Genomic DNA, 248744 nt, shown 5'->3' on the forward strand with positions numbered 1-248744 from the left:
AAACCATAGCATAAAGCAGTGTTTCATGTCACTTATGTTTATAAAAGCTGTTGTGTGTGTTGTGTACTGCTGACAGAAGATTCTAATTTGTGTTTTTCCTATCTCCCACCATTTAACTAAGTTGACTCCAGAAATCAGAGAAAGACAAACAAAAGGACTTATCATAGGTCAGACGCGTATTAAAATGCCAGTAGGGACAACGTTGAGGGTGTACCAATAAGGAAAAGTTTAAAGTCACTGAATGGTGATCTGAAAAACCAGCAGGTGATATTGTTGCTTTAGTTAAAGCAGCTGTGCGGAACTTTTCGTTTTCGTTGATTATAGCGCCCCTTTGGTCGAAGCAGTATGACATCCACAGCCTGGTGTCGTAAAATCTCGACTGCAACCGGCAATTACCGCATGCATTTGTTTTGGAGAGCGAGAGGATTAACTAACGTCAGGTCAGTCCAAGTAATTAGTGGAAACAGCAAAATTACTCAGTAAATTCTTCTGTCGTGTTTCTGTTCTGATCTAATCTGTTGTGTATTTTGAGCTACTAAGGCTACCGTAGTAGTGTGAGCCTCAAGTTATTCTGGGTAATGTAGTAACCGTTGTTGTGCTACTGGAAACAATGAGAAGCAGCCGTCTATGTTCGGTGTAAGGAGGAATAAACAGTTAACAAGTCATCTGCTGAGTCCGCATTATTATGTGAAAAGAATACTCCGACGATTTAGGAGTTATGCCCTTTCTCTATCATTTTCATATTGAGACAACATGATGGATATCTTTTTTGTGTCTGTACATCCAGTGGCTGGGTCTCAGCGGTTAGCATGGCACTTGTAGGGGGTTAGTACATCTTGCGCGGAGGGATACACCGGTGAGCAACAGCTGCAGCTGGCTCTGGGACAGGTACGCTAGGTCACTCAGTAAAAGCAAACAAAGAGATGACACGGACGATATTACTCACTTGACTGAAAGCTGTCCATCAGCTCCTGCAGGCCTGGGCGTTTATTCCAGTTCATCTCAGGAAAAAAAGTTTCAATCACGCCAGGATTAGTGATTGCTGCAAAGTTTTCACTCCTTGTGATGCACTCTCTGCGGCGGTTTTCCTCCTGATGATATATCTCCCCAACGATGGTAGCACCGAATCCCATTCTGTGCAACAAAATGGGAGCGGAGGATTCAGCCTCTCTTCTCGCCTGCTCAGCATCCAACACATGTATGCTCCGGCTCAAACAGGTATGGCTCTGGGTCTGTGTCCGCTACAAGAAACTCTTCAAAATCGCGTTCAAAGTCGTCCATTGCAGCTACTATAGTCCGGAGATATCGCTAAGCTAAATAAACAGCTGAGTTTTGTTTACAGGCTACATCTATGCCTGTGCCTGCTCACTGGTGTATCCCTCTGCGGATCACAGCACAGGACATACTGACCCCCTATAAGTGCAATGCTAACCGCTGAGACCCAGCCACTGGACGTACAGACACAAAAAAGATATCGATCATGTTGTCTCAATATGAAAATGATAGAGAACGGACATAACTCCCAAATCGTCAGAGTAGTCTTTTATGTGAAGATACACAGTGAAGACATAACATAATCCTAACACAGCAAAGCTGTTACCTGCAGCCTTTGCTTGCAAAGCTAACGCTACTAACATTAGGTCAGTCCAAGTAATTAGTGGAAACATGCTAACATGCTAACGTTACACACAAATTAGTAGTAAAGTAAGACCTGTTCATAAATGTTCTGGTGTAGTTCTGAATTTCTTATAAACTGAGGACAACTGCCTGCTGTGTATTTGTGTTCATGGTCACAGTCACAGATAATTTTACATGATGCTCCTTCGTTATCCGCCATGACATCAAAAGTACAATCAAGTCCTCATAGATACATCTCTGGTAAAACTGTTAGGTGTTATGTGTTCAGCAATGCTTGTTGCGTACTGCTTACTCGAAGAACACTGAGCACGGTTACATGCGCACAATAATCAGATAACTGGGAATAATCAGGTAATGGTAATAATCCGATTTGACGCATTTACGTGCACTTCAATAATCTGATAATCAGAAAAACCTGGTTTACATGATTCAGTTCTTCAGTTGGATTTCTCCTCAAGTACATGACATAAAACTCAAACTTCCTGTTACAGTAAGTACTCATGTCCTTGAAAAACCTCGAAAAGTTAGTCATATATTTGCAAAATAAAGTACTCATCATGCTGACAGCTTATATTCTTACAGTACTGTTTGTTTTTATCATTAACAAATACATGTGAGAGCATTCTAATGTGTAGTTTATCAGTGTGGAGCCAATTCTACATACTTTGGGTAGATTCGGAGTAAAAGTACTGCAAAGTGCAATATACAAGTGTATTGTATATAAACTTGTCACACAAAGTGCATAACATAGAAGTAAGATAAAATAAAAGTGACAATTTAAACACTGAGAATATAAAAATACATTATTTTATGTAAAATCTTTATCTGAAAGGAAACAAAAGCTGTCAGATTACCGTAGTGGAGTAGAAAGTACAATATTTCCCTCTAAAATGTAGTGGAGTGGGAGTATAAAATAGCAAAACCCGAAAGAACCCAGATTAAAGGGTATACATGTACCGAATAATCTATTGGGGAAAAAGCTAGGTGTGTTTATCTGATTTCTCATAATCAGATAATGGCTTTAATCTGATAAAGCCTATCGGATTATGCTGTTTACATGACCACTTGAATAATCAGGTAACTCCAGAAATCAGATAATCATCGGTTTATTAGTGTGCATGTAAACTCGCTCACTGTAAACATGGCTCCTTCTTCTTCTGTGGTTTAATCGCTGTGGGCCGCTGCGGGCGAGCAGAATCACTTCTGCCTGGGGTGCCGTATTCTGGTTTGCTGACTTCCGCTGTGTGTCCGACCCGAACGAGGCTACGCTAAATAGCCATATAGAGAAAGGCTTTTTTGTCGCTGTTGGGTTCAAATAAATATGCGGATCTTCAAGGAGGGGTGATACGAACTAGGGACAGTTTTATTAATGATAAAAAGTTCTGCACAGCTTTGTAAGTTTGATTATTATATATCCTGTCTAATCTAGCTGCCCTCACACTGCCCTCTGTGACTTTCACCCATGTATATTGTCTGACTGCTGGATGAAGATTCCTCCAAGCATCTGTGAGGTCATTTTCTGTAACTACACTGGACAAAATAGAGGCTGATGGTGGATGAGGCTCTCCTGCATTCCTATCAACTGTAGGATGTGTAGTGCAGTTCCAGTCTCCACCTACCACTATTACTGAGCTACTGTTGAGCTGTTTTAGTTTATCATTCAGCTTATGAAACCAATCAATGCGATCAGCACCAGAGTTATAAGCATATACATTCATAAAAACAAAAGGTATGTCTCTGATTGTTGCTTGCACCACTTGAATCCTGCCCTGCTCTACTTCACTCGCTGAAACATTTGTTAAATGAAGGTGCTATGAAAACAAAATCACTACGCCTGCACTAAGGTTAGTACCATGACTTAGAAAAAACTGTCCTCTCCAAGTCATTCCCCACTCCACTTCATTGTCTACTGAACTATGTGTCTCCTGTAAGAAAAACATCTATATTCTTGGTCCTGCTCAGCTCAGCTAACACTGCTAGCTTATCTCTATCCCTCCCTCCATTGATGTTTAAGGTTCCTACTCTTAAAACCTCCATGTAGAGTACAATGAGAAAGAAGAAAAAGATGACATTGAAACCCTTCCAAGAAAAGGAAACCACCCTTAGTGCTGCTTCACCCATTTTTATTTTTTATGCATTTATGGGACCCTTTCCCCGCTTTTCTTTCCTGAGTTTAGTCAGTATCTTTTTAGGAAGAAACCTTTTTTGTTTACTCAGCTGTTCATAACCGACCAGTTTCCTTATCTTTAGAACAGAATTAATGAATCTGTTCACATCTGGAAAGAAATCACTTCCACACAGACTGCCTGCCTTAAGTTTCATCCAGGAAATAGTTTTTATTTTTTAAAGATATTTTTCTGGGCATTTTAGCCTTTAATTGACAGGACTGGTGAGTGTGAAGGGGGGAGAGAGAGTTGGGGAGTGGCATGCAGCAAAGGGCCACGGGCTGGACTTGAACCCTTGAACCTTGTTTATGGGCGCCTGCTCGATCCACTAAGCCGAGTAGCATCCAGCTGCAGCCCTGGAGCAGAAGCCCCTGACGTGACACAAGCCTCTGGCTTGCTAGAAGTGCCCCTGGCATGACGGAAGTGACGTGTTTTGCTGGATAGTATTGTCGCGGTCTTTGTGTGGAACTGAGCTCGCAAGACACAGCATCTCAACGCAGTAGGTTTCAGGTAAGCTAACTGGAATAAATTGACAGAAAATAGCTATGTTGTTTATTCTGTGACGGTTAGAAGAGGTCCCTGGTAAGTGGCGAGGGCAGGGCTCGAGACTTGGGATCCACTCACCTATGGTCTGGTTATTGATGGTTTGAACGTCACGTGGTGGTCAAAAACAAACAACAAAAAACAAAGTTGACTTGTATGATTAAATAAAGGTAAAATAAATGGACAATTCATCAATTCATAGACGCAATGTTAAGCAATTTTACTTAAAAAAGTTGTTAAAAAAAGAGAAAAGTCACTTCCGTCATGCCAGGGGCACTTCCGGCAAGCTGGAGGCTTGTGTCACATCAGGGGCTTCTGCTCCGGGGCTGCAGCTGGATACTATTGACTAAGCCACCGACGTCCCATCCAGGAAATAGTTAATCTCCTGTAACGAATATGGCTGCTTGTCATCTTGTGACACAATATCAGAGAACTGTGACAAAGAGTCATCCTCCAACATTTCTTCTTCAGTATTCAGTTCACCTGCTGTTCCACATTCAGCCTCAGCTGTCTGAATATTATTCACTCCACCTTCTGTCTGTCCACTATCTTCATTCTCCTCCACAGCCTGTGCCTCATCATTACCAGAGTTCATGTCTCTCACCTCTCACTATTTTCAGTTCTTTCGTTGAGCAATGTATCAGAGTGCGGGGTGCCGGTTACGATCTCCCCCGTATCGTCATGTGCTGCCTGCGGGCCGCTGCTACCAGCGTGACCCACAGCCTGCTGCTCACCTGTAGGCCTACTGCTGCCCGCAGCCTATTCTTTATGCGGGCAGGATGAGTGTTTATGACAAACATCACCACAGTCAAAACATTTTATGCTGCCAGAGCTGGCATAAACAACATAATATCCATTGTCATATTTGACTTTGAAAGACACTTCCAAAACCTGCGCAGGATTGTTCAGATACATGAACGCCTGTCTTTGTAGAGACTGAACATGCTGCAGTCTGGCGTCTTTACAGCCAAGACGAACTGTTTTGAACCCGCTAGCAAACTTTCCGAAGCGGGCCACTTCTCTTTCCAGCAGTTCATTAGGGATGAAGGGAGGGACACCTGACAGGGTAATCCACGTAGAGGGCACAAACAGCGGTGAGACGGCCACAAACAGATTATCCAACACCAGGCCCATCTCCACAAACGCTCCTCTCGGAGAAAGGCCACGACGGCCTTATTCATCCGAGAACCATATGTTATATTCCTATGACCAAACTGTTCACCTATAGCCAAGAGAACCTGTTCCACGGTGTACTGTGGAGAGGCCACAACTCTGATCCCATGTTTGATGGACAGGGGAGGCGAACCCTCACCAAGGCTATTCAAGAGAAGGCTGAAACACGGGGTCAAACATGGGGGGGATTGCACATGCGCAGTAAAATCTGGTCTGCACTTCCTCAAAGGCTCAGTAGATGGCGTGAGACCGCGAAATAAGGGGGATGTTTGTTACATGTCACTGAGGTGCCCGCAGTCGGTCCTGGGTCGGAAGGTGTTATTCACCGCTGGGTCATGTCATTTTCACAGCTTATTTTTGGACTGTCACTGGTGGCCTACGCTGTGGATGAGAATGACAGAGATGCAATTCCGACAACTTCAGGCAGCCGCCGTCCAAAAGTCCAAGCAGACTGCACCAAGTGCACTCCTTGATCACCTGAGCGGATCCTGCGCTTTTTATCCAGCGCCCCTGCTGTCACCCTCCAGCATCGCAGCTCAAGTTACACTGCGCATGTGCAATCCCCCCATGTTTGACCCCATGTCTCAGCCTTCTTTTGAATAGCCTTGACCCTCACCAGGGAGGGACGCCATAGCTCAGTGAAACAATATGATTAATACCAACTTTTCCTCAGTAAATCCACAATTTGTTGAATTAAACTCCTCTTACCTTTTCCTAAGGGACAGGATGAAAGATTGAAAAACCGAAAATAAACAGTCCAAACGTCCCAAACTCAATCAGCAGCTCCACACACTCCATAGCCGCCCACACGCCCAAACTCCCAGCATGCAGTGAGAGGAGAGGAGAGGAGAGGAGAGGAGAGGAGAGGAGAGGAGAGGAGAGGAGAGGAGGCTTGTTGGAAAGGTGTGGTTGTACTGAATCCAGCGATACCAAAACTGTAAAGATAGCTTGTAAAGATAGCCTGCATATTCAGGCAGTCAGTCCACTAAACAAATGAGGTGTCCCAAATGAAAGAAAACAAAACGGTAGCTTTTAACTTCAGTTGATTTGTAGAGATCCCTTATGGTATTATTTAACAATTATTGGCCTGTTGTTTATGTTGGAAAAGTCAATAACAACCCTAAGGCACATGTAATCACGTGGATTTTAATAATAAAATTGTGAATCCTAATGTAGAGGGTGACATAGGGAGGGATTGGTGGTTCTGAAAAGGGGTTTGGGTCCGGGATGGTGGGACAGTGGAAGGAAGGAGTCCAGAGACAGTAAGGGTGGAGCATTGGAGGGTGAGGAGACAATGGAGTTTCAGTGGTGGAGGCCTGGAAGAAGTAGAGGACACAGCTGGTTAGAGCAGAACAAAGTGGTAAGGAGGATTAACTCTAACTACAAGTGTACATGATTATATGAAACTATACTCAAAAGCTTGCAACTGACCAACAATAGTAGGCTTTAGTCTGTGACCAGGGAGAGGGCGGTGAGTCAGGCTGAGTCAGGCTGAAATAAAAGTTGAGGTGACCGGAGGACAAGAAAATCTTGAGGCAGAGACAGAGACAAGGTAAGGCAGGGCACACCAAACAAGCAAAGCGGGCAAACACTATTATTGTTACTGTACTATTTACTTCTTTTACATTACCTAATAATCACAACAGTCATCCTCGTCTTCCACATCTTCATCTGAACTTTCCGCACTATCATTGGTAGATGCCTGGTTCTCACATTGTGCCAGTCTACACATGTCTGTACATCTGAGACCATTTGCAACACACACATCTTGGAAGTGTGCATTTTTTTGTACAGTTACAGGCCAGTAGATCCAGGATGGCCTCTGGTGCTGGCTGGCCTTCCATCCAATCTACCACCAAGTGTTCAGTGTCCTCTTCTTTCTTCATCTTCCATCCTCTGCCAACAGAGCATGGAACTTGGAGGTCGTTCTCCAAACATCTTCTCCATATGCGAGCTTGATAGTTGGCCCGCTGTGCATGTTTTCGTTATTAAGCAGTCCTTACATGGTGGGAGTTGATGGCTTTCGATTTCACCTTTTTTGATACAGAAAAGGTGATACCTGAGCTCGTTGACCTTGGTGGTTGATGGTTTTGGAACATACAGGGCACATGTAAATGCCTCGAGTTTGTCCATCAGTTCTGGGGAGAGGTCCCAGTCCTGGCCCAACTCTAGGAGTGTAATAGCCTCCTGACGATCTCTGCGCCACCTAGACACACTAAAATGACCACTGCTGCCCGTAGGAATGTCGTTGAAAGATCAAACCAAAACTGGCTTGTTTGTCTCATCGAGACCTACAAATCACGCACCCCTAATCTAAATCCAACAGGAAGTGAGCTATTTGCCCTTTCAATGTAACATGTCGTTTTTCAAAAATTCTCTTTCTCAAAAAATATTTCCTCCTACACCGTTTATCATATCGGCTTGAAACTTGCACACATGACAGCTCAACCCCTGCTGAACAGATCGTCTGAATAACTTTGTCATTACTGGAACGTTTTGGATTTTATGGCCTCTTAAAAGTAACGTGCCACAAAACCTCTTAAATGTCTTCGCACCACCTAGACACACTAAAATGGCCCACCATTTATCGTATCAGCTTTAAACTCACACACGTCACAGGCCAACCCCTGCTGAACAGATCCTCTGAATAACTTTGGCATTACTCGAACGGTTTGGATTTTATGGGCTCTTAAATGTCATGTGCCACAAAACCTCCTGACAATCTTCATGCCACCTAGACACACTACAATTGCAACTGCGGCCCGTAGGAATGTCGTAGAAAGATCAACCTTTGTCTTTAACTGTCTATGTGAGCTGGAGGCTGAAACGATGTGAGTCTGAGGTCCCGCCCAACGCTGCTTGCAGCTTTAATTATTAGGGTCTGGGCAGCTAAGCAAAAATTGTGTTGCTAAATTCCTACATGTCTTCTAATTCTTCTGCTTGTTGCTCAGAATTGCCTAAAAATGCCCGGACCCGACCCATCGCTGCGCAGCAGCTATATTTATTATTATCATTCATGTACAAACACATGACAAAATCTGAAAGCAGGAAGTTTTTTGATGATTTGATTTTGAGAAGTGTGCGACATCATCCGAGAAAGCTAAAAGAGGACAGTCCAGTAGAACCAGTTGAAACAATGTTGTGGAACTTTCCGTTGATGGAAGGATGCCATGTGTTCGGGGAAGTCAGACAGATGATTTTAATCAATTCTTTTACTGGAACAAGTTTGCTGTTGTTGTTGCTTGAGTGAATTCTGTTATTTGCTAATTAATCCATGTTTTGACAAACAAATTAAACTTAATAAAAGATATTCAAATGTATTTAAATGACCTAATATGAAGGGTTTTGTCATACATACAAGTGAATGGTCATTTTAAAAAAAAATCTTCCTGACAGAAACTTTCTCTATATTTTCTCAGCACACAAGAGGCCATTGCACAGGACATTTTGACATTTTAACCTTTACACTTGTTTTTGAATGGCTTTGAATGCATTGGAGAAAAACTGGTGATGAAACTATGAAGTCAGGTTTGTCTTCTCTGACACAACAAAGGTTTGGATGGGGAGCTGAATATTTGTAGTTAATCCAAAAATAATAGGTAAGCAGAACTGTGATGAACAAAAGGCCATACTTAAGTCCAACAATTCTGTTGTCTTTATTTTTTGTTTGTTTGTCTGTTATCATAAAAGTCTATTTTCACAGGTAATTGGGACATGTAAGTCAGCATCCATAAAAATTGTGTTGTTGTCCCTGAGCTTTCGATGGTAAAGGGACTTGCAGTTGTATAGCACCTTCCTCGCCTTCTACCCAATCAAAGTGCTTTCAAACTACAGAACCATATTCACACATGCACACTTGGGTGCCACCTGCTCACCTAAATAATCACATGCACCCACACACCAATGGCACAGCCTTCAGAGGCAATTTGGGGTCCAGTATCTTGCCCAAATATACTTCGACATGCAGACTGGAGGAGCCAGCATTCAAACCACCAGTCTTCCAATAAGAGGTCAGCCTGCCCTACCTCCTGAGCCACAGCCACATGATCTTTATGTGCAGATAGAATGTGCCCAGCTTCTCGTCCATAATGTCTTCAAGGTCAAGAATTAACATCGATGGGGTGTCGGTGGCTTAGTTTGTGGGTAAAGCAGGCACTCCAGATACAAGGCTGTTTCCGTAGTGGCCCGGGTTTGAATCCAGCCTGTGGCCCTTTGCTGCACGTCATCCCCCCTCTCTCTCTCCCCCCTTCACGCTTACCTGTCCTGTCCATTAAAGGCAAAATGCCCAAAAAAATATCTTTAAAAACAAAGGAAATAACATTGACATCTACATCTGTTGAAAATCCAAATTTTCGTGTAAACTGGGTAAACTCTCTTTTAAGGTCAAGAATGAGCTTTGAAATTCAAATCAATCAGGGCTAATGTAACACCAGTTTTAGGATCAAAGTTATCAAGTTATCAAAGTTTTACTGGTTTTAACGTAAGGAGGTAGTTAATGATGAGACGCAGATTAAAGGGAGATGGAGTTTACGAGCTATTAGGTTCAGTCAAGTTCAAGTGACTACCTTTCCCTTATGTGGTGAAAGCTATATGTTGCCCAACCTAATGATGTACTTGAAAACATTTCTGTCTTCCTGGATCAATTTCAAACTCTTAGAATAATACGCCTCTTATTGTTCAGTCAGCAGAGGCTGTCAAGTAGGAATGTAAGGGTGTGTGTGTGTGTGTGTGTGTGTGTGTGTGTGTGTGGTGAGAGAGGGAGGGAGGGAGGGAGGAGGGAGGGAGGGAGGAGGGTATATATTTATAAGTGCCAGTGTGACAGTGTCATCTCATCCTTGGCTCAGGACTCCAGCTGGTTTCAGGATATCTATACTGCAGGTGAGTCTGAGCATCTGTATCTGAAGGTTTTAACTACGTGGGATGTAGCTCCTTTTGTAATGGACCAACTTGATTGGGATCTTACTGTGACAATGGGCACTGATTAAATTCTGATGATTTTAATATTATTTATTTACTGGCCTTAGGCCGTCCACAGATTGTTGGATTGGATTGTGGACTTACAGCTTAATAAAACAAAATGCCAGATTGGTGTTATGTGTAAAGAAATGTGTATAGCTGTTGATAATCATATGATGATGATGATGATGATGATGATTGTTGAACTGGTTTCTGTTTCCAGTGTTGTCTCTGGACACCCTCACACACTAGAATGTTTTCTCTCCTGTTCTTTGCTGTGCTCTGCGCCAGCTGCCTGTCTGGTAAGATTTCCATCTTTTGAGTCTTTCTATAGCAATGTTATACTTTTTTCTACAAACATGTGGCATCTAATAAGACCTGTGTGTATAAATTGTGAAGTCAAGCTGAGTCAAGAAGCAGTAGCTTCCTCTTGTCCATCACATAATGACTTTGTTTCACCTCTCCAGCTCCCAGTGAGCACTACTCCTTCTCCCCTCCTGTTGGACCCGGGAGTGGCACTTCCTTCTCCACAGCAGGAGACGGAGGGATCAGGGGGGTTAGGGTCTGGGAGTCGATCAACTCTTACATCACAGGGTCAGTCTGTCCTCCTTCTTGTCCACATTTGTTTTTATTTTAGCCTTAAGCTATTGCAGAGCCTATAACCAGTGCATTTGATGGTGGTAGTAACTGTTCAATTAGTAGTGTTTGGCTCAAAACAGGGTGGTTGGAGCATTTGATAAATATGCTATTTTATGTTTGCTACATTATCTAATGTGTAATTGGGGAATGTTGTGAAAATTATTCATTAACAAGTTTATAATGCAGCACTGATTTGACCTCTTTATGCACCTGAAACTGCTTTGTGTTTTAACAGTTGAATGTAATGTCATATTGAGTTGTTAGTGGGGAAGGTGTTGGGATTTTCAAAGGGACGGCCCATTAAGTTTTAATGAAGTTGGGAGGGACTTGCTTTTTCAAAAAAAAGTGAACCGTAAGATTGAGCCACGCTTCATGCCTCAATAATTTGCTTCCAACACATTTGCTCTATTGTCTAGCCTATTTGTTCTTACACATGCAATAATCTATTACGACAATTCTTTTATTAAGTGTCCTCACATCTTCTTCACATCAGTACCATTTTTGGTGTTCAACAGTGTTTCCTCTCTCCTGTGTCTGTCCCTGCAGTCTCCAGGTGCGCAATGGCTTCTCCTGGTCCAACGTTTTTGGTCGCACACTTGGAGATGCACAGGAGCTGGAACTATATGATGATGAGTACATTATTCAGGTCAGTGTGTGTGTGTGTGTCTGTGTGTGTGTATTTGAAACATTCTGATAAGACAGTGTGACTTATGATTTGTTGACATTTATAAAATAATAATATCAATAGTATACATCTATTTTATTATACAGGTCCAGGAAATTATAGTAGCAGCAACATTTTTCTTTAAACTGAATAGTGTACTGTGATTCATATTATACTATATTCATCATTATATGAAAAACACAAAATGTGTGTACTAATCGAGGACTAACCACATGTACCAAGTGTGTTAATGTCCTCACTCTGTCATGTTTCAGATCTCTGGCAAATACAACACCGCCTATATCTATCAGCTGATCTTTGTGACCAGTACAGGGAGATCTCTGATAGTTGGCCAGCCCACACATGTAATTATCTTCAACTTTTCCTTTTTGTTACAATTATCAATACTTTTACTCATGGTCATGTGTTGACCTGTTTATGCTTTGTTACAGACCTCTTTCAACTTCTACCCGATCCACTATGGTTGCGAGCTAAAAATGCTGAGTGGTCGCTATACCACCTCAGGGATCAAGTCTTTGGGAGCTCACTGGGGAAGTCGGATGATATCGACCAACACTTCAGTCCACGACTACTGACTACTAACAACAGTCTTAAGCAGGGAATAATCAACCTGTCTTTTTCCATTAAGAAAGTATTTAGTCTTTGTGCACTGGGTAATATTTTAACACTTTTTGTATGAATACTTCTGGAAAATAATGTCTTTGTTCATTTAAAAAAAACAACAAAAAAACAGAATGAAGGGTGACTGTGAACGATTAACTCAGTTTGTGACCCCATGTGGGGAAGTTAAACACACAGGATCTACTAAACATGTACTTTATAGACAAGACAATATTTTTTCATCAAATGAAGGGGCTCTGAGTAAAAGCATTTTGCATTTTGCATTCTCATGAAGGAGAGATTGCAGTGATTTATTGCACTTTATCAATACCTCATGTATTTTGAGGAATGCTAATTGTAAGGATATTAAGAGATTATATATGTGGTTTTATTTCTGCATATTCAAATGGTTGGAGAAATGTTCAGTCTGACCAGTATTTAATTCTGTTGCATGCAATATGCTGTTGTATTTTATGAAAGGTATGATTTTTTTTTCCTTTTGTGACTTTGTGGCTGTTATGCAAAATTAATAAAACAACTAAATCAAAGCAACTTGATTTTATGTAATGATAATGAAGAACAACTTTTGTGCAGTATCGTCCACAACTTCCTGCTTTTTCATGTGTGTGACACTGCAGTAACCTCAAACATACAATGGCAAACATAGGAAAATTTTATTTTTTGTCATTGCACAATTTAACTCAGATTCCACTGTTTTGAGAGCGCCTTGTCTTAATGAGCTCATATTTTGTTTAGTTACAGAGTCCATAAAAATGCGTTGAGAGCAAAAGTTTTTCCCTCTGCCTCAGTGTCTTCCTGCTAAACATAAGTCACGCAGCAAAGATACTCCGCTATGATCATATTTACAGTTTCTACACAAGTTTCCGTTTGACTTGCCCTGCACTGAAGTCAAATTTCCAGTCTGATCTCTGTTGCCTTCAAACAGCAGGAAACAAGACTACTGTCCTTCTTCTGTGGTTTTCCAGGCACAGTAGCTCAGGTAACTGCTTCCTGCATAGCACAGTGTGGTCAGAAACGCAAAGAACTGAAAAGCATTAAAAGTGTGGAAAAGATGAGGAGAAAAAGAACACAGGAAAAGAGAGAGGGACGAGAAGACAATGAGAAGGAGTACATTTATTCATTTAATATCTAAAGATCATAATTCACAACTGAAAAATCTCTCATTATCTACTCACAACAAGTCAGTGCACTGGTAAACTGTTGAAGCTGTCACATGAGGCATCTTGGGAACTATGTGTCAAACAGTAATTGATTCAATTGATGTAATTCATTTATCTATGGAGGACAAATGCACAGGAAAAGAGCTGCTAATTTAACAACATTTCTATTTTACTTACTCTGCCCATTTACACAGAACAGTTTCAGCCATGACGTGACCAAGCCATGTGAAACACACATTGCTTGTCAATATCATCATATAATTCAGTATTTTTTACTATCTGTAATATTAATTGTATCACGACAGTCCCACAGCAATCCCTGGCATCGTGCTAGGATACATACAAGTGATTCAAGTGAGTTCCACACTGTGAGGTCTTGATATTTTAAACTTGGATAAAAGAGAGCACTGTTTGCTCTGTATCAGCAGATACCCTGACTTGATTAATCAGAATCAGTTTTAGGAACGAAAAAGTTGGATATTATAGTTTATATTTACGGGATTGTACAAAGGCTGTTTCAAAATGATCCCCATGCTTATAGGAATGTAGTTCTGGTGGAGCAATACTATGATAATAAAAATACTAATATAGCTACAAATATTTATCAGCTTTGAAAACCACCATGTGTATCTGTACTAATTTATAGAATGTGGTCTTCTCAGGTCATTATTACCAAAAAATAATAGCGAGGACATGACCTTAGTGTCCAGGCTGAAGACAGTATCTACATTTGCACAGTGCAATCGCTTGCTTGCAAAAATCCTACATTACCTTGCACATGTGGTTGTTGTTTATTCCTCAGTTAATTTGAAAACTTCTGTTGTTTTCTGACACTTGTCTAGTTGTGTGTAATGTGGACATAAGAATTCCAGTGATGTTTTTGATATACACTCATATGTGTGCTAGAAAAAACTTTCTTTTTGGATGAACTTTCCTCTCAACAGATCATACTGTGAAAAGTGCTCTTACTGCAGATGCTGCCCAGCAGTTGTAGTTGTGTCGTCCCCTAATGGCCTGGTTGACTGAGAAAGCATCTGCTACTGCTGTCACCAGATACAGAGCTGCAGCACTGCAGTTCAAACACAGCGACTACAACAAAGAAAAACACAGTGAAACAGATAAATAGACGAAGCAGGGAGACGGTTATGTTAAACCAGGGTTGTCAAACATACGGCCCAGGGGCCAGAACCAGCAGGCCGATGGGTCCAATCCGGCCCTCTAGATGACTTTGGATACCTAATGTTGATGCGCGTGTGAAGTCCAAGAGGTTTCATGAGCAGTTTAAACAGTGAGCAGATAGTTATGACATAAAAGTTGATATTTATAGGTTATTTTGCAGTGGTTTCAGTGGTCCAGCCCACTTTAGATCATATTGGGCTGTATGTGGCCCCTGAACTAAAATGAGATTGACACCCTTGTGTTAAACATAAAGCCAAAACAAGTGAACCAGACTGCTTGAACAGTGTGTGTGTGTGTGTGTGTGTGTGTGTTACCAGTGTTGTCCAGGGGACCTTTGGTATCCTGCTGTGGGCTCCAGTGAGGTAAATTATAAACAGGCAGACGGTCAGGACCCAGCACAAGATGGCAACGAACATCACCCAGCAGAGAGCAGACACGTCAAAATAGTCTGTACCCCCTACCAGAATCCACACCAGCATACCGAACACCTGGAGGAGAGGAGAGGAGAGGTTAATTTACTTCTTGATGTACTTCAGCGTGAGAGAAGGACATAAAACATAAAGAGAGGTAAAGACAAAACTACAAACAAGTCCAAAGACAAATAAGGTGTGACACAGTTTTGTTGTTGTGTTTTTCCATTGATTGAAGCTCATTATTATATCTGTGTACACTGGGTGAGGAAAATATTTGGCACTATAATTCTCTATATGGAATGTTGACAGAATAAGTTCGTGTCAAAGCTTTAAACCTTCACTGATTTCACCAGATAAATATTTGGAGGTCATAAAAAAGGACATAGCTATGTGACACAAAATGTGGCATGTTGAGGCAGTTGATTTCCCTAAACTAAAAATTGTAGCATAAAGCAGTGTCTCATGTCACTTATGTTTATAAGTTTGGGCCATTCATTTGTTGTTCCATGAGTAATTTTTAAATTCCAAACACCCAACATGCCCCATCTCCCCTCAAAGTGTTGTGGTGAGAAATAAATCTCTTTCCTCCCAACACTACTCCAAACCCACCCTTCCTGTCTCACAACAAAAGATTCTGCTGGATGTTTCTATATCACAGGAAGAAACGTTTTCTGGTGTGAATCATGACTCTAAAGAGAGTTGGTTTCTTTGCTGTTAAAATCCTGAACAGGTTATCAATTTAATATGAAAATCTGCTGAGTTACTGATGTGTTTCAGTCACAATGATTTAACCCAAAAGCCAGAATTTGCAGTTAAATGTGGTGTTTTCTGAATGTAGTTTTCATTCTTTTCTCAGCATCTAATGTATCTATGATTTTACGTTATGCATAGTATGATCTCACAACATCATTTCCAAAAATAAATAAATAATAAAAAGCCTTAGGGTGTTTCAATTATTCTACTTTTTTTTTTATTGTTGCAATTGCTTGCAGTCAGATTACTCAAACTGTGGCGTGCCCAGCCTCTGCATGGCAGCCAGCCAGGCTGTATTTACAGAAAGACTCTCCTGACTTTTTTCCTCAGCTGATTCAGAAAGGAAGAGACACAATGAGGGAGAGGAAGGAGGAAGAGTTGATTTGCTTGGTGTGTTTTTCGGTAACTTCCTATTTTCTTAGAAAAGTAATGTTTCGTTTTTCTGGTTTTTCTGTTACTCCACTGAATATGGTCTGGGCAGTACCACAAAAATCAATTCATACTTTAATTACGATCACAAATTTCAGATCCACTTTAATAAAAAGAAAGTCATGAATGAATCTCTGAATCTATGCTAACACAAAACCTGCCTTCATACGTGCACTACTGTAGATGAGAAACAACCCAAACTTAGAGCAAGTTGTTTCTAGGTGTGTGTGTGTGTGTGTGTGTGTGTCTGCATCACCTTGAGAGAGCAGACCACACACTTACTAACACAATATACTTTTCCTCTCTTTTAATGTTCCTTATATAAATCAAAATGATTGCCACTTCCTTACAATGATTATGAAATAGTAACTGATGTTAATTTTTCTACTGATACAATCTTCAAACCACCAAACAGCTTAAATCCATACTTACTATCTCAGCCAGGAGCAGTATTCCTTTGGCAGTAGTGGTGAAGTGCTGGTCGAAGGCCAGGGTGGAGGTTGAGATGTTGCACTCTGGTACTGAGGGAGTCCTGTGGGCCGACATCACAGCAGCTCTCTCCATGGTGGACTGACGCAGGCAGTCTGTGTGCTCTCAGTCATGTTGTCGCTGCTGGAGAGGAAGTTGTGTTCCTGTCCCGGAATCCAACAAGGACAACCCTTCGTGAGAAGTTTAATTATAAATGCTGCATATAAGCTCACATATATAAAAAAACAATTGCATAATCCAGTATTTGAGTTGTACCCCGTCTTATTCACCTTGATTTAAAAATCACTGACTCAGTACATGAGGAGACATTTTTCTCTGTTTTGTATTTAAAAAGTCAACAAATTTACACTGTAGAGCCAGTTGAGTACTAAAACAGACGAGGTTATCTGCTCGCTTTATTGTTCTGTCACTGCTATTTTTTATTTTTTTATTGTGTGGTGAAGTAATAAATGTTATGTCGGAGCCATAATGCTACATTACATGTTTGAACTGGCGCAGAGGTGACAATAAATAGGAGGGAAATTGAGATGACTTCAGAGGGATTCACAACTAAAGACAAGAAAAGGAGAGCTGTGTGTGAAATCTACTTCAGGACACACTGATGATGACAGTTCTGCTGCTGATGATAAATGATGCTGATAGCCAAGAGGAAGAGGAGGAGTCTGTGTGACACTTTTGCATGTTTTAGCCCCTAACAACAACAATTGATTATTTAGGTTGATGTGCTACATTCCAGGCTGTCATTGTTTTCTGCAATACCATGAAAATCAATTTTCAGAGATTCAGTTTTGCTTGAGTTACAAAGCCTTATTCACCACACTGAACAATTTATTTTTGTGGTGCAGCTTCGATATCTAATAGCTAGAGGGCTACTAAGGTAGAGGGGCATCTTTAGAAAGAGAAACCCCAGAGGACAACCAGGAGGGCAATATGAATGCTAATTTTCCTAATAATCAGGGGTGGAAGTTACCAGTTACATTTACTTTTTTTTTCCCTGTAACAACTTTGTTTTTTGTGTTGCCTTCTTGTCACCCACATTTTTAAGCGGACCTAAATTTAAAAAAAAAAAACTGATTATATTTGTATGTAAGAATTTTTTATATGAAGTTTTGTTGGCCTGCTTTGCTGCATTTCAAGTCACATCTGTTACAGAGTAAAAGTGGAAGTTAAAAAGCAGAGTGTAAGAATGAAACAAAAGATAAGAGATAAATCAGCAGATGCAGCAGACAAGCAGTGGTGGAATGTTACTAAGTCAGTTTACTCAAGTATTGTACTTAAGTACAGATCTGAGGTACTTTACTTGAGTTTATTCTTTTCCTGCAACTGTATACTAAGACTCCACTACCAGCAGTGTAAGGAAGTTAAGATGGGCCCCAGTGCACCCTAATATGACGGGCCGTGGTGCATGCTATAGTGCATGTATTGTCTTGACACAAATTGAGACCTGACACTGGACAACATCAACATACATATTACCCAGCAATCAGTGCATATCTTACAACATACCAAAGAAAGGAGAAATCAATCATTAACTGGATTGTTTTTACAGTATATTTAAAGATTTTATAGCTTATATTAAAAAAGCTAGATAGACAGTTACTATCTTAAAAAAATGAAATGAAAAAAGACAACATTGACGCCGATGGGTTAGCCTTTTTGAGGATTTATATAGAAATGGCACAGTTTTTAGATTCATGATATTCTGTTTTTCATCATTTATCTTTGAACAAAGGTATATTTTTAAGGTGGCAATCTGATCACTTGAAAGGGCCCACTCTCTCTTTTAAGGCCCCTTCACCCCAGAGGCCTCAGTGCACTGTCTATATTTACACCCCTGTCCACTACATTTTAGAGTGAAATATTGCACTTTTTTACTGCATAACATTTATCTGAAAGCTTAAGTTACTAGTTAAGTTACTTACTTAGGCACAGAATTACATTTAAGGGTTTATGTTTTAACCTTTAATGATGCTAATACCACTGTTGTGCCTTAAAAAGGCTGCATACACCTTAATTAATCACTGTTTTAATGCACTCAAACACTAAGTGATCCACATGAAACACACCCATGATGCTGACCCACGTCACCAACAGGTGCGTGCTAAGTGCTAAAACACTTGTGGTGGTGGGGAACGTTTACCTTCAGTGAGATGTGTCTGCTGTTTATGACGATAATCTCTGTCACAGTTTTGAGTCTTTGAAAACTTTGAAAAGCGCAGTGGAATAGATAGGCTGAGTGGACTGGTTATAGTGGGACAGAGAGGCTGAGTGGACTGGTTATAGTGGGACAGAGTGGCTGAGTGGACTGGTTAGAGTGGGACAGAGAGGCTGAGTGGACTGGTTAGAGTGGGACAGAGTGGCTGAGTGGACTGGTTAGAGTGGGACGGAGTGGCTGAGTGGACTGGTTATAGTGGGACAGGCTGAGTGGACTGGTTAGAGTGGGACAGGCTGAGTGGACTGGTTAGAGTGGGACGGAGTGGCTGAGTGGACTGGTTATAGTGGGACAGACAGGCTGAGTGGACTGGTGTAGTGGACTCTTGCCTTGAGTATAAAGGAACAGAGAAGTTGAAGCTTCAGCAGATTGTGGAGGACCTCGTGGTGCACAAGACTCACACAGAGCTGCTCAGATAGATGAGTACAACAAAACAGTTAGGTCCAGAGGAGACTGGTCAACGTTGCTAGGCAACCTAGCATTGTGTGTGTGTGTGTGTGTGTGTGTGTGTGTGTGTGTGCACTGCAGCTTGTGCAAAAACTGTGCAGTCAGCACCAGAAAGGCTCAGAGGGTGGATGGTGAGGCATCCTCCAAGACACCAGCAGGGAATATAATCAGTTTCCCCTGAACATTCCCCCTCATACTTTACCATTTAGCATGAGCATTACCATGAGCATTACCATGAGTAATAATGAGACTGACATGAAAAGAATTGCTGTAACTATGAGTCGAGGCTACACTGTGATGTAAAGTTTTAATCTGCAAAGTCATAGGTTTCAGTGAAATGACATGAAACTAGTGGAGATCAATTTAAAGATCCCCTCTGTGTTTTCAACAAATAGTCTGCCTTGAACAACAATTTCAGATCTATAAATATGCAAATTTTGTTTATTGCTGTATTGAAAAGTCCATTCTCAGTATTTGTGCAAAACTGGGTAAAACTTGCCTTAAGTTTAAGTTTCCACATTACATTTGTGCTGAATACTGGAACACAACTGGCTCCAAACTAGTTGTGATGTCACAATATCCAGCTAATAGGAACACGTGTTAAACTAATTTTCAAGGAGAGCGAAGAGAAACTGTCCTCCTTTTAGCAGATGAATCTGAAAATGGCCTTTTACTCAATTGTGCACGTATTCTACACAGTAAAGGTTATCAATACACAGGAAGTAACAAAAACAATTTTTTAATGGAGGACTGGGGGACTTCAAGGAGGAAATAATGCTGAGCATGGACAGTTTAAAGGGCCATGATCAAATATATAGATACATCAATAATTATAGAATTAAATGCTCAAATAAGTGATTCAATAAATTATCATATAATTAAATGCTTAAATAAATAAATTATTTTTTTTATGTAATTTAATGCTTAATTAACACAATAATTAAAGAAATCACAATTTAAATCAGAAATTTAATATATAAATGTTACATCTATTTGTGTATCTGTGTGTATCTGAGACATTACTGCATTAAATTTTTTCTGACCACCAAGTGAGGAGAAATATTTGGGGCCTAATTAAAACCCTGTATTCCATCATAAGTGTGCCCATGCTGCAGTGCAGCTGTGGAGGCAGTGAATGGCTTTGACCACCGGGGGGCAGTAGTTACACATGGACAAACAGTAACCCTCACTTGAGGGGAATGAGCAGAGAACAGGGACAAAAGAGGCAACGTTGAGGCCAGCAAGACGCGCTGGGTGGGTAACTGTCGCCAGTGTGGGCGTGTATATTGTTGTTTTCGCTCATATGTTATTTATTTTTGCTGCTAATACGAAGAAGGCAACACTACGCTCCTGATAACATGACTGACTCAACTGGTTACCTGAAGGCTGACGCCCCACAGAAGCAGGTGTGCATTAGGCCTGCCACAAACTTGGATGACTGAATTTCGTTCTGCTGTTATCATTGCATGGACATTTATAACTGTGCATGTGCTGATGGTGTTTTTTCCTCCTAACAGAATACAGTAGAATAGACACACGATAAACTAAATGTAATCTTTATATAATTCAAACAGATTTTCATTTGATTTGTATTTGAATTAAATCAGAGAGATCACATGTTTCTCAGCAGTTCTAGCTGCAACTCTGATTAGACTGAAGTGATAATCAACTATAGGTGACTATAAATTAAGTCTTATTACAAAAAAATGTAATGGCAATGAAGCTAGCAAGAGTTTGGACAAACAAATAGAGCAATAACCTTCACATTAAGATGCTTTGTGGTGTTGTGCTGCAGTCAATAGGCTGGGCTATACGTTATCTGACTGGGTTTTTACATGCTTTATCTTATGCTACTTGATAGACTAATTCTGCCCCGCTGAGTACATTCTGCTCTGTACAGCAATATATCCACTGCAGCAATCTATACTCTGCATTACTCCTTCTCTCCATTCACTCGACCAGCAGGCCAGCTTTTCTTGTCCTCCCTGTGCTGGCCGGTGGCTACATGTAGCCATTACATTATAAAAAAAAATGAAAAAAGAAGAAGAAGAATTGGCTATGGCTATTCCTGTATATGGAATTGACAGCTTGCACCCAGAGACATTATTCTTTCTTTGAGACCAATAGATTTTCTATATGAGCTGTCTAACAGCTAATTATCACAGCAAGACCAGGGTCGTTTCACTTTCATTCTATTAATTAAAAAAGGAAACACAATCTTAATGTCATTTACTAATGTCAGAGCACATTCTTAATTATTTTGTTCAATTAGATTGAACGTGCCCACCTTGAGGAAGTTTTAGGTTTTATCCATTTAGGAATTCCCTTTGTCAGACTCGTTGTATTCTATGAAATGTGTGTCAGGTTAATTGTGCATGCAGTGTCTTAATAGACTCAATGAAAAGGTTTGGTTTTTATAGGAAACTCATTTGTTGTACATTTTTTGTGTGGAATACAGTCTTGTAGATGATCGGTCTTTTTATTACAATGATTTAAGTACCATCTCGCACATATAGTATATTTTAATACAGTGTTAAGGGGTGGGAATCTGCAGGCACTTCACTGTTCAATTACGATAACGATTCAGAGGGCTACGATGCGATTATAAAATGATTACTACAGTGTTTTTGATTACTATACATGATTTATTTTTTTTCTCACTGTGTGACTACATGTTACGTTTAAAACATAGCACATTTGTACTGATCCATAGTTAAAATAAATTAATGAATTTACTTCTGTTAACTTTTTCTTGGTTAATAGAATTATTGCAGTATATGCCAACAAGAGCGAGCGGGAAAGCCAAGCTAGTATTGGTGTATCAGTACTGTGGAAAATGAGTATTGAAACTGTTTCAAATATTCTAACATAAGTATAACTCATGTTCAGGCCCATTATGTTTCACCGTCCAACTGTTTCAGCTTAAAGGAACTTACAGCCCAGTCTTACAAAACCGTTCGCAGCGATCATAATGTCGAGAAATGGGTTTTAAATTTCTGATTATTGACTTTCTGCATCCAGACATAGTGTTTTAAAAGAGAATCACAATGCATCTAAGAATTGATTTTCCCCTCCACCCTTAATGGTGTTCTGGTCTGACATGACTAGCTGGATTTATTTGTGTTTCTTCTCTGCAGAATAAATGGCAAACAGTTATCACATTTGTTAAGCGTGTCCAATAAAGTGCACTTACAGTCCTTCACTTTCTCATCTTAGGCAGCTTTTCAACTTAGGTGTGCTCTGCAAAATGTGCTGCCAACACAGAATCTGTACCGGACGTATGAATAATGGAAGCCACTGTCGATGTGCTCACATTAGAGTGGACTCTCTCCTCGGCTGCACACATGGGAAAAGCTGAGATTGAGGACATGGTCAATTGGAGTTGCTCTAAAGTCATTTGAGAGCTTTCTTGCTCATTGAGCACATCTCCATCTTCCTCTACCACCCCTTTCTCCTCCTTTTCATCCTGCTCCACCTCCTGTAAAGCATCACAACTCCTCTTTTTAGACCTCTGATCATTTGGTGTCAGTATGGTCATCAGAAAACCTTTCATCAGATGAACATACAGGTATGATGGACCATATCAGTAAATATCAGGTGGATGTAGCATGATCTCACATAGTCCTGATCATAATTAGCAGTAATACAGCAGGCTTTCCCACTAATCAATAACTTGGTGTCGGCTGTAGTAGCTGCTCTCTTAGATTCTCCAAAGTAATTAAATGTGCTCTATTGTCTCGGCGCCTCAATTAAAACTGGGTTTCTTCCTTTAATTCCCTGAAATACCACAAGTGCTCAGAAGCCCACAGGTGATTAATGGTTATTTCTCTGATTTTGTTTCTCTGTATGTTTGCACACACACGCATGTGCCTATGCCCCTGGCCTTAGATTATTGATCATTAACTAATGATAACTAGGACTGGGCAATATACTGATATTATATCGATGTGTGATGTCGATTTATTTGTGAGTTTTAAAGGCTGCATTACAGTAAAGTGAGATTCTGAACTTGTCACGATATAATTTCTGACTTTCATACAATACCTTGAAAAATATCCATACCATTTTTGATACCATGGGGGGAAAAATACATCTGATACAAGTTAAACCTTTTCTTAAATGATAAATATAACAAGGCTGTAACATGACAACAATACCATTTCTTTCTTGGTTGGTAGCAATAAGACGTTCAGAGGCCCAAAGTTCAAAAGCTTCTGAGATTATGACACATTCAAAACGCAATAAAGTGCAAGTAAAGAAAACAAAACATTTCCGTATTTTAGGACAGGGTCAGGCAACCTCTGGTTCTGGAGCCACATATGCGGCTCTTTAGACCCTCTCCAGTGGCTCCCTATGGCTTTGACATAAAAATGATCTGGAAATGAATAATGGTTAAAGCCTATGCACTGAATCAAAAAAATACTTTAATGTTTCATCAATTAAAATATGTGTCATACATCTACGACCTGCTGCCTTTTCCTCGAAATTTTGCTCAACTTCAGTAGTGGTGGAGAGCCTGGCTTCTCTCTAGCATTGCTAGCTATGGATTTCAAATCTTACATAAAAAAGGAAAAGTCCTGAAGGAAAACAGAGGATTTAAGAGTGTGTGGACAGATTCATTTGCTTTCACCACCAACGCTGCAAAGGTTGCCGACCCCAGTCCTGGTAGATCTTTACTTATTGTACGTACATTTTTTGTTCTTATTTCAGACTTGTTTTGGCAATGTTTTCCATGACAAGAAAGCCTCTTGGAATTGAATTGAATTGAATTGAATTGAATTGAATTGAATTGAATTGAATTGAACTGAATTGAACTGAATTGAATTGAATTGAATTGAATTGAAATGAGAAGACAGAGCAAGTGGGGGTGTGTGTGAGTAAACTAGCTGTTGCAGAAAACAGAGAGCAAGCATCGATACAGCGGATAATGAGTATTGAAAATATTCAGAGACAATATGTATTGATAAATCGATATTTTTGACAACACTAGAACCTGGCTGTTTTAGCTGCTCTACTGTTTGCCTTTACCCATTTAGTCATTATATTCACACTACTGATGATTATTTGTCAAAAATCTCATTGTGTGAGTATTTTGTGAAAGCACCAATAGTCTATTGTTGCAATATTGATATTGAGGTATTTGGCCCAAAATATTGTGATATTTGATTTTCTGCATATCACCCAGTCCTAATGATAAAAATGATAATGATGAAATTGATAATGATTTTACTTAGCCTTGGCACATTATTATTAACCATAGAATTTTGTGTAGTTAGGCTTTAATCCACACTATCAGGACTTAAGATTAATTTGGCACACCAACCAAAACCAAACTACAGAACCAGAGTAAATGGACTAAATGTAGCATGGTACTATGTGTAATAACAGAAAATAACAAAATGAACTATTTATTTGACTCTTTCTGAAGAAAGTGTAAATTTGTGGCAATATCTGAACATGAACTGTATGCTGTAAGATTCCACCTGTGTTGGTGTAATTCATTTTAGTAGAATTGAGGTGAACCCTGGCCTACCAGTAGCTCTCAGGCATCCAAAACAGTTATTCAGTCAGCTAAGAAATCATCATCTCAGAGTGAATTAATTGAAAACGAGAAAATGAAATGAATAGAATCAGTTTCCCACAGACTCCAGAGGGAATTATGCAACAGACTAAACCATGTGCATTTGTACCTTTTGTTGCTGGGGCTGTACTTTAACTCCAGACCTTCTTTTCTGAGAGTGTGGAGAGGAAAAAGGGCGAGATAGCACATCTCTGCTGGAAATGACAGCTCTTATCGAGTTTTCCTCCTCTACCCTCCTTTCCGTAATGTGTCGTTTTCATTCTCACCATTGTCCTCATTGCTCCAGTGTATTTACTCTTCAATCCTTCCCTCTAATTCTCTCTCCCCTGTTCTGTCTTCTTCTTCATGGTGAGTGTTTAGATTATGCTGTGACACAAAGCCTCACCACTGACACACACACACACACACAATGCACCATTTACTGAAACTCTACATGCTAAGATGTAAATAACCTGAACTTCGCCTGAACCTCCCCATCCCCTGTACACACACACACACACACACACACACACACACACACACACACACTAATAAATGTGTACAAGCCCAGATGCTGCACTGTAATTGGCCACTGTGGCTTCCTGCTGTGGAGAAGATATTTTTAATGCACACACAAAGACATACACACACTAATCCTTGCCTCTGCAACATCTGCCACATCCCCCAACACATGTGCTGGTTAAATGCAACCACACACACACACACACGTCATGGACGTACCCAGTGTAACCATACAGGCAGCCCCTCCCTGTTTAACCACCAGCCCTGACATCAGTTCTAAATAAAATGATGTGGTTGTTCACCCAAAGGCACAACCTCGCCCTCTGAGACTTCAGCTGCTGTTTTTTTTTTTTTTTTTTTTATCTCCAGCAGTGATTTCTTTGGATTGTTTCCTATGCTGTGTGGAAAGGACTCTGGAACAGTGTTTGGATCATGTGACGCTACACATTTCCACTTAAACTTGTTGCGAGAGTGAATAAATATATTTGAAAAAGTTCATCCATCTTGTGACACAACATCTGTGAGAGCCAAGTAACTTTTTCTCCAAATATGAGGGATATTTTCATTTTAAGAGGACCTATGATTTTCCTTATTTTCTGTCACATATTTAATGTTACGTTCTTGGATGTTCATAAACGCAGCCAAAGTTCCAAATAATGTGGTAAACATATGTAAAAATAGTCCCTGTTACCAAGATCCTCAGGCCTCAGACTGTTTTAAATACTCTGTTTCCAATGTTTTTTTGTTTTTCTACTTTCGTTATGTCAGCTCATGACAGATTTATATTGTCGTCACCTTCAGGCCAACATATCCTTATACAACAGTTTGTATGATATTTGAAGAATTAATAGTACCCCACGAATGACGTCACGTACTTAAAAAGTTACATAGGTTTAGGAAAAGAGACATGGTGACAATGTATGTTAAAATAACTCAAGTTGGTTGACACAGGACAAAAACACCATTCTACTGGGGGAAAGTCCTGTTTTGTTTGACTCATTCTCCAGACAAACCTATGGATGTGTGACCTGTGCTTCGGTGTATGTGGAGGGAAGCAGCTCTCTGTCTCATGGTGAAAACCGCATGCAGCAAAGAGTGATGAAAGTCGGCAGAACTAAGTGTCTAGATAAGCTCAGGGCCACTGTTTGACCTCACGAGAAGGCCATGTTTATTGTTTTGTGGTGAAGACTGCAATAAAGCCATTGTTAATGACAGCGCCCGAACGCCTCGCCATCCTTCCTGCTGCAGAGTGGTCGGCGCCACTAGAAGTGAGTTACCAGCTAATAAGGAGCCAATCTGAATTAATGCCAATATGCCGGTTTTTCACCCAACTACAGTTCGGAGATGGTAAGCCATCACTGAGAGAGGTAACACAGTGCTTGAGAACAACCTGTTCATTCATGCTGCTGCAAGTGTTTATATTAGGCCTACATAGCCTACACTGCTACATGTAACTACATGCTAACATAAGGGAAACATATAACCTTGGATGCTGATGTTAATATCTCCCATATTTCAGATCATATTCGTGCTTGAGCATGTGCAGAAGATTTTGGTTTAGAAGCTTTGATTGGTGATTTTTCATGGAAGAAAGCGATGGTGCTGAGTTACAGACGACCCGGAAATCAGAGCAGACTGGGCTTTTTGGGGAGGGGGGCTTGAAGAGACAGGCGCTAAAATACAAGTATTATAGGTCCTCTTTAAACAACGTTTTCAGTCTTATGTCAGATAGCTTTAAATACATTTCTATGTTGCTCTTCACCTTCATCTGTCTTAACTTAAGCTTAAATTTCACAGTCAGCCTTGTTAACATCAGCTTGATGTGTCAAAAACACATCATTACCCCAATGTCATACCTGTGACTGTGGGCCAGAGGAGACTGTTTACCATGAGTGTTGCTCCCCATATGTGTTTGGCTAAAGTAAAACATGCTTTGACACGTCTTTAACAAACAACATGTGATATGATGTTAAACTTGCTGGTAGCTATTTGAAGACAGAGCTCAGTACAAAATAATAACGCGTGCCCCTAATTGGGAAATTGTTGAGGAGAAGCCGTGGCTGCTTTCACCTTGTTGACTGATGACTACTGAGACTGTGAGAGAGTGAGCTGATATTATTAAAAATTACAAAAATCTTAACTTCTTTGAACATTATCGATAGGCAGGTATATTGCAAAATATTGTTTTAATCTTTTAATATTGGTAATGCAACTTACAATTTTGAAATGTGACCTGAAATGACTGATTTATTTGTCATTTGTATTTATTGATTGATTTTTTTTAATAACATTAACTGACAGCTGATAGAAGTGGGTAACATGGATAAAATCCCCAACCACATCATAACAAATTTAAAATCTATTGAGAAACTTTTTATTATAACATAGATCTGAATCCCATCAGTTAAACCCTGACACATTAAGATATTCATCACATTGATGAATAAATGATATAAACCTCCAGTACAACAAAGCAGTGTGGCTCATTTTTTCCCTACTGTGTTCAGCATACCTCCAGATATATTTAAGTGATAGCCAGCATGGTACAAACACTATGACACTTACTGTTTTTATTTATTTTATTTTATTTTATTAATTTAACAGGTACAGTGCACCGCTACTTAGCTGCACCAGAGTTAGCTATAAGCTAATTTTCATATGTAGTCCCTGGGCAGGAAACAGGGAGTAATTTCTCTGCTGAAAGACAATATTATATAAAAAACACAATTACAAAATAGAACATATTCTTGACACAATGGCTTCAGCAATAACAATAGCATGACAACACAACATCAAGTCATTGCAACAATAACAACAGCAACAACAACACAACTACAACACAAAGACGCCACAACAACAACAATAAAACTGCAACATTAAGATATAACAAGATTTCATAATGTTAGATCAAGTGTTTGAGTCCACGTGTGATGGGTGCATGACTGGGTTGATTTTAGCCATGATTTCATCTTAAATATAAAAACAACAAAGCTGTTGTCTTATCTCACTTTGCACTGAGTTCAAATAGTTTGTAGCTCTAACAGAGAAGACTGATCTAAACTCAGTAGTAAACACAGTTGGAGACAAATTTAGATTATCTCCCGATATACTGTCATATCATCCACCTTCAGCAGCTGGTATTAGTGTCTAAATATTGTATATACAGTCTATGGTCTAAATGTTGCTCTTTTTTTCTCTACAACAATTAATTAGTATGCAAGGGAGAAACGTGTGCAGAAGCTTTGATTTCTAAGAGACTTGTTTTTTTTGTAATATTATGGAAAATGAAAAAGCCTTTTATTTTCTTTAACGCAGAATGTTTTGAGTCTGAGAGGCAGCACTGCTTTGTCCGAGTTGGGGGAGTGATCGGCCCTCCATCTTTCGATGAGCATTTACTATGTACTAACCTCACTAGTTAAGAGAGACAGAGGGAGGGAGGGAGAGAGGGAGGGAGAGAGAGCGATGGATGTATCAAACAGCAGCCCCCTGCTGAGCGGGGAATGGAAAAGCTGCTGGCACCAACATGAATATTTCAGCAGATAGCTACAGCTCTCTGTACCCCCCTCTCTCTCTCTCTCTCTCTGTCTCTCACCTTTTCCTTCTCTCCACTTCCCTCCCTCTTAACCCTCCACCACCATCCACCCCCAGCTCCTCTCCCTTTACTCTCTTGTGGAGTGGACAGTGATAATGAAGCAAGTGATAGAGATGGAGAGAGCGAGACAGAGAGAAGAGAGAGACCGAGAGACCTGCTCGGACTGAATTCTGGGTAGCCAAATCAGAAAATGGCTCCTGAATATAAATCTGGGAAAGCAGCAGCAGCAGTGTTGCCTCAACTTGGCTGCTTCCCCAACACACACACACACACACCCCCCCCTGCTAGACACTTGTGATGGTTTGGCCTGGGGTAGTTAGACAATAATAACAGAACGAATGGAACAAAACAAATATCAGCAGGCAGGGAGTTTCTCTCGAGACCTAAATAGATTTTTAACTGCTATTTTTTTCAATAATTTAACAACCCCCTTCCTTATCTGCTCTTTATTTTTAGCAATCTTGATATTTTCTCAATTTAGAGTGTGTACTTTGTGTTCATGTGCCTGTAGAGCTGGTCTGTGTGTTGGGACGATGATAAAGACTAATGATTGATCAATAGAAATCCCTTGATCAGTAATAAATAATGTTTCTGATAATTATTAAAAGCAACAATGCAAAATTTGGATGTGGAGTGCACAATAAAGGTGAGCTGTTGCCTGGAGGAGCAGTCTGTGTGATCTGAAGTTGTTGTTGCAACAAAATAAATAAAAATAAAGCGCTGCTGTAAATTTGTCTAGAAAGTGTATGTTTTAAGTTTGAGTAAAACAAGTCACTTGAGATTGGCAAATTCATTTGAATAATATTCAGACTTGATCCGTGGAGCAGTGTCTAGCTTGTATTTTTGGCATCATACCCAAAATAAACAAAACCCCTGGGTTGCCAGGAGTTTGTCATCAGAAACTTTTAGGGAATAGGGGATTTAATGTGTCTCATGCATCACATTTAAAAAGCTTCTGCCACTGATTTGTTTAGTCCTATGAGTTAAACCATCGCTCCCAAAAATATTAATAAAAGAGTCAGTTGTTAAGGATATCCATCTGATTAACTGCTAGACAGCAAAACTGATATTTTTCCATTTGGAATCTATCTATCTAAAGTTGGGTATAATGACACCTGCAATGCTTTAAACCTATAAGGAAATTGGAACAGCACTTTCGGCCATAATGGATCTATTCCCCTGCTCAGCTTGTTTTGTTATATCAGCCTATTGTATGGGCTAATTCACTCTGTTTCTGTTGGGGTTGTAACAGAGGCATTGCTGATAGTGCCAATATTAGCAGCCAGCCAAATAGCCTCCAACCTCGATATACTGTACAGATACTGCCTCATTATTTCTATTTGTTTATCTTTCTCTACCAGTGTTTGAGCCAAGGCATCAGAAGCTGGCTGACTGTTATTTGGATAACAATAAGTGGATCCTACACTTCCCATGATGGAAATAATAGCATCTTTTCTCTCACTGACCTTACATGTCTAGAAATGCCCACATCCTTCAAACTCCACACCAATAAATCTGTCGTCTCCACGCTTAAGGCAAGACAATGCTGATGATGTCATCTTTTCTCAGATTTTAGAAAGCACCAAAAAGTCACAGAGACAAATGGAGAGCCCCTTTAAATATCAACAGTATCAGTCGATCAAATTTGGCATGTGGATGAGCCTTTAAATAGTGTGTGTTACAGTGAGGAAAGCATGTATGAATTGTATGTGGATTTGAAGGAAAACCAGAGGCATGAATATAGACAGTGCAGGCAGTGCAGTTGCACTAGGACCTGTGGGTTTGGGGGCCCATAGAGAGTGCAGGTCCTCCAACAATGTGTTGGGCGAAGCACAAGCTGTTGTGAGTTATTGAGGTTGCCACTGTGTTCTAAGAAGACCTCATTAAATAAAAAAAAGTGCTGTTTGTTATATATTCCCTTCGAAAGGCAAACCTATCTCCGTCATGATTTTCTTTCTTTCTTTCTATCTTTCTTTCTTTCTTTCTTTCTTTCTTTCTTTCTTTCTTTCTTTCTTTCTTTTTTTGTAAAACAACCAGTTGCAATCTATGACAATGTCATATGTTTATTCTACATTAATGATACAACTACATGTAAACTATTTTTTTTAAACTATTCAATTACATGAATAATTTCTTATTTTCTTTGGTATTTTTGTCATAAACATGCAATGATGACTGCTGGGTAAAATGTATGTTGATGCTGTACAATGTCAATTCTCTGTTTGATCGTGTGACGAGCTGATATGATACACAGTAGCATGTTAGGCACAAATCTGTCAAGACTGACAAGCTAAGCTGTGTGTCTGCTTTATAATAACTAGCATGCACTGGGTCCTGTCGTAACTACCTTACACCACTGAGGGAAACTGTACCTGTAAAATAATGTATTTTTTCACACACAAAAAATAAATAAAATGAAAAAAAAAAAGCTTTTGCAGCTGATTTGCACATTAGATTTGCAGCACAAATAAATTCTTCTTTTGAATGTGCCAAAACCATGGCAAACACATAGAGAACACATTAAACATAATTGTTTCTATTATTTTATGGTACAATGGTGACATCATCAAATCTTTAAAGCAAAATTCTTGTGAAAGGCTGAAGTCTTAGTTCAGGGAAAATGATGACGTTGGACCCTGGTCTGCCTTGTTGCAGGTAGATAATTGATTTCCAAGTCGTGAGGGTGAAAGGCAGGGATGACATCAGCATGGCAGGGTTAGATCATGAAAGTGTCAAAGTTTTATATCTGCTGTTTGGAAATTGATGAAAACAGTCTACATTTGTGTGCATTATGTGCTTTAATTTGAACTATTCTTTAATTTTTATTCAAAACTCTTGATGATAAAAATGATTGTGAATGTTTAGAAATATAAACCAGATGTTAAAGCACAAGCATTCGCCCAACATGCCCTACCTTGCTCCCTCTTTCTATCTGCCTATTTTTCACGCATACCTACATGTAGGCAAAATAATTTCAGATTTAAGCAGCATAGAAGTCTTTTTGTGGCCGTGCTGGCCTTGTTTTTGTTCGAATCGTCTGCCAGTTTTAATGAATATCGTTTAGAGTCTCCTCGCTTGTGTTCCCAGAGCGGTTCTCTGATTCATAGTTAATAACATGTTGAGTTTGCATCATGCAAAATGAAAAGGCCCACATTGCTTCTCGCATTAATACTGAACAAAAACACTCAAAGGATTCTGCAGATGTGCTGCCGAACTCACTCTTTAAATAATTAGTGCAAAGGCAATAATTAACTTTTGATAAAAACTAATCCAAAATTAAGAAGATGTGACAGCAAAGGATGGAATCAGCTGAATTTGGGAGTACACTGACGAACAAATAGTTCCATAAGTATCCTCCTTATTGTTGTGCTGGACACTAGCTCCAGCTCCACAGTGCTGTCTGCAGTTGACCCTGCTCCTGACCTTCCTGTTGAAGGGTACAAGCTTAAAGAGAGTTTCTTCACAGAGCCATCATTGGGTCCCAACTTGGTATTAACAAAGTGCTGTGTGTTTGAGTGTGTGCTGTGTGAGGCTGAGTGGTGAGGCTCTGGCTGGTTAGTTTTCCATCTGCAGATATGCCTGACATCATACAGGCCCAAAGTGCTTGCCCCTGGCCAAGATATGGACCAATGGTGACCTCTGATAACACTGCTGCTAAATATGAGAATGTGTGCATGTATGTGTGTGTGTGTGTTGTGTGTAGAATAACAGATAAGAGTGAAAGTGTGTGTCTGTAGCTGGAAAGGATGGCCATATGTGTCTGTTTCTGTGCGCGTGTGTGTATGTGTGTGTGTTTAATAGTCTGCTTAGTGTTTCATGGTGGTAAATCGTTCGTTCTGTCTCATCTCACACACCGCTGGACAGCAGAGTCTGCACTACCCTGATAACACACACATGCGCACACACACTGCATACACACACAAAGTCTCACATACGAGCAGTATAGCTTTCTCTCGCACTCTCTCAGACACACACACACATATACAAACACACACATGCACCAAGGCCATGCACCGCCTCCCTCTCCCAACTTGACTTTACAGACCAGTAAATACTGCAGCGTGTAGAGTATCAGCCAGTCTATTTGTCTGTCTGGTTACTGCCCTGCCTGTCTATCCCCTGCTGCCAAGGTCAGTATTGTTAGGAGAAGCTTTTACATCGGTTAGGCAGTGAAGCTCTGTGCTGCAGTGGGGTTGTGCAAATATAATGTAAGGCTAATACTCTGTGCTTTAACCAGCTTTAACCCAGCAAAAGCTGGTGGTTTCTTTACCTGACATTCTGCACATGGAACAAAAACTTACACACATACATGAGCATGACTTTTTTAAATGAATTTCTATAGCACTTTTCAAAACCACCATTACCAAGTTAAAAACAATAAAATCAAAGATACAGGAAAATCATGGCTGAAACCAATGAAACAGACAAGGCTAAATGTTTAAATATGTTTAAGAAGGTGATTTAAAAGACGATCACAGCCTGGAACAGGTAAAGAAAGACCAACTCTAAGCTGGAGCTGGTCATAAAGAGCCTGAAAGGAATGCTTGACCCGCAAACCATTTGTATATCAGTAAGTCATGCTGTGTTACCTTGAATTTGTGAAGAAAACTTTGTTTTTCTCGCATGCCTTCACAGAAAACAGTGAGCATATTTATCAACCCTGTTTAACAACAGTAAAACTATATCAAAACTTCACACAACTCGTACAGTATAATCCAAGTCTCATTTACCCAGTATTTACCCAGTCATATGCACAGTATTTCTCAAACACGTGTACTTTCACCAAAACCATTTTAAACTGAACCGAAAGTGAAACCTCTTCTCTTCAAAGTTTGACTCCAGTACAAAGTAGCATAGTCTTATGCATGTGTTTGGGAAGTACAGATGTACAACTTGATAAAAAAAAAACTGATTATACTGCACAAGTTGTGTGAGAGTTTGTAAAAGGATGTTTTGATATAGTTTTGCTGTTGTTAAACATGGTTCCCCAATCAGTCCCTAAAACAGTAATCTGTTTTCCTGGTGTAGCAGCCACAGTTTGCTCTAGTTGGCACCTTGAGTGAAAAGCTTTTCAGTTTTTTTTTAAAAGATCATTGTAGTGGTAAACCAATGTATGTACTATATGACAACTTCTGTGTCTTAAAAACTTAATTTTGGTCTAATCCTGGTTAATTCCTAGATGGTAAAACAGGACGCTGTTGCTGATATGTCAAAACATGTCAAAAAGTAGGCTGTGATCAAGATATCTTGTTAACATTGAGACACCAGGAAAAAAAGAAAGAAAGAAAGAAAGAAAGAAAGAAAGAAAGAAATGGGAAAGGAAACACATAAACGAAGAGGAGAGATGGGAGGATTGATAGGAGCAGGGGAGGTGGAGATGGAGGTGGAGAGCGGCCGGCTGCTCGGAGCAGACGATGGAGGCAGGAGCAGATGAGAGAGGGATAGATAGGTGAGCAGGGGAGAAAGAGAGAGCAATCAAATCTTTCCAGCACAGAGGTTATTAAGCTATTGAAGTCACATAGAGCAGTAATAGGCGGCAATGAAGCGTGTGTGTGTATGTGAGCGAGTGTGTGTTGTATGTATAATAGGGGGTTAATACTGCTGGCTCTTAATGGTAATTTTGGCCTGTCACTCTTCTAAAGGCCATCACTGTGGGCCATCAGCCAGCCACACACAACCACTGGCAGCCTGCAAATGTCACCATTATCACAGTGGGCTGTGCATGAGCGTGTGTGTGCTTGTGTGTGTGCCAGTGCGTGCATGTTGAATTACTTTCCTATTTTCTGCCCAATAAGTCCTTGTTTCTCCGGGTTTCTCCACGTGTCTGTCTCTTTGTCCTTAACATTCTCTCCCCCCTCCTCTCACTGTATTGACGAGTCAGGCTGTAAATATTTACACGTACCGAAGCCCCGTCGATCGATCTCTGTCAATTTCTGTCTCAGATTGTCAGAGATCAGTTACATTCCCAGTGCTCTCGGTAATTGGCTTTTTTTTTTTCTTTCTTTTTTTTTTCCTGGCCGGTGTTCATTATTTATATTGTCTATGTATCCAAGAACCATGGCTCCAATTTTAACATTTCTTTTAAGTAACTGACAGCCAACATTGTGTCTTATGTGTAGAAAATGTTTTATCACCATGGGGCCGAGCTAAACCATTGATAATGCATGGGAACATGCCTGTCAAGAGAGAATTCAGTTTTTCTCTCTGGGAAAATGTTGTTGTTTAAGGGTATTTTTGGAAACCCATGGTTTCTGCAGAAAATGTATGGCAGAAAGATATTTCAGATGTCTCCTTTTCCAACTTGAGATACATATTTTTGCCATTTTATGAAGCATTTTCAGTCGTCTGTTACCAGATAATAAAAAATATTCACATGGCAGACGTCTGTCTGGAGGTTTTGTTCTCTTTAGCCCACCTGATTTTCTGCCATTTATCATTCATCATAGAGCCTTGCCATGTGTCACGAACCTTGAACATACAAATAAAACATTTAAAACAGTGTGCATGGGTCTCACTTTGATTGAGTGGTACATGGTCTGTATGGTGTTTTAAAAGAAGTTCTTTTTGAGGCTTTCTCACTTGGCTGAATCATAATATTATATTTCAGTTTGTACTCAAGAACACACTCCCACATAAGTGTCAAGATGTATCCTTGGATCAAGGTTGAAAAGGAAAGATTTTAATCAAACAAGTTTGTGCAGGCCCGCAACAAGTGGCTCGTACTGTCTGTTTCTCCATAATCAGTGTTTCGTTTAAGTCGTTATGTCTGATATTTTGACACAGACTGTAGGGAAATTAATTTGATGTTAGAGAGAACTTATATTCGAGTTATGTGTGTTTAAATTGGTATACGTGACAGGAAAACACTGGAAGCTAAATAGGAACAAATCAATGGTTTAGGTGCATTACAGTTTTATAACTGCAGGAAGATTATTTGTCCGTTCTGTGACTGTCAGAAATTGCACAACAATGAAAGAATACAGTGAGCTAATATACATACTGTTTAGGCAATGTATGTTTCTGTGTTCAAAGGGGGATATAATAAAGATAGGAAGAGACAACAACAACAGATTATAATTGGTTTGTTTATTGAATCATTTATTTGGCTCTGCCAACACATAAAGTTCTGCAACTGGACTGTTGCTGAGCAACACATAAACTTTCCTGCACACTAGCTTGCTACGTAGTGTACGCTAGGTTGAAACGTTACCACAGGCTTTGCAATTTTGTATAATGTAAATTTATCTGTATGTTTTATTTGTTGTGCACCAGTGATGTAAGAGTCTGTCAGCTGCTTTGGTGGCATATGTGCCATTTTGATGAGTTAGCAGCTCGATCAGACAGTACGCTGCAACATCGGCTAATGTCATATGCTTGTCATATGATCCCTGAAACCTGGAGGTTTCAGTGAGGTATCCAGGCTTCTTTCCTTCCATTCGTCCTCTTCTGATGACCATCCATAATTTAACAGAAATGTCATTTGTGAAAATATGTTCATATTTGCAGTGCAAAGTTTGATGGGACAACCCTTAATGTAGGCTAATTGATGGTTAATGTCATTAACAGTTAAACACCTGTAAAGCAGAGTGATACGTGCAGACTAAAACAGAATGCCTCTTGTCTGACTATATTACTTGGCCGGAACTAACTGTTGTATAAATTTTAATACACGAACATGGAGTAGATGCTGACAACTTTGCAGTCTGTGTAATGAAATAGTCATGAAAATTGTGGCTTTTAAAAGCCAAAGGAACGCATAGGGGTTATGTAGCCTGATGTGGTGTGTGGCATGCTGGGTAATGCTTCCTGACAATGACTCTCTATCTTCTATCTGACTGAAAAGGAATTAGACTCTATTCACCACCACACCCAAAAGGTCTGACCCTAGTGCGTGTGTGTAGGGCTGGTGGAAGAGCTGCAGAGGGCCCAGTATTGTATTGTCCTCTGGGAGATCAATGACATTCCCCTCCTTTGAGTCCACAGATTATCTGTCTGCCCGCCTGACTGAAAGTCTTTCTGTCTCTCCGCCTGCTAAGCTTTCTCTCTTCTGCACTCTGGGCGTCTGTCCTTCATTCTGCTTTTCTGCTGGCAGTATTTGCCTTCCTGCGTGCTTCAGTGACAACATGCCCATATTTTCAGACCACTTGTCAATTTTGTGAGGATTGGAAAACTTTTTAAAAAGGTAAACAAGGCCAGCATTAAAGACAACTTTTAGATACCATAAAAATGATGCAAATGTGTAGATTTAAGCAAACAATGCACTCCTTGCAAGCTGCAGGTATTATAGTAATGTAATGTGCAAACACTGGCCTGCTGACAAGTATTTCTGGTTGATTTTTATTGTGTCTGAATTAAAGGTGTTCCTTTTGACTTGGCCAAGGTGCACACGGCAAAAGTTTCCCCTTGTGACTGCATGATAATAAAAACAACAGACAAGAATGGCTTCACCCCCATGGAATATCCAAATATGATCCAAACACCTTACAGACCTCAAGTCAGACAAGACTAAATCTATATCCACCATTTTACAGGGCAAAGATTCATGGGTGAAAGAGATCTAAAGTGGGTTGTTTTTTTTACTTTATTTTTCTACTGAGACATTACTGTTTTGCTGGCACAGACTCAGTAAGTGATTGTAAAAGTTACTGACATGGGTGCTAAAAGATAGACGAGTGGTTTTGACCCCTGCTTCTGCAACCACATGTGTTCTCTTTCCGCCCCGAGGATCAAATCCCTGTTGCCCACCCCCTCTTCTCTCCTGCTGCCTGAGTTGAGAATACAAATACCAATAATGACAAAATAGCCCAATTTTGTGAGGAAAAAAATTGTAAACAACAAGGTCTTGAGGTGTATTTAAGTCGCTGACATTCTGAATTGTAATGAAGCTGAAATGTGATGTCAGAAAACACTACATATGGACACATGCGGCTACTCTAAGACTCTAAGACATGCAGGCATGACATGGTACAGATATTCCTCACAAGCCTGAATACATGCTCATTATAATTGCCCAGTGATCTAATTCACATCCTCACTTTTCTCCCTGACAGACACAGTCACTGTACAGGGGCATATGATTCAATTCAAGCAGCAGCCATTGATTTCCAATACACTCACTGGTCACTGTGTAGAACAATATAAAGTCTCTGCATGTTGGATGGGAGGTGGAGGGGCAATGATACTCAGCAGACTACAACAAATATGTAATAAAGATAATGATGTTTGTGTGTGATAAAGAGAATAACATCCTGTGTTTGGGAAACACCTAAAGGAAGGAAAATATTGTGACCCAAATTGGTTCTAATGAAATGTAGCATCAGAGTAAAGAGCAATTAATCATGAATGTTTGTGGGGTCTCTTTAAAATTTCGTCAAATTCAAGCTTAATGGAAGATCAAGAGCAGCTTAAATAACAGTCTAAAGGTCAAGATCATATTTTTCTATCTGTAGTGTTGTGGAGACAGATAAAAAGGATCCTCACCTTTTACCATTTGGTAATGAAAGCACAAGGACTGTCCTTTATATAAGGGCATAATTTCATGGTTTCACAGTTTTATTAGGCTGCTGTGGAGAGAGGCGAGACTGTAAGAGTAGAGATGGTGAGAGAAAAAAAGGTTTAGAAATGGAGCCTTTACTGTTAATCTGATGTCATTTTGCCTGTGTGAATGGGGAATGTAATTAAGTACATTTACTTGAGTACTTTTCTCAAAGAGATACTTTGCTGATTTTCAACCAGCTATGTATCATAACAATTTGGGTAGTATGTGTAAATGAACTGTGGTAAACTTCCCTCCATCTAACCAGCACCCAGATCTCCCTGCTCATCTCTCAGCTCAGATCTGCTGGATGATGTGGAACGCATCATCCAGTGTATTTTCACTGGCTCTAAGGCTGTTGCCTAAACTACAGTTTGTACTTTTGCGATCTAACATGCCCACCACTGCAGACACAAGACACAGATTGAGAGCCCCTCTCTCTTAATCTCTCAAAGTCAGACCAAACTCTGATCATACTGTAAAACTAACGAAGTGCCGATTAAATATATAAACCAAGATTCTGTTACTGAACTGTCTATTTCTCACCTAGAATCACTGTAGAATCGTATTTTAGTGCACTGTTTAGCTGTAATATAAGAATTTGTGAACAGGATGTGGGTGTTATGTTTCCTGTGTTGTAAAAATGGAGGCTGAAAATACGATCAAACGGTAAAACTGCAGTGCTGATCAAACATGAACCAAGATTCTGTTACTGCGTTGCCTTTCTCTCAGGCTTTTTTTTTTTCAGAAACATATTTTTACTCACAGTTTTCTGTAATTTGAGATCATTTGTTACCAGTCAGTTTCCATGTTGTTTTCTGTGGAAAACAGCCAACTTCCCATTATATCACCCACCAGCGGGAATGTTTATTGGTATGGTGCAGCGCAGTGCATTCTGGGAGTTGTAGGTCTTCTACCTCTTGAGCCACAGTCCTTTCCCTCTGTTTTCTCTGATCAACAACTCTGATCAACAACTGAGCAACAATTTCAAATGTATTTGAATCTTTCCACTGTATAGACAACCCAGTGTTTTTGTTTTTTTTAAAGACCACCTTTTCAGCAGTGAAATACTTCTTTAAGTACATTTTTGAGGGCTTGTACTTGAGTATTTCCATTTTATGCTACTTATACTTTTACTCCAGTACTGATTGTGGCAAATATTGTACTTTATACTGCACTACATTTGTTTGATAAGTTTACTTACTGGTTACTTTGCAGCTTTAGATTTGTCATACAAAGTACAAATCAGCTAATCCTCCTCTGGAATGTAGGTGTTTACATCTGTATGTTTGTGGACAGATCTTGTCAATGCAACAGCATCTCAACCAGATTCAGTCACAAAACATTACTGGTGTGTAGCTGAGATCAAAATGAAGGCAGAAGATGGGTGTGGTCCAAAGGGGCCACTAGCCCCCGACTTTACACCCCTGGCCAAAATTTACTTTAAATGGTGGATCGCTGTATAGCAGCTGGAGTGATCCCATAGCAAGACTGCTAGCCAGACAGAGGCATGTACCACAGCAGACATCACTTGCTAGCTGTCACTTGAAATTTCTATCAGCAAGTACAGAAATGTATCTCATCCATGTGTTTATTAACCAATCCAGCATGTGTCAACAGGTTTAAAGGAGGATGTAGATTGATAGTTAGCCGGTTGGCTTTGGTAATTTTTGACTAACTCAAAATTATCAACCAATATCATGAGTGGACATTTGAGATGCTGTTATCAGAGCATGTTTATTCACATTCCTAACAGAGCTTTTGGTCAAGAACATTCCTGAATATCATTTTATTCCCATAAAAAATACAAAATGGTAATAAATGTTTTTGGGCACTGCAATAAAATCGTTTTGGGCAGTGCTATTCCATTCATTCATTCATTTTCCATAACCGCTTATCCTGTTAGGGGGGGACTGGAGCCTTACTCAGCTGACACTGGGCGAGAGGCTGAGTACACCCTGGACAGGTCGTCAGACTATCACAGGGCTGACACATAGAGACAGTAGAGACAGACAACCATTCACACTCACAGTACCTGGAGAAAACCCACACTGACACGGGGAGAACATGCAAACTCCGCACAGAAGGGTTCCCCCACCCTAGGTTCGTACCCTTCACCCTGGGTTCGAACCAGTGACCCTCTCTTGCTGTGAGGCAATAAGCTAACCACAGTGTCACCGTGCCACCAGATGCCATTTCAAATGGATTTTCAATACATTTTTCTTATTTTCAACAAATTCCATGAAAGACCAAAACCAACAATGAACCTTTCCTACCAAACAAGTATTGTCTGTGTAGCGAAACCCTGATACAACATGTGCCTCTGTGCCATACAGCTCCATTGTTGTCCAAAAACAAATCAATGAACCACAACACTGCTCTGGTTCATGGGTTTCATTACGATGAACATGAACACTGGAGTTTATTTTGAATCAGTCCCACATACAGCATCCTGCTGCCACAAATACTCACTAGCACACCACATTTGCAGCTCAAAATAGTCCCCCACAAATGCACCATTAACTCCTTTGAGTAACATTTATTAAAAACTGCACTCCACAGCTGTTTTGGTAAATTGTTTAGCATTTGTTTTAAAACTGAAAGTATAGATTTGTGTGGTGGTTAACATCTTCCGTAGAACAATTGGGCTCAGGGCAGTGAGACACAAACATGCTGGGGAAGTCAGAAATTATTGAGAGACTAACACAGTGCTGGCTTTGTTTTTTTCATGGGATATGTTGACAATAAGATAAATATAGAAGCATTATCCTTTAAGGTGTTGTTTGTGTAAACAATAGCAGCTGCTGGCTTGGCTGAAACATGCAATTTATTCAGTTAATATTATGGAATATATGTGTGAGAGGACCTTAAGTGAGACAAAGGGAAGGATGGAGGGATGAAGGCGAGCTGAAGACAGGAAGACAGGGAGAAAATAAGGAGAAGAAGAGATGGAGGAAAAGGAGGAAGGACAGAGGGCATCTCCACAGCTGATGCTAGTCTCAGCCAGAGGGTTCCAGAAAAACACACAAAGTAGCCTTCGCTATGTACATGTGCAAAGACACACACACACACACATGAACACACATATTAGCCTCTTCTCTACACAGACACACACATAAACACACAAACACACGCAGGTGGGACTAAGGAGTATAGTGTGCCAATTTGTTGTGCCCCTGGTCCCCTCTCAGGAGGCTCACAGACAGGCATCCAGCCATGCCAAGACTGGCACTAGTCCCGCTAACACACACACACACACACACACACACACACACACACACACAAACGCACACACACACACACACACACCTCCACTCTTACTACTACACTGTGGCTGCAGGCACTGCAGTATCAGCGCTTTGTGTGTGTGTGTGTGTGTGTGTGTATGTGTGTGTGTGCTTCCACTTTTCTCCATTTTCATAGACCACAGGAGACAAATGCTGAAGAATTGGGAGCATGTGAAAGACACGGCAGCTCTTTTCACACATGGAAAATGGAATACTGCTTACATCAAATATCTGTGTATGGTTGTGGTTCACACTTTAGTCTCCCATACGTTCAATTTCGCCACTTTTCACACATGGCTGTTGTGGATAGAGGGTTCTTTTTTTTGCTCCTGTCCATGGTAGCAGCACTGTCAGAGAGCGGCAGTGAGTTGGAAAATAATGCCATGCAGGAAAAAGGGTGCCTTAATTCTGTCACATGCTGCCCCAGGGACGAATTTTACAATTTATCTGCATGCATTCGTCAGTACTGAGAGGAGGCTCATCCGCAATTCAGTAAACGGGCGTTCAGACCGTCAACAGCCTTCGGATAGAAAAATACAAGTGGCTAAGCTGGTGGGGGTGTGCTGCTTTAGGTAACAGGGAGACATTAATATGATCCAGCGCAACCTGAGCTCACAGAAATATGTGAAATGACCAAGACCTCTGAATGCTACATAGTTACGTTTGGGCGGCACAGCAGCGTTTAGGCACCAAAACTACTTGGGTAGGCTTGAAATAGATCACGTTTTTAGTTAAAGTAACTCTGCTTGTTATGAATGGAAAGTAAGTGCATCGTAAAGTGAGGTAAGCATGGAAAGTGATGTAATTTCATAAATGATGTGAGTACATTATGTTAAAAGAAGTCCGCATTGACTTATAAATTCATACAGGACACGTACAGTGGTCTCCAGGGAAAAGTTGATGTTTGTTAATCAATCTGACCTCGTTTAAACCTATAGTGGTGCAGGAATGAGTTCCAGCACATGAAATTGAGTTAGCTTTTCTGCACTTCAGTTTCCCTTGTGTCTTTGGTTAGGTGCCAGTAATAAGGTCTATGGTTAACACAAGCTTAAAGGGATAGTGCACAGAAAAATGAAAATTCAGCCATTATCTACTCACCCATATGCCGAGGGAGGCTCTGGTGAAGTTTTAGAGTCCTCACAACACTTACGGAGATCCGAGGGAGAAGTGGCTAGCAGCACAACTGCACACCTAATGGCTGATGGTGACCCAGATTAAAACATCCAAGAACACATAATTGAAACCACAAAATATCTCCATACTGCCCGTCTGTAGTGATCCAAGTGTCCTGAAGCCCTGACATAAAAAGTTGTTTGGAAAAACATCATTTGAACTCTGTTTTTAGCCTCATTGTAGCCTGTAGCTCTAACTGCCTCTGACACTAACTTTCATGTCAGCATACCATAAAAAGTAATTCCTGCAACACTATGGAGTCGTAATATTGCGTCACATTATGAACCAGGAAATTCACGTCTAATACCACAAAGGATCCTAACTGACTTTCTATTGGCATGTAATTTCAACACAGTATGTGCTGCCACCACATAATGCAGTGTTAAGCGGCCGTGGTCATTTTAAGTATTTCTGAGACAAGTTTAATCCAGTGAGTCAGATCTGCGAAAGCGTTAGCACTTATTAGATGCAAAATTACAATACCATGACACAGGATTTTACATCTCTGGAGGGTTGTCATGGCAGCAGTCATTTAATCTTTTCTCGTCACAATCACCTGGTAAACAGTAGGTATACTCAATATGAAAAAGAATATAATAGTAAGGATGACAGCATGTTTCTGTATGCACAACAATTGATTGGCTCATTTCACCATGTTTTATATTTCAAATCTGCAGCACTTGCCTGTCACATTGAGTTTGTCCTTCACAGGAGAGACTTGACAATTTTTCGGTGGAATATCCCAACTGACAGCCTCTCCATGCTCCAACTACAGGTTCAGCTCCATACTCCAAACGTTTCACCATTTTCTCCTTCAGGGACGCTTCACCCTCTGAGGACGTGGTTTGCTGATCCAACAAGACAGGTTTTCTGCTGCTCAAACGTAATTTCTGAAACAAAAACCATGATCCGGCTCTTCTCTTCAGTTATTTCTCACTGCGCTCTGTGCTGCTAATGTCATTGTCACTGTCCTCTGGGCCAATTATGCAGCATGCATTGTCTGATTGGACTACATATTGTTTCAGCAATCAGTACCACTGTGTGACTGTATGTGTAAGGGATTGTGTCTACGTGTTTAAGTGCGTGTGCATGTAATTTATTATCTGATGTGATAAGTATCTGTGCAGTGGAGAGTGGAGAGGATGGCAGAGATTGGGAGATTAAACAGAGAGAAAGAAAGACCTGACTCCTGCCTTTCTGTCTTTTCAGGGGCCCAGTCTAGGTCTAATCAGGGAGCCGCAGGGCCGACTGCACTCAATTATTCACTCATTAGTCAGCAAACAGGAGAGGCCACTGAAGCTGTGTTCCCTGCGTGCTACTGTTCACAGAGCACATCCCTCTCTTTGTCTTTTCATCGCTCTGTCACTTTTCAGACATGCAGAGTACTTGTTGTTACATTTTATAGCTTTAGTTTCCAAACCACTGCGTCCTGGCTTGGACTTGAGCAGTACAATAGCTCAGGAGCCTCAGCGATTGTAAATGCCAAAACTGAAATGGATATTAGATGACACTGCCAGCTGAAAGCACAATCTGATGGCCCTAAATCTGAACAAAATCTGTTTCCCTTCTACACATATTTTACCAGGATGGGGAGACAGCCAAAAATCAAGTCCTATTTGTCTGTTTTTGTTTGTTGTGAGAGGCTTTTTTTTTTGTTTGTTTGTTTGGGTTTTTTGTTGTGTTTTTGTTTTGGCTTTGACACTATCACGACTATTCAGGGGAATATAGCGAGACAGTATTGCCCTCAGCAAGGATGGGATTGGCAACTCAGACAAAATCAATGTCTATAACACAAAGGGTTGTAAGGGAGCAAAGTATCATGGAAAAATACTCTTGGTCATAATCGTTGGCTAAATTGCCCGTCTACTTTGGCTCCAAATGTTGTCTGGGTGCCATAGCCTTGACTTACCGCCTGTGGAAATTGTTGCTAAGTTGGCATCTCTTTCGTGTCTGCCACTCATTTAGTTGGCATGGTTTACTGAACCCCATAGGATTCAGAGGATAGATGGACAACAGAGGATGTGTGCTGGGCCCTCTGAAGCACAGCCTCTTGAACTATGGCCCTGAAAAAATATGTCAGTGCCCTGATTGTGTTATTTATTTAGTTATTTATTTATTTATTAACTGTTGAACCCAGAGATTCACCCAAAGGAGCAGAGCAACAGAAAAACAAAACAAAAAGGCAGAGATTGCTTTGCTTTCTAGTATTTAGAATTCTAGTATTTTTCCTGTATAAATTTAGACCATGATAAAGGTATATTATACAGGAATTGTTCGTTTCTGTTTGTAAACAGTATTGCCTGTGAAAGGGAAAGAAAAAGCCAACTCAAGCTTTGTCTGCTCTGCATTTCCTCTAGCTATTTTTGCATTTTCCAGCTCGGTGTCTGCAGTTTTTGTAGCTTCCAGCTGGATGCATGCTGCTTACAGTTTGGGACCTGGTTGCTACCCTTTGATAATGTCCAGACCTCACCTGTGCACTGTGCCTTGAAACGTCCCGATCACAGCAAATAAGAAGAAAATATGAAAATGATAAATATTTAAATACTAATTGGAATTTTTTTATTATAATCCTGTGCAAATGTGTCCACACTAACATATTCAGGTTTCTGTTGTAAACAACCTCAAAACTTAAAAATGACAGCAATCATCTTGGGCGAGTGGGATCGACGCAGCCCACAGAAGGCCATTTTATGCATTAAAGTAACTCTGTCATCAAAACGATGTGTTACCCAACCATGCCCAAAGGTAAATGTGTTAACACCTGATTAAAAACTGCCACACTCAGGGTGAAGAGTCTGTTGTCATAGCCTCCTCCTGCGTAAATCCTAATGCCATTGTGATTTCTCTCCAAGAGCTCTGTGTCATCTGTGTGTCTTTGTGGTTTTGACACAATTAATTATGCAAAAAGGGATAACAGCACACACCAGAAAACCTTGGTTGACTGAAATTCTACCTACTCCTCAAACATTTGAATGGTTGAGAAGGATAAAAACTGCATGTTGTCTCTAGACTAAGTAAATTTGCTTCAGTGCACTGAGTGCATTCTGCCTGGTTGCGTTGTGTGTTTTTCCTGAGGCCAGCATTGCAATGGGACTCAGGAGCACAATGTATTTACACAATGCAACACATGGCATTAGAATGACAAGGTGCCATTCTGTCCATTGTGCGCTGAGCGCTGCATGTTTGGCAATTTTTTTGATCGCCACAAGTTGAAAAATGGTCATTAGGTGAGATTCTGAGCTCGTCACTGTCACTTTTTACCCAGCCGTTGAATCATAGTGGAGGAGGGGCGAGACAAATACCACAAAGACCAACCGTCACATCATGTATGAGTGCTGAAAAATGATTACAGAGAAACTGATACTGCTGGCCATATAGACTAGTGGATCTGTCCTCTCTCCCTTGATGCTTCAGCCTTCTCTTCGGCAAGTATTTTAACTTGTCCACACATTTTCACTTCTGCAGATATTTTCTATCATAGCAACCAGACACAACGGACGTGTCTCAGCTGGAAAAAACACCACACCTCAAAGTACTCTGTCATGCTAAGCTAACGACTGGTGTTTTAGCTGAGAAGCAAAGCTTTGATGAAGACACAGCCTTATGAAAGTAACACAGTTGTCCTACCAGTAAGACTATAGTCAGACAAGAGCATATTGACCAACAAATCGACCAGCCAACGGGAAGGTGTTAGTCATACTGACCCAACATATAAGCCAAAAACATTTTCTTGCTCTCTGGTTTGATTCTGTGTCATGTGGTCCCACTGCACATGCCTGTCAGTGTTTTTTTTTTTAACGGGTCCTGCCCTCGGCCCATAGGCTTTACATTGGACTGATGTCACACACATAAAATAACTTTTTTAGGCTCTGCAAAAGTGTTGCAAATAACATTTTCGGCTGACTGGACGTGCCAGATCCAACTCTCTTAATACATGTATGGGCTGTGCACATGAAAAGTGATACAAATAATTGTGTAAAGAATTCTTAAAATGAGAGCTTGAGAAAGGAAACAATAACCTGCCTACATTCACACCTCCATACATCTGGCCAATCACTGTGTAATGATCTGTATGATTGTTGGATTTTTGCACTTCATCTGAATCATACTTCAGCCTATTCTTATGTTGATGTTAAAGTTTTAAGAAAATACAGCTGCTTTCTGACCTGTGTGTTGTTGCCTCATGAACTACAGTCACTGACAACATGTGTATTCATTGTTATTTTTAAAACAGCAAGTAGATTTTCATCTGAGTTATGGTGACTTAGATTCATCATTCTTTTGATATTCAGATAAAGTATTTGTAATATACCTTTAAGGTGCTTACAGTAGGTGTGTGTACAGTTCAGCATGTTTTTTCTTTTTTATTTAGGATGGATATGTCTGCCTTCTTGAGCCAAATGTTGTCTGAATGAGTACATTGTGGTCCTACGTGTATTAATCATTATTATTCATCTTCATTCACCTGCATGATCCGTCTTCTCTGTCATCATGAATTAATCTTAACTCTCACTGTCAGGTCTCACAGACTCACTGTCTTTGTCTTTCTTAGTTTTCTGTCTCTCCACCCAGCGTTATCTCGCCCCTCTGCTTACTCTCTCAGTCTCTCGCTCCCTCCTGTGCATTCACCTGCACATCCTTCGCAGCAGAGCTGTCAGCAAGGTGTGTTTGTGTGTGTGTGTGTGTGTGTGTGTGTGTGTGTGTGTGTGTGTGTTAATGAAACTGACAAATCCATTCTTGCTACTCCACCCACTCCAAACCAGACCTGAAAAACAAATGAAATATGCATGCTCAGCAATTTGTTTCCTATCCTCCTGGCAGTGGCCTTCTGCAGAAGCTTTTCCAAAAAAAAATTACACTTTAAGACAGTATGTTGCTGCGTGCCTTTCACATTGTACCGTGCATTATCAGGGGTTTGCCTTCATTCCAGGGTCATGAAATGATATTTACATGTTACAGTGCTCATTTTTTTATTATTTTTATGTAGCTTTTATTTTCATTATAGGGAGATTATATTAACTTTCATCATGCAGAAATGAAAATGTAGACAGTGGAGTCTTTTCTGGATGGTTTGCAGACTTCTTTATCCTTTCAGTTTCAAAAGACACATGCTCATATTGAAAGTTTATCCATATACTGTGCAATATACACCAGTCAGTCAAAACATTTAACCACTGAGAGGTAAAGTAAATAATATTGACCATCTTGTTACAGTGCAATGTTCTGCTGGGAAACTGTTGGCTTTCATGTGGATGCCCCTTGATGTGCTTCACCCACCCAAACACTGTTGTGGACAGTGGCCTCCAGGCAGGACAAGTCACCATGCCACACTACAGAAAGTGTTCAGGAATGGCCCGAGGAAGGTGAAAAAAAAGACCCTGGCCTCCAAACACCCCAGATCCCAGTCTGATCTGTGGGATGTGCTGGTACACCACCTCACAACCCACAGGTCTCAAAGGGGAACCTCTGGGGTACTGGCACATCCCACGAATGCTTGATCAGATTTGGGTCTGGGGAATTTTGAGGCCAGGTGGATGCCTTAAGCTCTTTGCCACATTCCTAGGGCCTTTCCTGAGCAGTTTTTTTTGCGAATGATATGATACATTGTCCTGCTGGGGGGGCCATGGCCATCAGGGAGTGCCATTGCCATGAGGAGGTGTACTTGGTCTGCAACAGGATTTGGGTGGGTGGAACGTGTCAGGTGGCATCCACATGAATACCAGGACCAAAAGTTTCCCAGGAAAACATTGCACTGTCACAAGATGATCAATGTTACTTATGTCATCTGTCAGTGGTTTTAATGTTTTGGCTGATTGATGTACTATATACTACCTTCAAAATAAAGATATTCCTCTGGCTGCAGGACACATCGTACTCTTATATTACTGTTGGAATTTTAGAGGTCACAGTCAGAGCTGGAAACTTTGTCAGGACCTACAGCTGACAGATCCCAGATCAGATGTCACCCATTGTAGCAGTTACACAAGTCCAGTCCAAAACTGACAGCAACTTTTCACTGACATTGCACTTTTCTACCTCCACCAGACACATGCCAAGTTCTCCATAGTTCATCTCAGCTGTTGTTTTTTACCCTTGGTGTATATCAGTGTCACATTTGGAGGCTTTTGGCTGATTTTTATTCTCCTGCTTTTATACAGACATACTGTATGTGCAGACTCATTTTACATTTTACAGTGGAAACAGGTATATTTTTTGTTTTAACATATTATAATGAAGTAAATGCTGTTTTGTACAATGTAATAGCTATAGAATAATGACATCATTACAATCAGTGTTGGCCAATATTCACCTTGTTGACTGCCATCAGCCTGTCGGTAAATAAAATGACTTTTACCTGTGTCTATCTGTTGTGTTGTGCAGGCTAAATGTTGTGTTAATTATTTGCGGTTGGACTTGTACAACAGTAGCTAATGTACCAAGCCTCTGATTCTCAGAAGAAGCCACTGACTCTGGCATGAGGTTAGAGGGCAACGGGTGTCACATGCACATGTGCTTTGTTTTCATGTTCTCACATGTTGAATGAGAAAGAAATAGAGTGAACTGTAACCAGAGAGATTTGTTCATCGTTGTGAAGGAAAACATGCATCTTACTAAGAAGTAGGTTATGGTACCAGTGAGTTTTTCTTTTAGTCATTAATATTCAGACTAGAAGGATATAATAAATAAACACCAAACAAAAAACATCAGTATTGACATTGGCTGTCGGCCAAAAGTTGTTAAAGACTGGTATTTGTATTGGACCAGAATTTCACAGTCAATGCATCCCTTGTTAAGATTAGGTCCCTTCAAGTCTCACTTTAGTTGTTCTATCTGTTACAGGGTGCAATCTCCCGGGAAAGAAAAATGACGGCTTGATTAACGGTACAATGAAAGTTTGTCAACCATCACACCAACCAACCAAAACAAAAAGAGGATAGTGCTTTTGTTTTCCTCAGTAACTACCTGCAGTTACCAAAGAGTATCAATTTAAGTTCATCACAGCTACGATCCCCAGTAGTAGAAATGGTAGATGGTGGAACGACCAAAGTAACTGTGGAAACTTTACCTGTCAAGAGAAAATGAGCCTCATTGCTAGACTCTGAGGAAAATGGAAAGCAATGCGGTTGTCTTTGCAACACCAGCACCAACAATAATACCACTTAAAAACACAAATTGAAGTTATCCATCAGAAAAATGAGCAGGCTCAGATTTCCAAGGAGAATGCAATCGCCAATATCAGATACTCATTCACACAGCAGCACATAGATGCTTTCATTAGATTGCACTATAAATTTCTCGCCTAACAGATAAATAACAAATTGATTTATTGCTTTCGGTCATAAATATTCCACACTACACGCACACCTTGTCCGTATCCAAACAAAAACACACACTTTCTCCCCTCAGCTATGCACTGTCAAACACCTGTGTGTTTGTTTGTGTGTGTGTGTATATGTGTGTATGTGTAGAGGCAATGCGGAGGTCATGTCTAGCCCCACGGCAGTTCATTAAAATGCATGTGTTTTGGGGAATGTGTGTGTGTGTGTACTTGTGTGTGTGTGTGTTACTGCTCTGTTCACATAACTGTTTACATAATTGATGAATATGATAATGACACAAGCTGGCACTGCGCTCATGTGGGCATTTGTGTGCACGCTTGGGTGTAGGTCTGCATGTGTGTTTGTGTGTATATGTTTGTGTGTGTGTTGGATGTTCAGGGCTTAGGCAGAGGATGCCCTCGTCGCATCACACGCCCATCATCTTGGCACTGACAGTTTGACCATTGACAGCACTTTGTTCTGTTGGCAGACAGGCAGGGGGACAGACAGACAGGTAGACAGACATGCTGACAGCATATGGTGCAAGACAGGAGACCTGTGGACCCATGTGGTAGTTAGAAAACACTTCTCTCACTCTCTTTCTCTCTTTCTCACTCTCTCTCTCTCCCCTCCCCCTTGGCATATGTTGTGTGTGGTTGGCTGTGCGCCACATGCCGATCCGATGCCCTCGGCACTGCCGGGGCTCCGTGCCACCTGTGCCACTCTCTCCCACAGCAGCCCCCCAGCTCCCCATACACACACACACACACACACACAGATACACACACACAAACACATACACCCAAACACTAGCTCTCAGTTTGCACCTGTGTCTGTGGGAGAGGATTTCAGACAGGAGAAACACAGACATCATATTGTCCTCTTGGTGAGTTCAGCGGCCTTTCTGATGGATTTTTTGACATAAACTTGTCTTAAAAGATCTCAGATGGACCAGGTTCACTTCTGAACCCTTTCCACTTTTCAAAATTCTGTATAAACATGACATAAGACCTGGAAAGTTTTATAAAATAAAACCAGAAAAGCACATTTTCTAAGACCAGAATATACAGTACAGTCCTTGCTCTTAGGGCGCTTTATTTTGGGTTTTATTCTTAACAAAAAAAAAAAAAAAAAAAGTTAAGGATTTTGTCCATGTTGTCGTCAGTATTTAAAGGGTGTTTAAATAATGGATAATCCAGGTTAAATAATGATTTTAAAAAGTGAAATTTTTAGTTTTTTCTCCATTTTTCTTTTCACTTCCATTTATTAGAGGCAGGTTCTGAGAGACGACTTTAAATCTACATGGAAATGGAGTATTTTACAAGAGGCTTTGATGATATGCACAGATTCCTGCATCAATAAATTACATTACATACTGTATCTCTGCCCTGAGGCAGTATCTTTAGGTTATTCAACAAATACTGTATAAGTTCACTAAAGGCTGATGTTGTAGCTCAGCTGCATTCTCCATCCAAAAGCTAACAGCCAGTGCAATATGAGACAAAGTTGCATGGCAGTGCACTGATGCACAGAAAGTAGTCCCTGTGCACTGTATTGTGGATGATTACAACATCACATTGCATGCTGTGTTGTGGCCTGATTTGTTTTTGTTTTACACCCCTTTGTGCTGCAGCTCAGCGTGTTCTGACTAATCACAGGTTGGCTCGGAAATCTCAACCAAACTTATGCAGGACATTGTATCCATATTAATAGTGAGTAGAGCTCCAACTATTAATCAGTTAATTGATTAGTTGTCAAGTGTTTATTTGTCTATTTTGATAATCAATTAATCAGTTTGAGATATTTTTTTAAATGTAAATATTGTTTGGTTTCTTTTCTCCTCTCCTATAACAGTAAACTGAAAATCTTTGGATTGTGGACAAAACAAGACGTCATCTTGGACTTTTGAACATTTTCTGACATTTTATAGACCAAACAACTATTTGATTTATCAAGAACATGATTGACAGATTAATGACAATGAAAATAGCCATTAGTGAGGAGCTCATACCACTTCATCTCAACAAATACAACCTGTCTATTTGATATGATCACACCCTCCAGGAAAGGGCAGTTTTGTACATTTTACAGTTTGCCGAAGTGTGTTCAGGAAGCATGTTTCACAAGGTTTTGTTAGAGAAACGTGTTTGTCAGTGTATGTGTGTGGTATGTCTTGTGGTGTGTGCATGTAACTGTTGGCATTGTAGAGGATAAGTCCAGTAAAGCCCACTGAGCCGTGACTATGAAATTTTAAAAAATATCAAATCAACACAGTGGCATTAATATCTATGCTTTACCACTCCAGTAACTTGTACCTTTTTTTTATCAAGTAAACAATGATTCCACCACAAAACAGAATCCACAGCATTTATATTTGACTGTCCGTGGGGACTTTGAAAACCAACATATCTGGCCAAGAGTTTCGGTGTGGATTGTCCCTCGAGTTTCTGTGTCAGTCCAGATGTGCTGCCAACAGTACAGTGAGAGCATACAGTCAGATTATCAAGGATTTCGTGCGGACACATCTACACACAAACATGCATAGATATTCACACACGCTGACAAAGACACATATATTAGTGCTCATATCGTATAGATTAAAGCTGGTGACTTGTTTTTTTCTGGCGCTCCTCTTTTGCTGAATAAAAATTCAGCTCGAAAAGGCAGTTTGTTTAGGAAAGAGGAGTGTGTGTGTGTGTGTGTGTGTGTGTGTGTGTGTGTGTGTCAGAGAGAGAGAAAGAGAAATAAAGGGAAAGATAAAGAGATAAAGCAACAGAGCTGCAGGTTGCAAACTGGGCAGCTTAACAGAAAGGAACAAAAAGACTTGTTATCTTGCAGGCACTGCGGTCTGTCAGACACACACATGCACACAGAGTAACTTCAGGCTACACCTTTGTTCAATCACTGTGTAGTAGAATAAACTCTGGTGGGCCCACATATGGCGTCACACAGCAGTCATGTTAGCCAGTCTTCAGTTGCAACATGATTCATCCGGTGAGCCTCAAGCAGTCGCACAGAATATGGTTATTATCACCTGCCTTGTCTTCGTATTCATCGACAGACTGAGATGGTCTGACCTGCCATTTTGTCATCATCTGTCAATCCCACGCTGTAAACACTAAGTGTTCCAGATAAATCCAAGCTAATCCCCAAATTCTCAGGTCAGCTACCACAGCTGACCCACACACATATGCACACACACATTCCCGGCCAGGTTTGCTAGCTAGGCGGGAAGTAACACACCTGACCCCACTCTGCTGTATCCCAGGCCATGCCATGCCAAGACTAAAGATTACCCCTTTACATGCGCTTGACCAAACACACACACATTTTCTCCCTCTCGGATTCAGTCGGAATCTATCAGGGCAGTTTAGCTAGCCTGGCACTACCACACCTGACACACTCAAACACACTCAGGTGTCTCTGCGATAGTCTCAGTTGGCCCGAGGAATCTGCAGAGAGTTAATTGCATCAGCTGCTAGGTGAGGAGACTGAGAGCAAGATGGACATGAGCCAGGATAGACTGAATGAATGAGGGCTGAATAGAAATGAGGTTGCTGAGAGAAAAACAAGCTAATAAGAGACACACAGATTTGGAAATGGCAACACATAGAACTTTAATGTGTCAGCGCTGTTCCTAACTCCACCAATTTGTTGCTAGATGACTTTTCAGATCTGTTGGCAACAAAATGTATCACAGGGATGTTTTTTTTTTTCTTGTGTCTTTTCTTAAAAGCATCTACAATCAAATTGGTAGTATGTTCATGGTCTGACTGATGACGATGATAAAAAAGCAATACTTTTCTGAGTAGAGTTTATGAGAAAGTTTCTTATGTCTTCAACTAGACACATGACAGCTTCTCTTGTCACATTTGACAGTTTCTCTAAACATTGCAGCAAGTTTTTACCTGAAACATGAGTCTTTATACAAAGCTTACTAACTGCCTAAGGACCATCACATTACATTAGGCAACCATGTCTCTGAGATACTGCATTTGTATGTTACTGAACTGCTTTCGTAATTATGTTGTTGTGCCAATGTACTCGCCTGCATTGTATTCAGAGAAATGTTCCTTTCAGGTAAGGAAACACTGCATTCATGGATCACACAGGCTTCGCAAGGAGGTGTTTGAGGAGGATGGTAGGTATACAAAATGCAGGATCTTGGCAGCTAAACTTTGAGTTAACATCCAGACTCCTGTCTTAGGTTTAGGCAACAGCAATTTTTTGGCTAAGGTTGGGAAAAGATTGTGATTTCAGTTACATTCTCATAAACACATAGTAAGAAAGACACTTGTCTTAGTTTAGGCAACAAATGCACTTCATCAAGTTTAGGGAAAGACCATAATTTTGGTGAAATGTCAATTAAAAAAGTAATAAAAATGATGCTGTAGTCACTATGAGTGGAAACTGTATTGCAGATTGCCTATTTTGATGGAAAATAATTAGAATACGTTGTCAGTGAACATTTGGCTGATACATTCATTATCAACATTTTTTCAGCTTGCCAGATGTGTTGATTAGCAACACCTCCTCATTATGTCAGTAGAAAACATTCAGCCTAAAAACATATTTGCTGTTTCAAATTAGTCGTCAATAAACATAATTTCTAGGAGACAGGGCTGCATTAAGTCAGTCAGTTTGTCAGTCAAAACAACAGCAACAAAAAACAAATAATCAAACAACCACCAACCAAACTCAATACCAAAGTAAATAATCGGCACACAAAATCAACTAAGATACATACCTGATATTGTAGATAAGGTTACTGCACTTATAATACAATATAGTCATAAAAGAAAATAATTCAAAAATCCTAAAAAGATGGAGATGTTGTCTTTAAGAGGGAATAATCTGTGTCCATACAGACCACAATCAAAAAAGTGCTAACTTTCTGGCAGCCACTTTTGATTTTGTTTGCTAGCCTGCCAAAGTTATGATTTATTTCTGTAAATTAAAAAAACAAGTGACTTGATATGACATATAGAGAAGGTTTAGAATGGTTTTGCATTGTTAACCTTTGAGGCACTTGAAATCTAGGCTGTAGTGATACACTAGCCATGCTAACACTTTTAAGATTGTCTACACACACCTTTTCCTAAGACATTAGACATAAGAAGGAGTTTATTGATGGCTCTTAATGCTATATATAATGGACTATCATTAGAACAGGTGGCTACAGCTTTTTCATAATGCATAAAGGGACCTCAGTCTCGGGAAGTATAGTGAAACTTTCATTTGTAACAGAAGTTGAATAATTTAACCAGTACACCTGAAGACAAACCAGAATTGTATCATTTTGAGGGCAAGTTGCAGCAGAAATGTACCTTTAACTGCAATGTACCATCACAACTGCAAATTCAGTTGCAAATCATTGTGTACTCATAATTAACTAACTCTTGTTATTTGATGGAAATACTATTTATTTCAGTGTGGATGAAAATTCCTCATCATTCAGAAGAAATGATTTCAGCATAGGGCTCTCTTTCTTTTTTGAGTCACCTGCAATTACCTTGTTTAGAGAACCTCAATTCATTTCGACTAATGTTTAATTTCACAGTTGCCTGTTTATATTTCTCGTACCCTCGGGCCAGACTGCATTTCTTTTTACAGTCCATATAATTGACAGCAGAGAATTATTGGGTTTAACCCTGATGTGTGTGCGTGAGCACATACATGAACGGACAAAATGCACAATACCAGGACCATGAAACTGACCATCATTCATTTTATTATTTACACTTGTGCCTTTCCTGCTGTGACATGTCAAAATGTGTGAAAAAGGGCTTATTGTATAACAATAATCTCCTCTGGTCTTGCTGTGTTGTCTCATTTTATTCCTCCCTCACTTCAATCTGACTTTCCTATGCTGTCTTTAAAGTACAGTAAAGTGTAAAATCCTACACACACACACACACACACACAAGTTTAAACACACATCGACAAAGGTGGACACGCATGGAGGCGCATCACAGCTTCAAGGCACTGCTCAGCTCCTGCGAGCCACCATCCAATTAAATTACCCCGTTTCTGCTGCTGTGATTTATCAGCCAATTAGACAAGTGGACAGAAAAAACATTACGCTCATAAATAAAAGCTGAAAGTCTATCAAAATGTATCAATATAAAAAAATAAAATAATAAACTTTATATGTGGCAATAAAATTTATCGATGAAACAAATCTGTAGTCCGCTCCAGGCTGAGAGGGCAAAAGCAGAGAAGAAATAGAAGGACATTGCACTGCTATATATCCATATGCAGCAGCGTTAATCAAATTTGGAACCACTAGAGCAAAAAACACCCCAGCAATTGAGTCTTAGCATTGGATAATCAAGTCTTTATGGTTAACATGTTTGCAAACACCTCCCTATGCATCCAGTAAGATAAATAAGATGAAAATAGAGTGCTTTATTAATCCCACTGGGGAATATGAGCAACATGAAGATATGCCAAGAAAAAAACAGAATAACAAAAACATAAATAACTCAAGTCCTTACTAGAAACTAACACTTAAAACTGGGATCATATTATCGAAATATGTACAAAAATAATGCCTGGTCATATTCGGTAAAAGTCTGTGTAGTGTATGTTGTTGATGTGCCAAACTGCTTCATTTGGATTGCATCAGTATTGGGACTAGCATAACTATAAAATAACTTTACAGTAATCTTAGAAGAAATCTGAATGTAAGTCAAGAATTTACTTGCATTTTAGCTCTGGTTTAGTCTTCTCCTGGAAAATTTTCTGAGTATTTTGTTTGCTACTTTCTCAACCCATTTTTGGGCCTCTAGTTGTGCAAACCATGGATGTATCAAGAGGACAGGAATACACTGCCCCTTTAATTTTAATAAACTTTTTCACCAGGCACATACTGTATGCAAAAAAAGTTGTTAGGCTTCTGCATTTTGGGGGGTCCATGCATTTAGGATGGGGACCTAGATAATGTGAAACTACCTGGAGGCCAACCGCTTCTTGCATGATTTTTTAAAAAAGAACAACAAAAGAAAGAAAGAAAACACAAAACAAGCAAGATGAAGGCAACAGTATAATCCAGAGCATAAGTAAAGCAAACTAAGCTTAGGGCCCTGTGGTAAGTAGCAATTGAAATATCCCACAAACGGAGCCGGGCGGCCGTGGTCGACGCTCACTACACACGTTGCGCACTCTACGCAAATTACGCAAGGGCTCCGCCTCCCCCTCGTGTCAAAGCGAGTGTCGAGATAAAATGAACCATCCTTCATGTCAAGAAAATAAAAAAACACCATGAGAGTGAATTACGAAAAAGCAGTCAGGTAAACTGTGTTCTCTCTCTCTAAGTTTAATATCAGTAAATTAGAGTCACGTGAAGTTAATGTGTTAGCCTGTCTGTCCTGCTAACCGAGCTGTGCAGTGACTCTCTCGGTCTGTCTGTATCTTGCTTGCTTGCCAGTCACATGTGGGCAGGTCTGTGACATTGTGCCTGACAGAAGCGAGAGTTAAATACAACTGTTTATAACGTTTGACAAACGCCAACAGGCAACTGTGTTTATGAACTGCGTCACAAGTGAACACGCGCGTCCATGAAATTAAACTCATGCTCCCCAGCAACAACCTCTGTGACCAGCGCAGACTAATATGAGGGTGATGGCACTCCTCATAGGAGCACATAAATTTAAAACAAGACAATGATAATCTTGTCTCTCAGTCAAGGGAGGAGACAATGGATTAACAGTGACTATTAATTAGATATTAAATTCAAACTGTTGATTGTGTGCATACAGGGCAATATGGATGCACATCTCTCTGTTAATAATAACTATCAAGTATTTAGCCAAGCCATAGTATTGATAGTTTAATATTTAAAACTGTATTAAAAAAATCTGGGGGAATAGTATTAGAATTTACAGCTGCTATGGTCCAGTTTATCAGTGGAGGAGATGCTGGATCATCAGCCAGTAGGCCTACTAACAGCCCAGTACAGCTGGCTTCAGCAAATACTAACACTATTATAATGTTTAGCGCTGTATCTGTTTCTAGAAATGTTTGCTCTTTGTAAGCAATTTTATCTTAACATTTTATTTAAACAGTGCACTTTTTTCTTTCATTTTGATTACTACAGCAGATCTTACACAATATTGTTAGATATTTGTATTTATATGTGTTCTTTACCATGTGGTTGGCCTGGCATCATGTCTTTTTGGTTGTATCATATAAGCCCTCTCCGATTAGAACATAATATTAAAATATGCATCAAACTTTAACCAGTTCAAGCAAAAGGCTCTGAGAGGGACCATTCATGGGGTTATAATTGACAATACTACAGTATTTACTGTAGTCGATTTAAAGATAGTGTTGTGTCCAATAGGTCCCACTTTAGTCTTTACATGCCTATTTGTACAATTGCTACAATTACAAGTGCTTCAACTAATATTTACAATACACTTAGTGACATATGAAATGGAAACACATTAGTTTGAGGAGGGCCCCCAAACCAAGATCTGTTCAGATCCTCCGTCCATTCCAATGGACAGAACATGGATGTCTATAGCCATGTTTCAAAGTCCGTACATTTAATGGAAACATACAGGATTCGTATTTCTTTTAATACGCATTTCCCAGTGATTCAAATCACTTTTAGAGGGAAACATAGCTTATGATTACTGTCATCTGACTCCATCCAATAAGCTCTGAGGCAAACAAATGTTTATGATACTTACATGTTTTGTTTAGCAAGACAGTCTTCACAATTGAACACATACGGTTTTTAAAGCCTAAATGCAATTGCTAAAAGAAAAAAGCTAACGTTAGGCTGTAAATGATAAACACTACAGTCGCATGACTTAACATCGTTTCCACAGCATGTCTCATTTAGCCACTTGTTAGCAACCATCACAGAAAGCTTCAGAATTCATGAGTGGGCTATTTAACGACACATTTTATATCGTAGAACAAAACATGGAAATCTCGTTAGCTTGTATTAACCACACCCTTATTTTAGGCCAAAAACCTGTTAAAAAAAACATTAACTATGAGACGAGGGAACAAGGAGGCAAAATGCTAACTTATGCTAACTCATTTGCGTCTGGTTTCACTTGCTAACAAACTGCTAAAGCTAATGTTCTTTTTTTTTACCTTTTCCAGTTTGGCTACAATGCTAATGAATGTGGGTAAATCATCTTGGAATACTGCTTCAGTGTTCCCAAGCTGGAATAACAGAAGGTTTTCCTGTTCTTCCCACACTGCCAACATGGAGTGAACGCAGCATTGGTCAGGTAATTGTCTTTTTTGTTGTCACACTAGCTATCATTTCAATGCTAATGCTAGAGGTGACTCAATGCAAGCTGGATAATGGCTGACTGCTATAGCTAATTCAAAAGACGCCTTACATGCTACAGCTCGTTAGCAGAGGCAGGAAAACACAGGTGTAGCTTGTAACGTTAATGAGGTTTAATGTGTTTCTACTTTTGTGCTGGCATGAGCAATACCAATGTTCTTGGGCCTTGAACAACAAAATAATGCAGCCTTTATTAAATGTTATTAGTTACTCTGCAGCTGAAAAGTCTTAATGTCTCCCATGAGAAAGGTCTGTTTCACCAAGCTCCTGAACAAATTTCTGTACAGAAAATTGTACACTACACTACACTACACTACACACACTGGGCGAGCATGTCATCCTCCATCGCAGTGAACATTTATTCAGAGATGATATTATTTGTTCAGATGGACAGTTTTTACAGTGTAGAGGAGGAAGGAGAGTCCCGGGAAGAAAGAGTAGATTGAAGACCAAAAGCATAAAAGGGGGGGAAAGTGCTGGGGCAGAACCTTTTTATGTTGTACCATTTTTCAAGAAAATAAAAGCAGTGAGAGAGAGAGAGAGAGAGAGAGAGAGAGAGAGAGAGCTGCAACACAGACCAACACACAAACAAATCATCTACACTTCTTCAAAAAAATGTGCTGAATCATGAAAATGCTGAGATCAGTGCAGGTTTTGTTGTCAATCACTTGTTTACTTCCATGGACACAAACAATACAAAGATATGTGTCTGGAATAAGTAAGTACATTTTTCCAAGTGACTGTGGAAAATATCTGAACTCAACTACACTTCTCCACCTTTACAGTCTTACCTCTCTCTCACTGTTACAATTTCTCTCTTCATTTTCTTCTTCAAGCCTGTACATTTTTCTTAAATTCTACTCTTGCTATTTAGTAAATTTAGAATTAAAGTTTGTAATTGCATAAGCCTTTTAGCAACCAAATGTCATGATTAATTTCCACTTGTAACAGGGCAGTAGCAGAGCAGCTGGTGTTGTGTTCCTCACTACATCCGAATATCCGTTTGACCAGACATTCAGCCAGAAAACAGCAACAGCTGTGGGAGTGTGTTCTTGCAGTGTTGGGGTTGTTGCTTAAATTAGTTGTTACTTAACAAAAAAACAAACAAACAAACAAACAGTAATGCATTACTTAACTTATTTACTCCTTTTAGAAAGTAATTTGTGACATTACTTTTGCATTACTCCACAATATTACCAGCGAAGCATTGTCATGTGATTGCCAGTTAACAATATAACGTTAAACCTTATGCCCACATATCAGCACAAAACACTCAAGGCTATAACTGCCTCAAAATAAAACTACAGTTTATCAAAGAGGATTGGCCTTCCTAACACTCCTAGTACTCATATTGATTGCATCCCTAACACCATTAGATGATGACTAAATGATGACTTAAAGGAAAAAAAAATGTTTAATGGCATATACACTGCATTTAACAGGCCAACAATATATGAAACCATGGCCCTATAGCAGACTAGACCAGCTTATATGACGTGTTTATCACTAAACCAGTGGTTATACTGTACCTAATGAGCAGGAGTCTCTTAAACCGTCAGATAACCTGTTCCTCCTCGAAGCCAGCACAAAAGTGCCCAGGCTGAAGAGTTTTTCCATGGGCGCAATGGACATCATAGCTGTTATCACCACGTATGATCATTTTTTTCTATCTGTAATGCGATTACAGAATTGAGGAACAGTAAGGCGCTATGTTACTGTGTTACAGACAAATGTAATGTAATTACAGTAATGCGTGGATGCATTTTAAGAACTAGTTACTGGATTCCAAGATGTTGCCTATTAAATCTAAAGAGAGTTTCTGGCCAGGTGCATATGTCAAATGAGTTTCTAGCTTTTGTGTTTACTTCTGGGTTACGCAGCCCATTGAAAATGCACATGCAGTAATATTTCTCCCGCAGACGTCACAGATTTTCAAAAGTTTTAAAAAAAAAAATAAAATATCCATGGTTAAAAAAAATATAATATTAAGATTCATAATTGACCTAATTTGTGGGTCAAGGTGTCCTGACATCTTTTTTTATAATGTTGGTCCATGGGGAAAATGGCAATGTGGCAAGGTAAATAGTAGAAATATGGCATTCAGGTTACAAAGTAATCTACCCTTATCTACCCTTTATTCCATTGGTTAGTGCAGCGACATGACAGATGACATTGTTTTGCAGCAAATTGACATCTTCAAAAAGCTTGTTATTTCGGACCAACAGTTAAAAATAGAGATTAACATAATAAACAATAAATAATTCTGTCAATTGACTAATTGATTGGTTGGAATTAATTGTTTCAGCCTAATTCCCACATCAAACGGCAACAAAATTAGTAACATTGCGGCCACTGGCATCATAACCAGGGTTTGTTCCCAGGCACCAGCAGAATGGTTATTATGGCAAAAAAAATTGCACAGGATGAATATTTCTCCAGGAAACACTATGTCTGATATAAACAGTAAAAGACATAGTTTGTGAAAAGACACAGTTTGTGAAAACACACACATTGAACTAAAATCACGATGACAATCAGTGAGGCAATTAAAGAATGACAGGGCCATATTCTGAATTTATAATGTTCACACAACGTGTCTGATAAGGCCCAGACGTATCATGACGTTCTCATTACTCACACATATCTCACACTCCGGGGTGCTCATTACCCTCTCAACATGCCTCTCTGTCTGCTCATTAGGTTTATGTCTGTTTGTACCCATCACTGTTCAGTTTCTCCTCTTCCTCTCCCTCTCTTTTTATACAACATACCAGTGGAGTCAAAGTATCATACCAACACCTCAGCTGAGACACACTCAAGTCACACACACACGGCAAAGCACACACACAAACACACATGCATGCACACACATACACAAAACACCTTCTTTCAAGATAGTAATGGGTCTCTCTGATAGGCCAACCACTAGACTTAAAATAGACACACCTCTTACAGCGTATCAGCTGACAGCGAGCCAAGCTGACACTGAGCTTTAATTCACCATCACTTCTACAGCCGTAGAAACAGAAAGGAGAAGCTGTCAATACTTTGTAAGCTGTGAATTCAGACCTCTGCGTAGTCTGAAATCTGTATACAGGGTTTTCAGAAATCTCAGCAATAAAGCTTGTAATATGGGGAGTATATGAATTTTGAATTAAGATTCATTTTTGATAACAAATCACTAATTAACTGGAAAGTGCAATGGAAGAGATGCACTGTTCTGACACAAAGAAACTCGTGCTCATGGATACACACTGTAAATTGCTTTGTGTCTATTATCTGTTTATTAGTGCTATAACTACTGCTGCATTGTCTAGGTGTTTCTATCTATTCAGAATAACGACCATTATTGCTCCCCTCCCATTTTCCTCAGTGTTTCCTTAAGAACAGGTGCTTCACGAAGGAGTTAACATTTGTTTTTCTGGGTTTTCTCTCTTGTATGGAAAACTAATTGAAAGGCAGGGCTCCTCTGTTAGAACATACGGTCTCACTTCAGCAACACGGTGGGCTGCAGTAATTACAACAAAAAAAAAAACCCAATTTTGCTTGAGATATTTTTGGATTCTGACTTGTCTCTCAGTCCTACTCTCCTGTGGGAAAAAGACAGAAAACCAAACTGTTTCTAAATAAGAACATTTTCCAGACTGAGGTGTATAATAAATCCTGACCTTTAGGTAGAAAGGACATCTGTTTAATTATGCTGTCTATGTAGAAAATTGTTCTTTATTTATTGGATTTTTTCAGGCACTAAAGAAGCTTTTAATAATCTCTGAACAGCAGTTCAACATGTCAATCTTGTGTTTCTAGCGCTTAATACAGTCATCTGTCCCTGTCATTTATTTAAACTGGTGTACCTTTTGTGAATTACAATAACAAAACCATTTCTAGCAGTTCCTGAACACTCAAACAGCATCAGTAAGCCTGACTGTGGTTGTCGAGATATTTTATCAACTATCATTTCCACACTCACTCAGAACTGATTGCCATGATTGTGGTATTGCAGTAGCATGTAATAGACCACACACTTCCCAAAAAGAAATTAAACTTCTGACTGCAGACATTGTGGAGAACAAGATCTCAAATAGTAATGGATAATCAGTGTTGGATCTAAAAGGAGTAGATTATGTCTTTTGTGATCCTTGTATACACTTTTTGTTCTGCAGTTTGGGGCCATGCATGTTTCCTACTGACTCCTACTCTGCTAACTTAATCATACTTGGACTTAGACTCCTGTTTGAACTGTATTTGTTAATCATATCAGTAGTTCTGCTTGAGTGGGTGTGTGGTCAGATAATATTTGTTAGTCTGATGTGGTGATTTCTTACAGCTAATGCATTTATGCATAGTTCAGTATAGAATTTAACCTCTTCATTGTCCTACCACCTCTGCAATAGATTGATGTGTTATGTATCAGCAGGCAGTGCTGTGCATTCATTATGCTGTGCATTTGTGATAGAGAACAACAGTTGGCCAGAAGCTGTGACTCTGCAAGATCATTAAAAAAAAACTCATTTTCATAACATTACTAAACATGCAGTAATTGGTCTTCAGAATTGACAAACTCTTTTGACACTAGTAAATTGTTGGAGAAAAGCAGTCCTAAACAGATTGATTACTACTCAGCAGTTTCCACATAAGCCCCACAAGCTAGGCACTAGTCATTTTTCAGGACTTGTATGTCAGCTATGGCCAGAGCCTACATACCTGCAGAGCTACTAAATGTGTGGACCACAGCACTTTAATGGGAAACTTTGGTATTTTCTAACCTCGGCCTTATTTTTGCATGTTTTTGTGCCTAAGTGACTAAGTGACAGGCTCAGATTGTTATTGAAAGTATTTGACAACATTATGGAAAGGATCCCTACAGAGAAATAAAATGTTTTTCTTCATTGTTTGCTTGATTCGTGTATTTGTTATTGTCTTCCTGCGACAACTCGTCTTGAAGTCTCAGAATGAGACTTCAACTTTAGTGAGACTTGGGCTTGGTTAGACACAATAACAAACAGACTAGATCAAGGGAAAGGGAAAGTAAATATGTTTTGTCTTCTTTTATAAAATAACAATCTGATCCTGTCAGTGGCAAAAACAAGCACTTTTTGTGAACATTCATTGGCAGTGTGCTATATTGCCCCAAGTATTTCATTGCTGCAGCGCTCTAAATCAATATTGGACCAATTTTAAAAAAAACTGTTGTTTCCATTAGTCACTTAAGTCCTTTTCACACACCTCTTCATGTCACCTCTGCATTTTTACTCAGAACTAAACAACAGTGGAATCATGCTGCTCCATCGTGTGATTTTAGACAGCATGCAGAAGCAAAAGAGGCGTGATGGACAAGACTTGTAACACAATAGCATCAGCCTCTAGTGTGACATATAATAATATATATATATTCTTTATCTTCTCTGTGGTATGGCGGGTGCTCCTGGACCTCATTGTTTTCCCAATTTGCAGACATTTTTGTTCACTGTTCTTCTTCTTCTTTGAGTTAGCTGCTAACTGCTATTAGCTACTTTTTAAATCTTCTGTGGTTGGTTGCAACACCTTACTCGCGCTTCCTATGATCCTGTCCTGCTGGCTGTCCCTTTATGTAGCCATTGTTTCGGCGCTCTTACTACATCCAGTGTAGGCTTAAAAGTGAGACAACTCTGTCCAGTCCATCCATTGTACCATTTATACAGAGCCACAGGGCGGCTTAACGGCTTGAAATTCCCACCTTGAAGAGGCAGTATAAAAAGAGCTTTAGACAAAAACATGGAAAAACAGGGTCCAGGTTGAAAAATACCAACGTTTTAATTTAACATAGAAGAATAATTTATCTGTAGAAATAAGTATGGCTTTAAAATATAACCATGCAGTCCTACAAGCCATATAACATTGTTAGTAATTGCAGGTGATGTATTGGAGGATGTTGAACCAGACCGTGCAAAAGTTTCATCAGGTTTGACTGACGAGCCTTTGCACACTTTGTCAGTGCTTCCTTATAGCTAAAACCCTGCCATTTTACTTGTATGCCAAATTTGAGTTTGATGTTTTGATTTGTTGTTTTGAGTGTACTGCCAGCCTGAGCAGGCTGCGTTTGTGCTTACTACAATCTAAAGCTTCTGGCTTGGAAAGTTGCCTGTTTGCAGGGTAAACAGTGGAATTAGCACAACGCTACAAGCTACACACTACAGCGTAATCTACCTGGAATGGTCACATGCTCGTATTTTAATTGGCTAACAAAATGTGTTGCTGGAAGATGTTGCATTGCGACGCCTCAAAGGCTGAAGTGATATCAACTATATTGTCGAAGCACTGAGCAGTATCAACTTCGCTGTGCTACAGCAATGACGGAGGAGGCTGCGATCTGTGATGCAGGGCTGCTGCCGGTCTAAACATGGCCTGCAACAGAACAGAATGGGTGGTTTGTGTTTAACCTTGGTCTCAATGTCACTCACCAGCCTCATGCTTCTCCACAACCCAACAGCCCTCCCCTCTTCCTCCAGCCCACAACACCACCACCACCACCACCACCAGCCCCCACCATCAGTTGGTGTGTTTGAGCTTCTCAGCAGGGGGCCTGCAGTTCCAGAGATATGTGGGGGTGGTGTGTATGTGTGTGAGTGTGTGTGGGTGTGTGAATGTGTGTATACGTGCATGTGTGAGTGTGTGTGTGTGCACAGGCGTGTGTGTGTAGCCTTTCGGCTTCTCCCTGGATGTGCTAATGTGATAATTGAGTATTCCAAGTTCTGCCTGCAACTGTGTCACCATGCACACAAACACACATGCACACGCACTCACACGCACGCACACACACACACACGCACGCACGCACGCATGCACGCACGCACACACAAAACATCACACAGCTAGTTTGTCTCAGAATAGCTTCCACACTTCTTGATGACATTCTTCAGCCTCAGCTTGAGTGTTGAATAGTTAGTGATAATACGTGCAGAGATTAATCTGTTCTTTATTTGTTGGTTTAGTGTCTTAGATACATACGTCAGATATTAAACACGTAGCAATGTATTTATTTGCATTGCATGTCTTAAAACATGAACATAGATTGACGGACATTTTGATCCTTCTTATGTTAAAAAATAACAGGGATTTTATGCAATTTTTTTTGCATTGTTAAATGTAATTATAAAGTCCAGAGAAACACGTAAGACAAGAGAGACAGCACAGAAAGTTTAAAGGAGACTGCTCCCCTGCAAATAGAACATAATGTGCTCTCTCCCTCTCTTTCTCCCATCTTCATGCACTGTCTCACTGCAGGAAAGATAAAGCAGAAAGATGTCTCAAGAATCCCTTTAAAGGAGCCACCAGTGTGCCCAGGGACAGATGAGCAGCATCCAGAGACCAGCACTCGTCCCCTGCCCGGAGTCTGAGGAGCAGTGAACTGAAGAGTTGATGTGTTCAGAAGCCAGTAGGTCATAGCTGTACTTGCAGGCTCCAGGCAACACACATCACAGACAAACCAGAAAGGCACTCTCTGGCTTTCAATATTGATCACTTCTCACACATTCACAAACACACACACAGACACACATCACATGTCAGAGAAATCAATGAACAGACAAATTTACACTGGCTGTAAACCAAGTAATTCTAGTAGTATTTGTGTTTTTAGCTTGTGTGAGATATGGTGTATATGCATGACGGAGAAACAAGAGGAGAGAGTTGAAAAGTTGAATCCAGAAAGTTCTGTGAAGATTTTTAACAAATGATTGTGGCGGGGGGTACTATATAAAGAGGAGGAGAGGAGGCGTTAAAGGAGGCGTTGATGAGGCGTTGTCGGAAGGAGAAGAGAGGAGGGGATTAGGGTTGGCGGTTCGCTGTCGAACCAGCATCGATACAACGGCAGCATTTGCCTAATCCCCTGGTAATGGGAGCTTAGCAGCCTCCTCGGACACACAAACACTCCCACTGCCTCCTCCTCCGCTCTGCTCCTCTCTTCTCCTTTCCTGCCCTCTTCCCTCCTCATTTACATAACATTAGAAACATTAAGGCGGCTCCAACAAGGCCCCATTATGTGCGTGTTGGTTTTGGGTCCCATTGCGTCGGCCCCAAGGCTTTGGAGAGGAGAGGAGCAGAATGAGTCAGGACATCACAGAGGCTTGTCCACTGTTTTGTCTGCTGGAGATGGTTTGTGTGCCTCTAAAGGACTTATTGAAAGGAGAGAGAGAGAAAGAGAGAAGGAGAAAGTGATTAATGCTTCTCTGAGAGTCCAGAGCTGGTGATCTGATTGCAGATGTGAGTTCGACACATCAGCTGCAACACCCTGAAAGAGCGCAGGCTTCAGTTTAGTCAGATGTTGTCTGTGTTTCTGTTAATTAATTAGGCTGGAGTGACATAAAAAGCACCATGGCAATGATGTTTCATGGACGGTTCTTGGCAGCAGAGTTGTTTTTCAGAGCTGAAGTTCAGATATCAAGGTGACAGAACTGATAAACAGAACTGACCCATTCACCTAACAAAGCCACTGTTTACTCACACACACCTTTATTACCATGAAACCATTCAGTTTTCTATTAAAGGCAGCACCTTTCAAACTATGGCATTCTAGCTTTATGTTTGACATTGATAAATGTAAAGATATATTGTGCAAAAGTGCTGCAAAAAAACTCATTGAATAAAAGTGAAAAAAAGACCATAAAGCTAAAACTTCCAACATGCTGTGATTAAAAAACAGACCCATACATTATATATTTATGATCGTAAAAACAGAAGTCCTGTTAGTGGCATTCTCTATAGCCAATTAAGATATGTACAAGACTTGTGCAAAATAATATAAGTACTACATTATACTACACCACCACACTGGAGATTTATCTAGAAATAGATAAATGAACAATATGTGAATAAAGAAATCAAAATGACCTATTTCATAATCCTATTTCTACTGTTAACGTTCTCAGTAGCAAATGATAGAGGCCTTATGTAGAAAAGAACGTGGCCCTCTGAGTCCAGAAATCAGGAGCCAACATTTTCTTTATTAAAAAGGCAAAATCCGGGGTGTCGGTGTTTTAGTGGTAGAGCAGGCACCCCATGTACAAGGCTGTTGCTGCAGCGGCCCGGGTTCGAATCCAGCCTGTGGCCCTTTGCTGCATGTCATCCCCTCTCACTTTCCCCTCTTCACACTTACCTGTCCTGTCCATTAAAGGCAAAATGGCCCAAAAAATATCAAAAAAAAAAAAAAAAAAAAGGCAAAATCCACGTTTAACATTTGTTGGGGCAGCGGAAAGAGTTTCAGTGCAGCTCATACTCCCATGTCATGTTAGAGTGATAGAATTTTCCCAAATACACCATAAATAACAGAAATAGACACACGGCTCTCACATTATACACAACAGCATTTTCCCACGATCTTTTACTTCCCTCATCGGCCTGTCTACAGATTGTGACGCACGCAAATATCAGCCATGTAGATCATGATAAAATTATACAAATTATACACAGTCTATCACAGTTGTCAGTAAGCGAGAAAAGACATAATTCATAACGCGCACATTTTTCACCCTTGATCATCATAAAAAAATGTAAAGAAAAATAGCAGCCAGGGTTTTCTTCTTATTATGTTTTACATAAAACATGTTAACAAATTATTAGTTGAAACAGTAGAGCTAACATGATTTAATAGGACATAATGTTATTAATTGATACTCTTAACTAGTAACTGGAACATGGTGACAATGAATTGTGTCTAAGATTCAAAAGTAAATATGCAATAACACAGACCCAACAAACTGCAGTGTCACAGTGTACGTGCTGACATTGTATCAAAGCCCTCACATAATATTTGCAAAAATTACAAACAGCCTTCAATTAATCATCAAACTACACACAAACTCAGAAGCATGCACCGGCAGAGCGAGAACAGCAACAGTGTTTCTTTGCTTTTTTATAACTTTCCCTTCTTCCTCGCTTTCATTTAGTCCCATAAAGCAGAGTTTTCAGTTGGCTTCAAAGCTCTGTGCAGAGCTCGGTTGGGGGCCTTCAAAGCCCCCTGTCTGTCGGCAGGTTTAGGCACAGAGAAAGCTTCTTGTTCTTTAAGGATTTGGCTCACAAATAACGCCCAGCCAGGGCCAAGGCAACTAGCTTGCACCCTGACAGGATAGTAGACAGATTTCTGCATTTTAGTGATGTGTTTTGGGGGCTATTCCTGCGTCTATATGAGTGAGTACCTACTCTGTTTGGTTTTGTTCTGCTCTGTTCTGATGTTTTCTGTGCTCTCCTGTTCTTAGAAATGTTGTCTACTTACAAGAAAAAAGATCTTGTGTTTATATTAACTGTAAGATGTTTTTTGGAGACTAAAGAAATACATCTAAAACCAGTCTCTAATTTCAAGTTGTGATTTTCTCATTGCATTATTATTTTATGTTAATAACAAGTGTAAAAAATAAAATCTGCAATTAAATTAGCTGTAAGTACATTTTAAATAACAAAACTATCTTTGAGGAATCATCACTACTACCTTGATGAATTTGAAAACATCACTTTGATGAGTGCATTGCATAATCATTGGCTGATATTTAAATTTTTAGAGCAGTGCTTGGTGATAGTTTGTTCGATATGAGGGTTTTAAATAAATCCCAAAGTAATTATAATGCTTATGAGATCTTCTCCCAACGATGTAACAGTATGGTTTTATTTTTTACACTCTTAACTCCTTAATTAATACATGTGTGTAGCGCTGTGATGGCAGCTGATATTAGATGTAGACAGCATATTGCTGAAGTGATACATTACCATTTTAATACGCCATGGGTCAGAGTGCTTCTTCTATCTATCTATCATTCATTTCATGCTTCAAGTCTCAGCTTAATGGAAACTTGCACACAAACAAAACAACAGGTTTCTCAGCTATATGAAGAAGGGAGGAGACACAAACTTCCTCTGGCCAATCATTGACGGATTCAAGTTCGGCTAAGAACATTTTTTTTAACAGGGTGTTTTTTCTGCCAGGCAACGTGTGAAATCAAACTGTTGACATTTCTGCAGGAAAAAAGAAAGAGAAAAAAAATTATGACTCATTTTACCTAGAAAATTGTTTGCGGTTATAATGTAAGTATTAATGAATTGACATTTGACATCGTCAGTTAATCTGTTTTTTCAGTAGTTTTCTATCACTCTGCAGGGTTTGTACATGAATGTCTTTATGAATTTGTTGGTGATGAAAAGATGTTCTTCATCACATGTAAGTGATTATTTTGCAGGCAGTGATTTCTGTGTGTGATGCAGTCGAGTTTTAGTGGAGCTGTTACAGCATGTTAGGTGTCTCATATTTGCATTCTTGTGCTGAGAGACTGCATCACTCTTTGCTAGCGTACATTTACTGTATGACCGGCAGTCTTTGACACAACAGAATTAAACACATGAAAATTAAAATAGATAAACACGGATCACCACTTTTCTATTTAGAACAGTTTTTATGGCATCTGATCTGTTTGTTTTCACACAGTTTAGCGTGAATACTATATAGTAGAGTGGCGGAGAGTGAATTGAGTGATACAGTTGGTGGAAAAATCTGTAAGTTTCTACTGTCACACATTAGCGCAGAATATTAGCAACAGCACATGCTTCGTATTAAGAATGACGTTTCCTCTGGTTGTGTTCTTGATGTTTAAAGATGGACTCAAAATGATGTGCAGATTATAGTGAGTGCTTAGTGTTAATGCAGCTTGACCTTGACATAACCTTCAGCGTGAGTGTCATTATTTTCTAATTGCTAGCTTGAGAGAAAAGGTTGGTGTATTTTGGCCAGCATCGGACTGATGTTATTTCTTGGACCAATATTATTCTGTGAAATCTGATTAGTATGTTTTACTATTAACGTATATACCACTAATACTCTGTATATAAAACATGAATAAAATCAGTATATAGTGTATATCACAACATCACAAACAGGTGCAGTAGGAGGCCCACACTTCTGTAAACATTTAAAATTATTTGTCAGGAATCATTTACAGCTGAAAAAAATAAATGGAAGTCACTTTTTATGATATCATTATGCAAACAAGAACACAGGACAACCCGTGCTGTTAATTGGAGCTATTAGTTTGCTTTAGCCTGGCGAGGTTTTTATAAGATCAGTTCATTTGTTATTAAAATAAAGCAGCTGTATTAACAGTGTTTAAATGCAGTATCACTTTGCTTCCTCTATTCATGGGACATGTTGATACATACTTTCGTATTGTCCTGTTGTCTCGTTGTTGTCTCTGTGCTCCTTTCACTTGTTTGGCACTGCACCTGTTCTAAATTTTCTACACATTGTGTGTTTACCAGGCTGCTGAGGATCACAGGATTCACAGACACTATGGCCGTCTCTACCGCTTCTCTTATTGTCAGTCGCTTTGGGTAAGGGCGTCAGCTAAATGCCTAAATTGTAATTGTAAATGGTAGGCCTGCCCACATGTTAGCTCCCCAGTCACAGCACTCTTAAGAAAGCAGTGCTGAGAGGCTGACGGGACGAGATCGAAACAGGCAGCCATTATAATCAGTCATTCAGCCTTTTGGAGTAGACATTCACTGTTTGTGGTTTGTTCTAAATTCAAAGGGAACCTCTGTGACCTGCTGGCTTTCACATCGGCCCTAAAACCTCTCCGCTCTCCCTCCCTCTCGTCTTTTCCTGCATTCCCTCATTCTCTCTAAGTCTCTGTTTCTCTCCCTCACTCCCTGCCATTCTTTGTCTGTCTTTCTTTTTCTCATCTCATTTAGAAATACTCAATCTTCTTCTAAAGACGGACTTTTCTAAAGTTACATAGAAGTTATTTGAAATTATGACTTGTGATTGCATCATCGGTTGATGATATTGTCATTATCAATATTTGTTTTCTTTCATATCCAGTATAGTTTCTGAGTTGTGCTTTGTCAAGGATTCAGCAGTTTCATGATCACGATAGTCTTTAATTTAACATCGTTCTCAGTGGTCACTGAACTGTTGATTAGATTTTAAGCCCTTTTTTCTATCATTGTTTTTCCAATCACAGTTGTGTCTTTTTTCTTCTTGAGAGAAGGGTCCAACTTTGTTAATCTTTCCTTTAACATATTTGATAGTTGTTTGTCTTGCTCCTTTTTTTTTACTGCAGTGTGCAGCTTTGTTAAACAGTCTGAGATGGAGATCGGAGCTGTGCACACAACGTGTTCCCCTGTTCAAATTTAAATATGGACAGGGGTTATGTGAGGAGAGTAGTGGGAGGTTGCGTTGCATGAATGCTAACCAATGAACGAAGCCCGGAACTACATGCACATTATTTTAGGTGGAGCCATAAAAACCATAACGACAACATTCTGATGAAATATGATTGCAGTATTTAATGTTATCATTCAATTTTTACTGCAGAGGGAAAATTAGAAACATTGCTTATGGATCATTTTATAGTATTTTTGTCACCTGTATTACCTTCAAAATATATGCGTATTTCTGAATTTGCTGCTCAACAGATTTAAACACATTTTTCGCTGTGTGTGATGACACATTGCGATTACTGACTCTTTTAGTCGGTTTCATTCCTATTCACGGTCACAGTGGAGGGGGGCAGGGACTAGAGCTTTTCCCAGCATGCATTGAGCAAAGGACGGGGAAACTCCCAAAGCAGGTCACCAGTGCATCGTATGGTGAATATGGATAGACAAACAGCCGCGTTAAGGGGCAATTTAGACTCTCCGATCCCCCTGATCTATGTATGTTTGGGCTGTGGGAGAAAACCTCCGCGAACACAAGGGGGGATCGTACAAACACTGCACTTAAACTTACTAAATGAGCTAACCACTGAGTCGCTGTGCTGCCCTGGTATTATTATAGTCACACCCTGCCTCTCTGTCTCACCTTTCCTCTCAGCACCGTGCAGTGGGGGGAATATCGCCAGTATGTGTCACTTCTCCAGCAAACTGTGGTTCTCAGCTCTCCGCTGTGCTAATCATATTTCTTCTGGCAAGTTGTTAGCTCTAGCAGGAGGGAGGGAGGGAGGGGAGGGAAAGAGGAGAAGGAGATGTGGTGGGGAAAGGAATAGGGAGAGGAGAGAAAGCACATGGGAAATGAGGAAAGAGAGACAGAGGAGGAGAGGGAGGATACAGAGTGCTGTAATTAGTCAAGTTTTGCAGTGGTTTATAACTCAGAAACATTGTAGAGATACTGTATGTTGTTGAAGGATACCTGAATCTCTCCCTCTCCCTCTCCCCCCATCCTCTCCTCTCGTCCCCTCTCCCTCCCCTCCTGTCTGCGTCTCCCTCTCTACCTTTAAATAATACAGTGTGAGAAATGGTTCTTACATACTGAGGAGGTGTCAGCAGACAGTTATGGGAACGTCAGCACCATTGCACCTACCCAAATGACACATACGCGCAAACACATGCACACATGCACACACCTCTGTCATCTCTGTTTAGTGTGTAGCTAAACTCTGCCATACTGAGTCAATAATTAGATGGGCTTATGCTGTTAACGTATAACATTAAGGCCCAGGAACATCAAATAAGTGGTAATGCCATACACTTATACACAAACACAGGCTGAAAAACACACTGGAAATGCCAAATTAATTTAGATGTATTGCATTTAAAACTAGGCTGTTACAGTAACATGTTTGCATTATTTGACAATTTAAATATTTACTGTTAAAATGAATTGTGGTTAATTAATGTGACATTAATGTATTATAATATGTAATATTATTATATATGCAGTGCTCTATTAAAAAGAAAGCAATGTATTAATGTATAAACCTGACAGCCTGGAATATTGAGTACCCTATAGTGTGTAGTATGATGTGTTTAAAATACGCTGAGCATTTCACAACGCTTAATGTCAAACTATTTTATACAGTATTACAAAACAGCATCTGATTGTCTTAATTGGATAAGTGCTGTATAACTGTCTTAACAGATACAGGATAATAAAAATAGTGAACCATCAACCTGTTCTCACTCAACATTGTTAACACTGAAAATATTTTATACTTTAAAATAAATGTCATATTGTGATTTGACAGTAGAAATGCTCAGCAATGTTACAAACGAACGCCTACACCTATATGCACAACAGAGATGGAGCGGAGTCTGTGTAGAGAGATATGATCAACCGTACAGCTCACAGTAGTTAAATTTAATGTCAGTCTGAAGCATTCAGGAAGGCCATTTTATTCACAGCTGAAGATCTAAAAAGCTTTTGACATGGAAAGTTATTATCATCCAACCTGTGGAGAATTGGCTGAAAATGAAAACAAAACAAACAAACAAAAAAGAAAAATAAATTAAATTTGTCAGTGAGATATGTTTTTTTCATATTTGCAGGGCTCATGACCACAATGACAAGATATTTAAAAAGATAATGTGAATAATTATTAATAATATCAGATTATATGTGATGAGAGGTAAATTGCAGAAAATATTAAATCTCTTCTTTTGTTTAATTAACAAAAAAACTCAGAATAATGTGGTCATTTTTCTGTGCCTGCAGGGTGACTGGGATAAAAATGTTAACATCAGCCAGAATTTAATGTGATTTAATTTCTGTACAATTATAATATGGCTGGCTGCTGCCAAAATAAAACAGAACAGCTTTTGTTTCATTTTTAGAGTCATTATCAGCCATTTATTAATACCATAATGCCCACAGGCTGTTCTGTCCATTGGCTCACCTACTACCTACAATATAGAAAGTGCATGCAGCCATAATGTAACCCTCCAGTCAACCATGTTTAACTGAGCCTGTTGTACAGTACAGATTCCCCATGTATCTGAGCCTCTCTGGGCCTCCTCTGTTTTATTTTCACTTCCAGGAACTGCTTTTTTCTTGGCAAATATAGCCAGACACCTTTTTCTGTCTGCCTGTCAACACTGGAGCTGTTGCTACTTCAATAATCTCAATGTCAAATTTGTATTAGACAAATATCTAATAATAGCCAGTCTGTTAGATAGATGTCTCTTGCCAGGGTTTAGACGCAGAGAGCTGCTTCATACTGTCACACTGTCAAGATCCCTTGAATAGTGAGCTGATGAAATGGCTGCCTGTAATACAATTTGGACTCAATTTAATAAATAATAGACATCATATTGACATTGTGTTACATTTTTGCATGCCTATTATGCACTCTCTTTGTGGGGATGTTTAATTGCACCGTGACCTTGGAGTGACACAGTAAGGAACATTAAGAAAAGCAAAGTCAGCATATTATAATTACATTCACCCCCACTGCAGTTTATTAAAGGGCAGTGCTGGAATTTGTTCTGTGTTTCTGTGATTAGGCTCGGAGTATGAATACAATGTTTCATCATTTATGCAAATGTTAATGTGAGGCACACAATGCACAAATGTTTTCTGAATTAAATTTGTTAATGGTTCCGTGTTCAGCGCGTACGGGGGGTTATTAAATGTGTGGAACACCTAGCAAATCACAAATCTCCGAGACAGTAATGCAGCAGAGAATAATGTGGTAGAATAGATTATTATATTATTAATACTAAGGGGATATTTCCCATATCATTTGAAAGGAGAATATCACCCACACGGCTTTGTACCCACAGCCGAGGCGAGGCTGCCTTTATGCATAATTCATATTTCCATATCGTCATGGTGATCATGTGCGATGAGTGTTTGCTCTCACAGCAGGGGAGCTGGTTGGTGGTAGTGGTGGTGGTGGTGGTAGTGTGTGTGTGTATGTGTGTGTGTGTGAGGTGGGCTATAGGAAGGGTTTGTGTAAGGGGGGGATCAAGGTGTCAGGAGGGACAGAAAAGGAGTGGGGAAAGGAGAGGAAAAGTGCGACTGGTAAAAACACTGGCTCCGTATTCGCCTTAATTATCCTCCATCTCAAAGCGGCCCATTTCCAGATTTTTCTAACTACAGTTATTTTTACACAGTGGAGATAGGCAGCAGGCAATGGGATGGGGAGGCTTCGAAACAGCTCAGAAATAGCTTGTGAGTCAGATTTATACTCACAAAGCTTCACACCTATGCCCTGGATTTGTAGCAGGCATATTAATTGATTGCAACCCACTGCTTTCTAATTATATCTGAAAAAGTCTTATAATTACAACTCCATCTTGAGCAAAAATTAAATATTCTATTAAAAAGCCTATTTTAACATAAAAATACACTGTGTAATAACATTCAGTATGAACATGTGTTTATATATCTCCCAATTACACAATACATTTTATAAAAATGGAATTCCTTCAAAACAAAATCTCCAAATTAGATATCTCCACACTTTTAAATTTAGAATGTGTCGTGTTTTCATACTGTTATTTAATTTTAGGTATGATTAGTTGTATTCACTTATCTACAGTCAACTCCATGAAACTGGTGTTCATTTTTTTCTTGGTTAGCTTCACAGGCTGTTGCATTGCTTAATACACTCTGACAGACATGATAAAAAATGGGCATGCTGCAATTTTGTGTTAAAAGACAAAAGAATTAAATCACATGTTCTGGATAAGACTTAACCGCAATACTCATAAGATTAAAAAAGAAAAGAGGAAGCAGAAATAGTGGTGAGGCTCAAATTCCTGTTTGGTTTGTGGTGTTTTCCCATAAGACTTATGTTCTTCAGCCACTGGACACTGGGATGTGCGTGTCTTTTTTACTTTTCTCAGAAAAAAACAGCTCATGACCTTTGTTGCACAACACACCCCTCACTTCTGCATGATTCTTGCTGCCTGACACAAAAAAATGCAGAAATGCCGTACGAATCATACAGAAAACAACTGAAAACCTTCACTGACCTTCACACTGACATCTCGGGTACCATGAACCATCAGTTTAAATACACCAAAAGATAGCATCCAATGTTAGTGTGTCTTTTCATTTCCAAAATATTAACCTTCAACAGCGTAATTAATTGTTGAATCAAGTGTTGGAATCTAAAGGTTTCTTGGGCCTTGAGGTTCAAAATGTTCTCAGATGGAGTTTAGGGAAACAGCTGTGATTTCAGTCCCGTGACTGGACAGAAATATGTAGGAGGGAAAAGTGAATGAACAAGTCCTCCTTCCCTCAACAACTACTGGCCAAGTGCCTTTGAGCAATGCATTTAACCTTCAACTATTCCACCAAAGCTACTCAGAAGGGCAGAGAGAAGTAGTGTGCAGGACTGTGGTCTTTATGTTGAAGTTAAATGTTCATGAAAAACAAATAGTAAAGGAGCGAAAACAAATGTTTATCATTAAATTATTAACATTATGAGGGAGACATGGTATTCTCACTCTCTTATTGTCTTTAGCTCTTGTCCGCCCCCCTCTTCTCTCCATCCTGGGTGAACTTGAATCGATCTGATCGCTGCTCTGAATCCTCTTGAGAAGCCTCCCTCTACACACACACACGCACGCACGCACGCACACACGCACGCACACACTCACAAACACACACACACACACTCACATCTCTTGCTCAATCTTGGTATTCCTCTCTCCCAGTGGACAAGATGGACTAGAATTAATTAGCCCCACCCGTTATGGACACACACTCACAATCAAAACAAAAAAAATGCACAAGTAAATACACACATTCACCCTTTATGTGTATGTGTGTGTGAGTAATGTGTGTGCACTGTTTATACACCGAGGAGGAGTGTGAAGTTGCTCATACTTAGTATTCCCTTGGTGTCTCACAGAAAGATATTGCAAGGCGTGTGTGTGTGTGTGTGTGTGTGTGTGTGTGTGTGTGCGTCAGTGCATGTGTGAAGGCTGGAATTCAGAATGGTATTGATTAAACACAGCAGGGGGTGAGTGTGTGAGCACTGCAGATAGCTCACTCACCTGCCACTCTGCAGACACACATACACACCAAACACACACACAAACATCAAACTGTCCGCTGGCTTCATTAGAAAGAGGCTGCCTGGCTTTCGATATGATGAATAAAATAAATCAAGGAATTCAGATTCAGCTTTGAGGTACAAATATCAAATTTGTATTGAAAATGTGTTTGCGCACCGTTTTCTGTCCTTCTGATGGACAATGCTGTCGTGTGTGACGAGTAAACACTGACAAAGAGCAAGTTTTCCCTCAGACAATCAGTACCCCAAACAGCCAATGTGGTGATCTGTTGAAGGGTCTGTGAGCAAGGCATTGAATAAATGTTCATTTAGCTGTTAGTCAGAAAAACCTTGTACCTTTACTTTTGGTGGTTTTCATTTTAAATGATTATAAGGTCCATTTTAGAGCTTCTTCTCCCTCCTCTAAAGCTTATAAATACACACACAGATAGACTTTTTGTGTCTGAACAGTGAACACGTTAAAGATAAGAAAAGACTTAAACCCAACACCAACAGCGCACTAACCAGTAAACTCACCCAAATTTAACAGCAGCCAACTAAAAAGAGGTGAGAAGATTTTTGCTGCAGTGTACTTTTTGTTTGCTCTTTATTGGATTCCTCAGCCACCTAGCTCAACTTTTAAAGGTGACAACATGACTGTGTTTTAACCAGTGTTGTGCAAATTACTGAAAATCTGTGGTTACAGTTACTAGTTACTTATATCAAAAGTAACTGACTTACTTTAACAATTACTGCATATAAAAGTAACATGTTATGGGAAGTAACTGTTACTTTTTTTCCACTTATCATACATACTTCATACATAGAGACAAATCCCAATGAGTTCGTCTTTACACTTCCAAATTCTTATTCAGCCACACCAGTTTTACTTCCTCAATAGACTCCTCAATAAACAAATATTGAAACCAAAACTCCAGTAACATGTATCAACCAAAGGTAAAAATTAGTCAGGTCTGAGTTCCCAAATAACCCTCCCCCAATACAATTTTCAATAATTAAGACAAATAAATTGTCCTGTTTGTGATTTACCTTATTCTATTCTTGCTATTATCTTTCCTCCCTTTAAATCATTGTTTTTTATAGTTGTAAAAATGTATATATACAGTACAGGCCAAAAGTTTGGACACACCTTCTCATTCAATGCGTTTTCTTTATTTTCATGACTATTTACATTGTAGATTCTCACTGAAGGCATCAAAACTATGAATGAACACATGTGGAGTTATGTACTTAACAAAAAAAGGTGAAATAACTGAAAACATGTTTTATATTCTAGTTTCTTCAAAATAGCCACCCTTTGCTCTGATTACTGCTTTGCACACTCTTGGCATTCTCTCCATGAGCTTCAAGAGGTAGTCACCTGAAATGGTTTTCCAACAGTCTTGAAGGAGTTCCCAGAGGTGTTTAGCACTTGTTGGCCCCTTTGCCTTCACTCTGCGGTCCAGCTCACCCCAAACCATCTCGATTGGGTTCAGGTCCGGTGACTGTGGAGGCCAGGTCATCTGCCGCAGCACTCCATCACTCTCCTTCTTGGTCAAATAGCCCTTACACAGCCTGGAGGTGTGTTTGGGGTCATTGTCCTGTTGAAAAATAAATGATCGTCCAACTAAACGCAAACCGGATGGGATGGCATGTCGCTGCAGGATGCTGTGGTAGCCATGCTGGTTCAGTGTGCCTTCAATTTTGAATAAATCCCCAACAGTGTCACCAGCAAAACACCCCCACACCATCACACCTCCTCCTCCATGCTTCACAGTGGGAACCAGGCATGTGGAATCCATCCGTTCACCTTTTCTGCGTCTCACAAAGACACGGCGGTTGGAACCAAAGATCTCAAATTTGGACTCATCAGACCAAAGCACAGATTTCCACTGGTCTAATGTCCATTCCTTGTGTTTCTTGGCCCAAACAAATCTCTTCTGTTTGTTGCCTCTCCTTAGCAGTGGTTTCCTAGCAGCTATTTGACCATGAAGGCCTGATTCGCGCAGTCTCCTCTTAACAGTTGTTCTAGAGATGGGTCTGCTGCTAGAACTCTGTGTGGCATTCATCTGGTCTCGATCTGAGCTGCTGTTAACTTGCGATTTCTGAGGCTGGTGACTCGGATGAACTTATCCTCAGAAGCAGAGGTGACTCTTGGTCTTCCTTTCCTGGGTCGGTCCTCATGTGTGCCAGTTTCGTTGTAGCGCTTGATGGTTTTTGCGACTCCACTTGGGGACACATTTAAAGTTTTTGCAATTTTCCGGACTGACTGACCTTCATTTCTTAAAGTAATGATGGCCACTCGTTTTTCTTTAGTTAGCTGATTGGTTCTTGCCATAATATGAATTTTAACAGCTGTCCAATAGGGCTGTCGGCTGTGTATTAACCTGACTTCTGCACAACACAACTGATGGTCCCAACCCCATTGATAAAGCAAGAAATTCCACTAATTAACCCTGATAAGGCACACCTGTGAAGTGGAAACCATTTCAGGTGACTACCTCTTGAAGCTCATGGAGAGAATGCCAAGAGTGTGCAAAGCAGTAATCAGAGCAAAGGGTGGCTATTTTGAAGAAACTAGAATATAAAACATGTTTTCAGTTATTTCACCTTTTTTTGTTAAGTACATAACTCCACATGTGTTCATTCATAGTTTTGATGCCTTCAGTGAGAATCTACAATGTAAATAGTCATGAAAATAAAGAAAACGCATTGAATGAGAAGGTGTGTCCAAACTTTTGGCCTGTACTGTATATATATATATATATATATATATATATATATATATATATATATATATATATATATATATGTATATAGTAGTTGTCTGGAGAATGTCTCACACAGGTGGGAAATCTAAAGGATTTTTAGCAGAAAATGCTTGACTATATGTATAAAATGAAAAAACTTAAATAATGCAACAAAGGATGAACATAACATGAACAGAGCCCGTGGGAGTAAACTAGTTCAAAATCAACAGAGACAGCGTTATTGTCTATATTGTTGTCTTTTCGTTTTGTAATTTAACCATTTCTTCCAGTCTTTTTCAAATTGTCCTTACTTCATTCGTATCCTGTATGTAAGATTCTCTATCTCCTAAATATCGTCTATGATGGTCCGCCATTGTTTGTAATTGGAAAGCTAATCATTTCACAGTTTTTGTTTACTTTGCATATGGCTATTATGCCCCTTTCTGCCCATTGCTTAAATCTGGTGTCAGTTCTTCCTGGTTCAAATCTATCATCAAATGCAATCCATCTTAATAGACTGAGTTCAACTTTTGTGTTACTTTTAAATATCTGCTTCAATTCTCCCATGAATGCACACATAGCTATATAATGTCAGTGTTGCTGTAGCACAGTTTGGGACAAGACACCTGTTAAATATGTCTATGATTGTACCCGTTATCATGATGATAAAAATGAGCTTAGATTAGCTTTGAAGTGTGTTGTGTTGCTAGGTGCGTCATAAAATTAGTATTACTACTTTTTGATGTGGATTAGGGCTGGCACGGTATCAGATTTTCACTTCACAGTTGTTGTGACCAAAAAAAGTTCATATTTATAATAATGCTATCAGTTAAATTTAGCCTTAACTTTGTTAATGGTGCATTTTGTCTCTGTTTTAGCAAATGAATTACACTGAAAGTACGAGTGTAGGAGAGGCAGAGAGAGTCTGTAACTATTAATGAACAAAAGTGTACAAAAAGAGCAATTACATTTAATAGAGAGTGAAAAGGGAACCAGATGGTTTTAGGTGAAGAAGACAAAGCAAGAATGGGAAGAAACATTTAAGAGGCAGTGCATTATTTACTCAGTATTATCATATGTGTATTATTAACATGATATCAATATGTAATTTTAGATATTGCAGTTATTGTCAATACCACCATATTGCAACACCACTAATGTGGATTAAGTCCTCAAAAATGCAGATAAACTACATTTCCTCACTATATTTTTGTCCTTGATCACGAGGGAAAAATAATGTCCATATTTTCAGGACAGCAGGCTCAGATTGCCTGAGCTGTGGGCCATTGTGTGCAGTGTCAGTCCAATGTTGATTGATTGATTCACGTCATTCATTGTGCCACTGTCAGGTTGGGTGACGTTAGATTGTAACCTAGGGAATAGGCGGCGTGTGTCGGCCACGATCAAGACAAAAGTAACGAGTAAGAAGCCAATTTAAATTTCAGTAACTGTAATTGTGTTTGTTTTTTTTATTTGTAAAAGTAATTAGCTACATTTCCAGCCAAAAGTAGTGGAATTACAGTAGCGTGTTACTCCTAACACCAGTTTTAATGCACTCTGAAATATTTGTGAGGATATGTTAACGTTTAACGTCTAAACTTATCACTTGTGTTTGTTGACATAGGTTTTTGATTTTATGTTTTCATGTGCAGAATTACTCTCAGAATTTATACATGTGTTAACCTTGTTCTGTTTAGAATTTGAAGTCAGCAATTTAAAACCCAACCTAGACAAAAGCAAAGGTTAAAAAACAAAAACTGAAGCATATGTTGTTGCTTTGATAAATTTATTCTGTTACTGTGAAAGTAAGTAGTACTTTTAATTACTTGACGTTCAGCATGGGTGGATTTATTTCAGTGTTTGCATCCCATGTCAACATGTGTTTTCAATTTGTGATGCAAAGAAATTTCTAAGCCTGCAAAAATACCACATCATTCTCATGTAGGTACACCAGGAGGCTGATATAAATGGTTCCTCTCAGTAGGAAGCATGTATTTATGGTAAATCTGACATGTGCACGTGACTTCACGTCATGAGTTGAGAAAAAAGTGGTGGCTGTATCATTCGCAGAGTAGACTGGTAACTGATTTTTTCCATTTCTTTGTGACATGACTTCATCACAGGTTATTTGGCTAGGTCATAGGAGTGTTTTGAATAGTCTTACATGGGTCAGTTAGAGGAATAATAGATGGATCTGCAGTTTTATGTGTGAACATGAACCAGGTTTCTTAAAGCTGAAAGAAAGAGACCATATACTCTAACCTGTGATGTAAGTGAGAAAAGCCTTTTCCTTTAGCATTGATAATAAATGAAGCATCATGTTTGTGCATCAGCAGGTGCATGCAAAGAATACTAACACTGAGACCAGTTCAGCCACAGCTTATGTGAACATAAAGGGGTGTACAAAGAGTGAAACATACACTTGTGTTACTTATGGTAAATTCTGTTACATTACTGTGATTAACATGTTATTAACACCTGTAACATCTGTGATGCTAATAGACTGAATTTGATCATCTAATTATTGTTGCTGTATTAGTAGTTGTACTTCCACATGTTCCTCCTCTACCTCTATCTCTTGCCCTTTATACCTATCCAGATTTGGAAATTAACTTTTTTTCACCTGCCACTTTTTTGTTTGTTTTGTTTTGGCTGGTGAGTGAAGAAAATCTAGCAGCCACTTGGCTGGTGCTAATTTCCATCCCTAATCCTATCTTTGCCTCACTCATTTGCTTCCTTTTCCATTTCATGTCTTCTCTCATCTAACACCCTCTCCTTATATCCCTACATACCTCTCCTCTTCTGCCAGCGAGGGGTAGGAATCTTCGGGAATCTAGCGATTCGATGGGATAAGATTCTTTGGTGTCTGATGCAATTCAAACTCGATTTTCGACTGAATAAATAGCAAAGAGTGAGACTTAATTTTCAGTCTCTTGCTCCAGTAGGCTATACTGTGTGCCAAACCATTCACTTGTGTCCTTATTCTTCCCAAGTACAACGTGGAACATACCTGGCTTTTAAGATAAATGGCCTGCTGCTTTTTTTTTTTTCTTTTTTTTTTAAAACTTAACTGCATTGATTATTGAATTTATTAATTTAAAAGCACCCTACAGTCCTGCCTGTATGAGAATAACAAAATGCTGAAGATGTTATGTCTCCAGCAGTGGAGAGCAGCATCTGTGCTGCACCATTAGCTCAGGCGACAGCCAAGACACTGAGCAGGCGCAGGGTTTTTAAAGTGAAACAAACTGAGCATTGAGTTATTTTCTTCAACTCAGAGTTGGTTAAAGTTGTTGAAGGCTGCAGAGTGTGTTGGCAGGCTGTTCTCATGCACTGTTTGTATGTTTTCCCATGAAAAGTAACACACCAAAATTTGTACATATCCTACATACTCATGAGCCAGTAATTTGTCTCCCTGAAGACAGATGTTTGAATGTGTGAACGTGTGAGGGACGTCGTCACCGTGTTTCTTTTCCTAAACACGGTAACTTTATTTGCCGAAATCTAAAGATGCCCAACCATGTTGCTTTTCCGAAAGAAAAGGGTTGTAACTTAAGTACGTTAAGTACATAGCTTTATGTTATTTGAACATTACTGCTGACCACTGCTACGCTCCATTAACAATAATCTCTCTAAAAAGTACAATATACTTCATGTTTGTCACAATATTGTTATTAGAAGACATGAAATTAAACATGCTTGCAACCACTGCCTTTTGTGAAGATGAATTATAGCTAACTCTAGCATGTCTGCACCGTAGACTGCCTGGGTGCTCCACTGTCCTCGCAATTGGGTTCCACCTTTTTGGTTCCGTCAACATCACATTCGTAAGTAACATTTAGAAAATCAATTTTTGATATTTGCGAATTGAAAACCAATCTCCCACGTCGGCATTGCAATGTGACTAAGAATCAATTATTCTCCCACCCCCACTCACAGCCCTCGCTCATGTGGTGAATGCATGCAGTTCATCGGCTCAGAGATGCAGCTGCCTGTGCTCCTTGATGCAAACAGTGAAATATCTTAAAAACAGTCCTGGTGAGAGAAAGATACATCGATGCCATTCCCTTGTTGTCGTTCAGCCCCTCTCTGTACTTTCTCTATTCACTCTTTTTTATCTCCTTTTCTCTTTGCAACACGAGTCATGTGAACTCATTGTCCATGGTTAAGCCAGGTTGGGGGGGGGGGGGGGGGGGGGGGGGTCAGAGCTAAATGGGGGAGAAGTGGGAAATGCAGAGGACAAGAGGTTGCAATTTTGGGGCTGAGCACACACCCAGTGTCTGATTCTGTGTGATTGTACCAGTGAGAGGGGATTATACCAGTGAGAGGGTTTCAATATGCATACTGTACATTCACATTAATCCCATGTCATGTCTTCCTCTCTATATATCTCCACTGAGCTTTACATGCAAAATATATCATGTTGTTGAGCAGAGGTAGCTGATGGCTGGTTTAGTCAAAATGGGCTTTGATGGACTATTTTTTCTTAACGATGTGCACTTTGTTTATCATTATCTGGTATTATCCTACTTACAGTAATGACGGTGGTTATTTTGAAGCAAATGCACTAATGTTTACAGAGACTGTGCTCGGGTTTCACATATAAAATTGCCAAAGCCCATTTCCTAAATTTTTGACTCAGGCTGTCCACAAATATCACAAGTACAATTCTGTAGCATTTATGGGAAGGGCTGTATGTGTAGGAACACGTTTATGTCCTTGTTCATTGTAGCTCTGTCTGTCTGTCCATATCCCTTTCTTTTTCTCTCTTCCTCCCTCTCTCTCCACCTCTTTCCGACTCACTCTTTCCACACTACTGGGTTTTAATCACTGCTGTAATTGGCAACTCCCCGCTGTGCATGTGCACATACACACACAGACTCACACTTAGGCTCTGCCTAGCTGCTGCAAATCCCTCTGGCAATGTATATGTGTGTGTGCGTGTGTTGTGGGGGCAGGAGAGAGAGATATGGAGAGATAAGGATAATGAAAGAAGGAGAGTTTCAGAACTGCAGGCCAACTCACCAACTCAACAATCTGTCTGCTGTGAAGCACTGTGAGGAAGTGGAGCTGTGCAGCCAAATTGTAATTATCTGAGAGAAAAAAGACATGGCTCAAGATTTATTACAGAACAAAACATTGTGTCGGAGTTACTGGAGAACCTGATGCTGCCTCAGCTTAGTCAAATAATTAGCCTTGTCATACTGAAAGTACGGTATGCCACATACTGTTTATATTGGAACAGAGACTTTAGGGTCTAATGATAGAGGGTGTCAGGTGTTGTACAGATTGTGAAGCCCCTTGAAGCACATTTTTGATTTGTGAAGTTGGGCTATATAGATAAAAACTGACTTCACTTGACTTGGCTTGCATTAATAGATTGCTATAAGGGTAGCAATCTATCACAGATGAACAAATAAATAGAAATATTACTGGGAGCCGACAGATTTCCCATGAGTTTGTTTGCATCACATAAAATGTTCAATGACTATTTCTCAGGGGTGAGTATTAACGCATTACAGTTAGTATTTTTTTAAGGAACGAGTACATTTTACATCCCTTCGTTTTAATTCTTTACTCAGGTATATTTCTTAGCCAGTAATCTACTTTTTACTTTGCTACATTTGCCTTTCATACCTTCATTAAAACTGGTAAATTAATCAGTTGGTGCATTCATAAATCCAATCTGACACTCCACATTAAAATGAGAGCCCTGTTGTTTGAAGAAATATAGCATTCATCACATTCACTGCTCTTGGCGCTCTGCCGCTCTCAGTGTGGTGCTCTGAATAAACTAACAGTAGTAGCAGTGTCCATGTTGACGAACAGTCCAGTTTGTGCCATAGTGCGCTCATTATATCAATGATTGTCGTAATAAATTTTGCACCACAAACATGAACATATTTCTACAAACTTCACTGCAAACTGCCAGGTGTGCTCTTTCCTATAGCATCAGCTGATGTCGCAGCCGACTGTCTGATCAGGCTGTTAACTCATCGGTATCACACGTATGTCACCCAAATGACTGTCAGCAGACTCTTATTGTACTGGCTGCAGAATAGCTGGAAACATCCAGATAAATGTAGGATGATACAAAGTAGCTGGCCTGCAGTAACATGTAGACCTACACTAAGTACCAAGCTAGTGTGCGGGAATATTTATGTGCTGCTTGGCAACAGTCCAGTCGCGGTCTAGCTGCCAAACTATGTGTGCTGTCGGAGCCAAATATATGATTAAATTAACAAACAAATCATAACCTGTTGTTGCTTATTACTGTTAACTGATAAATAGTGATTGTAGAACTGTTGTTTAAAAGCAATATCACAGTCTAGGTCATGCAGTTGTACTGAATATCAGCACGACTGTGATTAACTTTGGCGCTCAGCCGAACTTCATCTTGTATGATGCTGCTTAATTGTTGTTAAATGTAGTGCAGCTTACCTGCTCTACTTCATTCAAAAAGATATAATATATGATATGTTTTTTCAATGTTTTGCACTGGCCCACACACCCTAAAAATAGTAGAATAGAAAGTAACTTGTACTTTGAGTAATTTATTAAGTAATGGAAGTAATCGTACTTTTACTTGTGTATAGATTTTATAGCACTCTATCCACCATTGCTATTTCTACGCTGGAGCACTTACGAGCTAATGATCAGATTTTTTCACTGCCAAAAAAAATCTAAAGTAGATACAGACAAGTGGACCCATTTACAGCCCCCTCAGTTTTAAGTGCTTGAATTAGTAGCACTTATGGTAGAAAAGTGCTACAGTTCTAAATATTAATTCGTCAATTTTCCATTTTAAAAACGAAGTGAAAAGCAAATAAAAAATACAGTTACGTCACCAGGAGTCCCTGTTACGGTCCCAGTTTTGGGTGAAGTAAAGTAGTTAAGTTGTACTAAAACTATGTTGTAAATATAGAAACATTTGACATGGTACACCATATCAGAGCACTCCCAGTGTGGATTATTTGTATTCTGAATAAAAGCAGTGTATCAGGACAGTTCAGTTCTATTGTTCAGGGGGCTTCATTTTCAGAAAGCTTAGGGCCTGGGGCCCGGACATTTCCCTGAGCTGTTATTCTGATTATATATGTCGCTTGACACAATGCACCACATTTTCAAAACTTTTATTTTGCTATACTGCAAACAAGCCTGCGACAACAGCAGCATTTGGAGGAGGGCTTTCGTCATCAATAATGCATGCTGCGGTTGGCTGATACTGACAGCATAGGAGCACTCTGCTGGTTTAGAGGTTTATGTTGTGACCCAATGTCCCTTATTCATGTGATTTTTAGTCTTCAGATTTTAAATTTCATTTAATTGTGAAAAAGAACTGATCGGTGGCCAGTCTGGCTTTTAGGTGGGCCGACATTGGCCCACAGGCCACTGGTTGAATAGGCCTGCTGTGTATTGATTACATTTGATGATATTCCTGGTTAGATAAGTCCATATTTTCTTCTTGCAGGGGTGCATGTTCTGGATGCACTGTGACCCGTCATGGTTCTTGAACACTGGCTGTATTGATTTCCACAACAGCATTGTGCTTTTTATATAAGAGTCCTGCTGTGTATTATGTCTTCAATGAAAATATGCTGAACTGTCTGTCAAGTAATGCCACACAAAAAACCACACATTAAAAGTCAGTTTGCAGTGACAGCTGTAATTATTAAGGGACATTTAGAGATTACAGGAAAGACAGTAAGTTTTAGATGTTAATTGATATAAAATGTCATCAAAATGCTGCCATCAATCATTGTAGAGAGACAAATCACTTAGTGCACATGTAGAAAAAGGGAAACTTGCTTCCCAACAGTTTTAACAAACTTTGAGATCAGTATGGGGGGAACAATAACAGGAATACCTGCTCAGTATTCAATGCAATGCAATAATGCTTGCAAAAGAAAACCTCGCCTATTTTATGAACTCATTTTCTGTGGTGACTGTGTCAAAGAGGCCTTAATTAGTGATTTTTAAGGCTATAGTTTGTTGTGTTGTTGCCAGTTGCATGTGTCAGAATAAAGTCCATATTCCCAGCTCACCACATACAGTTCCTCCCCATCATATCACCACAAACCAATCAATGCTGACAGAAGTGCAGAAATGAGCATTTCATGTGTGACTTAATAGTGGTAACACGAGCTAAAGTACAGCAGAAAACACAGACACTGAGGAGTTTTCACTGCAAATGAGTAGGAATAATGTGTTTCATCAGTGAAAAGAGTTTGTTGGATTTGTGCTCAATATATTGAGGCTTATTGGACCAGCGGTCGCCTACCAAATCCTACACTGTGAGAACCATGTGACAATGGCCATGCTAAACCCAATGCTAAAGAATCTCGGCTTTATGGTTATCATGCCACATTGGCCGCAAAAGGGAAAGTTTCATGCTTGTGTGTGTGTGTGTGTGTGTGTGTGTGTGCGTGCGTGTGCATGCGTCTTTTATGTGGGTCACCCCACCATGTCTAATGGCCCCTTGCTGCGTGCAGCGTCCTGCACTGAGCTGCTCCCTGCTGTCACACTCACACACACAAACAAACGCATACACGCAGCGGGGGAGATTTTGGGGTGTCCCTCGCCCTAATACCCTCCACAATACACCTTCTCTGCATCTGTTGCTCCTGTTCTCAAAGTTGAAAGTTGCTCAGGGAAGTGCTAGCATGTCTCTGCTCAGTCTTTCTTAGAATCCCCTTTCCTCATCACCTTCTATCTCTGTCTACTTTGTATCACTCTCTAATTTCAATCTACACCAAAGATTTTTGTTTGCCGTTTTTCTCAACATTTAGGCTCCTGTTTCTTTATTTTAACCCTCAGTTGACTAGGACGGGATTTTAAGGATTAGCTGATGACCCATTCTTTGTGTTTTGTCTGTGTGAAATAGATGTGAAGGCTCGGCCCTCTGCAGGCCTCCATCACAGACACACAGACAGTTTAAACTGCTAGCAATTGCCTCAAACAGGTGAGCATCTGCACCACACACACTTAAAACACCAATCTGACTTATGTTATGTATACTTCTTCTAGTATTCAGGTTTTGTAATCCATCAGTTGGTGCATGATAGTAAATTATTTGGTGTATTTGTGTTGCTATGTGTCAATGTATCAGTGTTAATGCTTTACTGTGAAGTAGCTCCTTAGCATTGTTAGTCAGTGGCTAATACCAGACTAACAAATGAAACCATGGTGTCACTATAAACAGCTTATGTGGCATATTGTAATGGTATGGGTATGTTTTATTAGAAGTATCATTACTGCTAGTTGCATGGAGACACATTTTATGTGCATGTCTAAATGTATGCAGACTGAATGTGTGTTGTTTCCCTACAAAGACACCAGTGTTATTAGTTCCCTCTGTGTGTCTATCCAGGCTGTAACCAGACTGTAGGGAAGAAAAAGATCATCATTAAAATTCTAGCACTGCAATTTTATTTACATGAGGAGAGGAGAGGAAAGGAGAGGAGAGGAGAGGAGAGGATAGGAGAGGAGAGGATGAGGAGAGGAGAGGAGAGGAGAGGATGAGGTACATAGGGAGAAAGTGGCAACGAAAGAAGGGCGAACACTCAGATGCTGAAAATTCAGATTACTACAGCTAGAACCTGCCCATCCCCACCACACACCTGAAACACACGCACACACAAACACACATGAGCATATCAACCAAATGAAGACATACATGCAGAGACAATAAGTGCTGCTAACATTCATGGAGACAAACTTGCTGCATACTCAAAAGTAAAATCGCATGAAACATCTGCACGTGTGCTCCCAGAAATACACTCTGAAATATAGCACGCATATTTACTTCGATCCATAAAGCACGGAAACACGCTCATACACACACATACACACACACAGACTAAATCTCAGCCACAGAGAAGCCAGCTACGTCAGTATATTTTCACACTGCGGTAGTGTCTCTTTGTCTGCCTGTCGGCCAGCCAGCTGTAAGATGGAGGGCGAGAAATATGCTTTTAGCGGACGGCTTCGTAAGACAGAAGACACAGCTTTGTCATTATTGTTTCTATGTGGCATTGTTGTAATATTGATTTCTGTCCCGCCATTATTTTAGTTTGGCGTTTGCTGTTGTTTTGTTTTTCTCCGTCAGCGAGTGTATGTCTGATTATGTGTACACCAGTTATGGGGGCGTGTGCATGTGTATATGTGTGTGTGTGTGCGTGTGTGTGTGTGTGTGCGCATGTCGAACAATGGATGTATTACAGCTACCAATTCTGCATTTTACAGTTATGTATGCTTGGTGTGTGAGATCTGTGTCCATACAAACCAGGTATGCGCCAACACATACCTGGTGTATGTTAGAATATTTGTGTGCACATTAACGGGGGATGGCGACCCTCCTTCCACCTGTCCATGGCGTCAGCTGGTGTTTGTGTTGCTACACATGCACACACTCCCACAGAATTTGCTCTAATCCCATCCTTGTTGAAAAGAAGAGCTGCAAGTAGCCTGGCAGTTCATATGTACGGGGCACACAGAGACATGTACACACACATAGGACATGATTGCAATATAATGCATCCCAATAACATGGCCCTGCTGCAGCATGCCACCTTTGTGAAGTCTACAACATGATAAGCACTTCATTTTGAGACAGCTGGATTCATCTATTTTCTCATTTTTGTTTTTTAGTATTTCGTATAATGTTCAGCAAAGTGCCATAGCAGCTACTCATCACCGCTGTCGAGTCCTCGTGTTCATATGAGCATATAAAAGCATACTTCTAAACATATATGTCATCACTTCTGCTCTGCTGTTTCCATTTTCAAGCTAGTCTCAACTACTTGACCCACCTCAACAGATATACAGCAATGTCACAACACTGTTAGATGCAAATACAATAAATACTTTCCTGCAAACCAGCACGGCAGTGTAAAGGGTAAAGGTGCCTTTTTACCCAGTACAAGCCCTACAGTCATTTGTTGTGCAGTTGACAGTCATGCACTGCCTAAAGAGAAATCCACTTCAAGGGAAAAGCATCGATATGTAACACACACGGGCACCGAATGAAACCCCAGAAATGCATGGCGAGGCAGAGAGAGACACAGAGCCGTAGAGAATGATTCAGATGTATAGAAGGCCTCGGTGAGAGAAGGTTTGCCATTGTGTGATAAACACAAACACAGATGCATTTAGGCTTTGATTTCAGGTTGCTTTTCACTGCTCGCAGTGGGAGCTGTCCTAAAGAAACAACCCTCACACACACACACACACACACACACACACACACCATGGGCCGGACTGATAGGATTAGAGACTGGTGCTATAGTCACACTCTCTCTTTCTCTTCCTCTCTCACCCCCTCTCTCTCCCAAGCCTGCCAAGCCTTGATTATTCACAAGGTTAGTTCCTGATTGCCTATAGCAGTAGCAGACACAGGTTCATTATCTCTCCACCTCCTTCCCTCTCCCTCTCGCTCTCTGTCCTTCTTGCAGTATGTTAATGCACAATGGTTGAGTGAAAAGGCTTGACTCGCAAAAAACTAAAATTTACAATCTCACAAAGGATCCACTGAAACGCAGCGTGGCTGAAATGTTATGTGTCAATTTTTTGCATTTTTCAGTTTTAACAGTGCAAAATTGAATAACAGAGCAAGCAAAAATAGAGCGTCTTGTCAGTTTTCAGTTTTCAGTTTTCTCCATCACTGTCACTATTCCTGCAGTCGTTATTTTCCATTAGCGGAAACGCTAAATCACGCTTTTGATGTGATAATTAGGGAATTTGATCGAGGATGAAAAGAACGATTTTATTGTTCAAATAATTAAAACATTTATTCACCCTGCTATAGAAAAATCTATCTATCTATCTATCTATCTATCTATCTGTCTATGTCAATCAGACACACATTTTATATTTTATCTTCATATTATCAGTGGTCTATGTTTTCTCCAGATCCACAGAATATTATTTATGCATTTGAGGATTGATGCCAGCTGTCAATTATCTCAATAATAAATACAGCACAACTGGAGACAGGCAGGTTTTGTAGACTACTGATGACACTGTATGTGTACGTGTGGTGGAGGATATCAGTGCTGCTGCAGCAGGCTTCAAAAGGTAGCCGTCGGCTAGTCCTCCGCTGTCACAGAGGAGCTGTTGTTAGAAAACCTCCACCAGTAGCTCAGATATTTTAATAAATACAGCGTACAAGGAATGATTTTAGTTAAATGTAGCTAAAATTAAAATTCCAATATATTTGTTTAAACATTTTTGCTTGTGAAAGTAATCGTGTCAATATTTCGTTGCAGATATTCTAACAATGACTGAGGCTTTATTTATTTTGTTCCTCATTTGTTGTCAGGATATCGAAGGAGTGTTAGTTTTTCCCTCTGTCTGTGGGACAATGTCCCCATTCTGAGGCGAGTGTGAGTGTAGTGTTGACACATGTTAGTGCTGGCTGATTAGTCGACACATAAAGGAACACGCAGCTCCTCCATCACTATTCAGCCATTTTGTCTCCCTGTCTGTCACACTGGTGGAGTGGATGTATGTGTGTGTGTGAGGCTTTTGTTAAGGTAATGCAGAGGAGAGAGGGAAAGAGCGAGGGAGAAGACACCGTGAAAAATTACACAGACCACAGCTGAGTGCCGGTGACCCAGGGATGCTGTTTTTTTTCCTTTAATGTCTGCAAATCTGAATCACACTATTTCAGTCATTTTCACCTCCAAACTCATGATTTGATGATCGCAGGGAAACACTTGGAAGTAAAGTGTTTTAATGATAAATTGGTAGGAAGGTGTTGTGTGGGTCTGCGGTCTATTGTGTCTTAAGTGGATTAACAGAGCGGTCAGTGAGACAGACAGCCAAAGTGGCAACCATAACCGTTGTTTACAAGCTTGTGTCGCCTCTGTCGCTTCAGATTTTCATACGATACTGATTTGGTTTCTTGGACTTTCCCACATTAGCAGGGTGGAGTTTGTGCAAAATCGTTGTGTAATCTTTTGGAGTAAAGAAAGCGTGCAAGTTGACACAGTCACATCTCACATATTTACAGACATCTTGTACATTTTAAGCTTCCCCAATATTGCTGCATGTGGTCACATGGGATTCTGTAGCTTTTATTTTAATCTACTATTATGGATTTGTGTCAAATTCATATGTAAAATTTCAGATTTACAAATATACTGAATAAAACAAAATACAATAAGTGACTGTGCCTTTCTGTATTTTATATTTTAAAATTAAATCATCGTAAAATGTCACAATGAAGTCTCACTCTGCAGTGACTGTTTTGAATATCCTCACACCATTACACCTCACAATCTCAATTTAATAATCATATTTCCAGAAATGCACAGTATTGATGAATATGTCGTTTTAGTATTTTATTTATGATATAATAAAATGTATAGACTTAAGTTATAATGTTCAAGGCAAAGTCACTCAGTAATCAATCACAGACACAAGCAAATTATTTCTTAGAAAATAAACTCTGTTTATTTACAGATTATTAATATCAGAATAGTTTAATATCAATTAAAATCTAAACGTCATGGAAAAATAGTCATTTCTATTACAACAAATAAATATGGCGCTACAAAATCAGATCATTTTCAGAACATATTAATATTTTATTTTTCTCAACAGTGGACCATAATATTCAAATCTGTTGCTACATTGAAACGTGTATTGTTGAAAATATACTGACAAACATAGAGCTGTAGCAAAATCATGTGTGATTATGTCAAACATTATGATAGTTTCACCTCTAACATGATTTTCATTTCTGTCCAGGAATCAGTCATATTTACTGCAGCTATATTAAGAGCCACAAAGCCATGTATTGACGACAATTGTGATGAAGAATACATATTTTCTTCAGCTTTATATCAGACTACTCAGAGAGACTGAAATTAAAATCATTTTAAGTGAAGCATCTTTCATATTTATCATCATGCTGCATATTTCTTATCTCTACAGATAACAAATACATCTTTCAGATATATTATCATGCTCCTATTTCTTATCTCTACAGGTAATATATACCTCCATATGTATACACTTAACCTTGCCTACAATAGAGCCAAATGATAAGATTTCTATAGTGCCTTAAGTGCTGTGAATTAGATGATGGTGTGATTTACCTTCAAGGCCTTGAAGTCAAACAGCGTGTTTAATTCTTCTGATTTCTCTCATACGCTTTTGAAAATGATTTGAATATGCACAAGCTGCTCAAGGTTGCTGTGTGTGATGGCATGTGTTTGCATGTATAGTTTTTGTTGGAAAATACAGCAGGGCTATTCTACCAGTAACAAAATAATTAAATGGGACTTTTTTTTCGTAGTTCTGCATCAAAATTCAAGTTTCATCATTTAATCTATTTAATTTATTTCAGTGTCACCCTCAGCAGTCATGTTTAAATGGGAATTTCACTGATTATTACCGTCACTTTTATTTTGTCCTTGCATGCAATATTGTGTTGAGGCTCATTAGATTTAGAATCAATTTAGATTCATGGTGCCTGCTTAAATGGTGAGACAGAAGATAAATAAAATCATCCACCTCTCCACTGGTGTCTGGAGGCTTTCTTGCCTTCTCTTTTTCTTGTGTTATCAAGGAATATAAACAACACCGGTTTTTTGTTTGTCTTGCAGAGGCACTGAATGAGTTGTAGAATCAGAGATTAGCGTGAAGGTGCGCGGAGTCTATGACAGCATTAAGGCAGCTGTGTGTTAAGCCAAATTATCTTTTAACATTTAAAAGGAGCGTCTTCACCTCAGCGTGATGTCCTCACCATTGAATCTATCAGCTCCATTCAGCCCTGTTAGCTTTGATTGAGGCCTGTGCTATGAGCTGCTATTCATGTCCAACCGTCTATGTAAACAGAAAAGTGTTGTGACGGTGTGCGTGTGTGTGTGTGTGTGTGTGTGTGTGTGTGTGTGTGTGTGTGAGTGTGCTGCAGCCATTTAGACAGAGGTTTAGCAAGCACAATACTCCTTCTCTGCTGTCTATTTTTCACTCTTTCTTTTTCTGTCCATGTCACACATTCTGTATCATGAACACACACACACACACACACACACACACAGCGAGTCAGACCTATGGAGGATCAGTCATGGTAGAGGTCGTCTATGGGGCCGACTTGACATTGTTGTCTTTAAGCTGCTTTGGAGCAGGAGAAGTTTAAAGGACAATTCCAAACAGTTTGTACAAGAAAAGGCTCTCTCACATATAGCTGGGTGTCAGTGAACCAGGCTTTGTACGGGAGGGGGGGGGGGCGTCAGTTCATTCTCGGTTCAACCCTTTCCAAATGTGAATAGAAACCGCAATTGATTTGCTAATGATAGAGTATTCACTCTTAATAAGATGGCTATAACAACCTTGTCCTTCTCAATATTGGAATGTTTGGAGGAAAAGTGGCTTCCTAAATTGATTAAACTGAAGGTGAGCTGGAGCCAGCCGTGCAGGATGTTGTTTTATGCTGCGGAAAGATGATTTGAGATAAATGCGATACAGCTGTTTATGTCAGTTTTGTTGCTTGAAATTGTTGAGGCTAACCAAATTATAATTATTGAATGAGTGGAAATATACGCTCAGTCATTTATTAAATTAATCTGAATGTAATCAGTGCTCTCAGGAAGCACTCTCGTCATCTCATAGGCTGCCAGTGTCACTGTCATCTTTTGAAACAATGTTTTTACATACAGACTTTCACAGGATTTAGTTTTACAATTTAAATCACATCGTACCTGCCTGCCTCAGTTTCCTGTATATGTAACATTTCCATTTATTTTTTATGTTGTAAGGGAATTTCTAATCTCAGTATTTTTTATTTTATTGTCAATGTTTTAATGATATGTTATTGCTTGAATTGTCAGATTAAAGTGGCCAAATAATATTAACCAGCGATTGTTTTCTTTAACGCAATAAAAAAGACAGTTAATGATTATTGTTTAGTTAATAAATATTGTTTATTTCCCACTTTTCCGCTCCTATCAGACATTGAACAGCTGCTGTAATGTGCAGTACTGGCTGGCATCATTTTATTATAGCAGGATTTATGTTCTCTCTGTCAAACTAAACCACATCTGCTGCACCCTGAGTGAAAATCACTGCACTATTTGAAATTGCACGTCCCCTGTTATTCCCCATCAAACTAACATGTACACTCTTTTGGCTTGTTAAAAATTATTCCTTAGTTTGTAATGATATGACCGTAATAATGACAGTAGTTTGGGACGTGCTGCGTATGTGACACAAATGGCATATAAATCCAGATGTGACTGGCTTTAATGAGCAGCTGTTGACGATAATCCAGCTGATAAACGACTTTTAGAAGCTTTAAACCCTTCAGCTCCAGTATCTCTGCATGTGGAGTTTAATTTTGAACATGACATCATGAGATGTAATGAAATATCAGGGAGCAGTGTGGTAGCTTAGTGAACCAGCTGCATATTCACAGTGTCATGTTGATTGAAATCCAGGGCATGGCCTCCCTCTCCCTCCGCCGCTCTTGTATTTAATAAAACAGAAAAAAAGTGGCATATAAATTATCTTTAAAACAGCGGTGAGCACAATCTGTGGCCTCCCCTGTCCATAGGCTCGCTGTGCCAGTAGTCATGTTTTTGCTGTGCAGTAACGGAGTGATGGATACAATGCAAGAAGTCTCAGCATGATTTTACAGGTAGCTCTCAATGCTAACACGTCACACAGCTGCACTGTGCAACTGTGAAAAGCTGTCATTGGGTTTCAGCTGTTTCAGACTCTCAGACCCTCAATTTCCTCTAGCAGAAATCGGTATGAGTGCTGCCTCTCTGTCTGCACAGGATGGATGCGGGATGGAGGACTTTTACCATGGCAACCACTAATGCAGTATAGATGCAGGGACTGAGCCTTGGCTGCCGTTGTACTAATACAGGATTCATGGCAGGCAGGTGAAATGTCATCCGGGCTGTTGTTTTAAATGAGCAAGTGGTGCTTTTGATGTCTGGTGTGGTCAACTCTAAATCCCACTTGGCTCTGCTGTGGAAATGAGGCTCCTGTATTAGTTCAGCACCACAGCATCCTTTCTGTTCACTTTCCTTTCAGCAGTTTTTAGACGACAAAAGAATCTCTCCTCCAGATGGCTTCCTATATTGCATTATAGCACCACTCAATTTTTTATGTCAGCTCTGCCAATATTGTCAAGTGTCTCCTTCACATTGTTTCCTATATCGGCTTATACTGCCCAATCCTCGTAATCCCATTGTAGTCTGAGTCAAATATCTGGTTCCTGCAGTGTCCTCTCACCTTCTTCTAGGATGTGATTTCTGTATCCTCCTCGTCCTCCTCTCAGCACACTGGATTACAACCGAGCAACTTTGAAAAGTGACACCTAGCAGGTTAGCAGGGAGTTTTGATTAAAGTAACTGTCTGGTTGATAACTGCTCATGTTTTTGCCGTCTGAAAAAATCGTAATAATTTCACCACTGTATGTTCTGTGGTGAATAAAGTGATGTTTAGATGATGCAATGTTTGCATGTCGTGTGTAAAAGAAATTCACAGTGCGCTGAAACATGCAGTATGGCAAACTAAATAAACTAGAAGATATGGAGATGTAGTGTTGCTTCATAGTTGATTTAATCCATATTTTTGTGGATAATTCATTTACATTGTACATGGAATACACTAGGCCTCATTTCTCTTGTTTTCCCAGTCAAAATCAGTGAAATCTAATATTACATTCATAACCAAACTGGATATTTTATCCTGAGAAATGAGTTCAGATTGAGACATCCACAGCTCAACAGTTTCTTAAAAAGAAATAATGTTTGTTTTGCCCTGCTGTGTGAGACCCATTTTGCAAGAAGGCCATAAGTCACAACCCTCTACATGAGAGTGAGTCCAAAACAAACATTGCTTCCATGTGGCCCTGTCTTCAGCGCTTCCCTGAGCTGCGCTGCTGTTGCCGTGTGCATGTGTCCCTGTGTGTGGGGGGGTGTTTGTTTTGTCTGCCCCTATCTATAGCTCTGTCCTGCCCCTTTCTTTCACAGACAGAGAAAGGAACCACACCCCTCAGGCCTTGGCCTAGTGTATGTGTGGGTGGTGTTTCGCTCTCTTGGGATTTGGGGATTTGTACTGCAGTCTCTGTTCCTCAGCATTAGCTGTACAACACCAAATACATATACCTCTGCATAATAACATGATCATAGGAAGTTCTATTAGAGGTATCATTTGCATTACATAAAGGTACACAGGCACACATACAGTATATATACAATAAATTCCCACATTTGGGCACACACACACTGCTATATCCTTTCCTACTCTTTGTACACACAGTGCACACACACACACACACACACACACACACACACACACACACACTGTATTTACACATAAAGTAAAGAACATGGTACAAACATATGTCAACACAAGCCTATACACAGACATAAGATTATGCACATATACACACATGCGTATGTAAACACACCGAGCTGGCTTTAGCCAATAAGAGCAGAGCTTGAATGTGACCTGTGCTTCCCTTGTGAATATTAACCCCCAGGGAGAGCGAAACCTACCTGTTTTTACGTGATTGTGTGTCATTCCTGTTATCCCGGGTACTGTGTTATCATGGGCTCGTCCTCTGTCGAGTGAGAGCAGACAGCACATACAAATGCATGCAGGTTCCTCGCAAGCATGCGTTAAGCTGGATGAGCACACGAGTCAGTGTAATTGTTGGTTCTGTCAAGGTGTGTGCGTGTGTGTGTGAGGTGCAAGCATGCAACAATGTATGTGTGTTGTGTGTGCGCTGGTCTGTATTCTAATTTTTTAATCTGCTTTTGCACGTTTCTTTTTTAAAACTGTAAGACACACATGGAAAACACTGTGTTGGACCATTTATTCAGTCAATATTAAAACTCTGATAGTGTTTTAAAATGAGAATATTCTTAGACCAGCTCCATAGATAAATTATAAAAGATGAAGCCTCATCTTGAACAGGTTTAGCTGATAACTTTGATGTTGGATAGGAGCCAAACATTAATTGAGTCACTATATTAAATACATCTAGAAATCGATTATAACATGTCCTTCAATGCAAGCTAGCATTTGACACATGTAGTGACTACTTAGTGTAGATGTGTTTTGCATTCTATTGTAAATCAAGTTTAATATTTTACAGGATTTTTATGAACCACATTTATTTACATGCAAACAAATTTGTCACTACAATTCCAGTATGCTTTTTCTAAAACACGCTGTGTTGATGTCCATACCAATCTGTGTTTATCAATAAATTGCAGGTGTAAATACTCGTCCAGTGAACGCCTCATGCTGCCACGATGGAACACGGATCCAGCTGGAAGAACAAGTGCTGTGTGGGTTCCCTGAAGTGGTGCAACACTGGGTCACTGGAGAGCCACAACGTGTTTGGGAACAGAACAGTCTGTGTTATTTCAGCACAGCCTGTTGGATGAAGGGCCATTTCACAGGCATTATGGATTAATCTTTGGCAGGATCTCCCCAGGATCAAACAAAACTGGATGTTTAACCTCACGTGTCCTAGAGCTGAGAGGTCTCTTGTGATAAACCAGGATAGGGAGGATTGAGTCTGACCCACATTGGGTTAAACATCACATACTTGTAAATTTATTTGAACTGACTCCTTATGAAAAGATGAAAATATAATGTGTATACACATCCTTCCTCAGACGTAATCCAAACCCTGAGAAATGATTAAATTCATAACATTATGCTCCACTAGTGCAAAAGAAGACAGTGAGAGGCCTCTGTCATCTGTGTTTTACACAAATCTACTTCATTATTTTTGTTATAAATAAAATACAAATGAATATACAGTGGTGTTGTGGTTTCTACACATCCCCCTTTTCACTTGATGTCTAACTACTCCTCTACGAACAAAAAACCCCAAAGCATTTTAAGACTTTTGTGCAATCCATGCGATCACCTAAAGTCCTGCTCAGGTAAGAAGTGACCTTTTTAAACATACTCCCTTCCTGTTCATATCAAGTACACAGATTTAGAGCTGCATCCTGCCATCTCTTCCCTCACTTGTTACAAACTGTTTGTTGTATTGGGCTGAGTGTAGAAATATAAGCAAGTTCAGTGTGACAGGAGCAGTGATCGATGGGTCCAAATTTAACAGCACAATTTAACAGATTAGACTTCAGGAGGATTTTCACAGGCATTAAATCAGATTTATAACCCTGTGCTCTTAATCCAGGCCCAGTGGTCACAGATGGTCACAAAACTAGTCCTCACTAAAACTTTATTGTAACTAAAGTCCAATTCTGTAACTGCAGTGTTGCATCATGTCTGGAAACACTTTCAATCCGCCACTGTCTTTGTTTAAAGGGACATATTTCAACATGATTTATTCATGGGGCTTTTGCTACAAGTACAGACATTGTGTGACAGAAATAACATACAGTTTGAGTTATAAATAAATGTATCACAGAGAAATTTATGTTTGAAAGGCCTGTAAAAATGGAGTAAAAGACATCTGCATTCTGATTTATGATGGTTTAGCACAGTTGGGAAATACAATATGAATACAGTCGATAGAAATGAAACATGCTCTTCTACTCAAATAAATGCTCTTTTGATTTTTAGACATTTGGGTAAGCAGTATTTCACACATAGCCACTTCTTTTATGAAGAAATGTATCTCTATTCAGACATACAGTTTTATAATCATATTTTTTTGCACCCACCACAGCAAGTGTTTGGTGTTAAGACTTGTGTATTGGAAAAGTTTGAGGCTGAGTTGCTTCAAGGGCAGTCTTTAGTATTGAGAGGAGAATAGTTTGTGTCTTATTCAACTCAGATTTCTACAGCCATATTTGAAATGCAGACCAACAAACTACTGCTCCTCCACTGATACTTATTGGAATATAATCGAAGTATCTGCATCCCAGAGTATTATGTCATCCTGTTTTCTTGAAGTCACTCGCTGTGCCATGAATTTGTACCTGTTTGGTTATATCAGCATGCTCCTGTGAAATCACATGACTGCATGAACGCAGCCATTTGATTTCACAAATCATGGCTATATATCCGAGTGACTGACAGCAGTAATTCCCACTGTGGTTTGAAAGCCATTCAAAATCAAATCAATCACTCTCAGTTACTGTAATTTCTCCATGTTGCAATCTAATGACACAGGGTGGACTCATTCCTGGTGATGTGTCACATATTGTGTATTCTGGCTGTGTTGATATAATTCCCGTTTATCCCATCCAGGGACTGCTGCATTGACTGTTTTGAATTAGAGTTTGGCTTTCAGTAACCTGTTCCTCCCACATACTGTAAATAACGGTTAATGAAATAGCCTGTAGGCAGATGGCAAGGGAGGATTTTACCTTTATCTTCCCGTGACATTGATAGCTGTAGAATGAAGGGACAGTATAAAGGTAGCATAGTCTGCTCTCCACCTTTCATAACACAGAGATTAAGGGACCAAACACTGACGAGAGGACCTGTAATGCATATTTAAATTTCCTATGTGGCCTATCCACTAACTTACTCATAATTGAACCAAACAGAAAGTCATCTGAAAATTAATAGCCACAACTCTGTGATCTCAGAATAAAGTGGAGATCACACTATTCACTTGAAGGACCTCAGTGATGCCCATAGATCACTAATAATTTTAATGAATGAATCTGCTTTTTAATTAAGTCAAGAAAAATGGTTAATCTAACACTTCTGTATTTTGAAGAAATAATCCTTTTAGCAATGCATGCATTGTTTGATCAATTAAGTCTATAATGCAACTGCCTGAACTCAGATTTTCTCTCACTCAAAATATGGCAGCAGTAGTGATTAATCATCTCTGTGAGATATTTCCTGAGAATGTGAGATTTGATCTGACTCACAAACACAACTGAGTCTAAGTCAGTAATCAACAAGTTCCCAGGAATCACTGACAACTGCTCACAAATGCATCACTTACACAAGGTACGTGCTCCAACCTGCTCAGTGACTTTTTCTTTGCCTGTAGGCCTAATCGCACAGTTTAGGAAGCCCATAATGAGCTGCTTGCTGAACTTACTCATGTAGGCAATACAATAACAATTTAAATTGACATCAGCATAAGGGTTAGCTCTTGATACCATTGTTTGTAATAGTGTAATAAAACAACCTATTGTTGTTGAGTTTTTATTGTCTGCAGTGTTTATTATTGTGTCTTATTTAACATAATTTGACCCTTGGCATCACCTATTTGATTATCAAATTAATGTATGTCTAATAAATGAAACCCAGGGTTTGTGTCTTTGAAATGACTTTCCATTTTGTATGTATAACTCATAGCCTATTGTGGAATAGTTTAACCTGTTTTAAAATCAGCAGTGTTGTGTGTTTGTTCTGTTGGAGGCAGGGGACTTCTGGTGATAGGAGTGATGCTGCTTGCAGTGAAACTCTCTGTCTCACCATGCATAGGTGAGGGAAATTATCAGCTTTTTCACAGTCCAAGAGGTTTAACTTGGGGAAAGGAATCGGATTTCCTTTTTGTAGTCTGCCGGAACTTGATTCAATTGTGTATCCATACTCACGCTGTAGACACTGATTTTACCTTACTTTACTTCATTAGATCGATTTAAAAATCCCAACCAACGCATGTAGTTATTATGGTGGGTAAATCTACGCGGGGACACGTAAATGTGATATGAATAAAAGATGTATCAGGTTTTTGTTTCTATTTTATTCGAACGCACGGCAGGATATGTAACCACTGGAGGTGTTCTCCGGTCTATATAGACCCGCCGCCATCTTACATTTTCCAGTCTCTGCTGTTCCGGCCAAGTCATTATTGACTGACTGCGGAGGGAGTGGACGAGGGCTCCCCGCTGACGCTCGCCTTCACATTTTCCTTGACTTTTTCCCCTTCTGAGTGGTTTTTACCCCCCGGGATCCGAGTGGACGGACTTGCTGTGTTGACAAGGGTAGGCTCCAACATTCAAACTATCGGCTCCACTCAGTTTCTCCCAATTTTCCTGTCGGGCTCTCCCTGAATGCCAGCAGGAATGGAGACGGTTGTTGTGTACGGGCCGGCCGGGATGCTGCTGCCGCAGCTAGCGAGCCAGCTGAATTCACGGCAGATATTTGGGATATGCCAGCCACCGCCTAATGGGGACGTACCTATTTTACAGATGAGAATCACTGACTTTATGGTAACGTTAGCACGGGGTCGATGTCTGGTAAGGCAGTAGTTAACAATTAGGTAGATGTGTCCGATGGATTTCATCGCCTTCTAGTTTATTCGGAAACGTTATTCGGGATTTGGGAGTAAACGCCGATGTTGTGCCCTCGCTTTTTTGAGTAGTTAACGTTAGCGGACGATGGCTAAGGTTAGTTAGCTAAACTACTATTAGCCCACTTATGCTGCTGGCCACATTCCACTATTCTGACTCATGTTTGCTCGACTTGAGTTTCGCTTTTCTGTCGGCTGTTTTTGCAGCTGGTTTAGCTGAACAGACCCTTAATATGGGGTGAAGATAAGCGCGTGTGAAGCTCGGTGTAGCGTGGCCATGTGTTTAGTTTTACATGTTTAAAACTTAAGTTAGCGGCCGTTAATTAACGTTAGCCAAGTCACGGGAAACTGGCGAAGGAGGTTAACGCGAACAATTCGCCGAAAGTTTAGCTGGAAGTTCGTAAAACTGAACACCATTAGAAACTTTAATGTTAAATGGAGCTCGCTGCTAGCAGAGTCGCTCTAAACAAAAATTAATGGTTTATATTTAAGTTTATTTTAGGTCAAAAGCCCGTGAGAGTGTGTTTTCCTCTCGTCCTTTTAAACAAAGACCGACAAATTCCTCCCAGCCGTTGTGCTTTGGGAGGAAGACGAGGAGGAGCCAGAGTGTGAAATTTGAGTCAGTGGTGTTGGAAAGTCAGGGGCACCAGCAGCTGTGAGGGAGAGGGGTACCGCACACTATTATTTGGACGGTTAGTAAGTGTTGATCTGTTTTTATTAAATGTTATATTGGGTGTTTACTATTCCGCCTGGTCCCTGTGCACTGCCAATGTGTGTGTGTGTGTGTGTGTGTGTGGCTGCTGGAGAGAGACAGGCGGGTCACGACGGGGTAAGTTGGATACCTCGCTGCTCTTCGCCATCCTGCCGATACTGAAAACAAGCGGTGTGATGGCTTCAGCTGAAAAAACTGTTGTGTGTGTGTGCGCTTTAGTGGCACAAGACGAAGTTGTGGTGGTGGTGAGATTTTTTTTGCACGCAGTTGATTATGTCTTAGTTTTATTGGTAAGAAGAAGATTGAGTGAATAAACTGGGTGGAGGATGTTTACGTCTCATCTAGCGGCTTCAATTTATTAGTCACGGAAGCTCTGCAACTAAACCGGTTTATTTTAAATAATAAGATCACAAGATCAGAGTCGAGTTTTGCACATTACTAAACTAAAACCACCAGTCTCTGGTGTTTTCATGCCCCAGAAATCAACGCATTGTCTTTGGCGTTTGGTTTGTTTAAAAATGGGTTCAAATTCATTCATTTTGTTTGTCTGTCTGTGGTGCCTGAGTGAAATCCCCGATCAGATTACACAATGGAAGAAAAACACAGACAACCTCGTCAACAAAATCTCGCATTTACATTTTTTGAAAGGAGGCGTAGGTGTGAGCTACATCTGAGACCGGTAGTGGTTTGTTTTGAGGTAATCCACTTGTAAGAAAACTGCTACCAAGAACCTTTCCAGTGGCGTTGCCATTACCTAATACTGTAATTTTTCTCTTTCCAATAACCCATCTGCGTGTCTGCATTTACATGGTAATTTTTACACAACTTGTAGATCTGGGTAGATTTTGAAATGTGTAAACTTGTGTGACAGTATTGCTGTTCATTAAGATTTCATCAGAAATATATATCTGATAAAAATCACCTGTGTCAAAAAACAGTGAATAACTTTGTATAAGTAAAAGCTCAGTTTAACATCTATTGGTGATAAATTATTCCAAGCTTTGACTTTGAATTTGTATGCGTTTTTCTACTTCTCTTAACCTATTTGATCTCATTTTACCCCTTTTAAATAGACTGACAATTATTTGGTAGAATAAGGGAAAAGTCATCATCATGGAGCTCCTGTTTCTCCATGGACATCCATCATTTTGCAGTTAAAAACCCAGACCAAACACTGCAGCGGCTGCAGGCATTGAGCTCATTGTATTGTTGGCAGCCAGCAGTGAGTGCTGCTGACCCTGCACATTACATGGCTAACACTGATGCCTGTGGCAGCTCCTGTCTCTCTGCTTGTGCCTATCATACAGCTTGTTTGGGTCATTAACTCATATGGATGTATTGAGCTTGGTGTTTTTTTTTCCACTTGAGAGGAAATGGTCTGTGCAGGAGTTTAGATGGATTTGGCTCTTTGAAGTCCTGTTCTCAAGAAATGCATTTTTTCTTTAACCCAAGCAGAGTGTATTCCCTCTGACAAATTAATTTTGTATAAGTTATTTAAATGCCACAGCATGCTAGGAAGAGACTGTAAAATTAAGCCATGCATGTCTGCAGGCCAGATGAGTGAAATGCAATTTAGAGGATGTGTTTCACAAACTGATTTATTTTTTGTAATTTTAATGTAATACTGTCGTCTTTACACAAGGTAAACCTTGAGGCTCACCTCATCTTCACTTTGTGCCAGACTGTGGCTCAAATTTGCTGACAGACTGGCTATTTTTTCTTTTCTTTGAGAGGAGGTAGGATTGGAGAGTTTAGATATGCTTGGCTGCTTTAAATTTGTTTATTGAGCAATGTTGAGGATTTTTTTCCTTCATGTTACTGCATTTGCTATTAAGATTTTTATCAGCTTGAATCTGTTTAGAAATGCAAGATTTCCCACATAGCTTACAGACTTCTTTCACGCTTGCTTAGCTAGCTTATGATGTCTTAAGACATTTGGTTAAACTTGGGCTAGGTGTAGGTGTCACCGTGGACCTGTAATAACCCACTGGTCACATCTTATTTTGTTTGTGGGGGTTGGAATGTTATCTCATGATAGTTGTCAGTCATCTGGCATTGTGCCTAATCCTGATTGAGTTGCCCTCCGTGCAATGTAGCAAGATATACATGTGGAGAAATCCTGATGGTTCAATGTTTCCTACTTCCTGCCCTGTATGTCAGACAAATCAGGCCACTCGCAGGACATTTATTACTGGTTAGAAGCATGTTTTTGTTATTAATATATTTATAATTTCCTTCTTTGTGTCACTATCGAGGTCCTAGCTGCCCTTCATCTAGCTCTGTCTACGAGGAGAGGAGTTGCATTCCCTATGCTCTGAATAGAGCCAGAAAAATGGACTGCATTGGTAACCTTTTCTGTTTTGTAGGGGGGGCGTAAGAACCAGATATACAGAAATGGCTGTGCTGTTTCGCCTTTTATTTTCTGTTGCTTTATTTTTGTCATTCACACATTAATGAACTCCGGCTCCCTATACGAATGCCGTGTTTTTCATGACTATACTCAGGGCAGTGAAACAGACTGAAATACACTATTCCTGGCCGTCCAGTTCTGTGCTGGAACACTAAGCCTGTCATTTGAGTGTTGACCTGGGACAGAAGTACTGTGATTACACTTCACTTCATTGGGCTTGTGTGTGTGTGTGTGTGTGTGTGTGTGTGTGTGAGAGAGTGCGCGCCTGAGTGCATGCACATTACTTGCCATCTACATTAACATTTATGTGGATAAAGAAGATAAAATACCTGTTTGATGGACCCATCCGATCATAGCTACATGTGACTTGCCTCTTTTCATGCCACATACTGCATTAGACAGCCTTCTGATTCTTGTAACTGGTGTGTCACTCATTAGTCATCTGGTTTCAATTGTATGGCTTTTATCTGGACCAGGCACAACTCTACATGTTGGATTTCACATCTGGCTTCAAAGAAACCTCTTGCTCAGATTTTTGCGGCCAGGCTGCTAGCCTGATATCAAGGAACTCTTACTGTAATGATTTTTTTGTTTGTGTTAATGGTCAGAGTCTGACTTTAGGGTAAGGCTGCCATTTGTGTGTCCCAATTGGAGACCAGACTTTGCTTGTTTGCCCATCAAAAAAACTATCATTGGCTCAGTTTCTGAAGCCAGATGTAAAGACCCACATTTTCCACCAGTGTGAATAATAAATGGTTCCACTGTGTGCTTTGATTGTATGTTTGATTTGTATGCAGCCTTGTATGGGACATATGGCTTCCATTAGGGCAGGGCTAGGTTATATGAGGGCATGCCTGCAAAGCTTGGGAGGATGGTGTGTGAACAGTGAATTTGAGTTGGTGCATTTGTGGTTAGAAGCAGCAATCTTGGAGCCTGACTCAAGATTGTGTTTTAATGACACAGCTGAGCTCGGGTGGTGTGGGTGTGAGGGGAGGGAAGTAATTCAGGGCAGTAGTTTAGTTATCCTTGAGTGTATTTACATATTGGCAGCCTTTTAACTCCACAAACTCCTACACATTCACTGGCACCAATGCCAGACTGATTTTTTTTTTTTTGTTACCACTGCATGCCTGGCTGCTGTGTTTTTCTGTATGTCCACTTCTGTTTGTAGGCCATTTAGTCTTCTGTTTTTGCTCTTTCAAACTTAATGATATTCTTTTTAGGTCAACTTAGAGTGTATTGCAGGCAGGATATTTAAAGCCCCAAGTCAAAGCTATTAAGCTTGCAGAACAAAGTGAGCAACTGCAATGGTGAGCTTAAATATCTGTTGTTCGTTCAACTTTTTTTTAGCATAAGCTCCTTGAACAGAGTGTATTGAAACCTTACTGGACACTCCAACAATTAGAGATCTGGAAGGATGTTTATTTAGTAAGTGGCTGCCAAAATTAAAAAATTGCACTCCTTAAAAAGGCCGTCACATCTTAAACGTCAGTGGTGAGTTTTCTAATTCAACAGGTTGACCACAGGATCAGTCATAGTTAACCAAACTCTAAGCTGTTGTCAGCCAAATGCACTCTGCAAGCCACACTGTGTGTCTTTTATCCTAGGGTCGAAAAGGTTTAGAGGGGGGAACAAAAAGACAGCACTCAGTCTCATTTGATATGTGAAAAGATTGTGGACTGTGTTTTTGTGCTCAGGAGATGAGATGGATTAGTATGTAAAGTACCTATCAAGGTGATCACATCACATAATATTCAGCCTGTTGACAGCCAGCAGCCAAGGTTGATATCTCTGAATCGGGACCTCTGAGATTCAAGTTAGTGATGTTGCATTTCCTGTCGGTATGTAAAACCAAACTGAGCTTTTGCCTCTGGAAAGAAAAGCTAAAATTTTAGGGGCTGACACCCAGATATCATTACTTTTAACATTATTGGCTAATGTTGATTCACAGTCTCTTGCTGCCTTAATGACTTCCTGGTAGAACCTTGTGTTTCCTGCACAGAAACTCTTTTCAAAGCTTATAGGCTATTAAGTTGGTAGAGGTGGTGTATTGTGTTTTCTATTACAGCCTCCAAAATCATATATAATGTCCTTTTCTTAAAAATTCAGTGTGCATCTCTGTTTCATTGCCATTTTTTTCCCTTTCTTTAAGACACAGACATCAGAATCGCTGCTGTCACTACATCTGACCTCACAACAGCACACAGTCACACACCTGTTGAATCAAGCCTAGCGGCAAGAAGGGGCCACTCAGAATTTTAATCTAACACATTAACTTTCCACAGGGACCAATGACAGTGCTCTAAATAGCCCTTTTTTTGTAAGAGACGGGTCGATTTTTTTTATTAGTTTCATTAATAACGTTAGTTGATAGCTTGCAGACACAAGGTTGGAGTGGCTTCAAGTCTTTGGTCTGAACATAGTCTGAAAATTTCTTAGCCTCTAATACTGCAGTTGCTTTGTAGGGCAAGAACATCATGCTCATGTTAGAGCAGTTTATGCTTCCTGTATGTTACAGAAATGTGTATATATACAGTGTATAAACTTGTTTGTACTTTAATCCATGTGTAGCGTTAAACTACAGTTTTAATGTGTTTCCTCAATGGATGGTGCTAAAAAAATGTGAGCACAACAGTATCCGTGTCAAATGAAGGCTCTTGGTGTTCTTTTTAACAATGTGTGGTCTTATATATTTTCGTGTGGATTGTAGATTATGTGGAACAGACTTAATGTACGTAGGTCTGCGGGTTTAACTTGGTTAGTTAGCGGCAGTCTGTCTCATTGTTAGTCACCTCTGCTTTTCTCTTGTAAGGTATGAGTGCCTTTTTTGTTGCAATACCCTGATTTTCCTCCAGTGTGCCTGTTAAGTTTTAAAGCATGTCCAGACTGGTATGCCATGATTGAAAAGGATTTGGTCTTTATTTTCCTGTAGGATTCATCTTGGAATAACTGCAGCTGTACTTTTGAAAGGGCTTGACAAAAGGATTTCTGATTGTATGGATATACACCCCTGTTTCTGTGTCTCATTTTAGCCTGGATTTTCTTCTGCAGTTTTCCCATTTCCTGTTTTTGTGCATTACCATCATAACATTTATCTTTGAGTATGAATTGGACGTACCTCAATTTTCCTTTTTTTCTGAATTAATCCCCCTCTCGCTCGCTCTCCCTCTCTCCTGCCATTGCCAGTGTTTACTTTTCTGCAGAGTGTGGTTTCAGCTTCAAAGCCAGCGCAAGAATGCATATGCCCTCCTCCCCCCTCCTGCCTCTTTTCTCCCCACCCAGTGCTCCACTTCCCCCATCCTTCCTCACCTAAATAGTTGCTAGCTGCTACATTTAATGGTGGCTTTGTGTGTGAGCTGCTGCTGTTTGCATGTCTGGCTTTAACAGCAGAGGAAATCCAAGAAAGGGAGGTGGCAGGAAAGGAAAGAAAAGAAAGCACTGGAAAGTCGCTTGTCTGGACTGTTTCTGAACCAACACTGCCATTAATTTCTAACAGGCCACAGTTACCTCTGCTGTGATCTTTCTGTTAAAGTCAAATGGCTTACGTTTGACTGTAAAGAAAGACAGCTGGCAGTGAGCAGGGTTAGAGGGCAGGAATGATGGAAGGCGAGATGCCACTGAGGCAGTTTGACTGACTGCTTTTTTTCCCTGTTCCAGATCAGGAAGCTGTGTCGGCCGCGGTTTGAGAAAGGAACATGGCTTCCCAGGGTGAGTTAATAGTTTTCAGACACGCACTCAAACTCTTTCACCTCCTCACTCTCTTCAGCTTCTGTTTCATCACTTGTCTGTGTCTCTCCATCTCTTACTTACATACACATGCATTGGCTAGTGTGTTAGGCTTTCCCGCATTTCAAAACTGACTCTTCTCCTGGTGCAGATATATGTTCTCATGAGAGCAAAGTGAATTAGTTATTGATTTCAATCTGAAACTAGGAGCACAAGTAAAATCAAACTTAATGCTTGAAGAGACCTTTAGTGGTAAATCACGCATCATTAGAATATAAAACTGTAGGAAAATAAGAGCATGGGAAGCAGGTTACAAATCCATTTATTGCAATGACTATAAACTTAAATTAGGATTCTGAAACTGAATTACTGATTGGAATTATACTTCTTGTAATAAGGAGAGGTAGATACACGCACATCCGTATTACCAGGTGCCGAGTCGAAAAGACGTGATCAGGAAGAAAGAAGAAGACTTGCAACACTGTAGCTGCTCCCAATAAAAAAAAATTACTTTATTCTATCATCATAGTATAAAAGGACAACGTTTCGAGCCTACCGGTTCGTCATCAGGTCACTTGTGTTGAGACATCTCAGCTCGTCACATTCATAAAATTAGTGGGCAATACACATGGGTGTGGTCAACACATCAATAAATCAGTCAATCCATATAACAACAAATACATCACAACAATATTAGAAATAGGGTTTAATCCCACATGGAGGTCGGCCTTAATGGTCCTGAAAAAACAAAATAACAACCATTGACAGCAGTAACTCCTTAAAAAGGAAACACAGAGAGGAGGCTGATAATAAATCTAATCTAAAGCCTCATAATATGTGTGAAGTGTTAGAGCATTCGAGTAGGATTATACTTCTTGGCAATAATTGTGTAGCAATTGTTTAGATGCTTTAAACTCAACACTTCTGAGAAATGACGATGCTGACCAAATTGGTTTTGCTGCATTTCATTTGACAAAAAGTATGCAAGAATCTCATGTCGATCACTAAATCGCAAATGTTGATTTCTTTTTCTTTTGTTCTTGACTACTGCTAAGTTGGTTAGCAGCACTAAGTTTTATATTTTCTAATTCCTTGTCTCCTTCCAGCTGATCTGATGGAGCTCGACATGGCCATGGAGCCAGACCGTAAGGCAGCGGTCAGTCACTGGCAGCAACAGTCTTACCTGGATTCAGGCATCCATTCAGGGGCCACCACAACGGCTCCCTCTCTCAGTGGGAAGGGCAACCCTGAGGAAGATGATGTCGACAACCAGGTCATGTATGAGTGGGAGCAGGGCTTCAACCAGAACTTCGCCCAGGAACAAGTACAAGGTAGGTCATAATGCTGACAACTTGTTGGTCTTTTGGGGAAGATTTGTTTACTGCACATAAACATGAATGAGCCAAACAGCAGTTTGAATCCTAATATAACAAAACAACTGTTTTTCTGTCTCCTAGACATAGATGGTCAGTATGCCATGACGCGTGCCCAGCGGGTGCGTGCAGCAATGTTCCCAGAGACTCTTGAGGAGGGCATGCAGATCCCCTCCACACAGTATGATGCAGCAAACCCCACCAACGTTCAGAGGCTGGCAGAGCCCTCGCAAATGCTCAAACATGCTGTGGTCAATCTGATCAACTACCAAGATGATGCTGAGCTGGCAACCAGAGCCATACCAGAACTCACCAAACTACTCAATGATGAGGACCAGGTAGATACCAAAGGAAACTGTGGCTCCAGATTGTTTATGATTTATTTGATTTCATTAGTCATTCCCTAATGTGTCCCTCTACTCCAGGTTGTAGTAAATAAAGCAGCAGTGATGGTCCACCAGCTTTCAAAGAAAGAAGCCTCTCGCCACGCCATCATGCGCTCTCCTCAGATGGTGTCTGCTATTGTCAGGACCATGCAGAACACAAACGATGTGGAGACAGCTCGCTGCACTGCAGGAACACTCCATAACCTGTCCCATCACAGAGAGGGTCTGCTGGCTATTTTCAAGTCTGGAGGAATACCAGCTCTAGTTAAAATGCTTGGGTATGTGAAAGAAAGATGGGGTGATACTTGATTTGTGTTTTTCTTGGGTTTCCATTTATTTGATGTACTGCAGCTCACCAGTACAGGGAGGCACTAAATGATGTGGTGGGATGTTTCCACTGTCTCTGGTCAGTAACATTGTGCTGTTTGGGCTGTTATCCAGAGTTTTTCAACAACATAAGCATCATTTTGTTTGCTTATTGGTAAATAGCTATTTTTTGACACAGTGGATTTGTAGTTATAAGACAGACATGAAGGATTGTAACTGGCTGTTAACTCATCAAAGGCAGAGGATGTGGAGAGGAAGGACCTTTGGAGAAATCTCAATGCATCTCTAGTTGTGGTTAATTTCCAGTGGGACAGTAAACTAAGAAGCCTCTGTTTGTTCTGCAGTTCACCAGTGGACTCTGTCCTGTTCTACGCCATCACCACCCTTCACAACCTCCTCCTGCACCAGGAAGGAGCCAAGATGGCTGTCCGTTTAGCCGGAGGTCTACAGAAAATGGTTGCTCTACTCAACAAGACCAATGTCAAGTTCTTGGCCATCACCACTGACTGTCTCCAGATACTGGCCTATGGAAACCAGGAAAGCAAGGTGAGGGTCTAGTGGAAGGGAGGAGTGTGTGGTAAATTGGTCTGTTAAGGTGCTCCTCAGGCCATAGTGGCCATCATGACATTAAAACCCCTAATCTCATTGTACTGTCTCTTCATGTGTAGTTGATAATCTTGGCCAGTGGTGGCCCCCAGGCCCTGGTCAACATCATGAGGACTTATACCTACGAGAAGCTGTTGTGGACCACAAGCCGTGTTCTCAAAGTCTTGTCTGTCTGCTCCAGTAACAAGCCTGCCATTGTAGAAGCTGGTATGTCTGACATTAAAGTGTTTGTAATATGAGCTTTAGTATCATTATACATATACTGTGTGTTCATAGGTGAGGTTCTTTGAGCTTATTTGAAATGCATTTATAACAGCAAACACTGCGATGGAAACAGTGCAGTCAAATAACAGGGATAATTTAGTGATTTTAAATATACTGTGAGTTTTCACAGGTGCAGATAACACCTTTTTCCATCTTTGTCCTTCTGTCCAGGAGGTATGCAGGCTCTGGGACTCCACCTGACAGACCCCAGCCAGAGACTGGTCCAGAACTGTCTCTGGACTCTCAGGAACTTATCAGATGCTGCCACCAAACAGGTGATGAGAACCGCACCTTGTACCAAAATTAAAATATTTTCTTTTCTTTAAAAAACAATTCTCAGAAGGAAGACATTAAAGGATTTTATTGTTTAAATTCATCGCAAAGCATTCTCTGAGCTCTCTACCCATCTGTCCTTTTTAATGCTAACTTCACAATTTTTTTTTTCTAGGAGGGAATGGAGGGTCTCCTAGGAACTCTGGTCCAGCTGCTCGGAAGTGACGACATTAATGTGGTGACCTGCGCTGCTGGCATCCTGTCTAACCTGACCTGTAACAACTACAAGAACAAGATGATGGTTTGCCAGGTGAGTATGAAGAAAAAGTAAAGCCTGCTGAGTTACTACTACTACTACTACAAAAGTTTAATAATGACGTTCGATACTACTTGGGTCTTCGTCAGTGGTGAGTATACAGTTAAATACGCTTAGTAACTGTTTTCAAATAGTCATCTTTATGATTTTTACTAGCGTTTTGTGTCCTGTGTGAATCCATACTTCAAGATTTTTTTCCTCACTCATGCTTATGCTTTAATATTATCCACACAGCAAATGTGAATCTCTGATTAATCTATTCATCTGTTCTCCATAGGTTGGAGGTATTGAAGCGTTAGTTCGCACAGTGCTTCGGGCTGGAGACAGAGAAGACATCACAGAACCAGCAATTTGTGCCCTGCGTCACCTCACGTCTCGACACCAGGACGCCGAGATGGCACAGAATGCTGTCAGACTGCACTATGGCCTGCCCGTGGTCGTCAAATTACTGCATCCACCATCACACTGGCCACTCATTAAGGTATACAGTCATACTGTCAGCTACTTGTGTCTGTTGTTATAATGGTGTTCCCAGTGAAAATCACTTTGCACTTGACCACGCCTCGAATCTAAAATAATGGGCCAAACCTGGCACAGTAGTACTTCTGTGGAACGCTGGCTATTAATCCATGTTGGCAGCTTTGGGTCTCTCAGGACTGTTTTGTTGTGCATTGAGAATGCAGTGTGATACTGCTGGAGGCTGCATGAAACACAAGCACATCTGCAAGTCTTGCTTCTTTTTAGGCCCAATCCAGTGTAGAAGCAGCATAACACCAGACAGACCAGTCTTGGCCTACAGTATATTATAGCGCATTTGTTTTGATGGACACAGAAAACATTTGTACAGCTTTGAACTCATCTAGATTGAGACAAAACCTAGTCCCAGATTACAAACACAAACCACTTGGAGACTATCCCAAGGAATTACTTTTCAAATTAAAAGATGTATACAAACAATGCATTTTTAAAATATTTTGTGAATACAATATGTTGCTGAAAACAACTTTTGGCTGTGATTCTTTATCAGATGTGACTAATGGCTACTCGAAGCTGACATGTAAATATGTTTGTCTGTCTGTCAGGCTACAGTTGGTCTCATCCGTAACCTGGCTCTGTGCCCTGCAAACCACGCTCCTCTGAGGGAGCAGGGAGCTATCCCCAGACTGGTTCAGCTGCTGGTCAGAGCACACCAAGACACACAGAGACGCACAAGCATGGGAGGCACGCAGCAGCAGTTTGTGGTGAGAGTAGACACACACACACACACACACACACACACTTTTAGATACTTCTGTGAACTCACACCTTCACAGCAAACACTAACACAACATAACTCAAGGGACACACAGCTCAGTGGTGCCATGCGTTCTTTCCACTGAGCACTCACACAGTACCCACAAAATTTAAAGCATGTCAAACTGATGTCAAATTCAGTTGTCTTTTTGTGACTTCCCACCACGACCTGATTATCTGTGGAGAATCCTGAATGGCTCCTTCAGTTGTTACTTGACTAATTAAGTGTTTGTGTCATTAGGAGGGAGTTCGTATGGAGGAGATTGTGGAGGGCTGCACAGGAGCACTTCACATCCTGGCCAGAGACGTCCACAACAGAATAGTCATCAGAGGACTCAACACCATTCCACTCTTTGTACAGGTAAAAGAAAAAATCATCTCACTTGTGCTCTGTTCTTGTGATGTCATGTTGGCTAAATGGTTTTAGGTGTCATTTTGGATCACATAGGGACCACAGATATTACAAATGTCAGTAATTTTGAAACGAAACTGGGAAACTGGAAACTGAGAATCAATCAATCTCTCTCTCTCTCTCTCTCTCTCTCTGTTTGTGTGTGCAGCTGTTGTATTCTCCCATTGAGAACATCCAGCGTGTAGCAGCAGGCGTCCTGTGTGAGCTGGCCCAGGATAAAGAGGCTGCTGAGGCCATCGAGGCCGAGGGAGCCACTGCCCCACTCACAGAGCTATTGCACAGCCGCAACGAAGGAGTTGGTATGTTCACAAAAACACACTCATTTACATAATGGCGACTCTTTAGCGACGCAGATGTTCAGAAGGTCTAGTCAAACTGAGAAATGAGCGCTTATGTACGGGATAATGTACAGCAAGTGGGTCATTACTGCAGAATGGACCCCGACAGGGTGATGCAGGACACTGGCACAAAGTGGAGGGGTCTTGTATCACCGTGAAGGAGTTCATTTTACAATGATGATCTGCTCCCTCAACAGTATCTTGCTTACTACACAGCGGTTTATTAAAGAAATCAATAAATGTCAAAAAATGATCATTTAAGATGAATTTTTTTGCTTCTATAATCAGAACTGCATCCATAGCAATAGTCTGCTATTCAGAAGTAACAGACCATTCAAAGACCAATCACAATTGAGTATTCAACAAAGCACAGGCACTTCACAGTAACTGTTTTCCATTTAGTATGTAGACAATTGAAACAACATTTCTGTTGTTACTGTAATCGGGGATATACCTGGACTCTTGGTTGTCTCTTCTCTGCTGCAGCACTGCTTTATTTCTAGTAAGGTGCTTTTTGACTGACCTTTCACCCCTCCATGTTCCCTCAGCCACCTACGCTGCAGCAGTTTTGTTCCGTATGTCAGAGGACAAACCCCAGGACTATAAGAAACGGCTCTCTGTAGAACTCACCAGCTCGCTCTTCAGGACAGAACCAATGGCCTGGAACGAGGTACGAAGCACTCAAAATCAGCTGTTTTTAAATTGCTTATAAGTGTATTTGTACACCAAACACACAGACGCTTGTGCAACAAAGATAACTTGAAAATAAAAATTAACTAACTGTGGTGTTATTGAAAGTGCTGACCCCTGCTCATCCTTGTCTCGCTCTGTTGCTCTGCAGACCGGAGACCTGGGTTTGGACATCGGAGCTCAGGGAGAGCCTCTGGGCTACAGACAGGAAGGTAAGTCACCTCTTAACCTCAAGCAGGCTGGGAAGCTCCCAGGAGAAACACAGGGGGGGGACAGGGAGGTCACAAACACCACAGCAGTTAAGCTGCAACAAAAACAATTTGAGCTGTTTTGTTTTTTTTTTTGTTTTTTTTTACTAACTCGTCGCCTTCTCTGTTCTGAGTGATTGTGTCCTTCCTGTTCTCTAAACCCATGGACCGCCTCTGTCTCTCTTGAGTCAATAAACAACTAAATATTGTTACAGTCCAACGACTGAGCTCCTTCTGTCCAGCGTTATTACTGCTGCTGACAGGATTGGCTGTTAAAGGTCATGATACACAGGCAACTTGACACTGATGAAGGACAATAACCCTTTCAAGCTAAGGATGGAGATTGATTTTATCCCTGATGTTAGTCAGGATAAGAGGGATGGCTCTTAGAAATACGATACTGCTGCTTTTACTTATTGTCACAGTTGGCCATCTAAATGTTTCGAGTGTCCCAGGACCTTGGTCTGATCAATAGGCCAAGAGGCGAGGGTTGGATGTTTATTTTTAATTTGCACTGCTCTCCAGTCCTCCAGCACTAACTGCTCTAACTGGCTCTGGACCAGCCACATGAAAACAAAGACTTTAAGTTGGTAGATACATTGGATGACACTGGCCACTGCAGATGGATATCTGTTGGTGGGACCAAACTCAACACAGTGAACTGAGCCACGAGTTCAGCTGCATTTTGTCTGCTGGAGGATGGACCGTGTGCCGTGTTGCTGTGTAGTGTTACGTTTGAATGATCATACTACTGTGTGACCGCTTGGTTTGTTAACATGCTTCTAACAACTGCTCTGCTTCCCCTGCCTCCCCTCCACCCACTTCCTCCTCCCCCAGACCCAAGCTACCGTTCCTTCCATTCGGGAGGTTACGGAGGGGACACAATGGGTATGGAGCCCATGATGGACCATGATCTGGGCGGGGGCCACCACCCTGGCCAGGACTACCCTCCTGTAGAGGGGCTGCCTGACCTGGGACACGCCCAAGAACTGATAGAAGGCCTGCCACCTGGCGACTCCAACCAACTGGCCTGGTTTGATACCGACCTGTAAATACCAAGACCAACATTACACTACACTTTCTACTAGGTAAGAATATCCTCACTGCAGCCTTGTGTTAGCAGAAATGAATGAGAGGCATTTTGGGGTGAGATCTAAAAGTAGAAGCACAGTGGGGAGGTTTTCTGTCTGACTAAAATGGCTGAGGGGGGAGAGGAGAGTGGATTCACTCACTGAGGCTGCTGCATGTTCAGACTGCTCCTAATTGCAAAGTTGTGTGATGTGGTGTGTGTGATGTTGCTCCGTGTAAGATCTGTGTGTGTGGTCTCAACCAACGCCTGTGCCCTGTCTCCTTCCTCTCACCTCCTGTTTTTCCCCTCATTCCTCCTGTCTTTTTTTCACTCTCCTTCTCTTCTCCCTTCGCAGCTGTATCATGTGATCTGGATGAACCTGCATCGTGATTCGCCCATATGGAGGAGGCGGGGTTTCAGAAAGTGCCTGAAGAAGACTCAACAACAGCAAGCAGAGTTTCCTGTCTATGGGAACTCCATTGGGACAAACTAGATTTAAGTGCGGTTCTGTTCTGGTCTCAGCCTGACAGAGGGCTGACTTCAATCCTGACATGACACGGATTTTGATCTCAACAGTTGATTTTTGAAAAAACCCTTTTTATGTACTTTGTTTTTCATTTTTACTTCATTTGGTTGTTTTACTTTTTTATTCTTTTTTTCCTCAAGTCTGTAATGGTACAAACTGATTCTAGCTTGCTTTTTTCATTATTCTCAATTATGATATTCATCTCTTGTTTTTGCAGTCCCTTGTATTTTAAGTCTCTGGTAGTGTTGAGTTTTTTAGTGGTAATGCTCCATCCAAGTAAAGAATCTGATCACATTTTAAATGGTGTCCAAACACTAAAGTTAATCAGTTGAATTGTATTCTGATGATCAAGTGTAACATTGTGTAGCTTTTGTATAAAAAAACATGAATTGGAAATCATGGTCCAAATATCAAGCTATTTTCTTGCTTTAAAGGTGGACACTGATGTGTCTCTGCTGTTCCAAAGGGGGTGTAGCTGACCTAGCTGGATGGGTGTGGCTGTGGAAGGACAGGGGTGGAGGAGGGCAATTATTGGTCTGCTGTTACTAAGGGGTGGGGTAGTGGGAGGAGCTGGTTGCTGTAGCCTGCTGTGTTCTGAAACAATAAAATGGACTGTCATTTCACCTGGACGCCTCCACGTCTCATTTTAACACTACCTTAAAACACATCCCTGTGACAAAACAGTTTAAGTCTAGTTCCAGGACATGACTTTAAGTCTCTGCTATGAGAAGGCAGAATAAGGAAATGAGTGGGTTTGTGCTCAACAGTTTTCAGACAGCAGACGACGATGACACAACAACAGGTGTGACCCTCAGTTTACCACAGCAAGTGACATCTCAGTATCGAGGTGAGAAAAACCAGTGATCCACCAACTGTGAAAACAAATGTCCACATCCACCTGCGGAGGCCATGCGGTTTGGCAGGGTGCCAGTTCAGCTGGCTATCTTTGTCAGAGAATGTGTCAAATTGCAGTTAGTGTAACTTGGTGGATGATATTGCACAACTGAACAGTGACAGCTGTGTGTGATGCAGCTTTAGTGAGATTAGTAAGATTTGCATATAAAATGAGAACCTGGAGGGAAGAACTGAAAGCCTGCGAGCGGTGACCGTGTGTGTGTGTGTGTGTGTCCAAGATTGTGTTTTTTCTATTCACAGGACATGTTGCACGGAGGAAGGCTAGGCTGCCTAGAGGGCTCTTCTCAACACACAGGGCCATAACATTTGGGGGGGAAGACAACCGCTTTTGATGTAGACCCATTGCAACCCAACCTCCCTCCGTGGGGCTGTTTTAAACTCTCAACATCTTAACTGACCAATGTAAAGCTTTTAGAAACAAAAACCCACATCAGAGGTTCTCAAAGTTTTGATGACAAAGCAATTTTAGGGAGCCAGCAAATAACTGAGGGCCGCTCAGGAAAGGAACTTTTTATGCCGTTTTCATAACATGCTATACTTTGACTTTTTGGCTGTTATCATGTACTATGCTGTATTTTAAAGACATAATACACTGTGGGGTTTTTTGTCAGTTATCACATTCTACATTATATTGACTCACTGTGTTACGCCTTTTTATGACATTTTTGTTCATTCTCACATACGTTACTATATTATAACATATACTATGATTTTTTGACATTTTTATACTATACTGTGACTTTTTTGTCTGCTATTACAATTTTTTATGATACTACATTATGATTTTTTTGTCAATTAACATACTTTACTCTTTCTGACATTTTTCTCACAGACAATACAGTATTTTTTGACTATGAATTCTTGACATTTTGATAATATACTTATGATGACTGTTAGATATCACACACTTTTTTATGACAAACTATACATGACTTTATGTCATACTGAGTTTTATGACATTTTTATGATATGATACTAAGACTTTTTCATGACTTCAAATGACATTGTCATGACAACACTATAACTGACATTATCTGATTATATAATACAATAACCTAATAATTTAGTTTTTATATAATACTATACTTGGACTTACTTGAATTTTTTAAATAATGTACTATCCTATGACATTTCTATGGCATACTAAACTGATTTTTTTTAATGAAATACTGTACTATGACTTTTTTATGAGATACTACACGATATCTTAATGACATACTATACTGTGACTTTTGAATGACCTTTTCAAAGAACTATATTATGACTATGACTGTTAATAACATTTTTATGGCATACTATACCGTACTACACTATACTACACTATACTGTGCTATGTTTTTTTATAGCATACTTCACTATGGCATTTTTGTGTCATGTTTAAGACACAGTGCATTATGACTTTTTTGACTTTTTAAAATGACAATTATTATGACATACTATACTGAATTTTTAAGACACACTGATAACATACTATACTATAACCATTTAAGACATTTTTATGACATATTATGACTTTTTATGACATTTTTACAAGATACTATACTATGACTTCTTGATGACTTTCGCCCCAGTGTCAATGTGCTGTTCAGATTTCAAATATTACACAAAGAAAGTCACTGGTTATGTAACCTATGCTTTGCAGTCTCAATATCACTAGAATCCGGTCTCGCCTCGACCCAAGCTAGCAGTGATTCTCTCTCCTTTAAATCCAGATTTAGAACACAAGTGCTTTCTCATTAAATGAGGTTGAGGGTCACCGTTGTGCTGAAAATTGACCAATTTTAAGCACATTATACGAGCATAAAATAGTCTGAATTAATACATTATTGAGAGGAACAAATTTGATACGTAATGAATAATGGGGGGTACTTGTCCCCCTAAAGTGTATGGTGATCACGCCCAGTACTGGGCACACCTGCTTCAATGCAGACACCCTCTGTGATGATAGATTATTCTATCCCATCATGTTTAATCTATGTAGTTAAGGGCACTAATGGTAGACACCAGATAAACCTGGGATCAGCAGGATGACTTACATACATGGGCTGTAACCTGTAACTTACAGACACAAGTTGTGATTTCTGTACCATCAGGCCTGTCACTGTAGAGAATTAGCTCAGTGTTAAACTATATTCATGGCACTGGTCCCTGCTGCCACCATGCAGAACATCTTCATTTGTGTGGCACCACCATTCCTGACAAAGAGACACATTTCAGTGTGTGATGCATTAAGGGAAAAAGAGAAGCTGGCAGTAGTTGAGCAGTGTGTTGCTCATAGCTACATTCACCATCAGGCAAAGCAGACATTTGTGATTATGTCACATTATATATGATGGCAGACACATGAACTAATGAGGTGATGCTTCAAAATTAATGCTGACTGGAAGTGTCTCAACAAACCCAGAGGCCAGTGCTGTGACGCCTGTGACAGTCTGAATTAACTTTCATGCTGTAATCCTGTGCAGTCTGATGGACACTGGATGGAAGTTTTGATTGAGCTGTCAACAATATTTATTACTGTCACTGATCCAATTTGCACATTTAATGAGTCATGTAGAGGGATACAGTGTGCTCTGACACCACTCGGTCAGTTTTACTGAGGTCTCAGAGCTTTAAAGAGCAGCTATTTAAAACAAAAATGACCAACAACATATTACATTATTGTGTACACATATCCAGTCCAGTTTCTACTAAAAAACTCAGATCGACAGAGAGATTCAACAAATAAATAACTGATGTCTGAAGACATTTTATGCCAAAACTGACATTTTGAAAGAACAGTCCTCCCTGATGATTCTCAAAAAAAGTTACCTGAAGACAAATAGAAACTCTAAACAGCAGACCACCAATCGTAAGTATCTTTACAGCTCTGATGGTGAATTGTTGGACGGTTCTGGTCTGCTTCAGGTTCAAACCTCAACGATGAAATGCTTTTAAGATCCAGAGATCTCCTGGAGGATTTCAGCAGCCAGTGGAACCACATCGACATGACACCTGGGACAGAGAAAGAATAAGTTACTGACAGTATAACAATTATATTAGTTACCTAGTGACATAGACAAAGTAAAACTAGTTTTCCTCAAAAATGGTGCAAATTATCAGACATCCCTATACCAAATAACCACACAGTTTCAGGCGAAGACTTGAGCTGCATATCATACCCCTCTCCCTGTCTATCTCCATCCACCGATCTATAATCTTCAGTCTAATAAAGGCAAAAATGACAAAAACATAATCCAAAAAAGTGCAAATGAATCATGTACTGTACATATTCTTTAAAATACATTAGTTCAAATAATTCTTAGAAGTCTTTGTACAGCTCTAATGTGGCTCCATATTTCTCCCACCTACTTCTGACTCATGTTCTCCAGTAAAATCACAGACTAATATTGAATATGGAATTCATTCAGTATTATCCTGTCCAAACCACCTACTTGTACATCAAGAGGTGGTTCAGCTTTGGGTAGAGACGTACTGGTTTTGAACTGCCCGTGGGAAGAATGAACATGTAAGTGTCTGTCCACTCTTGATTAAAAAGCTCTGTTGTCGCTGTCTACTCGTCTCTCTTTAGAACACACCATGTGAAATTACTTTCCTCTGACTCAGTAACTCTGAACAAAAATTTAAATGCAACACTTTTGTTTTTGCTCCCATTTTTCACAAGCTTAAGATGAAGATCTGAGACTTTTTTTCTGCACGTTTCAGTCACAAATTTGGCAAAATCCATGTTAGTGAACACTTCTCCTTTTCCAAGACAGTTCATCCACCTGGCAGGTGTGACATATCAAGATGCTGATCAATAACATGATAGCTACCCAGGTGTCTGTTGGTATGGTCACAATAAAAAGCCAGTCTAAAATGTGCAGTTTTATCTTGGAAAAAGACATTTAACAGGGTTTCACATGACTAGCACCACAGACATGCATTTTTTTGGTCACAGATTCCCCAAAAATCAGTCAGTATCTGATGAGACACCATTTGTCTCATGCAGTGCGACACATCACCTTCTCATAGAGTTGATTAGGTTGTTGATTGTGGTCTGTTGGAATGTCGGCTCACTCCTCCTCTATGGCTGTGTGGAGTTGCCAGATATTGGCAGGAAGTGGAGCATGCCGTCCTACACGCTGATCCAGAGCATCCAAACTCAGTGGGTGACGCGCCTGGTGAGCAGGCCATGCAAGAACTATGATGTTTTCAGCTGGTGCCATGCATTGTCATGGAACATGAGGTCATGGCATAGGTGATAGGCATGACAGTGGGTCTCAGTACCTCATCACCACATCTCTGAGCAGTCAAACTGCCATCAATAAAATATACCTGTGTTCCTTGTCCATAGTTATGCCAGCCCATACTATAACCAAAATGTTAACCACACAATGCCACACATGCCGTCTGCCATTTGCCCAGTAGAGTAAACTGGGATTCATCTGTGAAAGGAACATGTCTACAAAGTGCCAGACGGCATTGCAGTTGCCCACTTAAGTCAGTTATGATGACAAACGGCTGTAAGGTCACAACCCTGGTGAAGACAAGGAGCATGCAGATGAGCTTCCTTGAGACGGTCTCTGATGCTTCATGCAGAAATTCTTCAGTTGTGCACATGTGTACACATGGTCTGTGGTTGTGAGGCTGGTTGGATATACTGCCAAATTTACTGAGTACATCTCCATTTCCAAGATTTTTTTGTTCAATGTATTTCTCCTACTGTTGTCTCTTGTCTCATCCCTCCCCTGTGTGCATATCTCACTCGAGTTGTAATGCTTGTCAGAGAGCACAGATTTGAGCACTGGTATACTGGTAGATGTGCAGCAGTCCGATTTCCGTTTTAACATGAGCATTTTTTGGAAAACGTGGTCACCGTGCTGCCTGACCTATATTACAGCTGGTACAAACTTAACAAAAACCCACAGTTCAAATGTCTCACTGACCAGTGTGCATGAAAACTGCTCTGATGACCAAGCCCGTCTCTGTCAATTCTTTAAGTGCCTTAAGAGCCTTCATGTGTAAAAGTTGTAACCTCTCAGGTATAAATTATAAACTCAAGGCCATGAGTGGATGCAGAGCTAATTTCTTTATCTGAATCCATGTGTCTGTGGGATCCATTTTGAAATGAAAACTAACTGTTTCATTAAATTATTTCCTTGAGAGTGTTAAGGCATCCTGTCATACCAGCTAACACGTAGCTGTTGTCATACAATTCTAGAGACCATGGAGGGCTTTTATTTTTCTTGAAAGTTGATGAATCCACCAAAGACTTCTCCCACCTCTATCAGCATCACCACTTACAATAAGCCGCATGGCTTAATGACGTGCCTGTCCTGTGAATGAGAATGAAAGGGGTGCAAACTGCTGAAGGTTTATTGCTGGGGGAACCTTACTGCATGCTGCATGGTACTGAGTGGACTGAATAAATAAAGGGAAGTGAGACTCCAGTCTGGTTCTGTACTGGTATTTCTCTTGTCAGTAGTCTTCCTGAGTTGCCTTCTGGCTGGCCGATAATCATCTCTACAACTTCAATTCTTTCTTTTAATGAGCTTCTATTTATGTTGCTGCTAGGAAACAGTTATATGGCAATGATAAAAATATCACAAGGCATTAAATAAATATTGTTGGACATTCAATACAGTATAACAATGTACTGTAGTAGAGTCACATAAATCTATAAATCTAAAAATACAATGCAACACTTAAAAGCTGTAACCAATATAAAATGTGATATTTTATAAAAACATAAATTTACAATATTGCGGCTTGGTTAAAACATCCAGTCTGCTCAGAACCTACAGGCTGTCTCTAATCCTACCTCTCCACTCTCTCCCTTTCTTATCTCCCTCTTCCTCTCTCCTCTTCCTCCCAGGTGTCTTTGAGGGCAGCCTGAGAGTCAGGCCAGCAGAAGCCCACCCCCTTAGTTGATTAAAACCTACACAATTAACCTAATTAACACAGCTCCCAGAGGCCTCAGAAATCCTTGAAAGTTTGTGAATATAGGAAACATAAATTGGATCCATAAAAGTTTTAGGACAAACTTTGGAGTTTGGTTTCTCATTAAATCCCCTGCACTTTCACAGTCCTAAATGGACACTCAGCAGCTGCTCGGAGGACAGCGGAAAATGAAATAATTGGTTTTAGATTACAGTGAATGGCTATTACAGAACCATATTAGCCTCACACTCGGCTTACACCAACACTTGGGGGATCTGTGTGGAATTTACGTGTTTTCCAGCATTTGCGATGGAGCCAAAGAACTATCAGAATTCAGTGGCTGACGAGGTCTCTCACTCTGTTTTCTTCATTCAAATTCTTCATCTCAGTGGATTCTTCACAGAAATAAAGTGGACTACCTCATTCTGCTGTCAGATAGGAGTTATCACCATCTCCTTAAACACTGGTTCTCGTTAAATGCCCCCCTTCCCACCCCCCCAAAAAATGATCATTTATATCAATCAGTTACTCACCCTGTGTTACCTTGAATTTGCGAACAAAACATTTTTCTTTGATGCCTCCACAGTGAACGAAGTGAACGTGATTCATCCAGTTGTATGACTGCGACTTTCCAAACAAGCTGAGCAAGCTGAACTCTGCACAATGAAGTGCACGAGCAGAATTTAAAGGCACAGCCTGCCTGGCCCTTCTCGTATGTGGAAGTGTTTTAAGTAATAAGGTTTTAGTGGAAATGCATGTCTTAAAAGGAAGTGAGTTTATGGCTGGATTGAAAATGGATTACACAAGAGCTACTGCACTAACTGCAGTACTGCAATACTGCGCTACTGACAAGCCAACTGCAGGGGAAGGCAAGCAATCACCACAACCACTATGTTCATGCTTTTTCTTTTTTCATGGGAGCGCCACATATTTAACTATGCTCCAGATTCAAGCAGCGTTGAGCCACTGAGTGTCAATTCTACACTAAGCATTTCAGCCAAACCACGTTTGCCGTTTTTTTCTGGCTGCTGAGAATTAAAAAAATATTCAACTTAGGGTTAAACGCTGTGGCTGCTCACCACTGTCACTTTTATCCCAGCCATCCAATCACAGTGGGGGAGGGGCGGGACAAATATAACAAAAAACAAGTAGTAAAGTAAGTAAAGTAAATTTATTTATATAGCACTTCTCACAGAGAGGACTCACAAAGTGCTTCACAAGTTAAAATACAAAAAATACAATAACAGAAACAATGCAAATACACAAGAACAAATAAAAAAGTAAAGTGCAGTGAAATACAGAGATGATACAATGGACAATTAATGGAACGCATGCCTAAACAGATGTGTTTTTAACTGCCTTTCAAAAATGTCCACGGAAGAGGCCGCTCTCAGCTCATGAGGTAGTGCATTCCACCATTTTGGTGCAACAGCCTTAAAGGCTCTATCACCTGGTCTTTGGTCTTTAATCTTGTGTGAGGGACAGTAAGTAGGTGGCCTTCAGCGGACCGCAGTGACCTGACAGGACAGTGAAAGGACACCAGATCCATCAAGTATGCAAGTGCTTGACCATGGAGGGCTCTGTAAGTGATGGTTAAAATCTTGTACTGGATCCTGAAATTAACAGGGAGCCAGTGCAGGGATGCCAGGACTGGAGTGATGTGAGTGAACTTAAGAGATCTGGACAGAAGCCTGGCGGCTGCGTTCTGGACTAGTTGGAGGCGGTCTAATGAAGTTTTATTGAGACAAGTGAAAAGAGAAAGAGAAAAAACCAGCCGTCACATCAATAAAACACTGGAGGATCCCGACTTGGACAAACAAACAAAGAACTGGAAATAAAAACCAAAAAAAATAATCCCCACACTGTAAAGTGGCTTCTGTGCTTATAAATGCAAGATTGCGGTCAGATAGACCTCATCAGTCATTAACTACTTTTCCACTCTACAGTAGCAGAAACAGTCTGGTATTGCTTTAAAGAGATTTTATGTGATATATTTGGAGTTGTTTCCTTATCATCTGAGTAAATGGCAAAAAATAGCCTACTCACTCTGGGCTATATTTAAGTCGTATATAATAATACCTACATGTATTTGAAGTTTTGGCCTATTTCTTATTTGTGTAAATTATTTCTAGTGTTTCTATATCTTCTTATTCTGTTGTAGGATTATAGGCTATTATTAACATGTCACTCAGATGACTTTTCGCTGTTCCAGAACATCATCACAGATAATTAGTATCACTGTTTCATCTCATATGATATAAAGTACTTCATTTATGGTTCTGATGATGTCACTTGTAGGTAATAACCCCACCTCATTCAGATGAACATGCTCGTGGCTGAAGAGGAAAATCCAGAATTGACTAAACTAGTGAATGACTAGCTTTGTGATACCAGTTATCCAAACAGCCAATGTTAGGGTTAGTAAAGCCAGATAACCAAAAGATATCTCAGGTATGTGTAACTGGCTTTGTAATACAGGCGTCAGCTCTTAGTTGTGACCAACTGAAAACATAAACACACTCCCAACATGTTTTACACACATAGATAAAATAAGGAGAAAAAAATGCCTAATAATGTGACATTAGTGTTTTTGTTGGAGTGATCAAATATAGAGCAGTTATAAAATGTACCTACAGTAGAGCTGAGCTATTCCCAAACCAGTGGTCCCCAACCTTTTTTGTCTCATATACCCCCTAACTGAGTTTAAGTATTCCTTTATCAACTCAATTTATTCTTTTTAAGACAAACAGTTATATAAAAGTAGATAATGTTAAAATAATTTCTTCATTAAAGACATGATCCTGGAGTTTATTCAGTAAGTTACTAGATATTAGAGGGCAACACTACTGACGGCTTCATGTTTGACTGAACCCAGCAATAAACTAAGGATCAGATTTTGGGGCTTTTCTTTAAGATGGAGAACTATGAGTGACGCTCCTCCCTTCCCCTCTATACTCACTCAGGCTTGAGGTTTCAAAAGGCATTCCTCAGGTTGTCATGGTAAAGGGTGAATGACATCATTTGGGTTAGGATCTCAGCCCAGACCTTCCCTCTCCTTCCCACTCTTCTTCCGTCTCCTCTCTCTGCCCCAACTCCTCTCATCCTCTCAATTAACCCCCCCTCCTCCCCTCCATCCATCTCCTCTTCTCTCTCCTCATAACTCCTTTCATCTCCTGCCCTTTCTCCTAAAACCTCTGCTCCCCTCCTCCTACCACTAAACCAGTGGGAGTGTGCCAGTCTCAGCCACTTCAAAGGCTGGAGCTGATCTCTGCTTTCATCTGCCAGAGAGGGAGAGGAGAGAGAGGACAAGAGGGGAGAGGGAGAGCACAAGAGAGAGAGGGAGAGAAAGAAAGGGGTGAAAAAGAAAGAAAATGAGGAAAAGGAGAGAAAATGGAAGGGGGAGAGAGGAGGAGAAATTGGTATAGAGGGTGACAAAAAGGGAAGAAAAGGGGTGACCAAGAAGAAAAGAGGGGGAGAGGGAGGGGGGAGTAGGAGAGGCCTCTATAGCAGGACAACAATACACCTTTATTATTGATCTGACAGGGTGTGTGTGTGAGATTGAGAGACAGGGAGTTTGTATATAGAAGGGGGTAAAGGGGCCATTTGTGTGTATTTATTGTGTGTGTGTGTGTGTGTGTGTGTGTGTGTGTGTGTACTAAGTGTATGTACGTCTATCTTTGTGAGAGCCAATCTGAGTTTCAGACATTGAGAGTGAGGACATTTTTGGAAAGTGAGGACATTTTGGCAAGTCCTCACCTGCAGACAGACCTTCAAAGACCTGTTAGTGGGTTCAGACTTGGTTTAAAGGCTCATGTTAGAAGTAGGTTTAGGTAAGGGTGAGTGTAACGGTTGGTATTCGGCATTTAGTTGTGATGATTAAGGTTAGGGTAAGGGACTAGAGAATGCATTATGTCAATGAGTGTCCTCACTAGTATAGAATTAAAGGGTTGTTTGTGTGTGTGTGTGTGTGTGTGTGTGTGTGTGTGTGTGTGCGTGCATGTGTTTGTGTGTGACAGGTCGCTGGTCTCATACATCAAGAGATCAAAGGAAGCATGGTTGCTACAGGGACAAAACCCTCGGCTCAAAGAGGGAACACACAATCGGCCCACATACTCATAAAAGGCAGCCAGATGCAAAGATACAGGTGCACGCACACATGCACGCACGCACACACACACACACACACACACACACACACGCCTAACCTGCAGACACACACTGCATTTCAGACTTGTTGGCCTCTCTGGTAAACATCAGCTTCAGAGATAAAACTGGAAAGTTGTCTTTGGTTTTATAACAATGTAATATATTTTGTGTATTAATCTAAGAGATAAAAGGTGGTTGTAGCAATCAGTGGCCTGTTTCTCACACACACATTTTGTGTGTGTAGATTTGTGCCACAACATGAGAGGGTTTGCTCCAGCTGGTGAACAGTGCTTGATGCATCACTTGACTATTTCCGAGATGGTGGCCGGGTCCCAAACCTTCTTATTTTACAGCTAAACAGTACACTAAAATATGTTTCTGAAAACATTTAAGGGAAGAAATAGGCAATGCAGTAACAACATATTGATTCATATTTGATCAGCACTGTCTGGTTTGAAAGTTTGACTACACACAAGCAGTAATTGATATGACTGACAGCTGCGTTAGAGACTCCTGGAATCTGATTGTTTTTTTTCTGTGAGCTGGTAGATTCTAGTAAATGCCATCAGAGGCAATAGGGGGAGGAGGAGGAGGTACAAGATTTTTTTTACAGACCATCTCATGTACTTCTTTCAGAATATAGTGACAGTTTCAGCAAATACGCCAAAGTTATTTTCATAAAAGTTACCAACTGCAGTTTTAAAGCAAGCATTACATGCAGTAAGAATCACAGCTGAAGCAGTGTTACCTGTACATTTCACGTGGTCAGACTGTATTGATCTTGGTTCTGAGTTTCCATCATCGTTACTGTCTTCAAACAAACCGCACAGTTCCCAAACTCATAAATCTTAGAGGGAAGCTGTTACTTTGTCAGGTGTGTGAGGTGGTGCAGGTTATGTTTCTTGCCACTGATAAGAAATCTCATGAGACTTCCAAACAAAGAGGAAGTTTTGTTTTTAATATATGTATGCATTTTATCTCTGCGCTCTTTGTGAGCCATTAAGCTGACAGTGTCCTGCACAAGCTTACATCCTTTCAGTTAATAACTAGGAAAAGGTCAGTTTTGACACGTGTAATGCAGACATGTTCAGACATGCATAAAAATAATAAGATGAAGGAGAGGGCTGGAGGAGACATATCTAAATCCACAATGACTTGTTACTGGTGTCCTTTGAGGTATGGTTTCAACTGATGTGCACAGACTACTGACAGAAACGAGCATCCTATATAGACAAATCTAGAAAGCCCTATTCGCCACATTAATGAAAGAAAAATATGACATTGCATTCTCTGTTATTTATGCAAATTGTCTCTCAAAATGAAATTATGGAAGAAGTATTCCATAATAGATTGATATTTTATGACACACACAAATGCTTTTAAAAGGCAGAAACACCAGCCCGGTCACCAGAAGAAAATGTTGCCATTATGCCTTTCTGCAAACCATGAATATGTTTCATTTGCATGTTTCATAGGTATCATATCAATGTTTCTAAAGTGACGTAATATATGAGCTGACAGTAAATGGCGTGTTGCCAAGGAAAGATGCCTGCCAAGCTGCAGACCACTGCTCGAGACCAACAAACAAGAAAACCAGTTGTGTTTTAGCCAGTCATTGCTGTGTTAACTGTGGCTTTTCAGGCTAAACATGGATGTTCTGTAGTGACCAGTCAGCGAGGAAAGTGCCATCAAAAGTCATTATATACACAGACATCGCTGCTTTTCCTGCCAAGATTGTGCCCTCCAGTAGGTTTTCATAGGAACAAATATGATCTTTTCCTAACCATAACCAAGTTGTGTATGTACCTAAAACTACTCTGTGAAGATTCTCAGTTATCCAGGTCATGGTAATCATAAGTGCTCATATCGTAGGCAAGTGGACTTGCTTGCGTTTCTTGAAGATGTTTCGCCTCTCATCCAAGAAGCTTCTTCAGTTCTAAATGACTGGTACAAAGTTGCAGGCTATAAACTCTGTGTGGGTGGGAACCCTTGCAGAGTCGTAGGGTCACGTGAGCTCTTAGTTTCAGAGTTGTTAAGGTCACAACCTTCACTACTACCAGTCATTTAGAACTGAAGAAGCTTCTGGGATGAGAGGTGAAACGTCTTCAAAATGCAAGCAAGTCCAGTTGCCTACGATATTAGCACTTACGATTACCTAAAACTAACCACACATTAACCACAGCATAGTTAAAGAATAGTTTCAACATATGCCTTACATAATAACGTGCAGTTGTAATGTGTCCGTGGTTTGCACGAACACTCAATGCCAACATTTTGTTCTGGAAATTGGGTTGGAAACACACACCTGTTGGACATAGTTATGTCCTGCAATAGACCAATTAGCTCCGCCCCTTCAGGACATTCTGACCAATCAGATCGATCTGCAGTCTGCACCTGGAGGAAGAGGGACAGAGTGAGACAGACAAAAGGTGCATTAGTCCTCAGTTAAATGGCAGTGGTCCATGCTTAAAAAATGTGATGACGTGAGTCTGACATACTGTGGGTAATAAATGAATACTGAGCAGTATGTGAGAGCATCGCTGCTCTTTGTAGTCTGCCAGTGTAATACATTAAAAAAACAAAAAACAGGGAGACCACACACTGTTATAATGACCTCAATTTCAAAACAACGCATCATGGTTTCTGTGCCACCCTCCAGCTGTGCTGATTCACACAGTCAAAGTTGAACAACTCTGAACTTGTGGAATAGTGCAGCATGACTTTAAATGATGTCATGTCCACACACCCTGTACACAGGACTGATAAATGATAACATGACTGTCTTTCAGTGGTGTTTATCACTGTCATCTCAACAAAACAATACCAGCCCTGAAACTCTACAAACACGCAGGATGATTATTTTCTGTCCTCTTTTACAGGCCATTGGACAGATTCATCAGAGGAGGAAGACAAGCAGCTCTGACCATTGCTTCACCAATAATAAGAAACCAATGATGATACATTTGTACATTAAAAATGTAATTTTCACATTCTTTATCTTTTCACAGCATCACTTAAAATCATCCATGGGAAACTACATTACAAGAACCACTGGTCTGTGTTATCATCACAGAAATATTTTTTACAAGTTACCACGACCCACTGCTGAGTGACATCACATTCATTTGTCAATGCCACTTCAAAGTAAATTGATCAAAGAGCTAATTTGCCCAAAATCCAGTTGAACGCACACATGCACACACTCCTGTTAGATTAGCGCTTTTTCACATAAGTGTTTTTTTTCTTTGCTTCTTTCTACAGATTGTCATTTTGATTTTTGCGCTCCTTACTGCTCCTCAGTCGTGGTCATAATTTTGTTGCTTTAATTCTATTGCTGAACTTAAACATCACTCTCCATTAGACTGTCAGCTAAAGAGTACTCCCCTCTCTTCCCTCACTGAATTTCCTATCTACATCATTTGTTTCTTCTCTTTGTCATGCCTGTGTTTTCATTCCTGTCCTGACATGTCTCCCCACATCCTGATGTCGAAGCTCCGCACCCACCCGGGAACACCTGGTGTACAGACTGCTGTGCATGGTTGTGTGTGTGGTTCACTTTGAAAAGTGGCATTTACAGTGTTTAAACTAAGTTAAGTAATGTGTTCAGATCTGAATTAAATATAGGGTGACAGCTTGACGTGGAACAAATGTGCTGGAATAAATAAAAAACACTGAGTTTGCCTATATTAGTGCTGCGCACGGTGTATGTGTGTGTGTGTGTGTGTGTGTGTGTGTGCTTGCGCACTAGTGTGCGTCCGCGTGTTTGGTGAACGTGTTCTCTCTGATGTAAGGTGACATCATCACCTTTGTCTCTGCAGCGACACAGCATGGTTGTTGCTAGGCAACGGGGTTAGGAGGAGACAAAGACGCTCCCTTCGCTGGCTTACTTTTCTCACAAACACACACTTCGCCTTCCCCATCAGAGTGAGGGGACATTTATAAGTGCCTGCCAACCAACCACTACACACATACTTATCATCCCTTCTTCATCCTTGCTCTCTACCACGTCTTCACCCCCTTTCCTCCTTTATCCTCCTCTCTCCACACCTCTACCTGACCAACACCCTGACTCTATAACACTGAACTCAAAATCAGATGAGAGGCGCTTAGACAGACACACAGTAGAGGACAGACAGACAAGAGGAAAAGGGACTGGAGCACACTGGTTAACTTGTGCAAACAAAATTTTGCACAATTAAAAGCTGTAAGTGAATCGGTGTGCTGCAGTCCCTTTTTTTTTTTCCTTGGAAGTTGGCTAGTCCTCAAACTCAGAGGCGCATGATTCAGCTGCATACCGCTTACCGGAAGACATGCAGACAGACAGACAGACAGACAGATTCAGACATGTTGCCGCTCAGAGAGACAGCACAGGGCTGTCATAATAGATATCAACTTAAAACAAGAGACAATGTAGCTGACAGTAGAGGAGGGAATTGTACATTTACTAGAATAACTTGCATCATGCATGAATTAGACAATCTATATGTGTGTGTGTGCGTGCGTGCGTGCGTGTGTGTGAGGGAAAGAGACAGACAGACAAACAGTGAAGCTATATTGAGGAATGATTATTTGTATTATCACGCGACTCTGCCCGCTTCGATGATGGATAAAAACCTTTCCATGTTTCCGGCTCAAACATGTGAAAGGTTACAATAATTCGACATAATATGCTTTGACATTTTGGAGACTCTGCACTGAGATATTTCGGCCTCCGGAAATGAGAGAGGAAGAAGCTTTTAGAAACAAGAGACAAGAGTGGTATTAACAAGCAGTATGAGGAAAAACACAGGACAACATCGACAACAACATCCTCCCTGACCTCACGGATCCAGGTTTGCCATAAAGTAGGTAAACAAAATTTACACTAAAAAACTACATACTAATAAACATGATTTTTGCCTGACCACTTAATAGTACAGATTTATGTGCTTTTGACATCAAGTGTGCATAAATATTAAGGGACCCATCACTGAAGACAGACAGAGGCAGACCAAGTTTAAAAATGTTGTACACTGACAAACTGCTTTAAAAGAAATAATAAATACTTATTTCTCTTACAACTTCTTATGAGTCCTTTTTCATTTAATTAGCATTCTCCTTTAAGTCTTTCCAAGTTGTGTTTGTTGAAAGAGGACTAGTTGAAAATTCCACTAATTCAGACTTGATTCATTCTCCCTCTCTCCTCTTTTGCAGTTTCCAAGCTATTAGCAGGATCTTTGATTGAGATTAACAGAACCCTGAAATCAGTGAAAGATAATTAAAAAGCCTTTGTTGAAGGGCAGGCACTTGTTTGAGTGTGTAGGTGTGTGTGTGAGTGTGAGTGAGTGTGTGTGTGTGTGTGCTTCTGAGAATGTGTGAGTCATTGTGTGTCTGTGATGGTATATCTGTGAAAAAGTGCACGTTGTGGATGTTAAATGTCTGTTGCATTCTTTGAAAGGCGCACTCTGCCTTCTGCCAGCTGATTGGCTGTTTGATAATACAATTCAAGAAGACTTAACAAATGGTTTGACAGTGTTGATCTTAGTTTGTCTTTAAAACTTTAGCTGCTGGACCCGAGTGAAAAAAAAGGTACAAGGTGGGAGAAGAGTACTGCAGCGCCACTCTGAGAGAACTTTACTATTTAAATCTTTTAAATTAACTAATGTGCAATTAGTTGAATGACTGGATGTGCAAAATGGCAGATTGGTATTTTTCTGGGCAAATAAATTAGTTCTGCTCCTAGCACTGAGCTGCTTAGTGACTCATCCACTAGCTATGAGGAAATGGCTGAAACACACAGTTTTGTGTGTGTTGCTCAGGGTGGTGAGCAGGATAGAGAATACACACCCTGATGCCACTGTAGCTGTTAGCACAGGGGGTAATGAGGGAGCTTTCACACAAGGACAAATTTGTTACAACAGACAGACAGATACACACAAAAAGAGAAAGAGGATAGTCTGTGAGCTCATGTGTGACAGAGTTTGTGTGTGGCTGGTTCAGGTGGCTGGAACTAATTAGTGAAAGGAATCAAAAAATACACACACGCAAACTCTCTCTCACTAAGACACACACACACACACACACACACACACACACACACACTTACTACAAATGTAGGGTAGCTTCCAGGCAAAGCCTTCAGTCAGATCATATGATCTCAGGGTGACAGCTGACCTTGTGTCCCACGTGCAGAAACTATTTCATGACCCTACGGCCAAGCCAAAACATTAGGAATGCATTTTACATAATTCATAGGGGTCTACTGAAAATCAGCCAATTTTTTTTCACTGGTCATGTTGAGTTTTTAGGATAAATTTTCACTGGGCTGCCCTCACCAACCCTGGCTCTCTTTTACCTAGCTGCTGAAATTACAGTTGAACAACTTTGCAAAACTGTGGATTAAATTAAATGACCACATCTTTTAAACATCCAGTACCAACATTTTTAAAATAACTTATTCCTGAAGTATCTGTACCAAGACAACTTCAGTAAGAGTTCTAGTTTAACGTTAGAGAAAGGGTTAAAAAGTGGGCATTGATTGTTGTCTTGCAACAAACCCTGGTCTTTTGTATCTAAATAAAATGATTTACTTCCACACACTTACTTGTCTCTGTGCTACATAAACAGCACACCACTTCCCACATTGCCACTGAGTGTTGGCACTGGGCATGAATCTTGTACTGCAGAATCATTCAATATGAATTTATTTCTTAGGAAAGCTGGGCTGCAAATTACATACCAGATACGTTGTCTGACTGCATCACAACTGGCCTTGTCTAATGCAGTATGAGTCTTTGATCAGTATTTTACTGGCGGTTTAGTTAACTCTCTTATTGGCTTTGCCATTTAATACTTTACTAAGTTGAATTACAGCATGCCTCAGTTTAATTTCTACCTGAATTAGTGAATTGTAACAGCGTCATTTTATTGTTGTGTTTGTCTATCTGGACAAGAAACTGCCACATTGTTGAAACCTTGCTGATTGTTACAAACGTTAGCTGCAGCTGCTTCAGTTCTCTCCATGTAACCACATGGAGCTAATGCTATTTGGTATATTTGGGCAATAGAAGCTTCACTAAATCTCCACTTGCTTTACTGCAGTGCGCTCTCTTACAAGTCAGTCATCTTTGGCCTGTACTACAAATCATTTTGACTATCAGACAAAATTGGACAGACCCTCGAACAGGGAGTGACAGGCAGATACAAACCAACTCTTTTTCTCCCTCTCTGTCTTGCTCCCTCTGTCAGTCTAGCTCTGGTGAAACTACACTCTATTTTCAGAACAGTAGCACAGCAGGGCTGTGTGTGTGTGTGTGTGTGTGTGTGTGTGTGTGTGTGTGTGTGTGTGTGTGTGTGTATGTGTGTGTATTTGTGTGTGTGTGTCTGCACTGAGTCTGTTTTCATTATTCCAATATTTTCCTTCTGCAGTGGCTGCAGTTAATATTTCAGCCCCCAAAAATACAAACAAATACGGGGCCAAGATTCTTGAATCATACAGAGAAACATGTTTCAGTGCTGTGATGACTAATCTGGGACCTGATTAAATCTCATACAAGCTATGTTGTCATGCGTGTGAACACTTCTGTGCATAGATGTTGGTCTTTTTGTGTCCATGTGTGTCTCTGCATGATTAAATGTGCACTGTACTCACCAGTCGTTTGAGGATCCTCAGGGTTGTGCGTTGGATTCGGGGGGTCTCTGTGTGTATTTGTGTGCGCAGCACATGTGAAAAGCTTTGCAAACAGGAAGGTGACAGGCAGTCATAACCCTCTCCTCCATACAGCTGGACCAGTAGGGACAGACACTGAATAGACTCCTCCCAAACTTCCTGGTTTTCAGTGGACAGCTAAAAGGGGAGAACGTCAGTAAATAAATAAAGCAATGAAATAACTCTGTGCACCATGTTTCTATTTACGTTATTGTGGTTACTATGGGCCATAGGTTCTCCTTCCTCTAGGTATACTTACAATACATATCATAAATAAGATATCTGAATTAAAAATCTGAAATTTACTTAAACAATTTAGTCACATTTTACACACACACACACACACACACACACACACACACACACACACACACACACACACACGTCAGCAACAGAAAGTTTGCAAATACAGTGGGGAGTCCGAGCAGTCCATGATGAGACCCTCGACGCTGCCTTTGGTTGGCTACATTGGAGTTGCTAAGTGGTACCTGTTGGTCTGACTAATGGTGAATTAGCAAGTCAACGAATGGTTATTTCATAAGAATGAAATGACATAACATGAATAAACATAACTAAACACAATGTGAATAAAACTTGAACACGTTTCCTTCTCTGTAAACATGAATTCTGCCTGGGTCACATCAGATGGATTTTCTTCAGCAATGGTTGTTTATCAACGAAGACAACAACTTCCATGATTCCACGCTACTTTACAACATCATCAAAGTCCATCTTTGGTTATTCTTTTGATTAAGGGTGTGTTCCAAATCGCATACCTTGTCTTTTTAATTTTAGTAGATACTGCAGATGCTGTTAAAAAGTAGGTTTTGTTGCATGCAGCATACACACAACAGGAACATACTGCTTCTTCATAACATTGCGCCCCTAACTTTGACCCTTTTGCTTATACATCCCTTACCTTGGAGATAGAATAAAACCCCATTCACCGAACTCACCAGAGAGAGGTCAACCCAGAGAGCTTTGCTGTTGGTACTTTGCAATGCGTGTTGTTTAAACCCTAGATTCTAACATATTATAATCACAACAGTAAAATTAGAAATGCATTTCTCTCTCATTGATATTTTCATAATTATGTCTTTATGTTGTTGGCAATTTATAATTATTATTTTGTTCACTTAATCAATATTCCTATTATTACCATCTATTCCACTGGTCATCAGTTACTTCAATGTGCTGTCATTTGTCACTGGGGGTTCTGACAGCTGTCAACCAGCCATAAACCCGTCATGTGTTTGTGGCTCAGTTGATGTGACACATCTTCTGCTGTGCAGAGAATTGAGGGTCAGAACTGCCAGAAAAGCATGCTGGCTTACAAAGTGCAAAATGTGACCAGATGCAGAAAAACATCCTTGTATTTTTGGCATACTGCATTTGACATACTATGTATATGATATACTAAATCTTTTTACATCGTACTAATTAGTATGGCTGTATGGGTACGGGAATGCACAGTAAGTTTAACACCAGCAAGTTTTGCAGTTTTAATGATATTAGATTCAGAGATCATATTGACGCTGCTGCTCTTTCTATTCCACTAATCTCCCATGGGGCAAAGGGGCTGTGCAGAGGCCGGGGGTGTGTCAGCTGCCCCCTTAACCCTCTCATACACAACCACACACACAGACGCCCACCCAACACTCAATGTGTCAAGTATAAGTAAAAACCTCTATTGTGTCCCTTGAGACCTCCTCTTCTCCTCCTCCCATTTTCCGAGTCCCCCTCCTTTCTGTCCTCAACATCCCAGAATGCCTCACAGCACCCTCTCTCCTTTGCCCTGATTCCCTCTATCTTTCTTCCTTTCCTCTCCCCTTGCCTGTGAATCTGACTTCATCCTCTCACCTTCATTTCATTCTTTTGAACTCACAGAAGCCCCCACCTTCTCTTTTCCTACTACTGACCTTCCTTATCCAACTTACTGCCACTGTTTTGAAATACTTAAAACATATTCATGTTTTTCAGTGTAAAGAATGTTGCAGAAGACAAAGACAATCATTCGTTAAGCAGTTACATTCAATTGTCACTGTTCAGATGATTCTTCTCACTCAATCACTTCTCAATCTATGCTCCTATAATGAAAAATCATAGCCTGGTTCCAGACCATAGACCCCACCCACTCAACTGAGTAGGCTTGCATTACTGGTCTGGCATACTGCAGTGAATTTGCGATTTATCTCGTCCAAATGATGGACAAACCAATGAACGCCAGGGGTCTAGCGATTAGCCAATCAGCGCCACGCTGATGTCAAGCTGTACGCCGGTGGGTAACTGGTGAGGATAGCAACAATGGCGACCGCTACAGATCCTACAGACCACATTAACGACGCTATCGAGGTATTTTGCCACTACTGGCATTAATGGAGGACCAAATTAAGGAAGCTGCTAAACTGGATTTAACGGCGATGCAGCTGGGCGTGCACGACGACGGAGACATTTTAAACGGGCAATGCTCGCTTGTTTTCGGCACCCCCGAGGCATGGATACTAATGACGTCAGATTCTGGGTGAGTCGTTGATCTCTACTGATTGGTTAGGGAAAAAAATCAAATTCCCTCCCCCTTGTAAATCGCCTTCAATGGAAGCCATGTCAGACTGAAGGTTCTGGGAGCTTCAGTCTGACACTCAGGCTAGAAAAATCACCTATTTACACCATCAATTTATAGATGGAGGTTTTGATATTTGGGTTAGAAGAGGGGTCACCGCAATAAGACATCTATTAACTGATAACAGCTTTATGTCCTTTGATCAACTGATGCTAAAGTTTTAACATCCCCCCGCTCTCATTTTCCCCATTTTCGCAACTCCATCGTTTTCAGTCGACATCCTCCACTTATTTCCCGTCACAACCACCAAGCTCTGTTTAAGATTCTTGGATTCATTGGGAGAGTTCACCCCTTAAAAAAACTCACAAAATTTGGAACACTTGACTTTGTTAAGGAGTCAGTGGGAGGAAAATTTGGGGACACAGTTTTCTGAGTTTGGATAAAAACTTAAGACATGAGACATCTCTCTTCAATTTGCTTACAATATACAATTATCCAATTCAAGAATCTGCATTGTCTTCACAGTTTCAAAATAACGTTAGCTACATTCACACCCAGTGTCGATCCTATGTGTGACCAATGCAGGCAAGCACCAGCCACCCTTTCACATATGTTGTGGCTTTATCAAAAACTAGTTTCAAATTTTAAAACCTTCTCAGATGTTTTTGAGGTAGCCGTACAACTTTCTGCCACTACTGTAGTATTAGTATTTGGAGTAGCTCCACAAAATGTACATCTTAGTCTTCAGGCAAAAAATATTATAGCTTTTGCATCTCTTCTAGCTAGATGGCTTATACTACTTAAATGGAAAGACAATTTTTCTCCAACCTTTAAACTTTGAATTAATTATGTTATACATCATCTGACTTTGGAGAAAATGTGATAAAATGTGTGCTCACAAATGTTCTGTTATATGGCAACCTTTTTGAACTTATATAGAAAAAATGGACACCATTAATATTGTAGTCTTGTAATATTGACCTCATATTATATGTAGTTTACCTTAACTGTAATTGTTATTTTTCAAAATCAGTTATTAATTTTCTTGTGTTTCATTTTCATTCATTTATTTTCTGGAGCCTAGCCCAGTTGACATTGGGCAAGAGGTGGGGTACACCCTAGGTTGCCAGACTTTTGCAGGGCTAACATATGGAGACAACCAACCATTCACGCTCACATTCAGACCTATGGGCAATTAAGAGTCACCAATTAACCTGCATGTCCTTGGATTGTGGGAGGAAGCTGGGGTACCCAAAACTTTGGCAGGATCATTTACAGACATGGCTTATTTAAAGTTATCAAGGAAATTTTGATACGTCAACCCAGTGTGAAGTTATGCATTTTTAACATGTCTTACAGTTAAATTTTACAAAAATTCTCATAAATCAAAAATGGCTGAAGCATCAAATTTGTTGCACATGTGTGGATACTTTGTCCAAGCTTTGCTAAGCAGTCTTTTGGTATTTTGCTACTAGAGAACACCACAATTGTGGAAAGCTTTAATCATTTTAGTTTTAGTCATGACTCAGTCGATGCATAAAATTTGGTGATAAATGCTTAAAGAGGGCTTTTTACAATAAATCTAAATTTCCAGACATTTCACACTCCAAGCTTAAATAAAATCATAATAAATGATCAGAAATTCAAAATTGACACACATTCTTCGGATACTAGATACTGTTCATATCAGTTTAACAGTTAGCCCGCTGTGATATTCAATATCTTGTTGTAATTTGTACAGTATGCACAGTATTTTTTATTTCATATCATTTTTAACAAAATGTCACCAAAATATTGGACAATACACTCGAAACCAGCAGAATGATGTGAGATTTTTGTTCAGAATTTTATCACCAATGTTTTGACTATTGTAAGTGCTTTAAGCCTTAAACAAACAAACAAACAAAAACAGTTTTGCGCATGAGGTATTATTACCTCAAGTTGTCAGAAGGTATATAAGAAGCCATATCTTCCTGGTGGTGCAGTGAGTAAGTCACCTGCTCCAGGGATACTGAGGTTCAAAGTTCATATTCCCAGGTTGGTGAGTATTACACATTTTGAACAACTTTTACTTTGACCACACTCCAGAAATAAGCAGACTGGTGTGTGATTTTTTCAGGATTGTTTCCCCAACAGTTAAATTTGTTGTGAATACTTCAAATCCCACTTTTGCCATCCTGCAGGTGGTCTGAACATTTGCATTTTCAAAACAGTGGGACTGTTTGTGTATAAATTAATGGACATAAGATGCATTCCAGATTCTGAACAAAAAACCCAACAAGAAACAAAATGTATTCATGTGAAACACGCTTTTACAGAGGGCCATAAGCCACATCAAATGTTTGGTTTGGGGGTGTGGGGGGTCTTGTATTGTTATATTGTTTTCCAGTTTGTAATTTATTGTATTTGTATGACTTTAAATAGTAATAAAAAAAAGCAAAAAAAGTTGTAACTAATATTTAAGTGCTTCAATTATGATTGTGTGATTCTGATTGCAGATGAAGAAGGGAGTTATTTTGCATCACATTATTCTTTAACATCTGATTTTAATCCTCAGTAGGGTGTGTGGTGTCAGAAGGTGTGGATGTATGAATGGCTACAGCAATAACATTGCCACATTTCTGTCAGCAGAAAGATTGTTCTCAGTCTTATCTTCCTGTTTTTCAGACTGCATCACTGTCTGTGCTGGGACTTGTAGATGTAAGAGCTTTTTTTGCACATTTCTGGGATTAATATTTGTTATAATTGTCGTATAATTACTTCAGTGAACTAGAATAATCATCTGTGTCAAACAGACAAGCAAAGAGCAAGGAGCATATTGTAGTTATACAACATTTCTACACTTATGTCACATATAGCATATTCAATACGTTGTATAAAGCCTATGTAACCTGTATTCTTGGATACTTTGACAGAACCAGTTAAAGGAACTGGACAGAGGACACAGAGTCCATGAATGAAATTGCATTACAAGCATTTTACTGGTCTCTCTGAAAATAGTTTACGTTTGTGTTTATGCACACTTCTTTGAGGGAGAGCTAATGAAGAAAGAACTTTTAAATGAGCTTGATCAGTAGTGTTGCTGCTTACAGTGCAGTCAGATGTGGGAGAAGGTTTGAGAAGTAGTCTTGAAGGAAGCTGTAGATCTAGCTACAGCAACAGTGGCAGATGCTTTTACAGGTCTAGCTAGATTAATTTGGGTTTAGAGAATATTAATATAATTTACAGAAGTGGTGTTGATCCCTTGTGAAATCACTGTTTTACCTTTAGATGTTAAAGTTATTTTAAATGTCCTCAAATTTACCCACAGAGAAGCACAGAAGTGGAGTTCAGACTAGCTTGTTAAAAGCAGTTCAAACTAATTTGTGGGTCCCAACTGTGAACTGATACAGCTTACAGGATCTCTAAGGTGACACACACTCCCAGGTGTATGGTTAAAGTGATTATACTGGCCACCAGCAACTGGTGAAAAGTGCTGCATAAGGTGTCACTTTCAACAGCATCCTGCTACAGAGCTCCAGACTCAGGCTCACCTCTGGCACTGGGAAAATCAAGCGATACCTTGTGTGTTACGATTTAAAATCCTGTGTGTTTATTGCACTTCCTAATCAATAAGTAATGTTTACATACCACAGTAGCATAGTTAACTGTTAACGTACACTTAACGTTAATAAATAAAGTAGCCTACTGAGTGTATATTTCATACATTGTATCACGTCCATGCCATTGTATAAGTAGGCCTATTATAAGCTGACCGATCACATTTGGTTTTACATTTTGTATTTGTCATGCTTATTTTTAATAAATAAAATGATAGCATGTTTTCATTAGCCCTTCACCTATAACATCAATGTAAACAACAAAATACAATTCAATATTTTGAGATCATGACCAATGTCATTTTAACTAACGCTACAATTAGTTTGTTAATGACATTGGCATAGCTAGCTATAGTAACCATCTCATACTACAAGTTAATTGCTGCTTAACGTCACGTTACCAAACTTGAGAAGTTACAATTATATTAAAATACTAGGTTGTATTGTGTACCTTATTGTTATTGGCAGAGGGTGTGTGATATACTCAAACTAATGAACACAGATCTAAACAGTTGATTTCAACACCAAACCTTTTTTTTGTCAGTACTTGTATTTTCTACTTGTATCACTCAGCCTAATAACTAATACAAGTATTACTTGTGTGTAGAGGTCATATCCAGAAACTTATTCCTGACACAACATAATGACAAACACACCGAGAAAAGTAGACATGTTCTCTCTTTCTAAATCTCTCTCCCTGTCTCTCTTGCACACACAAACACAAACACATGCACGTACACACTTCCTTGCATAAATAAGAATACATACACAGTTTGTCTCATTGAATCAGGCATACATTTAAAAAATACAGTACACAAACATGCATGCAGCAGCAAACCCAGAAAATATTTATATATGCATGCAAGGCATTTACACAAGCACGCGCACATACACACACGCAGCTCTGTGAGTGTTGGTCTCACCATGTGAATGAGGTGTGTGCTGAGTTGGCTCAGGGGTCTGTTTTCCAGGAGCAGCTTCTCTGCTGCCTCCATCTCTACTGCTGGACAAGATAGCCTCTGGCTCTATACACACACGCGCATACACACACACACACACTCATGTTAAATCATTTATAGAGATTTGACAGTCAATAATGATGGATCCAGAGACCTGCCAAGACAGATTCTGACAGACTGAGACAGACAGAGAAAGACACACTGATAGACCAAGAGAGGAAATAGTTTTTCTGCATACATTGTGTCATTTTAACCCTTCTTTCACACTTTAAGATGTGCTCAAGACAGCACAGGTTGAACACTTTTCTTTATTTGTCACATCAAGTTATTTTTACATCTCATTAAGACTTCAGTCTTCTCACCTCCTCCCTTTTTTTCTGCCCCCCCTCATTAGCACCTCTGTCCCTCACTTTGGCTTATTCTAGTCCAGTTCATGCCTACAGTGGAACTTCAGGCCAATTAGCTGTGGAATAATGTGATTAATACTGGCACATATTTTCTCTCTCTCTTCCCCAAAGTCACTTCCTCTCTGTTATGCTCTCTCTCTCTCCTTCTCTTTTTTCTTCTGTAGTATATATAATCTCTGACTCTCTCTCTCTCTCTTGACCAATGGAGTAATAGTTTGGGGAGAGCGGTCTAGTCACGTCCTCTCTCCTTATCAGACCTTATTACCCAAATGAATTTGGTTTGGGCCGAAGTTTTCTTTTTAATGAGCTTTGCATTTCTCGCAGAATTGATTTCCGCTGCACATTCTGCTTGCTCCCTTTTCCAGCTCTGTCTCTTCCCCTCTGTCATCCATCCTTCCCTCTCCCTCTTCTGTCCTTCCTCTTCCACCCAGTCTTTTACCCTGCCTCCCCTTTAGTCCCCCCACCCCCCTGTCCAGGCATTAATATGTATGCGTTGGGCTGGGGTGCACACTATGGGGAGACGGGGGGCTGGTGTGAGTGTATGTGAGCGTATGTGAGTGTGTGCGCGTCTGTGTGTAGGGAGGCAAGCTGAGGACAAAGCCAGTGGTGATAATGAGGCCGCAGGGACATAGCCAGACAGGCCCCTCTGTGTATCCTGTGTGTGTGTGTGTGTGTGTGTGTGTGTGTGTGTGTGTGTGTGTGTGTGCGTGTGTCCCAGGGACTCGGGACCTCATCCGCTTTCTCCTGAGTGCACAACTTCAATATTGCAGTTTCTTAAACCTGCTAGCTCCCACTGCACACATCAATGGACACACACACTCACATTCACACACACACACCTTTAGGGACATAATACAAGGGCAATATTTTGAGGGAACTGACTTTGTGATTCTGTTGGTGATTCTGTGCTCAACAGAGATAAAATTGGTGAATAGTGGTGAATCAATGTGGGAAATACATCAGCCTTTAAGGACCAGTGGAACATGATACAGCAAAACAACTGACACAAGCTAACAATCCTTTAAAAATACATTTGAAAAAGATACAAGACATCGTTGTTCTTTAAGGATTTCTTTGCACAGACTGTAGTAACATAGTGATTTTTTAAGTATATAATCAGTGTTGGGGGTAACGTGTTACCAACAAAAATGGCTTTTTTTCTGTCCCTAATTGCAGTAATCACATTACAGTTACTAATCAAACACAGTCGTTACTTGCATTACATAAATTCATCATTAAATCTTCCCCTTACTTAAGAGTTAGTGACGACGGGCTTCAGGCTGTTGCCGACGGGTCGTCCTCCGTGTCCAGCCAGTCACCGGTGAACACAGATATGGGGACGAGCCAGAGGATGGGAGAGTTTCTGCCGCAAACAAGCACCGAGACCCGGGGAGACATGGGAGCAGCTTCATGTGTTTACAGCCGATAGCGGGAGCAAGGACAGACGTCTCACTCCGCTACTCTGTGCTGCAACCACACATCTTCAGTTTATAACTGTAACGTCCGTTGTCCTACTAAGTGTTGATAACACGCTTAGTATTTTACAAATTCGAGGTTTTTTTTTTATTTGATGAACGTGGCGCTGATATGCAAAAATGAACTAAATGACTGTGGGGCAGTGGACAAGTAATATAATCATAACACTTTTACACATGGTAACCACCCCCCGCCTGGCATAACAACTTCTCTGGCGGAAACCCTGCAAATACTTACAGTGCCGTAATGGAAACACATGGTTTGTAACTTGCAAGAATAGTAGCCAAATATTAATATTTGCTCCACTGATCCATTTTGAGGGAGTTAGTAAAGTAGAAAGCCACAAAGCTGAGATCACATCCACCTTAAAGTCTTATTAATTAACATTACAATTAAAGCTAGGGTAGGAAGTTTTAATTTAGTGTCACTGGGTAAAAATTCCATAATAACCTCTGAGCATATTATGATTCAAGTGGACTGAGAGAAAACTTTACAAGGCTTTACAAAATCTAGGCCATGCACATTCCCTCAAATGGTGAAACTCTGATTCCAGCAGTTGCAACAACTGCTGCCTACACTGCAGCGTAACCCAAAAAAGGAGGATGGACTTATCAAAAAGAGTCTAAAACACAGTCTGACAATAAACGTAATAAAATGTGTCAATGTGGTGCTAATAGTTTAGCCTTCTGCTAACAGGCACTTGAGGCTCATAGCAGCTCCAAGTTCATGTTTACGTAGTTAACTTTAGCTAGAGTCTAAATTACGGTGTGCCCTCTGCATCACTCCCTGCAGCTGCAGACCACCTCGCCAGGAGGAGAGTGGGCAGTAGCTTTAGAGACAAACTCCCAGCCAGCAGCCCCAGCAATCCAAACTCACCCAGCACCAGAGGAATGGACCGCTCCAAACTCTATTGCTGCCATTGGACCCAGCGCTGCTGCTGGCCACCAGCCCACTGTGACGGCTGAATTTGAGCTGCTATAGCCGCAAATCTTAAGGTCCATCCCCGCAGCCACTGCCTGTCCTCCCCCCTGGCGAAGCAGTCCACAGTGGTGGGGGGTAAGTCTGAGAAACTGTGGGGTACTAGCGAGATGATTCTTGTATTATTTATGGTCTGATAAAGAGAAAGAACTCTACATAGAATTAAGATATATAAATCAATGTATGCGAAACACCAGGTTACTGTATGAAGCGTGTGCATATGCCCATGGCTGCCTGGTGGGAGGGACTTAAGATAAAAAAGGGGAGAGCTACAGGAGGAGGTTGATTATCAATTTCTGCCTTTTTTATTCAGTTTCCAGGAAACTGCATACCCCAGCTTTAATGGCCATTTATGTGCCTTATCACTCGGAATTCATTCCTAAAATGCTACAATTCACAAGACAGAGGTGAGGAGGCTTCCATTTATTTTTGTTGAGTTACTCAAAGAGCCTCAATAGTTTTACTTTTGAGATTTCTTTCTTTCTTACAGCACTGCACTGTACAGCTTATGACCATAATCTCTGTTGCTGCGGCAGGGCATTTTTGAAGTACAGTGCTACTACATTTAAGAACTGAAAGATGGTGCTTGAAGTTAAACTGTTTGGGTTTTTTTTAGTGCACTTTCTGATTTTTTCTATGCCTTGCTCAAAGGCAGCTTGGTGACCAAGAGATGACAGTGTGTTTCTTGTTCTCAGTAGCTGTGTTTGAGTGATCATACCTGCAGTGCAGAGCGGACAACAGCAGATGTTTGTTTGAGGATGTTGTGAAGCAGCTCCAGAAGGGCTTGTAACACAAGATGGCTGACCTTTCTCCCAGCATGCCCCCCTCTCTCATCCAGGTGGACTAGAGCAGCTTCTGAGAGCGTGCTCACCACCACCTCCATTAGGCCTGTGCAGTACAAGAAAACTCAGGATAAAGTTACTGGATTTTTGGGATACAGGGACTTATTGGTACCAAAACTTACACTAATTTTACACTGGTGACAGACTACACAGTCAAGTACATGAAACATTGTACAAGTAACATCAAAAGACACTAAGAACATGGTCATGTTAATAAAATATGGCATCAGCTGGAAAACATGAAGCACTACAGCGGTCTGTCTTTCCACTCTCATGAAACATCAAATTTACAAAAAAACAAAAACAGTTTGCTCACAAGCTCATTGATTCATTAAAGGAATACTTCACCCACAAAATGACTATTTGTATATCAACAACATATTGTGTGTTACCTTGAATTCACGAAGAAAACTTAAAAAAAAAAAAAAAAAAACACTTCTTAAATTAAAGTAAATGGGGGCTATGTTTAACAACAACAACATAAATAATTAAAACATTCATTTATAAACTCTCACACAACTTGTACAGTACAATCCATGTCCCATTTATCCAGTTATATGCTAGTACTTCCCACACGCATTTTTTGCGAAAGCCTTACAATTCAGTGCATGTCACTACAAACCATATCATCCACAGCCGGAGCAGAGATCATACTCACACATGTGTTTGGGCACACTCAGGGCTGCTACTCATAGATGAGGTAGTTTAATTCATAATGTGTCAGTGAAAATGTATGTGTTTGGGAAGTCCTGAAACTGGATAAATGGCACTTGTATAAGAGTTAATAAACGGATGTTATGATTTGATAGTTTTACTGTTGTTAAACACAGTCCCCATTTGCTTCAATTCATGGCGAATGTTCACCTTTTTTGAATTCTCCATTCACTGTTGAGGCAGAAAACAAAGTTTTCTTCAAGCATTAAAAATAACACTCAGTGAGTAACTGATATAGGAATGGTCATTTTGCAGGTTAAGTATTCTTTTAATATAAACTGAAATCACAGATTGTAACCAATCAAACCAAGACACTTCTGCATTTCAAACAACCAACACACCTCCATCTCTCTTCAACATGTATGTCAGAAGTGTGAAGAATAACAATATACCTGAATGTGACCTGAGTAATAGTCTGTATGCAGGCTCTGGTTCGACTTCACTGTGGATCGATAGCTCCTGTACAAGATGAGAGACACTCTCCCTCTAAAGTCAATCAACATTTCACTGTCACTAATTTGTCCAAGGGAGAAAAAGAGCTGAATATGACATTCATTCAACTATTTTAACAGAACTGAAAGCCTTGCTGGTTGAATTCATTTGTGGAAATCTGGTGACATCACCACAGCCAAGACCACAGAATGGTCACAAAAACAGCTCAAAAGACAACTCAATTAAGATGCTCATCTAAAAATACATTCTGCTCTCCTCTTCATATCGCTGTCTCTTCCCTCTCACCTCACTTTATCCTTCCCTAGAAAACTGTCCCATGTAGAACAGGTTGTAAAGCTGCTAACCCTTGCTAAGCCATGAATAAATAGCTCTTACTAAAGTGGAAAACCATGTTCTTTTGCTCATTAAATTTAACATGACATAGAGGATACTGCATTTTGCAGCTTGATCTATGTAGTTATTGTAGGCTTCTGTCCCTGAGGTGCTCTCACTGCACATCTCTGTAAGTGAAGACTGGATAGATTCTGCTCTCACTAGGTTGTCACGACACGTGCCTTCCAATGTTCACTGTGCCAATACTTTGGCTATCAAAAACTCCAAAGTTGTACTCTATTTTCATTTCTGTGCACAAGACGGTATCAGTTAAATAACTGTCTTCACTGGGGAAAACACACCCAGTGTTATTTTCTATCCCAACAGATCTTTATTTAGAATGTAGACGTTGAGTGTGTTTATTTTTGTGAGTGAAAGTGCAAAACTGCAGACACTAGAAAGCTATCAAGCTAGCCTGCTGTCAGTGAGATGTACTGTTAGTTTGTCAAGCTGCCTCATAATTAAATAAACAGGCCTGCTCTACTTTGAACTGTTCAGTCAGACAAGGACCTCTCCTGCTGTTAATGTGACGTGACAATGCGGTCCTGTTCAAATAAAAACTTTATATAGTTGCTCATGTATATGTTAATAATCTTATTCTGTTGATATCTGTTGAAAATAGCTGCCATCAGTATGCACAGCCATCTTTACCGAATAAAAAAAACAAACCAATATAATCCAGCTAATAAATTCTCTTAACATTCCTGATATTTTAGCTACGTATGAACCAGGTGTTATATCTGCATGATTACCATCTTACTATTTGACACACGCATTTGTTACTAAAAAAGCTTAGTATTGGAGTTTGGCTTTGAAGAGAGCATAGATACGTTTGACCTTCAGTTCAGTTTTGAATAGTAAGGTTTTAGCAAAAACGCATCTGAAATGAGACTTGGATTTCACTGCACAAATTGTGTGAGAGATTGTTCATGGATGTTTTGATGTGATGAGTTTCCTGTTAAACATGGACCCCACTCAATCAACAAATCAGTATGTTCGCCAGTATGCTCAAAATGTTGTCTTTACAAATTCAAGGTAACACAGCATGACTACTTGATATACAAATGGTCATTTTGGGGGTAAGGTATTCCTTTAAAGATATCTGCAATTAATCTGCAAAGGTCACACTATGTATTGATTTGAATTGGACTACAAAGACAAAGCAAAGTCTTCCTGGAAGAGGAGGGGTACAATAGTTCTAAGGAGGTAGTGAAGAGCTGGGAATTGGAATAGGAATCTGAAGCACATCCAACATTATTTCCAAATGCATCCAGTGTATTCAGTTGTTAGTCACACACTGGGAGTACTGTGTGGCTTGTCAAATGTTTTGATTTAGTCCCACGTACAAAACACAGCACAGACCAAAGATACAAATCACTAAGCATGTACATAAATATTTCATTGGTGCTCATAGATGCTTGTTCTTACTATGATGGCATTCATTTAACTGAATTTCACCAGCAACTGTGAACAAAATGCAGTAACAGGTTAAAGTTCAATGACATGAATAAACGACTGACTTGAACCAGAAGCGACATTTAGATCTACATCAATACTATAAAAGGAATGTGACTATGGCAACAACACTTGTAAAGCAGAGTACAGCACAGCAGGTTGATGGGGAGTTTTTACTGCCATCTATTCTTCTCAACTGCTTGCTGGCTGTATAAACCCTTAATTCTCAGCTGACTGAATCTCTAGTTATCCGGTAGTCACAGGACAGTTAAACATTTTCCAGCTGTGGCCTGCAATTTATATTGTACGTTTCCAATGGACATTTCCCTTCTGCATGCTTGACCCTTTGTGGGTACCCTTGATTAAATCATGCACAACAAAGTAATAAAGTAATGATCAGTATTGCTGTGACTGACAGGTGCGGGTGTGTATACCTCTCTAGTTTGGGTATGTGTGTGTGTGTGTGTGTGTGTGTGTGTGTGTGTGTGTGTACTCTTGTGAGGTGATGAAGTGTAATCAGAGGGACAGCATCCTCGTTCAGTCGGTACTAACAAGTCGATTTTAAAAATGTCACATACGTACAAATGTGAACTTGCTCATTTTAAGGAGGAATAATTTATGAGCGAAAACCATTGTGCTCTGTCCTATTTTGGAGTTTGGACTTGAACTAGGTTAAAAATAGACATTCTTTCGCTTTGCGGTATTATCTATTTATAAATCACCGTACAATGAGTTCTATTGGGAATCAACAGGATGGATGGCTCAGAGCATCACTGTCTCAGCAAAGTGAGACAATTTTGTGGGGACAGAAAAACCTACTGAACGGATTACACATGATTAATGGATAATGTTTCAGCTGATTTAAATAAAGTTCAATTTGAGTGTGTACATGGTTTCTTTAATGTGACTTTCCCATTAATGTATGCAGTGTCTGGGTTAGTCTTCTTCAAAGATAGAGTGAGGCACAGTATGACTGAATCATGTGTGTGCTTAATGTGCTTACTGAATAACTTAATGCAAATGGTTTTACTTTCCAGGCCCAGGCCTTTATCTGGTAGTTCCTGGACAGGATACAGCCTGTGACTGATTTTGGGGAGGCCCTTTTATTGATTCCCATGATAAAAATTAATAGAAAACATATTTGATTTATTATATGTTGTTTGGAATGGATGCACCCAATTTTGTTTAATCCCACCTATAGCTCATAGAAGTATCACATATTCATGCATCAGTCAAGAAAATAACCTGCCTACAGGAGCAAAACTGTAAACAAATTTGCACTCATATCAAACCTCATACCCAAACAATGAAACAGGTCTCCTGTTAATGCCCTCCAGAATCTCCACTATGAATGTTAAATGGTATACATATTATCAGCCTTTTCTGATCCACCACCCCTGAAGTTAGTCTGGTTAAATTTAGGCAACTAAAATAGTGTTCAGAACACTTTTTCCCACTCCTGTTTTGCACAGGTCTGTGATTAAGATCTGAGACTTTTTTCATGCATTAAATAGATATATTTCTCTCAAATACATTTGTTAAAATCCGATCCTTCTCCTAATTCATCCACCTGACAGGTGTAGAATATCAAGATGCTAATTAGACAGCATATTTACTAAAGAGGTGTGCCTTGGGATGGTCACAGTAAAAGGCCACTCTAAAATGTGCAGTTTGATCACACAACATGATGCTACAGATGTACCAAGATTGACATGCTGACTGCGGGACTGTCTGCACTGCCTGTGAAATAGATGTTCCATTTCACTACCATGAGCTGTCTCCAATGTTGTTTCCATTAATTTGGCAATACTTTCAACCGGCCTCACAACTCCTGACTACATGTTACCATACGAACCAAGGACCTCCATACAGTGTCTTCACCTGCAAGATCTTCTACGACCAGCCACCTGAACAGCTGATGCAACAACTGATTTACACAACCTCAGAACTTCTGCACAAACCTTCAGAAACCATCTCGGGGAAGCTTATCTGCATACTCATGGTCCTCAATAGCGTCTTGCCTTGACTGCACTTAGTCATCTTAACCAACTAGTGCAGCTTTGAGGTCAGTTGTATGTACTGCCAAATACAGGGAAATGACATTGGACATGTCTTATGGCAGTGAAATGAACATTCAGTTCACAGGCAACAGCTCTGGTGGACAATCCCGCAGTCAGCATGCCAATGACACTCTCCCTCAGAACTTGGGACATCTGTAGCATTGTGTTGTGTGATCAAACTGCACATTTTGGAGTGACCTTTAACTGTGACCATCCCAAGGCACACCTGTGTAATCAGCATCTTGGTATGCCACACCTGTCAGGTGGATGGATTATTTTGGAAAAGGAGAAGTGCTCACTAACATTTTAACAAATTTGTGACCACAATTTGCATCTAAATTTTTGTTCAGTGTAATTTTTTTGTTGAAATGAAATACCTTAATATTACAAATCTCTATTGATCCATAACTTTTCACTGCAGTGCAAACTAGCACGGGTATCATTACAATCTATGCACATCATAAACTCAAGACACTGCAAAATGTCTTGCATTTACTGTCAAAAGGTCCTTATTGATTACTGTTATGTAAAGTTGTCAATCCAATGATCTCCTGGGTGCTAATAGGAAAACATTAATATGGAGGATAAATCTCTGTGGTATGAATTATGCCAGGGGGCATAATTGATTGGGTAAGGGTGTGGACACGCTGTGAGAGAACCACAATAGAATTTTTCATACATCGTTTAGGGAAATAACCTGAACCCAATTTCAAATGGCAATTTATAGATGCAAGTTCCATAGACACTAGATAACACTGGCACAGAGGCAATTACATAATAAAATCCTCTAAGCTTCCCACAGAAGGTCAGGAGAAATAACAAGGATTGACAGTGGATCAGACACAGAGAGGAACCTCAGAGACCTTAAGGATTCACATGGAGTCTCTGAAGGCTATTTTAATTTAAGATGACCTATCATGTTTCTCCTTGTTTTTCATCATATATATAATGTTACAGTGTCAGAGCAGACTGTTCACACTAAATGTGAGCAGTTTCAAAAAATGAAGTAAACATATTAAAAGTAAACACTGTGAGCAAAAACCTCAAGCTTCAGATCGTCCTAAATACTCTGTTTCAGACACTTTTTTTACTACTTTCGAGACAAGCTGACAAGTCAGATCATGATGAATTTCTTAATTTGTCATCTGCGCCAGGCACGCTACTGCAAATGTTTACATTATGTAGCCTATACTGTTACATCAGCTACAAGCTAAAGTGCCATTACAGTCATTCTGCTGGCTGCAATGATGGTGCAGAGCAATGAGACGTCGAGATATGAGAAGGAAATGCTGACCAATAAGAACAGGTTGAGCTTTTCGGGAGGGAGGCTTAGAGAGACAGGCGCTAAATTGGAGCATAGCAGACAGAGAGTGAATACAAGTGTCCCAGCACAGACAGTATGAGGAAAATAAGTGTTTTTGTTTTTTTAAATGTTTTACATTAAAGCATGTAAACATGTTCTGGCAGAAACCCAAAATACAAGTATGGACTTGAAAATAACAACTGACACTTTGTCAGCACCCTTAGACCAAACTCAGTGGTTGCTCAGGATGCAAATAGTCCTGAACTTTTGGGGTGAATTTTTGCTGCATTACATGCTCTAGATGTGTCCATTTCCTTATCAAATCATGCAGCCTTCTTGTCAATGTGCCTACAAAATGAGTCTCAAATTAAACTCCAGGAAAAAAAAACTTTAGGCTTCTATCCCTTATATATCCAGATTACAACCTAGACTTTCTAAATGAGTCTGCTGTATGTTCACAAATTAAGACCGGGCCATTCACAATCATTTAAAATAATAAGAACTTTGTTTAGGAAGCTTCTCTTACTCCCACATCAAGTTATTCTTCCCTTCCTGCCTCTCTCTCTCCCTCTATCGAACTGTCACTCACTTCAACCTCAAATTTTCTCCTCTATCCTCTCATCCCTCCTCCCCATCTCCTTACCCAAATGCACCACATTCTCTCTCTGTGTACCCTATTCTTCCTCTCTGTCACCTCTTTGCTACCCTTTTTACCTACCATTTTGCTTCCTTGGCTCTGTCATCTTTTCCCTCTCGCGTGCTTTTTTTGCCATCTTCTTTTTCTTTCTGTTGTTCCGTTCTCCCCCCTATCTCTGCCTTTCTCTCTCTTTGCTCCCTCTGTCTTCATTCCCCAGGGGGTATTATCTCAGTCAGAGGCAAATCTGCCCAATTATAAACCTCATCTCCTCTCTCTCTCCCTCTCTCTCTTACACACACTCACACACACATTGGGCGCTCCTGCATCCACCGCCCCCCACATAACGCACACACATCTCTCTGTCTCACATATACACAGAAGCATAAGCACAAATACATTCACACAAGCACAAAAAACTATCTCCCTATTTTGCTCTTCTTCACTGACTATTTCATTTCATCCCAACACACACAGACATAAACACACACACACACACACACACACACACACACACACACACATGCTCACACACCACCCTTCCCCTCCTCTCTCTGTCACACCTTAAAAAGCCAATTATACACGCTTCCTCCCTTCTCCTCTTCTCTCCTCCTCTCCCTCTCCCTTCTTTCTTGCCATCGCCACACTGATCTGGAGTAAACCACAACTAAAAAAGGAGGAGAGAGGAGAGGAAAAGACAGAAGAGGAGCCCAAAATAGAGGACAGGGAAAAGGGGAGAAATGGGAATAGAGGGAAGGAAGGAGAAGGAAGGAAATGATGGGGGCAAATTGTGAGCAAAGTAGATTAGAAAAGTGAATGGTAGGAGAGGAAAAGGAGGGACAAGATAAGCAGCACAAGTTAATACAGCAAACAGGAGAGAGGAGAGGAGAGGAGAGGAGAGGAGAGGAGAGGAGAGGAGAAGAGAGGAGAGGAGAGGAGAGGAGAGGAGAGGAGAGGGAGATAGCGTTAATTGCGCGGTCAGTATTAGTGCTGGGTTGACAGTTTCTTGTTGAGAGGGGAGCTGATTGGACGATAATGATGCTGACTACTGAACTGCCGCACTGCTGACCCAATGGAAATAGAAGGAGAGGAAGGGTTGATAGGGGTGGTGGTGTTTTTGGGGAGGCAGGGGGTGCAGAGGAAAAGATGGATAGACAGAATGAGACACAAAATGATGACTGAAAGATAGAGACAGAAACAGAGAGAAATGAACACAGTACAAAATAGGAAATTAAGAAAGGAAGTATTATTGTGCGCATTTTCATTGCCACTGGGAGTTACCATTACAGCACTGAACTGTGGGTCCTGAAACATTTACATATGCACGCACTCACACATACAAACACACATACACACAGGCACTCACGCACAAACACAGACAGAGGCAGCAGTGTTTATAAATGTTTTCTTGCAAGCATCTTTAATTCACTGCATTCATTCTCTAATGTAAGATTGAGGCTACATCTCTACCTGCCAAAGCATTGTGCCTTACTAGTCCTTCTATCTAATTAAAGTCCTAATCCCAAACTACCTCTTGGGTGATAAAACAGGCCTGAAATGACCCAACTTGTGGAAAATATCCTCACTCCAAGAGGACACACACCATAAATTTGAAGACAAAATTTGAGACAGTACAGAGCAAGAAAAGTAGGGTTCTTAAAGTTAAATTTTTCCTCCTCAAGCATACTGCATGTAGACATACATACAGTATGTATGTGTACCTTGTTGGTATTGTGGCTCCAAGTCCAACACTGTGTCTCCACTGAGATTACACAGCAAGGCAACTGCATTTTGGACCATCCCACTGGTAACATCACCACTGTTAGCCTACAAAAAGTAAGGGGAAGAGACAGGATTAGTAGGTTACAGGTCAGCTAACAAAATCTTGTACTGCACAAATAGTCCACAGTCAGAGCGTTTCTATGTAGATTCATTTACATCTACTATCTAACAGCAAAATAAATGTGATGACTTAAAAGTCTGGTGTGCAGGACTTAGCGCCATCTTGCAATGAGGTTGCAGATTTCAACCAACTAAAACTTGCCAAGCAATCACCTATTGATTACGTCCTCCCTTTAGGGTCTGACACTTTAATGGCATACTATGACTTTATTTCATGACATTTTAATGACATTTATATAGCATATTATACTATTTTTCTGACGTATGATACTATGACTTTTATTTTATCTCATTCTTATAACATACTTTCGTGACATCAACCATACATAGCCTTATAGCCTAGCCACTCATATTACATTCTAGTTGTCCACTTTCTAGCCTAATACATTTAAAAGTAACATAATAGAGACAGGTCAGCGTTGATTGGACCTACAGCAATTGAACAACAGCTTCAACTTGGGTACGGCAACACCACTTGCACAAACCACACGCAGAACTGCAGTACACCATAAAACTAGAACCGGTAGGAATAATAATGATAATAATGGCAATTTGTTACATTTATTCATGATAACTATTTTTGATCATTTTAGGCTTTTTTAAATTATAAATAAAGTCAAAGTATTTGCTTTTAGAATATGAAAGTTTAATAGCCAAATTAAGAGGATAAATACAATTCCAAAGCTTGTAAAGGCACGATGACAAGCTGTGAACACTTTGCTTTCCACTCTCCCTGAAATTATGAATGAAAGGCTTATAGTAACAAGGCAGGGTCAGGGACAGCTAGGTTTCATCTGATTTCAAATAAACAATGTCTTGGCTTTAATAATATCTGAGCTAGCCTGGTTCTAAGCAGCTTAGCATCATGTATCAAAATATCAATATGTAACGATAAACTTCTGTCAATATGGATACACTACACAGCGTTAGCTTGGTTAGATTCTCCACAATTCAATCACTCAGTTCAATTAACAGAACCTTGAGCACCACATATATAGTTCATTCAGATTTATTGGGATGGTAAACGAATAAAAAGCATAGCTAACATAGTTGTGAATATTATTTACTATTACTGCAATACGTTCCCCTAAATCCTACACACTGGACCTTTACAATAGATAATGGAAATAGAATTAATGTATAGAACTTCCACACCATTCATCATTGAATAAACATTTTGGCCATAGACTTTCATCACACTTTAAACTCAAACACAATAGACACCACTTTGATACACACAGCCATGGCTGCAGCATGAGAGCCAGAGGGAAGCATTGTCAGTCTTCTCATTTACCTTCAAACTTATAGCATTGAACTTAAACACTGAATCTGTTTTGAGAACATAAATCTTTCAGCACACTGAACATATCACAAAACTACTTGCACACAAACCAAGATCCAAAATTGGAAGTTTTAGTTTCAAATGACCAAATTTTTATCCATTTAGGTAACCTTTAGTCTCTATATACAGACAGTCTGCTGGAAGTCAGACGCCGAATACAGCCGATGGGTTCCGAGAATGGGTAACCTTTACCTATGCAGAGAAAGTTGCCCAAATACCATCTGTCCTATATGAACTTCAGTGATACAGTAAGGGTATTTGGGCCCAGTGCTTGCACCTTGAATATGTTACGAGAGCTGGACACGGCATGGCAAAGTCAGCCTTGCTAAATTTTACTCCACACACAACACACTACAAACGAGGTCAATATTAACTGGTGCGGGCCACTGTGTTGGATGTGCACTGACTGGATTTCTTCCTCATCATTTTGTCATGCAAAATGTACATTTTTGTCCTGAAAAATCGTTGATTTAGCAGTACAGTAACTCTCCAGTTTACTGGACGCAGGCCCATGGCATGTCTTCTTACTACTACTGAATTTTTTTTTTTTTTTTTTTTTTATTCATTTATTTTTTATTTTTTTTATCAGGGACCATGTACAGAGAACATTGGACTCAACAGAGTAAAGATGCACTGCACCAGATTATAGCTTTTTAGCTAGTTTCCATCTGCAGTCCCTGAGGCAGGCAAAAGAAGAAATAACAAGAGAAAAATTTAAATATTACAAAGAGACATATAAAAAGACAGACTGAAATGGTACAAGAAAATAGAGTGCATTGAAATCTGTGGGACAACGCACACACAGCGTCCAAAGTGCGAGTTCTCACAGTTTCAGAAAACAGTCATACAAGGTGCACATGCCCATACAGAGTGCACAGTGCAATGAGGCAGATAGAACACCCACATGTCTCACATAATATCTGTATATCTGTATATCAATATCTGTAAAGCTGCTGTATAAAAGTGAGCAGCTGTCTTTCAAACACTTTATGGATTGAATGTCAAAGTTGTCAGCTAAAATAAGCTATTTTCAAATGGTAATTTTGTCATTTTTGCTAATTGTTACATATTTGAAAGGCGCTCATGACATTAGCAATGTGAGAAGCACAGCATTACTTCCACATATTTCTTCACATGCGAGACACAGAGGAATCAGATATTTTATCTGAGAAGAATCAAGTGTTTGCCTACTGTGAAAATTGTTATTGGGGCACAATTTTGAGCAAAGGATAGAATTAATTCAGTCTATCACAGGATGGTGTAGTTATGACCTTTGATAATGAATTGGTTTTGAAGAGAACAGGGAGCAAGGCTGTAGTCTCCACTTCCCTCTTACGCCTATCTCGTCAACCTCTCCCTTCTCCTCTTTTGCTTTTTCTCCCCTTACTGTCTTCCTCTTCTCTATCTCCTCCTTATAAAACCTTGTCTCCTTCCTCCTGCAGTAATTCACTTCTACTTCTCTCTCCTGCCCTCATTTCACTATTTGATCCTCTCTGAGATACACCAGCTCTGCCTGCGGGGTCTGTGCGCATCAGCCTGATCTGTGTACAGGCCGATAAGCCTGGCGGGTACTCATCATGTGCAGTAGCCTGAGGCTGAAGACAATGACATCAATTCACACCTAGGACAACCTGCCTGTCAGTAACAAAAAACAGTAAATGACAAAGCCAATTTATTTTGATCTTTATGGACTAATGAGCTGTGAAAGGATTATCGTGTACATCACTAAAGCAGCAAAAATCTGACAAAGAACGATAAGGAATGGGAAACCAAAGTGAATTTTAACTTAGTGACTCACGGCTCTGCACCTTAACTCATTCAACACGTATTAGTGGTGTATTTACAGAATGCACTGTATAAGTGAGGCAGGGTATGTAAAAGTATTTGACTGCAACCCCCTCTGATCAGTCTTCTGCCTCCTCAGGCACAACAACCAACCAGTTAGAGAAGAACACTCTTGTTGGCTTCCTGATGTCCTTTCATGTCTGAAGCAGAACTACTTCATCATCTAGACAAATACAATTAGGTGAGTTTCTCCATGACAAGTGTGATCAGCAGTGGCAGGTGTAATCAATCCAGATCACAGTGTTTCAGGCAGCATAAATCAATCCAAACGTGAGCAATACAGACAGCACTAATGGATCCCGACATGACTGCTTCAGACAGAAGTAAACAATCAGGAGAGGAGTTAATCAGGCTGTTGGATAAGAGTGTTTAACATTCTGCATCAGCTAGTCGGGGCTGGACAGGCAGCCATGCAGAACGCTGATTATTTAGTGAGTCTGTGTGTGTGTGTGTGTGTGTGTGTGTGTGTGTGTGCGCGTAAACCATAAATTGTTTGCTCCAGCAGAAGCATTTTAGTTTGCGGAAAACAGATTGTGCTGTTTGTGTGTTCATTAGATTGTGCATATGCAAAAAGGGTCAGGTGAAATAAACTGTTTACTGGAAACATTGTTATGCTTCGCTGATAACAGACAAGTGCTGTGTGCTTGTGTGTATGCGTCTGTGTGGGATCTTAATAGTGGAGTCCATATTCTCACTCTATTAACCCTTCCTCCTCTCGATGGCTGACCTGCCAGTCAATTACACCAGCCCTCTAATAGGTCAACACCACTCAGACTAATTTACATAGCTACGAACTCTACAAGGGTTACATGGAGCGAGTAAGAGAGGAAAGAGAAGGAAGGAGCCAGAACACAACTCAGCTGCAATTACATGCAGAAATGTCATAGAATAATACAGATTGTGATAACTGACTTTGATTAGCAGAGTGTGGGACTCTTTAAAAGACTGACTGATTCACTGACTGACTGAATGACCAAGTGGTTTGCTGATTGCTGAATAAAAATTGATCAATTGATTAAATGAGATTGGTCTCTTACCATAATGAGCTGAAAGACTGTTGGTAAAATCCTACTGTGTTTAATCAACCTGGAAAGGAAAGAGAAAAATACATATTGAGGCAGAGGTAGAAAGGCGAGGGTGAGAAACATATTTAATTTAGAGGCAATTCACTGCACTGTTCACACATACACACACACACATGGCCACATGCACACACACTGGGCTGTTTCATCTTCATTAAGGTTGGAGTTCCGCTACAACAACTCCTGTCTGGTACCAGTGGAATTGGTGAGAGAAGAGAGACGAAAAGAGGAGACGCAATGAGAGCCAATGAAGTGAGAGGAGGTGAGAGAGGAGAGGGAAGGGCATGGAAAGAGGAGATGAGAGTCAAGGAGAAGATGAGGTAAGAGAAGATTACATTTGAAGAGGAGAAAGGAAGGTGAAGACAGAGTAGTGGAACAAATGGATAGAAGAAAACATGAGCGATGTGGATGAATCCACATTGAAAGACAAGAAGAAAAACTGTGAGGGCAGAAGAGAGAGGGAGAGAGAGATGGATGTCTATATCAGCAATGACGTTCTGCCTACTTGCTGATTAAGGTTCTTTGATTTGTAACCAATTACTGTGTGGCTGCAGTGTCAACACATATGCACACACACACCTTGTGTGTGTAAGGAAACAAGAAAGCATTCAGGCTGTAATGGGAACAAAGCCAACTGAAGTCAGGCTGGTGTTAATATGCTGAAGGTAACAAAGCCCGTCCACTGATTTAAAAATCTGTCTTCATTTTAATTATGATGTATAGCCTGTCTGGCAGGCACTAGATCACTTATTGAAACCTGTCTGTAGACTTCTGAGACGCATACACTGAGGACTGAACTTTCGATAATGTTTTGTTTTTCGAGCCATCTTAGAATGATGGTGTATCAACGGGAGGCTGTCTTTGATAAAAGTTTGATGTTCCAGCAGAAATGTGTCTGGTCAGCAAAAAAGTAACAAATTGCCACCAAGTCCTCCTAACTTTTTACATTCCCTTTGTACTGCTTAAATGTTTTTCTTTCACTGGTCTATTGACTACTTTATGTTCTATAAGTGTGTTGGGATACATTTTGTCTTCCCTACTGTATATGATAACTTTTGCTGCAGTCCTGTAACCTACTTATACACAAAAATCAATGCCAGTTTCATTTCATCTTAATGCGTGCTGAGAAGAAATGCCCCACGCCATTACAGAAACTGTTATTTATTGGTCCAAGCAGTAGTTCCAGGTTTCAGGGGGTCATGCACGAAACATTTTTATGCAATCAACCTACCTTAACATTAGAATTGTTACATTAAAGGGACAATTCACCTCAGAAATATGTGTTTCCTCTTACCTGTGGTGCTTAATCTAGATTGTTGTGGTGTGAGGTGCCAAGTGTTGGAGATACCCAACCCGTTTCTAATTCTCAGGTCTTCAAATGCTGAATCTGACACTTTAGCCTTAGCATATCTATGTGACACACAAACTGCATAAAATAATTGGCATAGCTACTGTGACATCATTCACTGGTTTGTGGATTGCCGTTTTGAAGGCTCGAGTTCAGCATTTTGGCCATTGCCATCCTGTTTGTTGTAGCCAGAAGTGACCATATTTGGATGAGAGGTTAGAGCCGTAGAGAAGCAAGGGGCATTTTTGACTCAAAGACTGTGGTGATGCCTTGCAGACAGCCTGTCATTCAAGCAGCCCTGCACTTAAAATGTGTGTTTTTCTGCCTTGTCACTTGGTGACACACAGCTGTAACACTCTAACATGTAATTCATGTTGTAAAGGGACATAGTTAGGTTTAGGCAACAAAACTTCTTGGTTAGGTTTAGAAAAAGGATCATGTTGTGGGTTAATATCAGTACATATGTTTGTTATGCAACGTGATACAAATACATCACGAGAGTAACTTCAGTGCAAAACTGTACCTAAATTGTGAAATGGAAAAATATGTATTTTTGATTTTATGGTGAAATGTGGTTTTAACCACTCTGCCACATATGGTAGATGAATGATGAATGAATGCGTACTCTGGAGTTAGGCCATGACTGAGTGGCTGCAATCAGCAAACTACTGATCTACTGATCTAACAGTATTCAAATGCATTAAAAACATGTTTCCTTTTAATCAACCATGCCCATCTCTATCATCCATACTGAGAACTGCCACTGTCTGTAGGACCAGGTGGCTTGTAGAAACATGGAGTTGTGGCCACTAATTACATCTCTGTAGTAGTTGTTTTTTTCTACCTACCATGATCACTGAATCCAGAGATCAATGATGCACTTTATATTTAGATCTGTACCCTATGTTAGGTCTTTTATGAAAGGGTAAATGTAAGTGTGCCTGAGTGTGTGTGTGTCTGTGTCTTTGGTTGTGTTTGTAGATGTGATGGATGGCCTCCCATTAGGTAGGTGACAGGCTGAGAGATGAGAGGACAGGCCAGGCCAGCACGACATGATAAACTGGAGCACCTTTAAACGACCAGCTATACATCAATAGACACAGTGCACAACACCAGACATTGAACAACCCAGAACACAACAGACCACCTATAATAGCACAAACACAGATGAGACAACATTACTGCATTAGTCATACATCATTAGTGTTATCTTTATAAAAGAGAATATAAAAACTATCACACTATGGACAACCACTAAACTAGATTAACCTCTACTCTGCTAGTCAGGCAGCCCTGCTGTCAGCTACACTCACAGCTTAAACACTTAGGCCCCTAGTTTCCCGGCGCTGCACAGGGTGGCGAACCCCACGCAGAGCTAGTTTTGAGCAGCACAACCCGAGGCGCATCCAGTTTGGTAGTTTGGCAGACCGAGGTGAGCTGAGATGGGTGTGGCGGCGCAGCAGGGGGAGGTGTCGACAGATCAAGCTTGGCGCAGTGACAGTTTTGTGCCAAAAGGCTTCGCTGAAGGAGCGCTAAAAGCTCGCCAGCTGAAACCACGTCTACTGTCAGCGCAGGCGAAGCGCAGCCGGTGTAGCGGAAGTTTGGCTGACCAGCGGACAGTGCGCACACGTCACCAAAACCTCACAGGCAGGTTTCCAGAATATCAGGCACATTAACAATAAAATAATTACCCACAGAAACCACTAGCAATGCAACTATCTGCAATCAGCACATAAATGTATCTCTATATCAACTGTCCCGTCACATCTGATGTCAGATCAAAGGGGACTGGCACCGTTTGGCATGTTTGGCAGGCGTAATGGAAACCCAACCTGATTTGATTAACACAGCTGCAAACTAATGAGTTCACATCCCTCTCAGCCAACCACAAACAGCCACAGCATCAGATAGGGAGTATATATTCAGCATCTGTCATCTTAGAAAAGTCAAAAGAAAAGAAACAGAGTGAGACCTCCGAGAGAGAAAGAGAGAGCGCGCGCACACAAGAGAAACGCAACATTGATTTACAATTGTGGTGACCTCCTCCCAGGCTACCTTTGCATCATCAGCCCGTGGAGGTCTGCTCGCAGTTCCTGTATATTCGGACACTGCGAGCAGACCTCCCGGACCAAAACATCAGTTTTCTCCTGTGAGAAGTTTGGCTGTCTGACGCTGCTGCTCTCTTCTGCCATGGCCAACTAGAGGCCTTAGTCTTGAATGATTTTAAAGGGGCATAGTGGACCTTGTTGTTTCAAGTGAAAAGACAATAAACACTTAAGTCAAAAGGTTACATCTTAGCATTTGAAAGATTTAGTCACTGAAAAGTTCTTCCCTAGAGGATGGTCCAATTATTCCCAAATGACACACCTTAACCCTTTGGGCCCTAGGCCTTTTTGGGGGTATTTTTACTGCCTTTACTTTTAAGCTCATATCACAGTCATTCTAAAGGCTACATCCACATGCTATATACGTTTTTTCCAGGACAATCTGGGCTAACCAGATTTGCCATCATTTCATGTCCTTCTATGTGCCTGTATTTTATATTAATTTTTATATCAATGAAAAAAAATCTGTGTGACTAAATTCTTACATTTTTACATGTATCTCAGCATAGCAAGTTGGAAGTTGACATATTCTGCCATATATGAAGAGGGGAGAGTCTCTGGAATCTGGCAATATAAGAACCATGATGCTGGGACATTCTGTCACTTCACAGTTGTCCAAAACATGTGGTTTGTGCCAGGTAGACATAATTGCCAGGGGGCACGGGCATGTCCCCCTCAATGTATATGGTGACTACTGCCCTGTCACGTATACATATTAGGCCTCAGTTGTCTGGGTGCGCAAAGGTGAAGTGCGCTGGTCTTGTCATACAAAGTTTGATGGAGTGTCAACTGGAAAATATGGAGATATTTGCATCTTGAAAGCCGGACTACAAATGTGGATAGAGAGGGAGAAACACAAGCAAGCCTAAGACGTGGTAAGATACGATATTCCTCACTATATGAAGTGACTGATAACAAGATCTGTATAATGGGTTGTAAAGAAATTCATCAGGTTTTTATTTTGTAGACAATTGATCTGTATTTATAGCGTGATGGGATGACAGCACAATGATGTGTGTGGTATCACTGGAAAGCTCTGGTCCTGCGCTTTCATGTGATATGTGTGGCATTTTTGTGCGACCCTGCATTTGAGAGTAATCCATCCAACAGTAATGTGTGTGCAAAGCTGTATGAAAGCTCTGTTATACATATTTTTAGTGTAACATTATCATTTTTTTTTCGCTGTGAAAACAATGGACTACCGACAAGTGCTTGGTCTTGTCGGAAAGCTGCGGTTCCGTTGTTTCACATGATATGTGTGGCTTCTCGCTGTGACGAACAGTCGCGGAGAAAATCCATAGAGAAGAACAGGTGTGAATTTGGACGCACTATGTGTCGTTTGGGCCCATAGGGTTAATGAGTTGGGTTTTTTTTTATCATCTAAAGAATATTTAAAAATATTTTTTATGTATTCATTCACAATAGAGAGCAGCTTAGTAAAACAGGCTGTTAAATGCAATTACAGACTTCCGGCGTGTAAAAACAACCACCTTGGTGCTGTTAACACTAGTCCAGGGACTTCGGCAATGTGACGATGTAATGGTTTTGCAAGGTTGACACTATGTCAAGCTTTTTAACTAATGATAGAAGAACAGAAAAACACATAGACAAGAATTATAAGTCGTTTAAGATAGAGATTCTTCTACAAACACAATGCAATGGCAAACACAGTCAATGCCAGAGAAAATACTATGTGATACTTGGTTGACAAGTGTGGCATGTGCGAAAGGGCTAGGCCACATCAGCACACATTGGGCAGACAGACATACATTTGAGTACATTGAAACATACTTGGGCACACACACATGTAACCACACAGCATAAGGTTCTTTGGCTAAAGGTCATAGTAAATGTAGTTGTTTGAAGGTGTGCCTGGGCTGTGATAATGCAGAGAGAAACAGCAGGCTGCCTTCCCAACGTTAATGTCCCCAATTTACCATCTAATTACCGCTCGGCTGGCTTCATAGCCACACTTATCTAACCAAGACCCAGGCAATTTAATTTCTGATTGTATAACCGCAGCGATGGAGGGAGAGTTGTGGAGAGAGGGCACAGAGAAAGAGACAAATGTGGACTAATGTTAATAAATTAGAGATGGTGAGAGAAAGAGAACGAGGGAGACAGAGGAAAAAATGTAAAATATTGTTAATAATGTCAGAGGAAAAAGAGTGAGAGGAAAAACAGAGATGTAGAGAGAAGACTGCTGACACCAATTTGAAAAGTTCACGTCCATCTACTTGTGTCAAGGAAAGAAGGGGATGAGGAGAGGTGGAGGAGGAGAAGGATGGAGACGAGAGGGGGTAATATTACTGATAAGAGAAGTAGGGGCGTATTCAGCTATGAGGGTGAACTCTGAACTCTCGGAGGGGGTGAGGGGGTGGATGGAGATGGAGGGAGAGTGGGATATTAGTGATAAGAGGTTTGTTGAGTTAGTGTTGCTGAAGTAGATAAAATAAGTGGATGGAAGCCAGGTAAGAAATGAAGGAAGGACAAAACAGAAGGTTAATCATGGTTGTTGTAAATTAATTCTTAGTATTGAATAATGAAAGATGAATTTTAGAGCAATGGATGAAACTGTTCCCCTTTCTCTCCTACTTTTTCTAGCCTTCTCTTCAGAGCAAGAAGGTGATGCATATCGATTCCTGCAACCTCATCCATAAACACCTTATCCTTACACATATACGTCTCCCACCCTTTGTTAACATTTTGTCTCCTTCTCAACTCAGTCTCCCTGTCTATCTCTTTCCCATACTTCCTTCTTAGATCCTTCCTTCCATCCTTCTATCCACTTCTTGCCTTTCCCATTCTCTCTCCCTGCCTCCTCTTTTTTCACTCTCACTTTGTTTCTGTCAACAGCTGAAAAAAGAAGACAGATGACCAGAGAATCAAGACTTACTGACAGCTGCTGTCAGAACACATCTATCAAACACACGTATACCAGTGCATGCATGAGAGATTGCACGCATGTTCACACACACAGACACACACAGACACACACAGGTGAGTCATCTCATGGCTAGACTATCAGCAGATTCTCCATGCAACCAAACCAGAATACACATCATTATCTCTTTTTATTTTGGTGTCAGATGACTATGTCCTCCAGACATGTTTTTAAATTCCTGAATAGTGATTTACCTCAACATTATGTGGTAGTGAATTTTACTTCAACACCAGCAGTAATTTTGTCTTATTTATGTCTTATATTTAAAGAGTGTGCAGTATACTTTTCAACAACGCTTTTCAGGAGTAGCTAGTGTGCAAAGATGTATCAGCACAATATGTCAGGTCTTTACACATCTTGGCTGATACAGCACCTCAAGCCTGCCACTAAACTGATTACTTATTTAGAAAACATTGGCTTTAAGAGGGGCAAGAAAGATCACTGCAGATAGTAAGCATGAGTGTGTTTGTGTGGTTGTGAATAAAAAACAACTAGTAATGATTCACAGAGCTGAACTGGGAATGACTGGCCTTGGCATTAAAACATTACACAGAGAGCACCTAAAATGTGCCTGTGTGTATTTGTGCGTGTGCCTGCTAAGACTGCAAAACCCTTCCCAAAGCTTGGTCTTGGATAAAAAAAAACAGAATAGTGAAGTCAAAAGAGTCTTCAGCTAACAAGCGAATTGTGCACATACAATTTCAGGAATTATGTATGTTTATGGATCCATGTCGAGAAGAACAAGTATGTTTGTGCTGCTAAACACAGGACTACTTGAATGGACGTGTAATACACAGTTTTCCGTACTCTCCAGTGTACTTCATTATGTTAAAGGGACAGTTCACCCCATATATCAAAAATACCTATTTCTTCTCTTTCCTGTAGTGGGCACTTAAAAACCGACAAGCGGAGCGCCATCTAGTTCTACCGTACTCAAGAGAATACTGACACCTCTACGGCTGATATCTCCAACACTCTGCAACTCACACCAAAACAGTCTAGATTGATGAATAGCACTACAGGTAAGAGGAAAAATATGTATTTTTGTTTTTGGGCTGAACTGTAATCTTAATAATACTTGAGTTGATACTGTAGGGTAAAATGAGGTTGCATTTTAGTACTACGATACCTCAACAGTGTCTTGTTGTCTTTGTGTGTGACTGAAGTGTGTGACTAATTGAGTGCCTGTGTTTGCAGTACCTGCAGATGTGCGTGCTGTGTTCAGTCATCGATACCAGCAGTTTGAGTGCGTAGAGTGGGATAGGCTCTGCTGCTCTAAGAAGAGCCTCATACCTAGACACAAACATGCACGAGTACATTTGGCTTTCATAGTGTTAATAATTAATGTACTGTTCTGATCATTAGTAACAGAGTGTAAACTGGAACAGATCTGGGGAGAGGGGTGGAGGAGAGGGGGAGGGGAGAACTAGAGGTATAATAGGAGACAGAGAGAAAAGGAAGAGGAGCAGAGGAGAGAATTTGAGAGGCAAAGGGGGGAGATGTGAGTGTGAGGAGGAGAAATGGGGGTGGAAATAAAGGTGAACAAGAGGTAACACATGAGGCAACCATGAGAGAGAACATCTTAAAAAGACAGATATAAATAATGACGGTATAGGAGGAGACAGTATAGATCCACATTGAGGGTATAAAGGAAACTGAGAAAACACACCACAAAAGCCAATGTCTATTTTGTATTTTTGGTACTGTCATGATGTGAACTTTTGCAAACGGCATTTGTCTGTCTCTGCTCTCCACAGAGTGTACGCTTATTTGATGCCAACACTCATAAAGACAGATGCTTGTCAGTTAGCTGTATCTGACAAGCATGGGACGTGAACCCACAGAAGCAGGACACAAGACACAAAAGACTCTATATATTCCATTTTAAAGTGCTTAACGTATCAATAACTTATTTACTACATTACTGGTATCCATAACACAGCATGTCACTTGGTAAGGAACCCCAAGAAAACCAGTTAATCATCATAGAATCTATGATGGTTGGACATCCATGTCTTATTTCAAGAAATCAGGGCCTTACTTTTTCTCATACTCAGCTCTGACATTATCACCTGCTGTCACTGAGCTACAAAGGTTTAAGTTATTTCTGACCACTGTACTTAAGCTGTGTTGGCTTTGGTATGTATCTATGTAGATCTAGTATTTACCGAAAAAAGTGCGGCACTTGTATTAGTTAAGGACAATGTTGTCAAAGGGAGGTGAATGAACTGTTGTTATAATAATTACGAGAAACATAATCGATAACAATACCACTGCCACACAACAGATGGGAATCATTTGGACGATGGTCTCATTTACTCTAATTGTCCTCTAGCATCACAACCAATTTGGCTGCACTGTATTTATGTCAAAAATTCCACTCAGAAGACCTATAGCTCTTTTCTGTTCCTATGGAAACAAAATATATAGGAGGAAACCTGTGACACTGTCAAGCTGATATTTAAAGAAGAGTCAGACCAACCTTGGAAGTAGAGATTTAGTGATGAGAGAGAAGATTTGATGACAGTGGCTTCCATCGCCTCCTCCTTCTGCTGTCCTTGTTCCTTCCTCTCTTCTCTCTTTCTTTTCCTCTGTCTCCTCATCTTCCTCAGTTCCATCACTCTCTTGGACCAGCAGGACAAGACTGAGTTCGGACAGCACCCTCAAAACAAACACAGAGCACTCCACTGGAGCACACAGAGGAGGAGGAGAGTATTAGAATAGTGTACTACAAGTGCTTAGAATACTGTATGTGTGTAGTCAGTAGTAGCTTTTGGCTAAATCTTGACTGAGAGAAGGTTTCTTAGTTGTATTTTAGTTTCCATGGGGACCATTATATGTATGTGAAATGTGACAACTGTATGACATCATTTCACTATTACTTTACTTGAAAATTGTTGGTTTAGAGGCAGCACTAATGCCAAAGTGTGAGATTCAACTTCAGGATGTCAGTGAAGCTCAGGACTGAGGCAACAAGACATTCAGTGACAAGTTTTTACCTGTTCAGTGTACGAAAGTGATTGTATTTTATTCTAATTTTTTCCTTCTGAGCTAACTAGAATTACCACCTTGCTGTTGTATGCCTCTGCCAACCATTTTTTTTTTTTTTTTGGGATGGTTCCTACAGATTAGTGTCACCAATTCAGTATCTGACCAAATGTCTCCCCTTTTGGTCCTGAGTTATTGTGTTGAAAAATGGAAAGAAAAGTGTTTTTGCATAACATTATGATGTCACAGTGAAGTTGACCTTTGACCTTGGATACATAATGTCCCCACTTCCTACCCATTTGCATGAAAAGTTGTCATAATTTCATATGAACTCTTGAGTTATGGCCATTAACATGTTTTTTTGGGGTCACAATGACTTTTGACCTTTGATCACCAAAATCTAATCTGTTTATCGTTTTGAGGCTAAGAGCATGTTTGTGCCAAATTTGAAGAAACTCCCTGAAAGCCGTTCTGAGATACAGTATTGTGGTCATGAGAATGGGACATACGAATGGACAACCTGAAACCTTAATGCCTCCAGTCATGGCTGTAGCCAGCACAGAGGCATAATAAAACAAACAACCACATAAACTCAATTTAATAAATGCCATGCCAAACAAGTACATCGGTGAGACAATATAACATTACACAACATAACAGTATGTTGTTCTATAAATACATAGATGCTAGAATATCTACATACATACATACAGAATTGGACTCAGAGGAGGACTTAAGCTCTTTTAAAACAACATGACAGTAAGTAACAAGGAAACACAGAATCTATGTTGCACACAAAAAAGGATGTCATTTTACCCTGAGAATCTTGCAGTTGCATGGTATGCACCTTACCTATTCAGCTTAACCATGCCTCCATCTTTCTAAACCTTATTTCCTACTCTTTCCCATTTGCCATTTCCTCTGTTCCTTTTTCTTTTTCACTCCCTCCTCCCTCACTCTGACATTTGCTGCTATTTCCACATCTCCCCTCTCTCATTCTCTCTTCCTTCTCACAAAAATGACCCTCCATCTCTCTTACCATTTCTGCTGAAAGCCAGTGTTGTCAAAGGAGGCAGGATGGAATCCACAACCTTCAAGAGACATAAATAGACAAAAGAAACTTTTCACATGTCGCACAGCATTAGTCTCTGACCAGGCTTCTATGCAAGAAGCTGATTACCTACTCTCGTAAAACAAGGCTACAATCTGGCACAATTACAGTCTGGAGTTATATAAATCCATCTGCAGATAATGTATCAGTGCCATGAACATGAAACAACTCAGGTCAAAACAAAATTACCTTGTAGAAAATCTACCAGCAAAACTACTGCCAATGTGCTGAGGGATTTAATAGGTAAAAGTTTATATTCAATCTTACCGCTGAACATAAACAGTATAAATATTATCAAAAGTGCATTTTGGTCCCGAGTTTTCTCATTTGAAGGGAAAAAAAGTATATCAACAAAAGCAATTTCCGCCTTTCCTCTGAAAAACTACTTAATATACAGCAAATCTGAAAACAGGATATATTTTTAGATTAAACTGAATAGAAGACACTGTACTATATTAATTCAGTGGGCATAAACCACACAGACCACTGTCACACAGGATCAAATTACTATGGAAATGCACTGTTGAATGATCTCTTTGATCAAACACACACACACACACACACACACACACACATACACACACACACAAATGTACTTTCGCAACTGTCAAAGTCCTTATTTAGGCATGAATCTGTATTGCATGAATTTGCATGATTACTAATATTACCATAGAAACAACACTAATGCTGAGTGAGTGTGTGTGAGGTCATTACATTGAAAGCCAGAGCGAGGAAACTACAAAGGATGTTGTCCACCACTTAATGGTGTGTGTATTAATATCACAACCATCAAAAGACTGGGCAGAGTGTGTGTGTGTGTGTGTGTGTGTGTGTGTGTGTGTGTGTGTGTGTGTGAGAGAGAGACGAAAGGCTTGGTGCAATTTATCTGAACTGTGAACTATGGCTGACATGTCCCCTCACTGTCTGAAATCCTTTCTTGTCCCCGTCTTCAGTTTTTGCTCTCTTACTTAGTTACTCCTCTACCTATTGTGCAAGTTGTGCAAAAAATACCTATTTTCGTCCTATCACCACAGTTATAACTAAAGATGAGTTTCCTTCAGTTTGCTTTGCAGGCATTTAATCTGTATTCTCACAGGACTAGAAGAGATAAAATGTTGTATATACTTTTTATTTCACTTCTTTACCATTTGCAAATCACAGGCAACAGCTGGTTCTACGTCTGTTACTTCTGGTAAACAAACCTCATATGTACATAGTTGATTAGGCAGTGCACTACTTATTTTTTTTCTTACAATATATCTGCTGTGCTGAAGCTACTGTATATCATTAATTCAATGGCCAATATGCTATAATTAGTATACAGCTCCTGGATACAGACAACAGGATAGAACACTGAATGGTTGTTGCTGCAGAGCCAGTTGAAAACAGGTTGGTAGTTTCTCTATTTACCAAAGTATCAAGCTCACGTAATTTCAACCAACTTTGCTAACTGACTCAACTTAATATTGTTTACAGTTTTTCTTTCCTGATTTGTTAGAACATTAACTGTGATTCTTTTTGAAGCACTGTCAATGAAACCATCAACACTTGTAACTGATGCATTCACCAACTGTGCCAAATTGAAGGAATGTTTTCTGTTTCACAACTTAGTTTGTGATTTTATAACATACTTTCTGCAAAACTATAAACACAGCTCACTTCTTTACACCCAGTTTGCAATTAAACACACCTCTAGTGAAACTGTACACATTGGTCTCTACTTTGCAACACTATTTTGCCAATTGCCTTTCCAAATTGACACCTGTGCTGCATAGCTTCAGACAGTATTGACTGAGATGTGGATAAAGTCCTAATGGTCAGACTCACAAAGAAAGCCAGATGTAGTGTGTTTCTGTGCTCTTTTCAGACAATAATGTTTCCTGTTGCACTTTTGTTGCTTGAAGAGTGTTAGAACATTTTGAGAAAGTAATAACGTTCACCCCCTATTGGCAGTGACATTGTATTATGTTCAGATTACACATTTTGATAACTATGTTGGTGTGTTTATTACATGTATGACAACTTTATTGCAAACAGCTATACCCTGTTTTTCATTTACACATCAGTGTGCCATTGGGGCTTCATGTGCTAATTCAAAATGATAGTTTGTCCCGTAAAAACACATTTTTTAAAGAGTTTGCTTCTGCAAGCGATGTTTACCGTTTTACTGGTTTGGTGTAAGGTTTTGTGGTTAGTGTGAAGAGTTTTGCAAAAACAGCATATAGTTTCAAGGTAGTGCTTTAGCAATTAGACAAACAACTGTAATAATTATGAAAAAACAAACCATCAGACAGCTTTTTCCATATCTAATGGGCGGGGAGATAGGGACAGAATTTCCTCTCTGTATTTTCAGGCTTAATGGCAATACACGATACATATCCCGGTATTTTCTGCGAAGTGAGCTACATGTTCAGCAGCAAACTGATCCACGGCTAAAGTCCTCTGTTAGTTTTGCTGCATGTGTTTTTTCACAGCAGGGCAGGTAAAAGAAGTTTACCTGTTGGAGGTGAGCTGTTTGCAGAGGTGCAGTAAGAGCCTGTTGTCTGCAGCTCTTCATCAACATCTCACTGTGGCTGATTTTGCTTTTACTACTCCTGTTTGCTGTATTATTATACTTATCTTAATTGAAGCCAGAGCATGTGAGCAGAGCGGAGCGGGTGAAAATTTCCACTCCTCGCTCGCAGACCTGTCACTTTGCGCCGCTCGTCCGCTCCGCTTGGTTCTGCGCATTCTTCGCTCCGCTCTGCTCCACTCGCTCACCACTCCGCTCAAAAAAACTGCGCCGTACTACCCTAACCTGTAATCTTCTATTCACAAATAAAACATGAGCTTGGTATATTCTCCGGGGAAGCCCTCTCCCCGCAGTTAGGGACCGTTCTCCAAGGTACCGCTGCTTCTCCTCTCAGTTTCTTTTCTGAAGTACACAGTAAACTATGTGGTGGGTGTGCGCAGGTGCAAAGATGCATTCTGGGTGGGGCATGAGCGACCGGAGCGAAATTGGAGCGAGAGATAAGGCTCCGCATCACCTTTTAAAAAAAAAATAGCCGCTCCTTGCTCAACACAAAATCCTTCCGCTCCCTGCTCCGCTCCAGCTCCGCTCACATTCTCTGATTGAAGCCACTAATACGTTTTGCTAATTCGGTAATAAACGAAAAGAGTCTTGAAAATAAAAGTCCCCCGTTATTTTGTTGTTGGAAAGCTTTTATTGTGAAGCAGCAAAATAAGCAAATGTTGAGTTTTCGAGCAGCAACTTCACACAACGCAGGAGCGAAACTAAACTCCAGAGATTCAGTTAGAAGCTACAAAAGACTTTTAAAAATGACATTCTCTCTGGTCTCCTGCAGACAGAGGTGAGGAGAGTCTTGCAACACACGGCTTATTTGAGAAGGAGGAAAAGGGGCCAGTCAAGTGTTGGCTGTGGTTGGCTAGACGCCACTGCTAACCTCTTGAATGCGGGCAGCCCGGCTTTTGGACCTACTCCGAAGAAGGAGTAAGTGCACAGCTTGGCATGGCAACGCGTGTCTAAACTGCTAACAGAAACACAAATCGGCGCAGCATGGCTTGACTGGACGCAGCTTAAAGTTACAGAGGAGAAGGCCCACAGTATTGTACGTGTGCTACTGCTGTAACTTCATTCATCTCAGACTGATGTAGCATAGCTTGTGCAACATATAGACCAATGTCGCACCGTACACTAATTAACAGACAGATTAAACAGAGGAACAGCTCTGCGTCTCTCTGAGTGTTGATGGAGAAACTGTGAGGGGGCGGAGCTGTGCAGAGAGTGTGAGAGAGGAGAGATGAACACTGGTATGTGTTATGTGACGCAACTTGACCCTATATAGATATAAACGGCGTTGTCTAAATATATATCCTGCTTGAAAATATATCGATATATTGTAAAAAAAAATCGATATACCGCCTGGCCCTAGTATCTAATTAACTGTTTGATTAACTGTATCAGTGTTTTATTCCTCTATGATTTGAATGTTCTACATAAAGTTTAACAGTTGGCTTCCATTTCTGAATTTCAAACATAGCCCAAAGGAAATTAACCAACTTTCATGGCCGAGTGTACACTTAGTGCAATAACATCATGCTCAGTGACTGAAGTCTCATTTTAAATGGTATTTGTTTACAGCTGTTGACTCAGATTTTTAAAATGTCTGTGTCAAGTGTGTGGAGCCTAATAGGGTGTTTTAACTGTTTTTCATATCACTGTTCAATGACACATTAAATTATACGGGTAATGCTTACATCTCTGAAATGTTTAACTTTTTAGGATGTCTAAAGAACACATTTAACATTTTCCCATAGAGTAAAAACAACTCTCAACTGTAATAAATATATATATATAGAGAGAGAGAGAGATATAGAAAAAGATGGCTGTGGAGGCAAAAATTTAACTGCAAACTTTTCGTTGTAATAAGGATTCAGAGACGTAAACTAACTCAAACATGACTGTGTCCTTGTCCAGCGGGCAATAAAAGTTAATCTGAGCTGGCTGGTGGTAATTAAAGTGTCTTCCTGTGTTATTGACTATCAGCAGCAGCAAACCTCCTCTTTGCTCCTTTCCTCTATTCCTCATCTCTTTTCTTTTCTCTCCCTCCATCCTGTCCGCTTCCTGCTGCTCTCCACTTCCATACGTCAATAGTCATTAAACACAATCTCATCGTCCTATTCCATGCACATACACGTTCGCACACATACACACATACACACACAGATCTGACGAGACTCTGTTGGTTCAATAGTTGATTAGTGTCTTGCCTAATAGTGCATAAGTCCACCCTCTGTCCTCTGACCACTAATGGACAGGTTTGGTAGACTGGAAGATACGCACTGAATATAAAACCAGGAAATGGACAAAAACTGGATATATTCAAGGAGGCACTTTAACACACACCTGACAATTCTTATAGCCCTCACTTGTTTTCTACAAGCTTTCCATCACAGCAAAACAACTTATGTTTTTTTGAACGAGTAAACAGTAAAACATGTATGGTATAAATCTGGCAGTTGGAGAAGTATCACAGAACACTGGGATAATGACAGGTCGTCTCCACAGTCCCATCCTATATTTCTTTCCTTAACTCTCTGCAAACAGTCTGTCAATCAGACAGACAGACAGGTAGCCACTAAGACACACACAAACACAAACATTCAGTCAGCTGCTGTATCAGGTAGACAGACAGGAAGCGAGGTGCATATTTGCTTGCATACATACTTACAGCATTATGATGTGGAGTGATGAGAACATGGTGCTGACTCAGGACTTCCACAATAGACAGAGACATCCTAATCAACTCTTCACATACTGCTGCACCTAAGAGAAAATCAAAACTTCAGCTCTACTGAATCATCTCCTCAATAAAAGCAGGGGATGATCCGCAGGCTGACCAGTAACAGAGCTCCCTGCAACGATGGCTGGGTGTATTCCAGTTGATAGTGCTGCCTTGAGCAAGGCACTGAAGTCGCTCAACTTCTCCAGGTGCAGTGCACTATGTACGCTGTCTCTTCAAGGCTGTACGTATCTTTGGCCAAATAAATCAAATATTGTGGATTTTTATTTAACATGTGTAAATATTTTAGTAATTGAGAAAGTAACTCACCCAAAGCACCAGCCAGATTTGTTTCATTGGACTCTATAGAGGTGATATAGTTCTGTGAGAAAGAGAGAGTTGACACATCAACTAATCACTACAATGGTACTTTTTAATATACATTGTAATTAGTGATGGTTGTTGTCATTTTTATTCCAACATGATCACTATGTGCTGCTGTGCGGTGGCACTGGTTCCCTGATTTCACCCGGCCTAAATATAAAATGACAGCAATAGATAACAGCAGTCCTTTTCATGATATCCTAACTGTCTCAGTGACTTACATTTGTTGGAATATCACTACTTAAACATGGCAAATGATTTGAAAAAGTGCCGATGAATCCTGGTTTTAGCACTCTTATTTTTTTGCCTTTAGTTGGTAAAACAATCATTCTGCTGGAGACACAAAACAAGAGCCTTTATCTGAACACTTACCAGCAGCAATCCAATTTGAGCAAGAAACTCTTCAGTTACAATTTGAGATCTGAAGACCTGTGAGAGGACAGAGAGTCGGTCACACAGACAAACAGGGGATGAGTGAGGGTAGGGTGAAGAACAGGAATACAAGTCACATTATTTTTCTGGCAGGAGTTTTATACACAAACTCATATGATGTTCAGTGTCACCTTCTTGAGTAAGGTGTTTCCATCTGGCCCCACGTACATTATAACATATGCTGTATTTGGTAACAGGCCCACACACCCAGGCAACAATGAATGTTGTATTAATATTTAAATAAAATAAACGACTTTTTGAGGAAAAATGGGCAATGCTGTGCTTAACAATGAGAGTGCGTACTTCTAATTTATGCCAACATCTATGTAGATAACATCACAGGCAATAATGACGGAATACTAAAATCAATAACTGAGGAAAACGCTTTTAGATCCAAGTTACCTGTGATGAAATGAGATCCAGCACTACAGGCAATGTAGGCAAAGTGTGTTTAAGCTGCCTGCTCTGAGCTGTGGATGGGTGTCTCCTCCCGATCACACCTCGTAATGCACACAAGACTTCCTCTGGAGAGAAGAGAGGAGACAAGATGACGGAACCCAAGAGGACATGAGAAGGGGTGAGAGTAGAGGGCTAATGGAGACTTACTTTAATACAAAAGTAGTTCATTTAAAATGTATTGTACACAGTTAAAAGAGAAGAGGAGACAAAACACAATCACAGTTTTTCAGTTTTTCAGTGTGTGTGTGTGTGTGTGTGGTGTATGTATGTCTGTACCCAGTATCAATGGTGCAGTGCTACTCAGATATGCAACCAGTAAATCAAGACACTGAGACAGGTATCCTGATTGGCCAGGGTTCTCTCTGAGGGGAGTGGCTTTGCGCAGGTCTCTCTCCAGGTGCATCACAAGTCTAGACAGAAAGAGACACACATGTATTGCATGTCACAAAATCTATGTAGCATTATACTAATACATTCATATTTCAAGGACGAAAGATTTTTTTTCACTCTGACTGCTTTTGGGATTTCATTGGTTTTACTGCTCCACTCATTTTGAGTTGCACAGAAGTATCGACTTAATGACCAACGTGTAAAAATGATGAAATGATGAAGACACACTAACAATATGATTCTGGTCAATGAGCTATGAAATAATGACAGGATGCATAAAAAGAAGGGGCAGGGAGACTGGCCAAAAGAGAGAGAGACAGACAGGCTCTGAGTTTGAGAACATTTTTATTCTCATCAGACGGCTTGTAACGAACAGTAATCAATAATATTCTATTCATAAATTCATAGCAGAGCTGAAAGGTTACCACTGCTAACTGATATTCATTACAAACACACAAACACACCCACATGTGTGCACATGCACACAGAAGCACATAAAGGATGAATGTAGAGACATGCAGAGATATTCAGAGAGGTCATACTAGTTAACAAATATTGATTCAAAGCTTTGGGAATGGTGCGGGGGGAGTGAGGGATTACAAATTCAGTGTTTTTCCTCATAATGTTGCATAAAAGATTAGCAGCCACGGTTCACAGTTATATGGAATCCAACACAGCTACTGTTACTATATTAAGGATAAAGTGCATTTCAGGGAAGCTTTAATAGTAATTGCTGGATTTTCCATGATTGTTATGGGTGTAGTGGGAAATAAAAACCTAGTTGGTACTGTAGACCCTCAGGTATAAAAACAGTTACTACCAAGAAAACCTTAACAGCATGTTATAGGTTTTAAATACTGTGAAGAATTGATAATGATAAGGCAAAATAACAATGCCACAGTACTAGTTCTGTAAATGTTTTTCTTTGTAGAGGCATGCTGCGGTTACAACTAGAATTGGCATGAAGAGATGAAATGTATCAAGTCGCCTAATACATGCCATGCACATTATTTGGAGACAGTGGTTTCGGGAGGAAAGGAGCAGGGAGAGGGTTTGGGGTTTTTTATTTTGTTTTGTTTTTTCATTTTCAAAATGTTTACTTATTTTTTTAAAACTACACACTAACATTTGAGTCGCCTTATAGAAGTATTTCACTGCTGGAAAGCAGTGTTTCAATAAAACTGGTCTGTCTATGTAGTAAACAGACACAAATACTTTTGAAGTTTGTGCAAAACAGAGAAAAAAGGGCTGTGGCATCTGATTTTGCTCAAGAGGTAGAAAACCCACAACTAACAGAGTACACAACATTGCACTGAAATCATAAACCCTCCTGCTGGTGGATGACATAATTGGAGTTTCCCTTCCGAAAACAATATGGTGGCAAGCTGTTGACAAACAATCTTGTAATATAAACAGTTAGCTAAACATGTTTCTGAAAAGATATGAGGCGAGAAATAGGCAATGAAGTAACAATATCTTGGTTCATATTCAATCAGTGCTGTTTAGTTTTACTGTTTGATTTGAATGTCTTCAGCCTGCTTTTTCAATATGAAGGAAATAGTATGGTACGCACTTCCTGTTTACAAACTCTCACTATTACAGCCAAACAGTGGATGAAAATATGTTTCTTCAGACCAATTTAGGTAAGACATAGGCAGTACAGTAACATAATCTTGGTTTATTTTCAATCAGCACTACCCAGTTTTACAGTTTAATCTGAATTTGGTTTAAGTTTGAGAGTGAAAGAGAGAGAGAGGGGAGGTTTTTGATCCACTTCTACATTCTGAGGCTGTTCAGACCTGGTATTAACATGAATTTTAGGTGATCTGATTAGAAAGGGACAGTGCTAAATGCAAGTGCAAACGACCACCAAGAGAGATCCAGTCATTCGAACCACTTGCCAAGGTTTGTTGTTTAAACACTAATGGGTTGTGATGTGTCCGCAACAAGGACTACAGGATGTGGTGGTTGTTTTAGTGACAGCCCGCTTATGCTCTATAACTTACCCATTTTATGTTGTAAGTAAGGTGTTAGTTATCTGGCTTTATCCTCTGGGTGCCATGAACATAAAATTCCATGGCAATCCATCCAAAAGTTGCTGAGATACATGTATTACAGTTGGGACCACAGTGGTGGACTGATGGACCGGTAAACTGACTGTCAAACCAACATTTCCTTCCCCAGAGCCATGCTGCTAGTGTATCTGAAAATAAGCTTATTAGATTGTTAAATTGTATTTCACAAATTATGTATGATACAAACAAACCTTCAACTCTAATAGACATTATTAAGTCCGATTTAGCTGCTGTTGTAGCCTGAATTTTCTTAGCCTGTCAGTCGAGTTACGAGTGATGGTAGGTTCATGAACAGAGTGTGTGTTTCATGTCTGGTGTCGGGGTGACCCTTTATTTATATTTGGTTCAAGCATGAATCCATCTTCAACAACGGCAAAGTCAACATTATCTGATGACCTCAGCAGCTGGAAATATGATGCAGCATTTCCTCCTAATACAAAATGCTTATCAGGATATCTTCCAATCTACTCTACATGTCTGTCTGTCTGGGTACCTGTCTGCCTCTCTAACCAGCTCTAAGCTCTGCTTCCTGTCTGTCTGCCTATTTGTCTCCCTGCGAGACTTCTGCCTGTGTGTTCCTCTTTAAGTCTTGCAGCCATTTTTTCCAATTGCTAAATAAAGAGAGACAAACTTGCCACCTCTCTGTCAGTCGCTGTGGGAGACTCACAAAGTACTCACACACAACTGACCTACAAGTGGCCTGCTCTGTGTGTGTGTGACTGTGTCTGTTGAAAGCCATCACACTCCACTCCCAGTGGCAATCTTGACACTTCCTCAGTGAGGCCTGCGCAAGTTTATCTCATACAGACAAAAACACACGCGTGCGCACGAACACACATATTTTCACGCCACTGAGGAGCTAATTAAACACAACGTGCCTGGGTGAGAGCAGGACTGAGAGAAAGACGTGTGTCTGTGTGTGTGGTTGAATCATGCAGAGTGCTCAATGGGAGAGAGACAGGCGGGTCAACTCTGACAGCTCTAACACTGTGAACAGAGGGAGAGCGAGGAGAGGGATAGAGAGGGAGAGTGTAAGTGTGTGTTTGTGTAGGGGGAGAGAGAGAGAGAGAGAGAGAGAGAGAGAGAGAGAAAGAGTCATATGTAAAAGGCAGTTGTGTGTTCAGATTTTCAGGAATTTAGTTGTGTTCATATCAAAATATAATAAACCAAAGCACAGCATGAGATGCTCTGGAAAATGGCTGTGATGTCAAAGCGAACAGTCCAAACAAAAATATCCTAAATGAGGAAATAAAATTGTTTGCCCAAAATTGATTTCCTGGATCTGTCCAAAACTAATTTATTTTAATTATAACCAGCTGAAACTATGCAGCTCTTTTATGTCCTTTGTGCACTGCATTGTGGAACATCAGTGTTCATCACTGTCACATTTAAAAAGCAGGTGAATTCATTACATATAATGACACTTTCAAGGACTTATACTTTTGTCAGACATTATATGAACTCGCTGCTTGCTCAAAACCCATTTAGTTCTGTTATGTAGGATATAATACAGACACAGAATATAATCTTAACTTGTGAATAACTGTGTAAAAATAATTAAAACATTATTTGTATTTATTTGCAAAATATCAAACTACATTGATGCTGACATAATAGAGCTCCTTAGCAGCTGCCAAGGAGAGGTTTTGTGATTATGTCATTCACTTTGTTGGGTAAAAATCATTCTAAAGACTTGTAAATAATAGGCTGTGTCAACAAGCCTAACTCTAACTACTCTTAACCTTACTCTTTCATGGAAAAGTTAGTCTGGCAATTCACAAGTGTAAAATGTCACAGAGCAATAACTGAGAAAGAGAGGGAGTCTCAGATTGAAAGAGAAAGAAAGCAAAGTGTACGAGACAGGCATTTTAATTAAAAAAAACTGCAAGTGAAAGAGAGAGGGGGAGAAGAAATGGCAGGGAGAGAGACAGTTATGAGGATCCATATGTCAGTAATCTAGGGCATCTTTTTCAAACTGAAATACCAACTAGTCATAAATTACCAGGGGAATTGGCTGTGTATATGTATATCATGCATATGCATCTGATCATGTGGGCTATGCACACTCACAGCTGCGGTGGAATTTAGTGTGGGGTGAAACATAGGACAACCAGCTAATGAACCATTTGAAGTTCCAGTAAAGTTACAACATACAGCAGCATAAACTGAATGTCCAGGGTACATACATTTATATTATGATTCCCACGGCTGCTGTGCTAGTTAACGTAAAGGTTACGCAGAGTACAAGTGCCTTGCTAACAGCCCCAGGCAGCATTTTCATGAAGGAAGCCTCTCTTCTAAAAGCAATCTGCTTTAAATATCAGATAACTGTGATGAAAAGCGATCTCTGAGTGCTTCTATCAGAATGTGAATCCTCTGCTTCAAGATAAATCACTCTACAAAAGCATGCATGGCAGAATTTGTTAGTTTAATAATCGAATAAATTTCAAACGCAGTGTATTGTATAACATGACCACACTAAGTCAGTTAAACGTGAAAATGAAGCCTTTTCTCTCTGTCCACATTGTTTTCACACCAAAACCAAAGCTTTTCTAAAGTGCTCTTCAGTAAATAAATCTGAAAGTGACAGTCTTGCATTTTAGTGTGGACAGGAGTAAACAGATCTTTTGGAAAACTTCGATACAAGCATGCTCAGACGTGATTACCTGCTGTGGTGCGCTACAGTTAAATGTTCAACTTTCTATTGCCTATAATTTCTTAAACTAAGTGGTAATGTGCCACTTTCACAAACAGTGTTTTCTGATTTTGTCTATTACTGTGGACTCGTGTATCAGTGAGTAATGCTGCATTACCTTGAATTTGTGAAGAAAGTTTCACTTTTCTCATTGTTGTGAAAACAATGAACATATTTATTCATTGACTGATTGGTGACCATGTTTAACAGCTAAACTATATCAAAACAGTTGTATATTAACACAACTCCTGCAGTATAATCCAACTGAAAGTGGAACTTATCTATGCTCTCTTCAGAGCCAGACTCCAGTACTACAGTTTCAGCAAAAATGCATGTGCTTGGAAGTACTGAGCATTTATGACTAAATGAGACTTGGATTATACTGCAGGATAAGTTGTGTGAGAGTTTGTAAACAGATGTTTTAAAATAGTTTTGCTGCTGTTAAACATGGTCCCCAATCAGTCAAAAAATCAATATGTTTGCCATTTTCTGTAGGGATGCAAAAGAAACAAAGTAATAGCATGAATGACTAATTTACAAATGGTATCTTTATGGGTCAAGTATTCCTTTAAAGTCCAAGTGCACTGAAAACTAAAACTGAAGCACCTCACTTGACATCACTTCTGTGGCACACTTGGTGGCATCAGATTTGAAATGCTAACATCACAGAACCAGAAGTATTTTGGGAAAGGGTCACTATTTAAGGCTAAATTGTTGTATATTTAGATACCCCTATTCATTTTCCTACATTTCTATTTGAGGGGAGTAGGAGGGTACCTGTTGGATCCGTGCTGCTGTTTCCGTTAGTTAGTCGGCAGTAGAACACTAGTAAATCCAGTGGGGACCAGCCCTCTCATTTCTTTGATTTTTTTCTCCCAGGTGGGTGAAAGTCACATAAAGCACAGCTAATCATAACTTTATACAATAGTAATTAATTGTTATATTTATGTAGCAAGTGAATTTGTTTGACCAGTCAATGTCAGTAAACATGACAGATGATCCGGTGTGGATCTGTTATGCTAACATCTCTGCTAGTATCTGATATGTGACAACACAACAGTTAGGACCTATGGTAGTATAGCTGTTGGCAGTATTACAATTGCATTGCTCATGAAGTTTTAAGCTAAGATAACGCAGCTGAGGTCCGCTGTCAGCTGTTGCCAAAACTGGTGTGCATTCTCACTGCACATCTGCCTCTCTGTCTCTTCACCTCTCCTCTCTGCCTCACTGACTTCGGTGGCGGGATCCTCATCTGACGCTACAAAATCGAAACAAGGTTGGAGCAGGGGCATCAAAGCAGTCGCACTTTGATGTCCCTTAATATAATACTGGTGCATGTTCGGCCATTTTAAATAGGTCTGCTTCAAAACACTCGCTTCAGTCACTTTCAGTGCGTTTGGGTCTGTTGTCTCAGAGTGGGCTACTACATACCAGAATGAGAAGCTCTTACTTAAAGATGCGCATTCTTCCCTTTCAATCAATCACACTAGGCTTCAAAACAACTAGACATTGTTTAAGATACACCAAATGAACAATTTAAAGTAATTGTTGTGGTAGTTACTACAGTTGCCAACTTCTTTCAGTTGAATAATACTGTAAAAACAAAAACCTGGAGCACAGTTCTAGATTTGCCTTACCACACCTTATAGTGAGGAGGGAATTTAGTTTTAGCTATAGCAGAGCTGAGCAAGAGAATACACTCTGAAAACCACAGCTAAATAATTAAAGGGGAATCCCACCCTGAAATGGAATTCACAAATGGTATTTGTTTGTTCTCTGACAGTTCAGTCTGTGTGTGAACATGGGCAACTACATTCCACAGAAACTAATTAGCCAGTGGTCTGACAGACTGAGTGGAGTTATGAGAAAGCTTCACTGGTCCAAATCTCAGTACAGTCAGTCAGTAAGAGGGTGCAGGGCATACACTATGTGGTAAGATAACAGTTAACCACACACAACACCCTTGGGCACCCCTGGTATGGTGAAGTAAAGTTAAAACAGTGTAACTCTGTAATCAGCTAGATGAAATTAGATTTGAAACTTGCAGCTTTCTCCATAATAAACAGGACATGATCTCTTGTGTATTTTATCATATCTGGTTTATCATCTATTCCAGAGCTATTTCTATGCTGAGAGGGGTCACATAGAGTAGGCATGTCCCGATCCGATCACGTGATCGGAAATCGGGGCCGATCACGTGGTTTCAGACTCGATCGGAATCGGAAGTTACATCCCGATCAGGGATCGGATATATGCCTATGACATATCAGATACATGTCAGGGTTTTCCCTATTTGTCTAAAGCAAGATGGGCCGCAAGGGGGGCGTTCAGATGTAGCTCTTTTGCACTCTCAAACCCATTACTTTTACTGTAGACGTGTGTCATGTGCGCTCATAACCCAAAGCGACGCCAGCGGCGCGCCTTCGGTGCAACGCACTTGTTTTTCGTGCACGTCCGTGTGTGTGTGGCTGCGTCGTCGCGGACATGTAACGATATGAAATGACGGCGCTTGCGAGAGTGTGAGAGATGATCGTCCGTGTCACCGTGTCAGCTGACTGTTTAGTACGTGTGTGTGGCTGAATTGTTTCACTGCTGACTTCCAAGCAGCTGTTGTTGTTGATGTTTGAGCACTACAGACCCCAGCAGCAACAACAGTCACTGCAGCTTCTACTGAGAGCGAGTCAGACGTAACGCACGTGAGACAGACACACAGACAGACTGCGCAGATGTCGCAGACATCGTTAAACTTCTCACACTGTTGTGTGACGGCAGATACAGAACCAGGTATTTATTTAAAGTTAGAGAGGGAGAAGGAGTGAGGTGAGCTGGGTGAGGGAGGGAGGGAGGGAATGAGGGAGGGAGAAGGAGCGAGGTGGGGGGGGGGGGGGGGGGGGGGCAGACAGGCAGGTGAGGGAGGGATAAAGGGAAAGAGGCTGGTGATTGAGAAAGGCATGATAAGCTATTTTATTTTTGACCAAATGTTCTTGTTGTTGACTAATGGATAATGGAATTAATATTATAGCGTGGAGCTACTGTACTATTATCATACAGTGAGGTTTTAATATCATGACATGTCTTACAATACTGCAATAAATGTCATGGGCTTGTTATTGGGGTACAGTATTGTAATATTGTGAGATTGTGATATTGTTACATCCCTAGTAGAGCACAAAGAACAGAAAAATAGTGGGATGATACAGTTAATCTACAGTAAAAAATTTTACTGCATTGCCAAAGTATCGGATCGGGACTCGGTATCGGCAGATACTCAAAATCAAATGACTCGGACTCGGGGGCAAAAAAATGTGATCGGGACATCCCTAACATAGAGTATTACTTTCTTCTGACCAGCACACAGTTAACAGCAAATCTTAATGTTGTCTTTCACAATGCTTTTAAATGAAATTAAGGTTTTCTAACTCTAAGAGCTGTTTATGAGGAGCATCAGATATTCATCAGATTAGACATATGAGATGGGTTAGTTTTTATTTACATATAATGTCTGCAAACCTTGCCTATGTGAATGAGTGCATGTGCACGCCCGTGTGTGCTTGTGTGTGGGCGTGAGTGTGTATTTACCTGTGTTGACAGCAGTATAGCAGCGTGTGTGTGTTGTCCTGTATTAGCAGAAGTAGTAGTAGTAAAGCTTTGGCTCTTGTTACTGTGGATGGACTCTCTAGACAGCGCAGCACCTTCAAGACCAAATCCTACAAGAGACAAACACACAAATGAATGGAGTGAAACTGACTGTGAACTGGCTGTGAATGTTTCTGTTGGTGTATAGTCCAAGACACTGTGCTTTGCCATGCAAATACACGCCAGTTATGTGGAACAGACTTTTAACACATCAAAGTTACACTTGAATGTCTGCATGGTTACATCCTAACGAAGTAGGTTAATTCAGAGTACGAGAAAAAAAATGTTCTCAGTTTATCTTATCAAAATACATTACTGCAATAAATTCAAATAATGTATGCGAAGAAATAAGAAATTATTCAATGTAATATTTTCCCTAAGGTGTTCATGAAAAAAAAAAACTCTGAAAATGTGTCGTCTAACAGGCTAAAACTTAATCAGCTTAGACTCCACATTATCACACAACATGCACACACACACACACACATACACACACAAAAACAAACTTGTATGCCTACAGCTACTTTAGACATCCATTCACTCAGCATAAACTCTGCGGCAGTAACTGGTTGGAAAAATTTATGACTGGCCAACATTCATTACCATTATCATTATCACCAACACCATGCGCTTCTAACTGTGTGTGTGTGTGTGTGTGTGTGTGTGTGTGTGTGTCTTGTGTGTGAGTTAATGTGAGAGAATGTGCATGTATGTGTGTTTATGAGGCGACACACCAAGTTAATTAATTTCAAAGCCCAGTAGTGTGTGCCTAGCTGATAAGTCCCTCCCCACTACCCATAATGCTCTGCTGAAGTAGAAGGCTGCAGCACGTTCATTCAGCCAATTAGCCCAGATACTGACACACTCTACAAATTAGCGTATGTGCAGGCACACACACACACACACACACACACACACACACACATAGTCAGTCTCTAACATGCATGCACACAAACACACATACACTAACAGAGTTCTGTGTAAACAAACTCTTGGACTGTCTGTCTTTGTGCCAGGGGAGAGAGAGAGGGGAGAGAGAAGGGGGGTAGGGGGGTGAATGCATATCAGTGTATAATTAGAGCAGAGTTGAAGTACTAAGTTTGTATGCTGGTGTTAAATTGGAAATGCTCAATGCAAATAAATTCAGTTCAGAGTCAATTACCAATGCTAGACTCCAAGTTAAAAACCTTCAAATCAATTTTAGCCCCTCTGCCTTTCCAAGATTAGCACTTCCTATACACTCTAGATGGGGTGTCTTATGAAAAATTAAATAAGTAATTCATCGCAAATTAGTTCATGCACAGTTCAGCGTTAGTTCATGAACTGCAAGGAAGTAAGAAAGAAAGAAAGAAAGAAAGAGAGACAGACAGAAGAGAGAAAGCAGAGATTTGGAGAATTTGAAGCTAGTTTCATTTGTTTCTCATGTTGTTGTGTTTTCATCCCTCAGCCCTTGTGTGAAAATCTTCCCATTAGTGACTTTCCCTTGTAAATGTCTCTAAAAATCAAACTCTACAACAGTGATGTTACCACCTAAATTTCATGTAGAATTCATTTCTAGTAATATGTATAAAAAAAAGTATTAAAACATTATTTATTTGGGTTTTTGTCATTCAGCATTTGACATTTTGAAACGCAGGCGTTTCATAGAATATACACGTACCCTGCTCTGTGTGACACGGTGTGTTTGGATGCGTGAGGTGAGTAGGGCAGTGGCCATAGCAGTGAGCAGGTGCTGCTGGACCCGAGCCCCTGCTGCACCCACGCCCTCCAAGATGGCCGCAGGGCCACAGGTGTCAATAACTGCCAAGAAGACTGCTGGGACCACCCGGGTTAGCCTTGAAAGAGCCTGGAGACATAGAGACAGACAGATAAACACAAACAACAACAACAACAATTCAGCTGTAATGTCATGCTGCACTTGATGTCCTTGGTGGTAAGCTGTTAGATAAAAAAAAAATAAATAAATAAAAATAAAAATAAGAAGCAAGTGCTCACTGGTACATAACATGGAGTGACACATAATTTTCAAATGCATTTTGTAATTCCAACCACTGCGCCATTAATAAAGAAGTTAGTATGATTTGCAGTCTGACTAGGAGGGATATAGAGTGCTTCATGAGTGATAAGTCAATACATATACGTGAAGCCCATCTAGATATTTGTGGGGTAAAGCAAAAACAAACAAACAAACAAAAAGAAAAGCCACTTCTTGTGATTAAGCATTAGAAGGCCATTCATTTTCATTTTTTGAGGTCGGTCAAGAGATATTATATTACAACAACTTTTCCATCAACAATCACAAAATACAAGCAGTTCAAGCAAGGAGCACATTTACTTTCTTTTACCTTCAAACAAGTATGTGTAATTTGAAAAACATATTTTTTTCAATTTGTACCAACAGCTTACCTTTTCAGTGTGAACTACTCTGGTTGACCACCATGTTATGTGTTTGATGTCTTTTTGTGTTAGTATGTCTCACAGAGATGTTAGTATGTGTATTTGTATCCATACACAGTCCTGCTTGCATGATGGTGTAGGTGTGAGTTTTCAGGCGTGTATACTTACAGATATGGCAGTGACTCTGACAGCCTCCACAGTGGAGTGAGTGAACAGGTACCACAGGGCAGAAGCTATCTCTGTGGTAACCAGGTGGTGGGAGGGGCCAGAGACAACAGCAGAGATGTTCTCTATGGCTTTTGCAGCCATGTGATGAACTATGGAATCATCCTGTCAGAGAGAGACAGAAAAACTTTAAAATAACATAAATCCACTTTGGAAAAAAGGTATACATCATCAGCTGAAATGAATTATTTATGTATCGGGGTATAACTAGAACAAGCAAACCAAAAAAACAAAAAATAGTATAAATGCTCTCTATTCTCAACAGGAGAGAATAGAGATCATCTTTTACCACAGGAACATCTGTACCCAGTATGGACTCAAGTACCCAAATCCCGATGGGACACACCACCAAAGGTGGTTGAGAACAACAGGGCTTAGATCCTGTGGGACTTCCAGTTCCAGACTGACAAACAGCTTCTGGCTAACCAACCGGACATAGTGGTGGTTGACAAACACCAATAGAGGGCAGTGGTGGTAGATGTGGCAATACCAGCCGACATCAGAAAGAAGGAACACGAAAAGGTGGAGAAGTATCAAGGGTTGAAAGAACAGCTGGAACAGATGTGGAAAGTCAAAGTTGATGTGCTCCTCGTAGCAGTAGGAGCACTCAGGGCAGTGACCCCCAAACTGGGAGAGTGGCTCCGGCAGATTCTAGGAACAACATCTGAAGCCTCAGTCCAGAAGTGTGCAGTCCTAGGAACAGCTGAGATACTGTGCAGAGCCCTCAAACTCCCAGGCCTCTGGTAGAGGACCAGAGCTTGTGGATGACACAGACACTACCCTAAGAGGGTGATTTTTTGTTTTCTATATATGTGTGTGTGTGTGTGTGTGTGTATTTCTACTATATATACATGTACATATATATATATATTTTTACTCTGTTGTCACATACACAAAGGCCCAAAATACACACACATGCACAAACAGGACCTACACAAGCATTAAATGGAGAAATGTCAGAGTGAGGGGGCTGCCCATGGACAGGCGCCCCGAGCAATTGAGGGTCCGGTACCTTGCTCAAGGGCACCTCTCCAGCTACCAGTCCACACACCATATTTGGTCCAGATGGGGATTTTAATTCAACTTTCTTTCCCATTCTGATGCTCAGTTTGAATTTCAGCAGGTCGTCTTTATCATGTCTACATGTCTAAATGCACTGAGTTGCTGCCATGGGATAGGCTGGTTAGCTTTTTGCGTTAACGAGCAGTTGAACAGCATTTTTTGAAATAGGTAAAATCGTGTTTTATGTAGAGCTTCACTCCACGCTTCCTTGCCCCACTGTCCCTCTCTCTTTCTCTGAGATTACATCTGCAGGAGTGTAACCATCTGCCCTGGGGAACAGTTGGTGAGAGTCTACCTGCACACACATACATACCAACAGGGCTTCCTGTTGGCATCAAATGGCTAATATTACCTAATGTTTATTAATGAGTTTAATGAGAGAGTTGAGCTGTTTTGGTGTTGGTGTTAGTTTGCTGGTACCATTAAACTCCTCGGTGTCGGATGATAGCTGCTGCTGTTGTGTTAGCTTATGCTACCAGGCAGATTCTGGGGAGAATGGCTGGGGAATGCAAGTGCTCGAATATGAAATTTACATAAATTACCTATACTACATAATACTACACCTATAACAATATAAAACATCAAGTGTGCTGCCCATGCACTCTGACACTATATTAAAACTATCTGAAAATTAAACATTTTGTTTCCCTGTTCCATCCTAAGACTAATGTTAATGGAGTCCATTTAAGAACCATCCTGTTAAAGGATTTGGAACCATGAGTTGGTCAAAAATCTTGCAGCTTGAATCTAGAGTCCTCAACACCACACATGTCACTGACCCGAATTACCCTCCTTGGCATAGTCAGCAAGCATAGAGATGATACAGACCAAAAGAAAATAATGTTGCACACACTATGTGCTGGAAAGTCACATTCACCCACAGGGTCAGTAAAACTAGAACAGCCAAGTGGTGGAAGTCTAATATTTATACTGGTATCAAGCACAAATTCGCAACATGTTATGGTCCGGCTCTAAGACCATCACAAATAAGGAAACACATGGGGAGTTACATAAAAATAAGTAATTTATTTAAACAAAAATTCAAGAATAAACAATATAACCAAGTATTATAATGCAAACTAAACTATACAAAAACTCAAGTAAATGCAATCAACGCAGCATGGTGCCAGGGGGGAAAAAAAGAGGCACCAAGTTCCCAGGAGGGCAGATTTTAAAGGGCTGGAGACAGTGGCCAGCTGCCTCCATTCACCACGACCAATCAAGCCACCAGCACTCTGAAACAAAAGAACATAACACAACACCAACACTAAACCCTAGTGGAGGCCCTGGGGCCGTCACATCACGTACATGCATGCATCCAAGCATGCACCTTTTTACCAATTGGTATGCGTATTTAATTAGCTGTCCTTTGGTACATGAACACTCTTCCCACAAAATCTCTCTGTGAATCCATTTGGAAGTTATGCACTTTTACAATAAGCCATTCCCCCACTTAGCCCACGGGCATGAAAAGAGACGCATACCTTCACACACACACACACACACACACACACACACACACACACACACACACTACTTGACCTCTATGCCTAATTTTAGCCTCCTAGGGCAAAAACTGTGGACACCAAAGGCTGGGGAGATTTTTGTGGTCCGACCAACAGACAGAGTGAGTAATAGGGCTGCCAGTCGCAGCTAAAAAGATTAGCTTATAAACTATACTTGTGTGTGCATGTGCATATGCAACCTAATAGCAGGGCGTACCATAGTGTTTTCCTTGTATAAAACATAATGCCATTGGGAGCAACACATTTTGTGGTTCATTGTTAAGTTACAAGCTCAAAACTCGATTACTGAAAAATGTCATACACCAAAAGGAAGAAATGAACAAAGAACTAACGCAATCACAAACTGACAATTAGATTAGCTCTCAACATCACCTCAATACAAAAACGAGAGAGAGGTTACGTGTGTCTGTATGAGTTAGCGTGCAAGTGTTTGTGTGTGTATGCTTATGTGTATACTGCATGTGCCCACACACCTTTGGCTGAGTAGAGAATAGTTGTTTGTGTTCAGACAATGGGGCCAGGCTAATGAAATCTCTGTGGCTGAGGAAATGAGTTTTTCCAGGAAAGTCATTGTGGAGAAAGACAGGAAGTAGAACAGAAGTGATTGCCTCTGTCAGGTTATTATTGTGTTTCACTGTGTTACATCACTTCAACGCTACTCTCCCTAGATATGAGATACAATAGAGTCTATTCATAAAACACAGTTAACTACATTTTATGGCAAAGGTTCATAATAACAGCTGAAACATTAATTTCATCATGGTAATTTATCATGGTAATTCTGAAAAGGGGTACAGGTGACAGATAATTACATTATTGCCCTACTTAATTGTTGAATGTTTCACACATGACTGCACTGACTGTCCTCACATTGAGTATATGTGCACTGCAAAACATTTAGGAAATGAGAGATTTGAGACAAAATCCAACAATTAAAGTGATACTCCACTGAAAATCTGTCCTTTTAATATCAAATTCACTCCCTTTAAGCTTGAAAACTGGCTGTACAAACTTTATAGTTTGTTTTTTATCACACAAATGCAGCTGCGGTCAGCTTGAATTCACGTCAATTACAATGGACCCAATGGTGACAAATTTTTCGCATACTTTTCTGCTGAAGAATCGTAGTTCTGGTGAAATATGGTTAAATAAACTGCTTATGTTTCATATTATCTTATCTATCTATTATATTATCTACACCTCATTTTCATAAAAAGCTTAACATCTGCCTTAACATATGCACTATACAATAATAACAAAATAATGTCCCTGCTGCCCTGTAGGAACATTATGCCCAAAACAAAATGAACCTTTTAGAATCGAGAAAAATCTTGGTTTTGTTATTTAGGCCAGAATGTACTTTCAACATTTAACAATACATCAGTGGTCAGGCTGTGATCCATAGTTATTTAACATTTTATAAAATTAAAGACACAGCCTATTCAACCACATGGGAACTCTAATCATAACTGAGAGCTAAAATGATATACCTATTAATCCAATATAGGACATCATATTGCATATTCAACACCAACGGATTACGTAGCATGACAACATAATGAATCCTCTGGCACCCCTGCGGGAACCAGTAGAATGGTCTGTTCCAGCATTCCCCAGGCCGTGTGGGCCAGCTCACTAATGAGCCCACGGGGGAGCACCCACTGTCTGTGTGTTTAATAGACTGTAGCCCTGCCAGGAACTACACAGAAAGAGACAGAGGGGGAGACTGAAAGACAGAGAAAGAGAGCGAGAGATGCATTGAGAGAGATATCCTTACATGTGGTGAGAAACAAGTAGCTCATGCAAGAAACTCCATCATTATGATGCAGAGAGAGAAATGCAGGAGACAGAGGAAAGAGTAAGTTATTCTCATTATGATTTCTCCCAGTATGAGAAACAAGTTCATCTGAGAAACACACTCATTATATTATACTCAGTGTCCTACTTAAACCTCAAATCTCCAGAAAGTCAACTTTAAAGAAATTAAGGTACATTTTTTTGCAACTGCTTTCACGATAACTTAGCTACAAGGTCATCCAACACTTTTTTGACTTTGCACACAAGACTTTGCCAAGTTTGAACGTCAGTGATGAGACATCTGTGATTTTACGTGACACAACTGAAATTATACAATCATGCTACATTTTTTTTCTCACAATACCATAATTTCTTAGAAGCTGAGAGGTGGCCTATTCAACCAAACAGACCAAATTTTAACATGTTAGGAGGTTTTAAAGGCATGTCCGGCTTCTTGCTCGCTCTGTTTCCACAGCACGTAAACACATTCAGATAATAGTTAAGCAAATAGTTTTGGAGCAAGATTTAGAGTCTACAGTCTATGCTAGCTGCTCGGTGAGGCTGTGCTGCGAGCTAAATGCTAACATCAGCATGCTAAAATTCTCACAGTAACTGCGCTAATATGCTAATGTTTAGCATGTGGAGACATTTTGGCATGTCACAGCTGAAAGAGCACAGGTGCAGTTGATAACTTTAATAACAACTGCATTCAATTTGGGTGAGGCAGTTCCACGTCCTGGTATTGTGTATGCTGGCTCATTGGTCATAAAGATAAGTAAAGACAAACAATGGAATAAACTGAAATTTGGGCTCATCAATAGTGCTAGATTAAATTGAATTAAATAAATGTGACTTTATTAAGATTTAGCCTCTCGAGACATTGAATATCTTTACAGTAGTTTCATGGTAATCCATCCAATAACTGTCAAAACATTTCACCCAAAATCAAGAATGTCAACTTCATGTTTCTGCTAAAAGAAAGGTCAGGGCCCAGTTCCTTAAAATAAAATAAATCTGAATCTTAATGATCAGGATTTGGGAATCTGGTGTTTTGCCATCCAGGCTGCTGCCTGGTCCACTGAGTATGAGTTGACTGACTGGTCTGGCATCATGACATTAAACAGCAGTTTCTCAGTTTAAAAAAACAACCACTGAGTGCTGCAGTGGGACTTGATTAGCCAATTAGCGCCACAGGAGGGACTGACGCTGTTGGAACCGATGATGAGTAAAAACATCAATGGTGAGCACTAAAGACAGGATAGATGCTCCTATCAGGGCTGTTCTAAATTGATGTCTTCTCTTTATTGCCGACACTTTTTTTTTTTTTTTTTTTTGACCATAGGTATCCCAATCCTACTAAGTTTCAGACAACACTGGTTTGATCCAATGTGATTCGATTATTTCCAAACAGCTCAGCCCCAGGATCAACAAAGTCATCAGGTTAGAAAAATATTGTATTGTAGGCCTTATCTTCATCAAGACTTATTTTATGTATTAATATTCAAAATCAAGTCCTAACGTACCTGAATCATTTTAGAGCTGACTGGAGTGACTACACTGCCCCTTGTCTCCTTATGACTTCACCTTTCAAGACTCAGTCTCTGAAGCTCTCACAATGCTCTTGTACTGTGTCTTCTAGAATATCGATAGTATGAAAATGTTTGGAAGCATCTTGTCCAGTGTTTCCACCAATGTGAGGGACATTTGTTCGGGTGGAGATAAATATGTTTCTAAAATTACAATAACAGTAACTGTAGGGGGGAAAGTAGAAAAAGATCAAACTAATCCAAAAAAACATTTTTAGGATTCATGATCTAAAAATGACTTGATGCTCACGGAACTAACTTAAAGGTATTGCAATGTAAACTTCCTCAAATTGAACTGCAGAAAATGTTTGGACATACATTAGTTACATTAGTTATCTTATAAATGAGAATTTTTTTCTTCTAACTGTTTCTTCCACTCTGTATCTCATCCTCACTAATTTGTGAAGATTTTGAAAAGAATCAGTAAGGGAGCAATATTTGGTGGATTTAGAGCATGACGTTCAGCCTCGCAGAGGTGTCATGGGGCAGATCTAATTAAATGACATACCGACTCCAATACATCCTCACTTCAAAACATCCAGCCATGATTTCTGAGTAGGTACTTATCCTAATTTAAGACTATTAAAGATAGATATAATACTCTGGCAAAACATATATTCTTCAATTTCAGGTTTCCTGGATCTGAATTTGGCAGTTGCTAAAAAACATTTATCTTACTGGTGTATCCAGTTTAAACAGGATTTCCATCTTTTTCGTCAAGTTTCAACAACACTAACTAGCTTCCTGGCAACAGGGTTGAATTAAAAAATCTCCCTTATTCTGTAGCTCAGGGCTGACAGGTAAGATTTACACACTTTGAACCCCAGGCTAAAAAAAGCTGGAAAAACCTCTGTTTTCAGATGAAAAGAGTTAAAATGCTGGGCAGATATGGAACAATAAAATCCTGTCTCCAAGTGTCGATCAGTAGATTAGTCTTACATCCAAACATGTTTGCACCTGGCCTCTGAGTCTCAAGTAGAAAGAGATCACAACACAAAAATACATCACATGACTTGACACAGGATTTGTGTGTATGCCTGTGTGTGCACAAGTGCACGTGTTCACATGTCTGATGTGGTTTCTCTCTGTAATTAAAGTCCTTTAGAAGCCAGTGCACCTGGTTCTGAATGAGCCCCTATGGCAAAGACACAGACACCATCTATCAGCCCCACACAGAACATCTGACACCCCTAATAGCCACACTCAAAGAGACAGACAGACCGTCTGATTAACTGGCTAACAGACAGGCAATGGGGTGTGAAGGAAAAGGAAGAGACAGGAGGACAGAAAAAGTAGAAAAGAGCAACAGGTAGAGATGCAAATAGACAAATGGCGAAAAAGACTAACCAGTAGACAGACAAACACATGAAAAACTAGAAACCATCTTGTGATGGAATCACACCAGCCGAGATAACTATCTTAAAATAAATGTGGGCCATGGGTGTAAGGTGGGAGGCCAAATGCCCCTTCCCTACTTCCTACCCCCATACTTCCGGTGCCCCTGCACAGACCACATTCATCTCTAAACTCTGCCTTCATTTTGTTCATTTTTATCTCAACTTCACTTCACTTTCTCTGAGTGTAAGATGTGAGCTTACTGGACATACTCAACTGCCCCACAATGCATTGCATCTCTTGGGACTGCAGAGCTTTTCAGCCAGGCTAAAAGCTGCAGATATGCCACTTAATTAAGTTTTGATATTTTTTTTCTGGTGAGAAGGGAAAGATTAACATTCACAATATGTGGTAAATTTATCCAATTACCGCCTGTTATGAAATTTGTTGTGATGTTTCCGGAGATGTGAGAGTCGCTGACTGGGTCAGACCAGCCATTAGTGACTGCATCACATGACTGTGTTGCTTGTGCATACGTAAGTGTGAACAGTCTGTTGGTAATGGCCTACATAACTGTAACCAGCAAGCAGTAACTCAACACAGACTGAGTTTCTTGGTGGCGGTGTGTTAGTGTGCGATTCACAGTTACAGGCAGGTGGACAAACAAGTGCACTGATACACAGTGTTATTATTAGTCAACACCCCACCCCCAATCAATACAGCACAGTAACTGTACATTACAGTATATTACACAATGGCTTGTACATGCATGCATGAGAGTGTGCATGTGGAGTGGTCATCTTATGTTAGAGACACAGGGGTAGGACCCATGACTGTCTTGGAGAGTCCCCCTCTGTTCTCTTCTCCTTTGTGGAAGATAGTGATAAATCATTAATAGGCTCAGAGAGTGTGTGTGTGTGTGTGTGTGTGTGTAAGGGGGATTTCTGCCTTGTGCCCCCTGGCTTCTATCACTGTAATACTGTTCATACATCATTTGCTGCACAGGCGCGCACACACACACACACACACACACACACACACACATTTTCCATCATAGGCAGCAGAAGCATCATCTTGTTCAGACTCATAAATAATTTCCTGCAGCTCAAGTCTGGCCTGGAAACCTGCCTTTCACTCCATGCCATCCACTCCCCCTCTCCAAGTACAACTCTCTCTCTCCCTCTCTGACTCCCTGCCATCTCCTCTCCCTCTCCCACTACACTGATCCGTCTCTTTCTTCCTCTCTGTCACTCCCTGCCATCCCCCACTATCCCCCTCTCCACTGGTAAAACCACCATGCTCGCTTTGGCTCTGTGCCCCCCCGCCCCCCAGTCAACCCCTTCTTCTACTACAACGATCTCTATCCCTCTCTCCAGTGCTTTACTTGTAAATCAGGAAAACTCTCAACAGCAGCGGAGGGGGCTGGGGTGATCCAGGGGGTCAGAAAACGCATCAAAATCACACTGCCTGGAGCGCATTAGACAGGGTCTTGGCGCTGTATCTCAGTGCTGTCATGCAATAAACAGTGTGTGGCACTGGATTTACATTTAGCGCACTGGTAGACAATCTCCTTCTCCAGACAACACTACATGCGAAATGTATCACTAAATATTGGAGACACCACTGAAGCAATAAACTCATAATAATAAGGATCCAGCTGGTAACTTATCAAATCAGACATTAGACATTGTAAAAAGGTCTTTACTGATCAGCCAAGAGTAGTTCAAACAAACTTGTTATTCATGCTCATGTGCTTTATGAGATAAATTTTATTTGAAGTAATTTATACTCTGCTCATGGATTCTTCAGAACTGCACTGAATTACAGTGAGGCCACAGCAAACTGCTACCGACTTCACATTGTGCAGCAGTTAACAAATATTTAGTTTTTAACCCAAGGTCAAATAAAACCAATAGAGACAATCAATGTGTCTGTATCTTAAATGGCCCCATCCAATATATGGCTTATCTTCTGAGGGCAGTTAGCTTGCTCAAATATTTTATTTATAGCTGCCCTAATCAATATTTTCATATTAACAATGGATCAAATTAAAATGTGTAATGACGAAGGTGTTGCATATTGTGACAGACCCCCAGACAATTATCACCCATCTCTGTGGTTCCCCTCGGCTCAGTTCTACAAAACTATATTGGCTTTTAAATGGGAAAATACAGCAACTTTAAAAACAAACTGTATGCTGCAGTACCTGCCAGCACCTAACAGCTTTGCTATAGTGCAGATGTTCTTCTTGCTTGCTCTCTGCTTTACTTTTATTTTTCCTATTTTTCTCTTTTGTCACAAACTCCAACACATTAAAGAGGTTTCCTATAACTACTAAATCATTGGGAGGATAACTTTTGACAACTTTGGGTAAGCACTTGTCTACTATATCTACAGAAGACACTGCAAATGTATATTGAATATTGTATATTGACATATATTCTTTTTAGACGCGTGTAGATGCTGAAAAGATAAAATATTTTCAACTTTTTGAGCGTCAGACACCAGTAGCTAGCGCGCATTGAATAAGCGCTTCCAGCGTTTCAAGCGTCTTTGAAGCGTCCGCGTCTCTAGCGTCTCATTTCTGTGTGATCACCCCCTTAGACCAGCAGGGGTTGCTGTATGAACAAACTCTGTGTGATAAGAGTGTGTTGAATCCTGCAAAATCCACAACAGGCTCATTATGTCAAAACTGTCAGATAGAACCAGAATGCTACCACTAACCAAAGTAGTGTTAACCATGATGCTACCTCAAATATTCTAAACCTGGTTCATACTGTGTCTCACGAAACTTTTTTAAGCGAGACTCTAACAGACATATACCACTGCCACCTTGCATTAATTTGGTGCTAAGCAAAAACGGAACAGAATCAGAAAAACAAATTCTGGCATCACAGGAAAAAATACAGCATCGCCAGTCATACGGCTCAAAAACAAATATCAACCACTGTCTGATCTAAGTGAGAACGAGCTGGAAAGCAGTTCTATGAAGGGAAAACAGGGAATAAAGAAGATCTCATTCACAAGGGGAAAAGTGAAATTAATGCTGGTATACAGAATAAGTACAAGGCACACAAGGACAGAGAATCTGTGCCAAAGGTGAAGGAGAGAGACATCCTACTTGTGGGAGACAGTGCTATCAGTACAGTAAACAATGAAAGGATCATTACATGCAGCTATCCAGGAGCCATTGTTAGTGATGTCACAGGACTTTTCTCCCAGGCACTGTCAAACCACCCTGGAATCAAACATATTGTTGAGCATGAGGGAGCTGTTGACATCAGGAAAGGAGAATCAGAAGTTTAAAAAAAAAAAAATTAAACATTTTAACAGACTTGACAAGCTGGAAGTATAATCACTGATCAGTGGGCCTTTCCCAAATATTCACACAAAGTTAGATAAATTCAACTGCCTACTTGCACTGAATACATGACTTTCTAATACCTGTGAGTTGCAAAGAAGAAACTTCATTGATAACATAAACCTATTTTGGGAAGAGCCAGCCACAGGATAACAACAATGACACTGCTCCACCTGCCCTCCCTGTGGATTCTCCTTCATCACTACCCCCTACGCCCCCACTGCACCTGAATCACTCTCCTCTGACTCTCTAACATTCATTCCCTCACCTCTTTAGTTTCTAAAGCCAGATGGAGGACTTAGTAAAGTATACAAGTCTGGGATGGAAACAACCCACCAGCTAATCTGCTCCCAAAGCCCCCTAGGTGCCCTGCCCCTCCCTCTTCAACCCCCCAAATCGGGCCACCTCGTCCACCTCTGCCTCAACCCAGACCACTGGCTTCTATGGCCTTGGAGAGCACAGGGGCATCTGCTATCACTGTCAACAGGAACTAGGACACCCTGGGCCTCTGCTGTTTTCAGAACTGTTATTCATTATCTGTCCTTTAGCAACCCAAGGCCCAGGGAGAGAATAACCATCCCAAGTACAACAGCTCCAGTGTCAAGGCAAAGATTAGATAAGAGGGTGACAGTAAGATCCTCCAATCCCCCCAATCTACTTCAAATTACCTGTAAGCAAAGTATCTCAGGCCCTGCTCTAACTTGGAACTAGCTGTATTTAATATCAGGTCCCTGGGTAATAAGTAACTTTAATCAACGATTTCATTACCTCTTATGAGCTTGACATTATGTTTTTATGGAGATTTGGCTGGACAACAAGAATGGAAATGCTGCTCTTATCGAATCCACCCAACCAAATTTTAGATTTCAGTTTGAAGCACGACAGAACAAAAATAGAGGTGGTGTCTGTCCCACAAATTATAGATACAGGGATAGATTTCTTTTCTTTTTTTTTTTTTTAAAGATATTTTTTGGGGCTTTTTAGCCTTTAATGTATAGGACAGACAAGCGTGAAGGGGGGGAGAGAGGGAGTGACATGCAGCAAGGGGCCACAGGCTGGAGTTGAACCCGGGCCTCTGCGGCAACAGCCTTGTACATGGGGCGCCTGCTCTACCACTAAGCCACCGACGCCCCATGGGATAGATTTCTTTTTAAGAAGCTATCATTTGGTGAGTTCTCAAATGAAATTCTCACCATGTATCTCAAATATAGTTATTTACAGGCCACCTATAAACTCTTGAGGATTTTACTGAGATGCACTCAATTTGACTGTGTAGTCATTATGAGTGATTTTAATGTACACATAGATAATGTCTGTGAAAAAAATACCAATGAACATTCTGCCATAGATGACACATTTGATCTTTCTCAACATGTGAGAGAGCCAACCCATAGAAAGAGGACACACTCTGGATTTATTCATGACTAAAGGTGTTAATATGTCAAATGTCACTGTGCTTGATGTTACGCTATCAGATGATTTTTGGGTATTTTTTTTTATCTGCCAGTAACTCCCCATATTGTCCATGGATCAGCAAATGATGAAAAAAGACACTTTATTGAGAATATCAGAATACGTTTCCCATCAAACTGAAACTGCCACAATCAAAATTCATATTGATGATCTACTGCATTCCTGCACTTCTAAAACTGCAAATGTAATTGATGCCCTTACTCCTGAGAAAGTGAAATTGGTCAGTAATAAGCAAAAGGCACCATGGAGAAACATTCATTCTGTAAGGATCAAGAAAAGGGAGTGCCAGAAAGCTGAATGAAAATGGCGTAATCAAAAGGTCCACATTCACTTCGAAATCTATAAAGAAAAATTAGGCATTTACAATGTGACCTTGAGAAGTGCAAGGCAATCATTTTTTCCAGACATCATCAACGAAAAACAAGTAACAACTCACACACCTTATTCGCTACTGTGGACAGATGAACTGACCCTCCAGTTCCAATATCTCCAGAACTAGTTTCCTCCAGCAAATGTAACAAGGTTGAAACCTTTTATAATGATAATAATTGCTACAGTGGTCTGTTCCTAGGTCTTTCGAAACAAGCTGTTCGGCAAGTTCAACTTGTTCAGAATTCTGCTGCTAGGGTCCTGACAAAAAATAGGAAATATGACCACATTACTCCAGTTCTAAAATCCTTACACTGGCAACCTGTCACTCTGAGAACTGATTTCAAAATGTTGCTGCTTCTGTATGAATCACTCTGTGGCTCAGCACCCAAATACATCTCTGACATGCTTGTGACATATGAACCTTCAGGACCCTCAGGACAAATGGGGCTGACCATCCCAAGAGTTAGAACAAAACATGGTAACCTACTCTGACCACTTTTACTGTAAGTCAAAGCTAAAAATGTTCCTTTTTTACACTGCCTACTCCACCCTGTGATGACTGCAAACTTATTTTTTAACTTGAAAAATCATTTTAAACAAACTTTCTTTATCTTTGCACCTCTTGTCAACACAGCTATTTTTAATGGTGATTTTTGTCTCTTTAAACTGTAAATCATATAGTAATTAATTTTACCTAATATATCTTGTCTCTTTACTCTTTTATCGTAAATCTGTATCCTCTATTGTGTTTTATATTCTAATGCTCTGTAAAGCACTTTGAATTGCCCTGCTGTATGAAACGTGCTATACAAATAAAGCTGCGTTGCCTTGCCTAGAGAGCTGGGTAGTTCCCCCAAGAATTGGTGGGAATCAATATTGAGCTAAAGTATACATTCCCATGATCCAAAAGACCATATGCAAGGATAGAACCATTTTAAATAAGAATGTTAAAATCAAATTAATACAGCATCTCTTAAACTGGAAACAGGTGGCACCAGATTAAATACACTTTTTATGAGCAACCACAATAAAGGCTGCTTGAGACATTACAGAGCCTTTAAATGCATTTTTAGAATAACGTGGAAAATGAATACATGTTTATGGTTTAAAAAATATGTCTAGTTTCAGTGGCAATTTAGCACTGCAACATTCTATAAAGTTCTGCTCCGACTGCTGTAACAATAAAATTATCAAGTCAATATGTTAATGTTAAATGGACTGCCATTGTTTTCTTGTTGGATCAGCAAATAAAAACATTTCATAAAGGTTGCATGGAGGTACACTTTGGGGTGTTGGCTCTCAATGGGATTGGCAGTTCAAGCAGCCTTAAGCCTTGGGCTATTTGTCACACTATTTGACATAATTTGAAAAAAGACAAAAAAATTCTTTGTCTATTCCCCCTCCCCCTCTCTCTGTCTCTCACACACTCCTCTCTTGCTGTCAGGGATGAGCAACTTTATCTCTGCTGTCTTTCTGACCAGATGTTCAACTCTGTATAACCCATGGCTGGATTATCCAGGCAGATCACAGCCTGAGTCCCTCATGTGCTCTCTTCCCATTGGCTCTGTCACCTCTTCACCTCAGTCAGATCAACAGCCATTTAATACAGTCACTTCTAATTAATGTATAACATAAAAATCTTATTTAAGTATTTCATCCAACACAGGATGTTTAGTTTGCGATTTTAAAAAAATCATATTAAAATTCTGTCATACTATGCATTTGTAACAACATTGTGAGCTCCGTATGACTCACACCTTGCTAACAACAATAACTTATGTTTAGAAAAGATTTATGCATGCTTTCTAATTCAACCTGTAGGGGGAGACTTCACTCAATGATAAGTTACATTGATGGAAATGAAAATAACAATAACTGCAGCGCCCTTATTGTGCAGATGGACCACGTTGTTGTGGCTGTATACTTGCTATGCTATGCTAAAACATTTTTTACATACAATTACAATACAATTTTTTAAAACATTTCTAACTTTTAATTACTGAAAATTACTTGTGATCCAAAAATATCTTTGAGAGAAAACTGAAAAATATGAGAATAATTTATAAGTAAACTAAGGACTGCATGTGTTACTATTTTATTTATTGGAAAATATAAATTATGCTTGTTCTAAGTAGTAATTCCCTAGATTTGAATCACTCGGGGCGACAACTCAGGAGACTGTACATTCATCAACTTGCAGTCATTGCTAGCAAGGGTTGGTATTAATATACGCTACAAAGGATTAACTAGACGATTTTTCCAGTGCAGCTGTATCCAATAAAGCACTAATAAAAGGCCTCATTCTGACAAAAAATACTGTGACCAATTATAGCAGGATCACATTAACGATGACTTTAAGACAAGCTCAATTCAAATGGCCACCAAACCTTCAGTAGACCTCACATTTGCAAACATGAATGTTTTTGCAAAAACTATTTGAGGAGAATACTGATTTCACATTGAATTTTACGGTGAATATCTAAAGATGACTGCTCACCAAACCGAGGTTTGTTGGAGGTGTGGCAAATACATGATATTGTGTCAGCATATGTAAAGCATCTGCACACCCCAAAGCGATATTCATTTGTTGATCTATCATAACTGTATATTGCACATGTGGATGATCTTCCTATCATACAAGTGGTAACGCTAACATAGTTGTCAAAATTATTTTGTGGGGCCATTTCCCCCAGACCCTCAAGTGATGGTGCTACTAGCACAGGATGAGTGGCTAGATTATGGAATGATTGCCTTTTTGCTGTTTATCCATATTAATGGCCTTGAGGATGCAGCCATTGCTCTGTTTAGGAATATTATAAGACAACAAGATAACAACATTGCTGTTGTCAATGACAATTTCAACAACGGTGATTAAGTCCAACCAGCCATAGACACTGCTGATAATGATGAAGATGACAACATTGCTGTTGTCGATGAATATATTGGTAACGGCAGACAAGTTCAACCGGCTGACGATGCTGCTTCTGAGGCCAAAGTTGACATAGAAGTCAACCAACCTGTAAGAGACACTCCACTGCCCGGAGGATCCAGAAAGAGGGTCAGAGAAGAAGACAATGATGAAGCTCATGAGAGGAGCAGCAAGAGAGTCAGGCGCTTGTGCTCCAACAGCAAAGCTGAAGAAGTATACCCAGCGTCAGTGCCCTCCTCTGGCCCAGCGCCAAGTCCTGAAATGAGCAACGGGCAGTTCAGGTGCCTGTCTGACATCATCACCATCAGCAACACAGACAGCGACGTTGAGGAGGTCGACCCAACATCAGTGCCGTCCTGTGGCCCGGCACCAACTGATGCAATAAGCAGCAGGCAATTCAGTTGCCTGGCGATATCATCTCCATCAGCAACACAGACAATGATATTGAAGATGTAGACTCAGCATCAGTGCCCTCCTCTTGCCAAGTGCATGACCAATCCAGGAAGAGGTCCAGAGAGGAGGAGGAGGAGGAGGAGGAGGATGAAAAAGATGGGAGAAACAGCAAACATTTCAAACACTGAAAGTTTGCTGACAGACTTACGGAGACTTACAGAGCCTGTAAGAGCCATCTCCAAAGAGACCTCATCTAAAATGTTTAATTATCAAATATTAATGATAAAAGGGTTATCCCTTATTCTGATGACTCTAATGCCATATTACTCTTTTAAATACATCTGTGGACATTGTACTTAGTCATCATTTCTTAGCTTGAATCACAGCTATACTGTCCTAAAATGCTTGAGTTTCTAGAGATTTCCATTGTTTACTTTTGACAAAGGAAATAATAAAATGCTCTGCATAAACTTTAAAGGCGTCCCACACATTATAATGACGGAGTTATACTTTGTGTTTGGTTTATTGAGTGAAAATATTCAATTCTGAAATGTCCAGAGCTGATCAAGGGTGGATAGTTGGGCCTTAAAAGTCTTTAAAAAAAGAAAGGGCATAAGTTTGATATCAGAAGAAGGGGGACGCAGAGCAGTCATGGGATCTCCAACTCGTGAAACAAGTCAATACACAAGTTCGTTACTTCATAGGCTCTGAAATCTGACACGAATTCCTTTGTCCGGTTCAGATTACCTCTTATTTTGCCCTTATGGCTAAATTTCAGTAGAGAGCAGAAAGCAAAATGAAGCAGAATACATTAGTTGACCTTTGGGTGGATTATCACAGCTGATCGTATCTGATGAGTAAGTGCTCAGGAAGAGGCACAGAGAAATTCATGTACACTTTCTTGTGAAATGTGTGGTGCTGAAAGCTTGGTGACACAGTGACTAGCTGCTGTGACCGGCACTTGAGGTACTGTAAGATAAACTGCAAGCTAAACACTAACATGTTAGCTGACAGGGAACATGCTAGCACTGGACAAACACATTACCCAGGTCAAGTCGCTAACTGACACTAGGGCTACATTCAGACTACAGGCCAATCAGATTGTTTTTCAAATCAGATCTTGAAGACAGACTGTCTGACTGTTATTTTCAGGTGATCAGATCAGATCTGTGTGTCCAGACATCACCAATCTATCTGCATGTGTTGCTGTGGTAACAATGTAGGCATCAGTAACTACATAGCTATGCTGGTGACACAGCTTTCCAATGCAGAAGCATGAGAATTTTCACCCTCCAAACAATCGCACTGTCTAGATACGGTGCAGGACTTCTCTGTCTGTGTGTTCTACATGTTGTCCTCCATGGTGCTATACAAGTAGCAGCATGGATTCTGCTTAACACTTCTGACACTCTGGATTTGACATTGTCATTGTATGTTGTTATGCCAATGACACAAAAGACACTTTGAAGTCTGATTTCAGCGGACGGAGTGTGGGTTGAGATACATCTGTAGAAATCTGTTTACAACCACATTTCACACCAACTCCAAACGTGGTTTGGATCCAATTTTTTAAAACAGGCATTTCATGTGGGGGTTTTTTTTGCCATCCAGACTGTCTAACATCTATCTGGATATAATCTGGATATGCCTAAAAATGGATTTTGGCTGGTGGTCTGAACAAGTTCTAAGTTACAGTAACACCGGTTATGTTAGAGACATACAGTCAGGTCCATAATTATTTGGACAATGATACAGTTGTCGTCATTTTGGCTCTGTACACCATCACAATGGGTTTTAAATGAAACAATGAATACCTGCTTAAAGTGCAGACTCTCAGCTTTCATTTAAGGCTTTTTTCAAAAATGTAGTATGAACCGTGTAGGAATGACAACCATTTCTTCACACAGTCCCCCAACTTTAAGGGCTCATAAGTATTTGGACAAACTAACATAATCATCAATTAAACAGTCAGTTTTAATACTTGGTTGCAAATCCTTTACAGTCAATGACTGCCTGAAGTGTTGGACACATAGGCATCATCAGATGCTGGGTTTCTTCCCTGGTGATGCTCTGCCAGCCCTTTACTGTAGCCGTCTGCACTTCCTGCTTGTGTTTTGGGTGTTTTGCCCTCAGTTTTGGCTTCAGCAAGAGAAACGCATGCTCAATTGGATTCAGGTCAGATGATATGACTTGGCCATTGCAGAACATTCCACTTCTTTGCCTTAAAAATGTCTTTGGTTGCTTTTGCAGTATGCTTCAGGTCATTGTCCAACTGCACTGTGAAGCATCGTCCAATGAGTTTTGAAGCATTTGGTTGAATCTGAGCAGATAATGGTGCCCCAAACACTTTAGCTTTCATCCTGCTGCTCTTCTCAGCAGTCACATCATCAATAAATACAAGAGAACCAGTTCCACTGGCAGCCATACATGGCCATGACATAACAGTACCTCCACCATGCTTCACTGATGAGGTGGTGTGCTTTGGATCATGAGCAGTTCCTTCCCTTCTCCCTTCTCTTGTCTTCCCATCATTCTGGTAGTTGATCTTTGTTTTATCTGTCCATAGTATGCTGTTCCACAACTGTACAGGCTTTTTAGATGGTTTTTGACAAACTCTAATCTGGCCTTCCATTTTTAAGGCTAACCAATGGTTTGCATCTTGTGATAAACCCTCTGTATTTATTCTAGTGAAGTCTTGTCTTGCTTACAAGAGCAGCAGGATGAAAGCTGAAGTGTTTGGGGCACCATTACCTGCTCAGATTCAACTAAATGCTTCAAAACTCATTGGACGATGCTTCACAGTGCAGTTGGACAATGACCTGAAACATATTGCAAAAGCAACCAAAGTCATTTTTAAGGCAAAGAAGTGGAATGTTCTGCAATGGCCAAGTCATATCATCTGACCTGAATCCAATTGAGCATGCGTTTCTCTTGCTGAAGCCAAAACTGAGGGCAAAACACCCAAAACACAAGCAGGAAGTGCAGACGGCTACAGTAAAGGGCTGGCAGAGCATCACCAGGGAAGAAACCCAGCATCTGATGATGCCTATGTGTCCAACACTTCAGGCAGTCATTGACTGTAAAGGATTTGCAACCAAGTATTAAAACTGACTGTTTAATTGATGATTATGTTAGTTTGTCCAAATACTTATGAGCCCTTAAAGTCGGGGGACTGTGTGAAGAAATGGTTGTCATTCCTACACGGTTCATACTACATTTTTGAAAAAAGCCTTAAATGAAAGCTGAGAGTCTGCACTTTAAGCAGGTATTCATTGTTTCATTTAAAACCCATTGTGATGGTGTACAGAGCCAAAATGACGACAACTGTATAATTGTCCAAATAATTATGGACCTGACTGTATTATATCACCCTCCTGTCTCACAACTTTCTGCAAACCACACCATTTGTTTCTGGGAGGAAATCCAATAATAGCAGTGATTCATTTTCAATGTAATCAATTGATTTTTTTGTGCTGGTGTGGCTTGGAATGACTTAGACATGGTGTCTTCCTGTATTCCTAAGATGTTCCTCAAATATCTGGCATTTCTGCATTAGGAATTATATTTCAACGGTGCAAATATATGACTGTAGAAGTATAGGAAGCTATGGTATAGTGTGACCACATTGTTAACTCCAATAAATCTAATTCCCATGAGACAAAGTTAGACTATTTAACTGCTCTGTAATATAATAGCAAATATACCTGTGCATCCATGGTAAAAAAAACAAACCAACCAGTCAGGGAGAGGGAGAAAGAGAGATGGGGTGGAGGGTGGAAGGGGAGAGATGGAAAGAGAGTAAGGCAGGTTGGGTCTGGGGATGAGTGTCTGGTCCCTAAGGCTGTGTGTGTGTGTGTGTGTGTGTGTGTGTGTGTGTGTGTGTGTTTCCATCAGCCTACTCTCACAGCTCAATAATGATAAATAAGTCAACCTCCTCTCTCCTCCCCTCAACCCCTCTCCCTGCTCCTGTCACACACACCCCGCCTCTGTTCATCTACCCCCCCCCCCCCCCCCCCTACACACACTACACTCCCAGTGGTAATGAAGCAACAGTAGGTACTAGCTGACAACTGTGCAGACCAGAGTTTCATCTATATTCATTCTGCTATAGTGGGCCGCCACAGTAAGACCCCTTCTAGCTCTGAGAGACAAAACAACATCCATCCATCCCCTTCTCTCCCTCTACCTGTTCACTGTATCTATCAGTCTCACCCCCAACTTATTTTGCAGCACTGGCCCACCATGTATGAACGCGACAGAGAAGAACACTTTATATCTTACGATGTGATATGGAAGCGCTGTACACAATTTGATACTAAGCAAAACTTAAACAAGTAGAGCCAATGTGTTAAAACCTCACATTTCTTCCTCTTACATTTCTTCTACTTACAATGCATTAAGGAGGAAACACTGGCACCTAACAAAATTAGACCTAAATGTCAGTAGCATGATGCCAACACTGACGCATTACCTGTATATTTCTAAACACATTTTAGGACACAACTTTATCACTGGAGACATATGTGTCATTTTGTTATATCATTATACCAACCAAAGTCATAACTTATTATTATGCTTTTAGTGACAGACTAATAAGGGGAAACATAACACTAAGAGGGGAAACATAATTAAGTATAAAAAGATAGGAAACAGAGAGAAGAAAAAAGAAAGAAAATGAGAAAGCCAGCAAAAAGGAAAGAGCTATCTATATTTCTGCTTGTGTTTCTGCTCTATCTACTGTATGTGTGTGTCTGGAGGGTCCTAATTGCTGCTGAGGTCAGGCTGCTGAGCAGTAAAGGGTTGTGTTTGATGCAGGTAAGAGGGTGTGTGCGTGCATGTGTGTGTGACTGCTCTGCATGCCCTTGACTTGCAGCTGGCAAACAACGCTTTAGGCCCCCACAGCTGCCTCATCATTACTGTTCACAGGGATCCCCTGCCACACACACACGCGCGCGCACACACAGTGAGAGAGACTTAGTCACAGCTACACAGGCACAGACACAAAAACAGACACACGCAGACATACACAGAGACACTCACCCCTTCCCGCAGGCTCCTCATTAAGCCAGTGTAGGCGGCAGCGGGAACGAACCACAGTCCCTCTGGGGAGCCTCTCTTCTCCTCCTGATAGAGAGACATAGAAAAGACATGGAGAAAGGGTGAGAGGAGAGAGGAGGAGGGGGTACAGATGGGGGGGGGGGGGGCAATGGCGGAGTAGAGTGGGAGTGGGAGAAAGGCAAAGAGATAACGTTGCAGAGATGCAAGTAGAGAGGAGTGAGGAAAAGGGCAAGAAAGGGCCAAGGCGGGGAGGGGAGACGAGAGCAAGAGGAGCCATGACATCTTGATTACTTGGTTACCATGTCTGCGCCTGAACATGCTTTCCTAACTATTCAAATTCAACAGATAACCTTCTTTGTTTTCTTCAAAATATTGATTTTCCTTAGAAGCATAGTACGTGTGGGCACTTCACATTTTTTCCTTAATTTTGCTTGTTTGCGTAGTCAAGACATCTCACTCATAATTACATAATGAGAGGTAGAAAAGGGAATTCACGCTTTCACCATACTCAAGATAGTTTTTATTAAAATTGACAAGACTGCAAATAACAAGGATTTTCATTATCAATTAATCTCTCAACTACTACTTCAACAAATAATCCAGTAATCTTTTAGTCTGCAATATGTTAGACCAGAATTACTGCCTCTCGGTTCTCTGCCTTCACCAGCCAGTCAAGTTGTGGTTTACATCCATGTTTGTCCAGGGTCATATTTAACCATGACTGCTGACAATACATCAACATATTCTAGAACATGGATGCTTTAAACAAATCATCATCCCTGCAGCACAAAGGATCTATTCAATCACCACAGTTTCAAGGTGAACACTGAAGATGAGTGTCACCAATGAAGTATCTGACCAATTGTCTCCTTTTCTTTTCCTGAGTTAAGATGTTGAAATAATGGACATTATGAAACATTTGATGTCACAGTGAAGTTGACCTGTGACCTACTGGATATAAAATATCATCATTCTATCATATTAGAAATGTGTGTGAAATTTTGTCACAATTAACAAATGAATTCTTTAGTTATGGCCAAAAACAGGTTTTGTGAGGTCACAGTGACAGTACTTGTGCCAATTTTCAACCAGGTCTGTGTCATCATGGTGACACAAACATGCTTGAAAATCGGGAAAGTATCCCTTTAAAGTGTTCCTGAGATCCACTCACAATTCATTCACGAGAATGGGACGGACATACAGAAATACATGATAATAAGATAATAACCAGGCCACGGCTGTCGTCAATGCAGGGACATAAAAATAGATTTAACCCTCTATGGTACGCATTATGATCCCCGTTGGTAAAAAAATGTTTTGGGTGTTTTTTTGTCTTAAAATAGACCAAGTAAACATAATCAAGAGACATTTTCAAAAAATATTATTTTTTAGTAGTTTTTAGGGTTCGTTGCCATACGGCAACACTGTATGATAGTGGAAAGTAATGAAAACAAGAGAATTTTATTTAAAATTGTAATAACGTTTATTTAAAAACTCATGTTATATTCTCAAGGATCCCCAGTAGCCTGAACAGTTAAGAATGCATCTCATTTGAAAGTAAAAACCATTTAAAAAGACATTTTTCATCGTTTAATTCGATTTTTTGGGTTAGGGTTGCCAGCTGCTCGTTTTCTTCATCACTGAATCCTAATTCATCTTCACTACCTTCTACTAGAAGGGCTAGTTTTGCTTTCTTCCGTGAGGAACCATTAAAACATTGTTGCATTCATTCTGTAAATGGAAGAAAGATGTGTCAAATATCATCATATGCAATGCGGAAAGGACTCACAAAGTGCATTATTATAGTAGACTATAGAAGATCAGTGTACACCAATGCTATTGCTATTAACTTTACTACAACTAACAGTCAAATGTGTATCTGTCAAATTGATGGACCTGAAAAAATAACTAAATGATTCTATGTGGTTGTGGAGCCTGAGTCCATAAAGTTTACAATATGCTTTTGAACAATGTAGGCCTATAACTAAATACAAAATGTTATCAACATGCCAGGCTAGCAATTTATAATGGTACGGTGTTGCCATATGGCAACATACACATTTGAACATTTTCTATTATTTAATGATCAAGTACAGTGCAGTAAACTACAGAATAATGAACTTAACTCACCTATTATCGAGTATATATTTATATATATTTCCCAGTTGAAAAATGTCATTAAAACACTTTTTTAGATGATTTTTGAGGAGTCAAATGGCGAGGCTCCTCCCTGTGAAGTCGTCTGCAGAAAAGGGCTTCAAAATTGCCTCCAGAAAGTCATGTGACAAATTTAAACACTGCTATTGGTTTACTTAGAACCCTACCTCTCTTTTAATGCATTGCATCATAACTGGGGATGTATTGTCTGTGTAGAAGGCTTAAAATGGGTTTGTTGCCAAATGGCAACATCGTACCATAGAGGGTTAAATGCTAGTCGCGTTTCCCAAAGACCAAGGCAATTGCTTCTTTTGTCCAACCAATAATCCACATTTAATGATGTTCCATGTACAGTTACATGAAACTGAAAAAAAAGCAGCAAATCCTCACATTTGACAAGCTGAAACAGAAAAAATGGCAGTTTTGCTTGATAACTAATTTAAATGTTTATTAATACTGTTATCAATTCATTATTTTTGAATTGACTCTTATGATCATGATGGAAACATGTGCCTCTCTCCTGATAGAATATGCTACATATATATATATATATATATATATATATACATATACATATATATACACACTCTGAGATACCAGCACTATCTTACATCCCAAAAAACTCTGATTATTTCAACCAATATTTTTATCTTTTCATGAAACAATGACCCATTCCATTGCTACTGTGCTAGGCTCTAGGCTATATCTAACCTTGAGGATGAAGACAGCACTGGAGGCTATAGCTAATCGTTGTCATTGACTGGTGCTGCAGAAGAAGAGAGGAGCAAAGCGGCTGATTTTACCTGGGGACACTTAAAGGACCATTCCCCATTAGTCAAAATATAACTTCCTCCTGCTATTAAACAGACAAAGTGATTCCACCTGTTGGGATGAGTTCACATCCTGTGTTTGGGACTGTCATTAGGACTGGTTGTAATGAAGACATGAGCTACCACTGATGCTGTCCAAAGAAGGTCAATATTATTGTGTGTTACTGTATTCTGTGAAAGATCTCAACATCATATGCTGTATATTATGGCTCAAAGAATTGAATCAGTATGATCATCAATGGTGTTTTTTATGGTCATGTACTGTTTCAGTAAACTTTTTGTTTTTGTTTGTTTATGTGCTATCTTTAGAAAAATGTTCACCAACGGTGCCCAATATATTAGGAACAGTCTGATAACTTCTTGTTTCAACCTTGAAACTATCTGTCCCAGTCCAATAAAACTTATTTTTTGTCATTATTCCTATCTAACTTTGAACACAGAGGCAGTAATGCAGCTTATCATTGACCCTGACCAGTAAATGCACCCGACAACCAACGACCCAGTCCACCAGGAGGCTCTTAAAAAACTCAGCTCTACAAATTAAATAATTGCTTGGCTTTTACAGCTATCAGTTCCTTTACTGGGGCTGCTGAGAAATATCAAATTCTCCAGTCTAAACTGAAAGAAATGGTAAGTCTGAGACAGAAGCCCACACAGAAGTAAAAGTTGTGCTAATCAGTGTCATCCAATGAAAAACAAAAACACCTGTACATTTTTTAAATCCAATCAGCAATCCAAAGCAGACAAGCAGGTAGCGTTACAACAAGAAGGTGCTACTAACCTCTAACTAATCACTACCATCCATCCATTACATAAGAAGCCTGCGCTAAGTGCTCTCTAATCTTGACAACAGTGCCAAAGATAAAAATTGGCACTGAGCTTTTCTGGGTTTATTTTAAAGTGCCAATTCTAAAAAAAAAAAAAAACAAAAAAAAAAACAGAAAACCTGAAAGGCACTACAGCAAATCAACATCACAGAAAAAAGCAAGCCAGTGTGTTTAGGGACTACCCACCTCTGTGTGTGTGAATGTATACAGGTCATAGCAGTATATAGCTGTCTGTGGTTGTTAGAGCTCTACCAGTGACATATTTTGACAGCATATCAACAATACAGTAAGGCATGAGTCCATGAAAAATATTTCTAAACAAGTAATAGCATATTTTACTATGTATTCTAAAAATATCAGCCAGCACAAAGACTGTAAAACACAAGTAATGCATGCTCCTTCATGTGCCGCAGTTCTAACTGCATTACAGACTTTTTGGACAGGCCTAGGAGTAAAACATCACAGTGGTTTAGCCTTCTTATTATCAAAGTATGCAGTCGTTTCTCTGTGGTAGGGAGAGAAAAGAGAGGCCTGAACTTCTGGATGTTCCTAAAAGGGATACTTTGCCGATCTTCAACTAGCTTTGTATCATAACAATGTGGATAGTAAGGAACTCGGTAAACTTCACTCCATCATACCAGCGCCCAGATCTCCTTGCTCATCTCCCGGATCCTGGGCTGTTGCTCAAACTACAGACAGTACTTCTGCATGTTCATTCACCAACCACCACATACACAAAGAGAATAAAAGTATATCGAGAGAGAGACCTGCCCCTCTCTCTCTATTTCTCAAACTCACACCAAACTACGATCAGCTGTAAAACTAGGCAGTGCAGATCAAATATTAACCAAGACTCTGTTACTGCATTGGCTATGTCTCACCTAAAATGCTGCCATATTGTTTTCTGTGTCTAAACGGCCCACCTCACATTACGTCACCCACCAGCACAAGTATTTATTGTGCCGGTTGGTGCAGTGCATTCTGGTAGTTGTAGGTTTTCTACCTCTTTTTCTGGTCATGTAGCTCCAATTTCAAAAGTATTTCTACTGCATAGACAGCCTTGTTTTATGAAAAGCCCATTTTCACAGCAGTTAAATATATCTTTAAATATAATAACACTGTTTGACTTCACTCCTAAGGTACAAATATACTTAATGTTTTACAGTTACCAATACCTTGAGGTACATCCTTTATTACTCCTCAATTAAATCCTCTATCGCACTCTATTGCACTTTACACCTCTTTCACTAACTTGTGGAAATACTCAAATCAAGTACACTTTGTCACCCTAAAACTTCAATGACAATGTCAACAATACTGTCCGCAACATGCTGGAACAAGCTACAGGTTACTGTAACTGACTGACAAATATTTACACTTCTAAGGTGCTGTTCAACAAAGGACACTGAAATCTGAGAGAGGTACAGGAATCAGTTAAGTATAGCGTTATTATTAATTAAGAACACACTGGCATCCTTGGAGAAATACCAGCTCTGGCAGGAGCAGACGAGTCAATTTATTAAGAGCTTCTACAGGGCACTGATGAGATTTCCCAGGGCTTCAAGAGAGTAATAAGTTTAATCAGGTGGGGTGATCGATTTTTGAAGGTTATCCATCAGTCTTGTAAATAAAAATCTTACACTTAATCGACTTGCCTGGCTAGATTGAGGTTAACCATAAATAAATTGGGATCACCTTTTCTAATGAAATCAAACGAGGCCTCCTTCACTCTTTCTCTTGTAATTTTCAGGGCCAGGGGTCAATTCGCTTTCAATTCAATTTAGTCAGCATGTAAATTTAAACTCCATTACCTAATGACAGAGCACTCAGTTTCATTCATTTCACTCAAGATTGGACTTTCTCACTGAGGTAATAAGAAAATGTGTTTTGATCTTTCTGGCATCTGGCGTCAGTGCTGTGCTCAATTCACTTTGATTCGTTACTTGAAAGAAAGGAGCCATTCTGCAAATAATTACTTAAGCGTTTGTAAAAGAGAAACTTTTCTCTGAAATCTGATTACCATCATTCACATTTAAAAAGCCATTTCTTGGGGGCCTAGAAGTGTAAGGTCCATACTACATAAACACAAGTTATGGCTAGTTTGTTTTAAGTGTAGTTTGCACATTATTTGGAGAGTAAACTAGATGTGAGCCACTTTACAGTCTGCCATCCTACTATTGTTTGGGGTTGTGATTTATCAGCAGGGTGACCAGCAAGTGGATCACTGTATTCATTGTAGTTCTAATGTAATAATATGAATCAATCAAATAATTTAAAGGAATACTTCACCCACAAAACGACCATTTGTAAATCAGTTCGTTACGCCCTATAAACTCAAATTTTAAGGAAACTTTGTTTATCTTGCATGCCTCTACAGAAATAGGCTAATATATTGCTTTACTGACTGACTGAGGACCACATCTAACGACAGCAAAACTACGTCACAACATCCTTAAAAACTCTCACACAACTCGTGCAGTATAATTCCAGCTCTCATTTATCCAGTCGAATGCTCAGTACTTCCTAAACACATGTAGAGTCTTGTTTTGAAAAAGAACATAGATAAGTCACACTTTGAATTCAGTTTAAAATAGAGAGGTTTTATCTAAAATGCATGTATTTCATGAGCATACGACTGGATATATGAGATTTTAATTGTGTAAAGGTTTGTGAGCGAATGTTTTGATGTAGTTTTGCTGTTGTTAAATGGGTTCCCAACCAATCAGTAAATCAATATGTTGACCGTTTTCCATGGAGGCCTCTGAGAAAAACAATTTTCTTCACAAATTCAAGGTAACACAGCATGACTAATTGATTTACAAATGAGTCATTTATAAATGGTCATTTTGTGGGCAAAGTATTCCTTTTTCCAAGTATTTTATTAACGGGTCCAGTATGTATATTGGCCTAAGCAATATTGACAGTACTTGCCTAAGATTTAGTTAATGACCCTGCCACACTACAGAATGTCTATTACATCAAAATGTTTGATATAAATCAACATTCTCTCAGAGGCCCAGAATTTCAGCACCGATTTCTTCTAGTGTGGTCAGCTTAAGTGAGTTTCAAATCGGCAAAATGCCAAATTCAATACCCTAATGAGGGTAATAACAACAAGTCACACAGCAAGGAATACTTTACCAAAGATTTGGCACAATGCGCGGGTCAGTGAACGATGACTACAGAGGTTATTCACCATATAGCTCAACCGTCTTTGATTTTTTTGTCAATACTCCAAACTACTGTACATCACATTACTTATTTCAAAGTGTGGTCTTGCAGCCATACTAAATAAACTGGGGATAGGTGATGTATGTTATTCTTGTTTAAATTGAAAACGACTGCAAACTTATTGGTTCATGGAAATAGCATTAGGTGTTTTCTTTTGTCTTCACATCAGTGCATTTCCCTGAAACATTTTTTTAACTTCACAGCGGTTTTCATATAGGCCCGAGTTCAAAAACAGAAATATTGCAATTCTGAACAGAAACCTTTATCATATGCCAAAGTCCATCCTCTCTTTTGCCTTGTCTAAAGAAAAGTCACCTTCAAAGGAAGGGAACAACGAACAACGCCATGGAACTAATGTAATCCATGCCCTTTGTGTGCAAGCAAGCAAGTGCACATAAGGACCCATTTCTCACTTAAATAGTGTGTATTTGGATCCATTTGAATGTTTAATTGCAGTATCTCCTCTTTATACACGGTATGTCTCCCCATACTGGCTTCTGTGATGCAGTGTCTACCTGAGAGGCAATGAGGTAGAGGATCTCCCCGAGTGGTGGCAACAGGAACTGCTTTATTTTACTGTTTCTCAGGTTATCCCTCAACAGGTCTGTCAGTGAGGACACAGCCTGGAAAGAGAGAAGAAACATAGTTTCATCAGCACCTCTACTTCATTGTTGCAAAATCAAATGAAAAATAATATTCAAAGCTAGACTTTTGTTTTAGACTAGACTCTGAACTGAAATTTATGGCAAGAAAGTTTACCAATCAGCAGCTCTCTAAGACAGTGTCAATAACATTTCACTGTGTCATGTAACAGTCATAATTTCACCAAGGTAGTATTTCGTCATATGTGGTCTCAGAACAGACCTGGATTTGGAAAAATTGAGATAAACTCTTATAAACTTATACTTAATATGTGGTTGCAAATATATGATTACAGTATGCTTTAACACCTTCAGACATCACTACATAACCTCAAACTACTGAATGCTGACAAGACAAAATGTGTTTGATTCTCAAGAACACATGATTTCAGCTGAAATCTACCTGCCGTCCATACACTTAATGGTACTGGAATTGAAACTGTCCAGTCTTGTCAATACCTGTGAATTTGGCTAAACAGTATTCTCTGTTTAAACAGCATGTGAAACAACTGGCACAGAAACTTAAGATAACATGTTTTTGTTTCTTTATATAGAAATACAGCATGCTTCTATCTTGGGGAAAGGAAAAAGACTGTACAGTCAACTATCATGTCTGTGTTTGACTGTGGACTTATTCTCATGGTGCTCAGTTTACCATAAAAGAGCATGTGCAGTTTATCATTGTGCTTTGTGTTTCACCTCAGGAGATAAATATTGCACTCATCGCTGTGTACCAAATGAAAAAGTAGGCTAGTCCTCACTAACAACAAGAGAACTATATTCTATCATTTTCATTTAGAGGTCTTCTACAGGAACTGCCTCACTCTATCACTTCTCCCCTTACATTCAAAACCACCAAACCAGATCTCAGGCCTGTTTAACTCTTGTTACCCACTCAGGTAAGTAAATACTGAACTTGGGAAGACTGCCTTCCAATTCTTTACTTTATCTTTGGATCTATTTGGTCATGTCTGTGTTTGTTCTGCTGCACTGTCCTAAAATCGGGGAACATATCAAATCACACTACAGGAAGTAGTAGCAAATAAGAAAGTAAACCATGGTCTGACCATGCAACACCAACTACTATAAGCAACGTCTCATCATTATTTAGTGGTAGAAGACTTTCACGTGTACAGAAAATACACTATTTAAAATCGAATTACTGGGCTGAATTTAGAATTTAGAGAAACTTCAGAGAGATTAGGGTAAAAGCAGATAGGGTAAAGAATGAGGAGGAGAAGCGAGCGAGAAAATAAGGGTGAAACAACAAGGAGGAGGGAATGCATAAATTAAGACAAGAGGGTGAAGGAAAAGAGGAGGGATGTAGACACAAGAGAAATGGGGCAAAAAAGGTTGGGAAAGAGAAAGAAATGAGCTGGGCAGCAGCAACAACAATCTCTCTGACAAACCACTAAAATTCATATACACACGCCAAAATACATGGCAAGGGACACACACAAATGCATGTATACACAAACACATGTGTATTCAGGGCATTAAGTATATGCACTCACATAATAAGTACACAAATCCATGCAATCATATGCACTTGTAAGAAATGCACACCACACACACACACACACACACACACACACACACACACACACACACACACAGTTAAGTATATGCGGAGACAGCCTTACTGGCTGACTGCTTCCTGGCATTAGCATTACTGCCAGCTTCCCCCCTCTGTGATCTGATGCAAGTTCTGCCTCACTCCTCTATCTCTCCCCCTCTCTCTTCTCCACTTTCTGGTTTTCCACCTCTCTGTGTTCTCTGTCTCTCCTTCCACTATTGTTTTTTGCTCTACTTGTATCTTCTCTCTTCTTCTTGTTGAATTGCCCTCAATGTATGTATCACATATCTCATACTCTTCCCCTTTTTCTTCCTCACCTACATCTTTCTCTCACACTCGCTTGCTTTCACTGTCTCTCACCTTCTGTCTCTCTCTCTCTCTCTCTCTCTCTCGTTGTAGGGTGAGAAGTGGTAACAGTCTGTTTGTCATGTTCTCTCTCAACATATCTTCCCCTTTCCCAGAAGAGTTCTTTTTCCTTTTATTTATGCCCAAGAACCGTAGTGTATCCTCAAGCTGAGCCATCGATGAGCATGGTACAGCATCAGTTTGCAACTAGAATTCTGAGTAGGTCTGAATGTTATTACTAACACACTTTGAGCCTAGGACAGAGGCCAATATGTTTTGGTTGACCTAATTTAAACGTATTTCTACATAATCTATAAACTCATATCATGTAGTGTCACTATCAACCAAGGATGCGAATGGTACATATGTGCTGTTAAAGAAACTGCTCTTGGTTTTCTGCCTCTTTCCCACATTATTGCTCTCTGTTCTCTCTCACTCCCTTCCTGAGCTAAACCCGCTAATAACATAAATGGCTGAGTGGGGAGCTGAGATTCTGGGGTGTGTTTGAAACTGGTCACGCAGCTGCTCTCAGGCAGAGGGTAGTAAAAGGCACCCCTGTGCAATGAGCTAGAGTGGAAAAGCAAACATAAACATGCACACACACACACACACACACACACACACACACACAAATATTTTCCCTCCCAGAACACATTATCATTATCTCAGCATCAACACTCCCTTAGATCAAATAATGCACATGAATGCACAGAAGGAAACATAAACATATGCACTTAATTAACATGCATAACAAACACTCTTATAGTGGTGCAGAGGAAAAAAAAGACGCCCCAACACAGCAGACATAAGTCTTGCACATACACACACCAACACGACACATACAAATAGTACATGAAAGTAGTTACTGGATGTCTACACTTGGGACAGATGTGTCAAGAAAAAATAGAGAACAGGTTGGTGGATTACTGGTGCTTCATAGAAGGAACTGCACTTTATTTTACAGCTAATACGAGGTTTTTCTTTGCTGAGGTAAGAGAAGAGACTGATGTTTTAAGCAGTATTGCAGCATTGCAGTCAGAGGTAACCCTGTAATTTTCAAGCACCCAGCACTTTACTTAACTTCCTTAATTTCCATGCTAGCTTTTTACTGAGATGTCGTAAGATCGATCCTTGCAAAATGTGCAGATATAACAGTGTCCAGTGGCAGACATGGCATCCTGTATGTCGAATGGTAAAACAAGCCAACAAATGCATGGCTCAAATACACAAAGAACATAATGTTTTAAGATTTACTATGCATAATTGTCAGTAACTGTTTGTTAACACGCTCACCAACAAAAGTGAAAAGTAAAAGCCAACCCCAGATTCACTCTCATTTGGTGTTTTGTCTCACTATATTTGCATTTCTTCTGCACTGTGTCTCTTGGATGCCTGTTGCTTGTGGTCTGGCACCTGGTTGTTATCTTTTATAAAGTCCTGACCTCACCTGAGCGCTGTGGGGGTACACGCCCATAAACATCCTGAGCACAGAAAATAAGAAAAAATTGAAAAAATACAGGCAGAGTGCAGAATCTCTGCAGAAAAATACAGCACCACAAACTTACAGTGGGTCTTAAGTGACGACTGAGAGGGATTAATTCTGTATGTGTCTATACATTGTTTTTTTCAAACACCCAATTTAGCAGATGTTGGACAAAGATTAGCACAGGCTCTGAGAATATTTTCACAAAATATCTCCAGGAACCAATACCATGATATTTTCTGTCTAACCATAACGTGTTGATCTGTAGTCTGTACTGTAGTTTTCTAATGTTTGGGGGTTTTTTTAAATCAAAATGCATTAATAGTCATATATTAACACAACACGTGCTTCAAACTCTCGTCTTTTCCTTGCATTATTCACAAACGTTTCAAGTAGTGTCTTCCTGGAGCGAATGCCCTCTGAATGTGTGTTCCTAAAGATTGCTGTGAGGTTTTAGAATGCATTAAGACTCCATATCCCCATGAAACACCCTGCACAGTGGAAGCTTTACCGGCTAAACCGCTGTAAAAGCCACAGAAAACTTTTTAAGTGATGATAAGTGAAGGGGAAAATGATATCTAGTTGGTTTTGAAAGCACAGCTTCCCTACGTTGCATAAGGAAAGCAGCAAGCTTGCGTTAGTAACATTAACCCAGAAAATTTTATTCTCATTTAATTCTAGAGATGGTAAAAGTGAGGGACAAAGACAGACAGACTAAAGGGAGAGAGGAAAGACATAGCGGACGGACAGACAGGAGAGGGTGAGACAGAAGGAGTGACATAGACAGACAGGCGCGTGCGTGCGTATGCATGTGTGCGCATGCATGTTTGTAAGTGTTCATGTTTGGGGGTGGGGGGGTTTGAAGTATATGGCAGTTACCATGGTAACTAAGACCAGCCCTGACACTCCAATCAGCAGGACTGCAGCAGGAGAACCCCTGCTGAGACAACACTCTCACACACACACACACACACACACACACACACATAGACACACACACAAAATGCAAGTATGTGCTGTTTTATTGGTCATCTGTTAGCATCAATATAATGTAAGAATACACACAAACACAGAACATTACATTTGCATGCACACACACAAATAGGCAAACAGAACACAGATACACAGAAAACTACATACACAGGACCCCTGCTGAGTGCACACACAAACATGTCTCAAAAAAGCCCATACACACTTACAAACACACACACACACACACACACACACATACACAGAAAACCCCTGCTGAGTCTATAGAAGGACACACACACACACACACACACACACACGGTCATAGACACAAATGGACAGACACACAAAGACACACGGGCACAAATGTACAGCTTTGTCCTTTTTTTTAACAATTTGTCATCCTACGGTAGCTGAAGGGAGGTAAGGAGGGGTGCGGAAAATATGTTCCGCCATTTGTCTTTAACAACAAGTGCACCGAAAAAAAAAGAAAGAAAGAAAAAAAAAACACTGCTGTGCCACAGTCGGCCATTTTGTAAATCGCCGTGACGACTCAGTAGCAGCAAAGTGTCAGAACAAATGGAGACAGAGAGAAGAAAAGGACAAACCAGGAAAGAGAGCGGATGTGGGATTAGAACTATTTTAACCGGAATGGATTACATTCAGAATAAATAGCTGTGATCGAGCAGATGAAGAGACAAAGAAGAGTAGAGACAGGAAAAAGGGTGTTTAGGTCTGTTTAGAATGAAAGACCTCACCTCCACACATACTGCTTTTACACTGAATTAGATCAACACCACTCTGTTTGAATTTGTCTGTGTGTGAGTGTGTTCAGGTGGGCTTAGTAAAGTATCTGAACTATCTATGTTTGCCGCTGTCTAAGAAAATGTGTGTGTAGACGAGCATGTCCTATTACCTCATAGCACTTTCTTTAACATGATTTTGGGTATTACAGTGATGTAGCTGCATACAACTCAGTTGCCAGTTTACTGAGTATACCTGGATAAAACTAATGCCCAATAGTCAAGTCAATTTTATTTACACAGCCCAATATCACAATCAAATATTTACCTCAAAGGGGCTCTAAAATCAGTCTGTCCTGGAGGAGGAATCCCTCCTATGAAGATCTTCTATAAGTTTCTTTTTTTCTCTCATTAAGGTTTTTTTGGGGGGGAGTTTTCCTCGTTTGAATCAAGGGTCTATGAATAGAAGGTATCGTTGGCTGTACAGGCTGTAAGGCACCTTGAGGAAGATGTCTGACTTGTGATATTGGGCTTTATAAATAAAACCGATTTGACTGTTAGGCTGCATTAGTTTTAGCAAGGTGTACCTAAAAAACTTGCAACTATATATGTGTGTATATGTACAGCACTTTCAAGTGCATCATCACTAGAACTATGATCAAGAGATTCCATCTGTAAAACCACCGTACAACTAATCTACAAATGCAATACAGACCTGTAACTACCTCGACAGTCACGATAAGAAATTACAGTAGCATTGCAACCACTTCCAGTTGTCATATTAGCGCTATTATAGGCTGGAACTCTACATCTCATCAGTTTATGATCACGTGAGGAGTATTGTTGTTATTTTACTTTATAATGTTTGATTGTAAATAACAACCTTTCAGAAACTATTTTACCAAACTAAAAAATAAAACCAACATTTAGGAGCGATGTACTGTGTAGGCAATACATAACCTAGTAAAAGCCAAAAAAGATTTCTGCGTGTTTGTTGGGGTGTGTGAGTGAGTGGGTGAGTGAATCAGTGAGAGCGAGCAAGCGAGAGAGGGGGGGGGGGGGGGGGGTTTAATATCTCTGAGGCTTGTAGGTTTTTAACGCCACCTGCTGGTAATTATAAAGTTAGTGTAGACAGAATATGTATTCCTATCCACATCTTGTTTTAGGATTAGTGTTTCCCCTTCATGATGGGCTAAAACATTTATTGGCGACATGCCTCTAAACAACAACAAAAGCAGGGATAACAATCAAACTTAAATTAAACACCTATAAAACTTTTTAAGTACAAAGAAATCCTCATTGATGTGCACAACTATATCAAAGCTACAGTTGGTAACTTTTATGAAAATGTTCATTCTTTCATTATCCCTAACTGTTCATGCTATTCAGGGTTACGGGGGGCTGGAGCCTATCCCAGCTGACACTGGGCAAAAGGCAGGGCTTCACCCTGGACAGGACACCAGCCTATCACAGGGCTGACACATAGACCCATTCACCTTTACATTCAAACCTTTAAAGTCACTTATTAATATAACCTGCATGTCATGTGGGTTCGAACTGGGAACCCTTTTGCTGTGAGGCCACACTAACTATTTAAATCATTTTATGAAAATATAAGTTTGTGTCATATTTGCTGAAATTGTCACTATACTCTAAAAAAAATAATGAGACAGATAGTCTGTGAAAAATATCATGTTCCTCCTACTGCCTTTAATAGCATTCATTAGATTCAGACCGCGGCTCAGCAGCAACAACCAATCACAGCCAAGAAGTCTCAAATGCAGCTGTCAATCATGGCATATCACTCCATGAACTGCTGTCAAACTGACAAAATATGAATCAAAATTCTGATACTGCATTGCCTATTTCTTACTCAAATGTTTTCAGAAACATATTGTAGTGTACTATTCAGCTGTAAAATGGGAAAGTTGGTCCGGCTGGTGGACGGTGCTTGGTATTGACACGACAGTTTTCAACATAGCAGCTGGGTCACAATCATTCTCATATTACAGCTAAAAAGTTCACTACAACGTGTTTCTGAAAACATTTGAGGTGAGAAATTGACAATGCAGTAAAAGAATCTTGATTCATATTTGATCGGCACTGCCTAGTTTGACAACAGTTCACAAATAGCAACTGACAGCTGCGTTAGACTCCTCAGTGTCCTCCTCCTCTGATCTATTGTTTTCATTGACATGCAGTAAGATCATTGGAAATGCTATAAGGCAAAAGAGACGGCAGATGAATTTGATGTTTTTTTGCATTTTATCTGTTTAATTTAGTGCTGTGTGAATATACTGACGGTTTCAGCAAATACGAAAAACTTTTTTTAAGTTACCAACTGTAGCTTTAAGAAAGGACTTTTTATAAATAGAAAAACACTTAACACTGCATGCAGTACTACACTCATTGTTATGTTTTATTTTTTATGCAAGGATGTGCATTTAGACTTTCTGTACATCTGCTGGTACATACTGGCACCTCATGGTGTAAACTGGTATTGCAAGTATTAGGTCCTCAAAACGTTTTGCAAAGGTTTGGGAATTCCTGTTTAACTGCTTGTTTTGAATACGTTAATATGACTTTAACCATTTACTGTTTTAAAGTAAAAATGACAACAGATTTTTTTAGAATGATTTGTTTTGTGCTCTTTCTACAGTGCCAGGGTTGGTCTGGAACTAGCCACTAAAGACTGAATGAACAGAGACATGCTTTAACTTTATTCTGAATGAAATTCAACACTAAATGGAGATTGCAGTGGAATCAGTATAGAATGAAAATTCCTATTTATTTACATAGAAATGACAATGTGTGTGTGTGTGTGTGTGTGTGTGTGTGTTCCAGACCTCAGAAACAAGACTGCCCTCTCCCAGTTCAGTACAGTGCAGAGCCAGGAGACCCATCACTCTGAGAACCTTGCTCCGTCTAGAAAACATTTTTATTTTCATTTAAAACACAAAATGTGAAAACTGCTGATTTCCTGTTTTCATATTAACCCGGGACTTTCCAGAAAAGTATATTTAATCACTAACATTATAAAATCAGTCCCGATTAAAGAGAAAATCAGAAAATCAAGTTTCCATTTCACGTAAAAAGCTTGTAACCTCCAAACAAAACTGAGAGCACCTTTAGAAACACCCACATTGTTTGAGCTTTCAGAGAACATGCTATGTGTTGGTGTTAACAGCAGTGACTTGGAAGCACAGTTCTGTAAAACTGCAAAAGAAAGAGAGAGAGAGAAAGAGGGAGAGAAGGAGAGGGAGCAAGGACACATCCTTAACAGTATGCTGTCCTCCAAGTGCTTGTCTGCCTCTGTTTGTTACTTTAGTCCAGCCAAAAAGTAATTTGGTTGCTGCATCGTAGTGCTTTTCAGCCAGAAGTCTTTCTTTTTTCTTTTTTTTTAAAGATATTTTTTGGGGCCTTTAATCGATAGGACAGTCAAGTGTGAAAGGGGGAGAAAGAGAGAGGGAGTGACATGCAGCAAAGGGCCACAGGCTGGGGTCGAACCTGGGCCGCTGCGGCAACAGCCTTGTATATGGGGCACCTGCTCTATCCACTAAGCCACCGACGCCCCGCCAGTAGTCTTTCTATCATAGTTCTGCCACATCACATGCATCTTGGGTATTCACATCTCAATAGCTTGTAGTTCAGCTCCAACAGTGATTATTTACCTTTACATCTTTACTGTGGATCAGTAGTAACCACTTCTCCAACCTTAATGCAGGGTGCACAATCATGCTCCCTGATTTATACAGAGTATATTTATATATGTACTTACACATCCCAGTTAGGAGCTTGTCGTAATTGCTGGGTCAATACTGGAAGCTGAATGAAGGAGGGAGGAGATAGAAAGACAGTTAAAGAGAGAAAGAAGAAAGACAAACAAGATTAAGAACCTTATCTGTAAGAAATTATTATGACAGCAAAATATGTTTTTTAGATCCATTATGACTTTTAATAAGCTTGTTCAAATGTATTACGTTTGCCCATACTTGAGTAAAATAATTGCAGTTTTTTAAATGTCTGATGGGTGAATAAAACAGATGAGATATTTGGAGAAAACTATCATCACACTATCTTATTATACCAATACTGATGTCTTAAAAGTAGTCAAAATATCTTAAATTGTTTTTTAAATGTTTTATTACAACTAAAATTCTTATTTTTTAAAAGTATATGTTCTCAGGCTTTCATGTTTAAAGTCAAACAAAACAGAAGTAGCCTAGAATAAATGGGACTGGAATAATGAGACTATGTCCTTGTCACTGCACTAATGACTCTCACTTGACTAATGACTAGCCGGAAACAATAGCAAGAGCCTCAAGCATTGTTACATGTTCCTGGTGAAGGTGTTTGCTGACAGGTAAAAATAAATTGCTGGCAAATGTGTCACAGAGGGAACACAAGGACTGGGGAAAACAAAAAATGATTACATAAAAAGTTATTATTTGTATTTGTATACTGTTTACAGCAAAATAGAGGAAACAGCCACAGTGTCACTGAGCTGAGAGCAAGAACTCCCATGCAGCTATGCAGTAATAAACTCTAAAATATTCACTAAAACTGCAAAATTATCTTGTCATACCCAACCACTTGTGATGCAACAATATTTCAACAGGGAATCCTAAGTAAATAAATGTTTTTCTTACCAATGTTGAGTTCATCAGCTTGTTAGCAATAACTTTATGTCCAACCACACAGCAGAGGTAGCACAGCAGGTTGAGTTTGGAGCGAGTGGCTGTGGAGTGAGGAGGAGGAGGAAGAGGAGGAGGAGGAGCAGTGGAGGGGTTCGGTTCTTCAAGGGATGAACAAAGCTGTAAGATAAAGACAGTCCAGTCTTCATCACTCAGGGACTGCATCTTCTCAACTGAAAGACAGGAGATGAGAAAAAGTCAGCCTCAAGACAGATTGGGGCCAATGATCCTCTGTACTTTCTGTAGGACTCTGATACTGACTCAAAAAACACAAGTACCACAGTACCTGAATATGCTGGTACACAAAGGGCTTTGGGATCAAATCGCAAAGGAGGGCTCTTAAGAATCTGGCGAACAGAGAGAATACCACACCGTGAGCCTAACTGTGAGCTGTCTGATCTTTATATCTCATTCCCATGAAACTGTTGCAATATGAAAAGAGTATATACTGTTTTCATATTCATCATGCAAGCATTTTTATTACAGTGAAAATGTTCCATAAAACTTAAGCAATATTGTTGTTTGATACTGTCTACCTTACACAATTTAGTTTTGAGAGGGGCTTAAAATAAAACATTGAAACACTCCTCACAAGGACATTTACTATTTAAGATTATTCTGGTCTATTTATAGATTTATTTTAAGTATCTGAGAACACCCTGAAATCTGCAATAGCCTTTTTCCAATATAATTGCCTGTCTGTACCTTGGGGTTGTCCATGATTGGGGTGACAGTCAGATCAGAGTCAGTATGGAGAAGAGCTTTCACACAAGATGTGATGTCAGTACCAGTGCTGGTCTAAGATAGAAGACAAAAGAGTCGACTTGAGCAAAGGAGGCGAGAAGTATTCACCAGTAGATGGTAGCAGAGGATAACATGCCTTTAATGTCAAACATATAAAATATATTTGAGATTATAGTAAAAAAAAAAAGACCTGCAGTAGTGTGATTGGGTTATGCATAGTGACTACGTTGTTATTATATTAGCATTAACCTCTCCTCTCTGCTGTTAACATGTTGTGAAAGATTTCAGAGTGTATGGTGGCAGTAACCTGAGGTGGAGGGGTCTCATTTGGACAGTTTGAAATACTGCAGCTTCTCCTTGAGTTGGCACAGGAGCTAGAGGAAAAATAGGATGATGATTATATTAAAATATTCTGCTTGCTTTTTATGGCTAACCGTTGGATAGGGATACATGAGAGTGATCCCCTGTAGGGTACAGTATTGCTGAGGATAGATGTGTAAATACCACTGGGGCCACCCTAAAATCACACTTTACAAATTACAGTACTGTATTATACTGCGTACACCCCTGTAGAGTATATTGTAGATGTGTATGTGTCCAGTATACAAGTTTGGACGGAGTACAATATTTTGTGTAACTCTTTCGAGATTCACCTTCTTTTCAGAAAGAAGAAAATAAAGGATTTCTATGCAGGATTATCAGTAATTGTTTGTAAACAGGCTCACCAGCGAAAGTGAAACTAAAAGCCAACCCCAGATTCCCTCTCATTTGGCATTTCACCTCACTATATTTGCATTGTTTTAGATGTGTGCTGCTTGTGGTCTGGCACCTGGTCGCAGCTTTTTTCCAAAGACCCAACCTCACCTCAGTGCTGTATGGGTATACGCCTATAAACATCCTGAACACAGAAAACAAGAAAATCCAGGCAGAGGGCAGAGGCTCTGCAAAAAATACACATTCACACACTTAAAGTGGGTCATATGTGATGACTGAGAGCATTTACTTCTATGTGAGTCTATACATTGTTTTTTTTGTTGTTGTTTTTTTGGGGGGGGGGGGGAGGGCCTGCATAGTATAAGGTCATCATTTAGCTTACTGCTTTGACAGGTAGACAACCCTGACAAAACAGCTATAATTCTGTGACCCCAGAAAAGTCTGTCATAACAGGTAGACAGGCAGCAGTTGGACTAAACTGAGTACCTCAACAGAAAAATCGCTTCAGTGTTGTCCTCATCCACACCACTCTTTGGCCGGAGCTCTGACACATTATCTGGGGGAGAAAAGCACAAAAGACGTGAAATCTAATTTTCTGGGGTTCATTACAACACACAGTATATCTGAGACACATATCTAGTAATTGCCACAAAGGTGAAAAATGGAGCACACATTTTAATCAGGGATGAGATTGCACAATAGCACCTACAGCAAACACTGATCAGCCCAAATGTTTGCAGTTGAGGGGAAAAGAATAGAGCAGAACAAAACTGCCTTATCCAGAAAACCTGATTGCCACAGCCGGGTTCATACATCTGTTATGGTGAAACATAACACAGAAAAATAAGTTGTTAAAGGAATGAAAACCTCACTTATTATTCTTTGTTTATGCTTTGCTGATTGTGCCTGTTGTGTCTGTCCTTCCAACAATATCAAGATGCAAATTCTCAGTGGTGCTGCTGAGAAACAGCCTGGCTTAGAGGTATGATAATTGGTTTCTTTTCTTCCCATAAAAATACAGTAAATACAGTATGCAAAGTCAAATGAACAACCTTAAAAATTATCAACCTCCATCTCTCTCAAACACACACACACACACACACACACAAGGTGCACACATACAGAGGAAGGGCTGTACTAAATAACTTTTTTTTTGCATTTGAAGCTTCTATCGAGATTTTGAATTAAGCTTTGAATGTATGTTGTCATCTTTCATGACTTTACAACTGTAAAAAAAATTTTAAAAAATCATCAAGTACAATCCTGACTTTCAATAAAGGGATTCATCAGATTAAATTAGTTAGTCTTTTTCTTTTATCAAATCATTTTTTCATGAATAAATGTAATTTATTGTGCTTTTAGATTGTAGTGCTCTGTTAATACAGGTGCGTGCCTGACCATACATGCAGCAGGCAGTAGTGCAACCAGTTTTTGCAATAGTAGAGGAAATGTTGTCCCTGAAAGGCTAAACACCAACAAATATGGATTGAAGCTGAATATTTTGTTTGATAAAAACATGCTGTGAATTTTGGAAATGATTACATTTATCTTTTATATAAATACATTTTGACTTTTGGACTTACTGTAACAGTGCTCTCGAATTGTTGGAAATGTCTGGATTACGAGTCGCAAACACTCCTAAACAACCACGACTGGAATATAATTCTAGTATAATTCTAATGATATCAGTGTAGACTAGTCTGTATCTGCAGCTGTGCAGAAATAGCAGGTTCAAACAGAATTAAATGAAAAGCAAAAAAGAAAAAAAGCTTTGCAACATTCAAATTCAAATTTCAATGTTATAAATTAAGCTTCAGAGTTTTCAACAATTTGATACAGCCCTATAAAGAGGACATAACTACTAGAATAAGGTGGTATATAATATTTCAAAACTAGTATTAAATCCAAACTAAAATGTCTCCCCTTCTGTCCCTCAGTTATAATGTTGAGTAATGGCCATGAAAGTGTTTTATGCAGAATATTTTGATGTCACAGTGGAGTTGCCCTTCAATCTTTTGGATATAAAATGTCATTACTTCATCATGATATCCTCTTAGGCATTTGTGTAAAGTTTTGTCACAATTAGCAGAAGAAGTTTTGAGTTATGGCCAAAAACATGTTTTATGAGGTCAAACTGACCTTGACCTTTAACCTATTGCCACCAAAATCTAATCACTTCATTGTTGAAATCAGGGGGATGTTTGCGCCACATTTGAAGAAATTCCCCCAGGGCATTCGTGAGATATCGCACTCACGAGAATGGGATAGACAGACAGAAGGATAGACAGACAACCTAAAAAACATACTGCCTGCAGCTACAGATATTGCCGAAGGGGAGACATAATTACACAGACATAGAGGAATATGTTACCTAGTATGAATGACGTATTGGGCTGCAGTGTGTGGCAAGCCTGCTGGGCACCAGTAAGCTTGGGGTCATCTTCTCTCATTGCATCCCCATCTCCTCCTCTCTCCTTTCCCATCTCTGTTTTCAAGCACTGGCTATTCCTTAAGGCTCCAGAGGTTGCGTGTCTGACAGCTTGTTGGCAATCAGTTCTTCTGTCTGATGTTCTGTTAATCGTTGCAGTTGCTGTCTCTGATGAAATCAGGTTCTTAGAAATCCTATGGGCTGGCTGGGTGATGGCCGAATGGCTGTTGGGAAGCTTGTTTGCCTGTCCTGGAAGTAAAGGGTCAGGAAACCCTGTGTGTCTGTGGAGGTATTGAAAAAAAACACATTAACACAAACTACTTCAACTGATGGAAAAAATGTAGGATATGAACTTTTTTCATTAAACATAATTGTAATTCTGCAGGCTGTTAGCTGTGCTGTTAAACTGTATTGCATCATATTATAAGGTGTTTCAAAATACATGGCTTCTCCCAGGTGATTAAATAAGACTAGACTGGACTTAGATTACACTTTGCCATCTACATCCACTGCTGTGTGCATTACTATTTTCACAAAACAGATTTGTGTGCAATAAAACAAAATGTCTGTAAATGCTGTGGGTACTGTACAATTAAAAGAAAAAATAATAATATACACACCTCAAGCTAGCTGAACCAACCCCTTCACAGTTGATTTTTTCCTCCTGATCCTCTTCTTCATCCTCCTCTTCCTCTTCCTGCATTTGTACTTGTTTCCAGAAAGGGTGGTCCAGCAACTCAGGCCAGTCTATCCTAATAATTAAAAAACAAAAAAATTAAACACTGGGACACAGAAAAGGGACACTAAACTCAATATGCAAAAAAAGCAGCTTAGAAACTCTCGAGGTGTCCACTTTCACTTGAGTCAGGAACTAGACTTCTTTTTAATGCAAAGTACAAGATAATAGCCACAATGTTAAGACAAAGGGATCACGCGTGCATGCGCGTGTGTGTGTCTATGAACCTGACCTCTTATCTGGGTTTTTGTTGAGCAAGCCTTGGAGAAGATTCTGGAAGTCCTTACTGGCAGGACTGGCTGAAAACACTGTAACAAACAACATAGAAAAATGCCTCATAATTAAAACAAACCAAAAAACAACCTCTCTAACAGCAATATACAAGGAAAAGTTGCCCTAAACAAGGCATCATATTGCTGCTAATATTTCTTCAGGTGTGCAGCAACAAAAATATTTATCAAACATCTCATCTCTGTGTGATTGTGTGTGTACATGACAGAGTGTGTATCACCTGTCTGTGTGGGAGCCGGTGGTTCCTGATGTAAAATCATCTCTGTCAGTTCAGTGTTGCTATCAGAATAGAATGGAGGTTTACCTGGGAAGCAACAGTTTGGATTTATGTTTACAACACAGTACAGTAAACGGCATAGTATAATACTGTATGTTGGGTCAGCATTAGTATCTTATTTCCTGTTAAGTGCTGTTCTGTTTCAACAGATTTACATCTTAGGGTTTTAGGATTCACTTGTAGGTTACAGTACTCAAATTCTGTAACTTAAATATTAAGATCTTTTCACCTCAGTTCATCATCAGCATCATAGCATCATCATAAATATCATGAATTACAGGTAACCAACAGAGTAAGATGGCTATGTTTACATGCACGAAATATTTAAGGTTTTTACCCTTATTTTGAAAAAGACTATATTCCCACTAAGCTGTTTACACAGACAGCTGTGCATGCCATGACATGTAGCTATCACATCAAAACATGGAAAAGTGGAACAGCCAAAGCCACTTGTGCCACTTTGCTTCTTTGCATCAAAATAGGATTTTTTTTAAAGTTTGACCGTGCCTACACAGCCTCTGTCTTTGACCACCTGGTTGAAAAGGTCTCGACTGTGTTAAAGTCGACCGTAAACAGGCAAGAGGTTGTATGTCAAAACTGCCATGAAAACCACAACTGTGGTGGAAATTCCAAAAGCGCTGTAGACCTGTCCAAACAAAACCACACCAAACTAAAACCAGCCTAATACATGCATATCCCACATTTCTTAATCTGGAAATGCTTCACGCGCAAAAATGCCTAATTCTGAATATCCAAACAGAAAATGCTGTTTACATGACAAAAATTCAGAATATTGTCCTAATCCGAATAATACTAGAATATTACTGTGTATGTAAAGAAAGTTAATGTGTTTATGTTTGTTTGTGTGTGTATGTGTATGTGTGAGAAAGAGTGAGTGTACCAGTATACATGTAGTAGAGTATACATCCCAGAGCCCAGAGATCAGAGCTCATACTGGTTTCTGATCCCTGCAAAACCTCTGGAGCACTGTAAGTTGGAGGACCTGAAAATAAACACACATACAGTAATTAGGAAAGACAAAAATAGTTAAAGAACAGCTTTAACAGCTATCATAAACAAAAGGTCATCATGTAATAAGGTGTCATGAATAATCAATATGTTTGCTAATGGCAAAACAATTATTTAAGTTACTGAATGACAGTGGACTTCTTTAGATCACTTTTCATACTTTGTCCACAATGTATAACGTGTTCTCATCGTTTAGCTACACCATCCCCTTGTTCTCCCTCCTCTGGCTCCTGCCCTTCTGAAACCACCCACGTAAGAGGGGTTTTTTTTTGTAACATAAAACATGACTCCTGTTGTTGCACACCTAGCTATTTGTCAGCTGCCATTAGTTTTCCTCTACGTGCATTTTCACCCTCCCTGTCACAAAAAAAAAATCTGCCTGCTTGTTTCCCAGCTGCAAATAAGTTTCTCCCAACTTGTGTCCCAGATCAAATGCATTCGTCAAAACTATCCACATCTTTGGACTCCTCTTGGCTAATTGGCTGGCTAGCTTATCCATCAATCAACAAATATACAGAACCAACATGATGAAAAAGACAGTAGTCTTACCATGTAAATTTTTCCTCATGTTGTTATAGTTCTCCTTGCTATCTCCTCCCCCTGCCTCCTCAGATGTAGGGAGCAAGGTGAAGAAATCCTCCAGTGTCTCTCCGTCTGCTTTGGACAGACAGAAGTTCCCAAACTTCAAAGTCCCGCTGCCATCCAGTAGGATCTATGGGCAACAAAAGGAGAGTTACTGCATACATATCATGATTTTGCTGTTATATTGACGGTCATACAAACACATGAGCGGAGATGCAAACCTTAGCAGGGGTCAAGTGAGAGAAAATGATTCCTGAGTCATGGATGTGTTTCAGTCCTTTGACCAAGTCCCATCCAAACCTCCTCACCACATCTTCTGACAGACACCCATCATGACCAATTACAGACTCCAGGGAACCACCTGACAAACAGATGGATAGAGAGACAAAAGAGAGATTGTCGTCCGAGAGAAACAAGAGAGCAATCAGTACATGAAAGTGAATATCTGTCTATAATCAAATAGACCAGAATATCAGGGTATTTTCCATTTAGGAAATCTAATCAGTTTATTGCTGTAGATGCATTTCTCACTCCATATCTTGCAATAGCTGTAAACCAGCAGTCAGTTATTACATCTAATCGTGCATTATTATTTAGACGGGGTGCAAGAAATAATTACTGACCTGTACAGAGCTCCACTACCAACCAGAGGTGGCCACTTGTCTCATACCACTCATAGAAGCATACTACGTTCGGATGATCCAGATCATGGCTGAGACGTACCTAAAGGGGGACCGAAGCAAAACATCTGTAAATGTGTACGGTATCTATTTTTTATTGCAAGACTCAAAAGCAAACATAATTCACATGCAGTATCCCTATAAAATTGGAAGTGTTTGGTTGACAATGTTGATAGAAATTTGGGAAACTCATTAGACTGGAAATAGAGCCCAAATCTCTGATGTCTGGTTCTTGTTTTTTTTTTCCTGATGACAGCATAATTAGTAGAAGTCTAAGTCAATATAACTGTTGAAAATCTTCTAATCATTATTTCATATTTGGTGATTTCAGGCTTCCTTGGGGCTGCATTAAACAACTTTATCATTAACATATAAAAAATATAAAAATGTAATAGGTCTTAATAAGTTTGTAGTTTAAAGAAATATATTACATGGTTAGTGATCTCAGGTCTCTTGGCTTTGTCGGCGCAGATGATGGCTACATAGTTGAGATTGCCCTTCCTTCTTCCTTTATAAACAACAGAGCTACTGCCTGCTCCGAGCTCCTCATACAAGATAAAGTTCTCCATCCCCTGTGGATAAGAAATAAAATGTCTAGTCATAATCATAAGACATTTTCAGAAGCTGAGTTTATAAATCAAGAGAGTAGTTTGTCATCAGTGAAGAAAAGAAGCAGGGGTACATCAGACATTAAACCAAACAGTACTTTAAGACTGTGGCATTACTTTAAATGTTGTGCATTTTCTGTAATGTTATTTACTCTGACAAAAGAAACATGATATTTAAAATATATTGTTTATAATTACAGTTTAAACAATTACTGAATTGCCACAGCATGAAACCTTATCATGTTGTCATTTGTATGGTTTGACATTGGCCAACATCACTCTTTATAAAGAAATAACAGGACCACATTTCAAATGGCGTCATGAGTTTATTTTATCAAACGTCAAAGAAAAACAGATACATGAACATAAATACTGTTTTTTGTTTAATGTAAAGGCTGAAGTATATCGTATTGGTAACCATATGAGGAACTTATATTTAGTAGACTATAGGCTTACATTTACAATCTGCTGCCTGTAAAATTTACCAGGTGATTTTAATTACGGCTGATTACTTGAAGAACACCTGTTTGACTCAGGGCTCCATTTGAGCAGTCATAAAATAGTTTTTAATTTTCAGCTGGCTATAAAATACAGCTGCTATAATTATATCAAATTGGCACGTTTAAGTAGATAACTTTCGGGAGGTGAAAAGCATATTTAACGTTAACTTCAACTGTCAAATTAGAGGCTAACGGTTACGTTAGCTTGTATTGTATGTGGTCCGCTAACGTTATCGTCTATTCAAAAGTACAGGCAGTTTGTTCGCTTGTGACAAGACAGCAGTTTACTGTAACACACGCGATAAAAAAGTAACGTAACTACATGAAAATTGCATTTAACTATGCAGAGAACCACAAAACACTTAATTACTAATATGGTAGCTATTCCTCACGTTTATTATCAAACTAACTTACAACTTACCTCTTCAACGACCCGCTGTTTGTTGGCGGAAGCGTAATGGGCCACGAAATTCCTGCTGGAAGAGGGGAGTCTGGAGCACTTAGGAAAAAATGAAGGCTACATCTTCATACCAAAGTCATCACGTTTATATAAAGAAGTGTAGTTTAGTTTATGAAATATTTCCACAGACACATGATTTAGAGAAAGGTTGGCAGTATTGTAACGTCAAAGATTTATTGGTTTTAACTTGCCCATCTTCACATGGTATGTTCCTGCGTTGCTAGGATACAAGGGTGCACACAACAGACAGCGCATGGTTGGGCTCAATGCTGCAACAATCACCATAAAATGACTGTATGACACTTTAAAAGGTATATTACACACCCTTTACATTGTATATATCCTTGAATTTTCTCTTGAATTGAACAGTAATACTTTTTATTGTTATTTCCATCTTTTGCGGTACAGCCAATGTTCAAATTTTCATTTCCAAAAACGTTTCTTTTCGTAGTCACTTTTCATATGGAGGGTGAAGTTTCATCAAAACAATATGGCGGTGTCTGGAGAGAAAAGGCCACAGATCAAGCCCGTATTTTACTTTTAAAAGATTAATATAGTAACTACTCCTCCTACCTGCCTGCTATACATTTTGGTTTCAGTCTTTGTCAGCTCCTGTAATGCAGTTAGTACATACATTTCAATGAGCAAAGAAATAGGGTCATTTAGGCTTCTATACAGAGTCCTGATTGACCTGGTGAGGAGCAAATCTGCTGCTGGGTCGCTAGTGACTGGCCCACCACCCTCTGCACTCTATGTATTCTTGTCACAAAGTTCCCATTAAGTCCAGAGCAAGCAGTCCTCCTTTGCTGGAACAATGCCATTTGAGTGGGAATTTAATTAAATGCAACTTGAATATCCAGCATGTGATCTAAAATAATAAAGCTCTTAAAACTAGATTTTGACTCATGGTCTTGTGACATGTTTAAAAAAATTAGCTAATCATTTTAGATGTGCACATGTGCCACAAATGAATGCTCCACTTACTGCAAACACTGCCCCAGATTAAGTAAAATAAGATAGAAATGCATGTATGCATAGAGCCAAGAGAGTGTCAGGGTTTGGGCATTGACCTTAATCCTATGGTTCTCCAGTGTCCATAGATTAACAGCGTTTGGGCCTGCTGTGTTGCAGTTTCCCCCTCATTTATTTTGGTCCACTTTCAGAAACACAAAGCCTGCTTTTAGGAATAAGTTAAGACTCCAGTGAAAGCCGATTCTTCAGATTCACCAAATGGTGTGACAGACAAGGACTCCAATGAATGAGACCGTCAGCACCCTGAAATGTGGTCTTGCTGTGAATGTAACTTTGTGCCAGCCGTCTCCACTTGCACACACTTGTCTCAACAGACCCGATTGCTCCCATTTTTCTTTTTAGTGTTACATTCAGAGATGAGCCAAAAATATTAGCGTCCTTTTTTCAGTTTTAAACAATGGTGTTGTGAAAGCTTACAGTCTGTAACTCCAGAACTTTGTCTCCATTACTGTCATCTGCTGGCAGAGAGAACATTTAAGGTAACACCACTTGCCTGCTAGCTGCTTTTTGGAGGTATTTTGTATTCATCTTTCCATTCATGAATTGTGAACCAACAGAAAAAAACACATCTAAAATATGCCAATATAAATTTAAGACATATCAGTGTAAATGGGAATTGTCATGTATTTGATCATATGCTGAACATTTAAAGGGTTTTCACTCAACAGTACAATTCTACATGTAAAGTATTTGTAGCGAATATGTATGTATGTATGTATGTATGTATGTATGTGTGTGTATATACATACACACATACACAAATGACCCTAAATGACCCTGCTATTTCTTTGCTCATTGTATGTATGTGTGTGTATATATACACACACATACACATACATACATACATACATACATACATATATGTATATATATACAGTATAGGCCAAAAGTTTGGACACACCTTCTCATTCAATGTGTTTTCTTTATTTTCATGACTATTTACATTGTAGATTCTCACTGAAGGCATCAAAACTATGAATGAACACATGTGGAGTTATGTACTTAACAAAAAAAGGTGAAATAACTGAAAACATGTTTTATATTCTAGTTTCTTCAAAATAGCCACCCTTTGCTCTGATTACTGCTTTGCACACTCTTGGCATTCTCTCCATGAGCTTCAAGAGGTAGTCACCTGAAATGGTTTTCCAACAGTCTTGAAGGAGTTCCCAGAGGTGTTTAGCACTTGTTGGCCCCTTTGCCTTCACTCTGCGGTCCAGCTCACCCCAAACCATCTCAATTGGGTTCAGGTCCGGTGACTGTGGAGGCCAGGTCATCTGCCGCAGCACTCTATCACTCTCCTTCTTGGTCAAATAGCCCTTACACAGCCTGGAGGTGTGTTTGGGGTCATTGTCCTGTTGAAAAATAAATGATCGTCCAACTAAACGCAAACCGGATGGGATGGCATGTCGCTGCAGGATGCTGTGGTAGCCATGCTGGTTCAGTGTGCCTTCAATTTTGAATAAATCCCCAACAGTGTCACCAGCAAAACACCCCCACACCATCACACCTCCTCCTCCATGCTTCACAGTGGGAACCAGGCATGTGGAATCCATCCGTTCACCTTTTCTGCGTCTCACAAAGACACGGCGGTTGGAACCAAAGATCTCAAATTTGGACTCATCAGACCAAAGCACAGATTTCCACTGGTCTAATGTCCATTCCTTGTGTTTCTTGGCCCAAACAAATCTCTTCTGTTTGTTGCCTCTCCTTAGCAGTGGTTTCCTAGCAGCTATTTGACCATGAAGGCCTGATTGGCGCAGTCTCCTCTTAACAGTTGTTCTAGAGATGGGTCTGCTGCTAGAACTCTGTGTGGCATTCATCTGGTCTCTGATCTGAGCTGCTGTTAACTTGCGATTTCTGAGGCTGGTGACTCGGATGAACTTACCCTCAGAAGCAGAGGTGACTCTTGGTCTTCCTTTCCTGGGTCGGTCCTCATGTGTGCCAGTTTCGTTGTAGCGCTTGATGGGTTTTTGCGACTCCACTTGGGGACACATTTAAAGTTTTTGCAGTTTTCCGGACTGACTGACCTTCATTTCTTAGTAATGATGGCCACTCGTTTTTCTTTAGTTAGCTGATTGGTTCTTGCCATAATATGAATTTTAACAGTTGTCCAATAGGGCTGTCGGCTGTGTATTAACCTGACGTCTGCACAACACAACTGATGGTCCCAACCCCATTGATAAAGCAAGAAATTCCACTAATTAACCCTGATAAGGCACACCTGTGAAGTGGAAACCATTTCAGGTGACTACCTCTTGAAGCTCATGGAGAGAATGCCAAGAGTGTGCAAAGCAGTAATCAGAGCAAAGGGTGGCTATTTTGAAGAAACTAGAATATAAAACATGTTTTCAGTTATTTCACCTTTTTTTGTTAAGTACATAACTCCACATGTGTTCATTCATAGTTTTGATGCCTTCAGTGAGAATCTACAATGTAAATAGTCATGAAAATAAAGAAAACGCATTGAATGAGAAGGTGTGTCCAAACTTTTGGCCTGTACTGTATATATATATATATATATATATATATATATATATATATATATATATATATATATACATATACATATATACATACATATATGTGTATATAATATTATATATAGAGATATATTTTAGATATATAAATAAATAGAATAAATAGATATATATTTACATATATATTTATATGTAAAAATTATATATTAATAAATAAATGAATATAAAATAAGTAAATTAATATAATATAAATTTAAATAAAAATACTTAAAAAACTAAAGTTGTATTTTGCCATAGATTCAGTCACTGACTGCTGTTTTCATAAAGACTTTTTAACACCACTTTAATATTTACTACTGACACCGTTGGCCAATGATGTCACTTGTGACTTTCCAGAACTTAATAACTAAACAGCTTTTCCTGAAGTTAGCTGCATTTTGCAAAGCAATAAGCCTATTTTAGCACTTTACTTTTTTTTTTTAAGATATTTTTTGGGGCATTTTTAGCCTTTATTTGATAGGACAGACAAGTGTGAAAGGGGGAGAGAGAGGGAGTGACATGCAGCAAAGGGCCACAGGCTGGAGTGGAACCCAGGCTGCTGCAGCAACAGCCTTGTACATGGGCCGCCTGCTCTACCACTAAGCCACCGACGCCCCAGCACTTTACTTTTGAGCGATAGTTCAAGCTAACAGTATCAAAATTGCACAATGGCTTGATAACCAGCAAAACAAAGAGTAGTGAGGAAGCAATAATTTCTATCAGTTCATTTTGAGTGACAGATGTGTTCTTAGGAAAGTGATCACTAATGGCATACACGTACAGAGTCTTGCATGCAACTACACATCCTCTGTCCTAACCCAGACCCTTTTACAACATGCACACATATGCTCACTCACAAATTGGCTTTCAACATGTTCATTTATTTATTTCTTAGGGTTATCATGTCAAAATTGCATTGTAATAAATGCATTTTTTTATTTGTTTATCATATCAATAGTTGATGTTTCATAGTTTTTATTGGTTCTTATACCCTTGCATCATATATCAAAAGTAAACCTTCATGGACTTAGAGGAACTTTATTTTTTCAAAGTCAAAAACAAAGTTTTAACATTTTACAGTTACATGGTGAAATGATTATGATATTGGAGGGTCTATGTATACCTATCAAACATATGTGGTGTCTTTTTCCAAGTTTTTGGGGTACTTTTACCCAACAACAATTTTTTTTGCCACATTTTCCACTTACAGTTTGTACCACGCTACTCCTAGTATGGGTGTATCTGCATCTAAACTGGGTATAAATCCTGTATATATTTTGTATCTATAACGTCATCATTCATTGTTAGTTTGAGAGTTATGTAGGGGACTGTAGTGCAGGGGAGGTGAAAAGTTGAATAAATTGCAAAAGCAATATGAAATGCTGTGCCTCATGATGATGTACCAGAAAAATCCTGTATGTCTTGGATGGGAGAGGAAACACATATGGTGCAAAACTTCTATTTGTTACAGTCAAAAACGATGTGGGAAATCGCTGGTGATCGTGTTTTATGGGTCCAGTCCGTGGGCCCACGTCAGAATTTTCACTTACTGGTACTATTTAAGGTGGCAAATTCTAGTTTGGTGTTATGAAAACTTTTTTATCTCTAGACAAAATTCCAAGTGCAGCTTAGTCACAGACATCCAGTAATGTTACTCAGTGCAGAAGCTGACGACATGAATCAATCAACACACCTTAAATATTCCATATGACAACTTTGACTATTGCTCTAGTTTTTATATGACATACACTTTTAGTAATGAGTGAATCTTCAACCATTTACATATATTATTTTCGGCCAGGTTACATGAACTCAACTGCATATATTCTAATCCTCACTTGGAGAAACAAAGGGTCGCGTAGCATCAAGCTACGGCAACACTAAACTCAGAGCTTGCCTCAGAGGAGCTCAATGCACAAACCCACTATTTTTAAACATCCCATGGAGAGATACTCTCACCGCACAATGTTTTACAGTGAATGTTGGAGCTCGTGACTACTGTGGGTGAAATCTTTGTGAGGACACTTCAGACCTTTCAACGAGTGACAATCAATGAATCAATCAATCAGTTTTATTTATAAAGCCCAATATCACAAATCACAATTTAGCTCACAGGGCTTTACAGCATACAACACCCGTCTGTCCTTTGGACCCTCACAGCGGATAAGGAAAAACTCCCCCAAAAAAACCCTTTAACGGGGGGAAAAAACCAGTAGAAACCTGAGGAAGAGCAACTGAGGAGGGATCCCTCTTCCAGGACGACAGACATGCAATAGATGACGTACAGAACAGATCAGCATAATAAATTAACAGTAGCCTAATCCGTATGACACAATGAGACAGAAAGAGAGACAGAGAGAGATGCAGGACAGATGGTAATGACAGTAGCCTACAACAACATTAATGAAAATAATGATATTATAGTAATATTACATATATATATATATATATATATATTATATATTATAATTCTGGTTATTGTAGTACAATATGTTGAAAGTATATATAAATGTCTGATAGTATACATATGTGACAATAATCATATGTGTATAATAACAGTAGAAGTATGACTAATGATAACAGCAGCAGCAGGAGGCATCTGGCAGGACCACAGCAGCAGCACAACCACACACGTCACACCATCCAGGCACCGCTGTGATAGAAGTTAACCTGCGAGACAGTGGAGCACAAAGGCTCCGGAGAAGATGCCGAGTTAGTGACATACAGTACAGCCGAGTTAGCAAGATGTAGTAACAGGACATGAGAGAGAGAGAGAGAGAGAGAGAGAGAGAGAAGGAGAGAAGGTGCCCGGTGGCGAGAGAAATCTTTGCAAGATGCAGTGCAACGGAGTCTTCAGAGGAAACAGGAGGACCGTCAGATAGCAGCCCAGAGTTTGACCCCTGGATGCCGCATTAATGCGACGCGATGAGCTTCGCAATCAGGTCCAATAACTTCACAACTTGTTGCACAGACAGAGACAGGAGTAAAACCAACTTAGCCAGGAATTAGTCGAGACAAAACAACAGCTGGCTAAGCAAAAATTCCTGAAGGAGATGTACATCAACAGGGAAAAGGAGTCTAAAAGAGAGTTAGAGAGGGTCAAAAAATATGCTGACCCTGAGACTCTCAGTACATACAACATGGCTATCCAGGTCAACGACACCGTGAGGCAGAAGAAGAAGAAAGACCTGCACAAGGACTATGAGCAGCTGCGAGTGGCACATATCATCAGCCAGGAAAAATTCACAGCTGAGCTCGACATGGAGAAGCAAAAAAAAACAAGCTGCTTCAAGAAGAAGTGGAGAGGACCAGGGTTTCATACCATGACATGACAGTAAGGTATGAAACCCAAATCCTCACACTGCGACAGCAGGCAGAACTTTATCAGCGTGAGTGTGACATCGAAATCCATGCTCACGCAGACAGGGTGGCATCAGACCAGCAGATGATGCAAAACCTTAAGTCTGTGCAGGACACCCTCGTGGACAAAATGGCAGAGGAGATGAGAATCCTCAAAAAGAATGCCCTGGCGGATCAGACTTCTTTCCCGACACAGACGGAGGAGCTGATGTCGCAGCTAAACAGTCAGATCTCTCTCAACCATGAGCTCTCAACGGAGCTCAAGGCTGAGAGAGAAGATGATTGTCATCCACCAAGGAAAAGGGCCAGACGAGAGGAGGAGCCACGTGATGAGCAACGCCAACAGGAGCTTCTCCCTCATGGTGTTACAGTTGAAGACCTGGACCAAGCTGAGGTCTCCCATGACACAGTCCCACCTGAGGCAAACAAACAGGAGCCTATCCCTGACAGATCCATGACACCTATGGAGACGGATGAAGTCTCTTTGATGGATATCTCTGAGACAACAAAGGGGCAGCCGTCAGTGTGGAAAACCCCCCGCCACTTTCTTGGGTTGAAAAAACCTAAAAAGTGGAAGAGAAACACAAGGCCCCAAAACTAAACCTACCACCATACAGATCCTCTCACCATCACACACACACCCCCATAAGTAGACCCTTCCCTACAAGACATTTTCACTTGTGAGAAGTCAGAATGTCTGCTGGAATAATGTCTATTTATGGGGGGAGGGGCATGGTGGTGCAGTGGATTAGAGAAAAGTAGAAGAGAAACAAAAGGCCCCACAACAAAACCAACTAACCTTAACCTGGTGGAGGGTTTTGAGTGTCCCGGTGAACCTGGGAGCTGTGTTGTCCGGGGCTAATAGGCCCTGGTAGGGTCTCCCAAGGCAAAGTGGTCGCGGGGGAGGGACCAGACAAAGAGTGATTCTTGATGAAACGGACCTTTCGTGAGCAGAGTACCTCGCCCTGTATGGGGACACCAGGGCCTCCTCCTGGAGCCAGACCCGGGAGGAGAGCTTGCTCAAACTAACAATGAATGATGACATACTACACCGTGACTTTATTTTATGATATTTGGATGACATAATATCCGAAGACGTTTTTAATGATATTTTGATGACATACTATACTATGATGTTTTTACTGAAATTTTGAAAGACATCTCTTTATAAAAGCACGGTTTCTGTGTGTGTGTGTGTGTGTGTGTGTGTGTCTCCCTCCTGTCGCCCTCTCGTGGGATTTCGCAGGGCATGACATTCTCTCTTCTCACCACCAGAGGAGGAGGAACATTCTCACTCATGATCATGATCATGGATATGCAACATTGCCAGGTAACTCGCATTAACCACAGGCCAACGCATTACGGAACCTGCTTAGCCTTGCCCTCACTCGCACAGCATTATACCGTCAGTCATCGGAACCTGTGTTAAAGCTTTTAGCGTCAGTCATCAGAACCTAACTGTCCGCTAACTTCACCTGCTTTAACGATAGCTTCGTGTTGGTTGCAGAAAGTACATTGCACTTCACAGCTCTTATAAGTTTAGAACATAGGCCTGAGTTGTCCTTTATAAGGCACACACACATTTTGTGTTTACACTTTTCCCAATGCCAAAGCAAAAAGATACTGGTAGTGGTACTTTCATATTAGTGAAATGGGGTTCAACTCCCTACATTGTCATTGCTAAAAGCCAAACACAAGACATTACAACAGCTTCATTCAACAACAACTGATTAAACATATACACCTCAATCTGTATCCATATCAATCACAGACACATGTAGCCTTTCATCTTTCAACTGATGCCTCCTTAAATATATGCTTACTACGGCCACTGCACTAGTACTATACTGTGACGTTTGTAATGACATTTTGATGACATACTATACTACAATGTTTTTTATGATGTTTTGATGACATACTATACTATGACATTTTTAAAGATATTTTGACGACATACTTTACTTTGACATTTTTTCTGATATTTGGATGACGTACCACACTGTGACTTTATTTTATGATATTTGGATGACATAATATCCAAAGACATTTTTAATCAAATTTTGATGACATACTGTACTATGACATTTTGAACGATATTTCCATGACATACTATACTACTATGTTTTTTTATGATATTTTGATGGCATACTATACTACGACATTTATAATGATATTTTCATGACATACTATACTATGATGTTTTTTGATATTTTGATGACATACTATACTATGATGTTTTTAATGATATTTTCATGACATACTGCACTATAACAGTTTTTTATATTTTGATGACATACTAAACTATGACGTTTTTTGACATTTTGATGACATACTATACTATGACGTTTTTTTATGATATTTTGATGACATACTATACTACGACATTTATATTTTCATGACATACTATACTATGACGTTTTTTATATTTTGATCACGTACTATACTTTGACGGTTTTTATGATATTTTGAGAACATACTTGTGCAACCTGATTTCATAGAAATACATGAAATGACCATGACCTCTTAACACCGCATTCCGTGGTGGCAGCACGTAATGGGTTGAAATTTGCTCTACCATTAAGCCACCGACGCCCCAAAGTAAAGGTACTTTTACTTGAGTAGAATTTTTCAGTACTTTTTCCACCTCTGGTAGCGATATATATGTTGTAAAAAGCCTCATAAATGTAATTGCTTAGCACTGAACATCATTCAACACATTCACATAAGAGATTATAGTTTATTATTGACATAAATTGTTTTTAATGGAACCCTGTTGGCTGACAGTTATTTTGGTAAAAGTGTTGAGGCATTTTCATATTTGTGAGATAAGTTAATCTCAGGGCTTTCCCCCCAAAAATAATAATGTAATGCAACCTGATAATATGAAAATACATTGCCTTTTGATTTTTCAAAATACAAGTACAATCAAATTCAGAAATAAACCATGTCAACATGTTGGAGGTTCACACTGTTTCCCCCAGCACTCCCTCTATGCAGACAGTCTGCCTGAGTTGTGGTGCAGCTACAAGGAGCAGCATTTTAACCAGAGCATGATCCTGTCATGTCATTCAATGTGACTTGATCAGTTCAATTCAACTCCAATTAATTCATAACCATATACATAATTTCAGTTCAAAGAAATTCAAATCAAAGCAATTCAAAATAAATTCATTTTCAAATATTTTCTAAAAAATGTCTCTCAGTTAATTCAAAGCGTTTCAAATAATTTCCAAAAAATTACATTTAAATGAATTTAAGAAAGTCAATTTGGTTAAATTTCAAAAATTCAATTCAAATAATTCAAAGCAATTTAAATGGATTTAAAGTAAGTTAATAGTAATATGACTACAGCATTAAAAAAGTACTCTGTTAAGTCAAAGTATATGTTTTTATATAAGTACAAACATCTGGGCAATGCTCATCACTTTGTTGTTGCAGCTGGTAATGGTGGGGCTAATTTTACTTGCTGGTATTTTATATACTGCTGGGTAGATTTGCTGATAATAATATATCATGATTTATTAGTTTTTTTTATATTTTGTATTAATAATCTAAATCTGCAAAGTGATTGTAGTGGAGTATAATATTTGCCTCAAAAATGCAGTGTAATAAAAGTATAAAGTAGCATAAAATGGAAATACTCAAGTACCTCATAACTGTACTAAAACATAGCAGCCTATTTGAGTAAATGTACTTAGTTACATTCCACCACCGGTGTGCAGACTTCTAAAATTGCAAGCTAACTGACTGCACAGAGTCCTGGTTGATTTGGTAGAGGGAGAAATCTGCTGTTGGGCCCCA

At 40.0% G+C, this 248744-nt stretch overlaps 4 protein-coding genes and 2 long non-coding RNA genes across 7 annotated transcripts; 4 read left to right on the forward strand and 2 right to left on the reverse strand.

The window, feature by feature from the left end:
- The first annotated feature begins 10348 nt into the window (after positions 1-10348).
- Positions 10349-12947, forward strand: LOC117265675 (zymogen granule membrane protein 16-like). Its single transcript, XM_033640301.2, has 6 exons — positions 10349-10397; positions 10699-10777; positions 10943-11069; positions 11661-11760; positions 12054-12143; positions 12231-12947. The coding sequence occupies exons 2-6, from the start codon at positions 10729-10731 to the stop codon at positions 12372-12374; spliced, it is 510 nt and encodes a 169-aa protein (XP_033496192.2). The 5' UTR covers positions 10349-10397; positions 10699-10728; the 3' UTR covers positions 12375-12947.
- A 112-nt stretch (positions 12948-13059) lies between these two features.
- Positions 13060-16957, reverse strand: cmtm8b (CKLF-like MARVEL transmembrane domain containing 8b). 2 transcript variants are annotated; one of them, XM_033640300.2, is made up of 5 exons: positions 16787-16957; positions 15074-15247; positions 14550-14669; positions 13596-13650; positions 13060-13444 (listed from the first exon to the last, which is right to left on the reverse strand). In XM_033640300.2, exons 1-4 carry the CDS (start codon positions 16916-16918, stop codon positions 13630-13632), a joined length of 447 nt encoding a protein of 148 aa, XP_033496191.2. In that variant the 5' UTR covers positions 16919-16957; the 3' UTR covers positions 13060-13444; positions 13596-13629. The 2 variants fall into 2 exon arrangements, with proteins under 2 accessions (XP_033496191.2, XP_033496190.1); XM_033640299.2 differs by lacking the exon at positions 13596-13650.
- A 52921-nt stretch (positions 16958-69878) lies between these two features.
- LOC144464430 (uncharacterized) lies at positions 69879-85374 on the forward strand. Its single transcript, XR_013492128.1, has 4 exons — positions 69879-69967; positions 72080-72151; positions 85054-85120; positions 85233-85374. It is a non-coding gene; the product is annotated as an uncharacterized LOC144464430 (long non-coding RNA).
- A 4495-nt stretch (positions 85375-89869) lies between these two features.
- Positions 89870-101087, forward strand: LOC117265708 (uncharacterized). Its single transcript, XR_004502435.2, has 2 exons — positions 89870-90255; positions 100535-101087. It is a non-coding gene; the product is annotated as an uncharacterized LOC117265708 (long non-coding RNA).
- Positions 101088-104035: 2948 nt separating this feature from the next.
- On the forward strand, positions 104036-120097 carry ctnnb1 (catenin (cadherin-associated protein), beta 1). Its single transcript, XM_033640460.2, has 17 exons — positions 104036-104197; positions 111285-111335; positions 112460-112684; positions 112811-113064; positions 113152-113390; positions 113784-113985; positions 114108-114252; positions 114481-114584; positions 114758-114892; positions 115176-115379; positions 115981-116139; positions 116433-116552; positions 116752-116902; positions 117490-117611; positions 117783-117843; positions 118717-118967; positions 119304-120097. Exons 2-16 carry the CDS (start codon positions 111323-111325, stop codon positions 118929-118931), a joined length of 2349 nt encoding a protein of 782 aa, XP_033496351.1. The 5' UTR covers positions 104036-104197; positions 111285-111322; the 3' UTR covers positions 118932-118967; positions 119304-120097.
- Positions 120098-122916: 2819 nt separating this feature from the next.
- Positions 122917-238043, reverse strand: ulk4 (unc-51 like kinase 4). The gene is made up of 37 exons (XM_033639704.2): positions 237997-238043; positions 236899-237039; positions 236411-236510; positions 236009-236148; positions 235755-235917; positions 235078-235179; positions 234120-234203; positions 233841-233916; positions 233493-233624; positions 232816-233153; positions 230931-231000; positions 230038-230104; positions 229692-229784; positions 229273-229333; positions 228942-229159; positions 228071-228117; positions 227139-227217; positions 219051-219158; positions 211473-211556; positions 190542-190703; positions 189637-189822; positions 187920-188047; positions 179457-179590; positions 179124-179245; positions 178662-178718; positions 178236-178287; positions 177855-177949; positions 172552-172603; positions 171007-171211; positions 169725-169817; positions 162083-162131; positions 157678-157783; positions 148842-149011; positions 145227-145328; positions 138088-138282; positions 132763-132851; positions 122917-123383 (listed from the first exon to the last, which is right to left on the reverse strand). Exons 2-37 carry the CDS (start codon positions 237034-237036, stop codon positions 123323-123325), a joined length of 4158 nt encoding a protein of 1385 aa, XP_033495595.2. The 5' UTR covers positions 237037-237039; positions 237997-238043; the 3' UTR covers positions 122917-123322.
- Positions 238044-248744: the final 10701 nt, after the last annotated feature.

This window comes from Epinephelus lanceolatus, chromosome 10 (genome assembly GCF_041903045.1).
Source record: "Epinephelus lanceolatus isolate andai-2023 chromosome 10, ASM4190304v1, whole genome shotgun sequence".
In the NCBI taxonomy this organism is placed as follows: domain Eukaryota; kingdom Metazoa; phylum Chordata; class Actinopteri; order Perciformes; family Serranidae; genus Epinephelus; species Epinephelus lanceolatus.

Bases quoted from the DNA above. Each gene is read 5' to 3' on its own strand.
- LOC117265675 (XM_033640301.2), top strand. From the start codon at position 10,729: ATGTTTTCTCTCCTGTTCTTTGCTGTGCTCTGCGCCAGCTGCCTGTCT. The intron at 10,778-10,942 runs GTAAGATTTCCA...TCACCTCTCCAG, and splicing joins CTGCGCCAGCTGCCTGTCTG to CTCCCAGTGAGCACTACTCC. The intron at 12,144-12,230 runs GTAATTATCTTC...GCTTTGTTACAG, and splicing joins TAGTTGGCCAGCCCACACAT to ACCTCTTTCAACTTCTACCC.
- cmtm8b (XM_033640299.2), bottom strand. From the start codon at position 16,918: ATGGAGAGAGCTGCTGTGATGTCGGCCCACAGGACTCCCTCAGTACCA. The intron at 14,670-15,073 runs GTAACACACACA...TCTTTGTTGTAG, and splicing joins AGGTCCCCTGGACAACACTG to TCGCTGTGTTTGAACTGCAG. The intron at 13,445-14,549 runs GTAAGAGCACTT...AATGCTTTTCAG, and splicing joins ACTGCTGGGCAGCATCTGCA to TTCTTTGCGTTTCTGACCAC.
- ctnnb1 (XM_033640460.2), top strand. The intron at 113,986-114,107 runs GTGAGGGTCTAG...CTTCATGTGTAG, and splicing joins ATGGAAACCAGGAAAGCAAG to TTGATAATCTTGGCCAGTGG. The intron at 116,553-116,751 runs GTAAAAGAAAAA...TTGTGTGTGCAG, and splicing joins CCATTCCACTCTTTGTACAG to CTGTTGTATTCTCCCATTGA.
- ulk4 (XM_033639704.2), bottom strand. From the start codon at position 237,036: ATGGAGAACTTTATCTTGTATGAGGAGCTCGGAGCAGGCAGTAGCTCT. The intron at 236,149-236,410 runs GTCAGTAATTAT...TCTGTTTGTCAG, and splicing joins GGTAGTGGAGCTCTGTACAG to GTGGTTCCCTGGAGTCTGTA. The intron at 145,329-148,841 runs GTATGATCACTC...GTGTGTGTATAG, and splicing joins TTGTCCGCTCTGCACTGCAG to AGCCAGAGGCTATCTTGTCC.